Here is a 223,607-nt window from a genome sequence, read left to right as displayed (position 1 = left end):
GTGCAGTTGTCAAAATCCTCCTTTTGTGTGTCAGAGACTCCGCTCGCAGATCCCGGTGCCTATCGTACGGCAGCTTTATTGCAATCTAGCGCATGTGCTCGTCTTATCAGAATTAATTATTGCTGCTTATGTGGTCTGTCCATTGAATTCCACTCTCTCTCTCTCTCTTTTCATATCCCGCTCTCCCATTCACCCTGGAGACAGAATTTGGCGATGGGAGAGAGAGAGAGAGAGGTAGTGACGAGAGGAGAACAGAGGAAGAATGGAGATGATAAGATAATGCTGGATCAGTCACCCAGGGTGTTAGAGGGATAAAAATGTACATCAGAAGACACGCGCGCACACACACACGCACACACACACACACACACACACACACACACACCATGCTCTCATTGTCCCTTATCTGTATGCCTGTCTTCATTTGCAGGGTATATTAGACATGCTGGTTCTGAGCCAGGCACCGGGCAAAAATGACTTGATCATCCACGCTTTGAAGAACAATTTTGAAGCCGATGCCTACTTCGTGAAAGTGATGGGTAAGTGACTGATTTGCCCCATACGCTCTTGTCCCTCCCGCCTTTACACAAACCTAAAGCAGTTTATAGAAGGGAGAGAAGCTCCCAAGCTGTCACTCAACTGGAAATTTAATAGTCTATAATTGTGGGTGTATTTGTGCAGAACAGCAGCCCCTTCTAGACCAATCCTAATCACTGAATATAAGCAGTCCTTGGAAAGCACACGGTCGTGACTATTATCTGTCATACTATTTTCTTTCTTTTTTTTAGCCAAGAGCTTCTCAGCTGGTGGTGAAATGGGGATCTAGTCTGAGCTATTTTGTTCTATTTTTTTCAGCCCAAATTAAAATGGCCACTGTCAGCACAAAAGTAAATGCACCTTCTTCCAAAAGGTCATTTTGAAAACTGACTCAGACATCTCTCCCAGCATCTCTAGTCGAACCAATAATTGGCTAAAATGTGAAAATGGTCTCGTTTAAGTTGTTTCTAAGGACACAGTCTGTTCTTCTGTTGAATCCAATTGTCTTATTTCACTATGGATACGTGATTCCTGGTTTTCCAAGTGATTTGTCCTTTTAAAACCAATGTCTGACTCAAAATGTGGGATATAAATTGGGAACCAGCACTGATTCCATGCCAGATTTTCTCCATACAGAGAATGAATTGATCGTAGAGTGTTCAATTATTCGTTAATGATGATTTACTTTTTCACTGCTAAGCACAAATGTCTGGTGCATGTCTGGTGTAGCCACGACATCATGGGTTCAAAAGCCAGTCTGACATCTTTATTGCATGTTTTCCTCCTCGTTCTCTCCCCATGTAATCTGTCTCTTTGCATTTCTTGCCGTCTGATAAAGGTGTAAGAAATGCCAGGAAACAACTTATTCTCTCCTTACCTTATTCTGTCTGTGCAACGAAGACGACTTGAATGTTCGCTAATTCCAAAGAAGCCGTCTGAGCAGGATGCTGTATTTCAGTCACAAATGATGTCTGACTAGACGCATCTGTAGCTTCAACATCCGCTCTCGACACTCCGAAATAGAGTTGTATATTTTTGGCACGCAGCTTTTTCTTCTCAGGTAATAGATTGTATTTCTTTTGTTCTAACAGTGTTTGAGTGCAAATCAAGAGGCGTTCTTTTGAAGCCAAAATGTTGGTACAGTGTTATAACCTTGTGACATTTGAGGAAAGCAAAAAATAGTTCCACTCTAGGGTGGGCCTTTGCACAGTTTAATCTGTCACTCTGCTCTGCTCATTAGCAGGAAAAGGAACATTGCTCATTTCTGTTTGAGCACAGTTGGCGAACAGTTGTTGTTTTGTCTTTTGGGAAGGGATGGGCTACACCGGCTCCTCTGCTTTCAGAATCACACAAACACAGCCAGGGGACACACTCATAAATCATCACCAAGCCCTTGTAAGCACACACCCACACACACACATTTACCAACACAATGTATGTCAATATGAATATTCTTTGCCACGTATTACACATTCACAGATTTTACCTGTCTAATATACACAGAACTGTGTGTTGCCCTTGACTCATTAAAAAAACATTTAGGCTCTTTGATGTAATTCGTTCATGCTGAGAATAAAGACGTTCCAAGCCTACACTAAAATACATAGTAGCAGTAGCAATTGCTCACAAAAAAAATTTGAGGAATTAACAGATTCGTACATAACCTAGTCAGTCAGAAAACAGGAGGCTGTGTTCCACGTGGCATTCAACACCAGGATTGTATTTGTGTGTATCTTAGTACAATAGGTTAGTGCCTACCACAGTGGTACAGTAGCGTGTCCAAGATGAAGGACCAATACATCCATTCACAGTGTAGGAAGTAGGCGAGATACCTTTATCGGGGGCCGAATGCAGGTCTTTTAATGTGATTCAGCAAGAAGCTTACTACTCTCTCAGCCAACAGAATGACACTCCTGACTTGCATTGAAGCAGGAGCTGTGCAGAACTTCAATGGGCCATTCTGCAATTCTTTTAATGACGGGACTGTTGAGCTTCTGAAATTGACACAATAACATCCTCCAGTTGGTCTTATCGATTGTAGTACCGTCTATTGTGGGGCTTGAAGTTGTGTTCAGGAACTTTTCAGGTTGGTTCCATGAGCACTGTGGTTTCATGGTAGGGTTAGGCTTCTTCATGGGAGATGGATTGGAGCTACTGAGCTGGCACATCTGGGTACGGGGAGAAGATTCGATTAAATTAAGATTAGTTTTACAGCTTGGACATCTTGTAGCCTGGAAACCGGACCAATCAACCAGCTCACGTTTGCTGCTCAGACAATTTCCTTTCCATCCTGAGACAGGTCCGGCCAATCACATCAGTTTATCTGAAAATGGGACAGGTTTAATGCAATGACTGACCGGCCAAGATGACTGCCTCTGATGTGGGAGAGGTCTTTTAAATCTGCCAGTACCACAACATTAAATGAATGGGACACCCTATTTTCAGTCGAAGATGACAGAACATTTAATACGAACTGCTCTGCCGTTGCTGGACTAGACATCTTGACTCGCTGAAGCAGGAGCAGGAAGAGCACAAGTGGCTGCATTCCATTTAGAAGAGCCAGTTTGGCTGACTGGCTTATTTGAACACTTGATGGAGCTGTCATTATCAATCAACACTTGATGGAGTTGTCATTATCAATATTATATACACTTGTGCTGCTCCTGCCTTTACAAGTTAAATGTCCCGTGTCCTTGGTCCCTGCATCTCAACAGGACATTTGTCTTGAATGCCGGCTTTTGGGGTAAATGCTGGGTCCTAGAATGGGACACAGTGGTTTCCAGGTGCCCAGTTTAAGTCTGTGTGAATTTTGTGGCCATATTCTTTTGTAGATGTAGTTCTGTTCCACACTGAGGCTGAAAGATCTAAAGTTTGGACTCAACTGGACTCTTTTCTAAAACTGGCCCTGCATGCCCCTCCAGGTCCTCTTGTTATTGGCCAATTTGGTTTGCTCAGGTTGAGGCTGTACGGACTTACACTAGGACATAAAATATGTGAGGCCCTGAGATCCATTTAACTTATAATGATGATGAAGAGGTGTAATTTGTCCTATCAGACACAACAAGCAATCAGGAGGATTTCAATCAAGCAATCCAAATAAGCAAAATCATTGGTGTGAGTGCACCATAGGTGAGCACAGCCTTATATTATAGACAATAATTTACAGCTTAAATGACAGTCACGATCTTGGTAATAGAAATCAAAAAAAAAAAATACATTTCCTTCAAATTCAGGTCATGTGATGCATGTCCCAAGTACAGTCCATCGAATCCGTGTTGCATGAATTCCCTTTGTGCCAACCTCTCTGCTCACCGCTGTTCCTTCGCTATCCACGTTTTGTCTCTGCACCAAACCAAACACACACACACACACACACACACACACACACACACACACACACACACATACTCCCACGCAAAAATGCCTGTTCTCCTCCCGTCGATGCCATCAGTGACAGCTCTCTGACTTCTCCCTTCATTCAACTTCAGTTATTACATTTCTGGTAGTAAATATTTTACACATGTTCCGTGTTGCCTTTCATCGAGCTGAATACGCAGACTGGTGAGCAAACAACAAGTGATCTAAATAAAAATGTATCTGTCAAGTGTTACACTCTGTCGACATTTCGTTCATCACCCTTGTGATTGTGAGCTCAAATGCAGCTTAATAGCCTCGCACCTCACGTGAAAAAAAAAAACCTTGGGGTAAATCGGTTGTTTACCAGTCTCTTCAGGTGTATTCCTAAGCATTAGCGAATTTGTGAATTTCATATTCACACTTGACACATTACGTCAGCCTGTGATGTTATCAGCCAGTCGTATCCAGTCGTCTGTTCTGTAACGAGGGATCCTGTTTTCTCAAAATGGCATCCCTCATCCCTCCCCTGAGCATTATTGAACAACACCCGCTGAACGATTGACATTCTCTTGGTGTTTGTATCCGTGTGTGTCCGGTGTGTGCGTATACGAGTAAAAAGTAAGAACCCATGATGCATGAACTTCCCAAGATAAATCCATTGCCTCAGACAGCCGCCTTTCCTCTCTGCCTGCCAGAGTCCTGGGTTCTCGCTGGGCTTTTCACACCGAGATGACCTGAACCCGTTCCAGTCTGACATCTTATCCTCCCGTGTGCTCAACATGCGGTAGTTCACTCACCGGTGCATTCCATCAACACCCTTACTTACCACTGTTGCCATAGGAGCATATATATAATTTAGGGGGGAGGCCAGAGGTTGTCGAGTGGAGGTACAGCCAAGCTGAAAACTTGGCAGCCAAGATGCCAAAACACATATATCCTGAAAGCTAAAGGGAAATAAAGCACATCAGCCCCATTTGTCATTTTGTTTTGACACTCCTTCAAAGCGGTTGGTTGAATATTGTTTAGTGTGTAGTTGCAGTTTAGTTTCATCGCCTTTACTATTGCTACTGCAAACTTTGCTAATCACTCACTTTCAACTAATGCCACTAACGTTATGATGCAGATTTTAATAAAGCGATACTGACATGTTGCCTTTTGTTTAGTTTAACTTTCTGACTCTGTGCAAATGTTTGACTGCCTGATATCTTTAGCCATGCTACTTTTTCCATTTTCTTTTTGGCCCACGACTGAAACATCTCATCAACCATGTGATGGAGGACCATGACATTTTTATACAGATGTGTAAATGCTCCCTAGAAAATGGAATTCTCGGTCATTGGAGTTTCCTTGACTTTACCTTGAGTGTACCTCGAGGATGATGCTTCTGGTTCAGAGTGAAATATCTCAACAAATAATCCATGGATGGCCTTGGAATTTGCAATAGAAATGCAACATCAGTAGCCGATGAATATATATAATCTCTACTTAATGAATTTACACAGAATTTGTTTGTCATCCATTCATTCCCAGATGATGTATTCTAATGACTTTAGTAAGAGTTTTCCTTTGGGCTCCACCATGAGCTTGACATTTTAGTTTTATATTGAAATATGTTATCAGGCTAATACCTGTGATGCACACATTAAACCTCACATTTTGGTCCCTCACCTTTTGTCTAGCAATCATCCGATACAGATTTCATTTTGTCCAGAACACGTTACTGCAAAAACTCAAGACATTCCCGTCAGTCTTGGTTGGCGGCTAAGAAAGGACGTGGGCCTTGTAGAGTTGTCTCAGGGTAGTTCACAGTACAGACGTGCAAGCAACAGGAAAAATGCAGTTCAAAGGACGCTTTATTAATCCTCACTGCACTTGTCAAGAAGCTGGTGTACACAGTTTGTAAACATATAAATGAACCCCGCTGACTTCAGCTTGCCTGAGGGGTGGTGGGCGTCGGATTCACATACTGCCTGCGGTTCGGACAGATAGGTGCAGCAGCAGCAGCGCAAAAGTGCCTGGATGGGGTGATGGAACGCAGATGGGAGGTTCTCGGTTCTGACCAATCCGTCCACACCGCTGATCTTGCAGCGCCGGAAAACAGCTGACCCAATCACAGCGAAGTATGGCATCTAAAAAAAAACAAAAACGGCTTGTCAAGAAATCATATTGTTGTTTTGTTTTTTTCCTGTAGTTGAGGTTTGGCTTATTAATTCTACTCCATCTCTTGTTATTAGTCGTCACATCATATTGCACAATGTGACGCTGCAGTATATTTTCAAGGCATTTCAAGAAAAAGAAAAAACACCAACCACAAAAGAACCTGCATATAAAGTTGAAAGAAGGTTCATGGTGCACAGGATTGATGAGCTCCTGCGATCCAACGTTTCCTGCCTGACGGGCAGAATTCAGAGTCAGCCCTGCCAAAGTGAGCGATCACGGGGGAAGAGCCTTGGCGAGAGAGGTGACCAAGAACCTGACGGTCAGTGTGGCTGAGCTCCAGAGATCCTGTGTGGGGAAAGGGACAAACCACCAGGAGGACTGAGGCCCAACGCTTCAATCTCGGTTTCATCAGACCACAGACTCTTGTTTCTCTCCGTCTCTGGAGTCCTTCGGGTTGTCAAGTGCCACGAAGCCGGGTTTGTTCTGCTGGAAATTTGTCCAGCTGCCTTGAGATGGCTGCAGGGATTTAATGAACTGAGGAGGGGGACTACAGCTACTGTCAGAATCAGTCATACTAACTCATGGGCATCCTCCCGCAAATTTTTTTTACTAGAGTAGATGCCATTTCCTGTATTCTGGTGCGTTTTAATTAAGTGTAACAGAGGCTAGACAGTCGAATGCTGTGCAGTGTGTGTGTGTGTGTGTGTGTGTGTGCGTGTGTGTGCGTGTGTGTGTGTGCGTGTGTGTGCGTGTGTGTGTGTGTGTGTGTGTGTGTAAAACTCACTCCCCGTCACTGGAACTCAGGCCCAGGACTTCAGCCTGTTTTGATAACGCAGCTGTCTCTCATGCCGGAGGTCGCGAGTTCAACTCCCCCTCGTCACATAAGAAATTTCTTTTGTAGCACAAAACAATTACCACATACCTGCTATGGTTTCCCAACAATTAACAGAACAACATCTAATATTTACATGATGCCTTTAAAAGCAACAGCCGAACAAATGATGAACATTCATCAACATGCCAAGCTTCTCTAGTGACAGTCTGTGGGCTCGGTGCAGTAGGCGTGAGTGGGGAAAACGTGGTACGGAGTTACATTTTTATAGACTCAATGAGCAAATCAAGCGGTGAGTAGCGAAAACGGGGAATGGACTTTCATTTATTGGGCCATTCCACAAGCGGAATGGATTTGACTGAAGGCGCTCTGAACGTACCACCGAGTGAAGAGACAGATGAAATGAATTAGAGACGATAAAAGTGGGGGGGGGGGTCTGATATTAATGGTCGTAAAAAGTGGGTGGGTCCCTTGTTCCATGGGTCCGACGCCCATGTACTAACTACTATATTATATTTGACCTATACTAGGTTAACGTTAGGTGTAGGTTGGTAGGAGGAAGGGTATATGGTTTGGCAAGTTGTATGCATGGTTCCGTGTGTGTGTGTGTGTGTTTGTGGGGGTGGGGGGAAGGGGGGTGTTAAATAGATGAAGACAGAGACTGACAGGCAGAACTGTATGAGTTGATTAGTTTCCCGCTGACTTATTAGGATGCAGATTAGCTGCATTGAGAAACATCTGGGAGCTTTTCTCAGCCCCCCCCCTGCTCCTCTTTCCTCTCCTCACCTCCCCCCCATCATCTCTTCTCTTCCGGTACCAAATCCAGCCCTCTTCTTCCCTCTTTCATTTCCTCCTCTCCTCTACTCCTGTACTCTCCGCTCTTGTTCGGCCATCTCTTCCTCATTCCTCATGTCCTCACCCTCTCAGCCTGTTTTGGCCCCTCACTCTAAACCTGGCCCCCTGCCCTTTCCTTCTCCTTTTTCGCTCTCGTTTGCCTCGGACAAAAGCCCCGTTCCCTGCCCTCCCGCTTCCGAAGTCTGTGTGGCTCTATTTGACTGGAGGCTGCATATTCAGATTAGTGTGAACGGTTGTTTCTCGGCTGCGACACACAGAAGAAGGCTGAGCGGGAGTGCCTGCTGCCACGTTCGTCAAAATAGCGTCCGACATCATCAGGTTATGTTGAGGACGTAACGGCTCTGCCTCCAGATGTGACCACGAGTAGGGAGTACGACTCAGTATTACAGTCGTTTGATTCACTACCTACAGGCAGCAGTACGTTACATTTCTTGTTTAAGTATAGTACAATAGTACAAAAAGCCAAATAGCAGGAGTACATCTCCCCAAGGCAACTTCTTTTCTTTTTTTTATCCTGAGTTTTCTATAATGGAATTCAAGTATGTTATGAAGACTATCCACTATTTGCTTCTGTGTTGATATGGTGGAAACATTACCACCTACTTTCCCGCAGTGGCAGGGAGGCCGTGCCTGAATCAATTTCAGGTTTTTGTCAAGTTCTTTAATTAGTGTGGACCACATCCACCGAGAATTGAGGTAGCTGGAAGACAGACCAATTAGCAAATTATGGGTAGTGGTTTAGAAGATGAAAACAGCAGCCAGCACATAATTTTTTGAATAAGACTTCAGCCACCACATTTGATTTATGGCTCTGACGGCTAATCCAATCGCCTGCAAATTAAATTTGCTCTGCGGACACACTGACGACGCTCCCAACTCCGGCATTCAGTCCCACCAAGTCCGGCCGGGCCACGGTGAGCAGAGGAGGAAGCAAAAGCAACAGGCTTTTGGAGAGTTGCAGTCCAGCCAGTTTTATTTTACAGTTGTGGTAAAGTTGTACAAAGTTGGCAAAAAGCTACTGACATCGGAGTGTATTTTATGTATAACTGTGTATTTTATAATCTAATGATAAGAATGTTTTATTAGTTAGTTTTTATGTACTTTACAATATATTTGATGTTAAATTTATTTTTTGTACTAGTATTTTTTGAAAAGCATGTTTGAATCATTTGTCACATCTCTTAACAGAAAGTTAAGAGTTGATGGTGTCACACTTTTTCCTATCTTCTTCCACTTCTACTGCTTTTAATACCCCCCGAAAAATGAGGTGGCTGAAACTAAAATGTGATTCTTCGCTATAATATTACTGTAATGTTTAGATTAACTTTTTTCAATTCACGTGGTGGACACGTTACATTTTTAGTGGTGACCTGAAAGTGAAACAAAGCGCAAGCCACTGCCAAAATTGTCAGGGACAGTGAAAGAAACAACTTTGCTCTCAAAATGTTACCCAGCATGAACACTGAGCAGAAGAAGCCCCCTCTGGGATTTGAATCCCCTCAGCAGTGCCCTGTCTTACTTACACTTTGACCAGACAGCGGCCATTAAATTCTGTCTCACAGGGGCAAATAAAGTTTTATTTTTGTTACTGTAGATCTCAGTCAGGCACTGCTGAGGCAACCGCAGGTGACAGCTCTGTATCGCACAGCCTGAAATTAAATCCAAATGGTCAATGCGGATATTCTCACACATATACATATACATGTATACCATTATATGATGCCGTTTAGATTATACTTCTAACATTGATTATTTAACTGTGCGAAAAAATGGTAATTACTGATGCTGCTATTGCTGAAAGCAGATGTAGTAGTAGGTGTGTGTGTGTGTGTGTGTGCGCGTGTGTGTGTGTGTGTGTGTAATGCATGTCTTTAAGTAGCCCTGCGGTCAGCGAAATCACCCTGAGGACAATGAGATGAGATTAGCATCTCAGAGCAAATGCCACTCAGCTGTCACATTGTTGTGTTTATATGTGAGTGTCTGTGTGTGTCTACTCGTCACCCGTTGACTCTGGTTGTAGCCACTAGTGCTGACAAGGCATGGCATGATCCCCCCCCACCCCTACTTTGCTCTTTAGTGTGTTTGTTCGTGTGTGTGTGTGTGTGTGTGTGTCGTCAGCTGACCCAACAGCTAGTGATGTGACGTCTGCATGTAGTTACCATGGCTCCCCTTAGTTTCTTTTTATAGAGGGCCAATGAGGCTGCGATGGCAGGTGCTAAATAAAGGCAACTATCATACGATATATACACAAACAAAAATCGAAAGACTTAAAGACATGCTTGCAGAATTGTGTGTATATATGAGTGCAGTTGCAGAAGCGATTCCGACCTCTCTGTTTATTGCTATGGGTGAAATCACACTGAAAGAGGTTTCATGGTGCAATATTTCTAAAAGGCACAAAAAAGTGTTCAAATAAGTGTTGATTCAGTTGGTTTTCAGTGTGTGAAACTTTTGCCGTTGCAAACTTCAAATGTTCTCAAATGCAAGTAATCTACAGATTAAAATTGGTCAAAGATGAAACAAAGCTGGTAAAAATGTTAATTTTCTACTTCCCCTTAATAGGTATAATAGGTTAGAATTTTACATTTAGGCTTCTATTTTAAATTCCCCTTCCAATACACAACAGTTTTCTTTTTTAATGATATTCATTAGAAAGTCGGATGAATTATTGCTTGTGCTTGTTGATTTTTGTTTAAAATTACATCCCAGCAGCTCATTGATATTCAACGTCAACACCTCAGACCAGGCACCCCAGTTGTTGGCACACTCATTTTGAACCTATGTGCCTCACACAGGAATGTGTTGCCGTACAGAATATGAGAAACATCTAATCCTCTACATTGAATACATCTAGGATTCACATCCACAGATGAGTTTTGGGAAGTACTTTTGCTCGGAGACTCCCATCCCCAGCTTTCCGTAACTTTCATACGGTTCCCCGGCATTCGGTGGCAGCAATAATACAAAAGCACAATACGCCCGATAAGTTAGTTCGTGGCGTTGAGAAGTGACCTGATTTCTGATGTCCCATACTATAAACTTGCAACACGTATTAGGAACCCAGAGGGTCCTCTTATCCCCAATAACAGCCTACTGTATATTACAAAGATGGCTTTTTTTGCAAAGCCATCAACGCGGCACTATTATTAAATGTGAATTATGACTAACTGGCAGCTGCAGTCATGCTGTCATTGAATCTAGACATGGACCAACATACTTATTGATGAGCAGAGCAGGTCTGATCATTAAACTGGACAGAAGGCAGTGATCCGTGCCTCCTTGAACCAGATAATACTTCATCATCTGGCTCTTGGCAAAACATTGGCCGTATCGTTCAAATCCCGATCTCTGACCCCGTCCGAATCCCTTGCCACAGAACAAGAAGACGAGATCCACAGAGACGTGTTGGTGCTCAGTTTGTTTTGTGGATGGAGTGTTTTTATCTCACAATGTGTGACCGGCCGCAGTGCATATTTCAAACTGAATGGATTAGTCAAATAAGTTACTTATTGTGATGCACTAGTTAAGCCGATCTGGCTCAGGCCTGTTGATCCCGTCTTAGGGGATGTTAGTTTCTCAGCAGGAGACCAGAACGCAGCGGTGTGCAAGAATTGTGCGTAATTAAATACTCTGCTGGAAAGGGACGTGTCCCTCTTGGGATATTACACATTTTCCGCCCATCGCTGATGTTTACCAGAATGGTACTCAGTAGAGCGCATACGTCCGCCAAGGTCAAATGATCATAAGTAAATGCGATTTTTCAGTATGTTCATACTTCATGTTAATTCCTGGATCCCCTTCTTCTTAAGTAGATCCACAACCAATTGTTTTTTTCTCTGTTTGATGCAAATCAGTTCTGGGGCCTATTCCAGGAAGCAGGTTTAAAAACCTTTGAACTTAAACCTGAACTCTGACTTGATCTACTCTCAGAGTTTTCGGTTCCAGAAAAGTGGTCCTGAGTTAGTTAGATCAACTCTGACTATATTCACAAAGAGTCACGCGTGTGCCCACATGTTACACAAAGAAAACATCAAGTGGCTATTTCAACTGGTTGTACAGAAAACTCCCCTTCAAAAAAAAATCGAAGGGCAAAGACTTTGATCAGCTCGAAACATGTCCGCTATATTAAACTACTGGAAATAAGGCCGGAGATTATTGTTCGGGTGTTATTGTTCAGGTGTTGTAGATTGTGAGAGAAACGGTTGAGTTCTACTAAGTCATCAGGGAATGAAAGCATCTATACGAGGTCGGAACATCCTCTCTGACGTGAGGCCACTGATTTCATTCTGCTTCCAAATCGATCGGGTTGACAAGGAAAGGACACGTAACTTTTCGACAGCTAGGTCAGGTTCAGGAAAAGGGAGGAGTTGAGGAGAAGCTCTGCCAGCGAGCAGGTTTGGTACACAGCGTCAGTTACCATGGTAACTGACCTACAGTTTAAGTTCACTCACTTTCTGGAACGGAAAGCCCAGAGTTTCCCTCTTTTCAGGGTCAAAATACTCTGAGTTTTCCTAAAACCTGCTTCCTGGAACAGGCCCCTGTACTTTTCGCATGAGTCTTCTGACAAAGAAACAAACAAAGAAACGAAACCAACAGACATGGCTCATAAAACATAACCCCTTTGGCAGAGAACTAAAATCTCTAGTGCAAAACATGAGCTTCGTGATCCTCCTGGAGGCCCGGAAGACGGCGGCATGATTAACATTTTCTCACGTGCATGTAAACATGCTATTCCTGTCTTCTCGGTTCCGCGATGCCACTTGAATGTTTTGTTCAATGGCGACGGGCAACGTTGTAGGGTCAAAAAGACAAAGGTGTACACTTGTGCACACACACATGATGAAATGCTGCGCACTGTGATGGGAACACCGATCGTATACGGAGAGCACAGGCTCACACCGAGTACACAGACCACTTCTTCCTCCACTTGATTAGGTTAGTCCTGCGAAGGAGCTGCCATCAGTCTTAATATTACAAGAGAAAAATAGGCTAGCTCGGTCTAATAGAGGCTGTATAGGCCGTAGTGTGTGTGTGTGTGTGTGTGTGTGTGTGTGTGTGTGTGTGTGTGTGTGTGTGTGTGTGTGTGTGTGTGTGTGTGTGTGTGTGTGTGTGTGTGTGTGTGTGTGTGTGTGTGTGTGTGTGTGTGTGTGTGTGTGTGTGTGTGTGTGTGTGTGTGTGTGTGTGTGAGTGAGTGAGTGAGTGAGTGAGTGAGTGAGTGAGTGAGTGAGTGAGTGAGTGAGTGAGTGAGTGAGTGAGTGAGTGAGTGAGTGAGTGAGTGAGTGAGTGAGTGAGTGAGTGAGTGAGTGAGTGAGTGAGAGAGAGAGACACTCTTGTATTGGCAGGAGACACAATCTGTTCCCCACAGGATGTGAGGGAGCTATTCTGTTACATACTTGTTACATGTCAACCAGAGATTGAAGTATGAAGAACAAGGCAGCCTCACAGAAGAAGCACTAGACTCTAGTTTTCTCTGCAGTTGACAGCCTTGCACAGAGACACACGCACACGCGCGAATGCCCACTCTGATACAAACTCATCTCCTTCCTGGAGCGATGGCGTGCCCATTGAGTTGTGAAGGACTTCCGCGTTCATGCAGTTCACGTCTATCTTTTCCTCTCTTTCTCTTTGTGCATCAGTGGATTCATGTCATGAAATTATTAATGTAGCGTGTGTGTGTGTGTCCCCTCTCACAATTAAATTAACACAAATCGCTTCATGCACTCAAAAGTGCCTCCCTTTTTGTTGTGATTTGGACATTTTATTGGTTGATTTATATCGACAAGAAATTAAAAAAGGGGAGATGGTAAGTTTGGCGTGAGAGAGGGGGATGCTCGGACAGCGGCATTTTCCATGAGGTGCCAAGTGTGATGTGGGTCAGTGACATCCGCACCGGAAATTAAAATTTCAAAGACGATCTGGTATTTTGGTTTTCTGTCACCAAAGAGGACATTGTCATGCAAATCAATTCCCTCCTAAAGTGTCAATTCAAATTTACGGGGGGGGGGGGTAAAAAACACCTCCTCTGACTTGTTTCCCTGTAAAAGTGTCCTGATAATAATCAATTCTCGGCATGTGTTGCTGTGTACAAGCTGCATGACATTGTTTGTTCTCGTCGGTCCTTTCATGCACTGACCTCTCTCTCTTTAACACCGACGGTGACCCCGGCTCGTGCTGTAGCCCGCAGAAATGCACACACTCCTCTGCGAAGTGCTTTTATTTTTTTGTTGTGTCACATTTCAGAGCAAATGACCTGCTGCAGTCCCATAAACATAAAAAGAGGAAAAACTGCTGAGGTGAAAATAGCTGCTGTGTAATGTATGAAAACATCTATGCTGCAAAAAGTAACGACGGAGAATAATAGGGTCGACTCGTGGCGGGGGAGATTGCGGTGACACTGTGGTGTGGGGGCATTGTGGGTCTCTGTCTCTTTCCAGATAATCCCAAATGAGACCAAGTTCAAACTAATGTTTGTCTATTCCCTTCTGTGTCATTGATTTTACAGTGTCGGTGACAGTGTGGCCTGTAGCCCGACCTCAGGCCGCATGAAATTCAAATAAATGACGATTAACGACCGCTGCGATTTATTGATCAGCCGTGTCCTTCGTGGGCGACTTTGGTCCAAAGGCCTTGTGATGTGATGATGCGGTGTTTGCTCCGGAGGTGATGAGCACTATAATTACAGGCCTCTGACCACTGTGGCGTACTACGTCCGACTTGCTTTGGCGCGAGCTAAAGGCTTTGAACTTTTCCGAGCTTAATCACCTAATGATTTTTTTTTCAACTTCATTCAGCCTTCCTCGGCTCCAGAACATCCAGAGACGGCCGTTAGCTTTAGGAGCTTACCGCAGTCACCATTTCTCTCTCACATACGTTTCCACTGTGAGTGAATATAAAACGACGTGAATGGCCTGTCGTGACTGCAGGCCTGTTCTCATGTCCTTGACTTGAAAACATTTTGTTGTGCAAAAAAAAAAAATAAACACTGGCAATTGTACAAGAGTTCTTATGTTACTACTGAATATGCTTTTGAAAAGCCATGTTAAATGACAGCAAAACAAGCAGTGGCTAATATGCAGCGTGTTCAGTCCGGGTCAAGGAAGACATGTTTGTCTTTGATGGGAGCTCCATCAGAATTTCAATTTTAGGCATATACTTAATAAGCTTGCGCACTTCAAAGCAGCAAATTTGCTTTTGCCCCACGTACGCCATTTCCTCTCAAGTCAAAGCTTAGAAGACAGAAAAGGAAAAAAAATCCTCTTTATTCACCCAGAATGACGGCAGGGTTAGCACGTAGAGGGATCAGAGTACGAGAAAATGGTGCAATGCAGTCATCAACAGAACACGACGTATCGTTGATCACTCCTTCTTCTGAGATTAGTCCAGTTACAGTTGGTGACAGTACAGTAATGTGTCAATGAAACATGGACTGAGCTTCAGGTGGAACCTAGATTATTGTGAGTACTCTGCACATACCCAACGTCTTAGTGTGGTTAATTTAATTTACCATATCAGTTTAGGATGTTAGTACATTAACATTTGCTAATTCACTGATGGAATATCATCGGTTTCACCGTCATTTAGTATTATTTTTCTGATGAGAGCGTAAGATGAAACGTCAGGGTCACTTGAGTTATTATAGTTCATGTGAAGGCCTGCACAAAATTTCACAGCAGGAAAATGTCAACCCAACCTCATGATGCCACTAAAGGAAACATCAACTTATTGCTTAATGACAGTGGGATGCATCCATATGTAAACCATGGACTTACCAACGTTTCACCCGATACATCCGACCGCTGTTGAGGTATTTCAGTCTGGACTAAATTGGTGGACCAGCCAATGGTCTGGCAGACTTTGCCAAATCCTAAATCCCGAAAAAGGAATTTCTACTTGTGCTACATGAGAAGTATACAGGAAGAACCTTTGCATTATTTTTATCCATCCTACATTTAATTAATTCAATGTATTTTCCCTCGGTGAACTAAGCTCCTGTTGCCCGTTGTGCAGTTTTGAAAGCTCACTGTAGAAACTGGAGGCCTTCACCAATTTGACCAATTATCATCCTTGTTGAAGGTCTGTGTGATGTGAACGGCGCCTTTCAAATCACAAGGTGAGCAAATGTTTGTGTGTGTGTGTGTGGGGGGGGACGGTGAAAAAAGCTGTAAAATTAGATGGATACAAACAGAGTGTGGGCGGGTGTTAACATTAGAAGAAGCTCTTCGGAAAACGCCGCCCTGATCCCTTCGCCTCATGAGTAGTCTGTTGATGCTTAGTAGTGTGCCGCACGGTTTTATTAGTATCCATAACAGTGTGGAAGAATGTGTCGAGGCACCCTGGTGGTGAGTGGATGGCTAAATGTAGGTTTTAAAAAAAAACAATTAAAGGCGTATAGAAGAATTAACGAAAGACGCAAGATTGCACAGTTTGTTCTGACTACGGAGTGACACCTTGAGTCACCTGACATTTTTACAACTGTGAACCACAGTGTGCAGATTGTCAGTACATAACTGAAAAGTCGTCATAGAAATTACTTCGCTGGCCTGTATTCATATGGGCTGGTGATGAACTGTCCACGGTCTTTTAGAATGAGCGCGGCGGCTAAAGCGATGTTCCCTTTGAATGGGAGTTTGGCAGCCGTTTACCGCAGCACGTGGTCGCAGACCTTATTAACAAGAGTATTGGGCTTCAGCGTGACTCCATCAAGGCAACCTAGACCCAGGACCTTATTAGTATGCTAATAAAAGTCACTTCTCTAATAACTGATTTGTAATTCAGCGGATTTTGTCGCCGCTTCGCTTGTACGGGCAAATAAGTGAAATGCTCTCTTCATGTGCACGTATGCACACGCATGGGCCCCGTTAATGATATGCACATTCGTTGTTTTTCTTTATGTTCTCATTGCCAGCAAATTATTCATAGCCCTCCCTCCCGCCGTTCTTTGATCGTCCATCTTGTCAACATCTACCTGACAAATAGAGAAGATGATTAAATTGTATGAAATGCAATGCAAATGTTAGTAATGCTCAAGCAAAGTTCATGTGAAATTTGTATCTTTTTTTTTCTGGTCTTCAGCCCCCAGTGGAATTTAGGGCATTGTGTAGAGCAAAAGTTTATTTCTCTGCTTGACGTTTGATACGTGTTGATGCAGCGGCCCTCGGGCCGCAGGAGCGACACCCGCGCAGTTCCTTCCGCAGCAGCGTGTTATCGCGCCAGACACGTAACACATGCTGAGCAACATGTCTGACTCTGACATCTCTGTCTCTCTCTTAGTGCTCAGCGGCCTCTGCTCCAATCGCTGCCCGGAAGATGTGAAGGTAAGGGAAAATCTGTCTTTGTTGATTTCTCCGACCTCTTTAATGGAAGCTTGAGATAGTCTGAAATTGCATTTATTTATTCCATTCATTTATTTCACTCCATGAGGACCATGTATAAAAGTACTGCATTTTATTAAAGTACCTGTCTTTTAAGTCAGCATGAAAACAATGGCCCACAATGGACTCGCATGATTTTCACCTGCTCCTACTCCTCCACTTTTCCTTCTGAATTGGGTCAATGGAGACTTTATAATACGAGTCAGTAAATCATGCTCCCGTGCTGTGTTTCGTCCTCCTCCAATAGAATATCGGTGCGAGAGGTTTTGGATACAAGGGCAAATAAATCTCCTCCATCTCCATCTCCTGTCCTCGCCAAATGTAGTTTGACGACTTGTTGCTCCTGATGGTCCCTGTTGAGACGTTGAATGACAGTCCTGACAATGGAAGTCCAAAATGTTTGCTCGTCACGTGACTCATGTAGATGTCAGATAGTTCCCGGAAGTTCTTGGCGTGTAATTCAAATCCATCATTCAGAGCGACAGAAACCAGATTTTTGGTAATTAGTAGTCGATAAATGTATCGATTTACAATAAAGCAGATCGACATGCCTATGTAGTTACTCTATGTAGTTAGTCAATATACATTTTCTTAAATCCTGAATAAATAATCATAAAGAATAAACCACTAACATCCTTTAATGCACGTTGATTTGATTCAGATGTGCTGATAATATACAATCTGATTATTTTAACGACTAAAACGCCCAGCGTATATAAATATTGGCCTTTCACTGACATATCTGTATCAGCGCATACGTTTACCCATATGAAATCTTTTTATCATACAGAATAAACAATGCAGAAAAATATTTGCATTCATCTTAACATTTTACGGAAAATAAATAATGTTTATTTTCTCAATTCAATTCAAGTTTCTTTTATTTATAGTTATTTACGGCAAAGTTTATGCTTCAACTAAAATATCAAGCCTCAATAACATTTATTTGTCTTAAAGGTTCAATAACGTCATTTTAGGAATAACTGACGGATTAAAATATACATATATAGCGGCTGATGTATTGGTAATCGGAAACCTAGTGCTCCCTAATATTGACATCGGCATCCGCTCCCAAAAATAAATATCGGTCTGTCTCTACTGTGTGGTACACATGAGTAGAAATATACTATGTAATAAAATAGGTCCGGCATTATGTGATGGCAGCTACAGCCTGGTTGAGACAACGGTCATGATGGAGGGTCGACTGATGTACAACGTTTTACGAGTTAAATGTAGCTGTCATTTTGTTAAGCAGCCAGTTAGAGCTGCAACAGTAAATCGATTAGTAATCGATTAATCGGTTCAAGTAGTTTTATGTGGAAAATTCTCTGATTTCCGTTTTTCTTAAATGTGAATATTTTCTGGTTTCTTTGCTCCTCTGTGACATCTTTGGTGTGTGGACTAAACAAAACATCGTCTTGAGGTTTTGGGAAACACGATCGCCATTTTTTCACCATTTTATGACATTCAACGGACCAAACAATTAATCGAGAAAATAATCGACAGATTAATAGATTATGAAAGGAACCGTTAGTTGCAGCCCTACAGGCAGCTTTAATCACCTTTTTTGTATAATCCCGAAGAGGAATTGGCTCGAAAAACAGTGGACAAGGGCGTTACTCCTTCCACTGCCTTTCACCAGTGGGAAGACTTTTGCAAAACACCTTCGCTCTGACATCAACAGGAGGCTGCTGGTATTAGAGTTGTTTTGCTTCTCTGTCTTCCCTTCCACCCGCATGTCGTCTGACCGAGAGGTATGATGAATGCAGTCGACGAGTGGAGCTCGCGGCAGTTTCTACTCCTCTCCTCTCACCATCCATCAACCCCGTCCATCTTTTCATTTCACCCTCCCGCTCCTCTTCTTCTTAGTCACACCTCTCTTCCTCTGTCTTCCATTCGGCCCACTAGTCTTTCTCCATCTCTCTCTTTTTCCTTTTTCCTTCCCTCTCTCACCCGGCTGCTGAGTGTCACAGCGCACGGGGCCAGGTCTCTGTCACCGTGTGCGTGTTTGCGTGCATAGCAGCCTCATGATTAACTTCATGTGAAGTGAAAAGACGGCTCCACCGATCCCTTCATTAGGTGCCGTCCTCTCGTACTAAAGAGATGGGACAAACCTCTCCCTGTCCGCCCACGCAGGCGCACAGACACGCGGCCCGTCACACTTGTTTATGCTCACTCAGACTCGAGCCAGCTAAGTCCGACATTCGTCGTGTCACCTAGTAAGAGTAAAACTAAGGGAGGGGGGGGGGGGAGGGCCCGCGGTCACCGTGGTGACAACGTGTCTTGTCTGTCTTCCTGCCCTCTCTTGCTCTTGTCTTTTCCTGTTTCTCCGTCACCTCTTCCTGTTTATTTTATTTTTTTTCAACTCCCTGTCCTCGTCCGGCCCCCTCACTGACAGACAGCTGATGCGAAAAGCCATTTTGCAAAATGTCAACATTTGTCAGTTCTTTTCTTTTGTGTTTTTTTTTACAGCCCTTCGGTGTTAACCAGCCAGGTCCCTACGTCATGTACACCACAATGGAATCCAACGGCTACCTGAAAAACGCCTCAGGCAAGTTTCTTCTGTTTTTAAATCTCTCTCCATGGTAGCTTTCACTTCTGGTGGAATAGCCAGAGATGCATTTTCTTCTATGAAAATGTCAGTGCCTGATCTACGTCATCTACGTATCAATAACTTAGCCTCCTCACAATGACAGTTGTCCCTTCGTCTGACTTAACACCACAGGGTTTTAGGAATGGAGAGAAGAAGATGGATATATTGATTTCATTTTCTGGCTTTCTTTTTTTATTATTAATGTGAAAATAGACTTTATGCCTCAAAGACAATGGCTGGAGCAGAAATGGCAGCAAAAGAAAAGACAAATGAGATAATTGTTGTAAAGAGTGCAGTAACACAGAGGAAAATAACAACTCAGTTTGATATGGTCCTAATCTTCGCTCCATGATGCATCTGTGTGTGTTCCGATTCACACTTATATTACCTACATTTTACAAGTATTTTCCCTGTACGTCTATCCATGCAGGCCTCGCAAACATTTGTAGTTTTTTTTATTTTTTTTTTATGCTGTAATAAATGTTATTGCTCATCAGGATTCCTTTTTTAAAAGACAAAGTACAGCTTTTCCAGCACTATCGATCAAATATCGAGTTACTGCGGCGGCATCGTAGAAAAATACAGTAAAAAGAAGATAATAAAGCACTTGATACCTTTTTTATGCCTCAACACCGACGACGACAGACTCAAAAAAAAAGGAAAAAGATATTTTTTAACTCCAACCTTCAAATGCTAATTTTGGCAAAATACACATCGTGACTTTTATTCAAATCTTTGAGTGGTCAGCGGAGTCGTACGACGGCGAGGCTGTAACCCTACCTTCACTGAAGTTTCTTCCACAGCAAAGAGAAACTCAACAATCTGGGGCTTGTTTATTTGGTCTTCTGGTTTAAGTCCAAAGTAAATCTCTCTCTTGAAAGGACCAGTGTCTCTGCTGCTATTTTAAAAAGACAATTTTTTTATAATGACTTCTTACAACAGAGTTCATCGGAAAGATGATGATGGTTGTGCAGGATGATCAAGAGCAATGAGAGTGGATTTTCTGTTGCTCGGTCACTTCTTCTTTGTTTGAATTTTTAACAATTTTTCCATGGTCACAGCTCCCCTTTTATTCCCAACAGGCCACTCCTTCTGTTATTGTTCTCAGTCCTGTCAATATCTGGCTGTCTGGGCAGAAGCACGGTGCCGCGCATTAAAGGGGCAGTAAGCAAGTTTGGAGAGAGCTTTTCTCTCTCTTTGTCGTTGTTGTAATTTTACTGCTCTGGCCGGGCCGCGAACCCGAGACCTCGGGTACAGGAGACTGGCGCACTAACCAATAGGCCAAAACCGCAGAGTGGCAGCGTTACCCGCTAGCACGTTTTTTAAGGTGTCGTCGGGTGAAGTCGTTTACCAGCTGCACACACAGTTTTGTGCGGTGCGGTCCGCACCATTTTTTTTGTTTTCTATTTACACAGCCAGGGCTGAGCCGAAAACCTTGATTTTTTTTTCCGTCGCACCCACACAAAAGCGACAGGTAACGACCGTGAGGAAATTTTAGCTGATTTTTATAAAACGTGTATCGCTTTAGAATCAGTTACTGCCCCTTTAAGTAATCGGCTGTGGTCAGAGTTCACCCTCTCTTGACTAGTATCTTTGTTTGTCGTGTTCTAGCCCGTAGCGTCAATGGGCGTCCATAACTTGAGAAATCTCTGTAGCACTGGACCTGCTTCGACGGCTTGGGAAGGAAGGAATGTGTATGTATGTGTATGTATGTGTAAGTGAAGACATTGAGGACGGCGGTGCTGTGTTATATTAGCTACAGTTAACCTAGTCGATGTTACGTCGTGGGAAGGACAGAGAGCCGGATGAGGACAAGATGCGCTGACAGCCTGGGGTCAGGGATATATATAGTCTGTTTGTGTGTGTGTGTGTGCATGTGTGTGTGTGTGCGTGTGTGCGCGCGCGTGTGCGTGTGTGCGTGCATGTGTGCGTGTGTTTTCCTGTGTGCAGCATAATGCCACTTTGTCAGATTCCATTGTTTCATGTATCTGTTGGCGCAGTTAGAGTGTATACATATTTAACGACAGATGGATCACAGTTTAGCGTCATTATTATTTTACCACCGGGACACCAAGCTCACGGCATTTAAACTGAGCCTCTGATGGCTGCAGACCGTTTCTGAGCGAGGTGCTCTTTTGTCCAGGTTTGGTCAAATATGAACACCGGCGGTCCTGTATTTAGTTGTTTGAAAGTGTGGTGAAAGTCAGAGTTTTTCCACTGCTTTCAAATATGCAGCTGGATGGGCATCGAGAGGAAGAGCAGCAGTGGAGAGTGAGGGGGAGCAGGGGGAAGGGGGGGCTGTCACCACCTGCACCCACACCCACTGCAGAGAAGATGGAGTGATACAGAATGTGGAGGCGGTGAAGTTCTTTTTTGAAATCATCCAAATGGGAGATGCAGGAAAAACAATCCAGTGATATTTTTTTTCGTCTGCTTTTGAATTTCACTGTGAACTAAAAATGATTGTGAGAAAGTGACCAGATACGTTGGCAGTTATTCATGGAGGATGTTGGTTTATTCTCGTGTATTTCACTCCCTCTGAACGGTTTCTGACACCGTCGCAGTCCAACATGGTCAAAAGTATGTGCACATGACATTCTTCTCACGAGCATTTACAGTCTTACTGCTGTAGGAAGACTTTCCAGCAGACTTTTGGAATGTTCCCATTCAGCCACTGGAGCTTTGGTGAGGTCTGCCACTGATGTCGGGTGCAGTCAGTGTTACAGTTCACCCACAAGGTGCTTGACTGGGCTGAGGTTCAGGTTGCTTGCAGGCCAGACAAGAAACTGGGAAAACTGTCGTTTCATGTTTAGCTGCACATATCACTGCAAAAAAAACATGATGCAATATTCAGTATCTACCTTTAACAATTCAGTGTTTGAATCCGCTTTGTAAACTGCTAGGTGTGGTTTTAAGACGTTGTATGTCGGGATGGGGGGGGGGGGGGGGGCTTGGCCAAAAATAGTGCAATTAGTGCAGTAGATTTGATGTTTTGCAATAATCATGTTAATCAACCAATTTTTTTGGCCAGAAAAATAGGTTAATCCCTTCGGGCTTTCTCAGTGGTATAAACAAGCAGCATGGTGCATACAGCACTGTTGTGAACTGTTTTTTTTTCCCCTGATGCCTCGCTGGTATCCTAGATTGGTGATGTTCAGTAAGCAGAATCCCATCTATTTAACATCAAAATATCCTGGCGCACTACGGTCTGCCCATCATAACTCCAGATTATTTTTCCCAGTGTGTGTTTGAGTGGAGAGCACAGAGAGAGGAGGAGGAGGAGAGCGAGAGTAGCCAAAGGCTTTGCCAGCACAACTCCCCAGACCCTTCATTTAACAGCAGCAAAGTGCTGCCAGGGAGCGGGCTGCGCATGTGTGTGTGGGTGTGTGTGTGTGTGTGTGTGTGTGTGTGTGTGTGTGTGTGTGTGTGTGTGCATGTACGTGTTCGTGCGCATGTGTGTGTGCCTGTGTCTGCGTGTGTGTGTGTGTGTGGTGATTTAAAGTGTATTTATTCTGTAGCTTGTAGCTCGGGGAACTGCCAGAGATGAGCAATGATGGGGCGAGCACAAACACACACACACACACACAGATACACACACACAGACACACACACAGTGTCTGGGCCTCTCCACTGGGGCCCGACGATCTTCACTTACCCTTCACCCTCCTGAAAGGAAGAGAGAGCGGAGAGGAAAGGCGAGATTATGATATGCCGGGAAATGGAGACAAGGACTGAGGAGGCACAGAAAAGAGGGATGTGAGAGTGAGGAGGAAAGACAGAAGATCAGTGGGTCGGTAGGTTGAAGAGAGGAGGAAGAAGAGGAGGAGAAGATCGTTTGGACGAAGAGAGGAGTAGGAAGTAGCGCCGTCTTTGGGAAGTACCGGAGGAAGTTGCTGTTACTACCCCACACATGCTGTTTCTGGCATATTATAGTGACGACGCCCCCCTCTGACAAGTGAAGGCCAAGAGCAACTCTGACCAGATTTTGCTGTGCCCTAACTCTTTAGTGTTCTGTGTGTGCACATGAGTGCACTTTGCACGCCCAGGCATCTGGTCTGTTCATGACCTTGTGTGTGGGTGTGTGGGTGTGTGTGTGTGTGTGTGTGTGTGTGTGTGTGTGTGTGTGTGTGTGTGTGTGTGTGTGTGTGTGTGTGTGTGTGTGTGTGTGTGTGTGTGTGTGTGTGTGTGTGTGTGTGTGTGTGTGTGTGTGTGCGTGCGTGTGTGAGTGTGCGCGTGCGTATACGGACCAGACAGTGGTGTTACACCAGGGCCCTTACTAAGCAGCTTGGATGGATGAGCATGGACTGTAATTCTGACAACACCACGCCTCATTATCAACTAACTCCTGCTGTGACGGAGAGCGAGGGAGGGGGCGGGGGGGAGACAGGTGGGGCGGTGGAGATGAATAGTTGCAGTTATTCATTAACTGCCTCTTTATTCCTCTCTTTCTCTCTCCCTCACCGTGGACACTCTCAGGGATGCCGAGCGGTAAAAAACACCTCGTCTTGTGTGGGGGTTTTTTCCCGCCGGGTCGCTGCTCGCTAAGACGACGAGGGAACAGTGTTCCGCAGTAGCATGTAGATTTCCTTGGCATTAGTAAGATTATAAGCAACAATCAAAGAGATGAAGAGACACCACTGATTGTCACCGCCATCACCAGCTCAAATAATAAATTTGATTCCATCGATCCAAACAGATCGCCGAGTGGGTTGTCACCTTTACTGTGCGGGAAAGGAAAACAAATGGTCCTCATTTTGAAGGTAACAGAACAGAAGAACTTCTGCTCTCTTAGATACCAGCTGCAGAGTCGTGTCATAATTTATGGTTGTACTGTAATCCAATCTCCTGCAACTCCTTCAATTCAGTTTTCCCAGACCAAAAAATATCAGGTGCACTATATAGTGACATTAAAAAAAGAGAATGGACGACAGTCTGAAAGAAACCAGTTATTTATCAGCAATTTTCGCAAACAGCATTTTTGATGTATGACTTTGGTACCCTGTCGTCTTGAGGAAATTCTTCAATTTCAGAAGACGTTGTGTAACTGTGACCAATTTCCTTTATGTATTTCCAAAGCGGCACAGCGTACAAAAATACAGATACTTCACAAAGTATTCCGACTGCTTCACTTGTTTCACCAGGATGCAACTGGACACCATTTGTGCCAAGGCAAAGGGTCTGAAATGTAAGTTTTTTAAGTTTAAATAATTTAGCGAACATATCTTCTCTATGTCTTAATTGAGTGCAGGACAAAATAAAATAAAAAACTCCACATCACAATGCAGTGTGCAAAAGAGTTATGACCAGTGTTCATTTTTGCTGCTGGTTGTGCATCTAGATTGGGAGTTTTGGTCTCTTGAGGCAAATTTTATTCATTTAAATTGTTTTAGTTTTATTTTGCGACATTTTAGTGTCGTCAGCAGCGTGTCGGCCACATTTTCGATGTACAGTTCTCATTTGTATGTCTTTAGTGCAATTTGAAGTTACTGCTGTCGCCATATCTCTTGCAGTGGCACAGAATGACTCACCTCGATGAATCCAGTTAGCATGTCCAGACACTGTCTGAGTGGAACTGTTCCCCCTCATCTAATCTAGTACAGTCATCCTCTGCTAACCTACTGTAACTGTGCCGTTCACGGCTAGACGACAATTTAGATGGACAGCAGACATTAATCCCCTGGATATACTTGTCCTGATCGCAACATTAAACATAGAAAACCATTTTTAAAAATGTTAATTTTACCTCTGCAACACTTGATTAACTCATTGACGTATGTCATATTTGCCTGCATGTCTTCGTGTTTTGTTTCAGCTGTTTTGTTGCATCCTGTTCTGTAGTTGTCAGTGGATTGTAGAAGTTACTTATACCATGAATCTGTTTCTTCACAGAACTGGTACGGTCAGATGACATCACTGACCGACATATGTGTTTGCACGGGGTTTCTTATTCATATTACTGCAACAGGACAAGCAACTAAATCATTGAGATGATCATCGAGATGATCTTTGGGATGACCTTTGGGTAGCAAAGGAAACCTTTTTACTCATCATGTGATAAAGTGTGTGCTCCCAAAGATACATGCAAGTGGTTGTTTGAGACTGTTGTCCTGTTTGTCCGTCAAGTTTTTATTAATTTACGGCCTCAGTGTCACAACCGCAGTCAGCAATATGCACCGCTTTTCTGGCAGGCACGTCGGTGGGAGCCAATCATGAATTTGGAAGGTGCTGTGCTGTGCTTAGCTTTGTCAGACTTTTTCTTGTAGTAGGAAGTGTGCTTGTAAGCTTTTTTCCTGTGGTGACTTGTCAAAATATACCATTCTTTATGGGTTTTTAGATAGAACACATCATCACTCCCATAAATATGCTTCCATTGGAAATCCAGCCATTTCCCGTCGTTCCATTAACTTCTTTGAACCCGGCATATTTGGCTGTTGGTGCCACCCATCTGCAAATGAGTTAGCTGTCCAGAGAGAGCGAGTGTGTCGAATGGTGCCAAAGATAATCGTGCACGGGGAGGGAACAAAGGATGAAAGGAAAGAGAGGGAGGACATTTGAGAGAAAGAAGTGACAGAAAGAGGGAGGTCCGAGACACCCGGAGAGAAAAAAAGAGTGAGCGCTCACACGGTGGAGAATCATATCAGGCACACTGCTCTCTGCCCGACTGTCCAATTAGGCTAATGAGTTCGGGGGATTAGCAGTGGCTCATTCACACACACTCCAACAGCGCGCACACACGTATTGTACATGCATACATTTTCTTCTTTTTTTCCAAAGACACTCGTTCACCTGCAGCAACTCATCCACAGACATATTTATCATATCTTAACCTTTTAGGCATTTAGAAGATCCAAAAACAACGTTACATGCAAATCAAAGTGTGTGTTTCTGTGTGTGTTTGTGCTGAGTTGTGTTGGCTTGTACGTTCACTTGGAGCCTTTCATGTTGAGTTCTGCTGCATCATGCTGATGCCCCCAAGCAGAGTCGTAAAATGTCAGCCTGTTGCACTAAATGTCATCCTGATCTACGGCCGCAGAATACCCCCGTTCTCGGAGACCTCGCCGGGTCAATAGTGAGTGTTACCCCATCGCCCCAAACCGTTTTATTGCACCGTTTTACGGAAGATAGGCTCTCGAACCACACCGCGATTTCCCTCCCGATACGGGATCGGTAGGTGAGTGGGTGGATGAGAGAGCTGAACAGGTTTTTGGAACGGGCGACGGGGAGAGGTTTGCAGAGGATGGAGCTGAATGCGGAGAGAAAAGGAGAGGAGTGGGAATCAGGATGGAACAGAAGAAGAAGAAGAAGAGAGAGGCGATGGAAGGAGGAGAACACAGAGAAAGCTGAACAGAGCAGGGGAGAGGAGAAGGAACTGTTGAAGTGGTGGTGGTGGTGGCGGTGGGGGGTGGGGGGTTACCCTCCACTGAGACATGGAGAATTACTATTGATCAGGCTTAGCATGCTTTTTTCTCTCTTCCCTGTCTTTCACCCTTTCGCCCCCCCTCCTCCGTCTCTTTCTTTCCTCATCATTTTTCTCCTCCGCCTCCCTCCTCCAGCCCTCCCCTCGCTTTCAGCTGTCGCTTCTCTTTCATTTCTCACTCTGTAATCCCTCTCCTCTGTAGCAAGTTTTATGGAATCATAAATTGTGAAAGGACTGTTTAGCTTTTAATTTGTCACCATTCCTGCCAGCCTGTTGATCTGTCTCTAAACATCCCTAGATTTAAAATGGATTTAAAAGTGTTTGTTCTGCGTCTCGTAAAACTAAAACACAGGATCCGTCCTCCTCACTTTGTTTGTCGGATGGGGAGTTTTAAAACGGACCGTTTGACCCTGTTTTTGACATTTAAATGGACAGTTCAGTGATTTTGAAGTGGGGTTGTACGAGTTACTTATGCATAGTTAGTATGTTACCTTATGGAGATGCTGATCAGCGACGTCATTTGGCGGAGTTTGGAGGAGAAGTGGAAGTTGCGAACTCGCCGCGGTAGCTCTGCGTCGAACAGCTGATTTGCGGAGTGATACCCTGATTCTTTGCACCGCTGTGAGATGGCGCAGTAATACATGGTACTCTAAAGTACTCTTGAAAAAAAAGTGCAAACTTACACGGCTGACTGTTATAACCGAGAAGACCCCTCGAATTCAGTTTCACCAAAGTCTAGAAGTTTGACAATCTTAAGTGTAGCTGTACTTTTGGAAGCAAACATGATCATATATATATACTTTGTATCACAAACACTGCCTGAGAAAATATAATTTCTCTGCTTTCTATCAAGTTTTTGCATCTTTTGTTTTGTTATTTCAATGTTGCCACCTTGAAAGCTCTCCACTTGAAGGATTCTATTGGAATACCTTAGTCCGTCTATTGATCTCCTCCTCCCACATTTCAGTACTATGGACGGCGCCGCACGCACACAAACAGCGCTGTCCAAGGTCCTGAAACCGCAGCTCAGCTTCAGAAGTGAGATGGTGGTAAGCAAGAAGGGCCATTTTTGGTTCATTGGATCAGTTGATTTCAATGTTTATGACTTTGTTAGATGAGTTGGTGTTGTTTTCTTGAATAGAAATAAGATATTTAGGTATGACATCACTGAGAGGTTCCTTCTCAGAGTGAAGAGTGTGATTTCGGGCGTTGTCTGGGCGGACACTGGTGTCAACGTGCAGCAGGTGCAGTGGAGAAGCAGTGCAAAGCTGGGTGATGATGGACAGAACGACTTTGAAGCCTCCAAGGTCCTTCATGTTGTGTCATCATGAACACGTTCACACACACTCACAGACTCCCAAATCAATGTCCAGATCTTGACACTATCGTAGGGGGCTCTACAGGTGAGGCGGAGTGTGTGTGTTCGTGTGTGTGTGTGTTTATATACACTTCTAGCCCTCAAGGCTCCACCCTCCATTGCTGCAATTTGCTTCTTTTATCGCCATCAGGGGAGCAAATGGTTTCTATGGCGACAGGCACTATGAATTTCTCTAAAAACCTTATTTTTTTTCTTTCAGTTTCAAAGCCCTAGCGAGAGAAAGAGAGAGAGAGAGAGATAGTTTATGTTCACGTGCGCGTGTTTGCGTGTGTGTGTGTGTGTGTGCACTGCAAGCCAATCAAGTTTTTGACCATATTTAATTCCTTGATGAATGCCTGTGACCGTGATTCTTGGTGAATTTCTTATTGGATTTGCAGATGGTATCGTCTCTCACTTTTAACAGGAGCCTTTTGGAATATATTTTATCTTTAAATTTCCTTGCTCGTTCTGTATTTGACATATTCTCACCGTCTCAAAAATTCCTATTTCCTTCGACGCCCATCAACACACTCGGGTGTGTTTCAGGCTGATGTTAAACATCACCGTCCCCCTGCCCGTCTGTCTGTCTGTGGGTTGTAAAACCTCCACAAAGGGCAATGTTGTGATATGATTTGTGTCATAATACCTCAGCAGATGGACACACACACACACACACACACACACATAAACCTTGGGGTGTTGTAACTGCCTCAGAGGCATCCATGTCTCTCTCTCTGTCTTTTTCTCTCTGATGTTTCTCACTTTTTTTCTCCTATCACGCTTTCTCGTGCCCAGGAGGAAGTCAAGTTTGTTAGCTGAGACGAGCCCTATTCCCAAATCCTTTCGTTCGTCCTTCGCTGCCTGAAAAAATGTGAATCAGTAACGTGGGAACAATCAACATTTATTTCACCATGGCCCACACAACACTTGCACCACGAACCACAGTAGGTGATGTATAAATCATTACACAACGCTAGGTCTGACATCGTTTCACGGGCAAGTGCAGTGCTCTTAGCTTGTTCCAGTCCAGTATGGTGGCTTATTCATTCTATAAGGAGAAGAATGGATTTTATTCATAAGCACTTTTCATGACACCCAAGGACACGTTTGAAATATAATGAGACATTCAATCCATAAAACAAGAGACCCTGAGGGAGAACATTACAGAGGGAAGGGCCTGCTACACTGATGTCTCTGTCACCCGTGGTGCCGAGCCTGGGGGGGGGGGGGAATGAAGAGGAGATGGTAGGTGTGTAACTGCCAAGTCTTGGAAAGATTTTCATAATATGGGTAGCTATAAAAAAATATTTATTTTGTTAAGATCGACCAACAGCATTGTTGGAATCTGAACTAGTTGACGTGATGGTGAAAACCACCAGCACGGGTCCTGCGAGGATGTCAAGATATCTGTGAGATAGAAACGGCTCCGCTTTTGGAATTTGAAAGCAATGAATGAAACGTGCAGATGGAGAAGAGAAGCTTCTTCTTCATTCGGTGTATTTTACGTGTGTGTGCGCGCGCGTGTGTGCGTTTGCATCTTGGCTGCCTTGTCCTCTATGAGATGGCTTGTCGGTTGTCAGTCATTTGTGCATGCTGGAATTCTCTGCCAAGGCCTCCACTGGCTTTGCTGGAGGGAAATGGGACAGAAACACACTATGACGCAACCCCGTCACACACACACGCACACAAATCAGAGACACTCTGCTCTGCATAATACCCTTTTCCCAGCCGACCCATGTTGTGAAAAGGCTTCGTTCCAGCCGTGGCCACATTTCCTAGCCCAGTCTGCAACTGCTAAGCCAGGCTCCCTGTCTGCAACCTAACCCTGCTTGATCCTCCATCAAGCACATAGACACACGCACGCACGCACGCACGCACGCACACACACACACACACTCAAATCCATTCCACCCTGCTGAGTGGCCACATGTGCAAGCCATCCACCCTTTGCCTACACTGACAGGCAGCAGCAGTTAAAAACATCAAACTAAGACGAGGCTTGAAGGTCCAACCCCTCAGAAATCCTTTGCTGTCGAGCCCGATGGACGAGGTTCAGAGTGGAGCACTGAGCTGATTTAAAACGGCTTCACTTGCTGGATCCATCTCAATTCAACACCCCCGCTCTTCCTTGGATATTATCAACGTAATGAAACGACATTACCGCAGAAGCCCAGATCATAATAAGAACAGGAGTTGGTTAAGCGGATTTTGGGGTGTTCATAGGTGACAGATAGCAGCAGCAGCATAAGCATAACCATTCAGAACTGAAATTAAAATCATAAATACAGGCCCTGCTTTCTTGCTGGTGGTTGTTGGTCAGATCCAGCAGCTTTTTTTATTCAGAGCTTTTCTTTTTGTTTTGTGTCACTGTCCATGTAACTGCCCTTTATTAATATTTTTAAGAACTCTGAGCAACAGTGATGTGATGTTATGGCATGTTGACATTGGCACTAAGTACATAATATTGCAACTATATTAACATTGAAACACTTTCATCCGTGGTCCATATGCTCAATCACGATAGTTCAATCAGTGATGAACAATGATTTAACAGACATTTATAGAACTGAACATTTTTGAGATTGCCTCTTGAAAGTGCCAAGTGTCACCGCTCATTTGAGTGGATTTACATCATTACAGAAAGAACTACGTGGCAGACACGTCCGTGCCCAAATTTTTGCGATGTAAAAGTAAATAAATACTTTGCTAATAGCGATTCTTTGGCGGCTCTCATTTGATCGGGAGGTGAAAGCTGTGCGTCAGTATGTGGAGTGAAGATGTGACCGTACAAGAAAAGATTATAACAGAGTTGAAAATGTAATAAACGGATCAAGATGTCAAAGGGAGTCGTCGGTTTGCCATAATCAGCAGATGGGTACACTCTCAGAAACGGTTCTGTGTGGAAAAAGTACACAATGCCAAAAGAGCGGCTAGACTGAGGATGAAAGAAAACAATTTGCTTTGTGAAGGAAAAAGCCCGTCATGACTGCACAGCGAGGCGGGACTGCTCTGCAGGATGCAGGGGGACAAGTTTCCTTGTCAACGGCGGAGAGACAACTTCATGAACAGAACCGCAAGAGGATTCACCGCAAGATACAACAAACCCCTCAAAAAAAACCTCGGAAACTGCAGTTCACAAAAACACAACGAGAGAAAACGATCAAGGTCCGGAACGAATGATGAAACGAAAATCAACTCCGTCAAAAATGATTGAAAGCGGGAAAGTGTGGAGAAAATGACCCAAAGCTACAAACTCATCTATCAAACGTGGGGCCGGTGCTGCAGCGACGGGCGTGTGCAATACAGCAGGCCCACTGGCTGATGATGTTCACTGCCCACAGATGCAACGGGACACATTCAGACATACGGGAGCTTCACCGTGAACTCCGGTTCAGACAAATGCAGTGATTATGTAAGTTTGTCTTGATCACAGTCACGGGCGCGGCCGTGCGTTACGTGTCCATGGCAGTACGGAACATTTTAGTTTTCATTTCGATTGCCAGAGCATCACACAGTCTCTGCTGGTGTCAGACTACAGGCTGTCATTAGCTGCAAAGGAGTCTACACAAAGATATGTTATTATAAATATCTGTTTGACCCCCCCCCCCCCCCCCCCCCCCCCCCCATTTGTCACCCCGCATCATTACAATATATCTGTATGAAACATCATAAAATCTGATTTGTAAGCTCAATAGAGTCGAGTGTATACATGTGAAAAATGCGGAAAAAGAGCGGGGAATGGGCAATAACTTCTACTCTATTAAATAGATTACAAATCATAACATTACATACAAAATGCCAAAAGTCCCAAAGATAGCTTCTCTGTTGGATCAGGCAGGAGTTTGGAAACAGTGCCTGAAAGTAGAGGAAGCTGAGTAGTTGTCACTTTAATGTAATATCCCTCATTTTATTTTAAAACTGAATGTGCTGAAGCTCAGATCCAGAAGAGCAAAAAAAGATGTAACTGTCCAAATACTCCCGGTCTTTCCCCCCTTCACATCCTCCATTTCAGTGAACCTGTTAGGATTTTAGAATCCTGTTTACATCGTCCGTCATACAGCAGAACACAGCTTTCCACTCTACAGCTCTGGTGCACTTCTGCAGCCCACGTCCACTCACACGTGTGCCTCTCCGAAAATGTCATGACACCCGGGTTTCTGCAGGGGGCTTTGCTCTAACCTGAGCCGAGTCTGTCTCCATGACCGACTGTGCCCAGCTCCTCTTGGACTTGCACTAAAAAGGCCAATATTTCCGTCTCTCTCTCTCAGCAAAAAAGAGGGGAGTGATGAAGAGAAAAGGACTGATGAAAGGCTTGCTTTGGTAGAGGGTGGCAAAAGTGGACGGGTCCATTCAGCTTGTTGTGCACTAACACCACAAAGTAGCCACCACTTGTCCTATACCGGAGTTAGCAACTCGCTTTCACCCACTGGCTGATCATTTCTTTTCCCCTCAGTGAGATGATCCCAGGGTAAAATGGCACCTTTGTCCGTGCAACATGGAATAAACTGGACAAGTCTTTGTTTTAACTGAACTGAAGTTAGTCAGAGATTAAAGAAACAGAGGGAGAGAGAGAGAGAGAGAGAGAGAGACTGCTGTGCTCCTCTCGGCCTGCAATTCGCAGTCCATCCACATTAGTTCTGATCACTGGCTGCCTCAAGGCTTTCTCTCTCTCTCTCTCTCTCTCTCTCTCTCTCTCTTCTTCCCTCTCCCTCTCTTTCCCTCTCTTTGTTTACCACGTAGAGGTTGATTTATGTCGGCTGCACTTGGCAGAGTTGGGTGGCGTGGGCGAAGAGATGCAGCAGCTGAAGGGGCAGGGTGGGGAGGAGGGAGCAGGAGAAGGGGGAAAGCGAAAACGAGTGAGGCCAAATCGAAGTGATGTATCAGGGGAGAGGAAAGAGAGAGAGAGAGAGACAGAGAGAGAGTTGAGCTGAGAGGAGGAAACGAAAAACCAAGGGTTGGTTGGGAATAGTAAGTAAGGGGGAAGACGAGGGAGGATGGGTGAAGAGGAGACGGGCAGAGGTGTTGGACCGGCCTCGTGTGTCTCGCTCTGATTTGTATCTTTTGTAATGCCTCTTCACGTCAGAACACAAGGTCCCGCGCTGCAGTCCCTCTCGCTCCATCGCTCCTGCTGTGCGTTAACTTGTGCGTTTTAGTCTCATCCCTGACAGTCACGGTCAGGATGGATTAAGTCCGGGCTGATTACATTGGGTTGGGTGAAACTTGAGTGGTCTCTTTGGGAAAGCAGGGCCACTGCAGCTGCAGCATCATGAGATCCCTGAGTTGTGTTTACATTTCCACTGTAAAAGCTTAACGGCTGCCACTGTGTGTTCACAAAAATGTTTAGCAGGGACAGCAAAACACTGTGTATTCATGAGACGGAGATATTTTAAGATATGTGATTTTATAAAGATGCCAAAGATGAGTGCAAGAGAGGGACTTGGGTCAGAAGTTTAAAGTTTTGATAACTGGGAGTTGTTTTATGCTGTACCCTCTTTGCTTTTCTTTTCTTTTTTTGCACCTTGTGGACCGGGAACAGGAAAAATGGAGATAAATATGTATTCAGAAAACTGAGTTACCTGCCAGGAGCATTAAAAAAAAAGGTGTTGGCCCCACTCAGCCAACAACAGAGGAAAATCTTGAAAGCAGAAAAGCCGAAAGCATTGAATTTAAAGAATGGCACTCAGTGGAGTTCATACCTCGGCAAGGCCCTTAGATTCAATCCACCACTCAGATGCCAGTCCCTTTGAGTATGCCTGCTCTTCTTTCGTCAAGATCCATGTATTATCCCCTGCGTGGGAAATCTTTTAAAATATCGAAAAACACAACTATCGCATCTCGTAGTGTCGAAGAACGTGGAGAGAAAGAGAAATCCTGGATCGTTCCCATTGTCTGCATCCAAGTCTATAACAGGTTCTTGGTTGGCCCAAGCCCCGTCGCTCCACCAAGTTTCATGCAAATGCGTTTGGCAATTTTTGTGTAATCCTGCTGACAAACACACACTAAAACTGACAGAGGTGGAAACATCGCCTCCTTGGTGTCCAATGCAGTTCAAATGTATTAAAAAGAGACTGTACCTACTATAATGTTTACAATGTTCGCCATCTGAGTTAAGTAGGCTAGCATGCTAAATGTTCCACGCTAAGTATTTGGTCATAATCCCAAGTACGGGACACTTCAAAATGTGGACCCGACTGTCAAGAGGAAATGCCAAGGGATCCCCAAAGTTATTGTAATTAATCCCGAGGGAGACGCGCACAGATGCACCAAATTGCACGGCAATCCATGCAGTAACCTTAAAAAAAAAACCGTCAACCTCACGGTGTTTCAAGAGGAAGGCGATCACCAAGGTCAGTTCTAATCCATCCTCTGGAATCCATGATCACTGTCGCCAAACTGAAGGGCAATCCATCCGATAGCCACTGAGATATTTCAGGAAGGGAACAAAAAAATGCCCCGCCCGAGACAAGGATCATTAGTTTTCCCAATACGGTTACACTCTGTGTTACGAAAGTATAAATCCTTTTTACTGACGTTAAAAAAATAACGTCCCTTTTCTCTCCCTGTCTTTTTGCAGCCGGTCAGTTGAGCCAGTCGGCTCACTTCTCCCTCCAGCTGCCCTACACCTTGCTTGGCCTCGGACGCAGCGCCAACTTCCTGGACCACCTTTTTGTCGGCATCCCCCGGACGCCCGGAGAGACGGTGAGGAAGTGTATGAGAGGGTCATATCCCGCTAGAAACTGCTGTGCGGCCTCCTGGAATATTTGATGCATATCCTTTTCATATACGTAGGGGTGTGCGTGATACAGCAGACTGAGAAAAAGGAGGGAGGGATGCTCAGCTCGACTAATGTAAAAAACCCCTTCGACCCACTGGGCACAAATTGAATCAGGAATATTTGTTTGATGAAACGTATCCTAGAATACGTTTAGTGCCACTCGTGTGACAAATGAAGTCGGTTCTGGGCAAGGCAGGGAATTCCCTGAACACAACTTATTTCTCTTCTCAAATTAGAAAATCCTGGACAGCAACAGCAGTCCCCCCTAATCTTGCGAAGATATTCGATTTAATGTTGTTTCTTTATCCCAGCGCCAGTTAATGCAACAAAAAACAGTTGACCTGAACATAGCAGGAGCATGGGAGAATGCTGCAGTCCACAGTTTTACTTAGAATTTGTATAGTTCCGTTAGTTTGAATCCTCACGATGGGCTACATGCACCAGGCTTCGTGACGTACTTCTGTTTCAAAATAATGCTGCTCGTCCGTTTCCGCTCTGTTTACCGTTTACCGTGTTTACTCACTCGTTCATTCAGAGTTTGGTCACCAGTCCACCAAGGAAAATGTCCGAAAACGGGACGTTTTCAACAAACAGACGAAGACGTACTCAGAGCGCGGCCGTGTCCCACTTCCCATCATCGAAATTTAATGGCGTACAAAGTTTTCACGGGCTGCCGACCCGCCCCCGACCTGAGGAGACGACGGCTTGTAAACACACGCCGGGATCATTTCTCCGCCACCTCTCACACGGAGGTCTGCAGCGGACACCTCGTTACCGATCAGATAACGAAAACAGCGTCAGTGTTGAACCGGACCGGAAACAGTCGAGCGGTATTAAGTAAAACCCGGAAATGGTTGTGCAAGTAGCTTATAAGACTCCTTTTTTAATTTAAGGTGAGTTGGGTATTTTTTCAGCTGTCGCAAACAATGTTTGGATATGGCAGGAACTCCTGAACGGGCTTATTTTGCAGCCCTTTACGGCAGATAAACTTCATGTCCCGCGTGTAATGTATGGCGTGATTGATGACATCGCCTGGGGAACAGATGACGGTGCGGGCGGGGCGCCTCGCTGCGACTCAAATACCAACACTCCCGCGTCTTTGTTGTTTTTTTTACTTTGAGCTTCAAACGCATCTTTCTTGTAACAGCCCTGCGAGTCGAGGAAGTGTGAATGACTCTCCGGATGCAGCCCGTGTGGGCCTCTTCTGTCGCTCCACCAGCCCGCGTTATGTGAATACAGTAAATAATTGATTGTTTTCATGGTTTTAATCTATTCGTCGGCCACATTTCTACACTACCCCTCCTCAAATGTCAACTCTCTTCAGCTCAGCTCTCTCACTCTATCAGCATGCATCTCCACCTCTGTTTTCTCTCTCTCTCCCTCTCACGTTGCACTTGTCACAGTGAATATGAGGCGCGACGGGGCCTCTTTTTTTCTCCCTCCCTCCCGCGTGGAACCAAGGTCTCCGTCAAGCAGCTGATTAGAATTGCAGATAGGCCAGTCCAGGACTCTGAAACCGTAGTGCGCCGAGAACACTCATCTCAAACAAGCTGCTTTGTTGTGCCCCCCCCCCCCCCCTCCACACACTCCTGTTTTTTCTGTGCATCTTTTTTCTTTCTTTTCTCTCTCCATTTTGCCTCCTGCTCGCCCGTTCCTTCTACAAAGTGAATTAATGAATGTGGTCCATTATGCAGAGTAGATTTTTTATATATAGTTTTTGTTGCACCCAGAGGGGTTGGGGAGTGGAGTTACTCCATCACATCTACCTGTAACGAGGAGGAGACGCTTCGGGAATGTCTTTAGGAAAGAAGGGGAATTCTTAGAAATCCTGACCGCCACACCGCCCTGCTCAGCGGGGCAGGTTTGGATCTCTCTGTTTGTCAACTCTCTCCCTCTCTCTCTCATTTCTGTTTCATCTCTCCCTCTCTCTCTCCATCTTCATCTCTGTCCTGCTCCCATTCTCAAACTTTCCTCCCCACTGTGCCCTTCACAATTTCCCTCCTCCCGACTGAGAGTTCCTGGCTGCTGCTTCACAGAGGGAGAGGTTTTTGTAAAATATACTTGTATATCTTCCATCTTCTGTCCAATCGTGCCTCTCTCTTATTCAGCCTCTCTCCTCCTCTTCACTTATCTCCCACCCTGGGGATTCCCTTTGCTGCTCAAAGTGGTTTACTTCACTAATCAGTCCCCTACTTGTCACTCTCACTCTCTCTCTCTCCGTCTGTCTCACCGCTCCATCGCTGTATCTGTCTCCCTCGCTCTCGCTACAGTGTGCCAGTTTCCCTGGCTTTGAACCAGAGTCTCGCTCTTTCTCTCTAAAGACTTTGGAACACTTTTTCTCTCGCAAACAGCCAGATCGGAATCTGCTCCCAGGCAGCAGCGGTGCGGCCCGACTCGTCGGCAGCTCCGCTCCCCCGCCAGTTGCCGCACCGACGGCGGCGCTTTCCAAGAGCTAAGCGACAGTGGCTGGCGGCGAGAATGTGCTCGTTACGTGAAATAGCGATGCCGTTGCTGCGCGCCGATTCAAAATAGCTGCGAGATGTGGATCCTCCTCAACTGACGGAGAGCCACAGTTAAAGAGCAGTGGCACTTCCACATTCTGCCAAATGTAGAACAGGAAATGAGTGAATTTCCTCCCGGCTACAAGCATGATTATAGCTTTCGAATCATTGATGTGACGCCCCCCCTCCACCACCACCGCGCCCCTATTCATATCTCCTAACCACTGTGAACGCTTAACCCATGATGAGCCTGAACACAGTCTTGGATGACGGGGGGGCTAAATCGGGACACGAGGAAATCTGCAACCGATGATGGTGCTGAGTTTTTCCCCCGATACCAAAGCACTATTGAATCAGGGGTCGAGTACAGTCTGTGTCTCTATCTCATACTGGATGTTATCACTGCTGAGCCTGAAGGCGGCAAACTACTGAAAAATGAAACTTGAACTTGTGCAAACATATTAAACACAGTGCTGCAAGTCACTGCGTTTAAGTCCTGATGGTTAACTCTGTTTTAAAAGTCCTCTCAGAAGAGTCCTCAAGGTTTTTATGTCTATACCGCATCATGGTATGTAGGAAGTGGGAGGAAGCCGGTGGACAGAAGAAAGAGGACGCAAACCCAAAGGACACCACGTAAAAAACCTAAACGTAACCAATCAAAGTACAGTGTTCAGTAGGTGCGGGTCAATGTGTTCAGGGGTGGAAGGTGAGGGGCACAGCCCTGAGCTAGGACGTCCCAACTCTATCTCATGAGTTTGTCCTATAGTTCATATTTCCTGTTCATCTGTTATCTTGGTTCTTGTGTTTATTTTCACTTCCACTTATATGATGGAGCCTCAGTATATGTTGTCTTATCACCTCTAATAACCCGCTTCCTCCCGGGCGATGGTTCCTTATTTTGCTCATTATATTCTCCGCTATCAGTAAATCACGCAATCGACCGCGTCGCGCGCCCCTCTGTATTATTGTGATGGATGAAAAGGAGCCTGAGTTCAACTGAGAGTTTGTACGTGCAAGGACATGATAGACAGAGACTTGGGTAAAGACTTGTCCTGAACTCTCTCACACAACCACAGATGCAAATATGCAATCTATATGCACACACAAGCACATCAGGAGAACATTGTCGTGCCCCGAAGCAACGTTCATTTATTTCGAGTAGCAGGTTGTCTGTGTTGTAAACGTACAGCTTTAAATAGCCACACCGCAGTTGCTAAAGAAAAATCGGGGCCCCTATTACTCTGCCCCAGAGGACTTAACATACATACTGAGCGTGTATGTGCATGTGTGTGTGTGTGTGTGTGTGTGTGTGTGTGTGTGTGTGTTATGGAAATCTGCACGTGATTGCTAGTATTGTTGCTGTATTGTATCACAATATACAATGTGCATACTCAGTTTTCATGTGTTTGTCTCTATCTTTCCAGAACATGCGGATGCAGGAGTGGACGGCCATCATCCCCAACTCCCAGCTCATTGTCATCCCCTACCCACACAACCAACCCCGCAGGTGCACACACACACTCTGAAATGTTACACTGTACAAACTCATTGTCCTTATCCATTCAGAGCTTCAACCGCCTCATCTGACGCCACTTAACGACATTTTCAAGTTAATGTTACTTGAGCTCGATACAGATTTCTCTCTGTTGTGTGTCGTTACAAAGCGGTGCCCAGATGTGAGCAATTCCAGTTCTCCTTCTCTCACACACACACACTGCGTCCCACCTCATAGCATGTATTCTAGTGTCATCATGGTGTTGTTCACATGCAGCCCGAGCCCCAGGAGGAGCTCCAGATGGTCACTTGGCAGTCTGCACAGACAAACGCACACGTACGCATGTGCTCCCTCCTCCATAGGGCCTCTGAAAAACCGTACACTCGCCGAGCTCGCCAGACCTGCCGTCACAGACACACACCCACATACGCGCCATGAGTGAAATGAGATCCAACCTCTGGTATTCATCCCACATACACTACAAGTTGGCAGATTGTGATACGATATATTTGATATATCATTGAGGCTGAATTGCTGGAAATACATCAATTTTCCTGGAGAGTAAGAGCGGAGCTTCATTCTGTTTGACTGTGACAACGAAGCGAAAGAGATATTCATTTATTTATTTGAACCTAATTGGGACACAGTCTCTACTAATGCGCACCATTTGGTAATTACATTGTCTTTTTTTCAGTCCAATAAAACTAAGATGAAACTTGCATGTTTTCTCTCTCTTTAGTTGGAGCGCTAAGCTGCACCTGACTCCCAGCAACAGCGTGCTGCTGACGGCCATTGTGCTCATCGGAGTGTGCGTCTTCATCCTTGTCATTATTGGCATCCTCCATTGGAAAGAGAAGGTCAGGACACACACACACACAGGCACACACACAGACACACACCCAGACAGGCACACACACCCAGACAGACACACACACAGGCACACACACAGACACACACACAGACAGACACAGTGGTGTGGTTAAATGCTGGCCTCTCGTCCTGCGTCGGGGGGGTTGTGTGTGTGTGTGTGTGTGTGTGTGTGTGTGTGTATGTGTGTGTGTGTGTGTGTTTGAGAGAGAGAGAGAGAGAGCAGATTGGTCACAACGAGCAGCAGATGGGTCTCACTGTCCCCATCCTGTACTCTTCTAGCCTCCAATTGAGACACACATACATGATTTCTCTCTCTCTCCCTCCCTCTCTCCATCTACATGGCCCCAACCTGGAAGGACGCTCAGCAGTAATTGCCTGTTTCTGTCCTTTCGGCATGGCAGATCTGCTGTTCATTACGGCCATAAATACACTCCACGGGGAGCCGGTGCATGTTGTCTCCACGCGTGTTTCGTACTTTCGCCTCCTCCTGGTCCGGTCGTTATGTTGTTGAATAAGACACGGTACAATCGTGGCAAAATGTACCTTGACGTGGCCCCGGCCGACGCCACGCAGACACAAACATTAGTTACCCCGGATTCTTTGGCATTACATTTTTTCCCGGCTCCTTGGATCGTCTTGTTTTTCATCCGCACACACCGTGGTAATGCTGACTTGCTGGGCTGAGTGGTGCAGTGGAGTCGCTGGCATCTTGTCCAAGCCATCTGCGGTGCGAGTGTGTGCACTTAATGTGTGTGTGTGTGTCTGCGAGCAGGATGGCATGTTGCACGCACACAGGCACTCTAATTGTCTTCTCTCTGGGAAAGAGCCGTGAGCATCAGCTTCATCTGAACCAAGTGTCCCCTAAAAAAAATAAAAACATGGCTGGTGTCTGAATCAAGCGTCTCCGTGAAGACGAGTCGGCTCAGGTGGGTGGGAGGAGATTGTGTGTGTGTGTGTGTGTGTGTGTGTGTGTGTGTGTGTGTGTGTGTGTGTGTGTGTGTGTGTGTGTGTGTGTGTGTGTGTGTGTGTGTGTGTGTGTGTGTGTGTGTGTGTGGTGTGTGTGTGTGTGTGTGTGTAATGAGGGGAGGGAAAAAGGGAAATGAAAATGAAAAAAAAAAACTGTTCACTTGTATGGGCTGGCGCCGGTATACTTCACTTGTATACTAAATGTGGCATGTTCACACGGGCTAAATGAAGAGTTTGCAGGACACAAGGACGCATTGATCACTGTGGTGCCTTGTTCCTCACTCCCTCGAGTCTCAAGAGTGGTCGCTGTATTTTTGCCACTCTGATAACCCCTTTCAATATTTAACTTCACAGCTAAAGAAATCAGGTTTTTGTTAAAAAAACTTCGGAGCATGACACGCGCATAACATCTAACATTGGCTCAGAATTCCAAAAGTAATCTGGAGAACTTGAATTATTATATATGTATTATCAGTTTTCTAATTGGTGTAATTGCAACCTTTCTGCTGCGTTTGCAGCACATGCAACCGAAAAATATAGGTTCAGAGATCTATCTTCTCACTGAAGTTCTCTTGGGGACTCGGCGTTGACCTGTGCACTCGAATTTTCTAACACAATTGTCCTTCAGTCATACTGATCGTGTCTGTCCAAGCCTTGGAACTGTGCCAACTGTCAGTCACCTCACGTCATCTGTGCTAAAAGATTAAACAACGCTGAAACCTGAAATAGCTCATATTTTCAAGACGTAGCCATTTCTAATTTAAGTGATGCTACAGAGTTCTCTCTGCCCCCTGAAGCCCGGCAGTATTGTCTGTACCTGGTGTGGGCGAACAGAGCAGAACATATAAAATGTCTATAACAGGCTACAGCTTTCGATAACGAAACACATTTGGAGTGTTGGACTTGGCCAGGCTAATATGGTGTAACCTCCTGCGCGCCATCCAGGGAATGGAGACCGCGGGTGAATCCTGTATATACCGGTCGCTAATGTCCTCCCTCGTGTCTCATCTTCACCCACCTCTTTCTACGACCGGGCGTCTGGTAGGGTCAGGGCGAGCCCCGCAGATTGACATTTGGCATTTCTGCGTGTTTGCACTGCCGCCTCTGGTATTTGCTCCTCTAATAACAAAGTCGCGTAGAGGGCAGGAGCTTGCGCTGTGCTTGCCTAACTGCTGCAGCTAAACAGCGGCTCCCGTGAACTGTCATGAAATATTTGCTGCGGTAATTGTGGGTAATAAACAGAAATATCAGTGGTTGGAAAGGAAAGGAAAGAAAGGCGTTAAAAATTGCTGAACAAAATATGCAATGTTGCTGAATCTCTGGTCGTCTGACCCGAGATGCATCGTCTTCATCCAGGCTTAATGAGTTGATATTGGATCCCAGTGAGACCACGACATGACTCACTGGCTCTCCGCCTCTCCCTCAGACACAGACGCACCCACTGCGTCACTGAAACCTTTTGATTGACACAAATCAATGCCTCCGCAGCTTAATGATGAATCTGGCCCCGAGATGACAATTTGCTTGTATTCCCTGGATGGTCAATTAGACCAGGCTCCGAACGCAGCACAGCCCAGCGGCTCGGTTATCCAAAGGAAGGGAACGTCACATCAAGCCATCTGCTCCTTAAAACGTGAAAACAGAAGGGGCACAACGGGAAGCACATTAGTCAGCACCATGGAATATTAGACAGGGCTCAAGTCATTTTTCACCCAAAACCATCTTTACTGCAACATTCGGACACAAGTGTCATGAACCACGATCCCCCCTCACCTCTGCAGGTGCATGCTGTTGAGGTCTCACTGCAAACAAAAACACATTTTTCATTTCACAATGAACACTATAACACATCATAAAAAATACTATCCTTGTTCTTCTTCACGCCTGCGTTAAACGTTTCAAATTAATTATCTAAAGATGGATTATAACCCGGAGATTACAGACTCCCACAGCAGTCTGGGTTGTTTTGCTGAAAAAAACAGTGGTTTAGGAGAATTGTCAAAGCCCTAATTCAGATACTTTCAAATCTGAAATCTGCTCTCTCTCCATCCTTAGTTCATCACTAATATCATAAAAGACGACACTGTCAACAACAAGAGCAAATGATGCAGATTTTTTTTTCATGCTGAACTACTGTCAAACAGTGACCTCTAAAAAAAGTATGATAATGTACTTCAGTCCTCTAATCCTGGGCCCCCTCAAACCTCATTACACTGTCATATAAAATAATGTCTGTCCTTTTCTGAGCCATTAAGATCTCAGGGAATTAAAAAGTCGTCGTGAAACTTTAAAGTGGTATTCCATGTAAAATTAGTCCCTTTGAGTGTTACCTTATCCGCTGCTGGCTTCACGCAAATATTGTACGTTCATCATTTTGCAGCAGGAGTTACTCTGGTACAAGTGTGGTATGAAAAGAAAGATAGTTTTGATGCTGCAGCATTATGAAGACGGAATGATAACCAATTGATTCACAGCCCTGTTCGTGGCGGTAAAGCCTTATAACATTTCTACTCAGCACCTACTACTGTTTGTGTATATGTAGTGAGACATCAGGCTGATCCAATCCTTAACTTAAGTTCTCTGTGTGTGAACTCTTCAGAGATGCAGTTCCAGAGGCTCGCCGTCAATAGGCTAAACAATCATGGTGACCTGGTGTCAACTACACCCAATCAGAGTGCAGGACTACAGCGTAGTTGGGTGTCTCTCCTGGTGAAAGATCATGTAGTGTGTGCGATCTTCTCACACACAGTCAGTCATGTAGTATGAACTCAAAATGTTTGCAAGACTCCTGATCCAAAGAAAACAAGTCATGTTGTGTGAACTGCACAGTGATCCTGCGACTCGTTGTGTAGACTGATCTTGGCATCAGGGCATTGGAGTGTTTGCTGCTGCCAAGCTCAACGGTGCAACAGCACTGACACAGAAACAGTGTTTTGAGCCGAATTTTGGTAAAAACATCAAATTACAGACTTTTTACAGCCAAGTTTCAAATCCACAGGGTGTTGGTGTGTGTGAGTGTGTGTGTGTGTGTGTGTGTGCGTGTGTGCGTGTGTGTGTGTTTAAGTTTAAACTTTGAAAGAGGGGTTAAGGGAGGAGTGCTCTTTGAAAGGAAAAGTAGGCTATCCTGGACAGAGATAGTATTTCAGTGTTCCTTCAGAAGCTCCACCCCGCACAGAACAGTCTTATACGGTGAGAACGAAGTGGACACTCTCTCTCTCTGTCTCTCTCGTAGCTGGAGCAGAGCAGAAACACTGAAATGTAACACACTAAGGCCGGGTGGTATCACGAATATATTCAATGTATCGCGGCTTGTTGTACACGAGATGTATTAAATGACTACATCGTGAATACCCCGCATACAAATTGTCACGGAAAATGTTGCTATGTCGCAGGCATAAGACTTGCTTGGTCTTTTTGCCTGGCTGAGAATAATACTGTTGTGTTAAATTTAATCATCATGTGATAGAATGGATCAAAGGGTTAAATTATGCATTTGTGAAGTGCTTTAGAGGAGATTTAAATATATCGCGTGTATGACAAAAATATATTGCGATATTATTTATTGGCCATATCGCCCAGCCCCATAACACACCATCAAAAGAAGAACTGGCGTGAGTCCATTGTTTTTTACAAAACTACACTGCCTGAGGAGAGACTGACTTTCTTCGTTCCCCATTTACAGAGCCAGGGCTGTGTAGGAAGGAACACGCACATTCAGAACAGGACTGTGAGGAGACATTCCCTGAATTTTTACAGAGAGTGTATTGGATTAGAATCGCTGACTGTACGGTCCCCGACAGCTGCCTTCCTCTTGTGTTCAGAAGAGAACTGCACGTCGTCTGTGCGCTGCGGTGGTGACGTCCAAATTCTGCACGCGCCGAAAATTTCCAAATGGCTTTCACAGGCCGTCGTTTCATCGGAATGTATTCGAGTCTAGGGGACAGTGTTGGCTGTCGGTTCAAAGGCGTAAACAGAAAGTATGAAAAATTGCTGCTGTGGTCCGGACCGCTAGGAGCATGTGATGTGAACGGGGGGCCCCTCTGGGACGCGGTGTGGTGTGGGGGAGCGGTGGTCCACGCTTGCACGTCTGTCAGCTTGTTCTCAGCTCAGCTGTGCACGGCTGCCCCCCGGGCCATCACACCTGCCTGTCCGTCTCCGTGCCCAGATGACGATGATAGCCTATTGGCTACAAACACACTTGTGTTATCCCTTTATAAACACGTGTCCTAACAAGACCACCTCGGGTTCACACAAGGACAGAGTGTGTGTGTGTGTGTGTGTGTGTGTGTGTGTGTGTGTGTGTGTGTGGGTGTGGGTGTGGGTGTGTGTGTGTGTGTGTGTGTGTGTGTGTGTGTGACCACATGTGATCAGTGAATGTAACCGTACCTCACACAACTGGCTTCAACACTGTAGCTGTTCCCACAATCTGAACACATTCAGTTGGTCGTGATCACTGAGGGACATATCGCAGCTCGCATATTCTGGTTTAGTCTATTTTCTCAGCTTGACGTTGAGAAATAATTCAGAGTTTACTCAATGCTCATACGCACACGTGTGCGTGTTGGCTACCGATTTCCTACTGGATTTTAATCAGGTCTGATGTTAGTATGAATAACTTGTAGGTGCGGGTTAGTCAACGGGTTATTTTGAGTTTTATTATGGTTAGAGTTTAACGAAAGACATTTTCACCGTCTGTGACGTGTACAGTTCCCATGACTACAGGTGTTGTTGTCATGCATCATGAGCAACAAAGGCACTGGTTACCTGTTTATAGCAGTGTCTAATAGTTCACACACACACTTCTCCGTGTCAGGGTACGATCCAATTGTCAAATGTGCTTAGGAGGTTTCCTAAATCTTGAAGTCACCTGGAAGTATTTGATCAGCAGCCATTGTAAGAACTGCTCTGATTCTCTAAATGCGTAGGAAAGGAGCTTCAATGCTTCCTTTCCTATCTCCTATAGCATAAGGTACACTGGACTTTCCTATGTGAAAGGAAAGGAGAAATAGACACTCGAGGTTGAGAAGGGTAGAGCCCACTTTTTAATAAACGTCCCCCCCGGCTGGCCTGTGTGTTGTCATCACTCGCCCCCAGGTGTTCTTTCGCCTCCGCTGGTTTCATTTATTTTCTGTGGGGTTATGGATGAATTAAGCCCATTAATCTGTCACTTTTTCGTTGACGTTATCTAACAAATGCAACATGCTGCTTATTAAATGTGCAACAGGTCAAGCAGCTCACTTAACCCAAGAAGATTTATTTTTGTGTGGCAGTTGCTGTTTTATGTGAGCTTTTACAAATGCTTGCAGGTGAAGAAGTTAAGTGTGTGTGTGTGAAAAAACACCATATACTTAATTTGATAATTTTGCTAACAAATTTTACAATGGTAAACACACACACACACACACACACACACACACACACACACACACACACACACAGAGTCAGTGGTGCTGCAGAATCTACCCATCAATGACATGTCCTGTGTTTATTGTCGCAGACAAACATTATCGAAAGAGATTCAACTTGACTGTTCATATTTCTGTCTCTTCCTCTGTGTTGACCAGAAAGCGGACGATCGAGAGAAGAGGCAGGAAGCCCACCGCTTCCATTTCGACGCCATGTGAAAATGGAAAAGTGCATCATGGGAGAACATGTTCTCCTCTACTCCTCGTTTGCCCCAACCCCACCCACCCCCTTCACACACACACATTTTCACACTCATTTCAAGGGCCAATAAATGGATCCTCATTTGCACCAAAACGTTTCTTTTTGATATTTTTTTCCAGTCCTCAAGTCAGATGTGAAAAATTAATGCTCCATTTCATTTATTCATTCCAGTGTTAGATGTGCGGGAGCCGCAACAAGGCCATGGAGACAGAGAGAACTCCTAACGGAGATCGCACGGGAGTTTAATGCAGGGAGTTTCTTGGGACTGGCTGTAAACAGCAGCACGAGTATTTTAACAAACTGACTAATTTTTTTTGGAACACCCGACAAGTTACTAGCAATGTTACTTGAAATCTGTGTGTGTGTGTGTGTTACTGTCCATTGTCTTTGTCCAGTTGATTCGCCTCTCTCTTTTTCCATTTGACTGAGATGTTGTAAAGAAATCGTTCAGTTTTTTGTTTTTTTTACCTGGGAAATTAAACTGAACTGAATTCTGTCATATCGACCTCGGCCCTGCAACTGCAGCAGCGACTGGTGCAAAGCAAGTGAACAAAAAATGGACAAGAGATTTTTTTCCGCCACTAATCTCCTCGAAAAATATGATGAATGGTCCGTCAGCTTCGCTGAGAGCAAATGAATCTTCTTCACACTTGATGGTATCCCAGTGCATCATGGGAGTGCCAAAAACAACAAAAAAAAGGAGTTTCTGTGTTGCAATCTGCAAACGTCTAATGCTACTGCACCGGGGCCCGGCGCCGCGTCCTGACGCCGGTCCTCTGGCTTTGTTTCAATATGAAGGTTTCATCGTCCTTGTTGTTATTTGAAAGTCAATCGGTCCGAGCACTCTGCTGTGTATTTATTTCGCGAGAATGAGCTCATGCACTTTTTTTTTTTTAAACTAATGATTAACAGTGGCTGCTTGTATTTCGTTTTGTTTTGTGGAATTTTATTTGTAAAGTGAACGTTGAAGCTACTAAATGTGTCGAGAATAAAGGTTTGTCCTGTTTAAAATCGACTCTGGGTTAACGTGGTTCATTTGTGGCGGATCTGACTGTTTAATGTTGCACTCTCTTCACAGCTGCTGGTGAAATAGGCAGATACGCATTCACGAGCCCCAGACCCAGAAATCACCACTTGTAAGAATTCACCCACTGAAAGGCGTTTCCAAGAACCTTGTTTGTTTTTGTTGCAGGGAAGCTGGAGGGAAATTTACTCTGAAAATCCTCCTCCTCCAATGCTCTCATTGTCTGAAATGTGTCGCGAGTGAAGCGGTGCAGAAATGAAACCCCTTGGAGGAACCCTCTGGCCCCAGCAGCCCACCTTAGGAACCAGGGGCCCGGGGGGGGGGGGCACTACAACCTGTGTTAAGGTCAACAGAGGAAGTAAACACAGAACCGGAAATCAGGTGGTTTGGCCTTTAAAATAAAAGCATGGAAATTTAAAAAAATGGTTTCGTTACAAATCACTGCAGTCAAAATCAAAATTTCAAAACCATTCGAGCACTGTTTTACATCTCTCGAGATCTATTACAGTAACCCCTGCCTCGCATCCAACAGCAGCTGGGATCGCCTCCAGCCCCCTCCGGGACCCTCAAAGGACACAGCACGTGGACTGGATTGGAATAATGCCCCACGTCTTTATCTGCCACCTGTCCACCACAAATCGCCAGTCAATCAAATGTTGGCAATAAAAGAAAAAACACTCATGTCATCTTTCTTCTTCCTTGTGACGGTAGAAGTTGCAACCGACTCCGCCGATACGGCTTTTATTTTGAAAGGCACGACCGGAACAGTGATTTGTTAACTGTGTCTCTCTTGGCGAGGCTCCTGATAAAGCCACTCGATGTGGTGAGCCTCGTTCAGGAGCAGTCCGGAGTTTGGTCACAGACGGAGATCAGACAGAGACGGTCTCTCCTCCTCCTCCTCCTCCTCTGTAATCGACCCCACCTCTCTCTCTCTCTCTCTCTCTCTCTCTCTCTCTCTCTCTTTCTCTCCCTCTCTCTCTCTCCATCTCTCCATCTCCATCCACATCCACACGCGTCCTCCGGATACCCACCGCTCCTGGAGCGCGCGTCAGGATCAGTCCGTCTCCACCGTGGCCCCAGTGGAAGCCTCGTTCACAGTAACGATGGTGCCTGGCTGAAAGGCACTCCGACTCACCGCTGCCCGTCCAGTCTCCCAGCCAGACGCAGACGCGGTACCATTGGCCGACTGAAGAGGAAGAGGAGCGTGCGTAATGGATTTACTGTTGGCGGCGAGGAGTTGGATTTTGTGAAGAGGTTTCCCCGGGCGATAGACATGGACACACCGGCAGGGCGTTTTTAGGGAAAGGTGCACCTGGGCTGGAATCACACCGTGAGAGGAGATGCACAGAGGTGAGTCGTGTGCGCGAGCTGCCCCCCGACCCTCCGCGGTCCGGTGCGCGTCAGGCTCCGGTGCCTTGTGCAGGAATCCACATCATTTTAAACGTTTTTAGATTTATTTTTTTCTTCTTTTGCCTTCTCTAATATTAATACAGTGGTGTTTAATGTGCAGCTGAGTTGGATGACAAAACAATGAGGGTGGCCTGGGTTTATAAAACGCTCACTGTGGATCAGCTCCACATGAAAGTACTCATTATAGATTTTTTATATATATATACGTCAAAATTAGCCAGATTTTTTTTGAAAGTAATGCAAAAAGTGGATACTGACCACTGCCCTTCAACTTGGCAAATCGTCCCGGTTTTTTTCCCGCCCACATAACTGATGACATCTTCACGTTTTTTGGGGTTTTTTTTTTTGTCTTATAAATTCCACCACTTCCAGTCGCAGCATCTGCTTCTTATTCCCAGAGATTGAGCCAAACGCCGGCACTGGTTTGGTTATTAAAACCTGTGGGGGGTAAATCTACAATAGTCTCAATGATCGATAATATTTTTGATCGAATTCTAAATCATTATTCTGTCATTTATTTTCCTATTAGGTTTATTTGATGGTAAGTTAAAAAAGGCACCAGACGCAGGTTCTCCGGGCTCTGTGAGGACTGAGGAGTGCCGCCGACTTTCGCAGCCAATACGCGCGGTCTGTGGCTGTGATTCGTGAATCTAACGGACAGTTAAGGTCGAATATCATCTGGAATCCATATGCGCGGGGGCGACAAAGCCATCAGGGAGCATTAAGTGTTTCCGATGAGCGGACGAGTGTCTAGTGGCCCCACGAGAAGAAGAACAAAAGAAGAAGCGCCTTTTGGGTTGTTTTTTCTTCCCCCATCGTTTTTCTTTAAAATGATATAACAACAGTTGTTCTTCTCCGTGTGAATTAGAACACACACGGCAGCTCGCATCCCTCCCGCACTCCGCTCACGACCAGGGACCAGAGTGTGAAGAAGAAGGGGACACTCGCTGGTGCCCGCTGCGCGCCGCCTGCGCGCCGCAGCGCAACAACGGAGATTACTGCTGTGTGCATATATATATATGTACCCACGTTGTATTTTTTTTATGTGTACATTAGTTCACTGTCGACAGATATCACTTTCAGCCACAGGTGCAGAGGCGATTCGAAAGTATGTTGGGGCCCTAGGCAAAGAATCACAGGGGGCCCCTGGAACCACACAGCGTTCAACACCGTTATGTTAAAAATGATCCATCTATTTAAAAACGATTCATTGTTTAATATTTACATTTCAGGGACAATGTAATTTAACATAGTTCCCAATCCAGATGATGAGACGTGTAGGCTGGAGCCTGTGGCTACTAAAGTTTTTTTTACATTTACAGCGAGATGAAGATTTCAGGTTCATAAAACCACAGGCCTCCTCCACAGACATGAACAAAAACATTCAAATACACACACTTACAAAGAAGTAACGTGATTGAACAATTATTCATTATCTGTTCAATTTACCACTGACTTGGGGTTTTTTCTCCTCTTCCCCTTTTTTCTTCTTCCTCTTTTCACCTCCAGAAGAAAAACTCCTCTTCGTTTTTCTTTGAGTGTCAATCGTTGTCGTTGTCATTAAGTTTGTTTACACTGAACCATGCGAGTCACTTGCAACAGGAGCCGGTAGAGGGGGTCCCCAAGCTGTCATTGCATTGACACTGCTGTAATAGTCAAGTTGTCAGCCCTCGGGGGCCCCTCTACTGACCTGGGGGCCCCGAGCAGTTGCCCCCCTTGCCTGCTGGCAAGCGGCGCCTCTGCCGAGGTGTGGCTCACCTTAAGGCACGTGCTGGACTCGTGGCCTACAAGACAATGGCGTCATTGGTCATTTTAACTGGGACAGACCCCAAACTGAAAAATAATTCCATAGATTTATGAAGCTTTATCGGTGACTTTGCTGCTGCGCAACAATTCCTGCCCGACTTCATTAGATGCCTGCTCACTAATTACTATAGTCTATAGCCTGTGTGAATTTGCACTCCCATGATGCACTGGGATACCATCAAGTGTGAAGAGGTTTCATTTGCTCTCACCGATGCTGACGGACCATTCGTCATATTTTTTTTCGAGGAGATTAGAGGCGGAAAAATCTCTTGTCCATTTTTTGTTCACTTTCTCTGCACCAGTCGCTGCTGCAGTTGCAGGGCCGAGGTCGACATCACCGAATTGAGTTCAGTTTAATTCCCCAGGTATTTAAAAAAAAAACCTGAAGGATTTCTTTACAACATCTCAGTCAAATGAAAAAGAGAGAGGCGAATCAACTGGACAAAGACAATGGACAGTAACACACACACACACACACACACACGCGCGCGCACACACACACACACACACACACGCACACACACACACACACAGAGGCAGATTACAAGTAACATTGCTCGTAACTTGTCTGGCGTTCCAACTCTGTGACTGTGTGTATCCTGATAGCTGTACAGACTTAATTAAGAGCATGTTCCCCTTATTTCGACAGGACGCAACAAATACTAATTCCAGGCAGAAGGCTGTGTGGCGTCCCTTCTTTTCTTTTTTTTTGTTTCGAGAAAAGAAAGCAGCCCTGGCTTGTAAACCCCCGAGTGAGAAGTGATGTAAAGTGACACGACCCGGCTGAGTGGTCAGATAAAACTTAACGATGCAATCAATATTTCTTTGAAGAACCTCTGCTGTACACGAATGACCCCACTTCCAGTGGCCTGTGTGGATTTGACAGCGTACGGTGATTAGGGGAAAGGCAGCAGAGTGATGCATGTGTTTGACGGACACTCTCTGCACACTTTAGATTTATTCAGGATGTTCGAAATGCCCACAAACATTACGCAGCTTTTGCTTAATGGCTTTGGCTCTGTGCTTGATACACATCTCTGTGCAACATTGTTGGTTCATAACATTGACAGGAGAAAAAAATATTGTTTCCAACCAGAAACCTTGAACGGATGACGGATGATGGGGGGTGGATGCATTTCAACATGAGCCTATCCAAATCAAGTCCACTGGTGCGGTTGCGTTCACTGCTTATGTTAACCAGGCATTCTTCTTCATTAGACAACCCCCCCCCCCCCCCATCTCTCTCTTTCTCTCCCTCCCCTCCCGGCCTCCCATCCTTCCTTCTTAGCGTCCCGGGTGCCATTATGCAATGTGCCAGGCGCCGCGCTCGCTCTCTAATTTGCCGTGAGAGGGGCCAACCCATTACGAACTCCGGGGGGATCAGGTCTACAGCAGCTTATCAGAGCGAGCCAGGGGCGGAGGCAGATACCATTGTAATACGACGTGGTTCACCTATTGTCTGTGCCGTCGCGCTCTGCCCAAACGCCTGCCTGTCTTCTCCATCAGTGCTCGTAAGCCTAGGAGCCTGTAATCCTGTTTCTCTCTCTCTCTCTCTGCTAACGCTTTATGTTTCTGCTGCCCAGGGGCTGCAGATTAGTGCGTTAGCGTCTCGGTGGTTTGAAGATGGACTGCTAGTTAACTGTCACCAACCCACTATTACACTACTACATAGGATTATTTTATCATCCTTTACACTACTTCCCTATGCCACTCTAACTCTGCTCAGTGTATGTCAGCGTGTTGCCCCATTCACAAACACCACAGTCACTTCGCCCTAATCTCACGTCCTGGGTCCTTTCAGTGTACAGCTGAACTATTATTTTAACTATCAACTATTCGTTAAAATCCCTTTTTTTTTTGCGGGGGAAAAAAAAATGCCACAGATTTACTGGTTCCTGCTTCTCGGATGATAGAATTTGCTGCTTTTCGTGGTCTTACGTGACAGCAACCTGAACATTTTCGAGGTTGCCATCGTAAAAAAACCCCCATCAACAATTGAATGTCATTTAGAAAATACCGAGGCGTCGATCACTAATTTCTGACACGTTATAAACCAACGGTAAAATAACAGAATCATCAGCAGCGAACAGAATTATTTCCAACTCATCGGACTAACGCAATCGTTTTGTTTTTTGAAGCAGCGCATTAGGACGCATGCGGTCGTTGTCAGGGGCCGCAGCCCCTCCAGCGGCGGCGAGACACACAGCCACTAGAGGTCGGCGCTGGTCGTTCTTTACCACTTAGGACAGAGTTCGCCGTGTGAGCCGGAGGAGCTGTCGACCTGCGGCCGTAGCTCACGAGTACTGAGCCGCAGAGCCGATGGATGACGCTCGTTCCGAAGCGCCGCCGGGCCTCATTGAGAGGAAGATGCTGTGGGGTGGTGTTGCCATGTAGGTCATCACACGCAGACGATGGCTGAATGTCAGCAGTTACACTCACAACACCGAACCATGTGCAACAAATCACTCCTCACTGTGCTTCATGGAGAGAAAAAAATAGATTTCGCTCAGTTTCCTCTTCCATCTTCTACACGACGATTCGTCACCAAATATTTCATGAATGCTTTGGATGGGCAACGATATGATGACGTATACATTGATGATGTAAACCGTATATGATCTCTTTTCTTCTTTTTTTATCTTTTCACGCACAGCTCTCCTCATCCTCCCCGAAATGCTTTGTGTTTACCAAGTCAGTGAGAGATTTACTCAGAGCTGCATCGACCTATATCCTACTCACTGTTCGTCAAGGTCTGGGCGAAATCAATGCTGCAGATGGTGACACGTTCTGCTGCTGTTTAGTGATTTCCATTCATTTTCTCTCCCACTGTTGACCACGGCTGATATGATGTGAGCTGCATTTCACCTCTAACCGCTGTGTAATGTCTCTGCTTCACAGCGTGGGTACTCTTCTTTCTCGCAGAAGAGGGTTTCGCTCTGGCGCAGCGATCTAAAGGTAAGCTAAGGCTCCGTCTATTATTCTCTTCCGTGAATGTGGTGTATGGAAACTGAACTTCGACTGAAGTGAGGAGTTAGTCTTCAAATGGTTCGTTTCTTTACTCCATCCTTTCTTCCCTCCGTCTTTATTCCCTGCCTGTTTCTTTGGTTTTTTTCCGTCCTGTTCTGGCTCCGACCCTCCTTCAACGCTCCCCCATCGATCCCCCCGACTCAATAATCCATCTGTCTGTGGCGTTCTCTGCCTCTCCTGCCTTCAGAAGCCCTGAGCGAACATGGCGCACAGAGCCCCAACCAGAACGACTGCGGCACGTGGGTCCGCAACATCAACGGCGGCGTGTTCACGTCGCCAAACTACCCCAACACCTACCCGCCCAACAAGGAGTGTGTTTACATCCTGGAAGGTAAAACCAGGTCTTTTCTCTCCCTCCCTCTCTTTCTGTTCCGTCCCAACGCCTGTTGCCAACAGAACAGCCGACATGGTTTTCTGCCTTTCAGCATCCTGCCTCCTTCAGTGAATGTCATCAGTCTGACTGACATTGTTTTATATAACCCTGCCCTTTGGTTACACATTCTTCTCCTGGAAGGCAATCAGCCTGACGTTTTTTATTGAATGAGCCATCCTGAATTTGTTCCACCGCCCAGGTACGGCCCCACTGATAATGACGGGAGGTGGCCCTGGCTCCTGGCCTCTTCGGGGGTAGCGCTGCGTTCGTCTCTATTTGGCACCGTGTGCCAGATGACTCCCGCTGTTAAAAGAAACATTCACGAGACATGAACATCTGCTACTCAACCGAGCTTTTGTGGAATACCGCTGAATTGTGGGCCCTCCCTGTCAACGATTACCGAGAATCAGCAGTAATTCGGTGACCCGCTTGCACAGGAAACACAATGGAGAGGGTCAGCAGCAGCTGAAGGAGATGAGGTCGTGGGTATCGGCTGAGGCGTCTTCATACTAAATTGATGTCTGTAAACCTGTTTGTCCACGAAGTTAGAGCGCTGCCTTTCATGCAGATGAGATGTGTTTCTTAGTGTTTTCTATTGCCATGGTGGGTAACAGCTTTTACATATGGCTCAAGGGCTCCCCCTGTGGACAAAGACAGCCAGGCCTTCTTCTGACGACTGTCACAGCCAGCCCAGTGGGGTGTGTGTGTGTGTGTGTGTGTGTGTGTGTGTGTGTGTGTGTGTGTGCGCGCGCGCAGTGGTACTTCACAGTTGGTCCGGGGAGCGACAGATGGAACCTATCATTTGCCATTATTTGGTCCTGAATGGCCTCCGTCATATTCATATCCGAGCTCCGGTGTCGAGCCCTTTATACTGCCTCAAAGCTCACGTTTGGCAAAAAGTGCCAATCAGATCGCTTTGTATTCATAATTTGTGGTTGATGACGCTCATGGTGTCATCATCTCAATGGACGGAGTGATTATACTTGATGGTCTTTCTCTGTCAAACTGTGATGTGTGTGTGCGCGCATCTGTGTGTGTGTGTGTGTGTGGGTGTCTGTGTGTATGTGTGTGTGTGTGCGCGCGCGCGTAAAGTTACATTGAGAGTAGGACTCCACACTCCAGGGAGCGAATAGACAGAGCAGGAAGTGCAGAAATACAGCTGCTCATTGAAGCAGCAAATGATTCAACATCCTTATTTAGGATGACAAATACTGCTTGTGCATATGAGAATACGTGCCTTCTTATTTACGTGTAAAAGACCGTGATAGTGAGTATTTAGCTAGTAATAGTATTTAGCACAATGGTAACTATTTTCCTTCATATCAACACTTTTTATCTGACGGCTGCTCATCAGCATGTGACGGTGCCCCCCCCCCCCCCCCTCGAAAGTTGCTCGATCATTCTACACACGCCTTGTCATGTTTGACTGAAGCTGTGAAGAAAACTAGCATTCAGTAAAGGTCAGAAATGATCCGTATGGCAGGTGGCAATTTTAACATTACAGATTCTTGGGCTGAATGAGGCTTTTGAGTCATCCTATTAAAAGTTTGCTGCTGAGGGTTTAACAACAGACTGTGGTCCACCGCAACATCCGATGAACTCTTATCTGACTCTAGTTTTATTCTGCGCTTGAGAATTCCATGCAGATTTGTCTTTGTCCTGTTAAAGCAAGATTCCGTATTATTCTTTTCATGGATTCCTTTCGCCCCCTCTCTCCCCTCTCATTCCATTGTTCGCCAAAGCTCTCCCCCGACAAAGGATCCAGCTGGCTTTCGATAAGAATTACTACATCGAGCCGTCGTTTGAGTGCCGCTTCGATCACATAGAGATCCGCGATGGGCCGTTTGGGTTCTCACCGCTCATCGACCGCTTCTGCGGGGGGAAGAACCCGGGCCTGGTCACGTCCACGGGACGCTTCATGTGGATCAAGTTCACCAGCGACGAGGAGCTGGAGGGCCTCGGCTTCCGCATCAAGTACACCTTCATTGCAGGTAGGGACACCCCAAACTGTCATGTGTGCAGTGAATGTAAAGTTTTGAGTAAGATGTGCGCTGCTAAAGCATAATCGCAGTGTGACGGGAAAGACACAATGTCATTTTGATGCTTTGTCCATCTTGCTTGTGCTCATCATCGGTAAAAAACCCCAAAACAGATCTACCATCAGCAGGCTGCACATTCACAGGTCCCTCCAATCGCAGTCTTCTTCCCGTCACTTTTTCCTGCTCTCCAGCAGCCGCACGTTCTCCATCAGAGCCTCCCGAGTCTGAACCCAGTATGCCTTGAAATCAGCGCCTCCCATCAGGCGACAGATATATGCCTCAAACAGGCCCTCTCTGCTTTATCTGGCCCGCCTTAATAGGATCTTATCTTGTGTTCTCATTTGTGCCGTGCGGATTGAGAGTGACGCGCCCCATCCCACATCTTATCGTTTCAGACCCCGATTTCCATCTGCACGTGGGCGGACTGCTGAACCCCATCCCAGGTAAAGCTCCTCGGCGTTCGGCCGGTTCTGTGTTAGATCCTGTCCGGAGAGCTCCTCCGTGCTCCGCGGCTTGCCGGAGGCCGTGTCTGCCTCACGACGTGAATGGCGGACACACAAATGTACCTTGACCAGCGCCGTTTTGCATGAAGTGAAAGGATGTGCAAACACACGCGCGCGCAGATTTAAACACACGGGCGAACGCACGCCTCTTTTATCCTGCTATTCTCCTCCCGTCTCCCTGCTCCTTGTTGTCTTTTTGTCCTAATCCGCTGTGCTCACTTCAGTTCCACCTTAAATCCTTTACTTCTCTAAATCAAATCCCCCCGTCTGTCACGCTCCTCTTCTCACCCTTCCCTTTTTTCCTCTTATTTTACACTCTGCTCCTGCGTCTTTCCATCTCTCGATTTTCTCCTCCTCTTTTTTTTTTTTGCTTCTCTCACATTTTTCTTTCCATTTGACCCCCTCCTCTGCTCGCTCACTTTTTTCCTCCTCACCTCTGCTCCACATGTCCTCTGTCTTTCTCCAGACTGTCAGTTTGAAATTGGCGGATGGGACGGGATTATCCGCTCAAGTCAGGTGGACGAGGAAGAGCGCGTGAAGCCTGGTGATGCTCTGGACTGCATCTGGACCATCAGGGCCCCCCCTCAGTCCAAGGTCAGAACACGAGGCCGTGCAGGAAACAGGTTATCAGGGACGATGTTGTAACCCAGGTGCTTCTACCTTCAGCGATCTCCGTTATATAATTGCCACAGTCGAGGTTTATCCTTTTATTTGGACGATTCATGTTCAAAGTAGAGACGTACTGAACATACCTGACAAATGCATAACTCTATTTGATAAATGTACTTCTGATGGGAAATCTCCAAACATCCCGAGATCTCACTGTGTAAGTAGACAAGGACTTCTATTGGTCTGTCTCTCTATTTGGCTCCACTGAAAGAATTCAAATATTTGACATCCGACTCACAGTCGTGTTTTACATGTTCACTTCCGCTGAACACATTGAAACGTTCGGTGCCCATCCTGCTCCGTGCTTCGTAAGAGCTCTGTTCACGCACACAGCTCAGGTGGTCTGCTTTGCTCATAGCCCTAATGTTTTCTTATAATCAAAATCAGGGTTGATGGCAGAGCATGCGATCCAAGGGTATAAGTGGGATGATGCTCTGAATAGAATTAAGTCTGTCTGTCTGTCTGTCGAGTTGTTTCTGCACTCGACCTTGACATCGTTCTCTTTCTTAAAATCAGTGTTATTTTTACATCGTACGCCTGCTGTGATAACACACGTGGAGTCGGTGTACAGTACGTTTCAATAGAGGATTGACAATGTGTCTGACATGTTCCCTCTGGAGCCTTGAGTGGTTTTCCTGATTTAAACTGATTTTGTGCAAATGCATACACCATAGTAGCGTTGTTTGTTCCAGTCATTGAGAACAAACCCTCTGTACTGGGATTGTAATTCAATTTGCACAGAGACGGAGCGTGGAGAAAAAAGCAATGCAGGCAATTCAATTTATTTAGATTTTCTTTTTTTAAATACAATCCTGAAGTATTCATCAGTACACTGTCAAGCCATGAGGTAAAGCCTGGTGATGTGTTCTCATAATTCGTGATTTCTGAGTGGATAACTTCAAATCCCACGGAAATTACAACCATTACAGTGAGCGGGCTAGCCTCAGTTCATAGCTGCTCTGTATCTCCCTCGTGACTTATTGAGTCATCAGCACACAGATATGCTACAGTATTCACCGGCCACAATATATACACACACACACACACACACACACACACACACACACACACACAAATTCATGCACATCTAATTAGGTATAAAAAAAAGGCACACATACAGTCACAAATTGCATAATATACTGTCATACACAGCTCCGTGAGCAATTACACATTTGTACACAAAGTAATATTTTATACATTCTCATGTGGACATACATTCATGACTCACATACATGCACTGCTTCTCTGACACAGGGTCACAGAGTTGTCCCCCCGCAGTCATTTCCACTGGGCCGACATCGTGTGCAGCGAGAGGCAGCGGTGGAGAGGATCCGAATTTAGCAGCAGCACCGAGTCGCCTAACCAGATATTAGTTCGCCGGAGCAGAAGGAACAGAGCGGCACATTCGGCAGCGGCATTAAAAGCAGCTGCTTTAACGGCCGCGCGGTAACAGGTGCCTGCGTGCACGATGCGATCGTTTCATCCGAGGCAGGGTAATGAGCAAACCGAGGAGCCGCCGTGCAGGCAGGTCACCGATCACCGTGGCGTCCGTGTGATTAACAGAGACGATGCATTGGGGCTTTTCACAGAAGACGTGTAGACGTATTACAGTGGGAACAGCACGGGTGTAAACATTAATCTAAAAGTGATGCTGGTGAACACACCTCCCTCACCCCTTCATTTTCCAAACATTGAGGAAAAACCTGCCGTGGCCTTCAGCTAACGTTAAAAAACGTGAAAGGCTCTTCAGAGCCAGAGTTTAGTTTTGTCCACTCTGGGCTACCGTAGAAACGTAGCGGAGCAAAATGGTGGACTCTGTGAAGGAGGACCTGCTCCCATTCTAAGCTAACAAAAACACAACCATTGATAGTTTCAGATTATTTTACAGATATAAACATAATTATGAATCTTATATTCCACTCCTGCCAATATTTTTCTGGCCAAAAAAATCCCACACATTGGTCCTTTAAGTTTCACGGTCCTGGTAATTGTGCATGCCAGCTCACTGACACATTGCTACGGTTTGCTGGGTCACAAATTGAGCACAGCTATCATTCATGTAATTAGAAACAAGTCTGCTTTTCCTGTTATAGAAAAATTGTTCATAAGGCATGTCTTGCGGCTAGTCTGGTACGCCCATGGGTACGCCCCCAACTAAGCTGGCCGGGTAAAGCTTCCTACATGGGATGCGGTCGAAATGTCCTTCCTATCTACTATTCCTTGACCTCAATGGAAAAGGTCGTGAGGCCAAGGAAAGGTGTGAAGGAGGACTAATAGGACATAGGAAAACCCGAGAGCGCTGCTCAGAGAATCCAACTCGACTTTCACTATACTACGTCATCACGCGACGGAGGATGTCATCGACGTGCGTCTTCCGTGGTGAAACCACAAATTTCCGAAGATGGTCTACAAACAACGCAGTGACTCCATCCATCATTTTTCAGTGTTTTACCACCGTGTGGTATCAGATGTAAATGATTTATATGTAACAGTAACTTACATGATGACGTGCGTCACTTCTTCTACTTCTAATTAGGATTGAATCGTTTACGTCCGTGCATGGCGCGTCACGTAACATATCGGTGCCGCAATGAATTGTGGGGCGTCTATATCTCCTTTACTTTCGCATAGGAAGCTCCAGTGTACCCTCTGCTAAAGGAGATAGGAAAGGAAGCATTGAAGCTCCTTTCCTATGCATTTAGAGAATCCGAACAGCTCTTACCATGGCTGCTGATGAAATACTTCCGGGTCACCAGGATATAGGAAACTTCCTAAGACAATTCGACCGTACCCATGCACTGGAAGCGTTTCACCAATCATAACAGAGAGGGCCAGCTGGCCAAGAAGAGCAGACTGGGCTTTATCGGGAGGGGTGTCATGATTCTGCATCCTTGAACATTGTGAACTAAAGAAAAGCTCTTTGTTTTTTCTTTGTGGACTTTTATTTATTCTTTGGTTACTATTCCTTGTGTGATGTTGCTTTCTGTCACGTTACTTTCTTGATCCCTTATTGTTGGTTCCTGTTTTATTTTTTTGATTTTCTCTCCCCGTTCCCCCCTGTCTCTTATTTTACCTCATGTCTGTTCTTTTTTGAGTTCTGTATTTCCTGTTTTATTTTGTCGTCACTCTCCTTGTGTCTCTGCACTTCCTGTTTTCACCTGTCTTGTTGGTCACTTTACGTTTTGTCGTGATTGAGTGATCGTCTGCACATGTTCCTAATGTGTTCGATCATCCCTGCTCCCCTGGTGCATTTGGTCTCTCTGATTCCCTTTGTCGTTGTCAGTTCGTCTGTCATGACAATAGTTCTGTTTGCATCTATGGATTCCCCATGCCGTTCTGTTTTGTCTTCTCTGTGATTCAACCCCCCGTGATATCTCCTGCTTTGTTTTTGCGTTCATTTTAGGATTTTTGATTGGTTCAGTTTTTTCACCTTGTGGATTACCTGAGTTGGAGTTTGCTGTTCTTTAGCTGTTCATTTTCAAAATCCAAGCCTGCCTTTGTTGTCCTTTTTATTATTTTTATTTAAAACTCTATCTGCACTCTGCATTTGGGTCCTGCCTCATTGGCATTACCGTGACAATGGAGGCTTGAAAGAGACAGTAGCTTTAACCAAGTGTTTCAGACAGAGGCTGAAAAGAGGAGCTGCAGGAATGGACAGTCTGAGGAAACTTCACTTTAAATGATGAACCTGAATATGAGCAAAATATGTCTCCCTTAAAAAACACACAAACTAGACACATTCATTGGTTGTTTTACATGGTTCAAATTTAGATGTGAATACTACTGCATGAAAATAGTATATATATTATATAATATTATATATATGTCCAGTATTCAGGAATACTTTGCAACAGCCATTTTGGCCTTGCCTTCAAGGTCAGGAGAGTTTGACTTCTTATTTGTAGGAGATATCAGAAAACAAAGAAATGCTCAACCTTTCTAACACTCAAAATTTTGCCACACTAGATAATGTGTTGCCATTATAACATTGATAATGATGCCTTCCATTTAGCACGGGCAGTTCATTAAAGTTATTAGTTATGTCTGTGTTGTTGTTTTTTTCATTACACATACCAACAATGGTATATCAAGAGGCTGAGAAACAGTATAGTGTGTACCAGTTTCATCAAGAAATCCTCATCAATTGAAAAGTAGTAGATAATAACACAAGTAAGTTTTACTTACTTACTAAGTGTTTGGGTTTGGCTTCGTCATCATCACATGTTAGAAATAAGCTACATGTGTCAATTTTTATATCATGTGCAACTTCAGCATCACAAAACTGACCTGACTTTCCGGCTAGTATTCACCGCAGTGTTAGCAGTTCCATTGTTCAACTCTCCACCCTTCAGTCCCTGTGGCATTTTCTGAATCGAGACACAGCTAGGAGAAAGGTTGAGGGAGACGGAGCAGACAATACCAAGATTAATTAACTACCCAGCCATCAGTATATGAATAATGCATGCTTGCATCACAAATTAGATTCGATTTACTTGGTTGTTATTTGATTTGTCTGTCAAAGCATCTTCTATCCATCTTCTAAACTGTTCAACCTGCTCCCATCCCAGTGCACTCCAGAGAATCTCATCAATTCTTGCATATTTTTCATTCATCTGCCTTCATAAACTGTGCAGCTGCTGATTATGTTTAGACAGCTGTGAGCTGAAACTAAAGATTGCGGTGGACTTCTGGCGTTCATTTGCCTCCGCACTGATTTCCATCCTCCTGTCTGTCTGCAGATCTACCTGCGCTTCATGGAGTACCAGATGGAACACTCTAATGAGTGCAAGAAGAACTTTGTCGCCGTGTACGACGGCAGCAGCGCCATCGAGAACCTCAAGGCCAAGTTCTGTAGCACCGTGGCCAACGACGTGATGCTGGATAACGGCGTGGGAGTCGTGCGAATGTGGGCCGACGAGAAGAGTCGACTCAGTCGGTTCCGCATGCTCTTCACTTCCTTTGTTGACCGTGAGTACCAGTCATTATGAAGACGCAAGATAGAAAATAGGATCAAGGTCAAAAAAATAAGAGTTCTGCTTTATTATTGATCCAAATACTATATATAGAGTAAAATAGGTAGATCTGATTCTATGTTTTTGTTGCAGTCTGGTCTTAATGGGTTTCAAAATATGGTGATCACTGAAGGACTTCACTGTAACACCTAAAACCAACCAGTCACTACGTTAACCACACAGAAACAATTGATGTATGAGGTCCCACATTCTGTCTGCATCAGTAGCCACTAACAGACACTGAAGAGTCATTTTAAGTGACTCAAGCTATAAATCAAATCACATGTAATTATGCTCAACATTAAGCAACATAGCCATACAGCGTATGCACAGAACGGGGAGAAACTCTGCTGCACGTCATTAACAACCATTTTCACCTAAATAAAACATAATTCAAACACCAAGCAACTAAATCAGCATATCGCATAAACAGAGTATGTGTACGTGTTCAGCATGTCCATATATGATAGTCATGATATTTTCATGATAACACCACAAGCTAACATAGCATAGCAAAGCACACACTCCACAGATTCCAACGGTGTGTTGTTATAGCTCTACGACCAACTGGCATTGGACAAGCAGCCAAGGAAGAGCACACAAAAAAAAGAGTTTGTATCAAACAGCAACATAATGTGATTCTAATGTGAAAAGGCTTTGACCTATCAAATTCCTCACAATTGATTCGCCCCCTCACATTTAGTAAATGGTGTTGTTGACAGGGATTTGGAGGCTGTCCGTCAATTCCCTGGCTCTGATGGTTCAATACACGTGTCAATCATTCAGATTGACCAATGGGCTGCTGAGCTGTAGCCCTGCCTATTTGACGTTGTGTCTCTGCCAGCTGTGACGTCATTACGCCGCACTACAAAAACCTTTTTCTTTGAGACAGATGAGCACCCGTTGTATTAGATGTAATACACACTGATGACATGTGAATGACATTTAAATGGGTTTTGCAGTGAGAAACCTCACATGGAACAGCTGTGCCAATTTGGAGAGTTGGTCTGCCCATGTCCCTCCTACTAAAGCCTGTAACTTTGCTCTGCTTCACTTTATCAGCATGGAATTTGGCACAGAGGATGTTCAGATGTTGTTCTATGGATTTCAAGAGGAATAGGCTTCATCTGCATTATTACATAGGACATATTCACGTTGAGTTTTTGTTTTTCAGGCGGACGTGAAATCTTTCATTTATGTTGTGTTCCATCTTCATTTACTCTGACCCACTAACATCTATTGTAATTTTTTACACCTCTGCTGAAATCTCTTTTCATTTTGGGCATGTCGTTTTTTTCGAGCAGGGACCTGCGAACAGGGCCTGGAGCTTAAAGCGTTTTTAAATGGATCTACTGCAAGTAATTATAAATGAAAAATAATTCATTTTCAAAGGACAACGACATTTCAAACAAATGCTGTTAAAGGTTGTACATAAAGGGACAAAAATTGCCATTTCTGTCAGTGCACCAAAATATTTTAATTAAATGCCTAAATGGAGTGAGATATTAATTGCCACATTCTCTTGCGCACTCCTGAAACGCTGGGTGAATGCTTGTGTTGTTTTCATCAGCAAACCCATAACCATTGCAGTCAGCACTTAATGGCGTTTTAATTTCAGCAAGGGTTTTTTTTTTTTTTCACCCGTGGGGATCCTTAAAACCATTTGAATCCTCATTAATTCTGATCACACAGTTAATCTTAGAGAAGTCTGAAGTCTCTTGAATGACTCTTAAACTTTATTTGGTCAGAGTCAGCCACTGGCTCATAGTTTACTTGGAGGTCAGAGGGAACCATTAATCTCTGTCGCTCAGAGAACAAGATGAGTTTTGCCTTTCACACTCCATCATCCTTAATGTGCTTTAATCTTCCCACAGATACCCCGCTGAAATGTAAACCAGACACGTTAAGACTTTTCCTACATCCTCACGTGCACACACAGCGCGTACATTCAGATGTGAGTTGTGTGCGCTCGTCTGGGAGTGTGAGGGGAAGACGATGAAGCTCTGTTGACGCCATCTGAGAAGCTGCATCTTGAAGGCGGGAGATGCATAATCAGTTTGGAAGTGATCACAGTGTCGGGGGATTGAACCCGTCTACAGGCTGACTGGGAGACAGATGGGGAGGGCACTCCCAACGCATACACGCACCCTTTAAGACACACTCTTGCACACACATATACATGTCCCTGTGTCAAAGTAATTTAGCCCTGAGGCAGAGGAAGCACACGGGGAAAAGGGAAGCGGAGGCTCAGAGCCCTCGTGACGGTGGACCTCAGACTACCATCAGTTTCACTTGTGATAAAGACTCAAAGAGTGTGACTGTCTCTGTGTGTAAAAAGAAAAAAAAAACAAGATGAGGAATGTTTTTGTCAAATGGATGGGGAAAGGACAGTTTGGAGGCTTGTATCGGCCCGTAGGAGACAGAGGTTGAATATAATAAGACTATTACACTGAACTGTGTGCATAAACACTCGTGGTGGTAACCATTTTTAAGCAACCATGCGGTGGTTTGTACTGTACAGGCAAGTTCTGGTCTTTGTTCAACCTTGTTTAGGCAGCACCTGGAAGTTCCTCAACCTCCTCTGGGATCTATCTTCCTTTTATGTTTTTAATCTGTGAAAGGGCCATCCATCCATTAGCTATCCTCAGAGGATTGCAGGGAGGTCGCTGCAGCCAATATAGGAAATAGGCTACCCTCTGAGGCAAATTAGTGATTTAGGTATAGATGAGAGGCAACAAGAGGGAAAAACACAATTCTTCAATCTCATATTTTTATAAAACAAATTTCATTTAATCACAAAATGCAGTTTGCTCATCGACTGAAACACGAATGGCCGAAACAAAAGCAACAAATGTGACATTACAGAGTGCATCTCTCAAACATGGTAACAATGTACAAACTGCTCTTCTTTACTGAAAGCAGTGACTGGTTTGGAAATTTGTGTTAGACCGTCTATTGTTTTAGGCCAAATACAGGATTTGGACAATGACAGGGCATCAAACCTAATCAGTTGCACAAACGTGTCTAGTTAAAGAGCATCATTTCTTGGACTAATTAATGTACTGAGGGCAAATTAACATGACTGACTGGTTAGTTGATAGCCCAGCTCAGTTTCCACATGTGACATGGTAGGTCTGTGAGTGATTGTCCGCCCTCCAGTATATCAAAGAAGAAAAAAAATAGAATGACAACACTGTTGCTCAGTGGTAAATTTTGAGACAAGCTTCGGTTGGATTCCTCTGAACCTGCAGCACCAGAGGACGCATACGAACTATTGCAGTCCACCCGTCAGTAGCAGACTTCCTGCAGCTTTTGCTGGAGCCCCAAATTCGTCTTCCCTCAGCCTCGCTCTCTCCTCCGACTGGCAGTGCATCGATCTCCAGAGCCGAGCAGCCAGCATCAATTACTGCTCATCTCTGTCCCTGCCACCTTAGCCTTCACACGCTCACAGTCAATTTAATGTGGGGTGTCTCACGGCACCTGCCTGACCATCTGCACACCGCGATGGCGCAAAGCTACTGTACTTCTACATGGACCCCATCTCCCCCATTTCTTATCCTTTTTCCTATATTCCCCCTCTCCCACTGCTCCTGGTTGTAAGACTGTCCACACAGCCAACTGCACCCCCCCCCCCCCTTTTAAACTCCTATGACATTAAGGTTGCAGCTCAGTGAAGCTGCCATTTCCTCCCTTCCTCAGTCCCCGATGTCGCATCATGTTTCTGCAGGAAATGGTGATGCGCGCGTGGCCTTGATGTGTGTGATCTGTCTCAATTAGACCTCTCAGCTTCCAAGAAATAATAGAACATTTTGTCTTTCATTGCACAGCATTTCTGAAGCCAAATTGTCGTGTGTGTGTTTTTTTAATTGTGGTTGTTTTACTGCAATTATCATCAAAATAGCTTCTGGTCATTTTTCTCAGCGTAGTCATCTTTTGCTTTGCACTGTTAGCTGCTTTTCTGTGTTTTTTGTTTAACTCTGTTTTCTCTGTATCTTTTGCCTGCAGCCCCCTGTTCAGGCAATACGTTTTTCTGCCACAGCAACATGTGTATTAACAACTCCCTGGTGTGCAATGGGGTCCAGAACTGTGTCTACCCATGGGATGAAAACCACTGCAAAGGTGATAGTCTACTGTTCCCAGTTGAAGTTATTATGGTTAACTAGGATTTTAGGCTTTATATTATTTTTTCCTTCTTGTACTTGTATACATTATATATATATATATAAAATGTTCCATTTCTTTCTTTATCTTTCTTCTCTCTCCTTGCCTCCTCTCATCTGCAGAGAAGCAATCTAAGGGGCTTTTCCATCAGATCACGAAGACCCACGGCACTGTCATCGGTGTCTCATCCGGCATAGTTCTGGTTCTTCTTCTTATCTCCATCCTGGTCCAAATGAAGCAGCCAAGAAAAAAGGTAGCTCATCCTTTGTGACAGACATTTTGTTCAGCAGGAAAACAGACCAAGTCAGAAAGGAAGAGATATAATCGAAAGGGAATGTGGGATTCCAGACCAGATAGGGTCACGTGTAGCCATGGAGACAGGGAAGAAAGGAATCCCTTTGATTTTATACCATTACAAAGAATAACAAAAATGATGTTTACTTTCAAGGTGATTTTCTCTTAGGATTAATCACTTTCTCTTAATATGCTTCATCTATTTTTACTTCAGTTTGTGATTTCCTTCATTTGCTACAAGACACTGCTTATTCAAAAAGCATTTTCATGCCTGGTCTATTGAATCTGTTGTAAGTGAAGACATTGTTGTCTCAGACTCCTCTGAAATACATTTCCAGTCTATGGCTGCTAAATATTGTGCAAAATGGGACACTGAGGCTGAGCAGATGATGGTTAAGACATGTGTAAATCTTACCTTGCAACCGTTTGAATATAATTTTACCACGGATATGCAAAATAACATCACAACAGGTACCGTGCATTTGGATGATAACACAACAAGATAAATATATATATTCTACTAATCAGATTTGATTGACAGTGATCTGGCAACATGAGCATGAACCTGACAACTGTCATCAGATTCAATATCAGACATTGCAAAATCATGAGCGGTGAACAGATGTGACATGCTTTTTTTCCCCAACTGAGCCACACTGATTTAAAACCAGTATGAACAACACAGACAGAAACACAATAGAAGAAATCTCTCATAAACAAAACTGTTTTATCTTTGGCAGAGCTTCTGTGTTCATGAAAACATGAACGTTAAAGCTACAGTGTGTAATATTTAGAAGAACGTATTCGCAAAAATGTAATATATTATCCATAATTGTGTTCATATATGTATTATCACCTGCAACAAAGGACTGATTGAATGAGTTAAACATAATAACATTAGGGGGACCCGACCTCCGTGTAAATCGCAATGTTTGATACGTCGTGTTGTGCTGCGTTCAGGTTCCACTGCGACTCGGGAGGTCGAATAAAAATCACCACCTGGACTTCCGGGGTCCAAGTTTTGAGGTATAATGGAACCCACCATTAGGTTGCAGAAAACGGTCAAGAATACGTTGCATTTGCGTTTTCCAGCGCTGCCAGAAACCGGAAATGGGATTAGCGGTGCGCCACCATAAAGTGTCCCCTGTCGAGTGCTTAGTTGGTTGGGGTTTGCAACTTTACCACCAGATGCCGCCAGAAAAGTACAAAAATTACACACTAGGGCTTTTAAGAATCACATTTTGTGTTTTCTGACTGTTTAGTTTGTTGTCTTGATATCAGTGGGTAAATAAGTGAGCTCCTAAATCACTGACGTCTAATGGTCTGAATGGGCTTTCTTCTTTTCTAGGTTGTAGCCCGCCGGCCCGGTGTTTTCAACAAAGCTGGATTCCAAGAGGTCTTTGATCCGCCCCACTATGAGCTCTTCTCTCTACGCGACAAGGAGATATCCTCAGACCTCGCCGACCTGTCCGAGGAGCTGGACAGCTTCCACAAGCTGCGGCGGTCCTCCACCATGTCCCGCTGTGTCCACGAGCACCACTGCGGCTCGCAAGCCTCAGTGGCCACTGGCGGCGGCAGCATGAAGCACAGCCGCACCACCCTGAGCTCCATGGAGCTGTCCTACCACAACGACTTCTCCAAGCCACCCCCCATGAAGACTTTCAACTCCACATCCAGCTACAAGAAGAGCTGCTACGGCTACAAGCAGCACTCACAGACTCACGACTGCGACCAGCAGGTCATCGAGGACCGGGTTACAGAGGAGATCCCGTGTGAGATCTACGGCCGTGGCGGAGGAGGAGCCGCAGGAGGGGGACCAATAGGAGGACCAATAGGCGGACCATCAGGGATAGCAGGAGGAGGGATTGGAGGGGCAGTGGGGATAACAGGAGGAGTGGCGATGGCTGGAGGAATGGGCATGGGGGGCGGAATGGGCATGGCGGGGCCTAGCGGCATTGCTGGAGGTATCGGTGGTGGGATGGCGGGAGCCTGTGGAACCCTCAGTGTCCGTGGCAACAGCGCTCGCAACAGCACCACCATAGTTGACCCACAACATCGCTCCATTTCCATGGACTTCTAGATGGAGAAGGGAGGAGGAGAACACAGGGAGACCTTTCTTTTCACTCATCGAGATAAAAGACCGGAGAAGAAGAGAAGACTGGGGCTCACATTAATCCTAAACTTATCGCTCCTGTTTCGTCTTCTACCATTTCTATCCAAGCAGCATTAAACCGTATTGCGGGTCACACCTGAGGAACTCCTCCGCTCACAATCGCATGCGGAGGTGTGGGAAGAATGAGAGACGAGACATGATGATGCACCAGAGGATGAGAAAAACGTGTGGCTCTGTTCTTCAGAGAATTCAAGGATTTCACATGAAAGAAGCTTGGAGACGTCTGGTCTCTTCTCCAGTCTTCTACCCAATTATCGCTCCCTCCGTCAGAGACTTACAGGAGAATGTTCTCGCATGCAGATCCAGACTTCTCTCAGCTTGGCTCTCGCTCAGACACAGGCAGAGAGAAATTTTGGCGAGACAGAGTTTTTACATGTATTCACCTGCCATGCACAGCTATATATGATATATAGTGCATCTTCTAATAATTTATTTGAGTCTTTATTTTTGTCGTTGTACCGTGCTATTAAATCCAGTATATATCCAGCCTCATGATGATGTTTGGCTTTTAACTCTTTAATATTTTCAAATGTTGCTCAGATGATTTTTATGAAAGAGTACGTATCCATGGTGTGGTGTTAATGATGATGATGATGATAATGAGGTTGATGATGAAGTTGTTGCCATTCAAATGATCAGAAACACTATGATGATGATGATGATTTGGTATTATAATAATAATTCTGTAGTTTTGCTTATGCTTACCTTACACATACACATTAGGTACGCTCCATTCGGTCTCTCCTCAGGACGAGCACACGAAGAGACTTGTAGAGACTTTAGAGTCTTATTTTGGTAAGAAGTAGAGAAGAAAATGACTGCTCTGTCAGCTTCACGGCATATGGGCATTCAGGCAATAAGTAATCGTCTATGAAGTATGAAATGTTTGGTTGTGAGGCCTGGACTGAATCAAAAATAGCGACCATCCCACTCCCATGCCCCGCCCTTAAAGCACAACCTGTTTCCCTCCTGAGACAGACATGTAGCCCACATGGGACTTCTTATTTTATTATTTTAACCACTGGTTGTATAATTTCATTCTGTTGAATTAAAGGAGAGCTTACTCACCTGCCCGTGTGAGCTTTTCTGTTCATTGTCACCTGAAAGGAGCTGGAGCTGGAGATGGCGCATTGAGGTAAGACACATTCATACAAGGTGTTTGGTTTCAATGACTTGGGTAGCCTTCTGATGTAGTTTATGGTTGAATATGCTGGATTTCTGGCCGACTTATTCCAACTGTGGCAATATGATCACATCTGCTTCAAATATTGTTGAACAGGCATAAAAGATGGCGCAAACCCGCTTGTTTGTCAAACACAAAGTAGGTTTATTACATTTTTGCAGCATTTGCTCTGTCAGTCTTGCTCGCACGCAAATTCCACTCTCCCTTTGCTGTCCTGATGCATTTGTCCTGTGTAATGCTTGCGGCGTCCTTTTAAAATGTCAGCTACTCATGGCCACACGCGTTCTGCTCTGGTGACGTGGTCCTCTCTCTCTCTGAGGACACAGATGCGTTTAGTTCCAGGAGCCTTAAAGTGATCTGGATGTATGATGTTAATCAATATACTATGCTGGGGTTATAGTCAGACACTGATGAGCTGCTGATCTTACCAATTTACAAAAATCACTGTTCACAACCTGGTTGGTCAATAACTACTCAGAACACTATGTTATCAATGTTGGATTTCTACATCTCACATAATTGGCTCAGAAGTACACAATAAGAGGTTGTGTGCTTTACTACCTTTCTGAGTATTTTTACAACCATAATCCCCAAAGCGTGGCTCCAATATCACTGGGAAAGATATAAACGTCATTCAGAAGAAACCAAATGATTGCAGCTCCACCTGCAGACAGATTCTTTTTATCTGCTGAAGAGCTCAGTAGCTGTCTGGGTAATGAAGGACCGCTCTACACTACTTGAAAGATGATGTGTACAGTACAGGCGTATGTATGAGTCAGAGAGTCAATGATAAATCTACTGTAACCACACTCCCACCAATCAGAATGATACATATAAGATCTGCCACAATTCATCCTAAAATATGAAAACTCGGATTGTAAATTTCTTTAAATAAGCATTGACCTTTTTGTATTTCTAAATAATTTTACATTTCAATTTCATGTAGTCATCAGCTCAAGATAATTAAATTGTAAGCTTATATGTTGTGTCAAAAAGTGGAGAGTGGAGATATTTTATATTTGACTAATAGATGACCAAATTCTTTAACTGAATTGCAAACCTTCCGTGTTGATTGCAGGGAGACATATCTAATTAGGATTGTTTTGTTAATGTATGATGATCAATGAGTCAAAAGTACTGCTATAAGATACATTGAAATTAATTAAGATAAACTAGGAATAATAGATACAATAAATAGAACAATTTGTTAATGCAATGTCTCAGTCAGCGGAGGAAGGCGGTACTGTGGGTGCTGTGCTCGAGGTGATTTGAGGCACGGGTCTGGATGAATCTGTGGCCGAACGTGCCCCTTAGCCACCTCAGCTTGGCATACGGAGGATGAGAGGGGTTGTCCCTGACAGCTTTCAGCTTCCCAGTCATCCTCTCTGCCCCTGCCTGCACACTGTCCAGTTCCATCCCTGTGCCACTAATACCACCTCAGCAAAGAAGATAACACCGACCACTGCAGGCTGGCGGAGCCTCCACTGCTGCATAGTGCACACACATGAAAGGATGTGAAGCTCCTCAGAAAGAGCAGCCTGCCCAGTCCAACCGCCTGCAGCAGGTCTGGGCCGTTTCATACCAAGGGGCCTGAGGTGCTGTAGAAACGACTTCTCAAGGGTCTGTATGACGTGTGACATTAAAGCCACAGGCCTGAAGTCACTGAGAAGGCTGGAGTGTGAGGGGAGGTGAACACTATAGGCCGGGCATCGTCCAGATCTTGGTTAGCTTTATCAGCCTCTGGGAGCGGACAAAGGGTTGTCAGAACACTCACACACACACACACACACACACACACACACACACACACACACACAAACACACACACACACACACACACACACACACACACACAAGCAGCCTCACCTTAATGTTGCCAGGTCCTCTGGCCTTGCTGATCTTGGTCATGAAGAGTTTCCGTCTCACCTGGTTGGTTGTGGTGCCTGGGGGTGGTTGGGGATATGGGTCATTGCGATGACCTTTTGGTCGCAGGTGGTGGGCAGAGAGAGAGAGAGATGAGTAGGGGGGCAGAAGAGACTGGGGGAATGTGGATGAGAGGGAGAGAGTGGTTGGTGGGGACACAGGGAGTAGAGGCCCCTAGGCCTGTGTTGGTGAGTCAGACCTGTTGAAAAACTGGTTTAACTCATTAGTATGTGTGTAAATGTTGTTGTTGTGGTATTACTCAACTGAATCCTGTCCACAATGGTGGATGGTGCTCCCCATTGACATCAGGGCAATAGAAACCCTTCAATGCATCCGTCCCATACAGAAAACTCACCTGTTCAGACTGCACCTTACTCCTTGAATTATATATATATATATATATATATATATATATATATATATATATATATATATATATATATATATATAGAGAGAGAGAGAGAGAGAGAGAGAGAGAGAGAGAAAATACATGAATTCTAAAATGAGCACTTGAAGCTGTTTTTGCCTATTTGATAAATGTTTCTTGATTCTTGCACTTTTTGGGTAATATCTTCATGGTTGAATGCACTTATTGTAAGTCGCTTCAGACAAAAGCGTCAGCTAAATTAATGTAATGTTATTACATAATATGATGGTATATATGATTGTATTACATGTATTGTATTATTACAACAATTACCGTGTATTATTTATTGTAATTTTTCAGCTGCCCCTTTCCACTGGTATAGGTTTGATTTGGGAAAAGCTTGCAGCGGGATGATTTAGATAATATGTTTTTTGGCACACCTCTTGTTTTATCATAAAAGAGGTGGGACATAATAAAATAGAAGGAAAATATACATAAATTCCAGGACACATAATCTCAAACAGAAGCAAATGCATGTGGGTGTGTGTGGCATTCATACATAAATTAATTAATTTATATGAACTATTATATACATAATCATGATGAATGTTAAGAGATATTATTACATTTTTATTAGTTTTTATTGTCACAGTCTCCTAGTGTTGTTCTGAGCTGCAGTGATAAAATAAGAAAGTAAAACACTGTCAGAGACTCTGTCCGGAATCAAATAATCTTTATTGAATGCAAATGAAGTTCAAGGTATTTGTATTTGTTCATGTATTAATTTAGTGTGCTAGACTCTCCGTATGTCTGTTAGAAAATGTTTTAAAAACCAGAGTGGACACTGGAAAAGTCTGGAACAGCAAGAGCTCAACAATCCCATTTTGATTATTAGCCATGATGTCGTAACCACACAGGGTAGACTTACCAGGAGCTTTGAGGTTGTGAGAGGATGGTATGTGCACCGTTAGAAGCCACAAGTCCGTAGGATATCAACCTTCTTTAAAGGGGGAAAAAATGTATTTGCCATATCATTGAGAATGTACTACACTACCCACAATCCTAAATTGTAACATCAACCTCTCTGAATGGTTTGAAGTCGTCGGAAAGGCATCGGCAAGGATTTACGGGTTGCGTAGTTCCTTCACTCTTAAAATAATTATGTACACAGTCTTGGGGTACGATCCAATTGTTAAATGTGTTTAGGAAGTTTCCTAAATCTTGAAGTGACAGCTGCGATGTTTGTAGTCCATCTTCGGAAATTTGTAGTTTCACCACGACACACGCACGTCAACAGCATCTGCCGTCGCGTGATGACGTAGTATAGTCAAAGTCGAGTCGGATTCTCTGAGCAGTGCTGTCGGCTTTTCCTAATTCTTATCAGTTCTCCCTTTACATGTTTCCTTGACCTCATGATGTTTTCCACTGAGGTCAAGGAAAAGTAGATAGGAAAAGACGATAGGAAGGACAATTTCCACCACACCTTTGTACCTTTGCCTTTTTTCTGATGTTGAATTTCTTTTTTGCTCCAAATTTTTTTTTTGATGTAAAGACTCATGTCATTGTTTTTTGGCTTGGACCCAGGCTTTAAAAAACTGTTAATATAAGGATTTTATCAAAGGTAAATGGCGTGAGTGTATCAGAATTTCACCTCCGGTTGAACTCAACATCTGCTTCGCTTTATTGTTCGTCACGTTGCTCTAGACTATTTTGTCCCAGCCGGACTCCTGTAGAATGATGACGCTGACCGGGGACTGGCTTTGATCTCTGATCTCAAAACTTCAACTGCTCCAGGAAGGGTGAAGTTCAGCATAAGTTACCATTACATCGGTAACCGAAAATCCTGTACTGCAGCTCCCGACTCTCGCAATACAACACACGACTCAACACAACGCGACACACCTAAACAAAAGCCACGAGGGGCCACTAAACCTTTGAATCGCATTGCGAAGCAGTCACGTGGGGGGCGTGTATGTGTGAAACGAAGCTTCGGACGTCATCGATCACGTGATTGTGTTAGAACGAATCAAGCTCCGGTACAAGGCTTCACTGGAAATCGCTTCCTCTTTTCTTTTTTTTCTACACACGCGCCTCAGAGCTTTGGTGTCACTGGCAACATCACTACCGGCTCCTTTTCTTTGTCCATCCACCTCCCTGCTGAAGCAACATCCACAGCGGCACCATGGCGAATGTTGCCGATACCAAACTGTACGACATTCTGGGAGTCTCCCCGTCCGCGACTGAAAACGAACTGAAAAAGGTAACGACACGACAAAAAGGCCGAAAGAAACGTGGGCGCGAACTTCGTGTCCGCGTAGAAGATACCAAAGGTTAGAATCGCTGCTATCAGGAAATGTGTTGCTATGCGCGGCTAGCTGGTGTTAGCTAGTCGGCTAAACCTGTAGGCTAACCGGCCTGGGTGTGATCGTGTAACGACCGTGGCTTCGGTAAAATTAGGTAAATTCCAACGTTCGGTCCCGACCAGCCTGGTATTTATGGTAATCTTGAGCAGTAGCACTAACGCGGGTAACGTTGACCGAGATCGAGACTTGACTAAACTTGGTTTGTTAGCTTTGGCTCAGGCGGTTGTCATGGAGCTAGCTAAGCCTGTCGAAGGTTGTGGAAAGGGGAACGTGTGTTTTTCTTTTTTCATAGTGGTAGTTATGAGCGGGTGATTGATTCCTGACTATAACTATGTGTCGTTGACGTGTTACAACCAAGTCGAGGACAGGAAGCCGACTTGAGTTTTAATCTTTTGAACACAACCATTAGCGTTAATAAACGTCACTTATGACGAACACTGACTTGGCGTTACATTCCATGTAAACCTTTGATATTGAATGATTCTTTCACTGGCTTCCATTGCCGTCGGTCCCAAATGATGTTTTCTCCGCTAGATGTGTCGAACCGGCCCACTGATAAGGTCGATTCCAGCATTTTGCTAGCATGAGCTAGCCGGCTACACACGGCGTGTTGGTTAAACCAGGCTGTGGCTCCATGGTTATATGGCTTCGGTTTCGCTAGTACTGATATTACATACTGATAATATTGCTCTTCCTAATTAGACGGTTTGGCCAACACGAGTCACGTCTGACGAGAGAGCTGGCCGATCGTCATCCGCGGCTCGTGTTAGCAAGAGATGCTATAGTTAGCGCACGCACGTTTGAGAAAGCGAGGGCGACTAAACAGTCAGACATTTTGAGCTGCCACCGCGCGACAAAGGGATGTCACAGGCGTGTGAGTGGCCGTCGTCGCGATCGAGATTGCAACGCGAAGCCATTGATCGCACACCTGACGTGAAGATGTACGACTCAGCGCAGCAGCGCGCAGTGTTTTGCCGGTGTTATGGCCCAACTGGTTTCCGATTTAACTGGTTCCCGTACCTAGCAGCAGCAGATGTTATCCGCTTCAGTCAGCAGATTCGTCACTCTTTCACAAACATATTAGTGGCAATTTGCACGTCGCATCGGCTCGCATCTCATATCTACTGCGGCGAATATGATGGTATAAGTAAGCACTAATTTTCAGCCACCTACGTAAAAAATAAATTGAAGAAAATAAAATTCTTGCAAGATCGCATTGAACTGGATTCGATCTCACCACAGCAAAAGTCTCAAAACTGAGAGTCCTCGATAATCACCGTGAGCCACGACAACTCTGTGACATGCAGGTGTCCGTCACATATTGATAGATGATGTCATCCTCAGGGGAACACGTTGATTTGGGTTCACCTGAATCAACTGGTTACCTTCGGCTCCTCTCAGGAAATACACGAACTGATCAAGACTGTACGATACGAGTGGTTGGTAATATTCTTTCCTATCAGCGCAGTACTGAAGGCATGGACTTACAGTAATGATATACTGTCACTCTCCCTCCTTTTGTGTCGCTATATTGGGTTGTAAAATACAGATCAAGTGCTCGTCAATACCGTGTTATTTAAGAGCTTTACGCCAAATTAAGTGACCAAGATTACAATCATTACTTATCAGTTTTCAAGCATTTATTACAAGAAAAGGCACGAGAAAAGTCAATTTTCAAAAATACAATTTATTTCCAATGGCTATCGTATTTGACTCTTCCTGCGGCTCAGCGTTAACAAGTCATTCTTGAGTGTGTTTTGACAGTATATAGTTGGAGTGAGATCGTTACAATTTAAAAATATTGTTGGCGTAGTGTGTACTGTAATGTGGTGGTAAATGTGGCGGAACCATCGAGAAAACAGTCTTGATCAGTTCGTGTATTTCCTGAGAGGAGCCGAAGGTAACCAGTTGATTCAGGTGAACCCAAATCAACGTGTTCCCCTGAGGATGACATCATCTATCAATATGTGACGGACACCTGCATGTCACAGAGTTGTCGTGGCTCACGGTGATTATCGAGGACTCTCAGTTTTGAGACTTTTGCTGTGGTGAGATCGAATCCAGTTCAATGCGATCTTGCAAGAATTTTATTTTCTTCAATTTATTTTTTACGTAGGTGGCTGAAAATTAGTGCTTACTTATACCATCATATCAGCCGCAGTAGATATGAGATGCGAGCCGATGCGACGTGCAAATTGCCACTAATATGTTTGTGAAAGAGTGACGAATCTGCTGACTGAAGCGGATAACATCTGCTGCTGCTAGGTACGGGAACCAGTTAAATCGGAAACCAGTTGGGCCATAACACCGGCGCCACATCTGGATTTCGTCAGAGTAGCGCGTGGTTTGCACATGTGTTCGAGTCATGCCGGTGTGTGATTCCAGTGAACGACACGCGTCTTCTTATGAACATGACATTGCCCAATGAGGCTTCATCTCTCGGTCTTTCCTCTAGGCATACCGGAAACTGGCCAAAGAATACCACCCCGACAAGAACCCGAACGCCGGCGACAAGGTAAGGTATTAATATTAGGGCCCGAGCGCCGAAGGCCCTCTTGTTCTTATTATTATTGGAATGTCTGCTATGGTGTCAAAAAGAAACTGTTGAGGAGCTGTGGTCGGATAGTCATTTATCGTTGCAGTGGATTTTTTTTATATAGTTATAGTTGAGTAATAAATAACTCCCGCCACAGCACTTTATGACCACGCAGAGGAAGTGCCTGAGCCCCCTACACCTCCTGTTTGCACCATTACATGTTGCACAGCTTGTATATATATTTTAAGGTTGTAAAGTATTGAATTGAATTCTTATTTTGTGTATATATTTTACTTTTGGTTTTGTATATATTCTGTTTTCTCGTCCTTGTTTTGTTTGATTTTTATATTGCCGCTGGTGTCTCCGAAAGCTACCCCTCTAAATTTTAGATGTTCACTTACAATGTCTATAAAGCCTCAAATGTCTTATCATCACAATTTGTGTTGCTCTTTGTTGATTTTGTTTCCCGTCCTCTCAAAACCTAGTTCAAAGAAATCAGCTTTGCCTATGATGTGTTGACCAACCCTGAAAAGAAGGAACTCTATGACCGATGTGGAGAACAAGGCTTGCGGGAAGGAGGTGGGGGTGGCCCGGGGATGGACGACATTTTCTCCCACATCTTTGGTGGCGGACTCTTTGGCTTCATGGGTCAGGGGAATCGCTCCAGGAATGGAGGCAGGAGGAGAGGAGAAGACATGGTCCATCCGCTCAAGTAAGAACAAGCCTCGACACAAACTTATAGACTACCCCAGTAATGTGTCTGTACTTTTTGTGAATTTCCTTTTTTAACCCCAACTCCTGTCTTGCATCACTTAACGTTATGTTAATGTCACACCTTTTCCACAGGGTGTCACTTGAGGACCTCTACAACGGGAAAACAACCAAATTACAACTTAGCAAGAATGTTCTGTGTAGCACTTGTAATGGGTAAGTTCTATAAGCCCTCATCGGTGTCTGGTTCATTGTGTGTTCTCAAGCATTTTGGATGCTTTGTTAGCCCTGTTGGTTTGTCTCAGTTTAATATATCTCTGTGCTTGTGTGTGGATGCAGGCAGGGAGGCAAGACAGGTGCTGTACAAAAATGTACAACATGTAGGGGGCGTGGCATGCGCATCATGATCAGACAGCTGGCTCCAGGGATGGTCCAACAGATGCAGTCTGTGTGTACCGATTGTAATGGTGAAGGTAAGGAGCACAGACCGTGATCAATCATCTCTTAGTTTTGTTCGGTCTCGGCCTCTCTCACATTGTTTTTCCTCCAATCCCTCCCAGGTGAAGTTATCAGTGAGAAGGACCGCTGTAAAAAATGCGAGGGCAAGAAAGTTGTGAAGGAGGTGAAGATTCTGGAGGTGCACGTGGACAAAGGCATGAAGCACAGCCAGAAGATTACCTTCGGAGGGGAAGCTGACCAGGCACCTGGCGTCGAGCCCGGGGATATAGTCCTTGTCCTGCAGGAAAAAGAGCATGAGGTAGGCCAGTCTCCCAATACTGTCGTCATCTAACCCTGCCCTCTGTATCCCCTGTGTGTCAGGAGGGAAATGTTTTTTTGAAATTATTATCTAGGACACAATTTTGCTTATATCATGGTTGTATTTGTCAGTTATTAATCATTTTCTGTCTCTAAAAAGGTGACCTCAGTTCACCTGACCACAACTTTCCACTGCTAGATTCTTCAGAGCTTAAATAGTTTTATGGTTTGTGAAGTTCTTTGTGCAAAAAAATGCACAGCATGTCCTAGAACATCTATTTTATAGTTTCTGGTGCCTGCTGCATTAGACAGAGGAAGGTGACAACTTGTGTGTTTATATACTGTTAAATGCTGTGTAGGAGTGGAGTTTATTATACAACAACAACTACAAATAGCATGGATGGGTTTATTGAATTTCATCTACAAACATGACTGAAATTTTTTTTTCAATTTTCAATATGAATGGGATCCCCTAGTCTGTGTTCCCATTCAAGTTCCTTGTGCGGAACCAATTGGACAGAAAAGCGGAAAAAATGTCTGCGTGCATATACAGGAATTAAAAATACCAAAGATTTATTACCATCAGTGAACATTGTGTAGCTCAGTGATTTCACAGCTGCTTCGCAGTAAAAGTACATCTCAAAAAGCTTGAGATCACAAACACTGTTGTCCCTGTTGTGCTTGTTCTTTTGCTGTGCATTGCCCCTTTGGTACATTGTCAAAAGGCTTTGTGTGTTTAATCTTTCCTTTTTTAGACTACTTCAAACGAGACCCTCATGTTATGGGCAATGAGCATAGAATCCCGGAGACCAAAAACAAACAAACATTTTTGCTGTATAAAAATCCAAACAGCTTTAATAATCATTTTTAAAAAGCCAATATAGAATTTTGTACCAGCTCTCATACAAAAATAGTGCTTACTGTGGAATATGTGGTAAAAGAACGACGACAAAGAACAAATAACAGGCCACAATTAAATTGTGACAATGCTTGTTGGAAGTGTAACATAGCAAAGGTGCTGGAATGTGTAAATGGCTGTGGAAGAACGGGGCTGGTCTACATGCTCTGCTGGGCAGTAACTATATCCCCTCTTTCTTGAGCCTGGAATGAAGAAATATCTCTAAGCCAACCTGGAAACAAGACAAACTGCTTCCATAAACACGACGCACATGTTCTCAACCGGTTCAGCCGTAAGGAACGTAGCAGACTCCAGAGGGATGTACGATACAGCGGTCCACCACATAGTCTGACGTTTGGTAATATTAAGATGCTTCAGGCGATTAAATGAGTTTTAAAATTCCGACTGGTGTCTCCCGTGCATGTTGGAAAAATGAGTGGTGTACAGTTTATTGAGGAGGGCGTTACACGAGCAGTTTGTCCCAGTGGTCAGATTCAGCTGGCAACGCTTCAGACCCCTCGACTCTCTGAGTGCTGAGCACCAGATTGTCTTGACAGTGCTGTGCATTGTACAGTTTTAGAACATGGGATTACTTGAGAGGATACCAGTCATAATGAAGAGTGGCCAACCAATAATAACCAATCGAGCTAGATTTAAGAAAGTGACTTCAGATCCTCCGCCTTGTCGCTCAACGCTCTTCTTGTCACACGCGATTCCACTATTCTATGATGCTGCTCTGCATCTGCACCGAAGCGACACTTTCACTTCACGACTGCAGCGTCCAACAACGTATTTTACAAATTTGATGATTGTGGGTGCTGCCACTGATATCTACATAAAAATGAAATGGACGGTGGGGCTGGTGGATAAGTTATGCCATCAACCAGGACACTGCCTACTGCAGCCCTAATATACAGAATGATGATGCAGGTTTATTTTTAATATTATTGCTCAACTGTTCCTTGTAGGCCAAAAAAATATATAGACCTGTCATGTTTGTCGTTTTGCATTCGTCATGGAAAATAAATCCTTTGTCCAGTCTTATAACCCCTAATGTGTTTGAAGTGTAGCCCACATTGTGTATTTTACAGTTTACAGTTCAACAAAACAACCGTATTGCTCACTTGTGAAATGTAGAAAATAATAAATCTGGGGTGAACAGGGACTTGAAGTGAAGCAGTTTGAAAGCAGGGTTTTCAGGGTTGCTGTAAACAGAAGTTAATTTCTGATCTGAGGGCAAGAACATCAACACAAACACACCACGCCAGATTCCCCACATCCTGTTTACATGCTGTTCATCGATTGATTATGAATTAATTTGTTTGAAGATTTATGCAAAAACTTACCAGCCTGTTAGGTGTGGGTTCGGTCAATGGTTGCCTCACTAACCATTGTGCCACCAACTATGGCCAAGTGGTAATTCGACAGTCCTTGTTTCTTTCATGTTAAAAAAAGTAAATTAAACAACCTCACCTGTGTTTCTATTAGTTTAAGAAACAATAATTAGATGATGTAACATATTGTAGAAATTTTGCCAGACATTCCTGTTTCAGTTTTGATGTGCATCTACCATCCAGTAGTGGAATCTTGACCATCGCAGGTTGTTGCCCCTCGCTACCGTAACTGGGTTTCCTCAGCAGTGAATACCGGCTTGTATAAGTCAGGTTAACTCCCACAATGCAACGTGATTTTTGGCTGAACTCGAGCAGCAGGCTGAGGTGTAGCAGTGGCTCTTTCTCCCCAGAGGTTTGGTCTCAAAATATGACCGTGGGTGGTGGAGGCAAAGTAGCTCACTAGAGCTGTCAACAGCAATACAGATGATATCGACACTAAAGAATTGATACGCAGGATGTTGGTGTGCCACAAGGTAAAGAGGTCAATCGTGTTTTATATTGGGGGGAAATAGTTTATTTAGTTTTAGTCCTGCTGCATGTAGTTACAAAGTTAACAAAATGTAAGTCAGTTCAGACTCCAGACATAAAGTCTCAATAGATTATTTTTGTACAAACGTAGTCTAAAATGTTTAATGTTTGTTTTTAGCGTTTTCAGTGAGTGGTAAGGGATTACTGGCTGACTGCTACACTGTCACCAATCACCCAGCCAATATTTTTTCGATTAAAAATAAGATTAAAAAAAACAATTATAACAGGTTTCCAACACCCCCCCCCCCCCTTTATCCTGTCAACAGTGTTTGCAATGCTGCTTTTTCAACAGCAGATGATGTTCACTGATGGTTTTCAGTTCTTTTGTCCTACTATTGCACTGTGTAAAGAATCTTTTTAAAGGTTCTCACACAAAAACAGATGAGCCATGATGATTTAGGTCAAGAAAAGTGAATCTACCAAGTTTTTTAACCAATCCGTTTCTCTCTTTTTTTTCAGACATTCAGGCGAGATGGCAACGACCTGTTCATTAACCATAAGATCGGGCTGGTGGAGGCGCTGTGCGGCTTCCAGTTCATGCTGAAGCACTTAGACGGCAGACAGATCGTTGTGAAGTACCCCGCGGGCAAGGTCATCGAACCAGGTGAGGCTCGTGTTACGTCACCTGGCTTTTAGTCGCATTTATGTGACGGGGAGAAATGTTTATTGGCACTGAGCCCAATTTATCAACGGGAGATAAAATGATCAATATCTTACAAAATCAATATAAACACAGGTTAAAGTGATAAGATATCCGTCCCGGAACTCAAGCTTGCTCTAGCATGAGACCTCTCATTTAGCTCCTCTCACCCCTCCCTCCCTCCCCCTGCTGCGTTACCCTCCACCCTGACTTTCACCTTCAACCTCGTCGTCGCGTTCACTGTCTCAGCTAAAGCGGGAATTGGGAGCTTGTGTTTCTGGAGTCGGCCATAGGGGCATTTTACCAGCAATTGACACTCGCTGGTCTATAAATCCCCTCGCAGGTTTCCAGAGGCTCGTTTGTGTGATTGACAGTTGCAAGCTCCCACCCCCTGACTTTGACCTTCTTGTTGGTTAGCGTCACTGCTGACAGGCTTTGCCATGAGTCTGAGTCACTGAAGTTTTTGGCAACTCCTCTCCACGTTAAGATAAGACAATTTGGATCATATTCCAACCAAAAGATGCTAGAAAAAAAGGAATTATATACTGACAATAGCTGTGTTGGGCCGTCAGCTACACCAATATTTAAAATGTGTTGGTTAGAAAAAGTGAATGACACAGACACACACAGGCGCACACACGCACGGTAACTCTGCAGCCTATTAGACCTCTGTCCAATATCACCCTGCTCTCTGTGGTCACCTAAACTGTGTGTTCCAGTGATTCAGTGAAGGGCGGTGCGTTACCCAGCAGTCATTCCGAAGCCGCCGTGCTCTGCGGTGTTATAAAACTCATTTTTATCGTCGCCATGGCGTCTGACAAAATCAACATAAATCCAAGGTATTGACAGCAGCTGTTGTGTATTCGGCTACATTGCCGCCACTAAATGCTCTCTCTCTCCCTCTCCCCCTCACAGCCACGACCTTCCCTGGGATGACTTAGGGCCTTGTTTTGCTAAAGATGAATTAACCATGTACACGGTGAAACACCAAGCTGGTGTTTTAAGATTTCCACACTCTGCAGGGTGTCGGTGGGGGTCAGTCAGGGCGGAGAGCGGATTCAGAGGCTGATGATGCATTTAGAAACCGTCTTAATGTGATGTGCTCAGAGTCCCTGCTGAGAGCTGACCACAGCAAGGAGGCACCTTTCACACGTGCATGGACCTGGGTGCCCAAGTCAAGGTCACACCACAGTAGTTGATAAATTAGTTGAGTTTGGGGGGGCCATCAACTTCCTCAGTGACTTTTAGACTTTGAACAGTTACCAAACATCTTCCTCTTCTGCCTTATTAGGGATTATATACCTAAACACAACACACCTCATGGGAGGTTGTGGGATGGGCAATAATACAGTATGTTTTGTGTGATTCAAATTGGTGCTGCTTTTTGTTCCAGGCTCCGTCAGGGTGGTGCGAGGAGAGGGCATGCCACAGTACCGTAACCCGTTCGAGAAGGGGGACCTGTACGTCAAGTTCGATGTCCAGTTCCCTGACAACAACTGGATCAGCCCTGAGAAACTTGTGGTACGACATGTTCGTTGTGTTCTGTCATTCAAGTGTTGGTGTTTGGTTTTTTATGTTCATTGTGAAGACACAAACATTCAGAGCAACTGTTGCTTAGTACTAAAGCCTCATACTTTTAATAGTGTATTTTTACATTAATAACCAAAAAATTAAATCACAAACACAAATTTAGAGCCAAGATTATATATATATATTATACATATATATATATATATATATATACACACACACACACATATACATATATATATATATATATATATATATATATATATATATATACACACAATTTGAGTGCAACAGCACTGATGGAATGTAAACAGACTTGTTCTGTAGATTACAGCTCATGGATGAAATAGGCAGTGGACTATAGGACAAAGAACTTTCTGCTTGAAACCTGCCGTTTCCTGTTCTTCCATTTTATAGCTTTTTTCCTGTTCACATTCATAATTACAAACAGACAGGCTGCACCTGTACAAAACCAACAATTAGACTTTACAAAACCAACAATTATATAAAGTGAATTTGGGCTAAAACAATTGGTCGACTGACAGAAGATTTATCAGCAACTCTTTCCATGGCTTGACTTGAGTCATTCTGAGTGAAAAATGACAACAATTCAAATTTAAATGTTTAATTGTTTTCTTAGTTTAGTCTTTTGTAGTCAGCAGAATATATATTTGGGTTTTGTACTATTCTGACTGTATGACAACACAAGGCATTTTCAGACATCAGCATGGCTCTTGAAACGTGGTGGGCCGTTCATGCAATTTGCTGACATTCATATGTTTCTCAATTGACAGCAATCATTCGGTCTAATCTTTGGATTAATTAATAATGAATGTAATCATTAGTTGCAATCTTATTGTAAAATGTGTGTATTGTAATTTCAGATTGACTTAAAATTTTGGGCTTCAATAATATCAATTAAACTAAAGCGAGTAAACTAACATGTCTTCCATATTTTTTTCATCAGAAGGCTTTGGCCTCCACAAGGAAGATTTAGCTGCTAAATTTATGCCATTAATTCAACTCAGGGATTAGTGGGTCACTTCTCGGACACTTCCTTTTACCCTGTAATACTTTATTACTTACTTAATTATTCTTCCTGAAGATGTACCACTCGAAGAGTTTATTTTTGTTGCACGGTGTCGGCTCAGTTCCATCTTACTCGATGGCCCCACGACTGTCTGACGCGTGGTTGTGTGTTCTCTGTGTGCAGGAGCTGGAGGACATGTTGCCCTCGCGGTCGGAGCCGCCCATCATCACCGGAGACACGGAGGAGGTGGACCTGCAGGATTACGACGTCAGCCAGGGCTCGACGTCGGGGAACCGCAGAGAGGCCTACAACGATAGCTCTGACGAAGAGGGCGGGCACCACGGGCCGGGGGTACAGTGTGCCCACCAGTAATCCCACACACACACACACACACACACACACACACACACACACACACACACACACACACACACACACACACACACACACACACACACACACACACACACACACACACACACACACACACACACACACACACACACACACACACACACACACACACACACACACACACACACACACACACACACACACACACACACACACACACACACACACACGTTGTACTTGAGGAGAAAATGTCTGAGTAGCAGAGTAAACAAGGAGCTAGGTGAGACTGAACATGCTCAGCAGTTCCTTGGGCACAGATCAGATGTTCAATTGAAACATGGCTTCTGGAATTGTTGAATATTGTTGTTGGCTCTGATTTATTTTCATCTTTGTCTGAGGAACTCGCACCGGGGCAACCACAAACTCATCACACTGCGCCTAAAACAGGTGTAGAGACTCAAAATGGCAAACTTTCAGCTAGACATCAGATTAAGTATTTAAGAGACAATGGTTGCTCCAGTGAACACTGTGTGTGTGTGTGTGTGTGTGTGTGTGTGTGTGTGCGAGTGTGTGTGAGTGTGAAATCGAGTGTGTGTGAGTGTGAATGCGAGTGTGAGTGACTCAGATCTGGTGTTCCCTCCTCACCCCTCCACCCCTGTAAAATCCTTTCCCCCTGTGATCATGCAAACTCCAGATCAGTCAAAGAAAGGAATGTCTCTTGTTTGCCGAGTGTGTGACTTGCATTTTTTCGTTTTCATAGTATTTACAATAATTAATTTAAGAAACTAACTAATGTGCATACACAGACGAAGCAGCTGAGCAACGTGACGTGCAGATCCTTGGACTCGTGTTCATGGACTTCTCCACTCGGCAACCATTCATAGGATTTGTTTCTGATTTTTACAGCTTTATTTTCATTGTAGGTTTTTACTTGTTTGTTTTTTTTGTTTTCTTCCTGTCTTTATGTTTTAATTCAAACAGAAGGTCGGTTATTGTGTATATCCTTGAACTGGTTGTTGGTAAACTTCTTCAGCTGCTGTATTCAAAGCTGTGTGATTTTTAAAAAAAAGCAAAAATGACAAGTGACACGACAAAAACCTATAGCCCGTATCTGTGCTGAGACCATGTGCATGTCAAAAAAGCTTTGGTTCCCGCACTTATCAAACATCAGTCAAATAAAAGCAGCACACTTCTTTAGAAAATGTCTATGAAGTTGTTGAATAAATTGTTGAAATATCCTGAACTTTGTGTCATTCTTCATTCTCATTGATCATAATGAAATGAAATGGGGAAAACAAAAGTCCCCCTTGTGGTTCAATCCAGACCAACAGAGCCTGAAAACTAATGGTAAACAAAAGAAAAGACTGTTCCTCTTCAGAAACGGGGGATCGGGGGGAACATTGATTTCAAAGTATTCCCAATAACCTTTTCCATAAACCCGAATAAGATCACACTCCTTTGGTTCGGTTGTGGTGCTGTTGGAGCAGCAGGTGAACTCTACTCTCATGGCAGTTGAAGTACGTATACATTGTAATTCAATTTTTTTTCAGGATAACCTTCATCTGTAAGTCCTGCAGAAAGTTTCTTTTATATATAATATTTTTCAAGAGGATATTGAGTAGTGTATAGAGGAGGCTTAGGTTTGAAACCTTTCATGTAAACCTTTTATACTTTATTTTGATAACTTCCAAATGGGCCGACTGGAGGGTTTGAGCCAGGATAAATTAAAGCAATGCGACCAAAAGCTTAAACAAACAAACAAACACCTCAGGATCAGTGAGGAGCCTTTAACCTCTTGAGGCTACTCATTATTACCAGTGTTACAAGTTCAGAGCATAGAGCACCTAGCTGTACAGATACTATGTCCTGATTGGCTGACGTGCTCTGTCAGTAAATGGTAAAAATCAAATATTCGAAAGCCAATGAGAGGATTCTGTGGGCATGACAACAACTACATTAGTGAGTTAACAATAACAAAATTAAGTATTTAAATTGAATTCATTAAATTAAATATTACATTGAATTATATGTACGAACTGAATTATTCTGCAGTCATGTTTACTTTGATGTAAAAAAAATGTAAATAATGTCAATAATCAATATTTAAATGCGTAGGTTATTGAAAAAAAAAAGTAAAGATGACAGATATACGTCATCGACCGGAAACAGACTCCCAAAGCTTGAACCGAATGAATTGCTTTGACGTTTGCCACATTTAATCAAAAATAATCACGGAATACCTAAAATGACATCACCTACTATCCAGCCACCTAGGTGCCCGCATGTTCCTATACTGTATATTGCCCCTCCAATAATCTTGTAAAAATATATTATATTTTTACAAGTCACAAGGTGACAGGTGTGAACTAAGTCTTACTTTATAGACAGTTATTTCCCACCGAGCATTCACCCGGCGCCGTGGCTTAGTTGGTTAAAGCGCCTGTCTAGTAAACAGGAGATCCTGGGTTCGAATCCCAGCGGTGCCTTTTGTCGCGGCACGTCTCCTCCGCTCTCCCATCGGCTCCTGACCAATGACGTCAGCTTTCTTTTTAGGTGAAGGTGAGAGTCAATTCATTCCAGCACGTGCTTCCAAGTCTTCTGTGAAAATTCCGAAATATAAACCGCAACATTCTGTATTTAATTTTTTTTTTTTCAGGTACATTTGCAGTACATCCATATGACCACTTGGGGGCGGCACTGAAACAGAAGCCGGACGGACCACAATGGAGGGACGGGGGAGCAGAAACATTCCCCGAGGTTAGAAGAGCTCGTCATTTTAACAAGTAAACAGCCGCTTCATTGTGTAAATCTGTACAACGGAGCGACGACCTCACGTTCTACCCGACTGTCGTCTCGTCAGCTCCGCCGAGAGGAGCGACACGTAAACAAAGAATAACGCGAAAACACTTCGTCCCGTTCGCTGCGGCGAGCCGAACACCCAGTGGATCGCGGTCAGAGCGGAAGTTTGGACAGTTCTCTCTTCAAAATAAGAGCTGCGGTGTCTGGCAGCCTGATGAACCATCACACCACCACGCACAACTGATTCTATCACACATCGTTTTAAAAGGGAACATCCATCAGTTGAGCACAGTCTTTTTCTCACTTCATGTTGTGATTGTCTAATGCTTAATTGTTATTATACAATCATTTACGCTGGGGGCATATGCCCGCAACTTTTTGAAATGGCCAATTTTGTTCCTGCCACTTTTTAAAAAAAGGTATTATTTGTTCAAAAAAATGTTCTGAAACACAAAGTGTGCTCATAGAAATGTCATAAATGAGAGAAAACTTTGAGAAAAGTTTTATTTGCACAAGAGAACATGTACAATCTCAGGAACAGTTTGTCCGTTCACACGTTGTGGGTGTATTTCTGGGGGTGTATTTCTGGGGGGACCCAAGTGATGCAATTTAGACACATGACACATTTAATATTGGTAAACTTTGAATAGAAAATAGAAAAGTGAACATAGCTCCCACTTTGCAGCAGCAGGGCACGGGCACGGCACTATTTGTCAAAAAAAAGTAATTAGCCTACTGATTCTAATATAACCCAAAAACCTGCATGCACCAATCAGAATCTTTAAAGGGACAGTTCAGTGATTTTGAAGTGGGGTTGTATGAGTTGCTTATGCATCGTTAATGTTACGTCATGGAGATGGTGATCAGCGATGTCATTTAACGGAGTTTGGAGGAGAAGTGGAAGTAGCGAAAGTCACAGTCCCACTGTTGCAGAGGGGACCGACGGAAAACGTTTTAAAATGTGTCGAAAAAGACGTTTTTCAGTGGTCCCCTCTGCAACAGCGGGACTGTGACTTTCGCTACTTCCATTTCCCCTCCAAACTCCGTAAAATGATCACCATCTCCGTAAGGTAACATATGAACTATGCATAAGTAACTCATGCAACCCCACTTCAAAATCACTGAACTGTCCCTTCAACACATTCTTGACAGTTTCTTCTTGTCCACGTTTTTCATTCTTCCTCTGTGAACATGACAAACAGCTAGAGTAACCCATCAAGTTGGAATAGCCTAAGGTTTTCCAAACATCTTAAGATCACTGCGTCTTACAGTGACTTACCGGACAGTGCAGCTTGCTATAAAGAAGTTTCTGATGTCTCCACCCAGTCATAATCGTGCCTATAGGGCACCAACATGGCTATAGAGTCGGCCCTGGGTGTTGATATTGTCTTGAAGATTATGATCAGGCTGTAGTCTGACATTGTAAATCCTGTGTCTACTGGTGTTGCTCACAAATAGTAGGCCTTTGTTACTTTGTCAGTTTTTATCTGGAAAAAAAGTCTCCCCACGACGTTTTCAAAACAATGCGACGCCACTGCATTTTTTCACTACGCCAGAGTATTCTTCCATTTCATTCCCTTGAATTCAAACACACGCATGCTTCTGCTGCTTTACTTTACGCTATTGTATCGTATTCCAACATTTCAATCTCTCATCCTTTTCGTCTTTCTTTTCGCCCCTGACAACAAATATAAGAAAAGGATCTACACATCTGGCCAGATGCTCTTAGCTGCATTGCAGAAGTTGACTGGGAAATTTGATTTGATTTGATTTTTATTCATCTCAACCATCACCATCACCAACGAGAAAAAACAAAAAATCTGATAAAAATACAAAGACAAAACACAAACAGATAAGATCCGACTCCACCAAAGAACTACACGTACTACAATGTATTCGAGAAGGAGCAGGGAGAAGCATAGTACTTATATAGTCCTGACCCAACTTAATATCATATCATTGCAAAAAACAAAACAAATATATGTATACATTCTGCAAGCAGGTCATACGATAACATACTGTACAACGATACACCAACTAATTTGCAAAATATTATATTTAGGCTTCCGCCTTTCTGTATTGGTCAAATATTGTTTTCTTGTATCTATTTTTTCGAAATTGCATTTTGCATTCACTCAGACGTGGAGTGTCTTTTAAAACGCACAGAAACTTTTGCAAACGGTGCAGATACAGTTTATGAAAGCGCCGCAGGTGTCCTCGGACGCACTTCGTCTGGACCGAGCGGTAGATCTTTTTATTTTGAAGGCGGACCACCGGAAGTCAGCCGCGGCTTCACTCCGGTGTCTCGGCCGTCCGTCGCCTGCGACGAGGACAGACACAATGGTTCTCCTCGGCGAGGATCCGTCGGTATGCGCGGCGCGCGCGAGATGAACCCAGATGCGCCGCCGGGGGGACCCGGACGCGGAGCCAACTGAGGGGACTGTGGCCCGAGATCGTCGCCGGACCATGGGGCCGCGGGCGCTGCTGCTGCTCGGACTGCTGTGGCCCCGCTCCGCTCCGCTCTGTGCAGGTGAGCTGGGGGGGGGGGGGGGACAAAACAATGCGTCTGGATGGAAAAATCTGTACAGGCGCCGGTGATGCTGATGCACCAGTGCATCGGTGTGTGCAGCCTCCGCGGGACAGAGGTCGGGTCTCCTGGTGGTGGTTTGTTTGTTTGTTTGTTTGTTTGTTTGTTTGTTTCGCCTCTTTGTCACCACCGAAGGTCCCGTACCTCACTGAGCCTCCTCCTCCTGCCACCTGACCGCCACAGCAGAGCTCTCCCCCCCGCATGTCAGGCTCATCGCACCCGGGGTGGTGGTGGTCCCCCCCCCCGGGGGTCGCAGTGATACAGTGACACTATATGAGAGGCTGTTGTGACGGGCTGGAGTGAGAAGATCGAGGCGATCGCCCCTCAGAGAAGAACCCCCCCCCCCCCCCCCCCCCCCCCCCCCCCCCCCGCGGGGGCATCGATCTGTGGTGGGTAAACGATCGGGGTCTGTGTGGAAACATGGACGCTCCCTCCACAAATGTGATGCCGCTATCAGCATTACATCACTGCTGCTCTGCAGCCACTCAATCTCCCCCATCCTCCCCCCCCCCCCCCCCTCCTCTCTTCTCTCCTCTCTCTATTATGACAGTGTTTCAGATTGTGTGTGTGTGTGTGAGGAGGGAAGGCATTTTTGGAAAATAACTTTCACATACATACACCATGTAACACACATGAACGCATGGGGATTCTTTGAAAACAAGACACAAACATTGCAGAGTTTAACACTGCAATAATACAGAATGGAATCGAAAAATATCAGGCGAGGATTCTGGCGATGTTTATTCCGCTTTGTTTATTTAAAGGCTCTAGTCACCAGTTACCTCGATGTCACCTAAAAAAGAAAACGCGATGACCTTATAAAATATAAAAAATCACCCTTTGGCGTGTAACACCATATACACAGGAGCAGCGTCTCTCCTTCTTTGCACAATTGCTTTTGACTTGTTTGCAATGAATGGTATTGCATTAGGGTTCCTTGTGTCACATACTGGCTCCGGTGCGGTGCATCCTGGTCTGTTGAGACCGTGGGAGAGGAAGTGGTGCAGTGGATTTCTCCTTGAATATCTGTTGATGCCAACTGACGTGGAGCACTTTGCCTCGGCCAGTAAGTTCAGATGGTTTAAAATCCGTCTCTGGGTTTTGCAGAAATCAACTTCAGCGTGTGGCCAACCTCAACCGCAAGAGGAGGGAGAAAATCAGTGAATCTGGCTTTTCAGAAAGATCCCGAAGATTCTCTGCCTCCATCACGTACGACTTTGCGTTTGAACTCAGAGGAAACCTCGCTAGCGGTCATACTGTACGGTCAGTAGGGCTGCAACTAACGATTCATTTCATAATCCATCAATCTGACCATCATTTCTCTCGATAAACCGATTAGTTGTTTGGTCCATAAAATGTCATGAAATGGCGAAAAGTGTCGGTCGTGTTTCCCAAAACTCCAAGATGATGGTATTTTTTTTGTCCGCACAACAAATATATTCAGATTACTGTCATAGAGGAGCAAAGAAACCAGGCAATATTCACATTTATGAAGCTGAAATCAGAGAATATTGAAATCGATTATAAAAATAGTTGGCGAAAACACAGTTTAACTGTTGCGGCCCTAACGGTCACTTTGTATTTTTTGGTGATCTTAAAAGACGGGACTTAGAACAAGCTGCTGTCGTGAAAACCCGTCATGAGTTTTTGAACGCCCCCCAAAGTCAAAAACTCAGAGTCAATGTGCCTCTGTACCTCACAGACTCCTTGGTCCCGTGTGGGTCGTCCATATCCATCACAGAGTCCTAAAGCATCCCTGCCCCCTGCCCCCTGCCCCCCCCCCCATTTACTCTGCTGCTGACTACACTGATTCGTCAAGGAAGCTTAGACAAACACACACTCAGCAGAAACGAGCAGACTCGCTGCTGCTGCTGCTGCTGCTGCTGCTGTGGGACCATCGCCTCGGAGCAGCTCAGCGCATGTTCTCTCTTTATCCTCCGGTTGATTAAGACGCCTGTTGGACGCCTTCCTCCTGCACGTGTCTCACTCCTACTGTGGCGTTCAGCAGCGGCGAGGTGACTAGACGATGAGAGTGACCCGCCCCCTCCCCATCGGCGGTGTTACACTCGTGTTACGACAAAAGGTCATTTATACATCACCTCCTCCTCTGGCCCTCCCTCGCGTCTTTGCTTATCATGAAACAAAAGGATTCCGTATCCTGCACTCCACTCCGCACAGGCCCCCGTGCCCTATTCCCGGCACTCCTCCCTTCTGGCCACCTCACACTGTGCTGCTCCCTGGAGCGATGGTGCGATGGCAGCGGGCGATGCTGTTGCCGTGGCTGCCAGTTTGTTTTGGCTCCCGTGTGATCGGCGCAGAGCGCCGCTGACTAGGTCATTTGTCTTGTCGGGGGGGTTTGTTGTGAGGTTTTTGCACCGTTCAGAGGCAGAAACCTGTGTGTGTGCGCGTGTGTGTGTGTGTGTGTGTGTGTGTGTGTGCGCGCGCGCGCGCGTGTGCGTGTGTGTGTTTGTTCTGGCTGGAGCAGTATATGGATTCTGCTGTGCACTCTTGGCTTATTGCAAATAAAGGAACAACCACTCTGTTGTAGTTTCCCTCTTTGACAATTCAACATGACAAGTATTCGTCATGGTACCATAAAAATAGCATCTGTCGGTGGGGAAAAAAGGCACAGATTTGCAGATGTGGTATTTTTTCGGCCATTTCTTCTCCTGTCATGTTCAACAAACCCCTTTGAAAATACGTAAACTGACAACGAATCCATCCCGGTGACGAGTGCTCCCCGAGTGGCCCGGTACGTCTCACCTCTCTGTGTCACGTGAGCTCCATTGTTGTGCAGAGACTATTAATAAACACGTCTGCACTGAGACGCACTGGGTGACATATTCCTTCATTACCGCGAACACGTCATCACGTCATGCTGCTGGAAATACCCCCCCAGGCGTGCCAACTGTGATGTTAATCCGAAAGCTGAAGATAGTCCCCGACATCTCTATTTACTCTTGTTTTGAAATAATGTTTGCCAAAAAAAAAACCCTGTAATGTGCCCAGCTGCTTTCCTTTAGGTTTTGGACTAGTTTTTAAAGATTTACATTAGTTCCTGTAGCAATAACAAAAATGCTGGGTTCCACAGATAAGGCTGCTCAAGTCAGATATTGTGAAACGGACAATCACATTGTTGGCTTTTCGTCACCAGTCTTTTCCTTTGTTCAAGCCTATTTGAATTCTGCCTTTCCCTCTCATCTTGATTTGTGTCGAAATCCCAGGACCAGTGAATCTGAATAATGAATGCATGCATGTGGAGCAGCTGTATGAACAAAATGAAACTCCACGGGACACATTTGTTCATTTTTCTCGGCGTTTGTTTATTCATGAAGACCTAAGTCTATAAAAATAACAACACGCGCATCCACGGAAGGACAGCAGAGATCCACCTCGCTGATTCCCCGTCTCTCCGTCGTCCAGCAGGCTGCAGTGAGCAGGCGGAGGTGCATACGGAGCGGAGGGGTGTGATCTACAGCCCGTCCTGGCCTCTGAACTACCCCGCTGGGGTCAACTGCAGCTGGCATATCCAGGGAGGGCAGGGCGAGGTCATTACCCTCAGGTACGGTCACTCACACACCCACTTGCGATCGCATGGCATTTCTCTTTTTTTTTTCCGAACAAGCACCTGACGTGATCCAATGCTCCGACTCCAGTTTCCGCAACTTTGACCTGGCGGAGTCGGCAAGCTGCTCGGGAGACTGGCTCCTGCTGACCCCCATGTGGAGTGGTGACTCCAGGCTGTGCGGCTCCACGCTGCCCTCGCCCGTCATCTCCACCAGGGGGCGTGTGTGGCTCTACTTCCACTCGCGGGCCAACAGCTCCGGCCAAGCCCAGGGCTTCCGCCTCTCTTACATCCGAGGTAAGCCGGGGGATGTCCAGGTCATCTTTTTGTCCAATCCTGAACCAGAGTGAATCCAAAGTTCTAGTTTAATGAGGCACAAAATGCAAATACACCAATGACCAAACCGCAAAATTGTTTCAGTGTTTTTTTCTTTACAATATCAAATCATTAATTATCGATGTTTAAGGGGGGCGGGTCAAAAAAGGAGCGTGCCTGTTTGGAAATATGTGTAAAAAAAAATGAAAAACCCACACGGTGACAAATTTTGATGCAAAAAAAGACTCGACGTGGAAAAAAATTAAAAAGCCTCTGATTAGTGTGACGTCTGTGGAGATTCTCATTTATCCAGGTCATAGTTCTCCACAAGGGTCGTTGAATCAGGAGCAAGTGGCCAAGTGGTTTTTGGGTTAGGTTAGGTTTAAGTTGTGGTGAATCCCAGGTATCTGCGTTGCGGCGCTGCAGGTTGCAGGTCTGCAAGTTTCCAGGAATGTTACAGTGGCCTAGAGTTTGGCTCAGCCAATCACAGCTGAGGCCTGGGACATTGTATTGGGAATTATTAGAATTCAGATGGAGAGTATTGAAATGACCAAGTGGAAGACTTCTAAACTTAACTCATTAGACAGAGACTGGCCTTATATACGGTATAATACATATATAAATATATTAGGGCTGCAACTAACAATTGTTTTCATAATCGATTAATCTGGCGATTAATTTCTCGATTAATCCATTAGTTGTTTGGTCCATAAAATGACATAATATGGTGGAAAATGTCGATCGTGTTTCCCAAAACTCCAAGATGATGTTTTGTTTTGTCCACACACAAAATTGATTTAGTTTGTTGTCATGGAGGAGCAAAGAAACCAGAAAATATTCACATTTAACAAACTGAAATCAGAGAATTAAGACCTCTTCTCTTCATAAAAAATCAAATTAACAAAATAATTGGCTATTGATTTAGTAATCGATCAATCGATAAACTGTTGCAGCCCTAAAATAATAAAATATATTGATATACTGTATACATAGCCTGAGAGTGTTGTTGCACTCACGCTGTTTCTTGTCAGGTCTATCTCTCGAGCTACAGCCCCGGGGTTTCCAGTCTGTTCATCTCTCTCCTCCGCAGGTCACCTGGGTCAGAGCAGCTGCCAGCCGGACGAATTCCTGTGCGGGAACGGGAAGTGTCTCCCTCGCTCCTGGAAGTGCAACGGTCAAGATGAATGCGGCGACGCCACTGACGAACGCAGCTGCGCCCCCCCTCCCACCGACGCTCAGCCTGGCCTCTGCCCCGCCGGCTCCCTGCCGTGCACCCAGGTCCAGTCCACGCGGTGTCTGCCCGCCTCCCTGCGCTGCAACGGGGCGCGGGACTGCCCCGACGGAAGCGACGAGCTGGGCTGCCCCGACACCGCCTGTGGCAAACGTCTGGGCAACTTCTACGGCTCATTCGCTTCCCCGGACTTCTTCCGGCCTAATCGCAGCGCCGCGAGCGAGCTGAGGTGCGCCTGGCTGCTGGACACCCAGGACACCAAGCCCATCGTGCTGCAGCTGGACCTGCAGCTCGGGCCCAGGGATTCACTGCATGTCTACGACGGCCTGGTGCAGCAGGCGGAGCATCTCCTGCAGGTGCTGTCGCATCACAACAACAGGCGCCTGGCGCTGCTGGAGTCGAGCCGCGGACAGATGAGTGTGTTGTACACGGCCCAGCCTCACAGCCCTGGACATGGCTTCAACGCCACATACCAGGTAGTGCCTTCTGGGGATATTCTTTAAAAAAAAAGAAAAAGAAGTCCTTTAATGGTTTAAAACTTCTTTCTGCTTCTCCCACTAAAGGTTTTAATCTCCTCCTCTTTTTTCCACCCTTCTTAAGGAATCCACACCTTTTCTGAATAGTCTGGCTGATAACTGTTCTGTCGCTGCAGAGAAAACAGCACATCAGGCGGAGTGCAAGTCGTCCTCTTGGGTTTCTAGACGGTGACATGTTTCTCCTCCGCCCTCCCAGGTCAAAGGCTACTGTTTCCCCGGCGAGCATCCCTGCGGCAGCGACCAGGGCTGCTACTCCGAACGCCAGCGCTGCGACGGCTACTGGCACTGCCCGTCGGGCCGCGACGAGGAGGCCTGCCCGGCGTGCCCGGACGGGCAGTTCCCCTGCGAGGGCGGCGCGGGCGCGTGCTACCCGGCCTCGGAGCGCTGCAACAACCAGAAGAGGTGTCCCGACGGGTCGGATGAGAAGAACTGCTACGACTGCCAGCCCGGAAACTTCCACTGCGGGACCAACCTCTGCATCTTCGAGACGTGGCGGTGCGACGGCCAGGAGGACTGCCTGGACGGGAGCGACGAGCGGGACTGCCTGGCCGCGGTGCCCCGCAAAGTCATCACCGCCGCGCTGATCGGCAGCCTGGTCTGTAGTCTGCTGCTGGTCATCGCCCTCGGCTGCGCCCTCAAACTCCACTCACTCCGGAGCAGAGAGTACAGGTGGGCACACCTCTGTCCTTCTTACACGCTCGTTTTTTTCCCTCTAATTTTTGGCTTATTTAGCGCGTTGTGTCCGAATTAATCGCCACAGCAACAAGTGCAGTCCACAGATTCAATCACTCGTCGTGTTTTTCAAACTAAGGCGTTCACTTTTATCACGAGCTCCGTGGCTCGACACTTCAGTTCGTGCGCGTCATGCTCTCTCTCTCTCTCCCTCTGACCTCATCGTTTCTCCTTCTCTCTCTCTCCGTCTCCCTCCGCAGAGCTTTTGAGACTCAGATGACTCGCATGGAGGCCGAGTTTGTTCAGAGGGAGGCCCCCCCCTCCTACGGTCAGCTGATCGCCCAGGGTCTCATCCCTCCGGTGGAGGATTTCCCGGTGTACAACCCCACCCAGGTGGTCTATTCACACATAATCATAAACTGTGTGACCTGAGCGTATCGCTGTGACAGACCAATTTTGTTTGGAGTTTTGGTAATCGGCGGCGGCGGTTGTGGAAGCCTGACCCCTCCCACTGAGGATAGCCCTATGAGTACACTGAAGGAAAAACTTAAATAAGATAATGTGTTCCCTTTACAGATGATAAATGCCATCTGCACTCTACTCTAGTTATAAATATATATTTTTGGGGGTAAATTACTCAAAGGACTAGTTTAATTTCTTAGGGAAATAAATGTATTCACCTTCTTGTTGGGAGTTTAATGACAAGATTGATATCACTGTCATATCTCTATGGCAAAATATGACGCTACAACCAGCAGCCAGTTAGATGAAAAAAAGCTGCACTCACCAATTAAAACTTGGGATTACAGATTTGTTCAATCCGTATAAAAGCAACAGTTTTTCTGACGGGTGTTTCTTTATTTCGCATAATGAGCTTCAGAAATGCTGGCTGGTGGATTCTGTGAACGTCGGACAGATCCAGGGCACATTTGTTTCCAGTCGTTATGCTAAACTAACCAGCTGCGTGCCCCAGCTTCGTGGCGAATGGACAGAACTCTCTGCACGATCGGTAACAAGCAATTTCCCCCCCCCCCCAAAAAAAATCTAAGCTAATTCATTAAAGCAATTTGCGTTTCACTTGGAACTCGATCACATGAATACACTTTCCGTGTGCACAGTAAATGCTCCCACTGCACACAGCGAGAGATGTGAGGGCGTTCGAGTGGAACAAGGGATCCTTGGAATCGTTCCTCTTTACGCAACAGAGAATTCATTAGATTATCCAGAGGAAAAGGTCTTGGATTTCAAGCTTTGAGCTGGATGGATCCTCTGGGCTTAGTCTGGAACCTGGAAGGCAAAAAATAGGTGGACATTGGATCATATTGTCTTCACACTACTGCCAGCTTCGAACCAGTGGCCACTTCATCTGCTCAACTGCACTTGACAGGTAGATTGAAACAAAATGATCTGTTAAATCTGTGTCCTCCCCCCCCCCCCCTCCCATTTCCCGCAGGCCTCCATGTTACAGAACCTGCGCTTGGCGATGCACAGACAGATCAGGCGTCACTCGTCGCGGCGCTCCTCTTCTTCCGGCGCGCGGCGGCGTCTCGCCCATCTGTGGAGTCGCCTGTTTCGCCGTGGGGGGAGGCCCAGGGGCCACGCCCCACTGCTGGATCCCCCCGGACCCACACAGATCATACTGGGGCTCCACAGCTACCGAACTGCGGGCGAGCAGGGGCCTCGGGGCAGGGCCAGGGCCAGGCATCCGCTCGGGGAGGAGGCTGAGGCGGCGGGTATGCCGGGCTGCGGCTGCTCCGCCGCCATGGACCTGCAGCCCTGCACGCCGGAGAGCCCCGCCTCTCCCCTCTCCTCGCAGTCAGTGGACAGTGCCGAGGACGAGGAGCCATCACCTGTCAGCGGGGAAGGAGCCTGGACTTCACAGTCTGCGCCTCCTACAGCTGGTCAGAGTGACTCCTCAGCCCGCTGCAGACAGCCCTACTCCCCACAGGAAGCCTCCGTGCCCCTTTGCCCCGCCCGGGCATCTAGGAAACTGGTTCTGGAGCTTGCAGTTAACCTTAAAGGAGTTTCCTTGAGACGCTACTCCCCTCTGGGGCCCTTATCCCCCGTCTCACCCCCCGTCTTTCCCAGCAGCCCCCAGACACCGACAACCCAATCTCGCCGACAGGGTCCCGAGGCGACTTCACCGACCGGGCCCTGGTCTTCTTCCGTGAAAGCAGAGGACAGTGACAGCCACTGTGCCGTGGAGGAGCCGACGTGGGACAGAAGAAGCAGGGGCGAGAGGAGGACGGAGGGCAAGAGCAGACTCTGCAGGTTCAGCAGGACCTTCAGTGATGAAGGAGGAGACTCAGGGAAGGAGACGACGCCATCTTGAAAAGTTGAGGAAGAGACCCTCCGACGCCTCGCTCTGTTGAGACCTCGTGTGTCGATTATATCTGCTGCGTTCCGCTAAAGTGTCCTTGAAACGTGTCCCCGCTAGATCCAGAGTTCAGACCCATACCACGTCCAGACACGTGGCGGAGGTACAGTATCACACCCGATGAACTACAGTGAACTCATTTTCCATTCTACACTTTAAACGCTTGAAAATTGACAAAAAACATTACGCACACGCAGCCTTTTCCTGAGATTAGTTGAACTCACTGTTTAGGGTCCGTATTGTAAATCTCATTACGCAGGGCTCAATTGAATTCAGGCAACACACTTCCCTGTTTGATCTATTAGGACATAAACTTACTGTGAGCCTGTCGCGGATAATCACCGATACAATGTTGGCTACATGTTCGCCATAGCGGCCTTCGTGTCGTTGCCCAGAGCCGTTACGCACCGCTATAAACTGTGAACCATACAAGCCTATTGAGTGAACACCTCTAATCCGACCCATCCCCACTTTTGGCGTTGTGACTATTACTGTATGGCACTTCCAGACTCGTCATGGATGGCTGTCACGTTGACCAGCGAAGATGGCAATATTTTATAATTTTTGTTATCGTCAACAAATCGTGTGGAAAAAAGAGCAAAACCGACAATGCGTTCCTCCATCTATCAGTGCTTTTAAACTTCACCCGACCGTGTATAAAAAATGCATTTTTTTTTAAAGGGCTTGATGATTTTCTACAGCTACAGGCAAGGGTAGTTTTCAAGAAACAAAACCCCCAAAAAATCATCTTATTGATTGATTGTTTTTAATAGTTTTTGGACAAGTGTGGAGTTACCGAAACTGTTGGAAGTTGGAAAAATTGAGTTCTGTGGGCACCGTGGAACAAGCTCCATCATGCTACACAAACAGCAGCTGTTGGGGGGATTAATGAATAGTTCGTTTGAGTCTTTACATTGGGATTTGTTGACGATAAAAGGAATATATAGAATATCACCGGACTCACTTTGAACCACTCAAAAGCAAATGTTTGACATTTTCGGAAGTAGTAATTTCCAGCGGCGAGTTGGGCGTATCTTTTCATAGGATAAATGGCTCCACCTAGCCGTTTAGCTTAGCACAAGGGGTGCAGTCGAATTGTCAAATTTGCTCAGGAAGTTTCCTTAATCTTGACGTGACCCGGAAGTATTTGATCGGCAGCCGTGATCAGAGCTGTGCGGATTCTCTAAGTGCATAGGAAAGGAGCTTCAATGCTTCCTCTCCTATCTCCTTTAACATTGGGCACAGGTTGCGGTCGAAATGTCCTTCCAATCTACCATTCCTTGACCTCAGTGGAAAACGTCATGAGGTCAAGGAAAGGTGTAAACGAGGACTGATGGGAATTAGGAAAAGTCGACAGCCCTGCTCAGAGAATCCGACTCCACTTTCACTACAAAAATACAAAAGACGCAGCGGCTCCATCAGCATTTTTCAGTGTGTTTTACCAGTGTGTGACATCAGATATTATGATTCATATGTAACAGTAATTTACATGGTGATGTCCGTCTCTTCTGGGTCATATTCATACTCTTCTACTTCTACTTCTATTTCGGATTGAATCCTTTACGTTCGTGCATGGGAGCGTCACGTTGAACATCGCTGCCGCAATGAATTGTGGGGCGTCTACACCTCCTTTCCTTTTGCATAGGAAGCTCCAGTGTACCCTCTGCCAAAGGATTTAGAGAATCCAAACAGCTCTTGTCCCGGCTGCTGATGAAATCCTTCTGGGTCACTTCAAGACTTGGGAAACTTCCTAAGACGATTTGACTATTCGACCGTGCCCCCACTGTCAGCCTTTTCTGATTCCCATGAATCCTCCTTTACACCTTTCCTTGACCACATGGCGTTTTCCACTGAGGTTAAGGAATAGTAGATAGGAAGGACAATTTAACCTCACCCAAGGACTGGAAAAGGGTCAAACGAAAGGTCAAGATAGCCTGGCTCTGACAATGTAGGAGATGAGAACAAATAATCATAGTTTCAAAAAGGTCAAACTATTCCTTTAAAGCTCTTGGACTGTGACCCTGAATCATGCAGCAGTTAAATAATGTCAAAGCGTTCTCAGTATTTGTTCCACGTGTGTTCCGGTGTTTGTCTTTGTCACTGAATGCTTTCAACAAACATGAAGATCTCTTTTATCAACTTTTCGGAAGTGGTGTCGAATTGGATTTTCCTTTCGACGTCCCTCACTTTCTATATCATCAGTTTTAACAAAGCCAAACCTGGATGGACACTGGGATTGTGAGTCCAGTCAAGGTGGACTGTGTTGCTCCGCTCGGCTTCTCCTCCCCGAAATCGAACCCAGCCGATCCTCTCCAGCCTTTATTTGGTCATTTGAACGAATCCACCCGCGTGCTCTGATATCAGTGCAGGGCCGTGGAGAGTTCACGTGACTGTTCAGGAAAATGGCGGGAGCGGACGCTTCATGTCAGGTTAATTCCCTGTTTGCAGAGTCCTCCTCCTCCTCCTCCTCCTGCCAGTGGCACCTCTGCGGTACGGCCGACTGCACACCGGCACACTGCAGATGTCTGGACCCGCTGGTTTTGGTCCAGTGGAAAATCATATCTTTGCCGTGGAATTTTTCACCGGACGTTAAAAAGCAAAGACTTCTATTTTCCAGCACTCCAGTGGAGACCTATACAAGCTCTTTCTTTATGTTTTCTCTTTCCGCCTTGACAGACATTAGAACTTTTCATTAAACCTGGCCACCTTGGGCGCGCGGGGCTTCTTTGTGAAGCTCGTCTGTCCAAGGTGCGGCACTTCTAACTTTTTGCGGATCAATGTTGGACTTACAGAATGTACTCAATTTAATTTTTTTGCTGCAGGTCATTGATACCGGAGAGAGAAAGCTCAGATAACCGGTGCACGTGGGGAGGGCATCAGCAATGACTGTGGAAGCCAAACTTTGGATTCCGCTCAGATTTTTGGCCGCAGAGTCGAGTTTCGGTACGGAACAGATTGTCTCTTCTGCTGTTTTCTTTTGCTCCAAGTGAGCTGAATGTGCCATTCTGCCCTCGTGTGCTACCTTCTTGTCGCTGCTACGTGTTATGTGCCATTAGACTTGTCTCCATACCTCCCCAAAGTGAATTCTGCCTATAGGCCTTTGTTCTGATTCCCCCTATGGAAAAATACAAATCACTCATTCCTAGTTTCAAACATCGTCTGCCCTTCTTTCGCCGTTGCGTGTTGTCGACGTTAAAAGGCCGTGACATATTTGACTGAAAGGGAAATAGTTTGCACCTCTGCACTGAGTACGTCCTTGCTTGTTATGTTCAGACGGGTTCAAATTGCCTTAATGTTCTTTTCCCCTTGCCGTTGATCATTTCATGAATGACAGCTGCGGTTTACATGTTTTGAAGAGATTCGATTTGTGTCTGAAGACAGATGTATGACATGACGCCGATCAAATACAGTGCACTGCTGCATCAGGAATCTTGACTCTGGGATTATTGTGGGAGGGGAGCAAGGGAGAAGAAAACTGGTTTCTTCCAGTGACCTTGACTCGGTGTATTTACACGTCCGTACGAGCGATAATCTGCGAGATTCTTGCTTACTTGGTTTTTTTGGACGATAGTCTATAGTAACTTGTTGTGTGGCTTGCAGCCGACACGTTATAGAATATTTTTCGATTTTCATTTTATTCTGTGTAATGAGTTGCGAAAATGTGATAAAGATGATGTTTTAATCTGTCGACCGTGAACAAGTTTACATGCAGGTGAATACACTGGATCAAGGCCATCGGACGATGTAGTCCTGCTGGACCCGGTTGTCTGACAGTGACGTCCCCTCTCCTCGCTGTTATATATATATATATATATACAGTTTGTATAAATGAATTTGTTTTCTCTCTTTTTGAGATCTATATTTGTATACTTTCTGCTGAGAGAGGAAAATGCCACCATGACGTTGCAGGGTTTGCCGATCAAAACCCTGCAATAAGAGCTTTCTGTTTATTAGTCATTGTTTTCCTGTGCCTGCAATTAATAAATTTCAAGCTGGTTATCATTTGTTGATTGAAGTGTCCAAATTGGCTTTTTAGCACCAAACTGAATATTTTTTCAACCTGGCGACGGTGATCGTCCCCCACCTCACCCAAAAAACACGTCTGCTTCTCAGAAGTTGCTATTTTAATAGGCAATTACATTGTTAATCTTGTTCAACTTCACACTTTTACAAAACAGGTACACTCTCATCAATTGTACAGTGTGTAAATGTAAAAACATGTCTGAGGAATGATCTTTGTAGGCGTTCCTGGCACATTTGTAACGGTTTTCTACGGTTGTCTTCTTTAGTATGTGCAGATCTGAACCGAGCCAAAGGCGCCTGGACTTTGCCGACAGACGCGCGTGTTGTGTCCGTCCGTGGAGTTAGTTCCCAGCACCTCGGGCCTGGAGAAGGAGCGATCGTTCAATCCAAGTTCCAACCTGCTGGTTTCCATCACATTGAAAAAGGCCAACACTCCATATGTTCTGTTCCGTGCGCGCCATGCACAGCTTAAACAAATGCTACAAGAGATTACTCAAATATGTGTCAGCACAACATCTCCGGGAGCACAGGCAGTGCTAGCAGAGGATCAATTTGACCCCAAGTAAATTGGAGACGACTTAGTGTTTAAATTGGGTCGTAACAAGTCAAGTCATTGTCAATAGGATAACAGAAGGAAGCTTATAATGGGACTATCGTTAATTCTGCCGTATCAGGTCAATGGTATCACAGTGAGTCAGTTGATCTAGAAAAAAGTCAATGGGCCAGTGTCTATTTCAGTGATGATGTGTCTTTGGGGAAGTGGGAGCAGGTCCAAGCACAAGTAAACATCCCCTGCCATCCCTCCACCTGTCTGCGAACACGGATCCAGACAACACATTTACGGTGAGTACAGTACGGTAGGCGTAACATGTCACATGAGACGTGGGACATCGAACTCCTGGCAAGCTCAAGTGTCTTTCACAGTGGCATTTCTCACAAGCTCAACAAAGGGCGTGTTGTCCTCGACTCAAGGGGACCAAAGAAACTGGCGTAGATTAAAAACCTGGAAGAGCAGCCTGTCAACATGGGCCGTAACAATGCAGCCCATTCATTTTCTGAGAGCATTAGCTGTTCTTCAAGTTCAAGCCACAGACTAAGAATCCTCCCGTCTCTCCTGTCCACTAAATATATATCTGGGAAGGCCGAGAGTCAATGTGTAGATTGCGTCTCTAATAGGAACAGAGAGGTGATCGCCCACTGCAGGGAACCGACAGTACGTCACACGGGGACGTAGTGATAATAATACAATAATGAGAGAACAGGGGGGTTAAAGATAAAGGAATGGCTTGGTAATGTAGCCAGAGATACAGACGGAAGAATTCTCATCCACAGTTCCCAAACAGTAAACATCATGTGAGTCATTAGTGAAACAGCCGAAGATAGCAGCAGTAATACAGAAGTATAGCTTGGTGCAGAAACTGCTTGCACATTGACCTCATAATAGTTTTTATGCTATCAAAATAAGAGCGCGAAACAATACGCTGTACCAAACGCGCACATTTCATAAGGCACATTAGATTGGGTTAAAGTAACAAAAGTCAAAGACCTTTGGGAGAGAAGCAGAAGGTGACAGATTGAAGTTCCTCGGGTGAGTAGATGGGAGAATAAAAAAAAAAAAAAAAAATCTGTGTTAAAGAGAAAGCTTGGTGTACTGGCGAGGAGAATGGATGGACAGTACTAACAGAGCGACAAATAAAAACACACGTCGTAGCTTTAGGGAGGAACATGCCTATGTCCTAAATATAACCATCCACTTCTCCCATATAGGGGCTTCATTGTAGGCCCAGAATTGTGACACACGGACTGGAAGTACAGTTGTTGATGTAAAAAAGGGGGAGTTCCTGGTCGACCACACTGCTCAGTCATTGGCTTTGGAGTCAGCGATGAGTAGAGGCTCTGAAGGGTCTGCCTGAGGAAACACCACGTAACACACCTTCTGGCCCACGTACGTGACCCGTTCTGCAAAACGAAAAGGGACAACAAGGCGGTGCTTTAATTGACTTAGGAAGTATAAATCTTGACGCGTAGTCTGCGCCGGCCGACTCACCGACTAGCCTGTGGATCCACTTGGGCTTGTTCCTCCAGTAAACGCCCACAAAGTACACAGGGACCCCGGTCAGCATGATGACCATGCCCAGGCCGCACACCACTGGCTCAGAGTAGAGACTGAAGCACAGCAGCACGGCCCAGAAGACCATGTAGGTGATGGGGATCAAGACGTTTACCTGCACATGGCAAAATACAGAAATGCAGCATTTCACTCGCTGATTCACTGATTCGTCGATCCTGCCCATCTGAATCAGATTGTTATACATTTGGAAATCCACACACACTGTTTCTGTAAATAGTATACTGTGTTCAAGTATAGGGCTAGTAAAAAACAATTCATTAGTTTGACAATTATTATTTTGACAGATGAAATCAGTGTATTCTGCCTTCAGTCAAGACCGTACGCCACAAACAATATAATAAAGTCGACCTTTGTGCCACCAGGGGGCGTAACTATGTTATCCAAGACCATGGAAGACAGTAAATGACACAGCTGAGTTATTACTCATAAATCATAACTCGTTGTCCATGCCAAATTTCTATGTTTCAAGTTGAGGTAGGCCTATCGCTAAAACGAGAAACTGAACACACGCTCATGTTGCCCTCGTCAGTTGTTTGCCTTATATCCAGGCCTTATAGTCCTGTGTGTATCTGATAACTGTATAGACATATGTAAAAATATGACTTTTTAAAATTTCTTTCTATGCATTCCTTTAAAATATTGCAGTATTTTCTATCTGTTATTCAGTCTGTTCTTCGGTTATTTCACACCCTTTTTGTTTATGCTGGGAGAGTATAATAATCTAATATTTCCTAATTACAAGGTGAAAAGTTGATATGTGGAGTTGAGCGTTAGCTTTGGCAAGAAAACTGCCGAGAGCAACGACTTGACGCTTAGATAACATTCGGTTATGTCATCAACAAGGTCACGGAGAAGGTATGGCCAATCTTGTCCCTTTCAGGGATGTGTGTGTGTTTGTGTGCGTGTCTCTCAGGCTCAGGCTCGCGTACCTTGATGGGTCTGGCCAGGTTTGGTCTCTTCTTGCGAAGGTAGAGGAGGCCGGCGATGGTTACGCCATATGACAGATAGTTGATGAAGGAGACGTAGTTGATCAGGTTGTGCGTCTCTCCAATACACAGGATGACTATTGTGGCGAAGCACTGTGGGACACAAACACAGGCTCAAAGGTCGAGCATGCATTGCAACTGACTTAAAAACACTGAAATTAGAACCAGACTTTCCAGTCATGTGTCTCCCTTCTGCTGTGTGTCATCGTGGGGCAAAAGTGTCAGTGCATTACTTACACAGACCAGCAGGGCGGGGATCGGAGTGCAGTTCTTTAGGTGGATCATAGCCAGCAGATAAGGCAGGTGACCCTCTCTGGCCCCGGAGAAACACAGCCTACAAATAAACACAAATGCTCTGCTCAGGTTTACCATACACACTGTATATAGACTAACTCCGGACATCCTAATTTTTTTTATTTTGAGGACATAATAGCCAGACATAAAAGGACGTTAAAAATGTAATGTTCGGCATGTATTGTTTTCCAAATCAAAGTGTGTGTGTGTGTGTGTGTGTGTGTGTGTGTGTGTGTGTGTGTGTGTGTGTGTGTGTGTGTGTGTGTGTGTGTGTGTGTGTGTGTGTGTGTGTGTGTGTGTGTGTGTGTGTGTGTGTGTGTCCGTCCTACCTAGAGGAAGTGAACAGATATCCATTGATTCCTCCAAAGGTGGACAGCGCTACTGAGATCGGCATCACCCAGGAAAACATCCCCAGCAGCTTTTCCCCGAATGTCTGGAACACCACAGTGATAAATGGATCAGATCAGAGCCCTTGAGAGCCCCGTTCACTCCAATGGACCAGTTCTTTTTTCTCCAGCAACGGCAGATCAGAGCAGCAGCAGAGTGGACCGGAGTCAATGGACCGTCTGTGTTGCACTTATGAAGGGTAAGACGTTTAAATAATCAGATTGTATATTATCAGCACACCTGAATCAAATCAATATGAGCATGAAAGTATTTTAGTGGATTATGATTTATGGTTTATTTATGATTTATTTATGATTTAAGAAAACATATTGACTAGTCGGTCAGAGACTAGATGAACTGTCTCATGAGTTTCAGCTTCCAGCGGCGTCGCAGTTTTCGGATGTTGTGTTTCCGGACAACTGCGACTCTTGTTTGGCAGTAAATAAGCTTCTCTGAGCTCTTGAGAGTGTATGAAACATCCCGCGGCTCACCACTGCCACAGCGTTGGAGGCCAGCAGCTCCTCGGGGGACATGGAGGAGAAGTAGGCGATGTTCGTCAGAGTGTAGACCAGGGTCACCAGTGGGATTGAAATGTAGATGGCACGAGGCAGGTTCCTCATTGGAAATGAGAAAATGATATAAGTCAGCGCGGTAATTCCACTGTTGGTGTTCCAGCTTTACACTAATAGTTTCTGATCATAAAACAAGGCATCATGTTAAAACATAATTAAGAAAATACTTAAAAACCACAATTATAGTTTTGAACTAACTGTGGAGGATATTGTGTTCCATAGGTGACATATGTGTAACGGATTAACCAATAGTGTACTGTATATTAGCTTACATAATACATTGAAAACCCGTAGAGATATGAAATACTTTCTGTGCGCGTGTGTGTGCCGTACTTGCGTGGCTCCACGACCTCCTCTGTGACATAGTTGAGGAAATTCCAGCCGCTGTAGGCAAAGGAGGCCTGGAGGAAGGCCAGCGCTATCTGTCCCACCGAGGGGTCCTGACGGAACTCAAAGGCCACGCTGGGATGGAGGGCGTCATAGTGACCTGGGGGGAAGGTGAGGGGAAAATTCAGGGGCGGACGAAACGGTGAACGGATCACGGCCTTGTCACAGTTTAATGGCCTCGCGTTACATTGAATATTATTGAGTGTTCAGATGTGCTCAGATTTAACAGTTCTACCGGTCTCAAACAGGTTAAATCGGTTATAGTTACAGTATTGCTTCATCTACAATACGTCTTTACAAAACAATGTGCAATCCTTTTACGGATAGAATTGTAAAGCCGGAGCCTGGACATCATATGACAACGAATCTATTCCCTCTATTTTGCTACGTATATCAGTGTTTAAGCCAAACCATAATGGGAAGGAACGCGTGTGTTCACCTCGACAGATCTGGACGAGTCCCACCACTATGATGAGTGCCAGAGCGAGGAGCTTTCCTACAGTGAAAACATCCTGGATCCTCGTCGCCCAGCGCACGCTCGAGCAGTTCACCCAGGTCAGGAACACTGCGCGCGCACACACACACACACACACACACACACACACACACACACACACGCGCACACACACACACACACATGCACACACACACACACACACACACACACACATGCGCACACACACACACACATGCACACACACGCACAGAAATGCACAAAGACAAGCAATGAATTAACTTCTAAGGAAAAAAACAGTCCTGCAACCTCAAAGGAAAAGCAGCAGGAGATTTCAACAGCTTGATTCCTTTTTTTTTTTAGGTTTTCGATATTGAAATATAGACATTCTGTATGGCAGGCAGTGTAAAACGTACATATTTGCAGGCAAGAAAAGAACATGTATTTGTTGTGCCATTTTGTGCAGGACAAGACATTGGGTTCTATTTAACCACCGATGTTAGTCTCAGTACAAACAAGGCACTGAAACAGTTTTCCGGGCACGAGGACAATGCTCCAAGAGTCTGTTTAATTGGGAGTGGGGAGGGCTTTGATTGCGATCGCCCAGTGAACACGCAACACCGTACGCTCCCGTGCTCAACCGACTGACAGGTTTTGTGTCTTAATGAGAAGCGCAGCAAATGTTTTGGATTACTATGAAGCTGTGACCGTGACAAATTAGACTATGGGTGGCCGCCACATAATGGGAAACACTGTGGTGCAACATGGCACACTCCAGATGCCGATGTGAAGGAGCCCTTTTATTATTGCAAGGTACCAAAAACACATCCATTCTCAGGTTCAGGTGTCTATACACCCATGAAAACACAATTAGATTATATTCCATTTCTGCCGATAGATCGTCCTAGACTTTACGCACTGGACCCTCTCTCTTCTACTGACCTAATCAATAGGTCATCTTTGTGTATTTCTTTCTACAGTGAGGTATTCAAATGATTAACTGGGGAAAAAACTGCGACTGTGACTGATTCATTCACAGGAAAAATGCAGTTTTGCCTCAGAATGGCAAAAGGGCTGGATAATGAAAAGACACAAAGTAATTCAGAAGCAAAACTTTGATGTACCGTACATTATATGAATTGTTCCCGTTTAAAAATTCACAAATGGTAAATAAAAAAGGGCATCATGATTGCCCTATAATCCTTTACTGACAGAGCGATGACTGAAGCAGACCGTGAAACACACTGACATCCTACTGCTCATCTTTTTACATGGTCCGATTGTGGCCAGATTCAATCTCCATATGCAGGCATGGTTGTCTGCAGTGTCCGTATTGTGCACTGTGCAAGCCTGTGTCTGTGACAGTTAACATGGACTACATGTATTGCGGTGCCTCCTTCTTATTTATGTGAAGGCATATGGTCTGTACGTTGTTTCCCATACTCCCCACTCCTCTTTGTGTTGTGTTTATAAGAAAGGGACATTAACGTATACCCACTATTATGACTTGCCATATCAACAGGAAATAGCTGACTGTGCCTTAAGTGTGGCGAAGTTTGTATAGTGTGTGTATAAACCCCCTGCCCCGGTCTTCAACCACTGCTTATGTTTCACGTGCACCCAGAGAAGTGTGCTGATTCAGAGCAAGAGCTAGGGACAAGGAAGTGGCGTAGACCGGATAGTGTGTGTCAGCGTGTGTCTAGAACCTCCAACTGCCTTTGTTCCCTCTCTTGTCTCTCAGTTTCCGACATCTGGCCTTTGGTCGCGTTTCTCTCGTCTTCATCGTATTTCATTTCTTACTTTCTCTGATGACGTTTCACTCCAGTTTGCTTTTACACACACAGCGCAGTCTCTCACAAGAGTGGCACAGCAGTGTGTGTGTGTGTGTGTGTGTGTGTGTGTGTGTGTGTGTGTGTGCCCGTGCCCGTGTGTGCCCGTGCCCGCGCGTGTTTGAGCATATAGAGGCAGGGGCGTCATCGACCATGCCATCCATCAACGAGGCCACGTTGCCCTCCCACCACGGAAATCCAACAAACTCCTTCCGCTGGCGCGGACACGCTCACATACACACACACGCGTGAATTTTTGGCAGGATGTTTTTGGTGGCACTGGGCAGAGCTTTCTCTCCCCCTACAACCCCGCAGTGTTTTGTAGTCAATTACCCGAGGGGCGTCGCACGCATTTCCGTTCCTGTGTTTCTGTGAAACGACCCCCTCTGTGTTAACCCTGACAGGAAGGAGGTGCCAGTGGGCTTTCAATGTGACAGCGCAGGTAAATCTGCGTCCTGCCATCACAACTTCTATTGAAGGCCGCCTCAGCACTAGAATACTAAACTAATTACCGCTTTTACTTTTAATGGATTCTGATCCCAGCTCAGTGCAGATTTATCAGGGGGGCTTTCCCCTCAGCTACGCTTCCTCCTGCCCCAGGATCTGGTCACTGGAATTGGAACTGGCAATAAGCCCCGCGGCCCCGTCGGCCGACCGCGAGGTGTCTCTCCGGACGGAAAATAAATCTACAGGATTTGGGTGATCTGGGTGAAATAAATATAGAGACATGCTGACAGCTAACGCAGTACGGTCAGTGCTACAGAGCAGCGGGCGATGAAAAGAGAGCCGCATTGAGCCATCACTGTTCATTTTTGGATCACTGTTAATTTTTGGATGTTTAACTCCCATTCACACCTCGACTCTCATTTCTTAAAGTGGATCGAGCTAAGAGGAGTGAACAGGCCTGTAGCCCACAGTTATACATGTCAAGTGACGAAATGAGAGTTGTTTTGTCAGAAAAGTAGTTAATGATGAATAATGAATGAATAAATGAACAAATAAATCTCTTAATTTGAAATGAGAGTCTCCACTGCACTGCCCTTTACAATCAAAATAGATGAGAATATCGCGAAAAGAATATAAGAAATGAATGAACTCAGTCGGACAAAAAGTCTGTTGACTTATAAGCTCGTCAGTGGTTTTGTACAGTTTTGCTCGGGGCAATTAACTCGATCCTGTGTCAGCTCGTTGCGACAGCAAAAAAACATACATTGAGAATTCCTGGATGCCAGGAAAAGACCTTTCCCCTCCCGAAGCTCTCACAGAGCCGTTTCTGAGTGAGTGTCACACACGGGCGGTTCCTATTTGCTTTAAACTGCTGCTTTCTTGTTACTGTGAAGCATTTGCGTTTTATTGTGTTTGTTCTTTAACTGACAAGATGCTTTGTCGTTTTTTTTTTTATCACATCTGCCAATGAGAATATATTTTCATCGCCGCTTCTTTGCCAGTCTGCCTGTCAGCAGGAAGGCTGAAAATCAACTGGACCGCTCTTTCACTTTTTTTTTAAGGGGCGGGGCACGACGCAAGTAAGAACCCATTCAAGTTCAGAGCAAATCCCGATAAACTGGTGGATCCAGGCTTTTTTTTCCCTCCACTTTCTTTAACATGCCCCTTATGGGTCTCAGCCTTGGTGGAGGTATGGGCTGTGAGAGGGCCCTGCCAGTTTATTTGAATGAAGGAGATGGTAGCATTTGTTCCCTTCATTAATATAGATAGAACAAAGATGCAGGGGCGTGTCAAAGCTCTATGTGCATTATGTGATCTCCAGATTCACTTGTTGTTCTTTTTTCTTTTCTTTTTTCAATAAACTTCTCAGATTTTCCCATCTGCACAGTAATTGAAGCTGTTAGTCTGCTGACTGACCACGAGTCCTCAATCAAACTCCTAAGTGCAGCACTTGATGTAACAAGTCCAGCATGATCAGGGAATCTGTGCCAATACGAGATGTGAACCACTCTTGCACTAAAAAAATCAATTTGTGCAAGATGCTCTGTTCTTAGTCAGCATACTGTGCACTGCTTCATCTGTGTCCACACGTGCATCTGTTGCTGTTGGAGGGATATCTCTCTCTTAAAAGCTCACAACGGCAGAACTCTGACACGACTTAAGGCACAAAGGAATGAAATGGTACACAGTGTGCCTGTTAAGGGGCAGTAAGCGATTCTAAAGCGATACACGTTTTGTTAAAATCAGCGAATATTTCCTCACGGTCCGTTATCTGTCGGTTCTGCGTGCGCACTGGGGGAAAAAATCTGGGGGGGGGGGGGGGTTTCCGGCAGTGGCGCAGTTATTGTGCCACATTAGTGAGCGCGCAGTCAGACTCTACTGAGCACACAGTGGGACTCTCGAGCAATAGATATTAATCTGACCTAAGAAAAAATTGTCCTGTGCACGCTCAACTCTGCCTACACGCTCGCTCAATCTCTGGTCTGCGTGCACACAAGCACCCGCACGCTCGCGCACAGTGTCCCTGCGCTCTCGACATCTCGTGTGCGCTCGCAACTCTGCCCGGACGCTCGCTCGTGCACCCAATCACAGACTGGGGGGGGGAGCTACTTTAATCCTGGATGTAAAGATGTAAACAGCCAATCAGAATTGCTCCCTAGCCCCAGTCTATGATTGGCTGGTTTTTCGAGGAATTATAACCATGGACGTATTTTTACGAGAAAGAGGGATTTTAAGATACCAAAAATACAGAATGAATATTCTCGCTCTCCTCCTTCGTCCACTCTTGTGCAAAGAAATGAGTCATCATTTTCGCCACAACAACCGCGTCCCGAAGGCTTAGAGAATAAGATGGTGAAAGCGCCAGGCTTGCAGGACCAATGTAAGGACAGACGGTGTCACCTTTTACACTGCAATCAGTTATAACACCATAATGGCAAGTTTAAGCCAAAAGGTTGTCTCTTTCCACTGTTTCCCCCCAATAAAAGAATAATGAAAATAAATAAACCTCCCTATATCCCTGTTTGTGGTGTATGTTATGAATTTGTTTTTAAGCTTTCATAATGAGCACAACCTCAGAGTTACTCTGCAGTTAAGGCTAAAAGAACGTGTGACCTTTGTTTACACCCCCAGCTTTTGTTTTGGCGTGACACGTGTCACTTCCGTGCATCTTGTTGTGATGTTTGAGGATGGTGGAGCATCAATTTCTCTAATCATCCATGATTGTCGAAGCCCGCGTGACCACTGATCCAGTGTGATGATGTGTACCAGAAAGGAGGACAGGGGCCGAGCGGCCAGTGGGAATATCAGACAGCCGACCAGAATGCCATCTGGCCAATTGGATCTGTCATCACTGATGTGCAAGGTGTCCTGCCCATTTCCTGTTTCCATGGCGCTCGGTGACCACTGTGAGACAATGCACAATGGTCCGGACACACCCTCTCATTAGCGGCGTCCACAAAGACTGGCACCATTATGTAGTCTGACTCTGATACTGACCCACACACACGCGTGCAGACACACACACACATACACACACACACGCACGCACACACAAGCTGGCACAACACACACTCACACTCACTGAGTGGGCCCGTAGCCTAACTAGGCAGCAGTTGTAACATTCTGTCGCCAAAAATAGTGGCGGTGGGCTCTGTAAATGCTAACCCCAAGCCTCACGCATGCACATGCTCTCGTGCACAGATAGCCACGCCTTCGCTGTCCATACGCCCGTTTACTTTTACTCCTTCCAGTTCGAACGAGACCGAACTGGTTGGCTTATCGGCAACATACATCAGCGGCTGCAAATGGGGCACGGCGTTTCATGTTGAATCATCAAATGGCACTGGCAGCCGTCAGCGCACCGTGAACTATCACGGTATCATAATAGCTCCAAGGCGTCGAGGAGAATGTAGCTGGACTTGTTTTATGAATTTGATTTCGACTATGTTGCTTCTCCTCTGTCTTTAGTTTGAGAGAGCCGGCTGGGAACAAGGTTTGTCTCCTCTGTATGAGCACCTGTTTATGTTCTGACATCATTCAATGCTCAGTATTTCTTTCATCAACAGTTTCATCCCGACACTGTTTAGATCAGTTGCTTGTAATGCTGATCGAGGAAAGGATGTACTCTCACCGGTCACACCAGTAGATGACCTGAAAGAATAAAACAACAGAAGGTCTGAGGTGTGATACTGTGAACCGGGATGTCATGACGACAGAGGCCCCTGTAGTAGCAAATGACCAACAGGAATGTAAAACAGCCACAAATAAAATCAATCAATACACCCATGGTGTCCTGTCAAACTGGTTTCTCAATCAGCAATGTCCAGACATATTAACAACAACTTTATCAGCCAGTCATGATCTGCAGGGAGACAGCTACGATGGGTTACCATCAAAGTTTCCCGTTCATTATAATAATTGGACGGTCTTATATTTGCAGATCGCCTAAAACAAATGAACAGAGAAACTTTGCTCTCGAGAGTTCTCCACTGCTCTGGAGAGAGAATGGGTTTAACATCAAGACAATGTTTTTTTCTTAAACTTGCGTTTAAAGTCCTTACATTTCCGGACTAGACCGTTGTCCATTCATGACGACAAATATTCTTTTTTAATGGAGAGAGTACCAGTGTATTTGAACAGAATGTAATAAGGCTGGGAAGTGTTTGAAAGTCCATCAATAATGAGTCTTTCAGGGTAAATCAGCTTTAAAAGAGTTTCTGAAGGCCGGTGTAACATCATCTGTTGCCAAAGAGGAAATATGTTTTACGCTTTAGTTACACTGGCAAAACAAACAGAAAACAGGGCCACCTATACAAACTCGAGCTTCATCGTATCGAAAAAATCTGAGGAAAATATAGAGGCGTTACCGAAAAGCACCAACTTCATAGATTAAACAAAATTACTAATAATGAATTTTGACCGAAACCCAAAAGATGTTTTCACGGGGCTTTGGCGGGCCCGTTTGTGACTCACAGACACAGATGGTGGCGAGGATTCTGGTGGCGATGAACGGAGGCAGGCAGTACTGGAAGGCCGGCTGCAAGACGTAATTGGAGAAGGTGAGCGCGATGACCGCCAGCGTGGTCGGATACATGATGAGGACAGCGCTCCACAGCAGGAGGAAGCTGCGGGACAAAGAGACAAAGAAGAAACGCTGGCTTTCATACCTGGCAATAAAAACACTAGAAAGGCATTCCGAGAACGCATACGTCCGCCAAAGCTAACGACCTTCTCGCCGTGTTAAAGGAAGTGAAAACCTGACCGACAGACAAATGCCAATGCAAACTTAACCTTCTCGGTGAAGGTGAAAAATTCCTTTCATAAATAGGGGTTCACGGGGAGACACGGCAGCTCCGAGCTGTTGTGTGTTGACAGTTACTCTGACAGGGAAGAGGCCTCCCTGTCCCTTACATCCTGATGTCTTACTCACACTTATCCTGGCCAGTTTCCTGCGGTTCGTTCCTCCACTGCAGACTCGCTTAAGGGCCAGCGTTGCATTAGTTGCTGGAGACACTGACAAAAAAAATCAATCTAAACTTTATATCAACCATAATCTAAAAGCCTCATCTTGCTGTGTATTTCTCTGCGACTTTTGATCTCCCCTGTGAATTTTTTTGCAGCTCTTTTGTAAAATAATAGTGCATAAAGCCGTAACTAATAGGGATGTGACGATACCACATTTTCGTATCCGATCCGATACCAATCGCGCAACCTTGAGTATCTGCCGATACCGATCTGATACAATCTTTTCCCCACTCGTAAAATAAAATATCAATAATGCATTGTATAGACAAATAATCAACTCCCCTAAAGGAAGACACAAATACATAGCCAGCAACATGACTGACTTATTGAATACTGCTGTTTTATTTCTCACAGAACTTTTGGCAGAATGTTTTATGGTCAGCACCCTTCAAAAAAGCAAAAAACAAATTGAACTGTAAACTGTTAATTAAATCATAATAAATGAACATAAAAATATGATGCCAGAATGTCATTCAAGGCTTAGTAGATACGTGAATAGTTCTCCTAGCCATATTTTATGCGGAATACCCCCGTAATGCTTCGTTTTTACACGTGAGATGAGTGAGCTGATCGAGGCCACACGGGACCAAACAAGTGCCTCCACAGTCACGCACAGTGCAGGGCATGCTTGACCTTACCAGACTTACAATAACACTCCACGATCAGCTGACATGTCACATGACCACATGGAGGTCACAAAACCCTTCAGAGTTGATTGGTTCCAGACAGGCAGCCCTATATATTAAAAGCAAGCCTCTAGTGTATGGTCCCTGGACTGTTGAAGTATAATAATCCAGAACAACATAGTGCAAGTGTTGGAAACTGAAACAAAGTCAACATCAAACTTGTCAAAGCCGAATTAGTGTCAAACTATATATTATTTTTTTTTCTTCAAGGGACGGGACCAAAACAACGGCGCTTACCCTACAAGCCCTCCAAAGATCTCCGTCACATACGAGTAGTCTCCCCCAGACTTGGGGATGGTGACACCCAGTTCAGCATAGCACATGGAGCCGAGGGCACAGATCCCCCCGCCGCAGACCCAGACGATGAGCGACAGGCCCACCGAGCCTGCATGCTCCAACACTCCTTTAGGAGAGATGAATATCCCAGAGCCGATGATGTTCCCTGGGGGAATTAAAGAAGCAAAAATTCAGGTCAGCGCACAAAACTTCGCAAAACAAGTTTACCTGCTTTGACACAGAGTCACCATAGTTGAACTTAACATAATATTGCTCCCCTTCAAACGTATAGACTCAAGTCTTTGTCAGATTTCCTAGTTCAGTAATCTGTTGTTATATCTAAACTTTGTCAATCCAATCAGTGGAACAGATGTCTATGAATGGGGTTTTTCAAACAAACAAAATGGTGAAAACTAAAACTTGGGTTGACCGAAAAAGCCAAGAAATCCCTAGTGGCTTATTAAAACAAGAAGTCCCAGAGGATTTGTTTCAACTGACTTTTGTTTAGTGTAATGACAATTTCAAAAATAACGAGCAACAACAACCAACCCAAGACAAATGTCTGTCTTGTAGTGGACGTCTTGTTTTATATTAGTTTAATATATTAAAAAAATATGTGGTGAACTTGTTTATTGACGGTGAAAAACAATAAATGTCACAGAAAAACAGGAATCATATCTAGATATACACTAGTGGAGAAGTGAAGGGGGTCAGAGGTCACTGACAACGGACGACGCAGCATTTCCAGTTGAACTAAATGACACTGAAGTCTACCACAGAGAAAGAAGGAGCTACAATGCCAAGACCTGTGCATCAGTGAAAGAAAAACAACCATAAACCAAACACATGAAGGATGAGGGACACTCCTTTGACAACGTATTTTGCACAGGGAGGAGGACTGGTGCTCGAGAGACGAGTGATGGAGGCCATCTGTGTCAAAGAAGAGAAACTATCCCTCAACAACAACACTTATCCCCCACCTCAGAAGCTCACCTTTCATCTCTTCCCAAGAGATTTCACAACCAACAAATATATATATATACATTAAAAAAAAAAAAATTATATTACACTTGGCCTTTCGTTTTTTTTCTTAAATGCACAAATTAGTAATGTCATTAAAACCGCTGAGGTTACGTCCTTAAAATATGACTAGAGCTGCAACAGCTAATCGATTGATCGGTTAGTAATCGATTACTAAATAAGTCGCCAACTATTTTGAAAACTAAATTTAATCGGTTAAAGTATTTTTGATGACGAAAAACTCAAAATTTTCTGAATTCAGCTTCTTAAATGTGAATATATATATTTTTTTTTTTGATATTTTGACAGGACAACAGAGAGGATGTTACAGTGCTTCATGACATTACATTTACTGATATGTTCATTGTCCCAAATTTTCTTTTCTTTAATAAATGAACAACACAGAACAGCAGTATCCCTTGGACTAAGACAGAGGGATTAATAAGAGGAATCGGTCTAATACACAAATATGTTCCTCCTTAAATTAACCCAGGCTGCACCTGTAAGCAATTCAACCAAAAAATTAATACGATTATTTAGACCTCAGCCACGTCTTTTGACTATTATTCATGTTGTAATCTAAAAGCAACTTCGCAGCGGGGCTTAATGGTCGTCATTTGACATCAGTTGTGTGCGCTCACCGCGCGTTGCTGTCTCTGTTGAGTTTTGTTGTTCTGGCAAATGCCTCAGAGGCGCCTGATTTATGTTTCAGGCCACCGGAGCGGACAGGTTTTATAGCTTTGAACCGAGGGTACTGTTTGTGTACTGTGTGTGTGTGTGTGTGTGTGTGTGTGTGTGCAAAATAACTCAACAATGCTTGGACAGATTTTCACCAAACTTGGTGGGAATATTGCTTAGGAGGGTATATCACCACCCAAGATAGCCTCTTGGATGGTGGGGGACAACACACAGTAATATCTACCGACTTCATGGTGAATCCTATAAGTTGGATGTATTATTTACATTGCGCACACTCAAGGTATGCGTCTCCCCTCCAACGCTTTTTCTTTTCTTCTGTGTTAGACCTGATGAAAACCCCACAGAGGTTAAACGCCCGTGACTCCCCTCCAGTCGGTCAGAATTGAAGAGGCCTCTTGGAATGACAGGTGAAACCTCCTCAAGTATCTACATCCAAGTCCACTTGTCCTCCATTCAACGTCTCTTGGAAAGGGGGCAACAGGAACGAACAGCAATAGAAAGACCACACCGTAACAAAGAGGAGGATGAGGTTGTTTTTTTTATCAGACACAAGCCCGTACACAACCTGTTCTGTTCTGTCCCCTCAGTGTTGCGTTGCAACAATGGTGTTGCAATAAATTCAACCTGTCAACAAGAGTCATCAACTGCCCTTGGGCTGCTGCCTGGAAATCCCCAATCAGATCATCGTTAAAGGTCACCTGACCGCATTCATAGATGCAGGAGAACGATAACCAATGTGATCAGCATTTACCATTAAAATCACAGAATTAGTTGAATTTTATCATTGTTGTGACGTGGCAACAAACTCTCTTTGAATTCGATGGTTGTCAATTTAAGTGAAATGTTCTTGAGAAGAAGAGGTCTTACCGTCTACACCTCAGCCTAAGGCAGAACCACTGCACTGGCACACATGTCACCGTTTTCCCACTGAGAGAGCACAAAGTGCCGAACCATGCAGTTGAGCTTCCTAAGATGTTGCAATATGCTCAGCGTATGGATGGATAATATGTGCGTATGTAGTCATTTGTTAGTGAGATGCACATCATGATAACAAAAATTAGTGTATGTTGTGAACGCTGATTAATTTATTTTAATTAATGGAATTATTTCACATTTAACATTTGAAGTAATAATCTATATGAACAGGTGTAAGCGTTAAGGCGTCTTTTATCACAAAACCAGTATTGAATAATAATATAAATAGAAAATGACTATCACCCTAATGCAGTTCTACGGGAACAATCTTTCTTTGTATGGAAAACCACCAAAATGGTACGAAAAGTTGGCTTAATTATTACAAGCCATCCAAAACAAATTCCATTCTGGCTCTCAATTTTCATCACCCCATGAGAGACGACGGAAACAAAAGGACAAGAAAAAAAATGAACTGATCAGAAAGTTAACAAACAGCAGCTGTACAAGCAAAAAACTGTTGTGCTCTTTCCTGCATGTTGTTTCCCCCTCTTTGGAGAACTTCAGCGCTATCAGAGCAAAGACCATGCCTTGAAGTCAAAGGAACTGGCTGCATAGATCACAGACATTTGGGATTTTTTTCCAAATGCGCACGATCGCAGCTTTCCCCGTTAGATCAGCTCTGAATGCTCTCTAATGATGCGGTGCAAGAGAGGAGGTCTGAACAGCGCATTCATCACTGTCAGATTTGATCGCGGGGGCCGTGGTGAGTCGCGGAGCGGGGTTACATAATGCCTGTGTTGTGTTTGTTACGTCATAAAGTTTGGCATCGTCGCTGGAAGCATGAATCGGGACCGGAGTCCTACTGACCCTCTCGGGCTCCCTGCCCTGGCTGGGTCACTTTTGTGGAGAAGAGTAACGAAATCGCCCCATCGCCGTCCTGTGTGAACCCAAAACAAAACCACTCCCGTCTAGTGAAGACGCTGAAGGTCTATGTGAAACATTGTCCCTCTTTCTCTTCACAGATCTGAACTTGTTCCACCTATAGGAACAAGCCTGAAGCACAGTCAAAATGTAAAGACCTTCCCTTTAAGGGAAGCAGTATGTGCGTGGCTGCACTTCATGCATGCATTCATTCTTTCTCTAACTGCCTTTTCCAGATCAATCCAAGCACTTCCACACACTTCCTGTTCTGTAGGTGTACAGCATTCACGCTGGCAACACGCAGTGCTGTACCGGAGCTTTCCAGTCTCTCTCTCCTGTCTTGCCCGCCTGTCTTGTTGTTAAATTTTGGAATTTGCGGAAACGTGGACTTGTTAGTCCTGCTGCCTGCTACCAACCACGCCCCCACACCCCTTGACTGCTGTTTGCCTGTCGAAGCCCCCGTCTGCCATATTGAACCGATTTGAACATTCGCTGGCGTCTCAAAGTTGCGCTCACGAGTCACCCCAAACAAGTGGGATGCAAGTATTATTGCTTGTCATTTGATACCTTCGGTCTGGCGAGTAGCCCTAAATGTGAGCAGGAGTGGTGGTTGATGCCTTCGGCGAGGCACCAGCAGCCACTGGTGCACTTTGCTAGAGTGGGGTGTTGGATGTGTGGGTGGAATGTCTCCGGTGGGTAGAAGCATTAGTCTGGTTGCTAGTGTGCACTGTGCTACTGTAGCTGCTCAGGCCTCAGTCCATCTGCGCTTCACAGAAACGACGGGTGATTTGAGCAGTCATTTCACAATAATAAAATGCACCAAATGGGCTGTAGAGTCATCAAAGCGATGGCCGCTCAGAACTGTGGGCGTACTGCGAGAGGGGAGCAGGCGAGTTGCACATCGACTGCTTGCCAAATGAACAAAGTGAGTATGCCTTTCTAGCGAAGCACCTTTGAGTGTAAGAGATTGTGGTTCATGTTTGCACCTTCCACTGAAATCTCATCTAAGATGGAGTTAGAGAGATTGCGTCATGCCACAATGTTCTCTATTAACAGGTGTGTTTTGTCAGTGAAATATTTTCCCATTTGTTTTTGTTTTTATATTCATCACTCTAAATACAGTGAAATAAACACGAGATTTGTGAGACCCACCAGTTCCACAGTCCATAATGTCCAAAGACCGGCTTCACATTTCAGTCATTTTTGGTTTGTTGTGCCATCCCTTTGATCCGGTGGGGTCCGCCTATACTTGTGGTTTGCAACCCTAATCATCTGGTGATCCTGTCTGCAGAGGCGGAGTGGAGACTTATGGAAGTCATGGGAATACTGTGTGTTTTAGGCGGCACATTCCTAATGCCGCATGATAGCAATCCTTGCACCGAAGATTTCCAATTAAAGTTTGACCTTGTGGCTCTACTGTCGCTGTGTGACCAATCATAAACGCAACTAAAAATGATCGCCAATTTAATCGTAACTTCAGAGGTGAGGGGAATTTTTGAGTCTGAATGGCAGGGTGCAAGGTGATTTCTTTATCCACTCTCTCATTCATCCAGTCCAAATTCATCTATGTTGTTACTATAGCTGTCACGATTCTGAAACCAGGACTGTGGCAGAAAAAACACGATACAAACGTCCACAATCTCATAAGATGATCACAGGGCGACGTGACCACGACAGCCACTTATTACATTACTAATGTTACAAAACTAATTTTGCATTGCACAGTTAATATCACAGCACATGCAATGTGCAGCAGTAGGTGGAGCTCATCTCAGGAGTTCATCCACTAATCTGGAGGGCGATGGTTCAATCCTCTGGTCCACATGTCGTGTCCTTGGCAAGACATTGAACGCCACATTGCCCATGATGGCTGTGCCGACACAATGTGAGTGGGATGTGTTATAGAGGAGTGCTATAATTAGTTTGTGTGTTTGTGTGTGTGTGTGTGTGTGTGTGTGTGTGTGACTCATCATGTAAAGTGGTGGTTTGAGTGGTTATCTATCTGCAGTCAAAGCATCCCGAATGTATTGATGTGAATGAGAATTGCTGATGTGAAAAGGGCACAACGCTGATTTCTTAACAGTAGAGTTAACCATCTGTACTGTAATATGACAAAAAGGAAGCGAGTCAAAGAATATTCAATAAATCAAAACGACAAGAACAGCGTGTCTTACACCAAAATAACTTCATGACAGCCATCATGTCATGTCATTGAGTCAGTGGCATGTCCTCCCCCTGCCTCCAGAAATAGAGGCCGGTTATTGTATGTATCCACGCGGTCTCAGGCTGCTTATCAGCTGGCAGCTGCCGCTTGGGGAACCATCTGCATTGCTGTCAGATTTTTAATAACACATATAGGAATAACCTATAGCTGAGATTGTTTCCACTGAACACTGTTTGTGTTAAAGGATGTTACAGTTACAGTTCCCTACATACATTTACAGGACACAGTTTGCCTCCTGCCTCAAAACAGACTTCACTCTCTATGTCTATATTTTTTAAATGGTTTCAGTCCATGTACATTTATGGTATGGACGGGTTACTGTAAGGTTGACTGCAAGGAACAACACTCACGTCTTGCCTTGCCCGACGAACTACTGGGGGGGGGGGTCGAACCCCTAACCTTGACCGAGTTGGAGCGTTGATGCCCAACTGTTGCACAGAACCACATGGAGGTTCGTGCTTTGTGTGTTTCAATGCTGAACGTAAGCATATCCAGCCACGTAAGCATGTCCATATTCAGATCATCACCGACTGATGCAACAGTTTCCACGAATGTCTGAAGAAGCCCGGCAGTCTGAGCTGGATCCAGACATCAGAGGTGGAGCATCCGTGCGTAAAAACGACCCTGAGTGCGTAATTTCTTGGCGGTCTGGTTGTCAGAATCACGCTGATCGGCCCTCGCGGTTTCACCGGACCCGAACTCGAACGGCTTGGCAGACTCTCATTGTGTGCCACCCGGTAATGTAACTTCAACAACGAAGCGACAGCCGCGCAGCCGCCACGTTAACCGTGGTGTTTCCGCTCAAACACGCTCCTCTGTGAACTTTCTCACTGTCTGGACTCGCTCTGCGTAAAAAAAGGCTTTCACAGTATATATATACAAATACATATATATATATATATATACATTAGACAAAAGGCTGTCAGACACTCACCGATGATGATAGCGCAGGCGCTCAAAAGTCCAATTTCCTTCTTCAGCGCGACCCTGTCGCTCTTGGACGACTTGCTGTCCTCCTCTCTCTCACTGTCCTCCATCTCCTCCTCCGCCTCGGTCCGGTCCGGACGCCGCACACTGAGCTGCGCTCCTCTTGCCGGGAACGACCTTATTATATCGTTCTGATGAACTTTGGGGGGGCGGGGGGGGGGCGTGCGCATGCGCATGCGCACGCCCCGCGCGCTCCGGCTCCCACCTTGCCTCAGGTGGGCTGATAAGAAGGTGCGACTGCCCCGAGGGACGTGACGAGAACGAGCCCGTTCATTTGTACACCTCGTGTTTTTAGACGTGCACAAACTGGGATTCAAACACGACATGACCAAGGCCCCCGCTCCGGTCCTCTGTGCGCCGCAGGCCGGATTCAGACGAGTTTTTTTTTTTTTTCTGTTTGTTCTGTGCTGCTGTAATTGGAGCCGCTCCGCTCCTCCTTTGGAAGAGGGGGGTCGGCAGAGCACTGTACTGTTCCACCGCACAGATGCCTGCAGGCATTACTGTAAGACTCGGACCGTGGTGCACTTCGGGACTTGGGTTTCCTTCCCTTGAGGCGCTTGTCTCTCTGGAAAAAAGATGAACTTGGATCAACAGATATTGTGGCATACATTAGGCTGAGGTAGATAGTAGAAATAGCCGAATACGTCAGAATGAGAACAGGGGCGTAATTCCCTGGACATGCCCCCCCCCCAACTTACTCTCTTTTGTTCAGATCATTTATCTTTCATTCTAATTTTGAGTTCAACCTACTAAAGATTCCAAAAAATAAAAGTTGTACTAACCATCAGCATTTGTCCTACTGCCATCCTGTTACTGGGTTTCCCCCAGATAGTGTTCATGACTCTGTCAACTCGCTCTCTCTCCTCAACCACAGCCACCCAATATATTTGTGTTCGAAGGAATTGATTAGAATAGGATCTGATACATTTGATGGATTAGCCGCATACAATTTTTACAATTAAAAAATTCGGATATTTTTTGCACTTTTTTGTGTTTTGCCATCTAAAGTAATGTATTGAGGTCAACTTCACACAAGACACCTGACGAAGTTAGTTGAAGCAAAGAGTTTACAAATGTAAAATGCCATTACATATTTTTGTTTATATTTCAGTTCATTTAAAAATCATATTCAGGTGAGCTATTCATTTTACAGTGTGGACAAATCATTTGTACACATTCTGTGGGGACCACGAAAAAATTCTATCTGGACCAAAGGGCCGGGTCTGACAGAGCGCTCGTCCACAAGGTGTCCACCTACACATGCAGCCATGCAGCGATTGGACGGACCAGCTGTCAATCAAGCTGTGGCCACGCTCCGGCGCTTTATTGTCTAGTTTACTCTAAATGAGACCAAAATGTACAAAATGAACATCATGCTGTATTGAAGAAGACCTGAAACTTGCTATCGAGACCATGAACTCCTCAGGAAAATGTTTACTGACGTTGTAAATCAAGTGAAAAGTAAAGCAAAAGACTTCTTGCAACCAGTGAGTTGCATTCTGCTGGTGATTCCAGAGACTACAGGCTTCAAACAATTCCGCATTGGCTTGAAGGCGTAGTTAGCTATTCTGGAGGAAAACTAGTTTCTCTCTGTGTTGTTGTTTTGTGAACAAAGATGCGGAGTTGCAGCACCACCCGCCAGCGCGTCTCTTGAGGTGTCGACGAGGGATGTTTACAATCTGCGCTCGCTGTGTTGTGTGGTCCGGTCGGCGCCATTTTTTTTTCTTCCGTTTTTCAATTTACGGAGCCTGGGCCGCGCCGTAAAAACCCAGATTTCTCTTTGGCGCACACACAAAAGCGACAGCTAACGGATGGTGAGGAAAATATCGCAGATTGCATGAAAAGTCCGTAAGAGAATAAATTCATAAAAGTTAGGTCTCAATCGAATAAGACAGTAAAAGACACAGGAATGTACTGTAACAGAAAGCAAAACTCCTTAACTCGGACTTAATCTTTATGGGTCTTTCCACTATACATGCTGGATATTTTAAAAGAGTACATTACAAAGGCAAAAGGGAATAGAATTAGAATAAAGTTTATATCATAGCACTGAATGTTTGCTTCCTAGCCTTGAGCAAAGACCGGCCTGCCCCATTCATCCTCGCAACAGAGCGCTGCAAAGATAACATCTCGATTTTAGAGGAATTCCACTGATGAATAGTGAGAGTTTGTGTTGTGCGCCGCCTTTAGCAACATCGCACGCCAATAGTCACAGATGTCTTTGTGTATGGTTCAAATTCATCAAAACTGCAATGTCCATTCTGGAGAGCAGTGAGTGTCCAAACCAAGTGTTTCAGAGAGAGACACTTGGTTGTTTGTTCTTCTGTCTAGTGGACGCTGCTTAACAACCGTTTGGAGAAGTTGTTATATTTATCATTAAGCGTTGCTTTGGTGTCCAATAAGTTTAATATACGAAGATAGGGTTTGTAAGTTCATCATTATTTTAATTCCTTTTGAGTTGTGTTGAAATATGTCCTGTAATGCCAAGAAATTCGTGCCATTATGGTCGTCAGAGGACAACGCCACTTTTCATGTAGCTCCATAAGCAGATCAAGTTTTCACACATCCAGCAAAGCATCTCAACATCTATCTTAAAGACTGGGTTATGGAAACGCATGAAGCCACGTTAGCAGCATGGCTACAGCGATGGTCTGTTAGTCGACCACTTTCGACTTTAATATCTGGTCCCTAAATGATGTATCCTAATGAAAATAGCAGCAAAGCAATGATGTTCCCGTTCGCCTCGTCTGTTCTTTGAGTTTAGAGGTAATAAGCAATGCTGATTGTAACATCAGGTTCAAAGCACCACTGTGTAAATATATCAGCTATTAACCATATTTAACTCAAAGCTTGCTTTTTTAAATTTTACAGAAACATTTTAACCTTGTGGCGAATGTACATAAGCAATATTCGTCATGTTTACCTTTTAGCTGTGTGCCCACAGCCTAGAGCAGGAGAGAATAGCACAAATACACGCACACCACTTCATCTTCAGCTTCAAGGTGTCAAGTTGTGGGAGGCCATTGCTAACGAATGCACAATTAACTTGGAGGCCGGCCTCCCACTCCAAAAGGGGGGCCCCGACAAAGAGAGGAGTTGCTGTGTTGGTGACAGGAAGGCAAGCTGAAACACTGGCTTTAGTGTGGTGGTGGGAGGGGGGGCCGAGGAAGAAGAGGAGGAGATGGAGGGGGAAACAGCCAAAATACTGTGGTGGGATAGGGGGAGGAGTTGTGCTGTAAACAAATACATCAGGACGTATGTGAGGTGGACAATGGAGGAGGAGCTATAGGAAAAAAAAAACGAGAGAATGACGAGAAAAGAAAAAGGAGGAAGAGGATGGTTTGGGTGCTGTGAGTTGATGTGAAGCTTCCTCTTGCCTCAGAGAGACAGCGCTGTCTATTGATGTCTTGTCGTAGAACTCACCTGAGGGAAGAACGACACAATCCGTGCCCCAATGGGCTACATGCACCAGGCTTCGTGGCATACTTCTGTTTGAAAAATAATGCTGCTCGTCCGTTTCCGGTCTGTTTACCGTTACTGAGTTCACTCACTACTTCATTCAGAGTTTTGTCACATGTGCGAAGAACCGTCGGCTCTGTTCTAGTACTGAAGTCAGTAAGACAGAGGCCAAGTGCTGGTATCGCATTACATGACCCACAACCTGTAAGTTCAAACAAGTACAGGCAACATGTGAGCCAGGCCTCAGTTTTCTCTATGTCTTTTTTTCTGCAATGTTACAGATTACAATTCAGGTTATGTGTTGTCTTGTGGGTGAGGGCACGCCATGCCCAAATATGTCGGTCCAACCATGTCATTGGCTGTGAGAAGACTAAAGAGGTTTCAGTACAGTATTTGGAGAGGTCGTCGTACAGTAAATGCAAACAAGTGATCATCTTGAGCTGGCTCAGTTTTATATTGCTGTCTCTGTCAAATGTAGTTGTGTTTTTTAAGATGACGTCAGCAGAGAGAGCCTTTTACAGTCGCTCTACAGTCATCGAAACATCATGTCTGCACTGAGGCTTAACGGATCTGAGGTATTTTCTCATAACCCGGCGTTAGAGGCGTTATAACATCCAGAGGCATGTTATTCAACACCCAGGCAGGTTACACGAGGCTTACAGTCACACTGACGGAGAGGCAGGGGAGCGGGGACGGGCGACAGGTGACTACCACACAGGGATACACACTGAGACATAAACAGAGCATCTGACGCTGACTGTGGAAACATGGCTGGTATGAGCACTGGGGAGCAGATGAGGGGAAATGTGGACAGGGGACGCTCTGAGAAGGAACAGGTGAGCAGGTGGATATGGAGACAGGGAAGACAGTCTGGGGACATCTAGTGGGCAGTTGGAGCATGACAGACGAGGGAGGGAACAAGTGAGCCCGGGGACAAAATTGCAACAAACAAGCAAACAGTTGTCAGCGTTTTACACTGCAGTACACATGTAAACACCTAGCAGCCACATCTGCCTGACCCTCCTACAACTTAACACTCATTATTTGATGATAGATAAAATAATACTAATGAGGAGCTAATAGCAATTCCGTACCCTGTTGTGGGATTAATGCTATATATATATATATTTCAATTTAGCCAATACAACTAATGTATTTATTGTATTTATTCAAGTGCTTTTATGTATTCATCTGCACGTCATCCCCACATTTTCATAAGGTTCATGCGTCTCTACTCTCAGGTAATAGGTCTATTTTTTCCTTGCAAATATTGTCCTGCCTGTATTATATAAATCCCAATATTGTTTGAGTCATCCCTGCTTTTAATTGTTATAACTTTGGGTTGTTTGGGAATATTTACCATTTGACTAAGGGGATTCAATCTATATTCAACCTTCTTACGCTCAAGTCCATAATTATGGTTTGTGAAGCTGCAGGTAAATGCAGTGTAGAAAGTTTGAAATGATTATTTTATCTGTTTACCCCAGCCTGGTCATATGCTAGATGCTGTTAATTCAGTCATCGCTTGTTGCACCATGCAGACGTACTGATTAGTATGTACCAAGTTTTGGTAACTGAAAGGGCGAGAAAGAGGAAACAAAACAAATGATGGACAGGCAGACAGGAGGTTGGAAGGCAGGGGAAGTGGGTCGAATGAGGGAGGGAGACTTGAGATAAGCAAAGGATGAATTCAAAAGGGAGAGCCATTGACGGAGGAAAGATAAGAGAGAGAAAAAGGAGGGACAGAGACAGGTAGAGACCGGCGGGAAAAGAAACATAAAAAGCAGGAATGAGGAAAGACGGACCGAAAGAGAAAGAAGGGGAGGAGGCCGTGAACCCAACACCACTTTGCAGCCAAGGACAAACTATCACTCCCTCTCATTCTCTCCTTTATCCCCCCCCCCTTGATCTATTCTTACTGTAGAGCCTCTGGAGTGCTTGCTCAAACGGTTTGCCATACTGCCCGCACCACACATCATTTGTTAACGGGGAACCCAGAGTTCTTGCACTTGGGGAGCAGAGCTGCATAGCAACCCCGCAGCACTTCCTGTCGGGCCGGGGGTTGAGCGCCGGTGCCTGTTGTTTCACCGCCGTGCCCCCTCTGCCTTCAGAAAGGCAGCCGGGAAGCAGTTCACTTACAAGCAGCTTTGTGCTTCGTTGTGAGGCGAAGAGAAATGAGCAGGAATAAAAGCAAGGGCACCCTCACTTGCACTCTCAGGCAGGGACTTCCATAGGGTTGAACGAATATGTGTTCGTTGAAGGACCAACATTAAGGACTGCACATTTTTTCAGTAGCAAAACGCCATAAGACAGGCTGTGAATGGAAAATGTGGCGGAGCTTTTCACCGCCCTGCAGAGTTCTGTGATTGTGGGGAAAAAAAAAACGTTTTAAGGGATTTTATACCGCCAGGCCCTGCTGGGTTAACTCGCATAAGCAGCTTATGTAGTCTCAGACATTAACTAGCCTATGTATTATGCCTTTGACTAGACAGACTGTCATGCATCTGGAGCCCCAATCATTCTCTGATGAAAATGTTAACATGTCACAGGTACAGCAGACAAAACTTCGCTGTGCGCTCACAAGTTCAACAGACTGACACTTTTAACCCACAGAAGTTACTGCAGCATTACTTCCCCCCTCCGCAAGAGGTCACTTTGAAAGGAATTTCTGTATTGTGATCAGTCACAACAATAGACTGTATATCAAAATGGCCATAGTCATCGTATCTGGAAAGTGAAGCCTTTGCAGAAGTGCCTGAAACATGACCAGCAGAGGGCGACTCCACTAGTACCGAAAAGAATTGAGTTTCTATAGAAGTCTTTGAGAAAATGTCTACTCACTGGATTTATACAATCAGTACAGATTTCCCTGATGAGTTTATGGTCTCAATATCCAGTTTCAAGGCTTCTTCAATACAGCACGATGTTAATTTAGTGAATTGTTGTCTCATTTAGAGTAATATAGATAATACAGCAGGTATTCATAGGCGTGTGGACAGCATGATTGACAGCTAGTACCATCCAATAGGTGTATGGTTGCAGGTGGACTCGCACAGAGCCCTTGAGAAGTTGTGTACGTCCAGTCAGGCCCCACCCCTTGCTCCTCAAAATATGATTACTTTCTTGTTTCAAATAACCACGATGGGGCTGACCAAAATGCTAAACTCAGCCACGTGTTCACAAACTGCAGAGCAAAGAACATGAATAATAGCTTCTATTCATCATTTTTACAGAAGATTTGTGATGGCAGGAAAAAAAAATACATTAAGGCTAACATGTTTCTTGATTTTCTTGTCTAATTTTCAATTTCTAATTTTCATCCATCCTACCGCTTTATCCATTTACGGGTCACGGGGGGGCTGGAGCCAATCCCAGCTAACATTGGGCGAGAGGCGGGGTTCACCCTGGACATGTCGCCAGCCTATCGCAGGGCCACATACAGAGACGGACAACCATTCACTCTCACATTCACACCTACGGTCAATTTAGAGTCTTCAATTTACCTTACCCCATTCTGCATGTCTTTGGACTGTGGGAGGAAGCCGGAGAACCAGGAGAGAACCCACGCATACACGGGGAGAACATGCAAACTCCACACAGAAAGGCCCTGGTTGGTTTGAACCGGGACTCGAACCCAGAACCTTTTTGCTGTGATTTCTAATTTTGTCTTTTGAAATAATGCAGTGGCAGTGTCATACTGAGGGTCTGTAAATGATACAAACATATGGTTGTTCTTTTCATTCATCACTTGAGACTAAAAATTGTGCAAACGAAAAGAAAACACATTGAATAAACGTCATGTTTTAAAGAGAGTTTGGCTTTTTTTACCTGCGGAAGGTGGATGATGTTTTCAGCACCAAAAAAATCAAACGGGGTGATTTGGCCAATCAAACAAATGTATGTGTGCACAGAGGTATTATGCTGAATTATTTAAGGAGAACAAAGAAAATATAGAGGAGGAACACAAGTCCATCCATTGATTCACAAGGGAAGAGCAATACATGCTGTGAAATGTATTAACCTGTTCCTCCACCTAGTGGTTGGTATGTTTAGTACAACAACCATCCTCCATTTCCTTGATAACCTCATTGATTACCCATGAAATATGTTGACAATTAATCTTCTGTCAATCCATAAGTAAATAGTTGTTCTACTCCACAGCATGATCAGCAAATTCGAGTGACCTTTTTTATAACCAAAAGTCCAGACCTGTGTTGTGGTAATAGGAGCGATGATGCCAGTGATCACTTTGTCACTTCTTTTACAGAACATCATGTCGATATCTTGAATATAACAATCAAACAAATTTGTGTCGCTAGTCTCTTTTATGACTTCGAACAAGAAGCATTGATATTCTGACTAATAAACATTTTGCTGACAGATCATGAAAAATACAAACTGGCTCTTTGTTCCTTGGGAAAAAAAAAAAAAAATCTGTGGACTGAAACTGGAGGAAGGGGGACACATGGTGAGAGCAGCCTGGAGTGAGTCAGCGGCAAATGTCCAAATGTGCTAATGTCGTCACTGATCCAGGGTAAGCTGGTCACCAGCAGAACCAGCTTGACCTGTTTGTGCCGGGTCCTGACATCGGTCTGTAGCTCAGCACTGTGACAACGTGTGACACCTGAGTAGAGTGAACGGTCACTTACAGGTGGGAGAGCCCGGACAACACTGCACAGATGTTTGTCAGGAGCTACAAATGTGAATGCATTGTCTCGTGGTCACATGCTTTGGGCTCACTAGCGCTTGTCTGATTTTAATTTCAACATAAACATTTAAAATGCTTTTAAAAAACATTTTTTTACAAGGACAAAATGCCACAGAAGACAGAAAATTATTTGGCCACAATTGGGGTTAGAAATAAAAAACAAAAAATCTGTTCATAAAGTCTTGTCAGGATTTGAGATGCAGAGACGTCCCAGACAAAGACAGATTTGACCTAGTTTATGGCTCCGCAACACCCTCAGACCTAGGCTTCACCTCTGTTTAGTTGCTATCAATAATCCTCCCCTGACATTAATAACCAGTCTCCAGGAATTTAACCTGTTTTCTAACTGGCAGAACCAGACTCACATGAGCCGACGGCATCTCTTGTTTCACACGAACAGGCCGAAAAAGCTAAACACACTGCAACACAAACACTTATCAGGTACCTTTCGGGCACTGACTAAAACTAAAGTTATCCCAGAGGCAGAGTTCAGTTCATCCACAGACCATTGCTGCCGTTGCCAGGCAACCAAATAAAACTGCAATTTAAAGACCAGATGCTGTATTTATTATTATTTTATTACTTTTTATAGTCTTTGCGACGATCTATCTGTTTATGTCTGCATCTTTCACACCATCCAAAAGAGAAAAAAAAAGTTTTTTTCTTAAAATACATGAATTATTTTCAGTTATTTATGTTCCTCATGACGACAATAAACTTTTGCAGAATTTTCATAATACCCTTGCATACAACTCCAGGGGATTTCTTCTTGAAAAACAGGCCTACATGTGATTGCGTATTAAGTTGCATATTGAAATTCATGCTCTTCCACAAAAGCCTTACTACTGCAACAGTTGCACTTGCTCATGTGATGATCGCTGATGCGGTGACACATAGAGCATATGTTGGCACCATTTTGTTACTTCGCTCCAGCTCGACAGCCAAGTTAATTCAAAGTCAAAGCATGATTACACTAGTGGGTCTACAGTTATTTAAACAATATGTCCCTTGTATGGCGTCACAGTGCAGGAAGCACTCCCTGTGGTTTTAAAGGGAAGAAGCTATTTTATTATTATTTTTATTATTACGGGTATAAAGAAGACTAAAGAAGACAAGAAGAGGAAAAGTAAAGAAATTTAGTAAATTTTGAAAATGCCAAGCAAAAAAAAAAAAGTTCCTTTGTCAGCCTTTTTAGTTTAATTCTTACATTATTTCCTTTTAACCTGCGGCACCGCCACTGTGCATTACCTAAGACATTTGGATAATTATCATTTTTATTGAGTATAAATATTAGTCTGTAGCCTATAGGTGTATCGCTGTATGGATTGTTTAAAAACAACAACAACTTGTGTTCATCACAAAGTTGGATTGTCAGAGATTGCCATATCTCCTGCAGTTACTGATAGTGGGAGAGACTCAAAAGGGCAGTGACAATACATCCCAAAATTAACCTTGCCAGGTTGTCAGTGATGTGTTGGCGACTGACCGGCAGACAGACTGACGCTGCCGTTAAACTGAGGTCACATTAACCTACTGCCTTAAAAATAATGTTTTCTTCCTGCTTTGAATCGGGTAAAAAATGAGGGACTATTGTAAGAGCACTACGGCCACGACCTTTGACCTTCTTATTGATTGGCTTATCTCAGATCAGCTCAGCGAAGAGATGCTCCAGACTTCATCGGGAACTTTTTGGTTTTGTGTTTCCGAGGCCGTTCGCCTGTTGGTCCGTCCACGGGAAACCATGAAACCTTTCCCTTTCCAGAAAGCAGGTTTAACAAATTCCGAACCTAACCCTGAACTCTGACGGAGCCCTGACAACACCCACACGCCCACATGTCTTTGGTCTGACTGCACTCGAGTCACACAGGTGCGGCCCCGCCGCCCGGCGAGTTGTTTTGGCCGCGAACGCACCACCCAGCCGCCCCGCCCCCTTCCTCCGTGTGGGCGGAGTCTCTGGTTTGTGCCGGAGAAGTCCGGCGAGTGAGCGAGGCTGCCGCAGACGGAGAGAGGATACCCACCCGCACACCCACCTGTCGGACGGCAGCCAGCTGAGTTTTTTTTTTATCTTCACTTGTTTTTATTTATCCATTTGTTTCCCCCCTCCCGACACTCTCAAAGAGCGCAAGCATGACGGACACACTTTTACCAAACGGCATCAAAGACGGCGGAGGAGACGGCAGCTATTTCGGAAAGGTGAGTTCAGGGTCCTCGTCCCCGTCCAGTCGGTCGTAGTTCACAGAGAGAGAGACAGAGACGCCACGGTACAAGTCCACAGTGGTGAATAATCACTTCACCGCAGCTCGCTGTGTGTGTGTGTGTGTGTGTGTGTGTGTGTGTGGTCTCACTACAACTCCGCAAAAGTTCTGTTCGCGATCCATTGTTGATGCAATTTCGTCCATAAAATTGTCATAAAACGGTGAAAAAACGCCGATCGCGTTCCCAAAAAACCCCACGAGGATGTTTTTGTTCATCCACAAATCCGGAAGATATTTCGTTTACTGTCACAAAGGAGCAAAGAAAACAGAAAACATTCACGTTTGAGAAGCTGAAATCAGAGAATTTTGAACCCCCCCCCCAAAAAACCCCAATTCTTGAACCGATTAATCGATTATCGAGATAGTCGGCGATTAATTTTAGTAGGCTCGATTACTAATCGATGAATCTGTTCTGAACTTGTCTTCTCCTCTCCTGATATGACTATTGTAAAATCTCCTCAACTATTAGCAGTTGTGTCATCTATCTATAGCTCCCCCATATTTACAGCTCATGTCAACTGAAAAAAACCCGTTCTACATTAGGTGCATCAAAACGTATCTTGTACATAAAACACCATTTCCAAACCACCATCTCATTTTAAAATTATTGTCATCATCATATCATGGTGTCTTAAATTGTAAGTATATCAAATACGGAAACCACTGATCATGAACAGCGGCCGAAACCACAGCACTGTCATCTTCAGGTGTGTGTGTGTGTGTGTGTGTGTGTGTTTGTGTGTGTGTGTGTGTGTGTGTGTGTGTGTGTGTGTGTGTGTGTGTGTGTGTGTGTGTGTGTGTGTGTGTGTGTGTGTGTGTGCGTGTGTGTGTGTGTGTTACTCCAAGAATAGCCATATCTCCTGCAGTTACTGATAGTGAGAGAGACTGAAAGGGCAGTGACAATACATCCAATAATTAACCTCGCCAGTTCCCTGCTGGCTGTCAGTGATGTGATGGTGACTGACAGACAGACGGACAGACTGACACTGGTGGTAAACTGAGGTCACATTAACCTGCTGCCTTCAAATAATGTTTTCGTCCTGCTTTGAATCTGGTAAAAAAAAATGATGGACTATTGTCAGATGCTACAGCCACGACCTTTGACCTTCCTATTGATTGGCTGTATCTCAGATTAGCTCAGTGAAGAGATGCTTTAGATAACAGCGTCGCATAACTGGACCGCAATGCAAATGTAAGTAGCAGGTAATTCAAATTGTTTCTCAGATAAGGGGAGTTTTCCTTCCTTTCTGTGTGTGCATGGGTTGACAGTGAGGCCTTTTCGTCATGTAAATTAGCCGCTGAGTTGTTATTTATACGGCGACAATCATCAGACTAATCATCAGTCATCGCACCGTCAGAGAAAGCCCTCGAACCAGTTTTTATGTGTCACGTATACCTGCGACGGTAACGTTTTCCAGGAGCCGAGCGTTGGTCTTGTTCGAGGCTCTGAGAAAGTCTCCTGGCGGTGGCCGAGTGATTATCTAATGTGTTTTCACCGAGTCTGCCATGCAGTGGTCCATCCAGTCTCATTCCTCCACATTCGTAACGGTGTCCTCCACTGGAGTGTTTCTACAGACAAGCTTGTTTAGATGGGCATGTGAACAGGGCCTTTGTGTCTTTCAATCCCCCCGAATCCCCCTCTGAACGTTGTCTGGATTTAGGCTCTGTGCTGCACTTCCTGTGTCTATAAAAAGGTCAGTTGGATACAGGGCATGGGACCGCCGCAGGACATGATGGGAGACTGAAGAGCCCAATGCTGAAATCTTTTAATTTTTAATACATCTTTCCCGCTACACTTCTTTTTCCCCTCTGTGTTTCTCAGTTAAGGAGTCTTCACTTTCATCGCAGCAGCCCTTCTGGGTAAAAAAAAAGGCTCGCACATTTGCTGAAACCACAGAGCATTGAGTTCTACTTTCTCATTGTGTCATGGTAAAGAGATTTGCAATTTGGAAACTTTTTGGTCAAATTTGAGCGAAGTAGAGCCAACACGGTCTTTGCTGCCATCCTTCTGCCCCACTTTCTCTTGGGTGAAAATGAGTTTAATGAGTTACAAGGCCTCACTGGGTTCGACCGATACCCGAGGGAGCTGTTGTGGTTCAGGGCTTCCTTCCCAGCCATCCACTGTTTCACCTCCAGCTGGCCGAGGGCCGACCGGTCGGCTTCAGGATGGAAACATGGCACAGCGAAAAAGCCGAATATGCATGTTTCTTCCCCCTCATCCTCCGCGGCCAGCGAGCGCATTGACGTAGCATCTGGCCCCGAGGCCGTTCTTCAACCAGACCACAGACACAAATTGACAACATGTGTCCTGGTTCTCAAACCAGACAAGCTCCTTCCACTTGGAGACACTGAGATTCCCTCACACGAGTTTGAATTTGGAAAAGGCAAACAATCAAATATTCTTCTCACGAATATTCCTCTTATTCTTATGTCCCATATTAATTCACTGGAAATACATTTAGTCTCACTTTGGATTGAATAGAGCGCACCGCCTCGCGACCAATCTACCAAAGGGTCCCCACTGTAATTGGAGTGGATTGTGTGAAAAATTAGGGAGCAAACATGTGATATCAGGTCGCCATTTACATCGCCATGAAGAGGTGTGAATGTACAGATACAAGGAGCAACTGTGAGTCCGTTGTGCCGCCATAACTGGGTCGTGGCTCATCCTGGCTGGCTTCCAGTCTTAATCACCGCATGTATCAACCAACTATCCCGCAAACTGCTGCTCTGCTCCCCATGTGCTTTATGAAGCCTCAGTTATACAACAACAAATTCATTTCACAGTTTGATGGATATGATAAATGGACTGGACAGTGTTTGTGTTTTGCTCTAATGAAGTGTCATGTACGCTATGTAGTGAAAGGGTGCACTGTTTGAGCGTACCAGCGGGAAGGAGGGGTTCAATTCCCTTAGTGGTTCAGTGGGCTAGGCAAGGCATCGGCAGGGCAAGTGGCCAGGTTTTTAGAAGGTCAGTTCCCTAGAACAGGATTTCCAGTGGTCTGTGCAGCATGGTGATTAGAACCACTCAACTTTCCAGTGATTCTTTTCGTATACAAAATAAATAAATAAATAGATCCATCATTTTTGGAACTTAAGCTTCCGTGAAGTGAAGGTGTGACGTCAGAACATCAGGTCTGTGCGCCGTAGCTACATCTTGATGAAAAAAGACAAGATGTAATAGTCTGTGGTTAATTAGCGACACTGCACATGATCAGGATCATCACTTTGGAATGTCAGTGCTGGGCTGAAGTTTCATGGCGTCCTAAGTATTAAAAGTGTAATCCTCACTGCTATGGCTACCATCGAGCACTAGCCACTCCCTTGTTCTGTAACACACACGTACGCCTCATTTTTGACATAACGATTGGCATGACGACATGCCTCAATGAGTCCGCGCCCTCTCCTGTTGTGTGCACGTGTCCTCACCCCGCCGTCATTCCAAGAATAGCTCCCGGCCGCTACGTCCAGCCCCGCCATGACCCCGCCCCCCGGCTGCCATCGCACCGCTCTGTTTTGTAATCCACGAGGCTTTGGTTTGTATAAATGGTTAAACATTACTCTCTCGGGTGACCTGAGTGTTTGTACAGGAACACCCAGGTGATGATTTGGCTGTAATAGCGGTTTTTAATACTGTAACTGAAAATGTCCAGCTAAATGTCGCAACCATTTGAACTCTTGCGTTGAAAAAAAAATCCATCAACAAATTAACATTTAACAACACTGATATGTTTTCTCTTTGGTTCATCTGTGGCCTCTCGATGATATAAATCATAAATGTGTTGTTTGTGTGCTGTGACCTCTGACCATTTACCTTGAAAACAGAAACTGAAGCTCACATCAGATTCCGTCAGATAAATTCCGACAATCGACAATCAAAATGTTTTCCATGCTGAGGAGGACAGTGAACTAACTGGTTTTAATGAGCTGGTATCTGTGCACCAGAGTACAGTACAGTACAGACCACACCTGTGCTGTGCTGTTAGTCAGTCAGTATGAACAAGGACACAGTACAACCACATACAGAACATTAACATGTACACACACACACACACACACACACACACACACACACACACACACACACACACACACACACACACACACACACACACGCGCAGAGTGAGCGCATGTGTGTTCCAGCTTAGCAGCACAGAACAAGGTGCAGCTCATCCCACACCCAACTTAGATTAGTTTTTCCTGATAAATCAGAGAGTAAAGATGAAGTTAAAATTCACAAGCCATCACAGGAAGGTTTAGAGCAAACGCTGTGTGACCGTAGCATATTGGTCAAATAGTAATATCTTGCCTGCTCTGATATAGGGAATTGACATATCTGGGTGAAAGTTTAAGAACCAGGTGAGAGGTGACATTTTCTGTAGCTGTGACTGACTTATAATATGTTCAGATCTAAACTAACAAATTGTGGATTCTCCTGAATAATAAAAAAAAAGACTCTTGTTCAGTAGATCGTAGTCTCACCTGCTGCCAGTCATTCACAGCATGACTTGATTGAAATGTAAAAAGGAAGGAGGAGGAAAAGTTGGAGGATATCCTGCTTCATTTTTATTTTCGCAGTACAGTTTTCCTAGATGCCCTTTGTGTTTTGTATCTCTCTCTCTCACTACATTGTATGATGTTGCTACTCTCTGCTGACATGAATGTTCCTGTGTCTCGTCTCAGGGATGTAACCCGTTCGCCCAGACCGGACGAAGCAAACTGCAGAACAAGCGAGCCAGTCTGAACCAGCAGATCATCAAAGAGATGAGGATGCGGGCTGGAGCTGAGAACCTGCTGAAGTAAGAAACCCAACTGATGAGCGATAAAACACATTCAAAGTACATTCTGCGTGTTTGTGTGTCTGCTTGGGGTTTTTTTGTTTTTTGTTGGAAGAGGGCAGAGTGTAGGATTGGTTCACCTCAAACAGAAATACAGATATGCACTTGCAGTGGTTACATAAGGAGAAAACAGTCGCCCTCAGTCTTTCGCTGCTCACGTTTTTCATTCACGTGTCATTCATTTGTCTTTGCTGCCTGTCAGGTAGGTCACCGGTCTGTTGATGTTGGGACGAGTCGGTCTTCACCTCTGTCAACGTTGTGTTTATGAGCTGCCACGAATTCTTGTCGCGACTTTAAAACAGCCAAAAGGGGGCAGATGATAATAAATGATAACAGCCTTAAAGAGGAGGATTCTGAGAAAAACTAAAATACATTTTGCTGAGCTTTTGTATTGAAGTTATTAGTTAGAAACCTGTGATGCTTCCCATCGGGACTCATCATAATATTTGTGTGCTTGACCGTTTTTGACATCCTGATGACCAGCACTTGGTTCATTGAAATATCATAAACCCAAGTAATAAACACATTAAGTATTCTCACAGTCACTCCTTACAGATACAGAATACTATGGCATTCAAATGGTGAAGCTCAGAAATACAGTTTGGACTGTCACAACCTTTGGATCACTGCATCAACTCTTGCCCTTTGTTTGTTCACTTCTTGTGTCCCTTCTAAAGATATATAAATCAGGTATATATATATATATATATAAATATATATTTACTCTGCTATACAGTGACCTGCAAAACCAAATATAGGTGTGTGTGTTTTTTTATGTGAAACACAAACAAACTTAAGAAGTTAAAGCCAGGCGGCAGCTGCTCCGTCAGTCAGAAAGTGATGCATTGGTGTTTGCACAGGATCAACCTGTCGTCGCACTTGACCAACAATGCGGTGTGTACATACATGGTGTTGCTTAACTCTTTTCCCTTTTACTTCACGACTGCCCTGTGATCGTGCCACCTCATTATCACCTCATTTAGACACGCTGTAGTGCGGCGCCCGCTCTAAGCATGCCTGTTTGGAATGGGCAAACGTGGCAGTTACTGAGCGGCGGCGAGTAACGGTCGACACGGGGCATATTGGACTCTGGGCCCTGAGGCTGTACAAAGAGATGTTCTCCCTAATTATTCAAAAACCCTGAACTGAAGAATCAGTTGTCGTCCCTGTTGTCTCGAATGGGCCGTTGCAATGATCGGGCATTTGTAATGAACGGCCCTCTGTCGTGATCTATGACATCACTTATGTTGATGCTGCTGCTATAGGGCTGCTGCTATAGAGCTACTTTATTCATAAATGATGTATATTTTTATATATATATTCTTCATATTCAAATTCTTTTGTCTATCAGTCTTTTGATAGAATCAGTGGGTGACTGTTTTTTTATTTCTCCAATCACCTTTTTTCCCATAAAACTACTTGGAACTAATTAAACAATTACTAATCGATTAACTGTTGCGGCAGATAGGCGCTTTTGCTTTTCGTTTTCTCGCCAAATGCTGCGATGTCTTGTCGCCCAGCTCTCCTCTTGTCACATGATAATGTTAATAATGATAATTTGTATTTTACAATTTGACTGCCGCTGATGTGGAGAGGTCTTTTGAATCTGCAGTCGAGACAGTATTAAATGAATTGGAGGGTACATAACCAACGACTGCGGCACGCTGTACTCTGTTTACATTTCTCTCTCTCTGTCTCTCTGTGCTGTGTCAAACGTTTTGTTGCTCTTGCCACTCTGCGACCCTTGATAACCTTGCCCTTTTACAAAAATGAACTGAGACCCTTCACAAATGTGCATTCGTCTGCTGATGCCTGAGTCATCAAGAAGACATCAAGAAACTGAAGATCGTTATGTTGTTAGTTTCCTAAGGATCTAAATGTGTCACCACCAGAACCTGCTACATTGGAAAAAAGAGAAGAAAAAAACAAGTCTGTCAGCTGCCAGCTGTCTGGTGAGAAAGAAATAGCAAGCAGAAAACATTTAGAGTCATAACGTCATCTTTTTATGGCTTTTTTATTGTAGTTGTAGGTGTCATTGTCTACAGGAAATGTACAGGAAGACGTGTGGGGAAACTACAACCTCAGAAATTTCCTGAGTTAAATCAGCTCTCTCTCGGAGATGGAAAATTTATAAGCTTCATAAAAGTAGTTTTTACTGTAGGCTTACTGTGTTGCATGGCACCTGATAATAATACTACTGCTTAACAGAAGCTGTGGCCTTTGGCAGCGGCGGTGCATTTCGTGCCTGTCAGGCTGGTGTTAAGTTCACTTAACTGTCAAAATAAGTCTCTTTTGGTGTGTATTGTCACCGAGGTGGTCGCTTCCTGTCTAGAAAAACAAAGGGGTCAATGGTGAACCTTTCCCCTTGACCTCTTGGCCTCTTACCTCTTCTCTTACAGGCAGCCGCCTCAACTTCTCCCACTGGGACTCCTGGATCATCTCTATTGGTGTTTGTGTTAAGATTAGTCTGGTGGTGTGTGCGTGTATAGATGTTAGTGTATATATGTGTGTCTGTTAGGCCTGAGTGTGTCAGCCTAAGAAGCCTCCACATTCCTTTAGTACTTCAGATAGTCTGCCCAGCCAAGGCCAAGGGCAAATGGACTCTGTGTGCGCGCATTCATGTGGGTGTGTTTTTGTGTTTGCATGTATATGTGTGTGTGTGTGTGTGCCAGCACAGCTGCAGCCCAGACAACAGCCTGTGTGCACCTTTGAGTTTCAGGTATGCCCTCAGCTTTATTTTAAGGCCTTAAATCATATGAAGTTTGACTGTAGTTCTACCTGTGATCTCCCAGCAAGTGTAAGTGTGTGTGTGTGTGTGTGTGTGTGTGTGTGTGTGTGTGTGTGTGTGTGTGTGTGTGTGTGTGTGTGTGTGTGTGTGTGTGTGTGTGTGTGTGTGTGTGTGTGTGTGTGTGTGTGTGTGTGTGTGTGTGTGTGTGTGTGTGTGTGTGTGTGTGTGTGTGTGTGCGCGCGCGCGCGCGCGCGCGCGCGCGTGCGTGCGTGCGTGTGTCTGTTGGCCTGGACACAGCAGGGTTGTCATGGATACCCTGCATACTTCAACATCCACCAGGATCGTCCCGTCCCCAGAGGTCCAGACTGCTCTGTGAGGGTTCTGACGTGGTTTTGAGCTTAAGGCCACTATCGGCGGGGTCAAGCATTTAATTGTGATGGTTAAAGTTAATGTAAGGGGGCTATGGAATAATGCAAAGGAATGGGTATGTGTCTGTGTTTCTTCTCTTGTTCTGCATTCCTCTCTCGATGAGCAACAGGTGGAGTCAGTCTGGTCTAACCAGTTCTCTTCTCTTCTCAGTGAGTTTGCTAAAGAGAAAACACAGGGTTGTATTGATACCATTGAATTATAAACTCACCTCATCAGGGTGATTCTTCATTTATTTCGGAGTTCTTGTCAGTATTCTTTGGAAAATGTTTTTCAGCGTCAATGTCATCTCTGAGTCTCTGAGGAAATGTACAGCATTGGTATTCATCTAGGTTTTCTTAAAGTGAGAGAAAAAGTCTCCCAACCCGACTCAGTTGGGAAGCGCTGGCACTCGTGAGACGTATTCATTGCATCAAAGTTATGTTACCAAGGAAAAATGTTTCCGCATATCGCCGACGTTTCTTAAAATCCCCATTTAACAACGAGCATTGCCATCATCTTTCCTCGTGAAATAAGGACGCGCATTTAAGAGGAAGAGAGTGTAGTCCAGGTTCAATTTACAGATGCTGCTTGAATGCTGATGAAAGAGAAACCTCACTTGCAGAGAAACCTCACTTATCTCAGACAGCAGTTAGAAATAAGGTGTTTTAATGTAACATTAACCAAAGTTGAAACCAGGTGATTCTATCTGCTTGCTTGGTTCTTTATCTATCTAGATTGGCCGCCCAAGTTAAGCTTCACTATGGAAAGTTCCTCTCCATCCTTCTTGTTTTACATTTGGGTTTCACCTCATTGTCTGTGCAACTCTGGCATCTAATTAATCAATTGATGAGCTCGAAGGCATATTATTCCAATTTTTGGGACCAATTTTGAACTGGTTCGGCACAAACAAGCCATGTGTAGTGCTTCAAATGAGCACTCCAGTTACAGGATTTGTGACAAACTAAAAAAAGATCAATGGCGATATCACAAATCTTTGAAAACGTACAAACGTATTTTCAGGAAAAAGAATGGATAATTCTCAAGTGAAGCCACACTTTTTTTGTTTACAGTCTGATATCCATGCACCGTAGGATGTTATTAAATATTAGCTCTTTGGATATTGATAATAACCCCTGGGCTAGCAGACTTAATGTACAACATAACCCTTTTTACCCCACTGGCCCACTTGGCCAATGGTTAAGAGTTATACTCTCTATATTTTCACTGAGCTGCCAGCCACGCCAGCCACAAAATGAAAATAACCGTTTTTTTTGGGGGTTTGTCCCATAATTGAATACATTTGAGCTCATTTTTGGACCATTATCATTATGACATTTATGCAAACATGTAAGGCTGGGTCCTGATGTAATCTTTCACATTGTTTGTGAGTGATCGCTCCGTGTGCCGAAATAAACAACACTGGTAAAACTAAAAATACAATTTTTGTTCGGTTGGATATCAGTAGATGACCAACTGTTCCACGAGGAGTTCCTATAGCAAGTCCATTTCTCTCTCACTCTCTCTCCTCTCACTTTATTTTTTCTGACATCTACCATGTTTCAGTCTTTTTGAGCTCATCATCTTGGTTGTTTGACAGATTATCTCCCGGCTTCATGTAACGCCAGCCTTCAAAAGGCTCCTACGGGTTAAGCTATGACTAACCAAACACTTTTACGTCTGATCAACTCTGAAACACTCACCATAGACAGACTCAAAAACACTCTTTTACACTCTTTGTAGCCTAGCAACGTTAAGGCTTCAAACAACCCCTAATGCAACACTCTGTAAAAGACTTGTAGTTATGGTGTGTTCCCTTTGAACTTTAAACAGGAACGCCCCCGAAGCAGGATTCCTGACTGGCTGGTTCGTACGAGCTGGTGACAGGTCAATCAACTTGACCTGCATAATCTTTTACTGTTCCCTGGTCCACAGTGTTGACTTGTTGAATGTTGTATGGAAAGAAAGACTTACAGCCTGCTGCTGTGGTCACTCTTACCATGAAACAATACAGTATTTTTGGCATGTTCCACTACAGTACGCTAAAAAAAACAAACTCCCAGTCAAATTATATAATGGCTATGATGACTTACACCAAGTTTATTCTATCTCTTGTCCTTCAACCTCAAGCTGAAGGCTGCCGGTGCTTCTTTACCTCTCACCTTCCTTGTTCAAAAACAACATCCTCTGTAATTACAGGGTAGAGGGAGAGGTCTGGTGACAGAGAGACGGGCTCTGATTGACAGTTGTGAAACGTCTGCAGGCTGACAGGTTTTTGGGCGGGGACGTGTTCGTGTGGGTCCCATTAGTTCTGACTGACAGATAATGTATTAGGTTTCACTGTAAAACACAGATAAGGATGTAGTGAGACCACTGAGGGCGTGTGTGTGTGCGTGTGTGCGCGTGTGTGTGCGTGTGTGTGCGCGTGTGCGCGTGTGTGCGTGTGCGTGTGTGTGTGTGTGCGTGTGTGCGTGTGTGCGTGTGTGTGTGTGTGTGTGTGTGTGTGTGTGTGTGTGTGTGTGTGTGTGTGTGTGTGTGTGTGTGTGTGTGTGTGTGTGTGTGTGTGTGTGTGTGTGTGTGTGTGTGTGTGTGTGTGTGTGTGTGTGTGTGTGTGTGTGTGCGCACAGTATCTATCCAGGTTGCGTTTTTGGAAACTAATAATGTGTCATAAATTCTGGGTTACAAAGGATCCAGTCACTTGTCACACACACACACACACACACACACACACACACACACACACACACACACACACACACACACACACACACACACACACACACACACACACACACACAGGTTGACACACAAACCCACTGACGACCCGCCAGGAGTGTCATTACAGCCTAATCTCTGCTGTGCAGTGAATCCTAATCTCGTATCTGGTTTTCCTTATAGATACTGTAGACACACACACACACACACACACACACACACACACACACACTTAGTGTGATACGCTTCCTCTATTTAACACAAATGTTTATGCTACATGTTCTGTTTTCAGAAATCTGCTGTGAAATACTATAAGGAGGAAATTAATTGTTGAAGAAACGAACCTCGTGATTTTGATTCTTGATTAATTTTTCAATTGTTACTAATCTGTTCCTCAGCCTGGGGAGCCAGTTTCAAGCACATGCCGTGCTAATGTGTCTTTGAACAACACCTACATCCGGCCGGGTCGTGGTTGTGTGTGTGTGACTTCTGACCTCCCCTTGTAGTGGCACATCCATTCTGTCTGAATTTGAGCGTTATTACAGCTGTGGAACGTAGTCGTGTGCTGGAGAAGAAATGAAGTGCACAGCAGGACGCAGTGACGCAGGTCTGCGGTCCATAATACCAGGGGAGGCGCGCTTGTTTTAATAATCAGACGCAGGGAAAGCTTGGTTCGGTTGATAATAACAAGGCTGAAATTTCTTTAAGTCTAACATTTTATGAATTTTTTTTGTCTCTCTCTCTCTCTCTCTCCCACCGATCTCTCCTGTGTGCAGGGCCACGTCTAACAACAAGGTTAAAGAGATGGTTGTGTTGGAGTTGAGTTATGTTAACGCCAACCTGCAGCTGCTGATGGGACAGCTGGAAGGACTGAACAGCTCAGTGGAGGTCTACCAGAACACCCAGTAAGTACAAACACGGTGGTTTCTTCTTTTTCTACCACTGACTACTGCTTACAAAAAGAAAATACAAAAAAAATACAAAAAGTGAGGAATGAATGAATTTGTAGCAGTGAATATATTGAAATTGATTTCACCAATAATAATAAAAAAAGACCTGGTGCCTCTTTCCCAAATTCTCCCAATCTCTGCACAATTTTAAACCTTCTTTCTAAAACCAAAACCTGCCGTGAGTGAGGACTGGTCAAAGTGATCTCAGTATGTAAATAAGTCCTCAGTCTGGAGACTCAATCTTCAAACTGCTATTAAAACTAAAAGATGAACAGACACGTCGTGTGGATTGGCAGCCAGCGAGAGACTGGCGGCCGTGGGAGTCCGCTCGACGACAGAGGAGCTGAGAAAAGAGGGAGACGAACGGAAACACATGCATGTTAAGCGCAAGAGTTTGTTGTTGTTAAACCGGACCGGCTGGGGTTTTTTTCAAAGATAAACACCTGGTTCAATGCAATCTCTCTGTCAGCCTGATGATCGGGTGTGTTTACAGTAGGTGTGTGGATGACAGGGAGGATTCTCTCTGGTGCTCTCTCAGAGCCAAGTTTATTGGGTGTGGTTGACACTGCAGTATTTGTGTCATTCATTGTCTCAGTCACGTGTCAAGTAAGACACAAAGGACTCGCTGACTGCGATATGGAAATGAAGACATGTCTAAAAGGGGTAATTGAAGTTACTGGAGTACTGGCGCCTACCTTCGCTGTAGATATCTTCCAACACGTTTCCTCATGATAACACACATCACCCACTGACTAAAGAACCACATACATCCTTTGTAATGGAAAGCACTTGGTTAACTAAAACTACATGGGCCTGGTCTCAATTTTAGACATTATAAATTATGATTTGAACGCAATAAAAGATTTCCATTAAGAACATTCTGCCACTCAAAGCACTTTACAGGACAAGTCACATTCTCACCCATTCACGCACACATTCATTCAGTGCTGCTGTTTACTGCACTTTTTCTGTCACATTCATACACATTCATACACTGCCGGAAGGGCCGTCAGAGGGAATTCAGGGTTAAGTGTCTTGCCCCAGGACACAACGTCATGCGGACCGGGGGGAAGCCGGGATCGAACTGCCAAACCTTCGGGTTAGTGGTCGACCGGCTCTACCTCCTGAATGAAATGAACTGAAATGAAGGCTCTTCGATGGAAGCATGTCGGCCTCCAGGTGGCTCTACTTATCAAGAACACTTGAGAGCTCAGTAAACCATCTGCCCGGACACACACACACACACACACACACACACACACACACACACACACACACACACACACACACACACACACACTCACACTCACACTCACACACTATACATATGCTAAACAACCCGCTCCACACATCCACTCAGGCACACACAAGGCGATCCCAATATATATATATATATACCTCACACAATCATGTGCAGTACACACACTAATACACAAATACATATATTCACTGGCATGTATGCACAAACCCCAACACAAACACACTTCTGCGGATGATGTCATGTTACCCACGACAACAAATAACAACAGAGCACTAAAATGAGATGGGGGGGACTTGTGCGCTGGTAACTATGGCGATGGTTCTGAATGTCATTGACAGAGATTTAAATGATTCACAAATTGTCACGCTGCTGCGGTTTCATGTGAAAACAGGAGAAGGTATCTTGTCATGAGCTACCGAAGTACATCAGGTTTTCTTTTGGACTCTGATGTTGATCTGCAGATCACCTTATAAAACCCCAAAAAACAAGACAAGTTGAGTTTCAGTGCTGTGAGGACCAGGAGAAGTTGACCTGGTAAATCAGGTTTCCTGTCTGCAGGGTTGCAGGCAAGAATATGACATTTAACCCTCAGGGATGTGATGAAGCAAAGATTTTCTTGTGGATTTCCATTTTGTGTTTCTGTGTTCCCCACAGAAAAATCTTCTTTCTGGACATTGCATATTCACCATTGAGAAAATGACATTTACTTCACTGATAACAGGATAGCAACATTATCAGCTGCTTCTCAGTGTCAGTCTCTCTCTCTGTCACACGGGACCAAGCAGACTCAAGTGTGGGAACGCTCAGCCTCTCATTAGCCTTGTTGTCAGGCTCTCTAGTCAAGCACCTGCGCCACTGCTTCATGCGCACACAGTGGACCGGCTGAGAAACTGCCAGCACCTGTCCACCATTGTGTCTGGGAAAAGGAAAAAAATTAAACCCGTGCACAGTCCCAAGGGGTTCATGTCATCATGCTCACACTACCAGTAATACAAAAGGCCATAGATGCAGGTGGACAGATAGCATGTACGTGGGAATATCAGATATGTTGAGAAAGTCCTCCCCGTGTCATTTCCAAAGCGGGTGTCTCACTGGGATGACGCTGCGCAGTCACAATGGAGAGTTGGCCTCCTCCTCTCAGCCTGAAACACAACCTCAGTCTTCTTCACGGAGACAAAAAACCTCCCCTCGCCTTTTTCTGGGCTTTTCCCACCGGGTTACCATCCTCTGAATAGTGTCCCTCAGACCAGATTTAGCTGGTATGGGTATGAGGTAATGCATCACAGAAAGCACATACTGTAACTGTTTACTGGTGTAGTACACGTGCAGTACATGGAGTGAGTCACCTCCTTGAACCACCAAATGAAAAAAAACAAACAGCGGCTGATCTCGCTGTGTTCTTCCCAATCTTCCCAAAAGGACATGTTGACCATTATGCTGTGAAATACTGTGTCACTCACTTAACCAAACTCTTAATTTGTTCAGTTATTCGCGATGTAGTAAATGTTTGTTCGGGCTCCATGTTGTACTGTTCCTGGACCTGGACAACAAACTGAACATTCTTCTGAATCAGCATTGCTGAAGTGATGTCAAGTGAAAACAGTCAGATAAAGATGCCAGCGCCCCTACAGGAGAAAAGCTTCTTCATGTTTACCACTAGAATGGCTCTCAGCAGGGAGCATACCTCCACCAAGGCCCAACCGTCCGCTTACATTCACTCATAGATATCAGACTTTTTTCCACAGAGATCCATGAATGACTCCCTGGTAAATTAGTGTAAAAAAACCCTCCAATTTCACAATGTTAAAGAAAGTGATAAAAAACATTCCTGGATCAGCCGGCCCTTTTTTTCTGGATCCATGCCAAAGCGTTATAGGCTCTTTCTTGGACCACGTCCCGTCCCTCCACCAAGTTTCATGGAAATCCAATCAGTATGTTTTTTTTTTTGTAATCCTGGTCACAAACCAATTAACAAACAAACTAACAGCAAACGAGGACGGGGATGAAAAGCCGACCTCCTTGGTGGAGGTTTTAAATTGTCAGGTTGTGACTTCAGATATTTCTGACCGCCAGGGTCATAGTCTGCTTCGTGTCTGTGCACACTGGCACTTCCAACGTTGGTGGATCGGGGAGTGGACTTCTGAGGAGCTCTCAGCATTTCAGATTCCTTGCAGAACAGATAGCCCCCCCCCCGCTCCTCGCGGCCCCCATGCCCCTCCCTCTGTCAGAGCGGAGGAGAGACCGGCGATCACATCTACAGGCACTAATGGATTACAGTGCAGCCCCTGTCAGTGTTACTGATGAATGAGCTTTTCTGTGATTCACAGAGCCAGTGTGCCAGAGGAATGCGGCCTTATCACCAAGTGATGAATGAGCGTGAGCAGTATGAATAGTCCGTGCTTCATCTCTGATCTCTTGGAAGGATAGAGTCGTGGTTAAAGTAGACTGTGAAAAAGATCCTCTCTGAATACTTGCTAAAAAGTACCTGTTGTTGTTTTAACTTGGATGCCAAACGAATCCAGAATCACCCCTGGCATGTTTCTTTTTTTAAAAGGGCAATGTACGTAGTGACACCTAATTATTCTTCTCTCAGTGGGGGAAAGTTTTGTTTTTTTCCCAGACTCCGTCTGATCAGCAGCAGGTACCTGCCACTTCATATTTCCTTCGCTCTGATAACAAGCTGAACCTGCTTTCCGTCTGTCGGCAGCCAGGACCTCCGGGTAACTGCAGCGCGACAAATTTAGTCACGGCGACTGAGATCAAAACAGAAGGTTAACCTGGTGTTGTGTGGCAACGTCTGTTCACTGTTTGATGAGTTCAAATAACAAGAAGGTTAAAAACCTGTTTTCAGTGGCAAGAGGAAAGAGGACTTGTAAAGCTGCGTAGCTTTACCGTACGAGGAGACATGGGGGGGCGCCTCATTTGCCTTTAAACCCCTGACTCCTGCAGCGCGTGCTGCACTTTGCTGTAACTCCACCATCTGCCTAATCCAGACTTAACTTCCATGAAACGACGGTAAAGATCGAAGGAAAATGTAAACTTTCTCAAGCCACCAAGCCGTCGCTGGTGTGACCAGGCTGGTCCCAGTAATGTACACATTATTATTATTATTATTATTATTATTATTATTATTATGAACTGATCTGACTGGTATCCGTAAGAAAACTTGGGCTATGGTCAAAGGGAGTTTCTTCTTTCTTTGATATCTTGTGCCACACACCTTTTGCTTCTCCGTTGACTTTGTAATGTGTCTGTGGACTAATGGTGGATATTTACAGATTGAGCTTCATGAATTAGATAAGCACTGACTGCATTGAGCTTTTGCATGTGAGGCCCTGCTGTATCATGTGTTTTAATGTGTTATCATCCCCATTGTTTCTGTGAGCAAACTTGAGGTAAGATAATAGAAGATAATAATGGCAATAAAATGGCCGCTCATGACATTTTGTCTTCCTTTCTTGTGTTCAGGGAAACTGCCAACATCCCCCTCATCGCTCTGGGTCTGAAGGAGACCAAAGAAATCGACTTCTCCACCCCCTTCAAGGTACAGAAGAAGAGGGTTCAGCTTCACTGTTCCCTCCTCACAACAGCAACATGTGTAAAAGTATCTGCATGAGACGTTTTTTTCATATGATGCCATGCGGGCATTATGACTTAAATATTTACCCCAAAGGAAATGTGACATAGCTTCAATACAGAATAATAAGATGTTGTTAAACTGCATTCTTTCATATTTAGAAGGTACATACGGTTCCATGTAAAGCTCCAACTGACATTTCACTGTTCTGCAAAGCAGCCATAGGTGGATGGTGCTCACCTGCTTGTCAGTTTAACAAAACAAAAATTTGAATGCAACGCATATGTCCCACATTCCTTGGCAGCGCTGCATTGGGATGAGGATTTAGATAAGATAGATTGATAATTACAGTCTCCCTTTCATCGTGGATTAGTGTCACTTTGACAGCAGTCTTAGTTATGTGCACTATTTATTAAGAAACAATGCATCATGTGCTTTTAAAAAGATGTGTCCTATTAGTCAAATTAGATCAGTGGTTATGGAGAACTGTTGTTTCCCTAATGGCACATGAACAGTGTAAAGCCCTGCAGCCTGTACTGGTTTGTTGGCAGGTTCACTGTGTTCACCGTCTCCTGCCTCTGGCTGACATGATGACTTTGTTTTTTTTGTTGACAGGACTTCATCTTGGAGCACTACAGTGAAGACGGCAACAGTTTCGAAGACGAGATCGCTGACTTAGTAGACCTGCGACAGGTAGAGTTCACTCACAGTCGATCGTGTGCTTATGAGCTCTCTGTGTCTTTTTTAAAGGGGTTTAATATGCGCAGCATTCATGGGAGTTTATATCACACAATGTGCCATCAAATACTTTGTTATAAGGTTTCTCTGCTCACAAAAAGTTGATTGTGATTCTGTTGTTTGCAGAAAAGGCTGAAAAACAGCAAAGCACCTTTTACCAAAGCAATGTCCAGTTTTCACAGGAACTTGCACAGACCTTGCAGACAACAGATTTGCTGGATTTGCGAGACACTGTTTCTTTAAACATTTTTAAATTCAAAAATGTCATTGCTGTGTATTCTTGTTGTATAACCGCAAGGTAACATAACTGTGAGTTAAAGTTTTTTTGGGGGTGATTTGATTGGGCCGAAGTTGACTCCATTATTGAGAACTGTATCCGATCTGTTATCTTTCGTGTCCCAGGCTTGCAGAACGCCAAGTCGAAACGATGCGGGAGTGGATCTGTTTGCAAAATACTACAGCCACCTCCCTCTGATGGAGACCAGATTCTTCGCCCCAAATCGCCAGACTGGCATCTTCTTCACCTGGTACAGTAACATATTCAACTATAATGTTTATCAGAGCTAATTAAAACTATGGCAACAGTCAAAATATAGGCAAACAACATTACAAACGAAGTGTCCTGCTCTTTAATGTGGCTGCTGTAAGCCACTACACCAGGGTTTTTCAAAGCCTTGGAACTTGTATCTAGGAAGTTGTATCTATTACTATGATTATCTTCTTGGCCTTTACTTGATTAGTGGTACTTTCTGCAAGGCATTTTTATGATAGTTTTGACGAGTCAGTGACGGCCCCCTCCTCCTTCCCTCAGGTACGACTCCTTCACAGGTGTACCAGTGTGCCAACAGAACCTGTCACTGGAGAAGGCCAGCATCCTCTTCAACATGGCCGCCCTCTACTCTCAGATCGGTACCCGCAGTGACCGACAGACGATAGCTGGCCTGGAGGAGGCCATCTCTTCCTTCCAGAAAGCTGCAGGTAGGGAGAGGCATGAACGGCAAACTGGGTTAGAGGGATGATTCCTCCCCTCACCATTCTAGGTAGCTTCTTATACTTTCTTAGTAACTAGTATAGTTAATTTCAGACATCTAGACAACATTATTTTCCTTATTTTTTTCATTTTCATAACCAACCAGGATTAGCTGTGAACCCATGTGTCATTTGTTAAAAGCAGGTAATACAAACAAGAAAAAAACTGAAAAATTGTCACTGATAGAAACTGTTCGGAAGGAGCACATGCATGAAGAAAGAAAAAGAAAGACAGATAATAAACAGTAGCGTCAATATGTCATCTTAATTGTTTTGTTCTTTTTAATATTTGACGTCAGTCAGCTAACATCACCAGGTGCTGTGATTTATCCAAACTGATGGTGCTTCCCTTCCTTGCAGACATTTTCTAATGAATTAAACATTAAAAAACACACCTACAGCTCTGTGAAAGAGCCTTAGTTCGATCACCGTATTTTCAAAATAAATCTCGGCCTCCACCCTCTGACTTCTGCTCCTGCTCCATTACGGGGAGTGAACACAGCCGACGCTTCTCTGGCTTCTTGTCATGTGGCTGGGTTCCAGAACGTACCAGTCACATGAACTGCCTTCAGGAAGCTCGGCGAGGTCTTGATAGAATTATGACTTGGCTTGTACGAGGAGTATTACAGTATAATTACAGCTCTGAAAGGGCCGGGGCTTTGCTTGTACACTGCTTTGATAGCTGCGATTTAGGCTTGCACTTAGTGAAACAGGATGAGGAGGCATTGTCCCTAGAATGAAGAGGCGGTAGGTGACAGGCGGGGATGTCAGCTGTTGAAGGGCTGCCGCAGTGCCCTTTAGCCAGGGACACAAAAAAGGCTTGGAGGATAGGAGGGGCCAGCCAGATATCGCAGAGTCTCGGATGAAGACTAGTGAAGGCAGTGCTCTGTTATTAAGTTGTCTGCAAGTCTCTGCTGCCAGGTTTTCAATCGTTAAAATAAGAGGGAGGCTCTCTCAGTTGGAATGCAGATGGTCTCACTGCTCCCATTCAACATGAAAAACTAATTTAAGAAGGTTTGTGTCTTGGCAAAATTTTAAAGAAACACACTGACATTGACCTCTGCTAGCAGTGAGATTTTCTCTCTCTGTGTGTAGTAACAGCAGCAAAGCTTCAGGGAAAAAAAGGAGTAGATGATCTGACATAAGGAATCTGTTAACTTCTGTGTTGACCCCTTTTTTAAAACATCTGTATATAAAAGAGTGCCAATAATTAGGGTTAGGGAAGCTTACAATCTGTTATTTTATGAACCAGTTTCCAAATGGATAAACTTAGTTTTTTTCCGAAGATTTACCTAAAAATTCTTCGTATTATCTGTTTCTCTTGTGATGTAACTGACTCAGACATCGTGGTGGAGTTAAGAAAGAGAAAAGAGAGTCTCTGTTTTGTCACGGAACATCCCAACTGAATTAAATGAGCGTCAGTCGTCATTGTTGTTAAATGGGTTAACAGTTTTGTTTTGAGTTGTACTGAGGACTCTTTCTCCCCCCAGGTATCCTGAACCACCTGAAGGAGACATTCACCCACACCCCCAGCTACGACATGAGTCCGGCAATGCTCAGTATGTTGATCCGGATGATGCTCGCTCAGGCTCAGGAGTGTCTGTTTGAGAAGACGGCGTTGCCTGGGATTCGAAACCAGTTCTACTCCCTGATGAAAATGGCCCAGGAGGCTGCAAAAGTAAAAAAAAACAGCACTGGCCCACACACACACACACACACACACAGTCCTCACATCTTATAGGCACGTGTCCTCTCTTTAGCTGTGAAACATGCTGTAGTTAGAGCGAATGTATAGTGATGATGCTACCACAGTCAGATCCTCACTTCTACCAGCGACAATATCCAGATCAGTGCTTTTTTTTTTCCTCTCAGTGACCCTGTCTTCCTTTTTCCCGCCAGGTCTCTGAAACCTACGACCAAGTCCACCAGTCCATGATCCAGACGCCGATCAAAGACAACGTCCCGTTCTTCTGGTCCACCATGTCGCAAGTCAAAACCAACCACTACCGCTCCATGGCACATTACTTTGTAGCCTCGGCTCTGCTCGACCACCAGTGTAAGCAAACGTGTTTGTCGAGAAGTTAATCATTTGCACACAGCGCCTGTTTCTAAAAGATGACGAGGCGAGGTTGAGCAAGAGAACAGTAAAGGAGTAAGCCAACTGGAAAAAAACAAACAAGTTCAAGCTGCATTACATAAGCATGCAAGTTACTTTCTTTTGCTTATGATGAGCACTACTGTCCGAGCAGGACAAAGCATTGTAATTTGCATGTGGTGTGCACTGCACCGGCTACAGCAGTGCCCTACATGTTACATAAAGAGAGGTGTGCTCTTCAAGCACTAACTTTAACATAGCAGCCTAATTGTGTTCTAACTGCAGAGGCAAAGTCAACTCTTGTCTTTTAACAACAACAACAACAACAACAACAACAATGTGCTGCCAACGTAAATGAGGGTTAACAGGTGGACTGTCAGCATACAGTAGTTTTAGCGACTCCCTAACCACCACCCTAACTCCATCTGAACATCTGCTGTACGTTTTAAAGAACTTGTTCTCTGTCGGTTGTTAAGGTGTAAAACACTTCTGGGAGTCACAAGCTGCCTGATTTTTAAATGCCCCGGTGAACTCGATCCTTCCCTTAAGACGGATATAGTAGTAGTGCCGTACAGGCCACTGTGCCGGTCATGTCTGGCTGGTCTGAGCCACAGCCAGCCACAATGCTTTTACATAACAGCTATTTAGGGACACACACACACACACACACACACACACACACACACACACACACACACACCCACCACGGTAAAGAGAGGCTGTGTTTCCAGAAACTCTGGCCAGAGAGAGAGACAACGAGAGCTTGAAGGAAGAAAAAAAAAAAAGAGACAGTTGAAGTTACTAGTAGTGAAGTACCGCAGCCTGCAGGAGGATCATAGCTGCGTACATGATCAAATGGCAAAGAGAGCAAGTGCAGGAGCCAGCGACTGAGTAAGGGGGGAAGGGAAAGATGCAGTTAAAACTGTGGTAGCAGTTGTATTTCTTGATGGCTTGTCATTATTGTTGATGTATAGTTCACAACTTATCATTTAGTTGAATGATATGAAAACTAGATTCCTGTGTTATTTCCAGCCTCATACTGGCCCTTATAATTCAACATCCTTGTTGGAGCGCTGTTTTTTTCCCCCTTCCTATTCACAAACTACATTTATGAGAGATTAAACTGAAAATAGGAACCAGCAGATTATCTCAAGCTTTACAGTGGATGGTCATAGTTTCGGCTGCTGCTATGAATGGGACAGGACTGAATAGGGGAACAACGGAGCGGAGCAGCTCTGAGTTTGGCAGCTCATTAACAGATTCCTGCGCGAGTAAGGAGAATAGAGCAATTACCACAGGACTGTAAACGGGGGGGGCTTGGGCCAGAAAACTGGGGACAGAAAGAAGACAGCTGTTGTAAACGGGTTAACCACGAACGCGGCTTAAAAAAATGCTTCATACTGTCTCTGTGAGACGGACTAGTCGGGCTGCTTCGAGAAAGCTCTGGTGCTTCAGATTTACCGATCTAATGTGAACGAACCAGGATGTGAAAATGTTCAGATCATAGCCATTACAATCAGTGTAGTTTGATCTCTCTAGTCATCCGTGCTAACAGTGCACTTGTATACACACATTATACTGCATGAATGTATCTAATCATGCACTGTGCACTGACTTATCTGTAAACAGTTTGCTCTCAGAGTGTAGTGTTTTGTTTTGGTGATGACCCCAACCCTGCACGGGAGAAGATTCTCTTTTTTAATGAATGTCACATTCATTTCAGATATAGGTTTCTCTGTGATTAAGTCTTGTTGTTGTCTTGTGTGCCCAGTGAGTCCCAGTGATGACGAGGACCAGCAGGAGAAGACCTTGTCGCAGGTCTATGATAGCCTTCCTGAGGGACGCTCTCCCCTGGACATCCTGAAGAACAAAGAGGAGCGTGAGCGCATTGGTAAGAGCGAGCTCGCCGGCCGAGTACAGAGAAAAGCCAAAAAACACAGTGGAACACAGTAGAGTGCCAGTGCCAACAGACCTGACTCTCCCATTTCATCTCTGTCCGTCATTCTCTTGTTCTCTTCCTCCCCTCATCCATCTCCCCCCCTCCCCAGGTAAAGCGCACATTCGGCGGGCCATCCTGGGTCACGAGGAGGCGCTGAGGATTTACAGTCTGTGCCACCACTTGAACAAGCTGGAGATCCTGGAGGGCATTTTAAAAGCCAGTCTCCAGCGCTCACTCAACAAGTGCAGTGAAAGCGACAACGAGGAGGAGTTCACCGACTACACGGAGGCGCCCGACATCATCTGTGAGTCCCGAGGGCTTTTCGGGGAGGGCAGCGCCACAATCAATGACAATATCCCGTTGGGAGCCCACATGAGAGTGTCCTAGATAGGATCAGAATGATTGTCAGGTTTATTTTTGCGTCTCCGTAAGCGTCACTGGGGTGACGGGCTATTCCCTCCGTGGTTGACGCAGGAACTGACCAGTAACCTTGGTGTCACCACAACAAACATTCGGCAAGCAGGACGGATGTTATTGATTTGTGAGGTCCGTCTCTCAGGAAACGGTTCGTAAAAAAGCGCTGCTGTGTTGTGAACCGCACCTGCTGCAATCAGATGTGATAAGTGACGTTTATTTCCAGGTACAGATGATGTAATGTTTACACTGTTGACTCCCTGCCCGCCTCTCCGCAGGGCAACAGCTAAGATGTGGTCGTGACAGTAAACACTGCAGAATGACAGCTTTTGTTTTCTCCCGCCCTCTCTCTCTCCGTAGCTAAGACAGAGCACAAAGCAGAGATGGAGGTTCCCGCAACCACAAAGGTGAAGGTCACCGACTTTTTCCAGAGGCTGGTATGTGGGTTACTAATCTTCTTCCACTCACACTGCTGTCGGTTTTTTTGTACACGTTGGTTGGTTTATTCAGTAAGTGACGTGAAATTACCCTGGATTTTGTGTTGTTGTTAATTCTGAATACAACCAACCAAGGGCGAGACTCCGGGGAGCTTTGGCACATTTAGTTCTCTCTCGTTCCAAAAGCCTCCCCGGACTTTGGCCCAAAGCAACAAATGCAAAACTAACACTAACCATGGATACATGTGCTCGGATGCTGGCTTGAACTCTTATCAAGGTTATTGTGATCTTTATTTAGAGGCAGGTGGCAGGAGTTGAAGTAACAATTTAGGATGGGAAATAAATCTATCCAGAAGTCACGCTAGATTATTTGAATTCATCTGAATATATCTTCTTGAATCTCTCTGAAGGTTATTCCCCCAAGAGCACCACATGAATCCCTCATGTTCCTATCTAGATAATGGTTAAAGACCTTTTATCCCATTTAGCATTGCTCATGCTGTCAAATATGTGTATGTATGAGAGTCTTTTTATTTTTTGAGGTCATATTATTACACTGATCACATTGTAATGGTGGTGGCTGGGTGGGGACGCGGGCATCCTGTCTCTGGAACTGGAATCTTCTGTTCACATTCTCTGAAAGAGTCATTCGTTTGAAAGTAGCCATTTCTATTGTCTAGCAAAAAAAAAAAAGCCTTAAATCCGAAGACCAAGAACCTCAAAAGCAGATAACTGCTCTTCATTAGGAGTCTCAGCAGCAAGACTGTCTTTCTCTGTAATCCCTCGGGATCTGCGGAGCCGAGAGACTGAAAAGAATAAATCCAGCACTATCTTTCCATGCAACTGCTATGGTGATAATTGAGCAGACGGGACCATCAGGAGGATTGTCAGGATTTACTGGAGGAGAGATTTTCCCAGTAGATAAGTGTAATTAATGCAAGACAGCAGTTGGCATCAGGAGTCCGTGCGGGAGAGTGGGACATGTTTTCGATCAGTTCTATCTAGTGCAGAAGTTATTAGTCTGTGTTATTACTTAAAAGTAAATAGTAAACTCAGTTAAAAGAACAAATAATAAAAATGTGTTCTTAAGTATCCTTATAGTCACAAAATGTTAGATAAAATAGTTAACTGTGTATTTTGTATGTTAACCCAGCAACATGAGCTATTTAAAGACTTCACTTTTGGTTTTAGTAATTCCAAGTGATGCAGACATTTTTGTGTTATTGTATGTACCAAACATTGTTTCCAATGTGGCCGGTTTCTGTGTTTCTACAGCCCGACAGAGTTATGCATACAGTATGTTGGGAATGTTTTTCATTTGAGTCTCTTGGTTTACAGAGTTCACTGAGGCATGTTTGCCTTTTCAAATGAACAGTGACGGGCCCTGTGAGGAAAAAAAAGAAAAAGGAAAACAGAATATAGAAACTTATAAAATTAGAAGGTGTGGTGGCCATTTACAGTAAACATGGCCCATGGCCACGTGACTTTTCGTGCACCACCTGTGTACTGGGGCTGAAACGTCTGTGAGTGTGTCTCTGAGCACAGTGCTGGTAATGAGGTGTATATACAGTGGAAGCAGTAATAATAATAATAATAATAATAACTTTTCATTGCTAAAAGCAATCTCAAAGACCTCTGTAGGTCACAAACAGTACGTGTGTAAAGACACAAGAGGAGATTATTATGTTGGATTTAATTTTTTTACACCCAGGCATTCGCAAAATCTTAAACCTCCACGGGATGATATCCTCTCCTTTTTAAGAAAACCAGCCATATTAACCACTGCGCCCCCTGACTCCACCCAGGGCCCTCTGTCCGTCTTCTCAGCCAAGCAGCGATGGACGGCCCCGCGGACAATACGACTCCGCCCAGAGGACCGAGACCTGGGTTTCACCCTGAAGGGAGAATCACCGGTCCAGGTGGTTTCATTGGACCCGCTCTGCCCAGCTGCTGTGAGTTAACCTGTATTCCTCATGTTTGACTGCACAGGGGGAACGATTGATTCGCTGTAAGGCAGTCAGCCTTTGGTTTCAGTGAATATCAGTGTGGCAAAAAAGATAAACATGGTAAACATGAACTCAATGCTGCACGATGAACTTGCAGCGAGCGTCTCTTTCTACATTGGGGAAACGAGCAGCGTACTAATATCAGGCATGCTTGCATATACTTAATATCAAACAAATTGAAATTACACAGTCCTATTTGTCCAGTGAAGCTTTGATTCAATAAAGTCACTCTCAGAAACCAAAACAGGATTTTAGCCTTTGACTGATTGGAGGCTCCCTCCCTCACCCATCCCCCCCCCCCCCCCCCTCCCTCCTCACCCACCCTGGCTACTAATTTAATTAAGAATCTGAGAGTATTTACCCTCTACAATCCTTTTTTCAGTCTGACAGCTCATTAAGAGGTGCTGACAATGAGTAGACTCCTCTGACGCCCCTGCAGGCTCTGCAGAGAAACAGATTAGTGGCATTGCATAAGCCTAACTAGGTCAGACTCTGTATAACTTTTAATGCTGCATTCAACTGGATTTATTTCACAAACGACCAATTCTCCACAGTTGTTGATCTGCCTTCAACACTGATTGTGTTATCGGACAGGAATAGCTGAGAACGTTTAGAATAGACAGATCTCCCACAGCTGTGAACACACACACACACACACACACACACACACACACACACACACACACACACACACACACACACACACTCACACTACAACATTTTTATTCCTGCTGAGCTTAAAGCTTTGATTGAGACTAAACCTCAGTGTTTTCTATGCGGATTCCCGCTGCCTCCAGGGTGTTGAAGGAAAGTAGCAGGGCCTGTCTTGGTTGTCAATCCAAACAAACCTTCCACCGAAAGCGAGCTTCGCTATCCCTCCTCTCTTAACGCCTTCTCCCTCCTCTTGTCCTTCCTTCAGGCTGACGGGCTGAAAGAAGGCGACTACATCATTGCCGTGGGCGACATAGACTGCAAATGGTTCTGTGTGAGCGACGTGATGCGGCTGCTGAAGGACGTGAACGAGGAAGGGATCGACATACAGGTGGTCAGCATGATGGACAGCAATCCTCCCATGGTATGCCATGCCCAACCTTTTTCTCTTTCAACTGGCTGAGACAGCAAAATTGGTCTTTGTGTCAGAGTTTCAGGTTTTCCTTGGAGGTGTTGTTTCCTGCCGATGTTCATGGTCCATTACGCTTGAGAAATAGCACTTTAAAATGTGACCTACATGTGGTGTTCAGATGGATTGCATTTAAATTAATTGATTATGTGTATGTATTATTGACTGAAGGTTCAAAACCATGACGCAATGAGATTACATTATAATGACTCCATCTATTGATTGAGACAGTGTCTACCACTTCCCACTAAATGTCCCTGATGATCTCTCTCTCTCTATCCAGCCTACGAAGAGCGCCACCTTCTGCGGAAACCTGCCCAAAACCTACTCCATGATCTGCTTGGCCTATGACGACGACGACAAGAGCCCCAAATCCCGCAAGGTCTCCAAAAAGTCCTCCTTCCTCAGCTGGGGCCTGAAGAACAGGTTGAAGAGCGCCAGCACCCTCAGCCTTCCCACGTCCGACCACTCCGGCACGCTGCCCTGGAATAAACACTGCCCCACCTTCCCCAGCTCCAGCTCCTACAACAACGACAGCGTCCTGTACTGAGCCGCCTGCAGGCCTGTTATTGTCTGCGAGCACCGTGTAGTACGCGTATTGAGCCAAGCGTGGCTGCACACAGTGCTGTGCTGTACCCACACCGGCCCCGCTATGGTAGTCTCCGTGTCCTGTGGTGTATCCACTGGAATACTGAGCAGTAGTGTACAGAGCTCGCATGTCATCAATGTGACATCACTGCAGGCCACCTTGGAAAGTGGCTGTGCCAAATACTGTATACGGGCGCCCGTGTCAGTACACGGGTGCTGGACTTTACACCAAACATCATGGGAAAATCCTTCTGTACCATGCCAGTCTGTGTACAGCACAGTACAAACTGCACTGTGGGGAAAAACAAACCAGTTATCATTCCAGGCTTATATCTATATATACACACACACAGCACTTAGACAGGTTTCTAAGTAAAACTGTCATCTCAGTATGTTTTCTTGGAAGAATCGCTCAAGACGAATTGAAGGAACGAAAACAAAGCAAACACCCAGCGTCAACCTCTACTTGATTGCAGGTTTTTTTATTATTGTGGCTTAAAACGGTCCCTTGTTCACGCCACTGTGTACCGATGTAGCTGTGCACTGTGCAGTTTTGGTCTGTGTGTATCCTCAATACATGTTTCATACTGTATATACGCAGGATTTTGGTCATTTGCCACAATGTTTGTTGCAATCAGTGGATACTGAATAGTTTTGGGGGTTTGGAATACATATATTTTCTAAATAGATATGTAGATGTGACCTTGTTGCAGTATGTTAAACAGTGATTGAGGGAAAAAAAAAATTCGCTGTGGAGTTGTTGTTATTTTTTTGTGGAGAATTGATGAATGCAATATTCTATAAGCTGCTAAAAGAAAGTACACATACCTTGAATCCATATTATTGTCACTTTTCTATTTGTGAGACGGCCTTATTGAGGATTATGCTTCTGTTGCCTTGGACGTGGATGTAAATGGAAATGTTGTCCTTGTCCCGCTTTGCCCAGTTTTTTCTTTTTTTTACCATTTCCTGTACCATCCTGACTCACCTTGTCCACTTGGGGACTTCTCTTTATCGGTGCTGTTGATGTCTGGCATTTTGTCGAGCTGCGCGTCTGTAGTAATGTGAAACTTCATGTAGCTAAAGGTTATTTTACCTCCAGAAGGGAAGAATGTGGGCAGACACACGACGTCGCTGCATCGAACTTAAACAGCCGGTCACCCGACAGTGACTCTGATCAACGCCCGCAGTCAGGTTTCTGCTATTTGTCTCTCTACTTGTCTTAATCCCAGTCACATCCAACATTCAACTGACACTTTGCAGTGTTGAACTATCTGTTTATCTACAAAGTAGATTCTTATACACATTTGATAATCAAATTATTTATGTAATTAATAAAAAAAACACAAAAAATTATATATATTTACCCGTAAGTTGTTGGTTCAGAACTAGTTTGTGAATGGCCGAGTTGTGAATTTTTTGCACGTTGGATTTCTTGGTTGGTTTCTTTGAGGAATGTATTTACTAGCCTCGATTAATCCTTTTGGTGAACGCGTATACTGATACACTTTGTCTTTGTAAAGGTATTTTCAAATGTAAATGTTTGTAGACAGTAACACTGAGGAAAAAATACACTCTTCTGTCTCTGTTTACCTTTTAGGTTGCCTCAAGTGCCATTCATATGAAATCATGAAGGAAGTGTCATAATAAGTGTATAATAAGAATGTGCAGTGAACGATTCATGTTAGCAAGTGCCAACTAAGTGTGCTGACAGAGGCAGATGTACCTGTACGCAGTGATCCTCAACGCCTTAGTGTATATGCACAGGGTTATGGTCCCTGTTCTTCAGAGGTTTCAGGTGGCCTTTGCTTCTATATCTGTACTCAGTGCTGCACAGCAACTGTGGTGTAAATGCTTTGTTGGTAAGTCTTTTGTGTCGTGTGTGTAAACTCAAATGTCAATAAAACGGGGACAAAACAAGTTTCCTGAATTTAATTTGAATATACGAGCGGCTCTGGTCGTCTCAGCGTACCAAGCAGATTGGGAATGACTGGAATGAAGTTTGACCACAGGCCTCAGCGAGCCCCCCACACACACACTCACACACTAAGTCAACACTCAGGGTTTCGTAACTGTCTCAAAGTCTGATCTGTGCTCACATGGCATCCAAATTCGCCAAAGGTCAAATTTTCTGCGCTATTGATATTTATTTTCACAGCACAAGTGAATATTGCAGGAATAAAATCTGTTGACTTTTGGTTGAAGGATTCATATTTCCACCATTCCTCTGGGCAAAGAGCAGCACTCATTAAACTCTGAATTTTTCAGACAACTTATTTTACAGACAATTCACAGCCAAAGGCCCCCCCCCCCCAAGTATATTATCAAAGTCATCCTGCACAGGACTGGTGTGTGTGTGTATGAAAACTAGACCGATGGATGTTATGATAAAAATAAAATGTCCTTGTCTGTTCATGCTTGGAAAACCAAATTCCAAAAGATCATTTGTGATAAATATAAAAAAGTATTGAAGAAAGTTTTTAAAGGTAGCAACCACAATTCAATTCAATTTTGTTTTCCACATTTCAGGTATATTGGAGAAATAAAAGTGGACTGCAAAATACACATTTGAAATTAAATAACATAATTCATTGTATATAGTTGAATGCTCAGCAATGTGACACATCTATGTAGTTTATGTTTTAAAAGTTATAACTAGAATTCTATTTTTCTAAAGGGGACAAATGTAATCTATTGTATACTGTACATCACGTATTGTGGAATGGACAAAAAATAAATAATATATATATATTTGTTTTGTAGAGTAGGAAAGAAAGAAAGAGAGAAATGGTTGGGGTTTATCATTAAATGGACCGACACCGCCGCCTGTTGGTCGGCCAGACCACCTGTTGTTAAGGACGTCGTTGCTAGGTGAATTTAAGTCGCCCGCCGATTGGCTCCGTTCCTCGCGTTCGGCCAATCAGCGCTGCTCTTGTAGCGACGTGCCTCCCTCTCGCGAGGCGTCTAGATACGAGGAACCAGTACAGTAGGCGCAGCCGGACCGTGGAGCGCAGTCAGCTAGCGAGTTTTACTAGGACGCTTTATGACAGAGGAAGTTGAAACACGCGACTATTTCTATAAAACTGTTTCCAATGCGTTTGGACTGAGAGAACACGCGGCGGACAGGTGGAGTTGTTGGCTTCAACCGGCGAAGGGACACTCCGCTCTGCACCATGTTGAGGAAGTTTCAGCGGCACAGAGACAAGGAGTTCGTAAGTTTGAGAGTCGTGCGAAACAAACGCCGCCGTGTGTGTGTGTGTGTGTGTGCGTGTGTGTGTGTGTGTGTGTGTGTATGTGTGTGTCAGCTCGCGGACGAGTCTGGAATGAGTGTGGAGGACACCACCCGAGCGGTTAGTTGCCATCAATTCGAATGACGCTAACGTCGGTTACGTGACGTCACAAAGACTAACGATGTTCTGCAATGTTTAAGCTAACACTTGGTGTCGGCGGGTTAATGTTGTGTTGACTAACTGTTGTGTGTGAAAGCAGACAGTGTGTCTGTGGCGACCAGTTACCAGCTGACAGTTGGTAGGAGATTACACTCCGTTTTCCTTCTTATTTAGCATCTGTGTTCTCCTTTCGTTTACACCCAACTGTTACTGTACTTAAACTATCCTCAACCATTGTCATAGAAGCAAAACTGTGCGTGTTAATGTGTTTTATGTTTGTGTGATGCCTACCTAACCTTATCCTACATTAACCTTACCTTACCTTACCTTAGCCTTACCATAACCTTACCTTACCTTAACCTTACCATAACCTTACCTAACCTAACATAACCTTATCCTAACTTAACCTTACCTTACCTAGCCTAACCTAAACCTAGCCTAACATAACCTTATCTTACCTTAACCTTACCTTACCCTAGCCTAACTAAACCTAAACCTAACCTTACCTTACCGAACCTAACCTAAACTAACCCTAACCTTGCCCAACCTAAACCCGGTGTGTGTGTGTTTTGTAGAAGCATATAGCCCCTGGTTTGATCCCTGCTGCCTCCATTGCTCCAAAGCCTGCGGTGCCTCGTACCCCACCCCCCCGCAGGCCAGACCCCTCACACGAGAGACCCAGGTACATGACACTCTCCATCTCCATCGACCTCCAACATCCTTCCATCTTGTTGTTGTTTTTCCTCTGACTGTTTCCCGTTGAACCATTGCTTTTGACTCGCATGGACCAACGGTTTTCTGTTGAGAAATTGAGCGTAATAATAATCACGTTCCGATAGATTCACATCATCATTTCGGCGGTTGTGCTCTCGCAACTGCTTGATGAAACCCTGACGAAACACCGCTTCTTTTTATCTCTGCATCCTCCACCACGCAGTGTCTCTCAACGGTCACAATTGGACGCAACTAATGTGCGATATCATCTACAACTGATCTCAATAACATCATACGATATTGGTGGTGACCCATTCCTAACACTCTACTCCATGAGGAAAAGTGGAGTTCTGGTTTCTTCCTGGAAGAGCTGTCAGTGTCACTGTCACTGCAACGCAAACGACTGTTACCATTATTAATTCACTCATCACTAATCCTCAACAAACATTTACCTTTCTTTACCACGAACTTGATTGATAGAACGGAGATTAATATCTGTTTTCTTTTCTTTGTAGAACATACTGTATATACTGGTTCATAGGGTTATTGTTCAATTATTGGCTTTAAAAATCAAGAAGTTGAGGAGGGGGACGTTTGTAAACGTCGTTAACGGTGGCTGTCAAATTCCCTTAAAGTATAAATAGGCTCAATAGCATAAAACAATATTTTGCAGCAATATCAAGATTAGAAGTAGTAAACAATTAAGAATCTTCATGTGCATCTCTGACGCCTTTCTGTTACACAAATTGTCTGTCTCTTTCCATCCACAGATCGGCCTTAGCAGCAGCCATCTTGTCTTCTTCGCTCACTGGACAGACATGGGCCCTCCCTCCTGCCAGACCAAGGTCTTACTCGGAGAGTGAACAATCAGAGTCCTTCATATCTGAAGCGAACATCAGCGAAGCACTTGACACCAGGTAACCATCCTCTGGAAAATGCATCAGTATCATCACAAGCTCAGTGACAAATGATTCTAACTCCACAGGGGGGGGGGCTCAGTTATCTTGTGTGTCAAGACAGAAAATTGGTCCTGCATGGGCCAAAAGGGCACACGATTGACCCTGCTTTTAGAAATAGCAGTGAAAGTATAATTTTAGCTCATTTAGCTGATATTAGAGCAAAAGAACAGTTTGGAAAGTGTGGGTTTTGAACGTAATATTTCAAATTTTAATATAGTTAGATTTTAATATGGAACTTCTGTTCTTTCTTCTTGTCTCAATAATCCGTTTCTTATGAACATCTCAATAAGCCATAAACTTGTAGTGAGCCTTAGAATCCTTTTCTCAATCCTCTGCCATTAAAGACATTTTGTCACAGTAGTAAAGCATTGGTGGAAATAATAACACAGTTAATGATGGTTAATGATTTTATTTAGCTGCTTCAGTTTCAGGATCCTGATATTGTTCCAGCTGAATCACTGTCACACTGTTGCGGTTTACTCTCATGTGATGGAACCATTATTGGTAACACCTGTGCTTTTCCTAGTGTGATGAATGTGTATAATAGAAGTTAAAGTTTTATAAGTAAGAACAATAAGTAAGAAAATAGAATTTAAATGCAAGCTTATTTTCCTCCGTTATTCTTTTTGAGATATGACATTCTTACTGTCCTCAGAGACAGATGGTCAGACGATTTGGCTGGCCGGCCACACTTGCCCTCCCCTGACCACTCGGACAAGGAGCTGAAAGAAAGGGGAGAGGAGGTTCAGGATGAAGAGGACCGGGAGGTGGAGGATGAAGAGGACGGGGATGACCATATCTACCAAACACTGGACAGAGGGGAGCCTTGTCCAGTCACAGAGCCTGTTTATGCTCTGCCGCTAAAACCTAAGGTAGGGCTCGTCAGGAAGGTCTTGTTGTTATGTGTGAGAAAGTTTCCCGACTAGAATGTTAACGTTCTAATCTCTGGAGCGAAACTGTCGTGAATGAAAACTAACTACAAACATTGTTCATACGCCATCAATAACTGCTGTCAAACTGGAGGTGCTTAGTGGCCAACAACAGAAGATTGCAGAGGATGTACAACACTAACGTTTACATGTTACATCAGGAATGCATTACTAGTTCCAGGGCCCTGTGCGTGCACCAGAATGGCTTACTGAGATACAGTATATATTTTTAAATGTTATCAGTTACACATGTTATGACAAGTCAGAATATCTGCCTCAAAAAAAAGTCTAATTTTAATTGTCTTTAACACTTGGTTCCGTTTGTGATGCGGAACCAGCACCCACAATTAGCTTGTGGGTGCTGTGATACCGGTCATACCCACCGGGAGGCACAGTTGCACACAGAATGAAGATGTACAGTATCCACTGCATCCTGCACTGTTGAAAAGTGAGCTGTATAATTTTTGCCATAACCAATTTGAATTTGATTCAACCCAGATGTCATTTAAAGCAAGTGGCCTGGCTTGCAGTGTTGACTGTTACTGAATCAGTGTCGGTGGGGGATTTACTTTTGGCGATTGTTTCCCTTTTCCTGTGACGGTCCAGGTTTTTTACATTTGGCATTAAACTATTTGCTAAAATTTCTCCCATTTCCATGTTGCTTGATTATACAGTGCTTTTCACGAATGCACCAGCAATACAGAAGGTGACAAATTGCTCTTATTCTAACACTATGAGCTGCCCTTTAACTGAGATTTTTATGGTAGTCACTGACTAACAGTGTGTCGAATAGAAGGTACCTTTTCCCCCAGCCACATACCTCAAATGTTTTTCTCTCAGTGTCTGAAATTGCTTGCTTTTAACCAACTGTTGGGTATTTTTCCATGGTCCATACAGTATACTGTATGTCATTTCTCCTGCTCAATATCCCAGTGATTAGATGCCCAAGAGTCTGCTCTCAAAGAGTCATGGGATATTGTTCAGTTCATGTTCTTCTCCTTTAATACTGTCTGCTACCCAGGGTTGCTAACCTATAATGTCCCGGTAGGCTCTGTTTTCCCTCTGTCAGGCGTGTTACTGGCGCTGCCACAGGGTCGGTCTGCCTGCTGGTTTATTCACAACAGCACTCAGTCAAAGTTAGTCGGAAACATTTAGGCTGCGCAGGAACAAGATGTTGCTATTCCCTGTACCACGATATAAGGCGAGCAGTGAGCTGTGAACAGCATAGGAGTTCATATTTTAAAGTTGGTCAGAATAATTTACCACCATACACACACATGTCTAAATGTACCTACCTAAAAAAAAGAGACATCAGCCCATTGATCAGACCAAAGAAAAGAAAAAGAAATCAGGGCTGTAAGCAGACCACAGGCATGAGAAGCATTCATCAGCTGCCATGCTTAGGATTGAGTGGGTGTAAACAAAACGGTGTACTGTGTTTGTGTGTGCATGAACATATGACTATAGTATTCCTTCTGTTATGCCTCTGGCCTTTATACTTTCAATTCTGGTGCGAAAATAAACAGGTAATAGTTTGCTACAGAGCAGATTGTGCATTTTCAATCCTTTTTTCCCCCCTCTCTCATGCTCTTCTTCTTCACCAGTGACTCTTTTACACTGAATCCAACGCTGCACCTCATTCACACGGCTTTAATGTGTCAATAAACTCTCAAGATCTTATTGTGCACATTTGACAATAGCCATAAATGCAGTGGTCTCTGAAATTGCCTTGCACAAAAGGACTTCTGACAGTCGGGCTTTGGAAATCAGTTTGAAAAGATTTACTCACTGTCTGTCTGTCTGCATGTCTGTCTGCCTGTCTTCCAGACCAGAATGCCCCAGCCAACTCAGATGTCTGGCAGAGGACTGGCTGCTTCAGGTACTGACTGAGACGGGTGGTCAGGACACCATATACAGTACACTGGTGTATTAACACAGTATCAAAATAGCAGTTAACCCACACATTGCACATCCCAATAAAACAACTTCAGTATCCACATACTGAAGATTTCCACTGTGAAAACAAAAGAAACGACTGTGGTTATTGGTCATACTGTGATTTTGTGTTGAGGCCATTGTATAATTTTCAGTGCTGGTTCAGAGATAGCAGGAACTCTGCCTATGTAGTCGATATAAAGAAAGATGTGCAAATCGATTTTTAGAATTCTCGCCCATACAAAGGAATATGACACAGTTCAGCTTCACCGTGTATGGAAGAAGATACAGCTCTTGTTCCACCAACAGATTGTTTCATACCAGCCATAATGTAGCTTTAGCTCATTAGAGCCGATGAACTCATTAGAGCTAAATGGAAATCCCTATACTAGTTATTACCAGAGCTGACTTCAGGCTTCCGGCGGTGCCAAATTTAAACATTGCACATGTCCCAAAAATGTTCCTGCGTTAATCCCTAAAGTGTGTGTTCTACACTCTGGCTGTCTGCAACACATTCCAGCTATGGGGGGAAATCAGTTTTATAACACCATTTTAACATGAACTGCAAATTGTACTAAGCCCAAATTCCTTCCTCTTTATTCATTTAATGATGTTCCTTTCTCACATATTTCACAGAGGAAACCAGTGTCCAGTCTCCCGAGGCCAGCTGCGATTCCTCTGAGAAGAAAGTCAGGAAGAGCTCCTGCAGGAAGAAAGAATACGCACCAAGTAGGTGGAGATTCTAAAGTGGCCAGCTGTTTTTCTTTATAAATTTCATTTCTGTTGTTTTCTTGTTCTTTCTTCTTTTTTTCTGGATCCTTGATAACTTCATTTTTTGGGATCTCCGTATGTTGAAATCTACAGAAATGAGTCACTTTCTCTGCAGTCATCAGTCACTGTTTCTCCCTTCCGCATGCTGTAATCCGCTTTACAAAGGCAGGCCGAGCTCTCGCCACTGTAGATGCCGTCAGTGAATTTACGGTGAAACAGTTAAAAAACCTTTTTGTGCAACCTGTGAAGTCAGTAAAAGGGAAAAACTTTTCATCGACAGTATATCTGTAATGTTTCTGGACAGAACAAAGACTCAGATGTAGAGGCAAAACAGTTCAAACAAAAAGCAGTGTTTATTGACAAAAATCAGACGGGCAAACAATGAAGTAGGAAACAGCAAAATCCAAAGTCCAAATAAACAAAAACAGGGTCAGAACCATAAAGATGATAACTAGAATTACATTAGCTGGAAAGCAATGATCACGAGGGAAACAAAGACAATCTGGCAAGGGAGCTGGGAAACCAGGGGAGACTGGAGGCAGGTGAGGATAATTAATGGAGAAGATGACACCAAGACAGGAACTGAAACGACAAGACAAGTTAATACTACAAAATAAAACTGGGAAACACAACAGGTAATGTTCAACGGGTTGTAACAATATCAGTAAGAAAGAAGTTTTTGCGCTAGATAGGGAGCAATCGGCCATTGCGGTTAGGCCACGAGTATAAGTTTCCACCACCATACCGCTATTAATTGGTTACATTACTGTGCAACCCGCTGCACATTGCTGTTGACTGGTAGGGCCGACCTCTTATCTGGAGCTTCTCCAGGTGTCATGACAAACCAGTGTTTGTCCGATGGGAATTTTAGACTTGATTGCGTCAGTTGTACCCATGACCTTTTGTCATTTAGTCAAGACATCAGTCTTTGTGCCAAACTAAAGAATACTGGAACAACATGTAGTGTGAGCAAGGTGTATTCAGCTGTATTTACTGTAGCAGCAAATATGTATGTATGTCCATTTGAGAACATCTACAAAGCAGTTGCTGAGCTTTCATCCTACAACATATCTCACCGCAACCAACAAATCAGGCATCAGTAGAAACTGCACCATGCTACCTGCAGACCGAGTGTACTGTTGATCTCTCCTCTCTCCCTTCTTTCCTCTCTTCCTTCCGCCCTGTTCTTGTAATGCTACTGTTCTTGTTCGGGTTTCTACGTCTGTGATTTCTGTCTTAACACCACACCACACTATTCTATGATATACCCATTCTTGTTCAGGTTATTACTCTAGAGCTAATGTATGCTAACACAGTTGTAAGTTTTAGATATTGATATGCTTTATTTAATGTTCAAGGAATGTATTTTACATCACACAGTTTTCTTTGTCTATGTGAAAAGCTTGTTGTGTTTTATTTAAAGTATGTCAACAAGCAATCCTCTGTCTGTATCGAGACTATATGCTTTTGGAATACAGCATTTCCATCTATAATTCCATTGCGACTATATATATTCACTGTGTTCACCTTTCATATTTCAGCTGTGCTACCCATTCCAACCAAAGACCCCCTCAGCCAAGCCAGAGTCCAAGAGTCCCCCACCCACCCGTCTCCAGAGCCCAGCAAGGCACACAGTGAGGAGCAGAGTGAGGCAGACGGGGCCCTGGCAAAGAAAGCACAAGAGGCAGATGTACAGAGGCTGCTGGAGGAGAGACTGCACCGTCTGGAGATCAGTCACAGCCAAGCCTCGTCCACGCCGGGGACATCTGCAGGTAGAGTGGAGGAGGAACCCACTGGAGATACGCAGAGAGAGACAGAAAGATAATCGACAGAATGAAGGAAGGCGAAGTGGAGGGAAAAAGATTAAAGACGGGGAGGGGATGGAGCACGGCACAGATGGACGCATGTGCGAGGGGCCGGAGATTCTGCTGTCAGTGGATGTGGCTGTGATCCTTGATCTCCACAGCGCTGCCTTAGCATGATGAGAAGATGAGGGAGGGGGGCAGAGCAATGGAAAGAAACATGAAAGTGAAGAAAATCAAAAAGAGTTTAAAGGCGGGTGGAACATTGGCAGTCGAAATGGGTAGAAGGTTGTCTCGGTGGTTAGTGACTATGATCTCCACGGGCACAAGAAAGAAACTGTAATAATGAGTACGGCTGTTGTGTTGCACATCCTAAGGCCTCTAAGCTCTTGACTTTGACTCTCATTGTTTGCGATGTATTATAATATTGCAGATAAACGACTTATTCTAGTCGATCCGTGTAGCTATCGTAAGATCTTTGTCTGATGTGTAAAAGGATATTTATAGCCGACGTACTGTGCTTCCAGGCAGCCAGGCCGAGCTGCAGGGTCTGAGGCGACACGCTCAGGAGCTGGTGGATGAAAACGACGCCCTCAAACTGACAGTTCACCGTCTGAACGTGGAGCTGAGCCACTACCAAACGCACTTCAGACCACTGTCCAAACAGGAGGTACGACCAGATGCAAACCGGCGCCTCTGCTTCTGAGAGGCTCCTCGTTAGTGCTTCTTTGCTAACGTTACCTTCTGGTTGTAGTCAACGTGGAACTGTTAAGGGCTCATGCCTTGATCAACAGAATTTTGGTCGAAGAAGTAGAATAGCTGACCATACCTGTAGAAGAACCCCAAGTGTCAGGGAATTTTACCAGGTACCTTTCCACATCGCAGCCTGTGTCACTCTATATTAAAGTTGCCATAATTAACTTAAGTCCTATACTGACCCCCCTCTTCTCTGTTCACCAACGTTATCCATTACATCACCTCTCCCCTTAGTCTTTTTTACAGAATGTATTACCAGCACTTTATTTTCACAGTTGTAGCACACACCAAAAAATCTCTGTAACCAAGGCTTCAAAATCGAAATCTACCTTTGAACCAGAACCCCTGCTGAGCAAAATAAGGTTTCCTTTTTCGTCTGTCCCGCCGTCTGATCGGTTGGACCAAAGGAGTTTCTTGTACCCGTCTGTGGCGGTCTTCCCATTCTGGGCTGTTGTGTGTTGCACTGCACTGCTGTCGGAAGCCAGCCTGTGGTTTTATTCATGGCTGCCTCATGCTGTGTCTTCACACCAGGAGATCTCCTGCTCTCATCGTTTTCCAGTTTGCTTCATATGTACCTGCGTGTCTCCATGGGCCCTCGTTATTGACAGCTGAAATGTGACTGGAGAAGGGAAAAGATGAAGCAAAAAAATGATAGAGTAGTTTGTTTTTACGGTGGAATAATACAGTAATGAGCGAAGGGAGTGTTGAGAATTGGTTTAATCAGCTAAAATTGTCAGCTACCATAGGTCATAAAAAGATTCTCATTTTCTTTTGATTCCACAATTACTCTCTTTGAAAACACAGGAACCGCTTCCCTGTGAATGTTCTCCAGCAGCTGTATGGAAAAGAAAATATGACATGAATAGTTTTAGATCGTTTTTTGGTATGTGGTATATATATATGTACTATACTAGACGTTAGACTGTTTGAATGACAACATTTAAAGCTGACATACAGTATAAACCATGAGTGATGATATGTTGACTAACTGTTTCAGCTTTTTCTATTTCTTTCTTTCTCATTTAGAGCTCCAAAATCAGTGGCTTACCAAAGATAGGATCTCCTCCTCCCTGGCTGGTCAGTATCCAGTAGATATATATATATATCTGCTCGAGCTGTCTGCTCGTTATTTTTTTTATTATTATAATTTTTTTCTGGCATCTTATGTCTCACTGACATTGTTTTAGCCCACCCTATATGTTTCCCACCATACCTGTACATGCATCTTGTCTCACTTGTTGTATTGTGCATTAAATTAAAAGCAAAATTGACAAAGAAATTTTACTACATTAACATGGCAGGAACACTGAGCTCACCTTATAGCTGGTTAATAGTCAAAGTAAGCTAACCAATATATGCAACATGGCTTGCTAGTTTGCTGCTGGATGATGATAAAGGATCATTTCAATTACATTAACAAGTGTTCGTCTTTTCCATCTCTATATCTCAAGTCATGAAATGGATTTAATGTGTGAAATGTCACCTGCTCTGTCTGATAGTTTGGAAGCTCAGATACAGATTCACATAAAAAAAAAACATTGAGCAAGGTTTATTAAAGCTTTATGAGTCAAATAACCGAATCAAGATGCCGGGTTGTTAAGGGAGGGAAATAAAGCCTGTTTGCACTTTGTATGATTCAGACTTACCAAGGACTGTGAGGAGCGAGCTGAGAAGTGATTCTTCTGCCTTTATGGCTTTGATGTTGTAGCAAATTTATATCATTGTCTCTTTGTCCTTTTGTTGCAGCTTGACATGAAGTATTTGTCTCCTCTGCTGCTGGCCTACGAGGACAGGATGAAGGAGAAAGACGCACTCCTGCAAACCACAGAGGTAAAGTTTCCATGACTGATTGTATGCATTCGTGTGAGTTTGTACTCATTACACCCTCTGTCATCCGTCACATCAACTTCAACGGGAATGTTAAATGGGCTGTGTTATCAGAGACGCGAGCAGCAAAACAACCCCATAGGATCGAAAACCTGCAATCCACTCGGTGGTGGACATGATGGATTATAATTCAAGTGCTGGGGCGTTCCTGAAAGCTATTTTTAACTGATTTAGACTCTGAGTCACAGCCAAAGTCGAGGACATGAGTCCTACCTGCCGGCATCCGGGCGGTAAAAATAAACTCTATAGCATGAATATTTTCTCCAATGTTGATAAGTTTGCTCATGAATAATGCTGGAGTAATTTAACAGAAAAACAAAGGCTGTAGTATTTTATATTTACCGGTATATGAAAATTATGAAGCGGAACTGAAATTGAGTTTTTCTTCATCCACAAGCACAAACTGTCTTGTCACCATAATAATAAGAATAATAAACGTTATTTCAACTGTCAAAAGGAAATAAAGAAAAGCAGAATATATTAAATGGTGAACGTATTCGAAAACTTGACATTTTCCCTCTGTCTATTTATTCATTGATTAATATTCAAAAAGGCGTTCAGTGACAGTCTTCCGGAGAACATACTTTCACACACTTGAAAAAAATATGTTGCCAATAGTGAGGTAATGAAGATAATACAGTCCCACATTGAGGGGTAAAGTTCCAAATGGGGGGGGTAGCACAAACAGGCGCACAGGGGCACCAAGCTAATCCTTGTAGAGGTGTCGTGGTAGAGTAGGAGACTTCTTTTGGCTTTATTTTGCATCCACGAAATCAGAGATCTCTATCTGTTGCTGTCTGCTCGCCACAGGAAGACGTGAAGAGGTTGCGTGTCCATGTCGAGGAGGTGATCCATGAGAACGAGAGACTTCATAATGAAATTGCGAAGCTCGGAGGGGTCGGCCAGAAGGACTGGTAAGAACAAATACTGTGCTCAGCACCGTCAGCACTTGTTTGCCGCTTGCCCCCTCTTAGTGTCTGTTACTAAAGCTAATAATGCGCGAAATAATAAAATAAAGAAAAGGCCTTTAAGTTTTTTTTCACGATCCCTCTAGCTTATGATATTGCTGACGCCCACAAACTTAACAGTATCTACTCGTTGTAAATAGCTCCGGTAAGTCGGATAATTACTCTTTCTTTTTTTTTTTTACATGACGCAGCTGCAGTTAGAGATGGGGTGTGAATGGAAAGAGGCACCTCTTATGCCCTAACCAATAAAGGCATTTTAACTACATCCTTGGCTCAATGTGAGTGTGTCTGATGTAAGCCCAGAGGCTTTGTCTGCATCTGATCGGTTAAACTTCTGAAGCACCTTGTATTCAACTTTTTACTACCTCAAAACCCTGAGCCCCTGGTAATTCTCATTGTAGAACATAGAAAATCATATTTATTTCAATGTGTATGTAATACAATAAAAAATAAAATAATAAAACAAAGGTTGTTATTATTACAAGTACCCAGGATCAATATAAATGCAATATAAAACCAATACATTGAAAGAGATACTGTACTGTTTGTTAACGATTTTATCTGTGTCTTACAAAATCTTCATTCTCATCAAGTCTTGGATGTTTCATGGTGATGTAGACAGTATTTATTTTAGTACAGTGTCAAAAAGGAAAAGTGACTCACTTTTCAAAAGGGTTTCATCTATTCAGTACCAATTAAAAGAGTGATAGTTTTTTGTCTGATCCTTTATAATTGCTGTTTTCATTTCAATTCCCACAGCAGCTTTGTGTTCTGCCGGCTAAGTATGGATGGACATCATCTCTCTCTCTCCCTTTCCCTCCTTCTCTCTGCAGTCATCAAATACAAAAACAAGCCTTTTTGGTTTTGCAAGAAAACCAGGTTTTGATTGATCAGCTCGAGGCTCAGCACGTCAAGGCCAAGGCCAATCACAGCAGACACCACTCAGAAGGTACCGGGTGCAATGAAAGTAAAATGTAAAAATTAAATCTATTTTTCATGGGTAAAACGGGAGGACAGGTGCAGAAACAAGAAAAACCTTTGGTGAGTAAATGTTTTGTATCCCTCTCTTTCACTGTGGCCCCGAGTCCTTCCTCTGATCTGATCTGCTTTCGTTTGGACGATTTATTAAACTCCGTTCCTTCTCCTCTCTTTTCTAGTGTCCAAGGTTTCTAAGCAACTGATGTTGTTAGAGGCAGAGAATCAGCGTCTGCAGGAGGACCTGGAAGAGAGCAGGAGGGAGGCGCAGAAAAATACGAGGCAGATCCAAGACCTTCAGGCTCGCCTGAAGAATGCCATAACCTGGGATGAACACTGCAACATTGCTGGGAAACTCAGAGGGTACCATCACAGTGTGGATTTCATTCAATATTTCTTTGTCTAAAATATGAAGAAGTCATTAGTAACAGCTGTTCCGCTCCTGCTCAAGGGCGCGTTTCTTTCCTCCCTTGTTTTGAATCGAGAGCAGGGAGAACTGAATGACAACACTGAACAGTTTATATTGGTGACAAAAGTGTCAGAGATCCTCATCTTTATCGATCACATAGGTTTGACCAGACTTCACCTCTGCTAGGTTTTTATTATTAATTTGGCTTACAATTGATTTGCAGCATAAAAAAAGCAAGAACAAGACAAGAAAAAGTATTGAGTGGCATCTGAAGATTTTCCTAGCTGTAACTGCTTCTGCAAATCTGATTTCTACAAATCCTTATGGATGAAAGCTAGCAACATATTCAGATCTCTGTACTGTATACTTGTACACCAATAGAGTAACAGGACACATTGTGTTCAAAAGTGTCAACCAAGGAGCAGATGTTGTGATACAATCTGCTCTGGATACTCAGGCAGCTGGAGCAGCAGGAGAACGGGAACAAGAGGGCGACGGACGAGCTGCTGCTTCGGGTGTCCAGTCTGCAGGAAGGGAACAGGAGACTGGCTCAGGACAAGGCCAACGTGACCGCTGACGTGAAAAGACTGGAGGCTGAGCTCCAGCTCAGCCGACAAGCCAACAGGTGTTAAATATTCAACGTTCTTGTCTCCTTTCATCTCACACAAGAATGCTGGTGGACGCATGCCTCACAAATCGTTGATGATTTTGTCTTCCCCAGAGGCTTATTTGGTCAATTAAGTCATCACAGCGTCAGCTGACGATTATATTTGCATTTGTGCCATAATTTGATTTTGTAAAAAAAAAAAAAACAGGACACTAGAATCAGAACAAATTAGGTTGATGCCGAAGTCCAAGAATGAGGAAGCAGTCCCTTTGTGAAGCTGTGCAGGTAGCTGTACAACTGTGTTCACCAAAACACTGTGTGCTCGTGCGTGTGTATGTGTGTGTGTGTTAAGGGTTAGATTAGGCAAGTTGTGGATGTGGTTGGAATAAGTCTTGAGGGAATGAATGTAAATGAATGTAATGTCTTCTAATGTCACACAGAGACGTGATTGTGTGTGTTGTGTTGTCCTCTGACAGCCATTGTACAATTGGTGAGGAGAAAGTAAGTTGAAGGGTCACTGGTTTGCAGGATAAATGTTGGCCGGGAAAGTTAAAGTCCCTCCAACATTACCTCCACTGTGGTGCCCTTGAGCAAGACTTCAGTGGAGCACCTATCTATCTATCTAATCTATCTAATCTATCTTGCTATCTAGAGATTAGTGTGTGGTTCTTCTTATTGTAGTATTAAGTCATTTTATTCTGTTGTTAAATTCAGAAAGATGTAATTATTTGAAATCCCTATTCACTCCACTACGGAGTGTTTTTCTCAGGACTGTGTACAAACTGCATTTGATTGACATTTCCCTCATTCTCTTGTCAATTTTTGTTGCACCAAATTCATGCGTGGCGACACACATGTCTATCTTTTCCCTATTAGCATGTGGAGTTTCAATGATCATGCATAATTATTAGCATAGCTCTGCCCAACTAGACAGTGGGGCAGCCAGCCAAGATCAAAGTATGAGAAATCTAATCAAAATAAACAGGTTAAACAGTGATTCCTCAAATTGCTAACAACTGATTCGGATTAAATAGCTTTAAAGCCTCTGACAGGCAGCCAAAGTGTAACCTGAAGTGGGATAGTTGGTTTCTCAAGCTTGAAGGAAAGGTCAACAGCAAGTCGGCTCGGGTAATGCTCAGAAGTCTGTACCATTTTTTTTTTTTCCAAAGATGGAGCCCTGTTCAAGAGGAGAGTTTTATCCCATGTGTAAATTAACATGCTCACTGAAAGTGAAATTAGATTGGACATGGAAGTGTGAGAGGGGGTTGTTTTTAAATCACTGTACAGTCATAAGATGATGTTTACTGTGTCTCTGGAACAGCACAAGTACTAAAGTTCAGATCAGGCTCCTCCGGTGCATCATTTTATTTTGTTTCAGAGACTGTGGTTGCTCTAAAATCTGCTCAGGTCTGTGGAGTCGTCCTCTGCTCCCTGTAGATGAGTTGAGATCAATGTGGACTGTCTCACTCTGAAGTGTGAAGTTTGTCTGAAGGTGTTTGATGATTAACCAACATTGTTTTTGCCATGCTTGCACCAAGATGACGGTTAACTCTTCATTTCTCTCTTCTTCTCTTATCTGCCCCTGGTCCTTTCCCTTAACTCCTCATACATTTTTCTGTCCTGCATTTTTTCCCCTAAATCTCCTCCCCTCTCCACCCTCCTTTCTCTTACCACCACATTGTTTTCTTTCTCCACATCTTTTTCCTCATTACTCTCTTAATTCCCTCTCACCCATTCCCTTCTTCTCTCCCATTTCTCCATCATCCAGGAAGGCTGAGCGGAGGATGAGTTTTTTGGAGCGGCAGAAGGACGAGTGTGTGTTGGAGGAGGGAAAGACCCGGCATTACCTGGGAGCTGTCATTTCTCTGGCACAGCACATTTCCCAGGAGCGAGACCAACTATTATACACGGTACTGCTGACACAGCAGAACCATTTTTTATTTTTCATGGTACGCATAGTACCACTGACACCCTTGGCCCTAATAGTAGGTTGTGTATGTACACACAAGTACTTATTACACTCCTGAGGGTATTATACATTTTCAGCTTTTCACAGTTGACTGGTAGGCCAGGTATTACATACTGTATGATTGTACTAGTACAATCTCTCTCTCGCTCTCTCTCTTTCTGCACCCACCAGTTGTCGGATTGTTTAAATTTTGTGCCGTTTGTTGACACTTCAATAATTCCACCCATTTATACAACCCCTAATGAATTATTGATATGAAGCAATTAAGCTTAAATATTTGGATATTTTATAATTTTATAAGTAACAGATGTTTGTTTTTTCGTAGCATCGAGCAATAGGTCACATAAATGTTTTGGAATCAGCCACATTTGCTTTAAAAGTCGGTAAGTCTCCGGGGATGCCAGCTCTGAACTTTGTTTATGCCTGCTTCTCATTCGCTTGCTGAATGTGCCTGGTGGGCAGTAATGAGCTGCTGCCTAAGTAAACTAACCATGAGTGCACATTGAATAATCATATTCATGTTGGTGAATCTGGCCCCGGCTCGCGGTATCGTGTCGAGTGCCAACTTCATGCCACATCATTTTAGTTTGGCAGTGCCTTCACTCCAGAGAAGTGGATCAAATATAGTCTTACGTCAGTAAGTTCACCGGAGTAGCTTGATTTTTGTGCAGGCTGCTGACAGACACTAAAACAAGATGACAGTCAACAAAGAAATCAATAATTTTTACTTGACCAACGCTTCAGTGAGGTAAAAGCTGAGAGCAGTTTTTTTTCCCCGATTTGATAAGTCTGCAGTGGAGGGAGATAGAGAAAATAATGGAGAGAACAAAGGATATTGCACACAGCACTTTTTTGGATTCTGTTACTTGTACATTTTAAGGACATTTTATCCATTTTCAGCGAGAGAAAAAACACAAGCATTAAATCACAGAATACATATGGTCATAGAGAATGTATTATTTTTGCCGGAGCGTTGTATATTGATTAACAGAAGATTGTAATATTACATTTAAAGAACCTTTTTTTCTCTCAGAGGCTTGATACCTGACTGGAATCCCAAAAAAAGTCTTCAGGAGAACATTGTAACTGTATGCAGTTGACTAATGCTCTTGAGATCCATAGAACTTTTCAATTGATACAACATTATATATATATATATACATATATACATATATGTATATATATATACTGAGCAATCAGGCTTTGCATTTGGTCTTTTGTGGTAGCTCTGCGGTGTAACATTCAGTCGCAGCCGTAACATATGCAGCTGGTTAAGTCAAGGAGCTTATCTGAAACAACAAAGAGCAGTAAGAAAAGCAAGTACCGCAGTCTGCACTTGGCCTCAGTTGGCTGCGTGCCGGGCAGAGGGAATTGGAGAAAGTTTATCTCGCAAATGTTAATAGATGCAGGGACTTTGCCACAGCTACTGTGACTGTTTAAAGGATAAACAAGAGCCCACAGTGCGCAGAAGGTCAGGCTGACAGGCACATTAGTGGCGGTGCGTCTAAAGCTAATAAGAACAAGTTTTTGTTTGGATGAGAGCAAAGTGAGTTCAGCGGTATGTGTGCAGTGTGTGTGTGTTTGCTGGTGGTATTATTGTAAGGTATTATTGTTGGTCATTTGCTGCATTGTGGTGATATGATTTGAGCAACAGAGCCAGAGGACTGGCTGATTGGTTGGACTTTAATCAAAGCTGACTTCAGTGTCTGACTGTAGCTAAAACAGGATAACAATATTTATGTTTATGTCCTGGACAGTTTGTTGTTGATCACTTTTGAAGCTCAAACACAAAGATGTCCTTAGATTTAGAGATGCAACAGTTAATTGATTACTAAATGAATTGCCAACTATTTTGATAATCTGCTAATGGGTCAATATTCTATCTTTTTTGCTTCTTAAATGTGAATATTTTCTAGTGTCCTTGCTCCTCTATGACAGTGAACTAAATCTCTTTGGTTTGTGGACAGAACAAAGGATCATCTTAGGGTTTGGGGAAACACGATCAACATTTTTCTCTATTTTATGGATCAAACAACTAATCGATTTATCGAGAAAATAATCTGCACATTAATTGGTTATGAAAGTAATTGTTGGTTGCAGCCCTACTTAGATATGGAGTTAGTAACTGTAGGTCCCCGGGCTCTGTTCTGCACTCAGCCGTTTACAACACTTTGAACACTCTTGGTAGTTATGTAATAAGTTCACAAAAATACTATATGATTAGCTGAATTCTCTAAATGAATGTGTATTACCGAGGGAACAATTAAAACCTCTTTTTTCAAAGATGTGCAGATGTAAGGCCCTACACTCCACAACTACTTTTTAGCGGTAGAGAGGAGTCAAATTAGTAAATTCAACATAATGAACAAACCGTGATCTTTTTTGATTGGAGTAAAATTTGGGCTGAAAGGAACCAGGACCATGGACATTGATTTTGAGCGGCTATTGCTATTTGCTTCTGTAATTTGTACCCTTTAATCTTCTGAACACTTACAGTACGATCTACTGTAGTTACAGATAACTGAGACTGTGACAGTCTTTGTGCCTCACACAGGACTACAGTAACTTGGCTACAGTTTGAACAATTTTTCCTTCATCCACCTCTCCCATTGTCCATAATTTGTTTCATCAGTTGTGCACTTCGCCCCCCTCTGTATTCCTCTCTTACTAAAGATCAGTAACCCCCCTGTCTTCCCTCTCTACCTTTCCAGGCTTCAGGTCTTCAGCAGGAAAAGCATGGCTTCGTCAACAGGATCCTGAATGGCACGGTTCGATTTGGAAAACTACAGGAAGACGTCAAAGTAAGTTCCTTTATTCAAACGTTACATTCCCACAACGATCTACTCCTCTGGAAACCTTGCTCACGGACTTTAACAGTGCATTTTGGTTTGTCTTGTAGGGAGTTAACCAGATCTGTCAACTCCGAAAATTCTTTATAGCTCTGTAAAACTGCTCCGTTAAACGGCATGCAACTTCTTTGAATCTCCAGCCCTGATGCCTGGCAGACAGGCGAGGCTACAACTTAAGCTCAGCTGGTGCCTCAGCTGAACAGACTGAAACAATACATTTCACAGAAACTTAATTTTGCCTAGGATGAGCCTCCACTCTACTTCCTATTGATCAGCCCTCTCCGCTGCACTTGATAAACCAGTTATTTTGGCCTGTCGATTCTCAGAAAGTACAAATTGATGGTCCTCTCAGATGGCCATCTCCCTGAGCTTATTGGGTGTCTGAGGACTGTATTCTCCGCTCTTGTGTAGAATCACACCACACACCAACCGCAGGTTAACCGTGAGGAATTCACCAGCCTGAAAATAATGATCAGCAGTGACAGCGGTGGCAGTGTCCCACTACTGCTGCTGGCGCTGCTAGTTATCGAGCCTATGGATCTGTGGTAATGCATCTGGGCCTTATACATGTGTTGTTGTTGTGACTTTGGACTGTGTGACGACTTAACTGAAACCTTTTTGCAGATACTGCACTGGGACAGAAATGATTTGAAATGTACATGTACAGTGCAACTTAAATGTGCAGATAAAATGCATGTGTAAAGTGTGATAAGCTTACACAGAAGCTTTTTTGTAGCAATTGAGCTTAAAGCTATATGGCAATGACATAGTTTCACTTTAAACCTGCCGCTTGGTTCAGGTGTGCTCTTACTACTGTAAATCATTACAGCAAGCTGATCAGAACCAAAACACGGATGCAGTGATAGACAATTTACACCACTTGTTAAATATCACCTCATAATTTATTCCTAAATCTCACTTCCTGTAGACAGGAAGACGGAACCTGTTCTCTCCTCAAAAAACTGCATGGATTCCACCTCTTTCCGTTGAAACAGAGTGGAGCCGAATGTAGTGAGTCGCCATGGAAACCTTTTCAACATCTACCATCTTGGTTTGACTCTTAACCAATGTGGTTGACCATTGTCATGCGCCACCGATTGGCACAGCCTCTATTTGATTGTTGGTTTGTTTCATGCCAAACGGGAACATGTTGTCCATCTGTCAGTGTTGGTGCCTTGCTCAAGGCCCAGGGCTCTCTGTGTGTTCCAGCTGTCAGCAGGTCTTGTCACTCAAGCCACAGCAGGGGAAACATCTCAGTGGTTCTGACAATCTTATTAGTGTCTCTATAGCAACAGGCCAGAGAGAAGGAGGTGTGTGTGTGTGTGCGTGCGTGTCTGTGTGAGTGTGAGCGTGCATGTCTGTGAGTGTGAATGTGAATGTTCTATTGGTGATGATGCGACCATTGAAAGAGGAGAGCCGTAGATATGTAGGTGGACATCATTTCCTTTCCTCCTTTTATGCTACACAAGTGCACCCCCTTGTTTCCCACCGGTGAAATTTGAGTTTTACTAAGATAACACTTAAAGGTGGAATTGCACTACTCGTTCAAGGTGCTGCATATATCGAACTGGAGCTGTATGTGGAGTTTGGGTTGTTATGAACATAGGTCTGACACAGTGAACTGTTCAAAATCCGTCACAGTACAATAAATGAATCATGAGAGTAGTGGTATGTCTTCATTAAATACCAAAACAGGTCTACACCTAAATATTATTGTCATTGTTGAACAATTCTATCTATAACGTCTGAATAATAATTTCGTATAAAGTGTGAAATAATAGGTAATACTACTCATTTTGTCCAACCAACAGCACATAACCAATACAAAGATATTTAATTCAGTCATATAAAAAATAATTGTAATTTCCCATATTTCAGGAGATTGAATGAGCAATTTTTTACAGTATAAATACTTTTCAGAATTTGATTATCAAAATTTAGATTTTTATTCAATAATCGATAAATCATTTAATAGCTTCTCACTGCTGGGACCAGAAACATGAAGGGAAAATTAGAAAGCAACATAAACCGGCCTATCACATTTACATCTTCATATCTTCAGAGCAAAATGTGGTTATTCTTTACACATGGGTAAAGCAACGATGATACCATAGACTGTATATAAACATGGACAACATGTCTTCACCTCCTCTCATCTTACACGATTGAAGCTAAAACATCCCCGATACAGATGCCGCCACCTTGCGCATTTGACATCATTTGGAGTCTGTGAAGTACAGTGGTCGTGGTGTAAAGCCGCAGAATTAAGGGTCCCATTGATACGTGTGCTCGACCTATAAAGTCAGTCTCAGGTGTCAGTCATGACTTTTCACCCCATTTGTACAGCATCAAATAACTACCAAAAACCAAACTTACCCGAAACACAGACACATGAATATGCATCAGTGTGATAAGAACTACCTCAAATGACAGTGAACATGGAGGAGGTGGGGTTTATGACCTATACTGCAGTCAACAACAAGGGGCCGATCAAGTTGATTTGACTTCATTCTTGGGACCTGTCATGTTGTACATTATCATTTACAGTCTATTAGTTGATACATAGGCACATTTCATCAGGTTTTTCTTTTAATGTTGCAGTTAAAGTTTGTGTGGTTGTTGTTAAGTGATCTGTTTACTGAGAGTTTCCCGTTACAATAATATTCAGACAACCCGTGATTGGAAATTAAAAGAAAAACGATCAGTAAGTAGTGATTAGAGTGACTTTACTCATTTGACTATGTAATTGTATATATGTATAATCTTCTCATCATGAAGCTTTGTTTGCTCAATATTTTGATTCTGCACAAATCTATATGAATATTAGTGCTCTTATTAGCACTCTACATTTCAACCCCTTGACTACAAACAAGTGAAAGAGAAGAAATGTTTGGGTGTGGTGCTCGCCATTTATTTATTTGTAATAAATAAATTATCGTCACAATCTGCCCATTATCCAAGGTTTCACAACAGATTATACAACAGACAAGAGGGTGGTTTAGTAAAAGGAAGGAATAAAAAGAAAAGGATACTGTTATGAACAGAAATTCAATTGAAACAACCTTGATCCAAATCTCGTCCCAAAATATCTCAAAATCAGTCTTTGAAGACCTAAAAATGGACAGTGAATATCTCAAAAAAACACTTATTTTTCTATGCTATCAAAGAAAAAAATCAACTTAATGTGAAAATTAGCAGCACAGTCAATACATTGAAGTCATCCATATACCTGCATCCTATGGTAGAGGCATTTGGTATCCATCAACAAGTCAGTACTTTTCAGAACGGGAAAACATCCATGAAAAAATGTATGCGTGTTGCTGTGCATATGTATCGCGAAAAACTTGGTTAGGTCAGTGAAGATGATAAGGAGATCACCTTACCCAGCTCTGCTGATAAAAATAAAGCAAAACATACCCTTGGTCCAACACTCCAACAGTACATTCAATGAACATATGAAATTACCCAAAATAGTCTTGCTTGAGTGTCACGGAACAGGATCTTCCCACCAGCACATAATCTCAAACCCAGTCCCGTCCCTGCTTGATGATCTCTCATGCACTTGACTTCATATGACAATAAAAGACCACAAGATGTGGCCGCATTGTAATAAACTTTTCATAAATGTTCCATTTTGAAGCTAGATGTTTATTCAAATTCAGATGTTATACATATTTTTTTGGCTTCCCAATATGCCTGGCTCAGTCAGGTTTTCCGCGACACAGTCCTATTTCAGTATTTAGCATATTAATGAATCTCACATAAATTCTGTAAATGTATCTTTAATTTTATTCATCTTCAGTCTATTTCATACAAATGAAATGAAATACAGTACCAACAAATTCCCAGGGTTGCTTTTTTGTGACCAACTAAAAAGTCACACAACTCTGGCTTTCATCATTGCCTGTAGTGATGGTACAGCATGTTGCTGCCATATGAATTTGATGGGGATTATGTGTTGAGTGTGCGCTGTACAGAGAGAACAGATTGTGAATACATTATTCATGGTTAATTAAAATTCATGTCCCCATCTTTTTGAAATACCTGAAAAATGTTGAATATTTTAGTGAGTGCAAGAGTAAATATAGCCAGGGTACAAGTTTGCATGACCCGTGCTGCTTGACGTTGGCATGTGATGACTTACATGCCCCCCCCCCCCCCCTTATTTATTTATTGGATGGGACGATATCATTTTGACACCACTATGGAGTCAGAAAATTATGTAATTTACTGTATCAATGCATTCCCTTTTGTAACAAATATGATTAGAGCTACAGTTCATTTAGATGAAGCAATCATTTATCATTATGTGGTATAAACAGCATCAGGATGACATCATCATGAAATTACATTATATATAAAAAAGCATCTAGCCTTTTTAAGCTCATTGAGACAGATGATGCAGGATTTAACAGTGTTGACAATTATAATGGATTGGATAAGTGGACTAAGTTAAATGGCAACGGCCATAAAAAATAAGATCACAAGCAATAAATAGAAAATAATCCTCCATTTATTTCATTGTGTAATAGCATTTTTAATCAGCGGTGTGGCACTAAGCTGAAAACTTGAGTCAGTAGATCATAGACAGAAACACCAGAAAACATAGTGAGCAGATAGACATGTAGAGAAACAGTGATAAAATATAGAAGTGGACAATGAAAAGAACATAAAGAAAGAAAAGAAAATAAAGAACTCCAACACCAGAGAGGGGTGTAGCACAAAATTATTGTTGTTCCCCAAATGCCACATTTCATTTTTATGAAAAAGTATCATTACTTGAAATTGAATGTATATCTAAAAGCAATCAGTCCTGGGCCCTCACTTATCAGAGTTGTATAGAAGACGAAGCTCTAGGGGAAAATGTAGCTTCTGTGCGTGTGAGTACAAGCAAATTGGTCAAATTTAAATAATAGCGCCAAACACCCACCAAAGAAAACTGCCATGCCTAAGAACCGCAAGCTCCGCTGCTGGAAAACGCAACTCATGGCTCGGGAAAGAATGAAAAATGTCTTGGTGAACAAACTTTTGACACCATTGATTTATATTGTGGTCACAGAGCTATAAGCACAGGTACTCTGTGGAACCTAGAGTAGAAGCCTAATGATACATTTGAAATGATATATTTTTTAAAGTCTAATAATTGTCAAAAACAATATCCACAACTCCACATGCTTCCCTACATTAATAAGGAAATCAAGATGCCATATACAGTTCCCTCTAAAACTATTGGAATGGAACAACAAGGCCAGTTCCATTGTTTCTGTTGTACACTGACTATACTATTCAAGTTTTAAAGATGACAATGAGGCAAGAGTTCAAAATTTCTGTTTTAATTTCCTTGTATTTACAAAGAAAAGTATTTATGTCTAGTTGTTTAAAGAACGTAGGTCATAGCACCTTTTGTATCAGACCTCCATTTTTGTGTGAGCAAAAGTAAAAGAACAGCTAGTCTTTAGTAACTTAAAGTAAATAAAAAGCTATATTTAGTTGCATAAGCCTTTGTTGTTTCAAGGAGTTTCTCCTCTCAGTCTCCTCTTCTACTGTCGATTAGTTGTATGTATTGTATATATGTATGTATCTATATGTAATCTGGCAGACAAAATGTTTCTGGATTCATTCTGCTGCAGCCATCATGAGTTACGTCATCTATATACTGAAGCCATGACACCAGATCCACTGTGCTTTACAGAGGGGCTTGTATGTTTAGGATCATGAGTGGATTCTTTATTCCTCCCCATTCTGGCATTTCCATCACTTTGATATAGATTATTCTCAGTCTTATCAGTCCGTAACACAACCTTTGCAGCTAGTCTGTGTATTTCTGCACAAATTACAATCTGGCTGATTCTTACAGCTGATGATTGGTTGACATCTCGTGGTGTCTGCTCTATAGTTGTGTTCGAAACAGTGGATTAAGATCAGACTCTATAAAAAAATGGTAGTAAACTCCATGTTTGGTAAATTAACCCAACGCAGAAGTGCCTGAAATTTTTTTCATTTCATTTTCCTGAGGAGTTTATGGTCTCGATCTCTAGTTTCAAGCCTTCTTGAATACAGCATGGTGTTCATTTTGTAAATAATGGTCCCATTAAAATAAGTAAAATCCACACAAAATGTCCCTTTAAAATTGACAATCAAGCATGGTATGCATTGGGGCATGGCTACCATTTGATTGACAGCTAGAGCTGTCCAATGGGTGCAGGTCACAGGTGTTGGTGGGTGTGAAGTGTCCTCTAAATCTCACACAGACCCCCCCCCCCCCCCCCCCCCCCCCCCGCTCTGCCAAACATGGTTACTTCTGGGTTTTCGATTGTGATGCCTCCAGCCCTGCCCTGTGGAGGTAGGTTGTGGTCACTGACTGTTGTTATGGGGTCTTCATCATAGCTCTCACAATTTTTCTGTCCTTAACAACTGTTGTTGCCCATGGCCAACCTGTTCAATGTTTGATGTAGTTTCTTTCTTTTTTTTGTACTTTGTGTTCTCCATCTATTCTGACAAATAGGTGGGTTCCAACAAAAAGATTTGTCCTATTTTGTTCAAACATCTAGGTGTAAATACCAGTGAATAAAAGATTAAATTCTGAATTCTTTTGTTGATCTTTTGATCTTAAACCCAAATGTCCTCAGTGTACAGCAAGAACAGTTTTTGAGAGGAATGTTAATAATGGACACAACCTTGAGGTGCCACAAAATAACAAATCCACTCATTGCCATAAAAAGTAACTTTTAGTCAAATTAGCTTTTTACAGCCTGTACCAAATTAAATAAATTCAGCCAAGCAGCCTTACTACATTCAACCCAAAAAGAAACTGAAGACTGTTGCCAAACATTAAAGAGTATCAAAAAACCTGAGATATTAATTTAGCTTATGCATTACACATATCGACTAGATTAAACACAACAACCTAAAGGGATGTGTGTATTTGATACAAAAAGAGAGAGAGAGAAAGAAAGTGGGGGAGGGGCACATTAAATAAGTGACAGTAAAATCCTCATCAGACATACTGCACACTCAGAGCAACATCTGTGACAGTAAATCAGGTCACAAGGTATTTTAGCCAAATCACTGAAAATGTGGTCATTTGTATTTTGAAATGTGCTTTGCAAATATTTCTATATCCTCCCCTATAGTCTCTTCCTCATTTGGAACATTCGGATGGTGAAAAATCCAGCCAAATGTGAGACCTTTAATTTTATTATCCCTTGCATCATTCAATAACAGTAGAGAAATTGGCAAGTAGCTATTATCACAAACTCAAGCTAATTCATGAGTCACACTCATGAAAGAGCAGTATTCCATATCATGTTTTACACAGTGTGCCAGCCAGGATATAAATATATGGTAACAAACTGAATATCAACAGGTTCAACAGACTGATATCAGACACTATCAGCCAATGCCTTCATAAAATATTCAGTTATTGATGATACTTTCAGGTGCTGATGGCAGGACCAGTATCATCTATTCCATTCTGACTTATCTGTAGATATAACAGAGAGAAAAAATATTGGGAAGCATGTAGTGATACAGTAAATACTGCAATGGTTAATTGATTTAATTGTATCCTTAGAAAACCAAGGTTACAACCGGACCTTTGATGTAGACTATACAAATACAAATGAGTTCTTCTTAAAAGTTTGCTTATGTGGCCCATGATATGAATACCTGTACCTTTTGGTGTGTAGTGCTCCTTTTCCCCCACAAGGTGCTCTGTGTTTTCACGTTTAGAGCTGAATCAGCTGTATTGTTGGTATACATTGTTGATAAATGAGGGTCCAGGACTTTATCAGTGTTATTAATGTATAAGTTAAACATCAAAGGTCTACTCTCAAATCCTATGCTAGACTAGGGCTGACACACAACACAGAACAAATCGGGTCACAGAAATACAGCACAGAAATGTAGATAAAAGGCGCTGCTCCCACTAACAGAGCTTGTCAGTGGTTCTGGCCAAACTGGTTTCTTAGTTTCATTAGTCACCCTTAAAGCATAGACCATCACTGGAGATGGCGTCCTTAGGTTTTCTGACCGGCACATTGCGTGAAGATAACTGTCTAGTAGTCAGCCAGCCAGGAGAGGACATCACCTTTCACTTTTGAGCCTCATATCCATCTACTTAACAGACCAAATACATGTTTTCTGCAGCTGACCTCATCCAGTTTAGTAGCGTCATATCAGCCCCTGGTAGAACAGTCACACATACCCTGACACAGACACTGGCAGAATCCATAGACCAGGCAAACTGTCAAGCTTGATGGCACCATGCTAACGCATACAATTCCCAGAGTCACTCTCTGGATCACTAACAAGTAGATTCCTAAAGGAAGTGAGCCAAAGTATAAGAATCCCAGCAGCCAGACCAGGATGCGTGGGACATGGTTACAGAATTTGGACAGGGCGTCCTGATCAACTGGCCCATTGGAGCCCATCGATAATGAGTCCAGGCTCTGCTCGGCGTAAATGTCAGAGCTGCCGCTGCGGCTTGGGGAGAGTTGTGAGTTCCTCTGCACTTCCATAATGGTGATGACCAGACAGTTGGAGGATTCATGAGATGGGCTGGATGAGGAGAAACTCTTTGGAGTCAGGACTACCTCCCTGTTTAGGTTTGAGCTCCAGGATTTGTCCCGCATTGCCAAGTGGGACATGATGTTAGCATCGTCAGGGAGGGCTGACACCTGAAAGTCTGTGATCTTCGTTTGGTGTCGGCAAAAAGGGCAGGGGATGCAGCCTGCACCGTCAGCAATGTCCAGGATCTTAACAAGGCAGCGGACACAGACCCGGTGCAGGCAGTCCAGGATCTTAGGTTTGCGGTTGTGGGCATTGTAGCGTTGGTAACAGATTTTACACTCCAATTCCTCTGGTGGAGGACAGTCCTCCTCTAACTCAGGCTGAGGGCAGCTCATCTTTAAGTCATGTTCTGAAGAAAGATATAGAGGCAGAGACAGATAGGGGGAAAAAACTGTTAGAGGGGTAATGATCAGAATAGATGTGACTTTGAATACGATGTTTGACATGACACTGCTACAAGCACATGCTTCTGACTACAGTCTCTGGTGTATCTCTGCCCAACAGGAAAAGGTCAGGACTCTTCCTTTTTCATCTGACTGCTTCTGCCTTGTGTACCTAATGCTGATGAATGATTTATGGTTTGGGAATTGGATCAGTGTGTCATCCCAGAGCCCTTTGTGGCTAAGTAAGAATCAGCAATGCTATTGATCTTTGGGGAGGGGTGGCAGGGATAGCCACTCCTTAATCCATTTTTGTTGATTCAGCATTTTTGTGTAGAATAGATTGTTTTTGCAGTTCTTTAATTACATTACCCTTGAATCGAAACTTTTGTTTACGTTGACATAAAGCCATATTTAGGATTTTATTTTGTTTGTTAGGATATGGAAACCTAGAGCAAAGTTATTTTCTTTGTAAACAGCTATTCACTTATGCACACTCGGTTAGCGTGCAAATGCAGGTAATTAAATTCATTATTTCAAACATGAAAAAAAAGTGAGTATTGGCAATTGTTGAGTTAAAAATGCAATTAACCACCATCATGCTTTGACTCCATTGATCAGTCAGTGCTGACACCAATGTCAAGGAGATAGGGAGGACTGTATGTCTAAAGATATTTAAAATATTTGAATGTCGTCAATATCACGCAAAAGCAAGAAATTCTAAAGAAAAGAGTGTATAAGATAAAAGGATAAAATATAGACATCATTAATATTATTTTTTGTATTGTTATTTTACAATCCACAATATCACTCCTGAGGTACATGCTTTAAACAGCACTCACCTGCCCTCACCCTCCACCACTCACAAAGACAAATTCAAGTTGTGATCTGGGATTAAGGTACAGGCAAGTGTGTGTGCAAATAATCAACACTGGTTATTGTCATCAGTTATATTTGACACCAGCGGCTTCACTGGGATTTTATTTAATTGCTGATAGCTAGAGGGCTGAGACAAGAAAACTGAAATGATCTGTTTTCTCCATGGAGAAACAGCGAGACTCTGTCAGTCATCATTAATAAGGTCAACTAGCCGTAAGCATGCATCTATAGACAGCAATTATGAATAGGAATGAGGATTAGGAGCCCCCATCTCCTGTAGTCTACCTCAGACATTTTACTGAGGCAACTCATATGCAGTGGCATACTGCATATTACATACTACTGTGAAAGGTCTTTTAAAGATTTCAAGATCTTTATAATAAGAAAGCTTTAAAGGTTAAGTATCAAAATCAAAACTGTGATTAATTTAAGGGTTAGGGTGCGTGCGTGCGTGAGAGAGTGGGATAAAGTTTACTGCAAACAGCTGTATAATGAAGCAATAGCGCAAAACACAACATTAGACATCTTTAATGTTATTATGTGAAGTGGAAATTCTTTTTTCAGATCATTATTAAACTGTGGTAGGAAAAATCTGACTGTTGTGTGCTTCCCGCAGTCAAGGTAATTAATGGGAGAGTTATTATTCTTTGGAAAAAGCAAAACGACCACATCATGAATTTCTCTTAATGTCCAAGAGAGTTGTGAAATAGGTGGGACCACACACAGTACCCCTTTCATATTTCCATATCAACCTGAAATATATTGGATGACAAACTGGATGGGAAACACTCTCAATCCTAAATACTGTTATTGAGCAATGCTGCTTGTGTTAGTGTACTCGTGTGCCGTGTCTGAGATGTGTCCAACAGCAATCAGTTTTGTGGTGAAAACTGATAAGACTGTGTATCTTGAGAGATATATCAGGTCAGCCAGTTTCATATGAAAATCACATGCCAGTGTACTATATATTCAATTTCCTTTCTTTCCTTAAAACTCATATTAGTAATCTTATTATCTAAGTCAAAATATTACTTTCCTTATATGAGAAAAATCTTGGCATGAAGTATTTAGTTGCTTCAGTTTGTAAAATCTTATTATACATGTAAATGTCTTGCTTATAAACTTTGTTGGCCAACTGTCAGCACCTGGGGCGAAAGTACGACAAATCTATTCAACCACCGTAAAAAGGAAGCGTCCGAAGGACAAGCTGAGTGTGTTTCTCTGAGGTCGGTACAACCATTCTCATCTGTATCTCACCAGGTTCCAAAAACAAAGACTTGTCATAGACATAGACTGGAGCAGTCAAAAATATAAAACATCAAATGATGGAAAGAGGCGAATATATATATATATATATATTTATGATTGTTGTTGTCGCTTGGGATTGCTACATTTATTATCACTACTTCCTTCCTCTGTTTTTTGTTGATCACCACGATGTTCGGTTAGTTAGTCGTCACCATTTTATCCTGGGCCATTCTCCACCACCTTTGGAGTTGTCTTCCATTTTGACCATGGGACTTTCAGCCCATACTCGGCACAGATGTTCCTGTACAGTATGCCAGCCACATGTACACCGTACCTGGCTGCATCTCACACCCCACGGTTTAGTGCTGGACGGTCTCACGGGTGTCTTTGTACAACCTGCACCGTGGGTCCTGTCTGGTGTGGTACAGTAGACCCCCGGCCTGTTGTTGTGCTGCCATTATTAGCGTCTCGGTGCTGTCTTTGAGACCAGCCTTTTCCAGCCACTGTTATGATTTCCGAATATCGGCCACTTCTTCTATCTGTCGGTGGCACATGCCCGGCAAGGGCTCGTCGAGTGCCGGCCCTGGCAATGTTGGCGCCCTAGGTAAGATTTTTGTTTTCGGCGCCCCCCAACCCCAGGGTATTAATGTACATGCCAAACCCAACCCACCCTATTAGTGGTCCAACACTTATCACCACTTGCAATGCAAGAAATTAAACTCTGTACAACATCTAAGATGTATAATATACAATCATATATTATAATAAAATATAAATGATATATTTATTAAGCATATAAATAACTCTAATAAACTTTTAAGAATTGTTAAGAATAATTTCATCCTTTTTCAATTCATTTTGCAGCTGCAACTCAAAGGCAGAGCTAGGCAACAGTCTTGGATGGTTCATAATAACATGCATACTTTGGTTACCTGCATCACGTCATGACAGCAGGCAGTGTTCCTCATGCTGTCAACTTGTGACTGACAGTTCAGGGGCGCAGTATGCATATTTTTGTAATTAAAAGAGTTCAGGGCTGAGCTACAATTTGGACGCAAAATGCAGATGACCGGACTCCATGAAAGTCCTAATAGTTTTTCAACCTGAGAGTGGGTGAGGATTGAGGGTGGCGACGTTGAGCAGTTAGGTAGACAAGTGGGAGCAGGGCAGCATGAGTTTAGCGATGGTTTTGTGTCTGAGTTCCAAGCTTGGGCTGAGTTCCCGGACTCAACCAGGCACTGCCTGCCTCAGAAACTGAGCAAAACGTTCAGAGAAGCAAAATCAGCTTCGGGAAAATCACCGAACAAGATCTAAACAAAGTCACAGAAGAAACTGTCTGAGTGTTTAACCACAGTCGAGTGGTTCTGACGACGAGTCACGGCTTTAAAGCAGGGGATAGTAAGCTTGATCAGGAACAGGTGTGCAACCCTGCGAGGAACTCAGGAAGACCACGCCCACTTCAAGTTTGCGACCACAGCCTCCATGACCATGCAACCCTCGGTTCTCCACACTCTTGCCTATCGCATGGATGGTCCAGAGCAGTTCTGCCGTGTTGTCATTAGGGACAACCTTTTTTCTGTTGAACTGTTGTGGTTCAAAAACTGGCCATGATTTTTTCTGATCTTTATCTGACGCCAGATTCTTCGCTTCTCAACCCTGAAATTGTTTTCCGCTTCAGAAGCCTGTAGCGCCAATGGGGTGGGCCTAGTCATGTAAGGATATGCTTTTCCCCTCTGCAATGCAGTCTTGTGGCTTGATAGAGATGAAAGGTAATAAGCCATAGCCTCATTTTATTTACAGTACAGTACTTAATTATAGGCGGGTTATTTGGTACATGTAGCTAAAATGAAATGAAACTTTTAATAGTCTGATAAATTACAAGGCTCGTATAGGGGTATGGTGTATGGGGTATGATGAAGTACAGCTATGGTCGTGTTGTGGAATGACAGATGGACCACAAAACAATAAATAATCAAAGACATTGATAACTAATGGAATGCTCGTGTGGTAGAATAAAGTCCAATAGAAAAGAATGTAGGAGTACAGCTTCCTAGTGTTGTATTGTGTATGTTTGCTCTGACTGAGCAGTTGATAAACTAGTGTACTGTCTGACGCAGTAGTTAACTGACTTATTGACTGATTGATTGGTTGGTTTCCAAGGTAAATATGTTAATTTTGAAGTATGTAACCTTGATTTGATGTTTATGAAGCTTCACTGTGGATGGACAGAGGAGAAGGTGGACAGAAGCAGACGTTTGACATTTAAGAATTGGAAGACTGTGGAAGAGTTAAGGCTGGAAGGAATATAATTGTGTTCTGCTCTCAAGGGTGATTTAGAGATCTAGTTGCATCTTTTACTCACTCGAACCGTAGGTTATGAAGGGGCCGTAGAGGACATAATATAGTGTGGGCACATGTATTCTCCTTTTGCATTAATGTTTACATACATTTTGACCCTCAAACAAATAAATTCTCACTCTTTCATGCATACATTCTCTTATCACATAGTATATACTCTACACTCATATAATGGCCATTGAGGGAATTATTCAGACCCCTTCATTTTTTAACATTTTGTCATGTTACAGCCTCTTGCAAGATACAATTTAAAGTGTGGCCACATCAATCTGCACTCAATACTACATTTTAAGGGAAAACAGATTTTGAAGACATTTCTGCAGATTTATTAAAAAAGGAAAACCTGAAGTATTCAAACACTTTGCTATGACACTTGAAATTGAATTCATGTATATGAAATGCCTAAAATATTTTCTGTCCTATATGGCAACTCATAAGCTGCTTTCGCACATGCACTAAAGTCCGGACATTTTCCTGAACATCTTGGGAGGGGCTGTACAGTATGTGAGAGCGCAAATGTCCACAACTGTTGCTCCAGACATTGTCGGGAGTGTCCAAGCTAGCCCAATTGACTCTACGGCTGGAACATTTCCTGAGAATTCCCAGCAAGCGAGTCGGCGTGTTGATGACTGTAAACTTTCTGCAGCTGACATTTTCGTCATGTCCTGATGTTGTGAACGCCTCTGACTTGGGAAATCTACTGCTGCGTTCGCCATATGTGATCGCCAAACTTTTGTATAATGTCCGGACGCAATTCTGCAAACATTTTCCGGAGTTCGTGTCTGAAAACATCAATAGTGTAGAGTGTGTTGTTGGAAGTGTCCTTCGGATGCATTTAGAAACGTGTACCTTATGGTGCGTTCATAAAATTTGCGTCGCGTTACTCAAGCGAGTAACTGAATTTGGTGGTGGAGCATTTGCTGAGGGATACATCTTCAATGTCACATTATCTGTGGTTCGCTTTAGAGTGGGGTACATTGGGGTTCATCAGCCTTGTCATTGGCATCTACATCCCAATGGAGCATCTGCTGGACCAGTTGCTCTGTTTGTGCTGGTCTTCCCCTGTCGTGGGATAACTGCATAAAAGACTGTCAAGATTCACAACAGCAACTGTCAAGTGCCAGTGGTTGTAGTAATTATGACTCGTGCAAAGGAGTGAGCTGATGATGGTGTTATAGACCGGAAAAAAAGGTTTGTGTATTTAATTAGTTGGAACAGCGTGTACTGACCAAGAAGTCGTCCTGAATCCCAACCAGCTCCCGTCATGCTGTTTTGTAGCTGACCCTGACTCTCACAGGAAGTCGAACCAGAGGAGAATTTCTCCACGGCTAAAATCAATACAGTATCACATTAAATTATTCTATAAACCACTACCAATAATAAGTCGGTATTTTGAAAGGCAAAGAGTGCTTTAATAAACCAGTTCTTTCACGTAATGGAAAAAGAATTTGATCCCAAGATAAAAGCAAAGTCGTGGCCATCACAGCTACAGAAATCTGCATAACACTGGTGTCCAGACGCTTGGTTGGATCTGGGACTTTACAGCTAGTACCACTGTCAATAATCAGTCAATAGTCTGCATAGATCCTGGCAAGATGAATTAGATAAAACACCTGCATTTTTTACTGTATCATAGGATATGGGCAAAATTATGTGTGCTTTCTGCTACAAAATATAATTTACATTAGCTTTTTAGCTGAAAGGGACTGCTTGGTAACTTGGCGGTTTTAAATTCATAGTCTATTTGATTCTACTGACAATGTTAAATTCCTTTGGGGGGGAAAAATATTTTTCTCACATTTGTCGACAGATTGCCTTTCGGGAAGAACTGCGCGCGTGCGTGCGTGTGTGTGCGTGTTTGTGTATATTGTGATTTATTAAATCTTATGTCAGACAAGGTGGTCCACTTTTCACAATGCTATATGTTCTCTTGTTACCCTGTCCCTGGCTCTCACCTCTCACCACCTCCTCTCAGTGTGGATTGTTGATGAAAGCTTTGACCTTTGATGTCAGAATATCTGCTTGTGAGCCTTCTCTGAATTATACCATTGAACCAGAGGATTATTTTTTGCTGCAGTTTGCAGACCTTTCATCCTCGTTTCCAACAATTGTGAGTGGTCTCCTGGTAAACTTTCTTAATTTTCTTTAATGGTTGGCGTGTTGAAATTCTGAAGTAAGCTTTAACAGTACTTCCTAGATTTAATCAGTCGAAAAACAGCATAACATTGCTGTTTGCTTTCTTTATTTCTCAGGGTTTTATAATTTACTATACTTAACCAAGGTCTACTCTTTAATTGTAACATTTGTTTTGTATTCCAGTATTTTTGTAGGTATAGATATTTGAGTTCATATAAATTAACACTCCTCCAACTTCAAATGTCTGGCGTTAAGTCCAGTCAAAGAATGCTGCCCCAGTGCACCAAGCTGGGATGGGGAACTTTAACTTAGCAAAAACAAAAAAACAAAAAAAAATAGTTCAGGAAATGTGGCTGGTTAGCAAATTAAAATGGAATTATGCTTCTGCAAAGAAACATTTACAAAACTCTTTTGAATTTATGTTGAGCAGGTAGAGAAGGGTGTTATTGGTATTCATAGGTCACAGAGGCACTGATGTGAACGCCTCCTAAATTTCAACTATGACTAACATCAATGTGACTTGCTCCCATAGCATGCCAAGTGGCTGATTCGACTTCTTCTGCAGGGAGGCAGATTTAAAAAAGAGGAGGAATAAACATTCAGTGTTAAAAAAAGGGGGCCATGCAAACCCCTCTGAATCAGGGCAGTCCACGTTTGACTGCTGAGCTTTTTAAACTTAATCTAATAAAATTTCTAATTACATAGGGTCACAGATGAGTGGAACGCACGTCCTGTGACTGAACAACTGGTTTATTCGCTCCATTGGGTGGATTACCGAAATACACTGCTGCATTATCAGTTGTGACGTCCCTACTCAATATTCTGCACACTGACCCGCGCAGCCTTTCAGCTGCTTTCATTTAGACTGATGTTTAGGGCAATCTTCTCCATCTCCAGCTGTGACCAGGACAAATATATGGAAGTAAAATTACAAATCTGACACAAACAATATTCTGTCAGCGCCACATTTGTCAAGTGTATTTCCTCATAAGCAGAAATTACTGTGTGTCAGGGGACGAGGATCGGTCTGGATGCTACCTGCCATTCAATGTAGGCACACAAGAGTTTGAGGCAGCGGGAAAAAGCGAGGACCAACGGAGCAGAACCTGCTGCAACAGTGACAGAGGTGCTACAGTGTTAACATAAACTAATGCTAACAGGATTATGTAAACAGTGATTGAACAGAATTTAAGGGGATTGACAGTCAGATCATAATTTGAAAATAAGGGGAACAAAAGGGTTACAGTAAGGGTTATGTTCTGAATGTGGCAGAGGCAAAGTGAGTGTGGCTGCTCGTGTCATACTCATCCATGTCTAATTTCTGTTTTGGATTTAGGTGACAGGAGTTCATCCTAATCCCACAGCAACCACAGTATGCATCCACAACACAATGATGCATCCAAATAAACGTTTAGAACATGTTGGTAGAACAACATATCTTGCACAGCAGAGCTAGCAGTGACCAACTGCATTCTGGAAGCACCGTTAGGCCAGCAACAGCTCTGCGCTTCAGAAATAATCTAATTTAATATCAAGTCAAGATAAGTGAAAAAGATTCACCTTATTATTCCTCATTAACCTTGATTTCATGTGATTTTATGCCAGAGAAATAACCCCAAAAAAAAGAAATAGGAGGGGAGTCAAGAGGGCAAACAGAAAACTAACTCATCAAGCGGTTCACAGCTCCAACATGCTTTCATACATCATTCCTGCAAATTACCAGCCAGGCATTGGTAAACCGTTAGCACACAGCGAATCAGAAAACCGAGTGTGGCCCATCCCAGTTAGAGCTTTGTGTCTCACAACTTGTCTTGCTTTCATTACGTGTACTCTACCCACTTGTCTCTTATTTATTATTTTAGAAAGATGAGCATGGAATAAGGTCTGGTGTGCTCGGTTTTGCGCCTCCCCCATGCAACTGCTTCATTACCTCTACTGGGTTTTCCCTTTGCTAATGACAGAAGACAGCCAATTTCAGCAGAAAAGGTTAATGTGTTTACACAAGCTGTGAGGAGGTGGTCGGACCCAGAGGATCAACTCCAGCTCGCCTCGCATGTGGATGAACAGAGGTACCGGGTGACTGATGGTTTTAGAAAAGATATCATGTGAATCCTGCAGGCAAGTTGATGTAGACATTTGAGTGTAATGTTAGTTACTACTACTCCCACAGCATCCACCTGTTGGAGGTTGACCCCAGGGGCGGTTATTATTGTCAGTGAGTCTGTGTGCCAAGTACATATTCTATATTTACATAAAAATCTATTTAACATGAGTTGCCGTGACTGAAATGTACTGCCAATAATTTTATGGTGAAGGCTTATAGAGGTAAAGCTCACAGTTTTTTTTTTTGAGAAGGGGGTCCTCTCCTTATCTAAGATATTACACAATAGTCAAACGGTGCCTTTAAAATTAACAGAAACATGGCTGAGAATATTCGCAAATCCCAGTCCCTGCTGAAAACACTGTAGCCATCAGTCGGATTTGGTGTTTGTGTTGTGAGTTACAATTAGAGAATTGCACAAAGTGAAATATCTGAAAGGACAAGGGTTACGAAAAGGTGCTGAAAAATAATGAAAAACACATTTAATAGAGCTACAATCTCTCACTGGGACGTGGTATGAAAAAAAAAGAAGACCAGTCTGCTCTGAATTTCTAGTACTGTATTTTTTTCTATTACTGGGTGGAGAAGGTCAGCTAGCCTCTGGGCTGCAGCTACAAGGGGAGATGTATTGGTTTGGCATTGCTCAGCTCAGCCTGTTGTGAGGGCTAAATGTCACCGTTCAGCCGGGCTGATGCTGGCGCCCCGCTGCCTCCCTGGGGGGTTGATGGAGATTCAACCCAAGCTTTGGAGACATTTTTGCTTCCCGGATTGTAGTTCTCCAACATATAATACCGTTCCTATTCATAACTGAACACAACTGGGAATTGGCATACTCAATGGGGAGAGAGCTCGAGCCATATTGAAGGCTAAAGCTCTTAACTGCCCCCCAGCATGTGATAGCAAAACTGTAGATAAAAATACATTAGTTGAATATTTAGATTTAGACATTCAGTGGAGATTAAGCACCCCGCCGGAACATGGGGGGCACCTTGCTGTTCCTGAGCTCTGAAACACTATTGAGGGCATTTTGAATCTATCTGCCGTGTGCTCGTTTTTATCACACATCTGTGTGCTGCCCTGTGTCTTCTCTTTGTGTGTGTGTGTGTACCCTCCTTTAGTAAACTACTGTAAATACATGAATGAATAAAAGTGGCTACCTTGTGTTGTCCAAAATATGGAAACACTTGTAAGTTACAGTGCTACAGTGATTTTTAGGGCCCGAGCTCCACTGACATGGATAGAGCGAGGACCTATTGGAATTGAAGGAATCATTATTATTGTTATTCAGCAAATAAATCACTAATATCAGTCACTAGACATTCTCCGACCTGCCCGAAAATTTGCACACGCAGCAGAACTGGTTTTTAGTTATTAATATAATTATAGTTATCTTGGTCTATTCAAGAGAAAAAAGTAGTTTTATTAGTACAGCTTAAATGGTTGGTTTCCTTTTTTTTTGCACACACACCTGTATAGACAATGTCCACTCTTGAAATCCATGAAGAAGGCCGAGAGCAAGTTGCAAATCAAGTCAATGAGTGCAGTCAAATCTTGGAAGTATTTGATTGGCAGTCATGATCAGAGCTGTTCGAAATTCTCTTAATAAATAGGAAAGGAGCTTCAATGCTTCCTTTCCTTTCTCCTTTAGCATAGGGGACACTGGACTTTCTTATGCAAAAGGAATAGGAAATAGAAGCCCCACAATTCATTGCGGCAGCGATATTTAATGCAAAAACCTAAACGATTCAATCTGAAGTAGCAGTAGAAGAAGAATAGTATGAATATGACCGAGAAGAGACGGACGTCATAATGCCATCTGATGTCACACGGTGGTAAAACACTGAAACATGCTGATGGAGCTGCTGCGTTTTTTGTAGGTCATCTTTGGAAATTTGTAGTTACACCACTGCAGACACATGACGATAACATCCGTCGTTGCCTAATGACGTAGGTTAGTGAAAGAAGAGTCAGATTCTCTAAGCACCGCTGTCGGCTTTCCTTTACCACTTTCCTTAACCTCATGACTTTTTCCACTGAGGTCATGGAATAGTAGATGGGAAAAGACGATAGGAAGGATCCGACCTCACCCAAACTCTGTTTATACAGCCCAGACCACTCGTCGATTCGACTCGTTGATTATATCACATTGGTTTCTTGTGGCAGACACGCCCCTTTGTATCCTGTGTCATTCTCATCTGCGCATTAGTTGATAGATTATAGGTCATAAATAATAAAAACACCTGAAGTTATTGATTTCTCTTTTGGCTTTCCTTTAATATACTGCTTGTTTGTTTTCTTACAAATGAAAGCTCTGACCTTAGTATAGTATATTATACTATAGTATAGTTTGGTATAGTTTGGTATAGTATAATATATTATACTATAGTATAGTATAGAATTACAACTGTTGTAAGAACTCACAGAAGAGCAGTACATACAAACAGATATTTCAGTTAATTCATAAACTACTTATAAAGAATTGAACTTTTGATTATTTTTCTTTATTGTGCCTTCTGTGCATTTTCACACAAACTGCAGAACTCAAAGGTTCATTCTACCTACTTCCTTATTCATGAAATAGGTTGTTTTTGCTCTTTCTTTTACACGGAGCAAAAAGCCTTTTTCAAATGCTCTCAGCTCTCAAGTCTGTCCTGGACAGTTAGTTTTTTCCTTTTCCCATCTTTCATCAGATATCCTTGGAGGAAACTGTCTGTCTTAAGTGATGCCCAAACATTCATCAAATCAAATCAAAGGGGGACGAAATGTGTAGAAATGACAAAGCTGTCAGCCATTTATATTTACAACAGCTTGTAAGTCACTGAACAGAGCCACCGCTGGTTCACATGCGCCGACAAGAGTACAATTATCTTGGTTAGAAATGATACCTCGCTTCTTTATATGATATGGAACAGTTCATTTCTTGATGCTTCTTGATGCTACCTGATGCTTCACTGTATGCCATCCCTCATTACAATGATAGAAGCATGAGCCCCGATTGCTATTGGCTGGTTGGTTCATTTCTAAAAAAAAAAGGCGATATAAAAAGAAGCTACATTTTAAGTGCATTGTGGAGGCTTCCTGTTGCTCTCTGTACACAACCGTCAGGGGCAGGTCAGGTGAAAAATACTCTGAGCCAATCCATCATGCTGTGATAATAACAGTCACCAGCCCTCTGGTATGATTGCTAGATTTAAAGGGGTAGGCTTATAAGGTACAGCCTTATCGATAAATCAGTGTGAAAATCATATTAAATATTAAAAGCATGAAACACTTTGCTATCCTAATGATCAATTCCAAATGAGGCAGTGACGAGCCGCGGATAATCTATGGGTATGACAGGTAAAAAGAGTTAAAACAACTTGTTTTACCCTTTTCCAAGCAGACAGAGTAATTAACTCCACCGTGCACACACACACACACACACACACACACACACACACACACACACACACACACACACACACACACACACACACACACACACACACACACACACACACACACACACACACACACACACACACACACACACACACACACACACACACACACACACACACACACACACACACACACACACACACACACACAAACAAATGAACTGGCTGACAGAAAGCAAGCACACATTGTCCATCCTTATTCAAACCTTTTTTTCTCCATCTTTAAATCTTCTCAGGGCAGCAACGCACAATATCTGCCACCTCTTTTGCCCTTTCTTCATTTTGCTTTGCCTCTCTCTTTTCCTTCATTGATTATTTCTTTACTCTGCTCTCCCTCCCTTTGCTTTATCGACTGTGAGTTTTACACTGCGTTAGCTGAGGTAAACTGGTCCACGTAACATTTAAACATGTATTCCACTTGTTTGAGTGTGTGTATGCGCGCGTGTGTGTGCCGCACTACTAAGAGCAGCAGTTATGAACTGTCAGTTCAACAGCCGCTCATCTGTGTATACAACAACTTAAATATAAGTCTGAAACAGAGCTGTTATTTTCTGGAGGCATGTACAGAAACACAGGTACAAACACACCAAACAAACAAACAGCAAATGCATCACACCAGCTTCTCTGTAGAGGATCGGAAGGTTAGTGTGTGTGTTGTTTCTCACCTTGTCCCAACGTGTGTGACTCCCCCTCCTCCATTCCACTTGTCTCCGCTGTGCTGTCCTTCATATATATCCACCTTATTCATAGCAACACTCCGCATCTCATTCCTGTGCGTGTGTGTGTGCGCGCGTGTGTGCAGGTGTACCGGAGGCAGGCGTCAACCAGACTGGCAGCGTTGGAGGAGGCAGCGGAGGGGAGGACGGCGTCTTACCAGAGGCAGATCCTTCACCTGCAGAGGCTGCTAAGGGAACGACAGGAGGCTGAGGAGAGACTGCTGCAGTCCAAAAGGTAGGAGGGGATGAGGAAGAGAGAGCGCGAGAGGGAGGAGAAATGGTAGGAGGCAGGCGGGCAGAGAAAGGGAGGAGGATAGGGAGAGATTGTGTGAATGAGTGGAGGAGGAGGAGGAGGGGAAAGAGTGTGGCGATGGTGTGTGTCTGTTTGTATGTGTGTGGCTGAAAAATGGAGGGAGGCCGGAGGCGGCGGTAAGGTGGGGTCACATCAACAAAACAATTACCGACTAGAAACAGAACAAGATGTCTAGACTGACAGATCAGTTTCAGGCTTTTTGCCAAAATCCTGTTTTCTTAAATCATTTTGAGTCGAGAAGAAAAACAGATTTCAGCAAGCCAAGGCAAACAAGCGATAAAGCTCAAGCAACATCTGCTATTCTGGTTATCGTCCAATTTAACTTATCTTAGATAAACCTGGTATCCACATACAGTACATGTTCAGTCATAAACAACAAGGAGTAGCTGTACAGATATGCCATGTACATATTTTCTTTGAAATAATTCTGGAACCATATTGAAGTTACATAGTTTGTACAACAAAGAACTCGCAGGTTTATTTTTCAATTTATTTTTTATTTTTTAGACCCTTTTTAAACCGTCCAGTTTGGTATAACCAGTATTTGTGTATGTAAGAGGGTTCTTGGTGACCTTGTTTTCGCATCCTTTATCTTTATTATTCTGGTTGTTCAGCCTGCAGCTGTAATGTTTTGAATCGCTCTGTCCTCATCCGCCTCATTTCCAGCTGCAGCATATTTTGGGTTTGCACAACACAGTGCAACAGTCAAACACACAGCAAGTGAGAGTATACACAAGACAACACAGCGACGTGACCCGATAATGCAGCAGCAAGCGCAACTGTGCGTTTTGCACAGTCTCTATATTTGCGCAGTGCAATTTCCACTCTCGTCGCAGGGTTCAGGAGATAGATGCTGACATCCCCCTCAAAACCCGAGGACGTGGCAGATCACACAGCTCCCTTTCTAAAATTCTCTCTCCACACTAAATCTGTTAACCCCCTCGGCACCAACCATTTCTGCCAATCCTCACCGTGTCCTCTCATTCACAGACGCTGTGGTTTGTCGGGGGTGGAACAATCACATCTGCTTTTCAACAGGATTTGCATAAGTACTGCCCTGAAATATTGTATTTTAGAATCACGGAGAACGGCCTGTTGCTGTGACAACTTAATGGGCAATAATTGGTTTGGCTAAATCTGTTATATTTTTTAATGCTGTATGTGTTGTATTTAATATTTTTAATTGTTCTGAGATAGTAAATTAGCATTTGTCGCCACTATGCAAAACAGAAAAAGAGCAGAGCAGTCTTGTAAATGAATGCGGCCTGTTAATGACGATAACCCGAGACAATTGCATTGAGCTAATTGAATTGTCCTGCTGAGGGAATCGCAACTCTGGCCATCGTGCAAGTACATGTACATGGCTGTGGCACAAATGGAAATGCCAAATCCCTCGGTTGTGTGGGGGATAAAAGGAAGTCATGAAGCCAAGTCATTTTTTGTTATTGCTGATTTTTTAGTGATCATTTCAAGATTTATCTACCGCTGCAGAATGACAAAAACCCATCGGGGTACTTTGTTGTTGCACAAACAACCTATACCACTTCCTCTTGATCCTCCTGTTAGTAAGGCTGTTTTTAGCTCAGTCTCTGGGCTTGCTGCCTGTGCTATCAAATGAAAGCTGGCTAATCAGATTGTCAGAAGATCCTGTCCTGCTCTGCCCCCGAGGGCATCTTAATGACAAATGCCACACATACACACACACACACACACACACACACACCTACACCACTGACCTACTGGCTCTACCACACCACAATCCGCCGTACGACCAGATATGTAGACCACGCGACCGCGTAGGTCACTGATACGCCACTGTGGGAAGCCCTGACCAGTTTACCTGGCAGCATGTAAAATCACTGCGGTAGTTGTCATGGAGCTCCTCCCTGATTTATGGTTTTTAGAAACCTGGTTTCTCCTGTCACAACTTGCGGAGATGAGCAGTCAAACTTCCCACCACCAACAGCAGCAGAGATGTTGAGAAGTTGGGATCGTCGCCGGCCGGCTGAGTTCTGCGCACCCCCCAGGGAAGCAGCACTGCCTGAGACCTCCAGGAGCTCAGGGGGCAACAGTCTTGTCTTTCCCCATACCCAACCACAAAAACCTAGAAAGATCTGCTGCATATTAGCAAAGATAGTTATTCATGAGTATGGCTGAAGTTTCTAGTGTGTTCAATTTTGACAAAAAGTTCTTTAACTGTCAGCAGGCTGACAAACTCATCACAGTCAAGACCGAAGGTACTCTGAGCTTCAGCACATTCACTTTAAAATGAAATAATGAATAAGTGCCAAGTCTCAGCTTTAATTTGAGTTTTGAAAGAAAGAACTCAGCGGGAGATACAGCCCTATTAACGCAGTGTGCCCACCTTTTTAGGGGGTCAAAAGTAATCGGACACTTGGCCACTGTGCGTTTCAGTGCATGCACAACAACAGGGGTGACTGAAAGTTAAGAGTTGGCACTAAAAGATTGAGGTGTCTGTCAATATGAGGAGCGATGATGGGACCGTACAAGTGAAGAAGATAATGAAGGGACAATTAGGCTAAAATCAAAGGCAGCTGGTTTGGCAAACCCAACAGTTCTGTACACTCTTAAAAAAAACCCAGTTGTGTACAGGAAAAGTACAAAACGTCAAAAGAGCTGATAGACTGAGGAGCATAAGTCTAGCGGATGAGCAGAAAATCATTTGTTTCTCTTTTGGAAGAGCAAGTCAGTAATGCTCTGCAGGATTCAGGCGGACATTTTCCCTTGTCAACGACCAGAACAGCAGAGGATTACAAACCACTGGTAATGATGATGAAACAAATATCAACTCTCAAAATGATGGAAAGAGGAAATTGCCGAGTGAAAAAAAGCAACAGCTCATGACCCAAAGACTCCACCGGCGTTCTGTTGGCTCAGACGCAAATTAATCAAGACTCATTGGGCAACATTTCATCATTCAACATGACAACAATCCTAATTGTTGCCAAAGTAACAGAGAGTTTTTCCAGGGTAAAGAGGAGGAATGTGTCAGATTGGCCGAGTGAGCCACCTGATCTCAGTCCGACTGAGCTGCATTCCACTGGGACGACCGGACCGTTCGAAACCAGGGCGCATACAGAGCATCTGGTGACGTCTGTGGGTCCAAAACTGCAGACGCTCATTGGCTGCAAAGCAATGTCCGCGGAATATTAAATACAACGACTCTGTTTGACTTCGTGTGTGTCTGTCCAATTACTTTAGAACCCCTACTCTGCGGTCACGATGTGTTTAAAGGGCTGTATCTCCCCCACAGTTCTTTCCACATTGATGTCAACGTACCCGAATGAAAGGCTTGGCACTTGAGTGTATTATCTGAAGCTCAGGGCCTGTAGAACAAGAAATATATAATTACTGTCCATATGCTGTATACAATTCATTTGCAAAAATTTAAAAAAATTGTGGAAAATGTATGTTGTATTCAGGGAGACATTGCAGGATTTCAAATTGCTGGGATTGAATGAGTTTACAATGTGTATGGAGGATCTATTGTAATTTGTTGAAATGGATGTGGTTTGGATGCAAATGGATGGTTTAATGAGTTTTTGTAATAGGTTTAAAATATGAGGGGATTTCATTCATGAATTATTCTAAATATGATTAGTATCGTTTTAAGGTTTGTAAATTCAGCGGACACTGCCTGACGCCATCAAACACAGGATATTCTTGTTTTTTTTCTCGAAATTGCTTCAGTTCGGTGAAACACAGATTGAGTAGAAGTTTTTTTACAACTGGTCTGAACGCAGTCTGCCTGTTGCTGCGTCCGCTTGCCACAGTCTTAATCTCTTCTGTCTTCACACACTGGAAAGTAGGCAGTGTAAATCGCTGGCATCATTTTAATGGCGTACACGCTTGGAGCCTCATGCATAATTAATGCCAAAGCCCACGAATGCAGATAAACACATTTTAGTAGTACTTAATTATCCCTTGGTTTCCTCATCAGATTCAGGAGTGGCTCTGACGCTGCTGCATCCAGCCGAGCAGAAATGAGAGGAACGAGAGGATAATGGCTGTCTCACTGTCTCTGCCGAGTTTCTTATTGTTTCTAAGTTGCCGCGCGGTAGAAAGGCACAGGTGCAGTTCTCCTCGTGAGGATGATTTTATAACTCACGCTATTTTGTAATGATTCAACTTTCAAGAAAACATCTTTTTTAAATGTATTGAACACGTAATTGACAGTGATGGCTAGTGATTATATGGCAATTTGCAAACGTACCTACTAAGTTATTTGTAGTCATTGCACTCCAGTCTGTCGCTGGGTTTGTTTTAGAGCTGCAACAGTAAATCGATTAATCGATAAGTAAGCAATTATTAAATTAATCGCCAACCATTTTTTAGTAATTGATTAATCGTTTCAAGTAGTATTTATGCGGTAAAAGTCAAAGTTCTCTGATTTCAGCTTCTTAAATGTGAATATTTTCTAGTTTCTCTGCTTGTCTGCGACAGTAAACTGAATATCTTGGTGTGAGGACCAAACAAAACATCAAATATCGACATGATATTTCATGGACCAAACAACTAATTTATTAATCAAGAAAGTAATCGACAGATTAATCGATTGTGAAAATAACCGTTAGTTGCAGCCCTAGTTTATTTTGTGTTTTTTTGTATTTTTTGTTTTTTTCGTTTTGTGTGTGTGTGTGTGTGTGTTGGGTCTAAAGTGTTTAAAGTATGAAGTGGGTGAGGTCTGGCGTTGAGGTTCAATAAGGGTACTTTTCTAATAGCTGCACTCAGCTCACATAGATAATCCATAATCCATTTGTAGAACCGCAATCGGCACCAAGATGCCACTTCTTAAACCCTAATGAAATAATCCTCTGTTGATATGTTTGTTGCTTAAAGTTTTGTTTCTTTCACAGTTCAATCGCATAACGCTTTTCTTCATGATAGAGGAGAAGCCACATGTGACACTTACTATATGGAGAATGAACACCATTATTACTATTTTTTTTAAAAAAGAGTTTAAAAGAAAGAGCCACATTCAACTGTAAAGAAGTGCAAATGTTCAACACACGGCTTACTTTAGTAATATGTTACCACTCAAGCATAACTGCAACTGTCTGGAATGTAGAGCCATAAAAAAGGTCCAGTTGTATTTGGATTGAAGTATATTATGAGCATGTCTGGTGATAGGGAACACTTTTCTTCTGTTATGGAGCATGAGCATGAGAGCACAAGTGATAATTAAGGACTGATTGTCTAATGCTAGTGCTGGTGTGGTTCCCTGTGGTTGTCTCACAGACAGACGTGTAGCCTTACGGATCCCACTGCTCAGAATCCCACCGGATAATGTTAGTGCTTGGCCTTTCAGGGTAAAGACGCTTGGGAATTGATAGACCGAATCGGGAGATGGCTGCAGCATAGTGCAGCTGCGATTGTACTGGAGATGTGCTGGTGTTGCGGAGCTGCTTCTCTGTAGGTCAGACCACAGCTATCCCACCAAAACACACATATGCACACTTCCATCGATTTTTTAAGTGTATCTCTTATAGCTGCCAGATAAATCTGTCAGTTGTGTCTGGGCAGCTTCATAGGAAGCAACGAGTGCGGTTGCCATGGGTAACGCATGTGCGCATGCTGTTTGGGCTGTGGGTCATTAGCGGACATTTAAGTTTGTGCGGGGCCTTTGCTCACGGAAGACGGGGACTAATGTATTCAAGTCTGTCGCCGTCACAAAATCATTGATCAGAAATTGTTTTTCTTTCTTTCCCCCATAGTCAACTCCATGTTCTGAAGATAAATTTATCGTCTCAGAAGTGACTTTGTGGCTTAAAAACCCATCAACTACAAATGGGTGATTTTTGTTGTCTTCTAAATGATACTTTGGTCTGGTGAAATTTAACTGGCTCTCTAAAAGTTTTCGTAGAAGATTTATTCTCTTGTGACGACGGTCCCTTTCAGACGAGCCCAAATTTATGTTAATATGACCGCAATGTGCCCAGTGGCCACATTTACATACAATTCACAACAGTGATTCTTACAATGTCGGACCTTGTAAGATTTTCGTATCACTTTAAACACGGCACAAGTTGAGCATTGAAAGCCATCGGACGCAGCACAAGTTGACAAATAAAGAGGAAGAGGCTGAATGCAGGTCACACACACACACACACACACACACACAAACACACACACCACCTTTTAAGATCACTCTGATAAGTTCAATATCTCAATAATCATCTTAAATAAATAACATTACATACACTCTCAAAAGCCCATTTTGAGGTGTTATGGAGATTATTCTCTCTGACCAACATTCTCTCTGTATTCTTCCTATTTTCATTCATGATCAGATGAATAAAATAATAATCAGCCATACACATCCTGTCTTTCAATGCTTATACATTTCAGACATTATTAAAATGTATGTTCTCCATCCATCCATCCATCATCCATCCATCCATTAATGAATCCAGTCATCATTATTCATTATTGACACGTGTATCAACCCAACTGTACTTCCCTCTAGCTTTGAGCCAGAAAGAGGGAATCCAACATGTTAATCCACCTCAGACAAGCAGGCTGAGCATTGATTAGTCCGTTTGACGTTCATGTACGAGAGGTGTTTATGACCCTAATTTTTAAATACACATGTACATTTAAGCATTGTGGAACACGTTTGTGTCATACAGCTACTGTACGCCGATGTCGCCGTCACTTTAATAAGGAGCTAACTGAGTCCAGACAGAGGCAGCTCATTGCTGCAGTTGCTGACGTGCGAACGGCGTATGACAGGAAAGCGTTAATGCTTCAGCCATTATGACAATAACAGCACACACACACACAGGTAATTACGTACAGTCTCCTTGGAGCTGTTATTCTCTTCTATTGTCATTATCCCTCCTTCGTTCTCTCTCTCTCTCTCTCTCTCTGACAATTGGAGGTTGTTATTTGATTCACACGAAAGTGAATTCACTTGTCACGTTTTGTTTTACAATCAAACTGGCATCCTACTAATTATTACAGAACTCTCTGTCCATCTGTCTGTCCTTCAATTTTCTCCATAGCCGCTTATCCGATCGACTTCAAACCTGGCAGCTGTGTTGCTGAAGAAGGGCTTGTGGAGACCCCAACCAATTTATTTTAAGTATCCCCGTCAGGAATTTAGATTTTTTTTGTACAATTGCCACACGCACATTTTAAACATAGTTACTGGTAAATATAATAAGATGTAGCGCATGACTAGCATGAATGGAAATGTGTTTGATTTGATCATTTGGTGTTTGTACAAATCAAATTAGGTTAGACGACAGGATCTTTTTATTTCCATCATGACTGTTTTATCAAATGTTGTCACAAAGTGTTCACTTCTGGTAGTTTTTAACCAAGAACTGAAAAATTAAGTTAAGTTTGGGTAGGTACGGTAACTTGGTTATGATCCATATCAGGATATGGCTCCTCCAGACATGATTACTTCATGTTTCAAAAAACCAAGATGGTTTGGCGAACTGCGTTTACATTACCATATTATTGTATGACCCTGTTGTGACCAAGTTTCTCAATGAGCTGATGAGGCTCCACACCTTTGTTAAATAAGTTGTTGTGTTTTCGAGGGATAGTTTGAGTTTATATGTGCGAGCCTTTTTTCGCAGCCATGCCACTCTGACGCATATTCCCATATGATCTGAATGCAGTGCGACACCCTGTCTAGCCTGATGATTGCTGCTTTATATAGAAACACTCCAGTTGTCCCCGCATTGTGCCTGCAGAGTTCATTTGATAAGAGAAGTGCTCTTGTGCTTTAGATAAAAGATCCTTTGGAACATGAAGGCAAGTGTTGTGGCCATCACACACACACACACACACACGCTGATTTTAAAAGAAGCCTGATGTTTTATTTATTAACTCTGATTGAAGGAGGGGGTGTTGTGGACACTTTTTAATCTGTGCGTGCGTGTGTGTGGGAAGTGGTATGAAGTATGCTGTTCGGTCAATGCAGAACAGCATATACAAAGTGCTTGCTCTGACTGTGCCACATGGAAACAGTGAAATTTGTTCGAGCATAAGCAGTTAGTGACTCTTCACTTCAAATCACGGACATGAAACCACGCGCTAAAATTGAGACGAGCCAGACATTTGATGTAGTGTTCATTTTAAAAATCACGTGCTGTGCCTCTTCAAAATGGGCCCCTCGGTAGCGGCTGATTGCTCGGCCTTTGTTAAACATCTTCGGGAGCATCATCCAAACAAGTCCACATTCAACACTGCAACCTCTTGGGTTGTGAGCAGCAGTACAGCTGCCATGACATAGCTGTGACTTCCTTCCGCTCTACTGGTGTCTGGGTGACGGCGTAGAGAGTGTCGCAGCTGACTGAGAGAGATGTACTTTGAGATTGCTTTTAGCAATGAAACGTGCTCTATGAATGAAATTTATTATTATTATTATTTGTGGGGCACATTTTAGCCTCTATTGACACACGTAGCGTGAAAGTAGGAGATAGCGGGGAGGGGGCGACGCGCGGCAAAGGGCCGCAGGTGGAACCAAACCGAGGACCCAGAAACAAAGACTCCTTTTTTTTTTCTTCTTACTTTTAGTAATAAAGGTATGAACGGAGCTTTATTAATCACCTGAGCTGATCTGTACTTCCTGTTGTGACCAGTGGAATGCTAAACAGTTGCTGATCTCACCATCAGCGTCAACCTTTTTGGCTTATAAACTCGCACACACACTCATAAACACAACATCTAGACAAGCCAAGTACAGCGGTTACCTGGTATTTGTTTAAATCGAGCATACATGACCTTTCATTCAAAGTTCAGATTTTCCACACATGGCAAACATGATAAAGCATATTTCATAACAATAAAAAAATCTATTTGGAGAAGCTTCCCCTGATGGGTTAGTGAATAAAGCATTTGACTTAAAACGTGTTTTGTGTTAAGCTATGACCTCTGCTTTTCAGAATAAGTACACACACTGTACAGAAAATAAAACTGAATGTACACGAAACTACCAAAGCTGTCCTGAAACACAAGTGTTATCTTAGCAGACCATTTCCACCATATCTCTATCGCCTCCATCCTACTCATGCGCATACAGATTTGTAGACCCGCCTTCACAAAATGTAACCAAACCTACAGAACTCCCAACACAACACGATCACTGCAGCCACGAGCCTCCCTCCATCTCGGTTACGAACACACAATGCTTCAGGCACTACTCTAGAAATAATTCCGAAAGGAGATGATGCATGCACTTGTATTCCCAGCAGCCCAGTGTTTTTGGATAAGGAGGAGTGATGAGTGGTGGGAATAGGGAGTGCTGAGGTACTTATAGGATTGCGCAATGGTGATAGAAGTTGGAAATGGAGCTGCATGAGCTACGGGAGTCGGTGCGTCCCCATGGTAACACTTTCCGTGCAGTAGTTTTAACTGCTGATGGCAACTGCGTGGCGCACAACAGCAGAGAACAACCCAGCGCTGGTGTGGAGCAACATGTACAAACACTAAAAAAATGAAGCGGCTGAGGGATGTCTTAGGATTTCATATTCAGTCTGATCATATAAAGTCGCCGTATCGATGCGTGAATCAGCTTCACGACCATGGTAACGCTGCATATAACCTGATATTCAACCATAACATCTCCTCGCCTGCTCACTTCTACAACCGTGCGTTCGCTTCGCCGCTGTAGCACTACCTCAGTCTACTCACCTCCTTTCCTCTGTTATTCTCTATTTTGTTGCCTTGCTAATCAGTTTTGGTTCAATGACGTCACCCACTCATTTTGTATTTTTTAATCACCTCACCAGCTAGACAAACTCACTGACCGACTCCTTGTCTTTGCTGCTCCAGGGAGGTAGAGGAGGAGTTGGAGGTGGTGTGGCAGGCAGCAGCCAAGGAGAACCAGCAGATGAAGGAGTCTCTTTTGGACTCGAGACTCACTGCGGACCTCCACGGTTTGCCCATTTCTGGCAGCGCCTCCCCTTGCTGGCCTTCTCAGGCTCCGGGTGGGACCACCCCGCCCCCCCAGCATCAACCTCACAGCTCTGGGCCTCCCCTCCTCTTCACCTCTGATCGAAGCCCCGATCTCCAGAGAAGGTCCGTATTTAAATCTGACTCAGACCACGCAAGCAACTCCTTGGATGAAAAGCATAAGCATGGGCTGGACTTTTATTGCTAAAAGAGCCATAACTCTGTAGGCGTGCCTGTTCATTCAAATAGGGAAAGACAGCAGGGCTTCTATTGTAGACGAGTTTCATTCACCATGGTGACCCGCACAGATACAACATGACTGTAGCCAGCCTGAGTTTATTACACAGATGAAACTAATGTAAACTTGCACCGTGTCCTGTAAATTCACATCTTTGTTTCTGATCTCTCTATGGTGGAAACAAAACGTGGAGGCAGGAGGACACTTCAAGGTGAAACTTGATTTCGACGAAGGATTGTGGTAAAACAAATGAAACCAGCATTGATGAAATAACAAAACATAAAAATCTCTTGATATTACTGCTCACGTATAACAGTTTGGCCAAATATACCTGACGTGAGTCTGGGTAATCTGAGACACTGAGATTTCTAAAGATGTTTTTATGGGGTTTTTTTATGTTTGTCTTTTTCAATTGGTCTCAGGGTTTTAGAGAATACTGTATGCCAATCATAATAGATTAGCAACAAGTAATAATATTTATCTGAAGCCAAAGAACATAGCCAATGTTTCCATCTGCTGGACACATACAGTTATGGTATTAATATTGGCACAGTGGCAATATTGCATTATACAGAAGCAGCAGACCTGGTGTGTTCGGTATATGTCTGCGTGTGTGCATATGTGTGTGTGTGCACTAATAACCATAGAATAAAATAGTGTAAGTGTTAAGGTACAATAAGTGTTTATATACGTGGAAATTTACATTCATTTATACGTACAAACTTCATATGATTATTATTATGAAAACCATTGTTGACAATCGGTTTATAGTCAGTGGCATTGGTGTAGTTATCTGTGTTAATATTGAAAAGGACTTTTCTCATTTGTTTTCTGTTCTGTGTAATGATTACAGTTTTCTTCTCTCCTTCTACAACATAAAGTAGGAGTGGGGTTCATTGTGCAGAGATAAGAAGAAAATAATGACACATGACATAACGCAGGTTTTTTTTCTCCTGTGAGTAAGAGTGTTGAACGTCACTCCTCTGATGCAGCCACAGACCTGCTGGATTAGGGCTGAAGCCACAAGGCAGAGTAGTGTCTGAATAGAATTGCACCTCAAATCCCCAGTGACGAACATAGGCCAGTGTGACGGCAGCGCAGCCACTCAGACGTGTGTGAGTGTGTGATTGCTGTCATGGGATGATGGGCACTTTCAACACTAGATGTAATGTTAGAACGTACCAGCGGCCAAAATGTCAGCCAGCCAAGTTACGGCGCTGTGTCATCAGCAGGAAACATGTGCTTTCAAAAAGTAATGTCATCCTGACTACTTTTTGTCTGCACCCCCCAAACATACAGTACATTTAAAAATTGTTGATCTTCTTCACGTCCTGTTGTTGACTTCTAGTGCAATGTGCAGCCATGTTCTAAGGAAGCAGCACGATAAATCCACTCTAAAATGTTTCAAGGTCACAGTCTTTTACACTTTAATGCAGGGTAGTTTCACTGTGAGCAATATTTCTCTTTGCACGCGCACAGTCACACACATTAATCCCAGAATCTCCTTGCACATGAAGCGTTATCTGCAGATGCATTTGTCCAAAGACTTATTAAGAAACTAGCCCGAAAAGAAACCTGCACACTCCCGGTCACATGTACTAACTTTATCAAAGAGGTTTCAGTTTTTTCCCCTTCATAAGATAAAAAAAAAAGAAAGAATGAATTTTGCGTTATAAATATCAAATGTTTAGATCTGAAGATCTTCCTCCACTCTCTTTAAAATTAAAATTGTTTTAATCGTGAACCAAACTTTTGTAATGACAGATCAACTTGTGTGAGACGCACTCATTTCCAATAAAATGCAGAATGTTTTTCAAACAGTTTGTGTTTCATTTTTGTCAGACATATTCTCGTGTGCTGTATTTTCTGATAAACTGAGAGCAGGTCGAATTCGCGTCTGTCAGTTTGTGAGTCACCATCTGAGACAGAGGAAGCTCAGATACCGGTACAGTAATCCGTCAGAGAAACTCAGGTAGCACGGCCCTGCGTCAAATGCTGCGTATTTAAAAAAAGTTAATCAAGATTTAATACTTTACGCGTTTGGAAAACTTGAGGTGGCCAGACTTCCGAGCGCACGCTGAAAGAAGCTTAAAGCCTTGCTCCTATGTAAGAATAAACTGTATCTTATTAATACTTCAGTTATTCAATTCATGTTGCTGTGTCTGTTATTTATTGTTTACTTAAGTAATGAAAGTTTTCAGAAACAGCCCCTGCACACAACAATACGACTGCACCGTTTGGGATTAGAATATCATGTAAAAGCAGCAAAAGTGACAATCGATCAAATATTGATTGAGCAAATATCTTGATTTACCAGGCATTGTGTTTGGAGTTTCGACAGTCTTGGAGGACCACACTCTGAGGATGGATGCTATATTTCAAATGATTTTAGAATATAATAATTTAAAGCAATACAATAGACTGTGTCCCCTGAACGAGGTCTTCAAACTAAGTTGGCTTAAAAGAAAGATTTTTGGTCACATATAAACATCCCCAGTTAAAATTATGACTCTGGTCATTCTTTAGAATCAACAATGAATGAAATGATAATGAAAAAAGAAAAGAAAAGGAAAAAATGTATTTAACAAGAGTATCAACGAGTGTCTTACATTCCTTTTAGTTAGCCGGTTTGTGTCTTGAGGTTTTCTCCGTAAAACAATCATGCTGCTGCCTCAGCCTGTTTTGAGTGTACATATCACCTATAAATCCATGTGTTTCATTGTTCAACAATTTGTGGATATGTGTGAGGATTCCAACATCTTTTTGCACAGCTTCACAGGCAAAAGAACACCCGAGATCATGCGTCGTTGCCATGAGTGTCTTGCTCACATTTGACAAAGCTCCCTCTGTGGTTATGGTTGGAACTTCATAAGCTCGTGCCCACGTCAGGTGAGTATTCTGATTCGCTTTTTTTTGCTCCTAATAGAGATCATGTCTTCCTCCTATGACCCTCTCGACCCCCGTCTCCCAGTCATGGTTCTGGATCATCTGCCTGCTCTTGTCGTCAGCCACCAGCAGAGGGCAGCTCTCCACCTGGTAATTTACACAGTGTATCACTTGGATTCCAGCTTCTCCTTACATCTCCACACCGGTCGAGGTCTATGACAGCTCCGCACACGTTGAGGTCTTTCAACTCAAAACCTTTTAAGAGCTTCAACTACACAATTCAACTTAAATCTGACCACTTGACCAGTGAAGCTGGAGCTCGGCCTTCGGCCTTAATGTTCAGAATATTTGCATCCTTTCCTCTTCATCCTTTCAGAATCTTCTCAAAATCCAGTTTATGACAGTGAACTCAAATCTCTATTAACTCATAGACAAAGACTGCGTTAACTCATAGACAAAGACTGCCGAAAGGAGGGTTTGGTATGATGTCATGCATTTTGGAACAGGTTGCTTCTTCCTCATGGTTTATATTTTTCCTCCGTTATTCTCTTTTACCATCTCTGAAAGCCTCTGGCATGAATTTGACCATTTTTACTTAGTTTGTAAGTTTTCACTATTTTATTGTCTATTTTATTGTTTATCTCTGACCAAGGGTTTATTAATGATGTATTGCAAGTTTTTGTTTTTTAGATACGCCGTCCGCAGGGCATTTCTCACAGCTGACAGACCCTTTGCCTACATTTCCCGGCAGGCCTGGACGTTGCACGGAACATTCTGATGGTGTGATTGCCGAAATTCAAACCACACGAATTATAGTCACTAATCATAAGTAACTGCAGATAAACTTTGACAGTTTAATATGCAAACAATGTGAGGTGTTTTTAATAAATGTCTCTTATCTCAGTGAGTTCACACATGGCGTGGTGGTCAAACAAGAGTCAAGGTCATCCCCGTCACCTGGCAGGATTATCACTGGACGCAGCTTTTCTGAGCATGTGCATCGCCTGTATGAGTCGAATAACAAAGTTTCTTTCTCGCACATTCGCTTTTTCATAACCTGCCGGTGAGTCTCGAGCACGTCTGCGGTGAAAATATAATACCACTGCTGCTGTAGCTGTCAGTTGGAGGCTGCTTATTATAGTGTGAAACCTAGTGCGGCTGACCGGGAGCAATTACAAATGTTGTCTGTGATTTTATTATCATGATTCGTCCGAAAACTGAAATTAATGGTTGCACAATATTGTACCTCTATCAAAAGCCTCTCATCAATCCAGTCAAACAGTGTGAAAAGCACTTAAAGTCAGTGGCGTCTGCTGCTGGTGATTATGTGTTAGCATTAAATATACTTTACTCAACAAAAAACATTCATACGAATCAACGGCATATTTTGACATATTTCTTTCCCAAATTGATGCACTGCAGTTTTTTTGATGTTTTGTTATTAACTAAATTGATTAAAGTCGTGTCTTGAGGAGGACTGTATTGAATCTCTTTTATTATTATTATTTATCTATTGAATGCACTAAACCTGACAGTTAACTGTCTCGCGTTGTACCTCCACAGATATGACAGCGTTGTGGATGTCTGTGGTCATAGAGTGAAAAAAACTGGACTCAACAGCTGGATTTCCACTCTGCCTTCGAGTGAAACTTTCAGGGAACAGCTGTAAACACTCTGGTCTTCAGAAGACGTTTGACGACACGCTGTTTAAACTAGGTCTTCTTTTTTTTAAGCACAACCAGACCCCGAGTTTATTTCCTGCCTCCTCACTGCAGCTGATGTAAAATCCGGACAGATGGCTTGGTCCCAGTGTGTTTTACGATAGGAACACGATCAGGATGCTTCTGTAGTTACTTCCGTCGTCACTTGACAGAATGTCCCCTGTTGTAAATGTGGCAAATGTTTGGGACGACGGAATGGCCAGTGAAGCTCTGCACTCGCACTTTCCCTTTCCTCGTGCGGTGCAGTTAGTCACAACACATACCGATGTGGACGAAAGTCACTTCAATGATACAATTGTTCCATAACACCATTCCCCCCCCCGTAGGGTTCTGTCCCAGTTGACCCGTCAGGAGGAGTTCTCACCTTACTCACCGTCCTCAGCAGCGTCCTGGTGATCGGGGCCACAAGGCTCAGCAACTGCTGACGGGGTTAGAACTGTTCCTCTCTTTGTCTTTGAGTTTTTAGAAGTCAGATAAAACAGGTGAAATTAAAATCTTGACAAACATTTTGTTTCTCAGTCGGAGCGAGATATAAAATCTTTCTTCGCTACAAATATTCACTCAGAGTGTGAACAGGAGCAGACAGAGTTTGCGTCAGTTCCACATCTCTGTTCTGTATCAGTGCCAAAATTCACAAAAGAGAAAAAAGTCCTTGTAATTTAAAATAATTTTGTGTTCATCAGTTATCTCTGTGGGAAAACCTTTAGCCTACGGTCATCACAATTTTTTTTTTCTTTGCAAGGCATATTCAACAACCCCTGCGTAGTCTTAGGATTTAAACGCGGGATACCGCGCTGAGGTGCTCGCTCTTTTTCCATGCCATTTCCCACAATTTGCATTTTAAAAGCATCGGGCAAATTAAAGCCTAATGGAATTCAAACTTAACAATTTGCACATGGCCTGTTTGTTCATTTACTGCTCTTGCATTCTCTCAAATTGACCCACAACCCCTCTGTCCATTAGGGACTGCTGACTTAAGGGCCGGGCAGGGGGGTGGGGGGTGGGTTTGGTCTGTCGCAAAGTCAGCGAATTTGTCGGGGGATCAGTTAATAGAGGAAGTTCGCTGCTGCAGTTGTGCCTCTTTTAAAAGAGAATTACACACACACAAAAACACACACACACACACACACACACACACACACACACAGGGGCATCAAATCCAGCCAGGGCCTTACGAGGAAGAGGGTTTTCTGCTGTGAAATCCTATTAAAGCATAACGTTCCGTTCAGCTTTGGTTATTGTGTTTTAGTGGTGGGGTCTCATCCTCAGTCCGCTCTCTCGGGCCTTTTTCTTTATCTCTCCGCTCTCCATCCTCTCACGATAACAACCACGCCTGATATGCAGTGTACATATTCAGATATATAATCTGTACACATAAGAAAAATATAAAGGCTTGACTCACTTTGAAAAAAATAAAAAAGCATGTTAGGAGCTAATCTAATGAGCACTTCATGCTCAAGCCGGTCTCTTGTTGCACAGATAGACCCTGCTTAGGAAGAAAGAGGACAATAGTGAGTTTATCGCGTCGTTTTCACTTTTACACAGATTGAAAACGTGCACGAAGTTCAGTTCAACTGAAGCCAACGGACCAAGAGGTTAAAAACGCAGCACAAAGAGAACACACAAACAATCTGAGCGCGTCTCAGACGGGACACTGTCCACAGTGAATGTTGACAGGCAACAGAGTGTCACACACTGGCCCAGGGGGGGCGACAAAGGTGGAGTCACGCATGGATGAAGGTAAAGCAAATGAAAATGACTGTAAACTAAAACTTGAATATGTTTGATAATAATATAAAAAAAAATTTAAAAAGAGAATACAACTAACTTGATTGGTAGTTAAATCCTCATGTGTAAACAGACCTGGAGCTTTGGCAAAACTCTCCCCGTCTCTCCCCCGTTTCAACTGTCATCTGGCTCACGGACACACGATGGCACCAAAGTTTTTTTTTTTATCGTCCACGCGACGACCCAACGACTCAATGAAGTCTTGAAATATGTTTGTTTGAATGTACCATACTTTGTGTATCCACATTTATCATCGATCAAACGTTACTGTTTGCTCTTGAAATGCTTGAAAGGCATATTCTATTTCACACATTGGTACACGTTGGTGTTTTGGCTTAAAAAAACGATCCAGTTTGATGTAAATCCTTTTTGAAACGTCTGATTTCATTTAAATTTCCCATCAACTTACTAACTTATACAACTTGCTTATTCTCTCCACCTCACTTTTTGAAACGCGACAGACCAGACATTACTGATGCTGTGGCGATCTCTTTCTACAGTTGAGAAAAGATAATCAAGTAATTGAATATTGCCCTGTGTAATCTGATTTCACTCCATTAAAAGAGAAGGGATGAAGAAAAACAAAACCTGGTGCTGGTAAAAAACCCACTACTTGACGATGGAGTTATTTTCCTGTCTTTTTAATGCGATTACATGGACTGTTATGAGAGCACATTTTCACCACGGCAAATCAATAATCAAGTTTGTTGTAAGTAAAAACATGTGCGCTGATAATACAAGTACTGCAAACAAATGGTCTTTGCCGGTCTTTTCAGATTTTGATCATAGACTTAAAAAAAAATGTTGTTTTTGAAACAGGCCTCCGGTTTGCGTGACAAAAAGTCTCGATAGCAAATCAGCCGCCTTTTGGTTGCGAGTCAAAATGTTTGCACTGCAAATTGAACAGGGCCCATGCACAAGGTTGAGAGGAGTGTCTCGGCTGGTGGGTTTGATTTGGATCGACAGCTGCTTCACACCGAGCGGCAGCCCATCGCGGTGACGCCCGGCGGTTCGTGAATTGCTGCAGCGGCTTGTCGTTGATCAACGCAGAGCAGAGCAGGCATATGAATTAAGTAATCATTTCCAAAAGGATCACCAGCACACTGATCAGAGGAGGGGAACTCAACCAGTGACGCCACAATCACTTTTTACATCCATAGACTCGTCATGTCTCATGTTGCCTCATGTTCATGTTGTCGATCCAATGCAGTCGAACCCGCAAATAGAAACTCTTCCGCCGTAAGTATCGACCCCACGTGTTGCAGGCACAAGGTTTCGACTGCAGGTCAGACTATTTGACTCCTGACCAAAGAGGACGGATTTGCAACTTGTGATGCAAGAACAGGCCTTTTTCCAAAAGCAAAGATCTGAGGTTGAGACCAAAACCAACAAAACTGTAACAGATGAGATACTTTTATTGTCAGTTCCTATGATTTTACTCACAAATTCGATTTTTTTTCTTTGGATTGCAGTGGGAGAAATGTGCTCCCCAAACAGTTTTAATAGTTGCATTAATAAGACGGGGAGAAAACCTTGACATGCGTCATCACAGACGAGATATAACAGTAACATTGAAAGAGCGAATGGTGAAAAAATGAACAGCCTCCCGAAAGTTGTTGCGACGGTTCTGATTGCTGTGATTGTCCTCGGTGGAGGGGACACAGGGGAGACTGTGTTCATTTTACGAGTCTGGGCGTCTTTGGGAGTCCAGTCGCAACTTGGCTTGTTGTTAATTCTTGAAAATGATCCCTGAAAAAAGCCTCTTCAGTGTTTCACGGCTGGTGGGTTCCAGCCCCCACGCCTCTTTCCCCCTCTCTCCTGTGCATGTGTGTTCTCTGTGTGTGCGTGTCCTTTCGGTGTGTGTTGGCGCGCGAATGTGCCTTTGGGTATGTGTGTCCTTCTAATCAGCAGCTCATCGCTCGTCCTCATCAGGCCCCGCAGGTATTCAGACGTGGACCTGACGGAGAAACGTCGCCGGGTTGTTATTATACCAGGTTTAATAACGCCTATCCAGCTGCTTTACTGTGGCTGACCTTGACCTTTGGCCTCTGGATGGAGGGATGGGAGTGAGTAGGATTTCCCTACATGGTGCCATAGTTATTACAGTAGTTTACAGGAGGATGATGACAGTTTTCAAAGCAGGATTTCATCTTTAACTGTGTTACTGTTTACCCGTCTGTATTGCTTGTCGGTGTAATTTCCTTCAATAATCCAAACTCCTCCGCTTATTACATAATCTGCATTTTGTGAGATGAAGCCTTCTTCTCCTGGTCTCCAGGCAGCACCAAAGGAACAGTCTGCACTGGAGGGGTGGTGGGGGGGGGGGGGGGGGTTGACACTGCATGGCCCCGCTCCGAGGCAGATCTGCTCAGCTGGTTCAGACACTTGAACCTGTTGCCTCACAGTCACAAGCTTTCGTCTCCTCCCTCCGGGGCGCAGGCTAAATAAAATATCAATGGTTCCGTTATGCTGGGCTCGTGTTTGGGTTGAAGGCGACTCACATGCTGCGCTGCGTTTGCCTGCTGAGAAATCTGATACGGACAATTTTTTGTTTGATGATCACAGCTTTTTCTGTAATCTCGTCCCAGGTTAAAACATGTTCTTGTAAATTCTAAAAGTGTACACCGCAAAAACTACAAACTGCGTCCTGTCCAGTGTGTCAGCTGGCATTAACCAGAGCCCCCCGCGACCCTTAAAAGGATAAAGCAGTACAGATGACGGATGGATGGATGGAACTACAATGAGTGATAAGTTTTGTCTGAATTATTAGTTTACTCTCTAATGGTCTACTCACATGAGCAAATCTAAAACGCACAGACCAGTCATACTGTATGAGCACGCTGAATGAAAGTCCTGCACATAATTATGCCACAAATTACAATACTTAAAGACACCCCCCCCCCCCACACACACACACAC

General features: G+C 43.8%; 8 protein-coding genes, 1 long non-coding RNA gene and 1 other non-coding gene across 15 annotated transcripts in view; 7 read left to right on the top strand and 3 right to left on the bottom strand.

Moving 5' to 3' along the window:
• Nucleotides 1-47,768, top strand: part of itfg1 (integrin alpha FG-GAP repeat containing 1) — a gene marked incomplete at its 5' end in the record, with an annotated part of 128,326 nt that extends 80,558 nt beyond the window's left edge. Inside the window, 7 exons of the mRNA XM_035629507.2 lie at nucleotides 431-539; nucleotides 17,012-17,055; nucleotides 19,585-19,663; nucleotides 35,054-35,178; nucleotides 39,180-39,262; nucleotides 39,990-40,107; nucleotides 46,651-47,768. Coding sequence (XP_035485400.2) covers nucleotides 431-539; nucleotides 17,012-17,055; nucleotides 19,585-19,663; nucleotides 35,054-35,178; nucleotides 39,180-39,262; nucleotides 39,990-40,107; nucleotides 46,651-46,710 — 618 coding nt within the window. The remainder of the gene's footprint in view (nucleotides 1-430; nucleotides 540-17,011; nucleotides 17,056-19,584; nucleotides 19,664-35,053; nucleotides 35,179-39,179; nucleotides 39,263-39,989; nucleotides 40,108-46,650) is intronic.
• An 838-nt stretch (nucleotides 47,769-48,606) lies between these two features.
• Nucleotides 48,607-70,314, top strand: LOC118301905 (neuropilin and tolloid-like protein 2). Its single transcript, XM_035627579.2, has 10 exons — nucleotides 48,607-49,127; nucleotides 53,892-53,948; nucleotides 54,208-54,351; nucleotides 56,136-56,384; nucleotides 56,828-56,875; nucleotides 57,402-57,529; nucleotides 62,344-62,572; nucleotides 66,622-66,735; nucleotides 66,900-67,030; nucleotides 68,420-70,314. The coding sequence occupies exons 1-10, from the start codon at nucleotides 49,118-49,120 to the stop codon at nucleotides 69,149-69,151; spliced, it is 1,842 nt and encodes a 613-aa protein (XP_035483472.1). The 5' UTR covers nucleotides 48,607-49,117; the 3' UTR covers nucleotides 69,152-70,314.
• Nucleotides 70,315-70,550: 236 nt separating this feature from the next.
• On the bottom strand, nucleotides 70,551-74,607 carry LOC118301908. Of its 3 annotated transcripts, XR_004790396.2 has the most exons (4): nucleotides 74,369-74,607; nucleotides 73,646-73,717; nucleotides 72,294-72,727; nucleotides 70,551-70,741 (listed from the first exon to the last, which is right to left on the bottom strand). It is a non-coding gene; the product is annotated as an uncharacterized LOC118301908 (long non-coding RNA). The 3 variants fall into 3 exon arrangements; XR_004790395.2 differs by having other exon boundaries at nucleotides 73,646-74,607; XR_004790397.2 differs by lacking the exon at nucleotides 70,551-70,741 and adding an exon at nucleotides 71,989-72,167 and having other exon boundaries at nucleotides 73,646-74,607.
• On the top strand, nucleotides 74,607-86,700 carry dnaja2a (DnaJ heat shock protein family (Hsp40) member A2a). Its single transcript, XM_035627581.2, has 9 exons — nucleotides 74,607-74,977; nucleotides 77,536-77,595; nucleotides 78,102-78,328; nucleotides 78,463-78,543; nucleotides 78,667-78,800; nucleotides 78,888-79,084; nucleotides 82,363-82,507; nucleotides 83,937-84,064; nucleotides 85,287-86,700. The coding sequence occupies exons 1-9, from the start codon at nucleotides 74,900-74,902 to the stop codon at nucleotides 85,473-85,475; spliced, it is 1,239 nt and encodes a 412-aa protein (XP_035483474.1). The 5' UTR covers nucleotides 74,607-74,899; the 3' UTR covers nucleotides 85,476-86,700.
• A 1,169-nt stretch (nucleotides 86,701-87,869) lies between these two features.
• Nucleotides 87,870-87,943, top strand: trnat-agu. The gene has a single exon. It is a non-coding gene; the product is annotated as a tRNA-Thr (tRNA).
• Nucleotides 87,944-90,539: 2,596 nt separating this feature from the next.
• On the top strand, nucleotides 90,540-101,021 carry lrp3 (low density lipoprotein receptor-related protein 3). Of its 2 annotated transcripts, none has more exons than XM_035627578.2 (7): nucleotides 90,540-90,786; nucleotides 94,270-94,405; nucleotides 94,500-94,705; nucleotides 95,814-96,430; nucleotides 96,687-97,159; nucleotides 97,423-97,555; nucleotides 98,616-101,021. In XM_035627578.2, exons 1-7 carry the CDS (start codon nucleotides 90,654-90,656, stop codon nucleotides 99,492-99,494), a joined length of 2,577 nt encoding a protein of 858 aa, XP_035483471.2. In that variant the 5' UTR covers nucleotides 90,540-90,653; the 3' UTR covers nucleotides 99,495-101,021. The 2 variants fall into 2 exon arrangements, with proteins under 2 accessions (XP_035483471.2, XP_035483470.2); XM_035627577.2 differs by having other exon boundaries at nucleotides 94,267-94,405.
• Nucleotides 101,022-103,645: 2,624 nt separating this feature from the next.
• slc7a10a (solute carrier family 7 member 10a) lies at nucleotides 103,646-123,993 on the bottom strand. Its single transcript, XM_035627580.2, has 11 exons — nucleotides 123,750-123,993; nucleotides 116,998-117,202; nucleotides 115,523-115,674; nucleotides 108,759-108,884; nucleotides 108,266-108,419; nucleotides 107,852-107,975; nucleotides 107,303-107,406; nucleotides 106,917-107,013; nucleotides 106,623-106,772; nucleotides 105,610-105,787; nucleotides 103,646-105,521 (listed from the first exon to the last, which is right to left on the bottom strand). Exons 1-11 carry the CDS (start codon nucleotides 123,976-123,978, stop codon nucleotides 105,421-105,423), a joined length of 1,620 nt encoding a protein of 539 aa, XP_035483473.2. The 5' UTR covers nucleotides 123,979-123,993; the 3' UTR covers nucleotides 103,646-105,420.
• Nucleotides 123,994-133,934: 9,941 nt separating this feature from the next.
• rhpn2 (rhophilin, Rho GTPase binding protein 2) lies at nucleotides 133,935-162,984 on the top strand. 2 transcript variants are annotated; one of them, XM_035628653.2, is made up of 15 exons: nucleotides 133,935-134,162; nucleotides 138,908-139,023; nucleotides 145,687-145,815; nucleotides 150,590-150,665; nucleotides 151,314-151,391; nucleotides 151,839-151,963; nucleotides 152,248-152,414; nucleotides 153,956-154,143; nucleotides 154,365-154,521; nucleotides 156,332-156,451; nucleotides 156,609-156,803; nucleotides 157,274-157,320; nucleotides 159,156-159,302; nucleotides 160,276-160,431; nucleotides 160,760-162,984. In XM_035628653.2, exons 1-15 carry the CDS (start codon nucleotides 134,097-134,099, stop codon nucleotides 161,024-161,026), a joined length of 2,034 nt encoding a protein of 677 aa, XP_035484546.1. In that variant the 5' UTR covers nucleotides 133,935-134,096; the 3' UTR covers nucleotides 161,027-162,984. The 2 variants fall into 2 exon arrangements, with proteins under 2 accessions (XP_035484546.1, XP_035484545.1); XM_035628652.2 differs by having other exon boundaries at nucleotides 157,274-157,350.
• Nucleotides 162,985-164,017: 1,033 nt separating this feature from the next.
• On the top strand, nucleotides 164,018-216,111 carry cep89 (centrosomal protein 89). 2 transcript variants are annotated; one of them, XM_047331585.1, is made up of 19 exons: nucleotides 164,018-164,276; nucleotides 165,029-165,135; nucleotides 165,938-166,084; nucleotides 166,782-166,998; nucleotides 168,883-168,934; nucleotides 169,627-169,719; nucleotides 171,303-171,533; nucleotides 172,091-172,233; nucleotides 173,346-173,396; nucleotides 174,066-174,149; nucleotides 175,017-175,120; nucleotides 176,008-176,123; nucleotides 176,332-176,512; nucleotides 177,016-177,183; nucleotides 178,934-179,075; nucleotides 181,846-181,935; nucleotides 203,899-204,047; nucleotides 213,936-214,181; nucleotides 214,491-216,111. In XM_047331585.1, exons 1-19 carry the CDS (start codon nucleotides 164,238-164,240, stop codon nucleotides 214,513-214,515), a joined length of 2,385 nt encoding a protein of 794 aa, XP_047187541.1. In that variant the 5' UTR covers nucleotides 164,018-164,237; the 3' UTR covers nucleotides 214,516-216,111. The 2 variants fall into 2 exon arrangements, with proteins under 2 accessions (XP_047187541.1, XP_035484241.2); XM_035628348.2 differs by having other exon boundaries at nucleotides 213,936-216,111.
• Nucleotides 188,270-203,905, bottom strand: zgc:165481 (uncharacterized protein LOC100073327 homolog). Its single transcript, XM_035628349.2, has 2 exons — nucleotides 203,762-203,905; nucleotides 188,270-190,903 (listed from the first exon to the last, which is right to left on the bottom strand). The coding sequence occupies exons 1-2, from the start codon at nucleotides 203,823-203,825 to the stop codon at nucleotides 190,161-190,163; spliced, it is 807 nt and encodes a 268-aa protein (XP_035484242.1). The 5' UTR covers nucleotides 203,826-203,905; the 3' UTR covers nucleotides 188,270-190,160.
• Nucleotides 216,112-223,607: the final 7,496 nt, after the last annotated feature.

This window comes from Scophthalmus maximus, chromosome 4 (genome assembly GCF_022379125.1).
Source record: "Scophthalmus maximus strain ysfricsl-2021 chromosome 4, ASM2237912v1, whole genome shotgun sequence".
NCBI classification, from domain to species: domain Eukaryota; kingdom Metazoa; phylum Chordata; class Actinopteri; order Pleuronectiformes; family Scophthalmidae; genus Scophthalmus; species Scophthalmus maximus.
The sequence above is the reverse complement of the archived record's forward strand: the minus strand, read 5'-3'. Positions and strand labels throughout refer to the sequence as shown.

Bases quoted from the DNA above. Each gene is read 5' to 3' on its own strand.
- LOC118301905 (XM_035627579.2), top strand. The intron at 56,385-56,827 runs GTAGGGACACCC...TTATCGTTTCAG, and splicing joins CAAGTACACCTTCATTGCAG to ACCCCGATTTCCATCTGCAC. The intron at 56,876-57,401 runs GTAAAGCTCCTC...GTCTTTCTCCAG, and splicing joins ACTGCTGAACCCCATCCCAG to ACTGTCAGTTTGAAATTGGC.
- dnaja2a (XM_035627581.2), top strand. From the start codon at position 74,900: ATGGCGAATGTTGCCGATACCAAACTGTACGACATTCTGGGAGTCTCC. The intron at 78,544-78,666 runs GTAAGTTCTATA...GTGTGGATGCAG, and splicing joins CTGTGTAGCACTTGTAATGG to GCAGGGAGGCAAGACAGGTG. The intron at 84,065-85,286 runs GTACGACATGTT...CTCTGTGTGCAG, and splicing joins TCAGCCCTGAGAAACTTGTG to GAGCTGGAGGACATGTTGCC.
- lrp3 (XM_035627577.2), top strand. From the start codon at position 90,654: ATGCGCCGCCGGGGGGACCCGGACGCGGAGCCAACTGAGGGGACTGTG. The intron at 94,406-94,499 runs GTACGGTCACTC...CTCCGACTCCAG, and splicing joins GGCGAGGTCATTACCCTCAG to TTTCCGCAACTTTGACCTGG. The intron at 96,431-96,686 runs GTAGTGCCTTCT...CCGCCCTCCCAG, and splicing joins GCTTCAACGCCACATACCAG to GTCAAAGGCTACTGTTTCCC.
- slc7a10a (XM_035627580.2), bottom strand. From the start codon at position 123,978: ATGCGCATGCGCACGCCCCCCCCCCGCCCCCCCAAAGTTCATCAGAAC. The intron at 115,675-116,997 runs GTAAGCGCCGTT...TTTGTCCCGCAG, and splicing joins ATCTTTGGAGGGCTTGTAGG to CTTCCTCCTGCTGTGGAGCG. The intron at 107,976-108,265 runs GTACGGCACACA...ATTTCCAATGAG, and splicing joins GAGGTCGTGGAGCCACGCAA to GAACCTGCCTCGTGCCATCT.
- rhpn2 (XM_035628652.2), top strand. From the start codon at position 134,097: ATGACGGACACACTTTTACCAAACGGCATCAAAGACGGCGGAGGAGAC. The intron at 151,392-151,838 runs GTAGAGTTCACT...TTCGTGTCCCAG, and splicing joins ACTTAGTAGACCTGCGACAG to GCTTGCAGAACGCCAAGTCG. The intron at 157,351-159,155 runs GTATGTGGGTTA...GACTCCACCCAG, and splicing joins CCGACTTTTTCCAGAGGCTG to GGCCCTCTGTCCGTCTTCTC.
- cep89 (XM_035628348.2), top strand. From the start codon at position 164,238: ATGTTGAGGAAGTTTCAGCGGCACAGAGACAAGGAGTTC. The intron at 179,076-181,845 runs GTACTGCTGACA...CTACCTTTCCAG, and splicing joins GAGACCAACTATTATACACG to GCTTCAGGTCTTCAGCAGGA. The intron at 181,936-203,898 runs GTAAGTTCCTTT...GCGTGTGTGCAG, and splicing joins AACTACAGGAAGACGTCAAA to GTGTACCGGAGGCAGGCGTC.
- zgc:165481 (XM_035628349.2), bottom strand. From the start codon at position 203,825: ATGAAGGACAGCACAGCGGAGACAAGTGGAATGGAGGAGGGGGAGTCA. The intron at 190,904-203,761 runs GTGAGAAACAAC...ATCTTTCTTCAG, and splicing joins GTCACACACGTTGGGACAAG to AACATGACTTAAAGATGAGC.